The following is a 288,358-nucleotide window of genomic DNA, read 5'->3' on the forward strand; positions in this document are numbered from 1 at the left end:
ATATCAGAAATACAGCTTAATGATGTAACCTTAGAAAACATTGACCATTTCCATTACCTTTGTAGCTCCCTCTCCACAAAAGTCAACATTGACACTGAAATACAACACCGTCTGAGATCTGCAAGTGCTGCATTTTTCTGAATGAAGCAGAGAGTGTTTGAGGATTAGGACATCCATTGGGATGCCAAGGTGCTTGTTATAAGGCCATTGTCCTCCCAAACCTGTTATACGCTTGCAAAACATGGACTGTCCCATGAGCTGATAACAAGGATCCCTTCAAATTGTTTTTAAAATATGACATCATGAGTCTAAATTTACTCAGGGCTAGAGTAAATGCGAAGGGTCTAAATACTCTAAAGGCACCAGATCCTGTCTGATCTTAAAAGCTAAGCAGGATGGCTCTTGGTTAGTACATGGTGGGGGACCACCAATGATGAACAGGTATACTAACCAAGATGAACAGGCATACTAACCAAAATTCATAAAGGAAATCCCTTATTTTTTTATTCAGGAGTAAGTCCCAAGGAGTTCAATGGGCTTTCCTTCAAAGTAAATGGGATTGAACATATAGTTATCCATAGACAAGACCTCATGGATTTCTACATTTTTTAAAAGGAACAGAGCATGGTTTTTCACATAACTGAGATACCGGACATCCCAAAATCTTAACTAAAAATAAGTTTCACATTTCAATGCATAATACATTAGTGTAAATTGCAAAATGATACAGTACTTTTAAGTCGTTTTCCTGAATAACTGCATTCTCTTCTTTCTTTACCAGAGGAAGACAAGCAAGTAGCATATTATCTCTCTCTAAAAAGCTAATAGAGGTTAAGTACTTACTTACTTAGGCGATCCCTCATTGTCTGAGTATGATGGCCTTCCAAGTATAGTGTCTTGGCAGTGGATACATAGGTGACTGTAGCCCTATTCTTGACCTGCATGTTTTTCCACAGTGAGGACATTGATTTCCAGGTGGAAGGTAGTCCCGGTGAAGACTGGCTTGACGTGCCTTTCTCTTAGCACATTTCTCTCTTTCGCCCTCCATTTGTGCCTCTTCAAATTCCACAGCACTGCTGATCACAGCTGACCTCCAGGGGGAGCGCTCAAGGGCCAGGGCTTCCCAGTTCTCTGTGTCTATGCAACAGTTTTTAAGGTTAGTTTTTAGCTAGTGACTGCTGGAAGAGCACTTTGGTTTTATTTATGTTCAATGAGAGGCCAAGCTTCTCGTATGCTTCTGTAAAGGTGTTTTGAGTGGCTTGTAGGTCTTCTTCTGAATGTGAACAGACTACCTTATCATTGGCATATTAGAGTTCTATAACATATATTGTTGTGACCTTGGTTTTGGCTTTGCAGGAAGTTGAGTATCTCTTATCTGAACTGCTTGGAAGCAAAAATATTTCAGATTTTGAAATACCAGTATTTGCCTATATGTACATGATGAGATATGTTGGGGATGGGAATGAAGCCTAGCAGTGAAATTCATTCATGTTTCATAAACACCTTATATGGATAACCAGAACATAATTTTATGCACAACATTTTAATAGTTTTGTGTGTCCTGAACCTTCAGAAGGCAACAATGTATCTGGTCATATGGGCGCTTTGGCTGATTTCAGTATGGAGCAGCTGTCTGGCAGCTGTGCCATAACAGGGAAGGTAAAAAGAAGGTCTAGCAGGGTCAAAGCACTCCTGATCTACACCCGACCCTTCATGCCATGGATTGGGGGCAGAAGATGTGACTGCTCTTGGAGTTTCTAAGGCCAATTCTGCTCCAGACTAGTCTTAGAATAAGCAACCATATAGATAAGCTCTCAGAGATGTTGTTATGGATTCATCCCATAGGAAGAGAGATTCCACTTAAACATTACAAAGAACTTCCTGATTGTAATAGCTGTCCAGTGGCATATGTTGTATCAGAGTGTGGTGGAGTTTCCTCCTCTGGAAGTTTTTAAACAGAGACTGGATAGCCAATTGTCAGGAGTACTTTGACTGTGTCTCCTTGCATAGCAGAGTGGGATTGGCCTGGATGGCTCTTGTAGGGCCTCCTAGCACTATGTTTTTATAATTCTATTCTATTCTGGTTTCTGGCAGGCACCTCTGATTCAACCCTAGTAGCATATGCATGCATTCAGCTTTGGCTGGATGGTTACAAATTGTATAAAAGTATGTCAAGAAAAAAACTGTGTTTCCAAAGAACTGCACAATATCCTCAGATCTTAAACATTATTGGAAGGGGAAGTTCCAAGAAAACAGAAGTGCTTTTTAGTTTCAGATGTGTTTTTGCCTGAATAAGAACTCTTATTTTTATTTGTCAAACTATACAATGAAAGGGTGGTAAATTTAATGAAATATACAATGAAAGGGTGGTAAATTTAAATAAATATTCTCAGACTGTTTATCAAACAGTAAGGAAAATAAGGGGGGCATTTCAATCCCTTTTTGAGCATCTTACAGATAGCCTTACTGGTAAACACTATATGAGGCCCGGGGCTGGAGAAAATAAGATCCTTTGAGGTTAAGCAACTTGCTTCCACATATGTGCTTAAGGATTGCAGGCTGACCTCCTTATCCAAGATGCAGACAGAGTAGAGTATGCTGGTGAATGTTTGTACATTGCAGGAATGCCTTTTGAATAGCACAGAGTGTACTCAAAGTTCACTTAGGGCATACAGTAAACAGAACCACATAGTTTTTAGTGATGTCAAATAAGTTACGCTATGCCAGAATGTACTTAGTGCAGAATTCCATGTTTTGCTACAAATAATATTAAGCTAAATTATACAAAGAGATATCCTAGCGACAGGTGTGTTTGCTTAGTCGAGTGTACAGATGGTAAAGTTTCTGGGAAAGGAAAAGGATGGAATTTGGGATAGTTACATAAAAACAAGATCTAAATCCAGTATCACTTTTGACTTGTCCGTACCATGGACAAAAGCCATTTACTCACTGCAATTGTCCTTTTGAATCATGGTACTCATACTATTCCCTTGGAATGAAATCCCTCAAATCTCAGTATCTCAATCAAAAGATACACCTATTGGTTGGTTACAATTAAGATATGCAACTCAACAGAGATGGAGAATAATTATAGGCTTGTAAGATTTCAATGTTCTAATAGAAATAGTATGACTATATTAGAAACTCACACAAATAGGTTGAGTTTGGAATTCAGGGCAGACATATAGTAACTTGACAATTGTGTGATAATAAAGAAATAAATATATAGGTTGACTATCTCTTATCCAAACTACTTGGAACCAGAAATGTTTTAGATTTTGAATTTTTAAATTTTATTTTGGAACACCTGTATTTGCATTTACATAAATAAGATATCAGGGAGATGGCAGAAAAATCTAAATACGACATTAATGTATGTTTGATATACATTTTATAATTTGGGACATGAAATGAAATGTGTACATTGAACCATCAAAAAGCAACGGTGTCACTATTTCAGCTACCCATGTGGACATTTTTGATTTTTGAAGGATTTTGGAATTCCACATAATGCAGTCTCAATCTGCAGTGCAATGAGTTGAGAGATCAGTGTGACATAGTGATATGATTGGAATCCATCAATAATATGGTTTGAATCTCTTCTCAGACATGGAAATGCACTGATATTGAGCAAACCACACACTCTTAATCCCAAAAGACAATAGCAAAACCACTCTGAATCAAGCTTGCCTCAATCAGGTTGCCATAGTCGAAAATGACTTCAAGGCACATGAAAAAATTAACTGAGATTTGTCGTAAGTAGAGCTAGTGACAGCTGACTGAGGAGGACACTTGGCATAAATAAAATGTTGGACTCTTGAACTGTGTACCTTCAGAATTATCTTCTCTTTGGCTAATACAATAAGAGCACATTGGTGTGTATTTTTCGAAACTACAGACTTACCACATTCATATTTTTGTTGTACAAATCAATTTGTAAACATGTAACAAATGAGTAGATTTCCAGACACAAACTGTACGTGAATCCACATTTAATTCTGGAAGTGCAAAATAAAATAGGTTCTTGGTCAAACATGGGCTCAAACATTCCTCCCATTCGTTTTAAGGTGGCCTTGCTACAATATTTCCAAAAAATATAACATTGTGGTAGGAAATAAATACAGCTAAATAAAACAACCCCTTTTTCATTCCCTTAGTACCTTGAATATAAATCCACAATGCAAAATTTTGTAACCTGATTCCTTCTATAGAATAAGCATTTAAAGAAAACCTAATCATTGTATATGATTATCTAGACTAGGCATGAGAAAACTTCGGTCCTCCGGGTGTTTTGGACTTCAAGTCCCACAATTCCTAACAGCCTGTTAGGAATTGTGGGGGTTGAAGTCCAAAACACTTATAGGGCCGAAGTTTGCCCATGTGTGGTCTAGGTACACACATCCTCTTTGTGAATTGAAACTGACTATCTTAAAACAAAAGAAGTGGGAAGAGATTAATTTTCTCTTATTTGTTTTCATGTAGCACTCGGATATATAATGTTTTGTTAGTGAGAAAAATACAACTCTTGATAGCATTAGCACATAGTAATTTGTAGTGTTCATGCTAATAGATATAAAGAGACTGAAAAAAAACAGCAAGAGATTCAGTAGTTCAAGGGCATTCTGTAATTTATTACTGAAGAAAACATAGGTTCTGGTAAGTACATTTCAGGATTACCAGACAGCTGAATGTGTGGTATGTTCCTATGAGTAGTTGACTCATTTCCCAAAGGTGTCTGGAAATGTTAAAGCACGTATGATCTGGACAATGCTTCATTATTCCTTTCTAAAATAGTACAAGCCTACCTGAAACCAGGAAACTTTTACTTCAAAAATACCCCTCCTCCCCATAAAACTTAACTTCCCTCAGATTGGCTGACCTGTCATTCAAATGTTGCCTTGTTTTATTTCTCTTCAACTTTCCCCTAAGTAAAATCCAATTACATAGGGAGTAATATGGGCTAATGCAATAACCGAGGTCTTCTGGTCATGAAACTATCCTCCTTTACCTCTTTAATATTTGTCCATATTCATTTCCCTCATGATCGCTAGGTGTCATTCACATCACCTTCCATCTTTCCCTTTTTTGTTTCCTTCAGTCTCATGGTTTTGTGTTGAGGTGGGAATTATTAGACCTTCCAGATGTTGTTGGACTGCAATTCTCAGCATTGATCACCATCCTCTATGTTGGGTAGTGCTATTGCTTTATACAAATGCACATTTCTACTCCTGGTGCCTTACCTGCAGTCCATATCCTTGACTGAAGTGCATCTACACTGTAGAATAAAAGCAGTTTTGACACCACTTTAATTGCCCTGGCTCAAGGTGATGCAAACCTAGGGGTTGTAATTTTACAATACCTTTTACCTTCTTTGCCAAGGCTACTGATGCCTCACCAACGACAACTTCCAGGATTCTATAGTAATGAGCCATGGCAGTTAAAGTGGCATCAAAATGGACTACAGTGTAGATGCACCCCAAGATCAGAGCCTAATGTTAATTACTGTATGGATTCCTTATCTACATCCCTAACAGGCAATACAATCCATCAAGTGAATGGTGATGATGACCATGCATATCAGGGGATCCTGTACTGTGTCCCATTGCACAATGGAAGTTTCTGTTGAGCAACCAGTCCAACATTGTTTTCATGGCCATTGCACAATGGGGTCTTATAGTACACAGATGCTCATTTGACAATGTGTCCCATGTTGCAATGACCTTGTGGTTGCGTCCATTTGCACAATGGTCCCAGAATGGTTGATATGTCGTTACTCTCCACCCATAAATATGAGGATTGTGCAATGTCACAACTGACCTTCACTTGACCAGAAGTCAAATCACAATGACAAAAGTGTTGAGCAGGATGCCAACCTATGCAACTATGCAACTATGTTTATAGTTCAGGTTGAGACTGAAAAAAGATAAGAGGATCTTTGCCACTAAGTATTTTTTATTCTTGGCCTGCTTTTGTGAATGATACTATGATATCATATTTTCCTCAAATAACTTCAAGTTTGGGAAAGGAGTATGGCAAGGCTGTATACTCTCACCCTCCCTATTCAACCTGTATGCAGAAGACATTATGCAAAATGCAGGGCTTGATGAATCCAAGGCTGTAGTTTAAATTGCTTGACAAAACATTAACAATCTTAGATATGCAGATGATACCACTTTGGTGTCCAAACGGAGGAGTTGAGGAGCCTTCTAACCAACGTGAAAGAAGAAAGTGCAAAAGTTGGGTTGCAGTTAAACATCAAAAAGCCAAGATTATGGCAACCAGATGATTGATAACTGGCAAATAGGGGGAGAAAACGTGGAGGCAGTGACAGACTGTGTATTTCTAGGAGCGAAGATTACAGCAGACAAAGACTGCAGCCAGGAAATCAGCAGCCTCTTCTTGGGAGGAGAGCAATGACCAATCTTGATAAAATAGTGAAGACTACAGACATCACGTAGGCAACGAAGATCCGTATAGTTAAAGCAATTGTATTCCCCATAGTAATGTACGGATGCGAGAGCTGGACCATAAGGAAGGCTGAGAAAAGGAAATAGATGCTTTTGAACTGTCGTGTTGGAGGAAAATTCTCAGAGTGCCTTGGACCGCGAGAAGATCCAACCAGTCTATACTCCAGGAAATAATGCCTGGCTGCTGACTGGAAGGAAGGCTATTAGAAGCAAATATGAAGTACTTTGGCCCCATAATGAGAAGACAGTAAAGCTTGGAGAGGACAATGATGCTGGGGTAAATGGAAGGAAAAAGGAAGAGGGGCCGACTAAGGGCAAGATGGATGGATGGTATCCTTGAAGTGACTGGCTTGATTCTGAAGGAGCCAGGGGTGGTGATGGCTGACAGGGAGCTCTGGCATGGGCTGGTCCATGAGATCACAAAGAGTCGGAAGTGACTGAATTCATAAACAACAACATTTATTTATTTAATGTACTGCTTTTGCTTGCACATGGGACCCAAACAGACTCACACCATATGTTATATCAAAACCACAAACAACAGCAACAACAGGAATACAAAAAAACAACAACAACCAAAAAACCAAGCAATAAATGCAATCTTCTAAAATAGAATGATATTGTAAAACAATTAAAAGCAATAACCACTGAACTTCCCTGATCAGATTATACGCTGAAGGTGTGTTTGGAAAGGAAACCCTTTCCTAATGCGGAAAAGGGAGCAAAGGGCATCATTGCTTGGGGGAGAGTTTCAGATAACCTATACCTGAGCCATGTAGGGCTTATTAATTGTAATCAGTACAACTCACACCGGGGGGGGGGGGGGGGGCAACCATGTGTTTTAAAAACACATTAGGTGTAATTCTTACCTATCTGTCTGTCTGTCTATTGATTAATCTGGGTTGTTGTGAGTTTTTCGGGCTGTATGGCCATGTTCCAGAATCATTCTCTCCTGACGTTTCGCCCACATCTATGGCAGGCATCCTCAGAGGTTGTGAAGTCTGTTGGAAACTAGGTAAGTGAGATTTATATATCTGTGGAACTCTTGTCTACTGGAGGCAAGTGTGAATGTTGCAATTGGCCACCTTGATTAGCATTGAATGGCCTTGCAGCTTCAATGCCTGGTTGCTTCATACCTGGAGGAATCATTTTTGAGAGGTGTTAACTGGCCCTGATTGTTTCATGTCTGGAACAATTGTTCCATATCTGATTCCAGCCATGAAAGCCTTTGACAACACATAACTATTGATCATTTATAACATCCATAGGTATGGGGCAAATAACACCCTCCTCCTTCAAAACAAAATGGATTAGCTTTTAACTACAGCATGAAGAGTTGGGTTAAGACAAGCTGAGCCCTAAACTATGTCAAGTTTCAGATGCTCAATTGTATTGCCAAACCCATGTATGCATTACTGGGAGAGACTTCTTTTTGTATATATGTGTGTGCACACGTTGTGTATGGGTATCCTGAGGCTCAAGCTATGGGTTGCTTAGCTTGCAGATAATTGCAGTATTAATACATTAAGGCCTAGTACACAAGGCCTGAGACCGTTTGAGTATGGTTTTTATTAAAGAGCACATATTTTTCATGCAAGAGGTCACAGGTTGAATCTCAGACTTGTAGAAAGGAATGAAGAGATAAGGCCTTTGCCATTCGAATCCTAACAACACTGAACAAGATGGATTAATTATTTGACTGGAGGCCCTTTCACATTACACAATTATAGCACTGTTATTTCACTTTAACTACCATGGCAACAGCCGATAAAATCCTTAGTTTTGTAGTTTGGTTGGAGCTCCAAACCTTCATGCTGGAGCCCCCTGTTTTGCAGTGGGTTAAAGTGCTGAGCTGCTGAACTTTCTGACTGAAAGGTTGCAGGTTCGAATCCAGAGAGCGGTGTGAGCTCCCACTGTTAGCCCCAGCTCCTGCCAACCTAGCAGTTCAAAAATATGCAAATATGAGTAGATCAATAGGTACTGCTCTGGCAGGAAGGTAACGGCACTCCGTGCAGTCATGCCAGCCACATGATCTAGGAGGTATATACGGACAACACTGACTCTTTGTAAGCCAAGATGAGAAGTAACCCCAGAGTCGGGCCTGACAAACCAACCTCAAAAACTGTGGCATTGACACCAAGAACTGGGAAGCCCTGGTCCTTCAGCACTCTAACTGGAGGTCAGTTGTGACCAGCAGTGCTGCAGAATTCAAAAAGGCACAAATGGAGGGTGAAAGGGAGAAATGTGCCAAGAGGAAGGTACATCAAGCTGACTTTGAGCAGGACCACCTTCTATATGGAAACGGATGTCCTCACTGCGGGAGAACGTGCGGATCAAGATTAGGGCTCCACAGCCACCTACTGACCCACCGCCAAGACACTACATCAGGAAGGCCATCATCCTTGAGCTACGAGGGATTGCCTAAGTAAGTAAGTAACACGATTGGACATAATGTCAGGTGAAACCTTTACATTTACCTATCTGGAGCTCCCTAGTTGAGAAAGCAAATGCTCTTCTGCGAACTGCAAATCCATGAATTTCATAGAGTGGAGCCATGGCAGGTTAATAGTGTTAAGAGTCGGAGACGACTGAACGAGTGAACAACAACAACTACGGCGTAGAGCTTCCTAATTGGTTAATTTGCCCAAATATAAAATCCCTTTGAGGACTATTGTCTGAAAGATGAAAAGAATAAGGGGAGAAGAGGTAATCTTGACCTTGAAAAAAATATCATTTTGTTTGATTAGTGCTAAAACTCATTCATGGCACCTTTTAGGAACTAGTTATCAGTTTGTTTGATAAATGCTAAAACTCACTTCTTTTAGGAAGCCTTCTCTTCTCCTGCCATAAAAAATAAAATCCGTGTGCTGGTTGAAGAAATGCAATAGCTGTGCCAAAAATAACAACAACCCAGACTTAACTGCACCTCTCCAGTGAAGTTCTCACATCTGTAAAAAAAAATTGAACCAGTAAAATATTACGGTGAAGGAAATCTAGCTGGAAAGGTGGTAAAGCCATTTCCTCTCGGAAAGGCGCTCGACTTGAGGGACCAAATGATGTGGCTGCAATACCACGAAGCGCCGCAAGGGCGCGCTGCCGGACAATAAATGAAACTCGTGCTGCGCGCTCTCCCCTCCCACGCACTCATTCTTTGGCGGAGAGGCCGGACTGTGGTGGGAGGGTTAAAAGGGAAGCCTTTTCCACCAGGAGAGCTCACTCCACGCAGGGAAAACCCATTCTGACCGCTCCAAGGATATATCTGCGTTTTGGGGGAGAGCTGCGGGACCGTCTGGATCTAGCCCGTGAAGAAGATGCCCGAGTGCCCTACCCAATAAGGACCTCCAGGAGCCACGCCAAGGATCTACCCCAGGAGCGTGTACGTGGGTGCTTTGAATGTCGAGGCGGGAGACTGGAGGAATTGGGATGCTTGTGAAAAGAGGAGGGTCTCGTCTTTCTATTTCACCGCCCTTGCGCTGCCGGGATGTGGCTCAGCCTTTTGGGGATGGATCTGGTCCCAGGGGCACCTGTCTGCCTGCTGTGAAAACATACAAAAGGTAGAGGGGATGGGGAGGAGGGTTCAGGCCACCATCTGCCATCCCTGTGGCTCCATCCTCTTCCATACAGGTAAGGTGTTTCAAGAAGGGCGATCTCTGGATTGTTGGCAGCATCGAAGATCTTTCGACTGGGAGAGCTGTTCAGCAGTGGAACTCTCTTCCCTGGAGTGTGGTGGAGGCTCCTTCTATGGAGGCTTTTAAGCAGAGGCTGGGTGGCCATCTGTTGGGGGTGCTTTGAACACGATTTCCCTGCTTCTTGGCAGGGAGTTGGGCTGGATGGCCCACAAGGTCTCTTCCAGCTCTATGATTCTATGAGCTCATTTCAGATTTGCAAGATGCAAGGAGCCTTTTCTGTATCCATTGCTGGGAGAAGGCAGTTTTGGCCAGAGGGGAAACTTTTGTGTGCTCAATACCAACTTTCCTAGTTGTTGTCGTCTTGTTGTGTGCCTTCAACTCGTTTATGACTTATAGCAACCCTAAGGTGAAAATATCATTGGGGTTTCTTGTTGTTCATTCCTTCAGTCGTTTCCGACTCTTCGTGACTTCATGGACCAGCCCACGCCAGAGCTCCCTGTCGGCCGTCACCACCCCCAGCTCCTTCAAGGTCAATCCAGTCACTTCAAGGATGCCATCCATCCATCTTGCCCTTGGCCGCCCCCTCTTCCTTTTTCCTTCCACTTTCCTTTGGGTTTTCTTAGAGGTTGTCTTTGGCTTCCCCTGAGCTTAAAAGAGTGTGGGTTTCCTTTCCATGGCTGAGTCTAACATTCAAGCTTCTCTATCATCCTGGCTCTTATTTTCATAGAATCATAGAGTTGGAAGGCATCCCAAGGCAGTGGTTCTCAGCCTTCCTGATGCCACGACCCCTTAATACAGCTCCTCATGCTGTGGTGACCCCAATCGTAAAATTATTTTGTTGCTACTTCACAACTGTAATGTTGCTACTGTTGTGAGTTGTACTGTAATTATTGGATATACAGGCTGTATTTTCATTCACTGGACCAAATTTGGCACAAATATCCAATATGCCCAAATCTGAATACTGGTAGGGTTGGGGGGATTGATTTTGTCATTTGGGAGTTGTAGTTGCTGGGATGTATAGTTCACCTACAATCAAAGAGCATTCTGAACTCTACCAACGATGGAATTGAACCGAACTTGGCACACAGAACTCCCAAGACCAACAGAAAATACTGGAAGGGTTTGGTGAGCATTGACCTTGAGTTTTGGAGTTGTAGTTCACCTACATCCAGAGACTCAAACAATGATGGATCTGGACCAAACTTGGCACACATACTCAATATGCCCAAATGTGAACACTGGTGGAGTTTGGGGAAAATAGACTTTGGCATTTGGGAGTTCTGTGTGCCAAGTTGCAGGGATTTATAGTTCACCCCCAATCAAAGAGCATTCTGAACTCCACCAATGATAGAATTGGGCCAAATTTCCCACGCAGAACCCTCGTGATCAACCCCCATGTTTTTTTGTTGGTCTCTGATGACTCCTCTGACAGCCCCTCCCCCCCCCTCCCCGGGGGTCCTGATTCCCATCCAACCTCGACATATAGGATTATATAATCAAAGCACTCCTGACAGAGGGCCATTCAGTGGAGACTCTGCCAGACTAGGGTCTTATCTGCTTTATCCCCAGTCATGATATTGCCCAGGTGGCACAATGGGTTAAGATCTTGTGCTGGCAGGACTGCTGACCAATTTTCCTAGTTTCCAACAGACCTCGCAACCTCTAAGGATGCCTGCCATAGATGTGGGTAAAATGTTAGGAGAGAATGCTTCTGGAACATGGCCATACAACCCAGAAAACTCACAGCAACCCAGTGCTTTGATGCTCCAGCTTGTTTCTTCTTCTGCCAATGTTTGTTGTTGCTGTTGAATCCTTTCAGCCACTTATGGTGGCTGTAACACAAACCTATATCTGTGGGGTGTCCAGGGTGGAAGAAAGAACTCTTGTCTGCCAGTTAACATTCAACAAAAGATTCCCTCAGGCAGCAATCAGCTAACACTTACCAACAAAGGATTCCCCCAGGCAGCAACTAGTCAGGCTTTGGAGCTGCAAGGCCTTTAAATGCTAATTGAGGTGGCAACATTCACACTTGCTTCAAGCAGACAAGAGTTCTTTCTCCCACCCTGGACAACTGGCCACCTTGATTAGCATTGCATGGCTTTGCAGCTTCAAAGCCTGGGTGGTTGCTGCCTGGGGGAATCCTTTGTTGGGAGGTGTTAGCTGGTCCTGATTGATACTTGTCTGGAATTCCCCTGCTTTTTGAGTGTTGCTCAACCTCAGAGGATGTCTGACATAGATGAGAGAGAGAGAAGAGTATATATAGAAGGCATGGGTAAAGTTGAGCCCTCCCTCCAGGTGTTTTGGACTTCAACTCCCACCATTCCTAACAGCCTCAGGCCCTTTCCTTTCTCCCCTCATCTGCTTAAGGAAGGGGCCTGAGGCTGTTAGGAATTGTGGGAATTGGAGTCCAAAATACCTGGAGGGCCAAAGTTTGCTCATGCCTGTTCTACACCATAGAACGGTCCCATTGTCTATAGACCTTGTTGGATCTCTTCACTTCCTTTTCTGGTGGAGTCTCAATATGTGGCTCACTTTGCAAAAGTTGGATAGTGAGTTCATTGGGATAATGATAATTTGGAGACCCTTTGTGATTGTCTACAACTAGAGAAGAGGACTCCCTCCTGCCTTGGTTGTCAGCTGCTCTGACCATCCCAAGAGGCTGAAAAGTTGGCCCCACAATGCAGAGTGAAAGCTTCGGTGGTCTGGTTTCCTTCCCGCTTAGCTTTCAGTGAAGCTGGGCTTTTCCCGCCCAAAACACCCACGTGCGGTGTTTGGGGCATGGAGGAAAAAGGCGGGAGTTTCCCTGGGATGAGAAATTCGCAATGAAAGCGAATTAAATACTCAAGCCGTTCAAGGCCCCGCTCTTCCCAATGGGGTTGAACTGGGAGCTCCTCCACACGGCCATACAACCCAGAATATCAAGGCAGAAAATCCCACAACTGGGTTAAGAGTCCACACTGCCATATATCCCAGTTCAAAGCAGATAATGTGGGATTTCATTCAGCTGTGTGGAAGGGGCCTGAGTTGTAAATTGGAAGCGAGGATGTGCGTCCTTTCCCAACGAGAACAGTCCCATCTCTCGCCCTTTGGTGGAAAGGAAATCCCCTGAACAAGGCACAAAGCCAAAGAGCTGCTTGGGTGTGTCCTTCCAAGCTGACTTAGATGGATTTCAATGGGTTTCCTTAGGCGAGGACTACTTAGGAGGCGGCTGTGGGCCCTTCCACCCCCCTCCCCCCAGGATATCAAGGCAGAAAATCCCACAATATCTGCTTTGAACTGACTTATCTGAGTCCACACTCAGATAATGTGGGATTTTCTGGGTTGATATTCTGTGTGGAAGGGCTCTTTGTTAGCTATTTCCTTTGAAATATAGACTGCAGCACTCAGTATTGGTTGGCTTTTCAGAGTTGGATTCGCCCTCAGCTTTGCCCAGTCTCGCCTCCAAGATTTCTGGCTTGACAGGACTTCGAAAAAGTTGCGAGGTCTGCATATGGCCCCACGAGGGAATCTCTTTCGAGGAATATGTCTCTGTGCACATGATTATTCTTACTCTTACTTTACTTCTGTCGACACTTGGTTTGACTGCCTGCTTTCAAGCAGTTTCTGGCTTTTCCCCCGTGCCAGGAGCGACTTGAGAAACTGCAAGTCGCTTCTGGTGTGAGAGAATTGACCGTCTGCAAGGACGTTCCCAGGAATGACTTAAAAAATTGCAAGTCGCTTCTGGTGTGAGAGAATTGGACGCCTGCGAGGACGTTGCTCAGGGAATCCCGGATGTTTTGATGTTTTTACCATCCTTGTGGGAGGCTTCTCTCATGTCCCCGCATGGGGAGCTGGAGCTGACAGAAGGAGCTCATCCGCGCTCTCCCCACATTCGAACCTCCGACCTGTCTGTCTTCAGTCCTGCCGGCACAGGGGTTTAACCCATTGCGCCACCGTGGGCTTCAGTTTCTGGCTCAGGGCGACCTTATGAGAAACCTGTCTTGGATTTTTCTTGGCCAGATTAGTTCAGAGGGAAGGGATGCTTTTGCCTTCCTTTGAGAGGGGTATCTGTTCATTATATGCATCCATTTTTGTGTATTCTTTTGGAGGGCACACAAACACACACTTCCTAGAAGAGATTCCCTACCCCACCCCACCCCTAAACCCTTGGAGAGCTGAGGGTTAAGGGAATGTATGCTTATGTGTATATTACATGTGTGTATGTGTGTGGATAGACAGATGTTGTACACAAACACATATTCCCAGATGGAGATTCTCTTTGCCTGGAAGGGAAACAGAAAAACCAGGAGTTCGTATGTTGTGTTGTCAAAGGCTTTCATGGCTAGAATCACTAGGTTGTTGTAAGGTGTTTTTTTTTTGGGGGGGGGGGGGGTTGTATGGCCATGTTCCTGCAGCACTCTCTCCTGACGTTTCGCCTGCACCTGTGGCTGGCATCTTTACAGGTTCTGTTGGTGGTGAATCAAATGTATACCCGTGGGAGGAAGAATCCTTGCAAGTGTGGATGTTGCAATTAGCAAGCTTAAATAGCATTGAGTAGCCATGGAATAGCAAAATCAATCAGTGAGAGTATCTGCATACAGGTAGCCTGGCTGTTGTTGCCTGAAGGAACCCTCTGTTCGGGAGATGTTAACTTTTCCTTTTTTGGGGGTGTGGGGTGTGAATGTTGCTCAGTTTCTTTCAGGGAATGCCTGATTTGTGTGTATTAATTAGATACACAAGGGTAAAATAATATGTGATATGTGTGTGTATAAAACATAAACACATAATATCTTCCTTTTTCCTCAGGAAATTTGTGTTTGTGTGTATTATATACTATGTATCTCTTTCACTTCCCTTGAAGTGACTAGCTTGACTCTGAAGGAGCTGGGGAAGGTGGCTCTGGCATGGGCTGGTCCATGAAGCCACGAAGAGTCGGAAACGACTGAAGGAATGAACAACAGCTCTTTCTGGGATTGTGTGTCTGTCTGTCAGTCTTATCTATCACAGCCAGTAGGCTGTTAGCAATTGTAGGAGTTGAAGTTCAAAACACTTGGATGGCTGACGTTTGCCCATGCCTGATCTACTCTCTCTGTCACACACACACAGAGGACACACACACAAGTAATCCCCGACTTACGAACATCCGCTTTACAAACGACTCATAGTTACGAACGAGGTGTGGACAACAGGAAGTGAGAGAAATCTCCCCCCAGGAAGGGAAATTCACTCCTGGAAGAGTTTTTATGGGGAAAAGGAGTCTCCACTGAAACACCAATCCTTTTTTCCATAGCAAGCCAAGTCTAATCCTTCCCTATGCTATGCAAAGTTAAAAACTTACATACAACTTCACCCTTGGAAGGGAAATTCGCTCCTGAAAGTGTTTTCATGGGGAAAAGGTGTCTCCAATGCACTTTTATCACCAATCCTTGTTTCCACAGCAAGCCAAATCTAACCCTCCCCTACAGGCCCGTAGCCAGGATTTCGTTTGGGGGGGGGGGGGGAGTTTTTTCAGGGGGGGGATTCGGGGGGGGGGCTGAGTTTCGGGGGGGGGGGCTGAGTCTGAGTGAAAGAGGGTCTAGCCTAGCAAACCTTTTGTACCATTACCCCAATACCCCCATGCATATGGGATATATTGAGTATGGTGATCAGATCATGATATGAATAAACATAACAGTTTAAATAATGCACCAGCAAGGCCTTTTCGCGAACCACCATGAGAATTTCGGGGGGGGGGGGGTGAAGCTCCCCGAGGTCCCCCCCCCCCCCGGCTACATGCCTGCTTCCCTATGTTATCCAAAGCTAAAAACATACAACTTAAGCACAAACCTACAGAACTTATCTTGTTCATAACTTGGGAACTGCCTGTATATGGATTAACAGGAGGAATATGAGATAGATTGGCATATCTAATGCACACAAGGACATATTCTCCGAAAGTGATGCCCCTGAAGCAAACATGGGCAAACATGGGCCGGTAGGTTGTTAGGAATGGTGGGAGTTGAAGTCCGAAACACCTCGAGGGCCCAAGTTTGCCCATACCTACCCTAAATCCTCGCTTTGTGTTCCCTAAATATTGTGGAAGGCTTTCACACCCGGAATCACTGGGGTGTTGTGTGGTTTCTAAGCTGTATGTATTCTAGCAGCATTTTCTCTTGAAGTTTCGCCTCCATCTGTGGCTGGAACCTAAAGTAGCTTGGCATTTACACCCCCCCCCCTCCAATTATTACCCAAAGCCGTAAGCTGGGTGCCTGCTTCGGTGGCTTTCCAATCCCCGCTCCCAATTATTCTCCCAATCCTTGAGGTGAGGTGGGGGGGGGGGGCTGCTTGGTCGCCCTGAAGCCTCTCCATCGCGGAGGAGAAGCCGCTGCAGGGAGTCTACTTGCGCGGCTCCCTTTTGGCAGTGGCTTCCGCCAAGGCTGCCGCTTGGCTCCAAAAGAGAGAGAGAGAGAGGGATTGAGAGAGAGAAGGGGGAAAGGAAAGGGAGAGACGTGTGTTCTTGGCTGGGCGTCCCCTCCTGCCCCCTTGTGCCCCCTCCTTCCTCTTCATCACCCTTCTCCAGAGCTGATGGGGGGACTCCTCATGCCTTAGGAATGCGCCGAGGAATGCGCCACTTTCCAGAAGGAAAGAGAGAGAGAGAGAGAGATTCCCCTTTCGCTGGAGGCGCGCGTGGGCCATCCTCCTCCTCCTCCTCCTCCTCCTCGGTGGCAGGCGTCCACCTTTCCTTCCCTCCGCCGCCGTTTCGTAACCAGTCGGGAGCAGCCCTCTCTCCCCTTCTCTCTTAAGGAGCGCGGTTGGCCAGAGGCGCTTCCCACTCCGAGAAGGCGAGGCTGCCCCGACGGAGCGGAGGAAGGGACGCACCTCCCTGCACCAGCCCGAGCCTCCGTCTCACCCTAAGCAGGAGGGAGAAAAGGAGGAAGAGAGAGGCTTTTCTTCTGCCCCCCAGGACTGGCCTCCGTCTCCATCCCCTGAAAGGTCTGTCTCTTTGTGCGCCTCCGTCTCCTTTGCAACCTAGATGCGCCTCCTTGCCTTTGCGAACGCCTTGGGCTGGGGATGGGAGTAGATGCGCCTTGGCAGTCCAAAGTGAGGATGCCTTAAACCGGGATGCAACCAGGATGAGATTGTGTGTGTGTGTGTGTGTTAGGAGCGACTTGAGAAACTGCAAGTCGCTTCTGGTGTGAGAGAATTGGGCTTCTGGTGTGGGAGAACAGGCCGTCTGCAAGGACGTTCCGAGGAATGACTTGAGAAACTGCAAGTTGCTTCTGGTGTGAGAGAACGGGCAGTCTGCAAGGACGTTCCCAGGAGCGACTTGCACTTCTGGGTTGAGAGAAATGGGCTTCTCATGTGAGAAAATTGGCCGTCTGCAAGGAAGTTCCCAGGAGCAGCTTGAGAAACCGCGAGTCGCTTCTGGTGTGAGAGAATTGGACTTCTAGTGTGAGAGACTTGGCTGTCTGCAAGGAGGTTCCCAAGAGCAACTTGAGAAACTGCGTGTCACTTCTGGTGTGAGAGAATTGGGTTTCTGGTGTGAGAGAATTGGCCGTCTGCAAGGAGGTTCCCAGAAGCGACTTGAGAAACTGTGAGTTGCTTCTTTTTGGTGTGAGAGAATTGGGCTTCTGGTGTGAGAGATCTGGCCGTCTGCAAGGACGTTCCCAGGAGTGACTTGAGAAAGTGCAGGTCACCTCTGGTGTGAGAGAACTGGTCCTCTGCAAGGACATTCTCAGGAGCAACTCGAGAAACTGTAAGTTGCCTCTGGTGTGAGAGAATTGGCTGTCTGCAAGGACTTCCCCAGGAGCGACTTGAGAAACTGTAAGTCACTTCTGGTGTGACAGAATTGGGCTTCTGGTGTGAGAGAACTGGCAGTCTGCAAGGATGTTCCCAGGACCGACTTGAGAAACTGCAAATCACTTCTGGCGTGAGATAATGGCTGTCTGCAAGGATGTTGCCCAGGGGATGCCTGGATGTTTTGATGTTTTACCATCCTTTTGAGAGGCTTCTCTCATGTCCCCGCATGGGGAGCTGGAGCTGACAGAGGGAGCTCATCCATGCTCTCACTCTCCTGGATTCAAACCTCCGATCTGTTGGTCAGCAGTCCTGCCGGCACACGGGTTTAACCCATTGTGCCACTGGGAACTCCTACCAGGGCGAAATGGATTAGGCATGTCCCTTGGCGCCTGACCAACAGGTCTCAGATCTTGACTGGTCTTGGTGGCTAAGCAGGGTCAGCCCTGGCTGGAGATTGGACAGGAGACCGAACACAAAAGAAGGGTATTTTAAAAATGAAGTTACTCTTCTGTTGGATATGAAGCATTCTTTGAAACTTTTTTTTTGAAAATATGAGGCCAGATGTATCCAAGGTTACAGTAAATGTGAAAGGTCTAAAATTACATCTGATCTTGGGTGCTAAGCAGGGTCAACCCTGGCTGGCACTTGGATGGGAGACCACCAATGAAAGGAGTTATTGTTATTATTTTAATGAATGTTCTGTTCTGCTAAGCCCACACACTGATTTGAGGGATTCCTTGAAACTTTTTTTTAAAGAATAAGTTTAAATTTACCCAACCTTAGATAAAGTAAATGGGAAGGGTCTATCTAATAAAGGCAACAGATCCTGTTGGAAACTAGGAATTAACTAAGCTGCCTGGTTGGCACTTGGATGGGGAACAAGCACCAGGTGCTGTAAGGATATGTTGTCGAAGTCTTTCATGGCTGGAATCACGGGGTTGTTGCTGTGAGTTCTCCGGGTTGTCTGGCCATGTTCCAGAAACATTCTCTCCTGACGTCTCACCCACATCTGTGGCAGGCATCCTCAGAGGTTGTGAGGTCTGTTGGAAACTAGGCAAGTGAGGTTTATATATCTGATGTCCACGGTGGGAGAAAGAACTCTTGTCTGCCAGCTGACACCTCCCAACAAAGGATTCCCCCAGGCAGAAACCAGCTAACACCTCCCAACAAAGGATTCCCCCAGGCAGAAACCATTTAACACCTCCCAACAAATGATTCCACCAGACAGAAACCAGCTAACACCACCCAACAAAGGATTCCCCCAGGCAGAAACCAGCTAACACCTCCCAACAAAGGATTCCTCCAGGCAGAAACCAGCTAACACCTCCCAACAAAGGATCCCCCAGGCAGCAACCAGTCAGGCTTTGAATCTGTAAGGCCATTAAATGCTAATCAAGGTGGCAACATTCACACTTACCTCTAGCAGACAAGAGTTCTTTCTCCTACCCTGGACAACTGGTCGCCTTGATTAGCATTGAATGGCTTTGCAGCTTCAAAGCCTGGCTGGTTGCTGCCTGGGGGATCCTTTGTTGGGAGGCGTTAGCAGGCCCTGATTGATTCTTGTCTGGAATTTCCCTGCTTTTTAGTGTTGCTCAACAGAGGATGCTTACCATAGACGAGAAAGAGAGAGAGAGAAGCACATATAGCAGGCTTGGGCAAACTTGGGCCCTCCTACCAGGTGTTTTGGACTCCAACTCCCACCATTCCTAACAGCCTCAGGCCCTTTCCTTTCCCCCCTCATCCGCTTAAGGAAGGGGCCTGAGGTTGTTAGGAATGGTGGGAGTTGGAGTCCAAAACACTTGGAGGGAGGGCCCAAGTTTGCCCATGCCTGGGGTAGAGCCTCTCACTGGATGTCTTCAAACGTGGCTTGCTGTTGCTCTGAGCAGTCGAAGCAATTCCTAAATCCCGTTTACCTCCTGATAGGAAATAGCCAACAAGCCCCTGTGCTTTCCCGTGTGGTTTATGTCGGGTTGGCAGAGGAAGGGCCTCTTTCCCGTCCTTCCTTGGAGCTCCTTATATGTATCTTTCTCCACATTTCAAGGCTTGGAAAGATGCGCAATATATTTGCTCATTTCGAGGAAATGTGCTAGACCAGAGCTCTGAGATTCCTACCAATGTCACCCTTTCCTTTGAATTATTATTATTATTACTCTTTGTTGTCCTTCTTGTGCGCGAAATGAGCTTCTCTGATTGGGATCCTCGATGCGGTTTTGCTGCCACGTTGAGAAAGTGGAAAGGGGAAAAAAATCACTTGCAGTGTCAATGAGATCGTGGTGAGGAATCTGAGATAGGTTTGTGTGTGTGTGTGTGTGTGTGTGTGTGTGTCAAAGGAAGGAGGTTGAGAGTAGGAAGGAATTCCAGCCTGGCGGGAGGCGAAGAAGGGATCCTTAACTCTTTCTCCATTGGGTTGCTGTGAGATTTGCGGGCTGTATGGCCATGTTCCAGAAGCATTCTCTCCTGACGTTTCGCCTGCATCTATGGCAGGCATCCTCTGAGGTTGTGAGGTCTGTTGGAATCTAGGCAAGTGAGGTTTATATATCTGTGGCATAGTCCAGAGTGGGAGAAAGTAGTCTTTTGCCATCCCTCGCTGTTATTTTCTGTTGCCGTCGCTGTCCTCAAGGGGGCGCCCTAAGCCCACGCAAGACACGCCTTGACCCACCCTGGAGTTTTTCACCCGTCCTTTTTTCATTGCAGGCAGTCCTCGACTTACAAACGACTAATAGTTAAGAACGAGACAACAGGAAGTGAGATAAATCTATCCCTAGGAAGGGAAATTCACTCCTGGAAGAGTTATTATCATGCGGGAAAGGTGTCTCCACTGAAGCATTAGCTTGTTTCCACAACAAGCCAAATGTTTCAAAATCCCATTATCACAGGGACAGAAAGTGAAGTGGAATTTGCACAGACAGCAAAACATTTGGTTGATCTTTACTGTCCTGATTTTAGAGTTTTTAAGTACTGGTAGCCAGAATTTGTTCATTTTCATGGTTTCCTCCTTTCTGTTGATTGTGGATTTCAATGGCTTCTCTGTGTAGTCTGACATGGTTCTTGTTAGAGTGGTCCTATCTTGTGGTGTCAAAGGCTTTCATTGCTGGAATCACTGGTTGCTGGGAGTTTCCCAAGCTGTATGGCCATTTCTCAGAAGCATTCTCTCCTAATGATGCCTGCCATAGATATGGGCGAAACGTTAGGAGAGAATGCTTCTGGAACATGGCCATACAGCCTGGAAAACTCACAGCAACCCAGAACTCAGCCCCCCCCCCCCGAAATTCTCATGGTGGTTCACGAAAAGGCCTTACTGGTGCATTATTTAAACTGTTATGTTTATTCATATCATGATCTGATCACCATACTCAATATATCCCATATGCATGGGGGTATTGGGGTAATGATACAAAAGGTTTGCTAGGGTAGACCCTCTTTCACTCAGACTCAGCCCCCCCGAAACTCAGCCCCCCCAACCCCCCCTGAAAAAAACTCAGCCCCCCCCCCCCAAATCGGAATCCTGTCTACGGGCCTGCCAGAACTTATCTTGTTTGTAACTTGGGGACTGTCTGTGCTTTGGTTTTTGGGGTGTACCAACACTGTAGAAAGAATGCCATTTTACACCATTTTAATGAGCTTAGTTATAGGGAATAATGGAAGTTGTGACTTGGTGAGGCAGAAGGCTAAATAGTTTATAAAACTGCAACTGCAACTCACACGAACCTGTAGGATTGAGACAAATTGGTGTCAAACTGCACCCATTCTAGCTTGTGTATTCACTTCAGAATGATAAAAGTTTTATACCACATTAATTGCTGTGGATCAATGCTTTGGAATTCAGGGATCTGTAATTTTGTGAAATATTTGCCCTTCTCTGTCCGAGGTGCCACAACAAATCCCAGGATGGAGTTAAAGTGGTGTCAAACTGTTATAATTCTGCACTGTGGATGGTCTCCTGGACCCATTTCCAGGATGTGACTAAAATGATTAAGGATCTGGAGAACAAGACCTTATATTGTGTGTATGGTTCATATGCTTATATGTTTTATTTTTGAATGCTATGTTGTTTATTTTATTGCATTTTGTTGTTCGGGCTTGGCCTCATCATGTAAGCTGCCCTGAGTCCCCATTGGGGGAGATGGTGGTGGGGTATAAATAAAGTTGTTTATTATTATTATTATTATTATTATTATTATTATTATTATTATTGGCTTAAAGAGCTGGGCATGTTTAGCCTGCAGAAGAGAATGCTGAGGGAGACATGATGATGGCCATGTATCAAAATGTAAGGGGAAGTCATAGGAAGGAGGGAGCAAACTCGTTTTCTGCTGCCCTGGAGACTACGTTGCGGAACAATGGCTTCAAACTACAGGAAAGGAGATTCCACCTGAACATGAGGAAGAACTTCCTGACTGTGAGAGCTGTTCAGCAATGGAAGTCTGTGTCCCGGATTGTGGTGGAGGCGCTTTCTTTGGAGGCTGGATGGCCATTTGTTGGGAGTGACTGAATGGCCCACGAGATCTCTTTCAACTCTATGATTCTATGGTTCTATGTTTGCTTGCTCCCACAGTTTGAGCATTTTCATAGAAGAAGTTAGAAACTGAATGTTGGAATGTAAGGGTGGAAGGTGCCAGGGATTGCTGATATGGTTGAACGACCTTTACATCTTATTTACCCTATGTGTATGTGCTTGCACACATGTATTGAGCTCTTGCAAAAAGCAGTAATTAAAAATCTGTCATTTGTATCTCCTCTGGAGTGTCTGCTGTTGGACGTAAACCAGGAGGGCATTGTCGATTCTTGTCAGTTTTTGCATTATGATTAATTCTTTCTTTGGGTTTAAATAACTGGTTGGGATTTTTTTTTCTGAACAAAATTTAAATAAGACAGAACAATTTATCCCCGAGCTGTTAATCATCTAATGATTTCTAGCCAGCTGTGGTTCTCTGTGGTTTGGTTTTGGCAGCGCTCCGATAATTTAAATTATTGCTTAATTACATGCACATCCTCTCTTTTTCAATTTTATCAGCTGTGTTAAAATGCATGCTGAAACTAGGGTATATATATATTCAATGAAACTTGGGTGCATCCTTTACACTGAATGTTAGACACACTCTTCTATATGAAATGCAGGAAACCTTGAAGTCTTGGTATCATCAGGGAGGGAAATCAGTTTATACCAGGCCTGGGCAACTTCGGCCCTCCAGGTGTTTTGGACTTCAACTCCCACAATTCCTAACAGCTCCACTGAGAGGGAAAAAGAAGGGGCCTGAGGTTGTTAGGAATTGTGGAAGTTGAAGTCCAAAAGTTTGCCCAGGCCTGGTCTACACTATAGAATTAATGCAGTGCGACACTACTTTAACTAATGGAATCCTGGGAGTTGTCGTTTTGTAAAGTTTTCAGTCTTCTCAGCCAAAGAGTCCTAGTGCTCACCAAACTACAAATCCTGTCATTCCATAGCATTGAGTCATGGAAGTTAAAGTGATATCAAACTATACTACTTCTTTAGTGTAGATGCATCTTTTTTTCTGAGTCTCTTCTCTCCAATATAAATGCTTTCCAGTGAGCTCTTATTGACATGCCTTGACTGATATACTGGGGTGGTCATCCAGTTCCTCATTGTTTAAATCACTTGCCCCAGCCTGTTTTGTCAAAGAAATTTGGTTCAAGGCCCATTTGTCCATAGGCATGCCATTAGCCTGGTGCTATTGGCTTTTTATTCATCAAAGACTCAGTGGTATGAATTATTACCAATTGAGTGTGTCTTGGATTATAGCACTAATCACAAGGATGTAAGAGTATTGTACTGGATTGTGGCCAACGGGCCTTGAGGGAGCAGCTGAAAACAACTTTTATGAAAGCACGTACTAAGATCTTAGTGCCCTAATGCATTTTTTTTACTCTTATTGCTGCTTTTGAATACATAGTGCATACCGTATTTAAAAGCAATATGCAATATTCTTTTAAATAGGTCAGTGCTACTGCTTTTCAAAATGCATCATGTATTTAAAAGCAGCACCATTGACAGTAGCATTAGAAAGCATCTACCTGATCTGGATTGGATAGAGTATATGCCAGGGAGTAGTTGTAAGGGGGTTTCAGAGGGGTTGCCAAAGAATATATCTGATGGTCTTAGGAACACCGTTGGTAGAGAAGGCTGAAGATCTCTCCTCCTGTCCTCTTCCTTTTTGAAAACAGGTGGCAAATCCTCCCATGAAAAGCCCTCTTCTGCTGTGATTGGCTGGCCTCTCAGTCAAAGGGAGGGCTATTTCTGAGACTCCAAGTGGGGGAAGGGAGAGCAGACATGGTTGACACATGGCAACTTGGTGCACATGTGTGGACGATTGTAGGTGAACTGTATATCCCAGATGTCAAGGTCTATTTTCCCTAAACTCCACCAGTGTTTACATTTGGGCACACTGAGTATTCATGCCAGTTTGAGTCCACAGTTCTCTCTGGATGTAGGTGAAGCCTACATTTGGTGGGCATTGACTCAAGGTCAATGCCCACCAAACCCTTCCAGTATTTCCTGTTGGTCATGGGAGTTCTGTGTGCCAAGTTTGGTACAATTCCATTGTTGGTGGAGTTCAGAATGCTCTTTGATTGTTGGATAACTATAAATCCCAGCAACTACAACTTTTAAATGACAAAATTACTCCCCCCCCCCCAAACCCCACCAGTATTCAAATTTGGGCGTGTTGGGTATCTGTGTCAAATTTGGTCTAGTGAATGAAAACACATCCTGCATATCAGATATTTACATTACAATTCATAACAGTAGCAACATTACAGTTATGAAGTAGCAACGAAAATAATGTTATGATTGGGGAACAACACAACATGAGGAACTGTTGCGACATTAGGAAGGTTGAGAAACACTGTTTTTAAGGATGCTGAATCCTACATCCTCTACTACAGCCCACATATTTCCAAGGCATGCTGGAAACCAGTGCCTTTCCCCCAGAGTGGGGCTAGTTTATGTTCAGTTAAAAGATTTTCAGTAGGATTGCTCCAGAGTTTCAGCCAATTGTGTTTATTTCTCAATGGATTTTAACTCTTGTTGCCTATTCTCCTTCCCCCAGTTTACATTCTAGAGTTGTTTTCTCACCCCAAGTGTATGAACAAAAGTGGTCTGGCTACATATCAGGGTGCTACTCAATGGAGTGTCATATTTCAGTGGTATGTGGCATCCCCTAGTGTATAATTTGTTCCAGATTTTGTAGGAAGGGGAAATGGGATCTGAGCAGCTGGATTTTTGTGGGCAGATCAGTTTTTTAAATTCATTTACTGCAGCATCCTCACTATACTGAGACAAGTCATTTTTTTTGTAACTAAGTGTTTCAACAGTTGTGAGAAAGGGGCCAAATAGAATCCCAACTGAATAAGGCACCAGGTTTGATTCAGTGCAAGGCTGAAGGTGTGGAACGGCGGGGGAAGCAACTTCTGAATTAGCCATCACTGGAGCACAGTCTTTGCTTCTGCATTTCCTTTGGAGCAGCAGGGGTGAAGGAAAGGATGAAATTCCACACCACTTCCATGATCACACTGTCTGAAGCAATTTTGACTACTGCTCCTGCTGCTGTTGCCTGCATGGAACAAAGAGACAGGCTGCATTTAAACCTCATGTATCAGACTTTTAAAAAGTGGTCATAGCAGCAAAGGAAGATTGATTGGCAACAACTGTATTTCACCTTTGCTGGATGTATGTCAATGTTGAAACAGTTTTAAAAAGGTCTTTCAGAAACTTAATGTTGCATACATTTTGGGATTATGAATGTGTTTTTCATTTCATAGTCTCCTTGGTCATTTTGTTTCAACTGTCATTGCATGTTGCAACTTAGGAAATGTCACCACCATGTTTTTGACTCCCTGGTTGGTAAAGTTGTTGATGAGGAAGGAAGCAGGGGGTGATAGATGACAAATAAACACCACACCCTGGATGCCCAAAGGAGAGGGAACACAACAGCAGATATATCAGCTGTAACTGTTATCCTCCTCTACCGTAGACCATGTCTCCCTAAGGATCCTATACTATTCATGTGGTACTACTTGTCTTTCTATCATCTTGTGGGGAAACTGTCTTTCCTTTCTCCAGAGTCCCAATGACATTTTTTAAAACCACACCAGGGGCTGTGGTGGTGTAGCGTGTTAATCTGCTAAGCTACAGAACTTGTTGATCTGAAGGTCAGTGGTTCAAATCTGTAGAATGGGGTGAGCTCCTCAGTTAGCTCCAGCTCCTGCCAACCTAGAGGTTTGAAAACATGCAAATGTGAGTAGATCAATAGGTACGGCTTAGGCAGGAATGTAATGGCATCCATGCAGTCATGTTGCCATTGGCCGCATGACCTTGAAGGTGTCTACAGACAATACCAGCTCTTTAGCTTCCCAGAGTTGGACATGACTAGATTTAATGTCAGGGGGAAACCTTTACCTTCATGCATCAGCAACCCCCTCAAGTTATCATGAAGGCCACTTTTAGAGAAAAGGGCTAATTTAAAACTAAACATCATCTGGAAGTATGTGGTTACCCATCCCAGTTGTGCAGTCTCGTATTCTTTTCCCTTTCATTGTTAAAGATTTAAGCAGCAGCAGCTCTTAATTACAAGAGCTTCACTAATTTTAAGTCTTCATTTGTGCTTGTGCTTGTGTGCGTGCTGGAAAGAAGATGGTCTTGGGCAAACAAAGCGATTTCTAGCTTTCTCTTCCTCTCTGTTGCTACAATAGAATCATGCTTATCCAACATAAATAGGCTGGCAGAATATTGGATAATAAGGAGGGATTAAGGAAAAGCCTATTAAACATCAAATTGCATTATGATTTTACAAATTAGGCACCAAAACATGTTTTACAACAAATCAATATAAAAAGCAGTTCAATACATGGTAACTTTATGTAGTAATTACTGTATTTACGAATTTAGCATCAAAACATTGCAATGTATTGAAACAGTTGTGTATCTGGGCAGGAGGCCGACTGCATTGGATAATACAGAACATTGGATAAGCGAAGGTTGGATAATCGAGACTCTACCGTACTTCAATCTCTATTCTCTCTACTCACTTTTTAATTTTTGGCAATCTGCTGATTCTATGTCTCCTGTTTTTCTCCCCATAGTATCCTTCATGTGGTTGTGATTCAAAACAGCAGCAATGAAGATAAGGCTCTCTGCCACAGCAGTTGCTGCCCTGTGTGCAGCTCTTCTACTCTGCTCGATAGAGGCTGAAGGTAAGCATTTCTTTCCTTATTCCTTGGAAGTGATGGTGCAGAATTATACAACGCAACACATTCTTTCTGAGTGGAATTCCTCCTTCATGTTGTTCTCTCTCTTTCTCTCTTTCTTCTTCTGCTTTCCTTTTCTTTCTGTGGTTTGTTTATTTCCAGATTCATAGCTCTCCTCTCCTATCTTCTTCTCCATTGTCTTCCTTGTGTGTGCTGTCCACTGCACTCCTTGCAACCAGGATCTGGCCTCCCAGGCTCTTCTTGTCTTTACCTCCCTCCGAGAGGGAGAAGGAAGACACTTGTACAAACTTGAAACTTCTCCTTAATAAGCAGCAGAAACCCTGGAGCACTTGCACACACCCTTCTGATGCTTGGTTGCCTTCCCTTGTATGATTAGATGCATAAATGCCACAAAATGCACATTTTTTCCTTTTAAATAAAGCACTCCAACAGAACCTGGCTGCCTGTGTATTTGTTTGAAATGAGTTATAAATGGGGCAAGTAGGGGTGGGAAGAGTGGGGCTTTTCTAACGTGTGAGACAATCAGAATAGGAAAAAGGTTCCTATTTAAGGAAATAGGCTGTACTTGAACAACATGCTCACAATTTTGCCATCTTTTCTTCCACACAAAATATATTGACCATCATTCGTTGCAAGATGATCCATCTGGAATCCTTTTGCAATCGTTTCTGGATCATCTCTTTCTCTATTCTCTCCTCTTCAAATACCAGTCTCATTTTCCATCTCATTAAAAAACCCTCCCCCATCTCATTAAAAAAGCCCTCCCCATCTCTCTTCCTCTCCCGCCCGTTCATCCATCCATCAATCTATCCCATCACAATTCCCCACTGAATTTCTTCCCTGAGGTTTGCTGATTCAAGTTATGGATTCTCCCTTGGCATTAACAAAGTTAGCACTACACTGAGACATCTTTAATGCGGTGGTGCAATGGGTTAAACCTTTGTGCCGGCTGAACTGCTGACTTAAAGGTCAACTGTTTGAATCTGCAAGATGGGATGTGCTCCTTTCTGTTAGCTCCAGCTTCCCATGTGGGGACATGAGAGAAGCCTCCCACAGGATGTTAAAACATCTGGGCATCACCTGGGCAACGTCTTTGCAGATGGCCAATTCTCTCATGCCAGAAGCGACTTGCAGATTCTCAAGTAGCCTCTGACATGAAAAGAAATCTTTATATATGACAATGTAACAAACAGCAGCCTCAGAATTTGAAGATATTTATATATGAGATTCTTGAACGTCAACTCATGCTGTTGTTAACCAACAGAGGGTAGAAGCAAGCTGTCCTCCCCCGCTCCATACATAGGGATATTTACTTCTAGCTAGCTCTGGCAAGCTAACTGGAAGTAAACATCCTGTATTCACTCTGTCTTGAGAGTTACTCTTCCATCCAGTTGTGCCTTTTATTTACCTGTCATCCTGGTCAATAAAATCCTCAGATAGGCCTGTCATCCAGGAGGTCTGTTACACAAACAACTGTCAAATTCTACCAAACTCAGCTATTTTGTTTTGTTTGAACTCAGTATAATAGGAGACAGGCAGGTCTTCCTCTAGGATGTTTCTATATGAGAACACCTTTGTGCAATTGTACTATTTTTTAGATCATTTTATAGTAAATCCATTTACTGCCATTCATAGCCTTCCCGTGTACCTATCCCTGCATTTTCCATCTTTTTTTCTTGTTGGAAAAATAATCAAGGCGGGATAGCCAAAAGAAAGATAGTATAGGTGAACATCTTTTAACTATCTGGCCTAAAAGCATTGCTTATAGATCCCCTCTCCCTTTGTACAGCAGATGAGACACACTCTCCTAAGGCTTTTATGTTTGAATGCCATAAGGTAATTCATGACCTTCATGCTAGTGTGGAGTGAATGTGCTCTTGGTGTTAGTCTGAAGTTTAAGAAGCTCTCAAAAATGTTGACCCATAATAGGTCAGCACCTAGGATAGCACCTTCAAAGTCCAGACTAAAATTCAGAGCACATTCAAAAGCCACATGTGCATGGAAACTTCAACCATGTCATCTACATGTTTTATGTACTTTTTGTTGAAATTTGAATATGATTAAAAAGTTTAATGCTCAAATTGTGGCCTCTGGTTGTGTTCCATGAAATGTCTGAGTTCATGCAACCAATATTTTTCATTTGACAGTTTTCAACAAAGCTTATTCCACATACACACTGTATATTTCCTTGGATGTCTTGTTTTCAGACAACATTGCTCATGCCTAGTTTCATGTCAATTTTGGAAGTTAGAGCTGTGGCCCTTGTTTTGGTCATTTTTCATCTTGACAATTTTATCTTCCTTCTCTTTGGCATTTCCTTATCATAGCACAGTCCACTTATTATATCAAGAAATCTATATCCATGTATATATGCATGAACCAATACAATACTTCCTAACATCTATACAATATGTTGGGTTATGTTCTCCCCACCTCTCCCAATGTAGTGACTTCCCGTTCCTTGGGATGGAGACATTCATATATAATTCTGTTCTTCTTTCCTATTACATTTTCTGTTCTTCTTTCTGGCCTGATATTTATTATTTCTAAATTCCCTACACAGATTCTAACAGGTTAAATTATGAACCCGTCTATAAAAACTGTCCTTCTTTCTTTTTAAAAATATAGTTTAGAAATGACGGTCTTTAAATAATTATATTAATTACATTTTCAGACTGTGGCCAACGTACATCTTTCAGAGCACCTACAAAATCAGTTCAACCTAGCATGGTAGAAATCACATAGTGTTATTTTCCCTACAACTGAAGAATCATCCCAGACATTGAAGCACTCAGAAAATTAATGGGGAAATTATTCTCTGATCTTGAGCTGCAACCTGGGTCTCCTATGACACTTGATCACAGGGGAATGATGAATCAGGGGATTATAAACAGTTCTTCACATGCTATGATTTCCTTGTGTCCTAGGCGAGACAATAAGTGGTATTTGAAGAAATATATGCTTTAGACCCAGATGAGGTTGCGGGTAAAATATGTGCATTGTACAAATTCACAAAAACAGGCAAGGGGCATGCATGGCCTCTCACATTCCTTCATATTACAGAGCAAACTTCAGAGCTTTTGCTTGCTTGTTCCTTTTCCCACAATTCATGGGAAAAGGCAGAAGCCATGTTATACTACCTCTTTTCTAATGAGTCTGATGGACAAAATCCTTGCTGGATATTTGGGTCCTATTACATTTCTGTTGGTTACAATTGAAGATGTAGAGTAATGGTGGAGGACCACTTCTGTGTGGATAAAGCATGAAGAAGACATCATGACAAAGTGCAAAATGAAGGTGTCACAAGTCATTTTGATGGATATGGATGAGGTACGTATGAGGGTAAAATATTTTTTTCTTTACAAATTGTACAGTTACACACAAATCTTTATTAGGATTGACCAAAATGTCACAAAATAGTACTGTTTATTAAGGCTAGAATTTGGTATGAAAAATGGGGATTAGAAAAGAAGAAATAAAAAAAACCTCCCTAAATTACCACATAAGAGCATCATCAGGTAAACTGGTCTCTCTCTCTCTCTCACACACACACACACAAACTGTGCTTAGAGTATTCTCAAGACAGAAGTTTCAAATTACAATTCAGATTCTGGGGTAAAGATACAATGGACGGGGACTTTTTAAAAGGCAAGACACTACATTTTTTACTAGACTTGGCTTGGGTCTTAAATGAAATGGAGGGATTTCTGGAAGGCAGAGAGATGGAAGAAAGAGGAGCAATTGTTTTGTCCCATCAGCTTGTTCTTGAAATTTGTATGCTATTTTGTAACATTTTGGTTATTCTGAAAAAAGACATTGCTCAGACTGTGGCTTCTGGTATATTATTGTTCTTGTACTTATAGACAAACACAGTTACCTTTCTTTGTGATATATTTGTCATGTATAAGTTGCGTATGAACTTTTTGGAACTTTTTGCTAAAGGGCAAACTATGCTGCAAATGAATCAGTGTAAACCCAAACCAAAATTCCTACTCATTCATGACCTCAGATGCCGGACCTGTACTTATGGTTGTTGTAACCAATACCTCAGTTCCCAGACCATTGACCACAGAAGTCAATGAGACTGGTACATAGTATAAGCTTTCTGTTGTTTGCTTTGTTTTACATGCAATCTTAACTGATTATTATCTTGCAACTTCCAGCTGGCTCTTTATTATAGCCTGCAACAAATGGGAGAACTTGGAATCCCACGAACACCACAAAAGGATTGCTCTATGAGGAGTGTTATCCTTGCTACAGACTTCAGCTGGTTTAAAACCAATTCCTTTATCCTAAGGAATTCTAGAATTTGTTGTTTATGTAATTCCATGCTGAAAACAATTATTAAAATTGATGGAAGCTTGTTATTAGAAATAAAATGGGAACCGGGGGAAATTGGAGGAAGTATGAGAAGTGTTCTTTCTGAGCACTTCTCATAAAATGGTAGAATGGACAAAAGAGAAAAGTCATCCCTTTCAAATCAGATGATTTCCAACAAGTTAATGTCTTCTTTTTGAGCAGTGGTTCTCAACCTGTGGGTCCTCAGATGTTTTGGCCTTCAACTCACAGAAATACTAACAGCTAGTAAACTGGTTGGGATTTCTGGGAGTTGTAGGCCAAAACACCTGAGGACCCACAGGTTGAGAACCACTGTTTTTGAATAACTGGCCAGTGGCCAAGGGTAGTTGATCCCCTGAAGTGGCATTGGTGCTTTCTCCTTTCAATAGAACAATCTTTAGCTTATTTGTGGGTCATATCAAAATCCATAATTTTAGCCTTGAAGCCTGCTCTCAACTTAATATATGAGGTTGATTTATACATGGGTATATACAGGACTATGGCTGCATTTTGTGTAATCTTGGTTTGTAGTTGGAGAAGAGACTTTAATAATCTTTATTTGTACCCTGCAACCATCTCCCCAACAGGACTCGGGGTGGCTCCCAGAAGCACTCCCAAGTGCCACATGCAGACAACAATACAAAAGTATAAATACAATGACATATATAATCAACGGCGCATAAAAATCTTATAGATAAAATTATAAAAAATTATAAAATTCCTAAAACGCAATGGAACCTGCAGGCCAGCTATCTGTCATTACAATCAATCAAAGTGTGGGCCAGTACTATCAATGATTCATCACACTGGCCATGGATTAAACTTTCTCATGCAATTTCAGTTAAAAGTTCTCAGGCAGGAAATTCTTAATACCTCATCAAACTCAAATCCTAGGATTCTACAAGGTGGACTAATGGCAGTAAAAGTGAAAGCATTGTGCTACAATTCTATGATACAAAATTACAATCACTTAATTAACGGAATTGTACCTTGCAATCAAAAGGTAAAAATTCTTATCTGACAGAGGTTTATCAACTTTATAATAAATGATAATAAACCTTTATTTATACCCCACCACCATCTCCCAGAAGAATGTGGGACGGCTCACAAAGCACTCAAGGTACAAACAAGCACAATACAAGAAGAGCAAAAACAATATCATAAAAGCAATAATTACCAACATAAACATCACAGTTCCCCTGACAATAGTTGTAGGTATTATGAGAGCTAGGCCAATTCCAACCTCACTTGGGTCGTTTTTTTCTGCATAGCTGTAGCTCCTTAGGGATAAAGAGTGGGCTGCATTTTCAGGTTCATGCCTTCCACTCTCTGTTTATGCATCAGAACTAATGTTTGAAACTACTACTACTACTTGAAGAATAGCTTCTAAAGGAAGCTATGGATTATTGGGAATGATTTGCACAGACATGTATACCTGCAGCAGAACAAGTAGAACTTCAGAAAACACTATTGACAAATGCATTGATAGACAGCAAATCCATTGCTGGTGATAGGTAGCCTTGTCAGCATTTTAGGGGGAAAATTCTATCGAGTATCTTAAATAAAAACACCCCCTCCATTTTTCCACATGGTATTCACGCTATCTCTCTCTCTGTATGTGTGATGTATGGAAGCTTTACTCTTGAACTTTCTTTTTCTTTCTTTTTCTTGTGTTGTTTTTTTGGACACAATGGCTGAGATTTTGTGTGAATCTGATATAGCATAAAACTCCACAGGTGTCCTTTCATGAACAGTGTGAGGCTTGGCAACAATGTGATGGTGGTTTGTCTCACAGCCCTGGTGGTGCCATGGGTTAAGCCCTTGTACTGGCAGGATTGCTGACTGAAAGGTTGGTAGTTTGAATCTGGAAAGCGGCATGAGCTCCCGTCTGTCACCTCCAGCTTCCCATGCAGGGAAGCCTCCTACTTCTCCTGAGAGAAGCCTCCTACAGGATGGTAAAACATCTGGGCATCCCCTGGGCAACATCCTTGCAGATGGCCAGTTCTCTCACACCAGAAGCAATTTTGCAGTTTCTCAAGTTGCTCTTGACACAGAAAAAAGCAGACCTCAAAGGCAATCAGTAGCTGTTTTGGGAAGGTTGTGAGTGTTGGTGCTACTGCCACACACCGATCAATTTGTAAGCTCGTTTATGCTTCAGTTGAAGAAGGAACATTGTGCATAAGGGAGCATTGGATGCCTTCTTCTACAAGCTTGTAATAAAAGCACAACCAAGAGTCACACTGATATAATGTCTCAACAATCTTTTGTCCATTATCTTTCTTATGAATGCCTGCTCTTCTGTTGACATTTCTCATGCTTTAGTTGTGAACTATGTTGCAACAATATATTTCGTAGTCTTGGTGCCAGCACCACATTCCCTATTTTGTTTAGTCATTTCCCCAGATTAGGGAAGAAAAAATTGAACTATCTCTGGTTAGCTAAAATCTTTGTTCATGTTTTTCATTGCTAGTTGTTACTTTTCTTGTTATCAATTTTATTCGTTCTGGTTCAGTATTATTGCATAAGTAATAGTTTTCATGACTATTACTGTGTCCTTCTTCTCTTGAACTGGTCATTGACTGCAATAATGTGAACTTGAACTTGATGGCTATTATATAAACTATAGTACTGGAACAACAGAACTATCATTCTTTCATTGTAGGTAATTAATCCTTCTCCCAATAATAAGGGTTCCCCCCCGCCCTTGCAAGCTTTCATGGGTGTCTTGTCTAGCTCACGTCAAAGGGCACAATAAAGTCAATGTAGATGAGGCCACAGGTATTTCAACATTAAAAAAAATTCCAAAATTGGAAATACCTTGTCATTCTGGGTGGAAGAGAAAGATAGCAAACAGATCGGGGTTTCACTGTATCCTGGAATTCACAGAGTTGCATTACTGAATTGTTAGTCTAGTGTTTCACTGTAAACATTTCATCATAATTTAGATAACAGACTTCCCCACCCCACTTGTGTGCTCTCCTGATACTTAGACTAAATCCTCGCCAGGATGGTCTATAGTTGTTATGCATGATGGGGTTTTGCTGGGAATCTCCTTTCCTGCTTCCCATTTCATGAGAGAGTCATAGAGGTTTCTTACCAGCCAGACTCTATAATCTCTTATCTGCAACCATATTCTCTGTTTTTATTTATTTTTTATTGCAGTTTTAGTCAAACCAATATCTAAAACAGGCATTCTGATTAAAGGCTGTGTTCTTATCATGCCAGAAAATGTTTATAAAACAATGATGTAAACTGGATATAAATTAACTGCTAATTTGAGTGAGAGATATATGGAGTAGATAAGTTTACATTCTTGGCATGTACCATATGGTATGAGATACTTTGATAAGAGGCTGGAAAATTCACCTACACTTCAGATAACATGATTATAAAATATATGCATGCTGAGTCAGTGGAGTACAAGGTTTGAAATTCACAGCAGACTTTTTCCTTCCCATTTTGGATCTATAATTTCCTTCCTAGATAAGATAAGAGTTCATACAAGCATATGGAAGGCCCCTGTGAAGTCTTATGGCTTTATAAAATACACATTGAATTGGATTATATGGCAGTGTGGACTCAGATAGCCCAGTTCAACGCAGATATTATGGATTATTTGCCTTGATATTCTGAGTTATATGGCCATTTGGAAGGGCCCTGAGGAAAATATGAACAACATTCATCTTTTGTGCCAATTTATTTGTATGAGTTTTAAGTTATCACTGTTCCAAAATCTGTTTGATTTTGCCATCCATGTTTGTGTGATAGCAAAGACAGGACGGGATCCAAAGAATGACTTTACACATAACTGAGAACTTATGCATGCAGAGTGGTATTTCAAACTTTTGTTTTGAAACTTTTTTCCTTAATACAGCAGCACATCATAGTACATCAAAAACTGCTTTAGAAGCACCCCTCAGTTTCAAAAGCAGTTTGCTAGTATATGATGTGTAAGAGGATGCTGTTGAAGAAAATACGGAGAACTGGTTGTGTGCTTCTTTGGATCTTGCTCTTGTGAAACTCTATAGGTACTTTATTCATTAGCAATACAGATCAAAGAAAGTTTTGTTGTTTGTCTAAATATCATAAATAATTTTGTAATGCTATACACATGCATTCGGACGGGACACATATTGAACTTAACGTCATTAAAGTTGGAACTACTTCTGAACCAGGCCATGTTATCACTATGAATCAAGTCACACATACAGGAGCTGCATTGCTGACACTGTTACAGATGACCAGATCACCTGATAATGTGTGATAAGTTGCGAATGCACATTTTAAAAAACAAAAAAAAAATGCTACGTGCTGCATCTGAGTTGCATTAAAATAGATGACAGTCCTTTAAAATGTTAAAGCCTTTTCCCCACAGTTAGTTTTTTCAGTTTATCTGGAATCCGGCCATTTGGGGATCTTCAAGGTGGGCTGCTGCTGTCCTTCAGCAGTTACAGCCTAAGACCTCTGCTGCTTCAGGTCAATTTGCCTTCAAGGTTGGTGGTGCTATTTTTTCCCATGTACTTGATTTCTTTATTTTTAAAAGAAGCATGCTCAGGTCAGTTGTCTCTGCCTTTGCATTAAATTTGTCCTGAGCCATTGCTTTGGAAACAATATTTTATAATGGTATTCTTTGCAATGTTTAATGTGCTCCATAATTTTAACTTCTATTGCATGCATTTGATACTACGTACTGTACTTGCTTCAGACCGTAGAAGTGTGATTGCTTTAAACAGAATGAAGAGTTGACCATGCATGCTGATTAATATTCTAATCTCACTGCCTGTGTATGGACAATAGGAAAAAATAACATTTATTCTAGCACTACTATATCTATTGCAGGAACAGCATAAAGCCATATTATCCTATTTTCATTGGAAATGACCATACGTTCAAAGTTATGCAATACCACATTTCCCACTTGATAGCTGAATAAAATATCAGTATATATACACACATTTTTAATAAATCAGTTGCAATGAACACTGAAGTCTTTGATGTAAATAGATACTACGAGTAGATTTTACTAATGTAGGTGATGAGCAAATTATCCCCCTGGAAGTTGTTTACACTCTGCTATTGGATTTTCCAAAGTATTTTTTAAAAGACCTAATTAAGTAAAGATGGACATCTTCCAAGAAAAACACAAGATATGGCTCACCCACAATGCTTGCCAAACAATCTGAAGCATTAAGGAAAGTATGGCTGGATTTCATTTACCTTTTAAGAAATGGTTTCAATGGTTATATATTGTACGCCTACCATGCACTGACAGTGAATCAGCAAAATACTGCATGACTCAGCATGAACAATTTAACACGAGAATATCATTATAAAATATTTTAATGAAACGTCTTTGTGCCATTATCCCTGTACATGGAAGCTTTTGTTCATTGTGGGAAGTTAAACAAAAATTTTGACTTTTCATATATAGACATGCATGATGCTGCAAAACAGCCTATGTAAACTATCCCTTTCTGTTGAATTCCGTTTTTCCCACAAATTGATTTGCCGTCATTTGTCCGGATCACTGATCCCCCTTTTTTCTTGCCCTCCTCCTCATGCATTCTGTAAATAAATGTCTATAAATATACCTTGATGTTGTCTTTCATAATTAACAATTGTTGTATAATCACCATACTGGCATTTTTGTGTTAAAATGCCACTCCTTAGTATGGGTACACCTGCTGCAAAGGGAAAAGGGTAATGTTAAATGATAGTTTACACCTCAGGATTAGCACACTGGAGGGTGTAAACAGCCAGTAAATGTGCCTTTTTTGAAAAAAAGTTTTGCAAATAGTTCAAAATATGTTGGAAAATAATTTACAATTTGTTAACCCCTTCATTTCTCATTTTATGTATAAAAACACATACAAGATGAACCACTGGGGTGTCTAGTAGGCACTAAGGGGTTAAACTACAAGAAATATATATGCATATATATATATTATCTCTCTCTATATATATCTGTATGATATAAATTGAGCAATGAACCATTCCAAATCTTGATTGCATTCTTAATACGTATTTCTTTTTTTCTCTGCCAAGCTTTTTTGGAGAAAATTATAATTGAAAAAGCACTTATGCAGAGACCATCTTTAATAGATGTATATATACATCAATTATCTGAGGTGTTATTGAAAAGAATATTGTATTTTGGTCAATTGATTTCATGGTGTTGTAAGCAGGTTGTGATTTAGCATGTTGCACCCAGCATGTTAAAAAACATTCTTTTTAATTGTTATGTGAAATGTTTGCATATGTGATTATTATCTGTGAACTCATTTTACATGTATCCAAATGTGTTTTCTATTGTGCTTGATTTTGCTGGCCATTCTTGAATGGCTTGGCAATTCAAGAAACAAATGTTTTGTGCTGTCCTCTGTAATGCGTATTCTCTTTGACGTGTTTTGTCATATTTCATAAGCTTGTATCCTTCCTTCGCCAACAACATATCTTTATATTTGTTGGAAACAAATTTATGCAAAGACATATCTTAGCCAGCATTGCTTGAACATATATTTTTTAAAAAATTGATATGCAATTAACTGGTTCAGCTTTTAAACACATTCTTGCTTGATGTAACTCTTTTGCAGTTAATCCACCATCAGACTTGAAATTTAAAATTATAGATGAGCGTACTGTTCAGATGACATGGACGAGGCCATCTGATGCAATAGAAGGTTACAGGATAACAGTGACCCCTACAACTGGTACGTTCTAGTGTTATTCTATGAAAAATTGATTATTGCATCATCATGAACTAATTTGTTGGAGGAGTATGTGTTGACAATGCCGAAATACAGTATCAAAATAAAAGACTAAGGCATTTTTAAATTGTTCAGAATCATGCCTGATACCTTACAGTGCAATCCTATCCATGTCCACATAGAAGTGAGTTTCGCTGAGTTCAACGGGACTCAGTCTATATAGAACTGAAGCATTAGTTGGGCATGAAGAATGAGCTGGGAATTATTCTTAGCCTGGATCTGCATTGTATTGGTTTACACTGACCAGACAATGCAGTTCCAAACTGCATTATATGGCCATTGTTGTTTAATAGGACTTCTCAATGCACAGGCTCCCAAACTGACAGCAGTTTGTTGCTGCCCATACTTAAAAAGGTGCTGACTTGCACACAGATGTGCTGATGAGAAAATACACACATTACCACCATTTAATAATATGGTGTGTGACTATCCATGTATCCTGCCTTCTGTAGTGTGTGTCCATCGTGGAGCAAAACCCAAGTGGACTTAGAGCAGGTATCCTCAAATGGCGTCTCTCCAACATCCAAGTCCTAGCTAGTTCGTTCAATGGTCAGGAATTCTTGGAGTTGGAGGCCAAAACAGCTGGAAGGCCACTGTTTGAGGATGCCTGATCTAGAGGGTTCAGTTTACATAGTGCAGGAAGTATTTTTTGCAGTGCAGAGACAGCCTCTAGTCTGAGTACCTGGATATGGGGTAAACCTCACCCTGAAATGGAGGGTGAAAGACTTCCACTATTTGGGCTATCATCTGCCAGTTGTGCAGAGAACCATGGTTGCATCTTGGGAAGCATTTGGAGTTTATATGTTAACCGTCTCTGCTATTCTACAATTTCCCCAGTCGGAGCATATGCTTTCCCTGCATATGGGTAATCCCCAACACCCAAACACTTTTCTGTATGTCTATCTAGCTTGCTAGTAACAACAACACATTCAGTAGGTGGAATGCAGAATGCTGGCAAGTCTGGCTTGAGGCAAAGCAGCAGACTCACCCATGCCTACATCTGGCTGACTTATTTTAGTATATGAGCAGAAGATCCTACAAGTATATTTCCTCATCAATTATAGCAAAGTCAGTTACACAATGGCTCCCCTTTCATGACAGTCAGAGTTAGTTGCCTCAGCTCCCTACCTCACTTTTCCTAATGGAGAGAATAAGAGAAGATTTTCTGTGTAAGAACCTGCCTGGTGGTAGTTGATCATATATAGTATATTCGCTGTCCCATATTCAGGGGAAAAAGTGTATGTACACATATGTGAAACTTCTCCCTACTCCTGCCATGGCTAACATCCATCATCATCATCATCATCATCATCATCATCATCATCATCATCATTATTATTGGATTACTACACTGAGATTTTGCATTTCTGCATAATGATTTTTTTCTATGTATGTTGGATTTCAGATGGACCTTCTAGAGAATTTACTCTAGCACCCAGTGCTACTGAAACATTATTAAGAGACCTCACAGCTGATGTCGAATATCTTGTAACAATAAGTTCATATGATAACATAGAAGAGAGTATATCTGTCTCTGGACAACTTACAAGTAAGTTCATATAATTAAAATTGAGTGTTACCAGACATAATCAAATATATGGTTTTAATCTCTTAGAAAATGCAGTCAATAGCTATTAAGCATATGCTGAAGGTGGGCTCAATTTCTGTTTGTTTTCTGTTAATTCTTTGTTTTTGTTTTTTTTAAAGTCCAAACAGGTGGTTTAATAACAACAGGAGAAAAGAAGATTGAAGAAGTTCAGTTGCAAAGTGAGTAAATAAAAGGCACAATATTCTGAAACAAGAATTAGTTAACTTTTTCTACAATGCTGTTTATCTCACCCAATAACAAAACAAAATTGAAACAAGAATGTATTAAAAACTGTCAAGAATTAAATGAAGTCAGAAGATCTTAAAATGTGAACCAATAATAATGATCTTTTAAATATTGACCATATCCTCCCCTACTTTGTGCCCATCAGAATCTTCCATTGCATGCCATCCAAATCTCTGTTACACAGAACTTTTATTCAGGAGATCAGTGAACAAAACTTAGCATACTCCATGGCTAGGAAAGCTATTTGAGTTACTTTCTCAGAGGGCTGCAATGCATTCCTTCAGTCAGTTTAGGTGGGCAGAAGTGACGTTGCCTTGCTCTCAGATTTTGGGCTTTAATTTATTTTGGGGGTTCCAGGATGATACCCTCTAGAGCAGTGGTTCTCAACCTGTGGGTCCCCAGATATTTTGGCCTTCAACTCCCAGAAATCCTAAACTGGCTGGGATTTCTGGGAGTTGTTGGACAAAACACCTGGGGACCCACAGGTTGAGAACCACTGCTCTAAAGCTACATGGAATAACCTACAAGCCACTTGTGGTCTATGGGTCAACTGAGTCTCCCTTTCCCCAGTTAAGATGTTACCTTGTAGAACTTGCAAATGGACAAAAGCTTGTTTCCAACACTCAAGATCCAAGAAATAAATTGTCTTTATTTAGGCTTACTATGCCAGCATAATGAAACACATGCACACATTATGAGCTGGATCCAAAGATTCTGTGAACAGCATTGATTTCAAAGAATCCAGGTCACAGGTGAAGAAGATGAACATTTCACATATTTATTTAGGTGATATGCAATATATGTATGTGATGCAGAACCACAGGATCATAAAGCTGGAAGGTGACCCCATAGGCCATTGAGTTTAACCAGCTGCTCTGTGTAAAAGCTCCAGTTACAACATCCCCAGCAGCTAGCTATTCAACCTGTTTTTGAAGATGTCCAGAGAAGGAGACACCTTATTTCTCCGGGTATTTGGTTCCACTGCAGAACCATTCTCATTGTCAAGAGATTCTTTGTAATGTTCAATTCAAGACTATCCTTCTAAAACTTAAAACTATTAAATAAGGTCTTACAGTCTGGGACAGCATCGAACAAACCAACATCCTCCTCTCTGAGTTCTTTAGACATTTAAAGAGTGTAATCATGTCACCTTGTAGTGTTCTCTTCACCAAATTGAACATTCTCAACTTTCCTCATATTTTGTTCTCTGTACCTTTATCAGCCTTATTACCCTTAACTCAGTCTACTTCAACTTGTCTATATCCATCTTAAAGATGAAATGCCCAGAACTAAATTTAGTATAGTGGGACTATTATTGCTCTTGAACTTGGAAACTGTGGTTCTATTCATGCAGGCAAAAATATTTTCTATCTTTCCTGCAGCCTCAAACAACTGGGTCATATTCAACTTATGATCAACAATAAATCTCAAGTTCCCTTCACATGTACTAATGCTATGCCAAGTATTCACTCATATTGAATTTGTGTATGTGTGTGTGTGTATGCAAATAATCGATTGCACTGGCAAATATATCAATTTTTTAATAAATTATTTTCCAGGATGTTCCCTTAGTGCTGTTACAGATCTTGTTTTTCTTGTGGATGGGTCTTGGAGTGTGGGCAGAAACAACTTCAAATACATATTGGATTTCATTGTTGCACTGGTATCAGCTTTTGATATTGGAGAAGATAAGACAAGAGTTGGAATCGTACAGTACAGCTCTGATACAAGGACTGAGTTCAACTTGAATCAGTATTACAGACAGAGGGACCTCATTGAAGCAATAAAAAACATACCCTACAAAGGAGGCAATACAATGACAGGTTTGGACTTTCAGCTATTTGATAATGGTGTTTACCTAACTTAATGTGGAGATAGCTTTGTAGGTCATGATAGCTGGCCTTCCCAGGTGCTGACTTGCTGACCAATTTTCTGCCAATTGGCTGTTTCCTTCCTAGAAAAATTTATAGATTCACACATTTTGGGAAAAGTTTGGGAAGAGTAACCAATTGTGAACCACCCAGTTGAGAGGAGGAAGGACCAAAGGTAGCTCAGATGAAGGCTGTTCTGGGAGCATAGTTTTTGCTGCCATAACCTCTCAAGATCTTTTTGTCGCTTAATTTAATTAACATTCACCCAACCCACCCATGACATTCACCCATTGCCATGTGAAGCTTAAAATAATGTCACCACAATTTGGTTGGTTTTAGCATGGTCCCTGGAGGGATAGTCAGAGCCTGATGTGAGTGTTTGGAGCTCTCCTTAAGGGAACTTGGGAATAAGGCTATGTAGTGCTAAGTCCAGCTCAGGAACAAATGGCCATATCCCCACTACCAGGCAAAAAGGAAACATTTGGTGGCTTCTGTCAATGTGGCACCCTCAGGTGTACCAGCACTTGGGCTGGGTAGTTTTCTTCCACCAGCAGTCAGGTCAATCAATGTCTGGATCTGGCCTCATATTGAGCTTAAGCTTCTGTAACTGTAATCAATACAGCTGTGGTCTTTTTTGACCCAAGAAATAGTTGTCTGTGTTTTGCAAAGGGAACACTCTTTGTTGCTATAGATCCTGCAATATAGGGAGCACTTAATTGACTGGATTTTACAATTCTGAATTTGATATAAAGCTGAAAATGTATGTAGTTAACATAAACATAATCTCTTTTATAACTTTTAGGAGAAGCAATTGAATATTTGATGAGGAATACATTCGTGGAATCTGCTGGGTCAAGAAAAGGCTTTCCCAAAGTGGCAATTATAATTACGGATGGAAAGTCGCAAGATGAAGTAGAAATTCCTGCAAGAGAACTTCGTGCTGCAGGAGTTGAAGTATTTTCCTTGGGTATGTTGATCTTTTTGTAATGTCAAGGGCAAGAAACAAAAGCTGTGCCATGTCTTTGCTATAGAAAACCAATTTTTACTCCCCTATTCAAATTACTTATGATCAGATCTACCTCTATAGACTATGTTCACCATGTTTATGCTATGCACTTAAAAGTAAAATAACAAAAAAATATCTGGATGGTGTTCCTCTTATTCCAAAGAAGTGTCCAGAGAAACAGAAATACATTTAAAACATTATTTGAATTAGTAGTTATTAGTAAAGGTAAAGGCTTTCCCTTGACATTAAGTCTTGTTGTGTCAGACTCGGGGGGTGGTGTTCATCTCGGTGTCTAAGCCGAAGAGCTGGCATTGTCCATACACACCTCCAAGGTCATGTGGCCAGTATGACTGCATGGAATGCTGTTACCTTTCCGCCTGAGTAGTACCTATTGATCTACTCACATTTGCATGTTTTCAGACTGCTAGGTTGGCAGACGCTGGGGCTAACAAGCATAAGCTCACCCAGCTCCCTGGATTTGAACTGCCAATCTTTCGGTCAGCAAATTCAATAGCTCAGTGATTTAACCTACTGTGCCACCAGGGGCTCCTAGTACTTATTATCAAGTGGTAAATAGTATTAAAATGTTCTCTGAATGTAAAAGCTTTACTTTCTATAGTTGTACATAAATACTGATCCATCATAGATTTTTGCATGTCTGAGTTTATGGAATGGAGGAGAAGGTACTCAGTATTTGGCAGCCTATCTGTACACTAAATACTGGAAGGCATTCCTTCTCTCACACTGAATTTGATTCTTTTAAAATGTTTGTATAATGCTTCAACTATACCTTGGATTTCAAATGCCGTCAGGAGAAAAGTGTAATATAATTCAAACAAACAACAGTACAGTGGTCAGATTCTCTCTCAGTGTGAATCCTCAATTGGACAACATTGGTGAGTCATGGGAAACTAAACGAACAACTCTCACATATTGTTACCTTTTCTTGTTTTTTACTTTTATTTAGGGATCAAGGCTGCAGACGCCAAAGAACTGAAATTAATTGCATCTCAGCCCTCACTGACGCATGTATTCAATGTGGCCAATTTCGATGGCATTGTGGATATACAGAATGAAATAGTCTCACAAGTGTGTTCAGGTGTAGATGAACAGTTGGGTGAACTTGTTAGTGGAGAAGAAGGTGAGGAACAGTTTCACAACAGCTAATTTAATCCAGAGAGAAAAATGAAGTATTTTAAACACTGCTATAATTCAGAGACAGGAGTACTTATTTTGCATATAATGTGTCCCAGTTGCAACCTGAAACTAGCATGTCAGGTGGAAGATTTTGACAGAGATTCTGGAAAACTACTCCTAGTCCGAATAGGACTACTGTGCTAAGTGTAGTCTAATTTAACCTTAGGAGTTTCCTTCCTTTTTAAGGTATTTCTGGCCAGGAATCAAACACTATTTTAATGTTTTCTCAAGGGCTTGGGCACATGCAGAAATAATATGTATATGCATTATCTGTTTGTTGGAATAGCAAAGTCTCATGCCACATTCTAAAATATTTTGAAGCTTAACTCAGAGAAAAGTGATGATATATGAATGGGTTGTCATTATACGAATGTCCTCTACTCTGCTATTACTTATAAGTATAATAGAAAGCCTGAAATAATATTGATTAGACCCAAAATATCAAAAAACATTAGAATGTCTAATTTTTAAAATTCTCTGCAGGATTTACACACTTCCAACTCTAGATATTGCAGAGTTTGAATTATTTACAGTTAATGTTTCTTCATTTAGAAGTAGGAACAACTGAAAGAATATCCCTTTAATTATGCAGAGAAAAGTAACATAAATACATATAGCACATTTATTTATTTATTTATTATTCAAACTTATATGCTGCCACTCCCCTGGGGCTCGGAGCGGCTTACAAGAACAGGCTAAAATCTAACACAATTTAAAACAATTTAAAACAAATTAAAAACAGCAATATCAAAGATCACAATCCCATCTTTAGGATTATCTGCCAGGAAAAAAATCACTATATTTGGTGGGTCTTATGTATGAGTTCCTACTATCTTTTTTAACTCCCTGTAAAGCCCCATTATTGCATTGTACAATAATGGGGCTGCCTTTGAAAAGTGCTCAGAAATATTAATTTGTCCAAAGGGCTGCAGCCAAATTGCAAAGTGAGAATGGCTATAGGATCACAAAGCATCTTAGAGTGAGGAGAGCAAGAAAATAGAAACATCTCTGTTCAAGCTCTATACATATGGTCTGTTCTTTTATAGCAATATTTGTTTCCAAATCTTAAGTGTTGATCTCTTTACTCTTTAAAAAAAATAAAAATATTGATGTTTGTTTTCAATTTTTCAGCTATTGAACCTCCTGCAAATCTTGTAGCTACACAAATCTCATCGAGATCAATTAGAATCACTTGGTCCCCATCTCCCAGTGAAATAACTGGCTACAAAATAGACATGATTCCCATGTTAGCTGGTGTCAAACAACATTCACTGAGTGTGGGACCTCAAACCACTGCTTTTAATGTCAAAGACCTTTCTGCGGACACAGAATACCAAATTAATGTGTATGCAATGAAAGGACTAACTCCCAGTGAGCCAGTAACTATAATGGAAAAAACACAGCCTGTAAAAGTCCAAGTGGGTAAGTCATTGGCCTGTGAAACTATTGAATATTAATACCTGAAGACAGGCCCATAGCCATGATTTTGATTCTGGGGGTGGGGGTGGGGGCTGAGTTTGATTCGGGCGGGGGGGGGGGGGAGGGGGCTGAGCCTGAGTGAGAGAGGATCTACCCTAGCAAACCTTTTGTATCGTTATCCCAATACCCCCATGCATATGGGATATATTGAGCATGGTGATCAGATCATGATATGAATAAACATAACAGTTTAAATAATGTACCAGTAAGTCCTTCTCGTGGACCACCCTGAGAATTTCGGGGGGGGGGGGAATGAAGCCCCTCAAGCCCCCCCCCCCCCCCCGGCTACATGCCTGCCTGAAGAGTGTAAAACCGAAATGGTACTGGGGACAACATAACTAATTACCGATCTATTTATTTTTAGGTTTTACATGATTAAAAAAAATGAAATTTTGCATTAAGAGAGACATTTCTGTTATGATAAATCTGTTCATATATATTTGGCTAAAGGGAAAGAAAACGAGGATTTATACTGAAATCCTCTACATTTTTATGGGAACAGGTTTCATAATACTGATAGGACTTACTTCTAAGCAGAGAAAAATATGTAATTGTCCATACTTGGAGTGTTGTATAACTGCTAAAAACTATTATTCCTTCTTTTTACAGAATGTTCAAAAGGAGTGGACGTCAAAGCTGACATTGTGCTGCTGGTTGATGGCTCCTACAGTATTGGCATTGCTAATTTTGTTAAAGTAAGAGCATTTTTGGAAGTGTTAGTTAAAAGCTTTGAAATCTCGCCTGAGAAAGTCCAAATAAGTCTTGTCCAGTACAGCAGAGATCCTCATACGGAGTTTACTTTGAACAGATACAACAGAATTGACGATATAATTCAGGCTATTAACACCTTCCCTTACAGAGGTGGATCTACAAACACAGGCAAAGCAATGACTTACGTAAGGGAAAAAATCTTTGTTACCAGCAGAGGAGCAAGACCAAATGTGCCCAGGGTCATGATTTTAATTACTGATGGGAAATCATCAGATGCTTTTAAAGATCCTGCCATAAAACTCAGGAACTCTGATGTAGAAATATTTGCAGTTGGTGTTAAGGATGCCGTACGAACAGAACTGGAAGCAATTGCTACACCACCTGCAGAAACCCACGTGTATACAGTGGAAGACTTTGATGCTTTCCAAAGAATATCATTTGAGCTCACACAGTCTGTCTGCCTACGAATTGAACAGGAACTTCGAGAGATTAAGAAGAAATGTAAGTAGTCTTTATCTTGAATGGGAAAGTGTTTGCAACAGATTCTGGGCCCAACAGTATGAACCGTTTCATACAAATCCCTCTCCCATTAATGATCAATGATATATAGCCAGCATCTTGTTAATGACATATATCAACACAAAGCAACTGTGTGAATGGATCACTTCTCCCATGCAATGATCCTCTGCACCTCCGCAATTGTTTAGTGGAGTCCAATGGGCACTGAAGAAAACTCTGATTATGGCCCTGTAGCCATAATCAGGGAGAGATGAAGCATAGTTTTTCCTCAGCAGAACTTTGTGCCCCATCTTCTGATGTAGGAACACAGCTTTTGTATGTATGTTTTAGAGAATAAATTTCACCTTAGCAATAACAATGTAACCTTTGTGAGTTATGATAGCAAACTTTTAATTATTGTTTGAGTTAACTTCATCGCTTTCCTTTATGACTGCATTTTGTGGATGGATGAAGTAACAAAAGTCACATTAACTTTAATATGGCATAATTTGCTCACTAATGGCAGGACTACACATTTATCAGTGAATGTGGATTATTATAGGCCACTCATATTATTGGACTTTCAATACTAATCAAGTTTACATGGATTCGTTCACAGCGTGACTTCACAATGTCAGTCTCCTGTAGAATTAGCATTTTTTGTCACTGAAAGATAGAAGCAGTTACTTAGCATTACTAGAGTAGTCTTATAAACGATACGCTTTTATCTGCATTACACATGGGAATTGTGTTGAACGTCATCCTCACCATTGGCTATGCTAGCTAGGGTTTGCAAGGCAACACAACTCCTGCTCTTAATTTCAGGTTGAAGTATTCTGATTAGCAAGACATTAGGGCAGCGTTATTTTATCCACACTTTTGTTAAATATAAACACATTTTTATCCAGTTTTCTTACTAGTCTTTAAAATTTTGAACAGCTTACTTACCTGCAAGAAATCTACAATTTTCCGAAGTGGGTTCTTACAGCTTCAGAGCTACTTGGTCTCCTGCAGGACCTGAAGTTTTGTCTTACCTTGTCAAGTATAAAGAGGCTGTTGATGGAGAAGAATTCATGGTTTCTGTACCAGCACCAGTTACTAACACAGTTCTTACTAATTTACTACCTAAAACCACATATGCTGTCAGTGTAATTGCGGAATACGAAGATGGTGATGGCCCTTCTTTGGATGGGGAGGAAACAACTTTAGAAGGTATAATTCATATTTTTCTGCATGTTTCTTTATTTTATAAATAAACAAAGATAGAGATGCATTACATGTGCCATTATGGTGCTGTAGTTGCTGGAATCTCCCAGTAGTTCTAGTTTTTTGTTGCAACCAATTTTCTACAATTACAAACGGATCAAATTTTTACTGTATTCAGGTAACATTTTTTGGAAACACTGTAGGCTGGACTGCCTTTAGTAGCCAATTTCCTAACATCTTATATATTTATATTTAAAACCATTTATGTTGATAATGTTTATAATGTCCACTCATATAAAGCCAAGTTCCATTGGTTTTCCTTGGGAATCAAACTGGAAACTGAAATATGAAACCTGATTAAAGCTAATAGATGCAAGTCCATTTTAGTACCCAAAGAATTCACAGAAAACAGAGAGTGCTGCACATTTTTACCATTCTAAAACATGTATATCATATCTCCCTTTTTCAGCCAACTTCCTTGCTTATTTTTAGAGTTACTCTATATGTTGTATGTTGAAATCTGTACTTTGTATGCAATGGCAGCAGGGGTACAGCAGCCATGTACATCCCATGCCCATTCATATTTTTTCAACATGGTTATCCTTGTGTTATCATCCAACTTGATGGTACAGAGGAAATAGATTATAAAATAATATCATTTTTCAGCTTTTCAAATTAATGAAATGTCAAATGTTAAAAAAATACTGCTTTCCAGACATGCCATTAATCTGTTTCACATTCTTTTAGATTCTGTTTACATCTAATCATCTGACTAAGGCTTTTAGAGTGCTACGAAACATTTTGTTTGCATACCATTCTTATTTTCCTCTTCTGTAATAGCATCACTGCATAAATTAGGGCTTATGGAAATATTTTTAAATCAGGGAAAACTATTTACGCAATAAATATAGGTATATCTCAACTGACAAAGTAATTATGTTGCTGGGCTTTACTTTTTTAACAGAAGTATTGATATCAGAGGTAGAAATAACATGTAAAGAATAGGGATAAGTTCCCATACCACAAAAAAGAAGAACAATTCTACATGTTTGGCAAACTTTTTATTCAAAACTAACATTAAAAAACATGTAAGTCTTTCATAAGTAAACAAAAACATTTTTAATATTTAGAGATCATTCTTTCAATAACCTCCACTTTTCTTATGATTTCCATTTTGGTGGTGAAAGCTATGCTTTTTGAATATGCTAGAATAGCCGAAGCAGGTTAAACAGCTTTTCCTTTGTTAACTGCACTACACCTGTATCCTAATGTATCGTGTTCAGCTTACAAATGCAACAGTATAAACAAAATGTCATCAACACACAATAAAATAGAATAAAAACAAAACTCAACATTAGAACACAAAGTTCAAGGGCAGTAAATGCTTAAGAGTTCATATAAACATAATTAAGTTCTTTCCTTTTACTATCTTACCGCTCGTACTAGACAAGACTGATATAGGTGGAGATGCTTCTGAAGATATTTGCACAGGCATGTTAGAGAGCTAGCGAATTCACTCCAGAGTTTATTACAGACTATATAGGAACTATCCAAAGTGCTGAATCTATTTTGGGACTAAAGTTCAACATCTCAGGCCCCTTCCACATAGCTGAATAAAATCCCATATTATCTGCTCTGAACTTGAATATATGGCAGTGTGGACTCTGATAACTCAGTTCAAAGCAGATATTGTGGGATTTTCTGCCTTGATATTCTGTTTTGTTTTGTGTGTGTGTGTTTTTTTGGCAATGTGGAAGGACCCTGGGATAGCTCCCTTAAGTTACCACTGGCTATTTGATCCCTGAGCCAGAATATTTAATGTAGAACATTTTTCTCCCATTTTAGGTGAATAAATCAAAATATGATAATTTGTATTTATGATTTTTTAAAAATTTCTTTTGTAGTCAGGGGATCGCCACGAAATTTAAGAATAACAGATGAAACAACAGATAGCTTTAAAGTTGGATGGTCACCAGCTCCAGGGAATGTTCTGAGATATAGGCTTGTATATAGACCAGTTGCTGGTGGGGAGAGAAGACAAGTAACAGTTTCAGCAAATGAAAGAGCAACAACTCTACAGAATCTGAAGCCAGATACAAGATATGAAGTCTCTGTTACTGCCGAGTACCAGTCTGGAGCAGGAAATCCATTGACTGGTCATGGAAAAACCGAAGAAGGTAAGCTTATTGGATTAAGGATCTCTTTCCACAATAGAATCACTTTCAAACATATTGGGAAATTGTGGCAGACACTACTAATTCCCTAGGAGCTTGCATTTGTATGAGAAATGTAGGATGAAAATAAATTTTGCAAACATGTGTTCTTTACCTTTAACTGAGACACTTTTATAATAAAAGAAAATACTGTGTGTGAACTGGACCTAAATTGATGACCTCAAGCTCCAAATGTGCCTCCTTCAGCTCCTTTGTCCAGAGCAGTGATAGAAATTGTGTGGCCCTCAGGATGTTGTGTGATGCTTCTGACATTCCTTGTTATTGGCCATGCTGGCTAAGGCTACTGAAACTTGCACTCCATCAACATCAAGTGGGCTACATGAACATTTTGTTGTGGGTAGCATTCATTAGAGTGAGATTGATGGTGAATTGGTTTTTGTCAGAAGAATAAAAAGGAAAGCAATTATTTTCCTTCTGCAGCCCCTTTATCCACAAGTTCAAAACCACTATTTGGATAGCATGAATGGGAGCTGTGTAGGGGGAGAAAGTAATCATGTTACTTTGTAATCATTTTCAGTTGCATTTTGAGGTCATCTTCTGCCTCAAAGCATCTGTCATTGTTTGTTATTGTTGTGTTGCCTTCAAGCGTTTACAAATTATCTATCAAGGAGTTTTCTTGGGTAGATATCTTCAGAGGGAGTTGACCTTTGTATTCCTCTGAGGTTCAGAGAGTGTGATCTGAACAGGGTCACTCGGTGGGTTTTCTTGGGTGGGCTGGGTTTAAATCCTGCACTCCAAAGTTGTCGTCTAATGGTCAAACCACTAGACAATACTACCTCCAGTCAATTAAAAGGGCACATCCCACAACATTTGCATCACATATATTTTTCATAAACCTTAAAAATATCAAATTCTCACAAAAATTATTTGTTTGCCTTCTATTACTATGTGCAGTTCTGGGAAGACCAAGAGACTTGAAAGTTTCTGATCCTACAACATCCTCATTGAAGCTATCTTGGAATTCAGCACCTGGCAAAGTACAACAGTACCTTGTAACATATACTCCAGCAACAGGAGGAGAAACTAAAGAAGTGACCTTAAGAGGAGATACTACCACTACTGTTCTCAGAGACTTGGAGCCAGGAACAAGATATGATTTAGCTGTGACTGCCCTTTATGCATCAGGAGCAGGGGATGCTATTTCTGGACAAGGAGACACACTTGAAGGTAAGACCAGCTGGGTTTTGTGAATTATTGCTTTTATACCTGAAGAGCTATTTGACAATAGATATCCTGTGTGAATATATATCTCATTTGGTCCCGAAAAATTAAACCGCAGCACTAATACTAAGGTAGTACACAGAAACCTAGGAATAGTTACGAAGGAAAGGAAAGAAAATAGACATTGTTTTGTTTAACCCTTGTGAAATGATGACTTTTAAGACTAGGCATACATTTTGCTATTGACAGTTTTTGTGGCTTTTATGCAGCCCATTTTCATATTGACATCAATGTTTGAAAGAAACCACTGATATCCCGTGGAAGGGGGTTGGACTGGATGGTCCTTGTGGTCTCTTCCAACTCTATTATTCTATTATTCTTTAGCTGTCTGAGAACTATGGTGACCCTTTGACCTTTTTATATACTATAATATTTTGTCTGAAGGGCAGTTGGAGGGAAGTCCTCTATTCAATGACATTTGTATTCGAAGAATTATGGACTGTAGATCAACCAAGCAGACAGATCACCTGGTGACAGTGTATTCCACTATGTAATAATGTTGTATTTCTTTAGTAAAGTCGAAATGTGCATATTAATTAGCACATTAGCTGCTATTGAATATTCTTTGTTGGCAATACGTTTCCTTTTGCTCTGTCATGCACAGAGGGCCGCACTATTTTGAACATGATCCTTGTATATGTTTCTGATTAAAGATTTTGCTCTGGAGAAAGGTGGGGTTGAACATGTGTCAAGGTCCTACATCATGTGCATAACTATGAATGTGACTACATATAATCTCTATATAATCTATAATCTGACCACAGGAGCCCCCAGTAGCGCAGTGGGTTAAAGCACTGAGCTGCTGAGCTTGTTAATCGAAAGGTCGCAGGTTCAATTCCGGGGAGCAGCGTGAGCTTCCGCTGTCAGCCCTAGCTTCTGCCAACCTAGCAGTTCGAAAACATGCAAATGTGAGTAGATCAATAGGTACCGCTCTGGTGGGAAGGTAACAGTGCTCCATGCAGTCATGCCGGCCACATGACCTTGGAGGTGTCTACGGACAACGCTGGCTCTTCGGCTTAGAAATGGAGATGAGCACCACACCCCAGAGTCAGACATGACTGGACTTAATGTCAGGGGACTACCTTTACCTAATCTGACCACCCCCAAACCATCATAATAGCCAGCAGCTAGATCAGTGGTTCTCAACTTGTGGATGCCCAGGTGTTTTGACCTACAACTCCCAGGAATCCCAGCCATTCTACCAGCTGTTAGAATTCCTGAGAGTTGAAGGCCAAAACATCTGGGTACCCACAGGGTGAGAATCACTTAGCTAGATGGAGTAAAGAAGGTCAATTCCATTGTGATCAGGGCACTGCAGGATAACCTTTACTGCCTCATCCCACCAGTGAATTCTGGTGTTACAGTCAGAAGCAAGAGCCCTATTGATTGTTGGAAAGTGTGAGATGGGAACATTGTCATGCTATGCCCCATTTGCCAGTTGATCAGACAACTATCACTGGATGTGGCTGATAGCTATTAAGGTAGATTAGGGGAGGGGTGATTCATGATTGTGGCACTAGTTTCACAATTGGGAATATGGAACATTTCTGAATATGGAGCAGTGACCGATCTGTAACTCTATATAATGAATCCTTAACATTATGCCAGGCATCATCTTTAGATATAAGTAAATAATTCCGTCAGGCTTTTATGTATCCTCTAGCAACTAATCAGAAGCTTTGAGGATGATCTCGCCATTGACACATCCCTAAATAGAAGAGCCAAGGAATGATTTCCCACAAATGCCTTAAATTGTTTGCAATTGTGATGGATTTAGTCTGATTGCACAACAGACTACATTACAAAACCTATTTTTGTTGTTACTCGAATCATGTTGAATCCATCACAGAATTTTCTTGGAAAGGTTTATTCAGTGAAGACTTGCCATCACCTTTCTCACAGAAAGAGAGAATGATAGTTTCCCAAGATCATTTAGTCGGTTTTCATGGCTGAGCAGAGAACTGAGTCCTGGTATCCCCAAATCCTAGTACAACACTATACAGGTTTTCTACTACAAAACCTATCAGAAATGTTTAAAACAGCAAATGGTGCCTAACTAATAAAACAGATGTGTGGCCACAGCACACAGAACTTCCATACTTCCTTTTGTCCTTTTTACAACTGAACCAGTAATCAAACAAGTAATGGATCTTTGCCACTCAACCCACATGCTGAGATTGAAAAAAGGACTGTGCAGTCTCATAAAGCACTGCCCTGGCTGTGGAAAAGAGTCACCAGTGAATCCTCCTTCCCCCGGCTTCAGCTTTTCATATCTCATGGACTAGCTTATTGGAGAGTCCCTGTCCTGTCCCTCTGCTTTTCAGTAATGAGTTAGCTACTATTGGAAAAAATGTGCTAAGGCAAGGGTGGATAACTTTTTGAGGTTTAGGGGCCTCACATACCCCTGTCAGATGTCAGAAAGCCATAACTCAGCATGCTTCAAACCCCCAAGTTTTACTAAAAATGCCCCTTACACCCTCTCAGCGTTTTTCTATATCCTGTGTCCTCCCCCACCCTATGATTTAGAGGCAAGCTTATTTATCTAAATCTTTAAAATCCCACTTTCAAAACAGGAAATAACGACAAGTCACTTGGGGAAAAGAATTATCAGGGAAACATAGCAAAAATGCCTTCCAAGCCACATAAAGGGTATAATTTTTCAGTTTTGAAAGTGAAAATTGGGGGCAGGCACAGTTGCACTATATGCTAAACGCTGCATTTAGCCATTTGAACTTAATCTATTAAAATTGTTGAAATAATATCATAACTATTTTATAAATTAACATGTATTAACAATTTATTTACCACATCTATATTTTTATTATATGCACTCATAGCAATATTTAATTATGCTCGAAATCCTCTCTTTCCTCCACATTTCTTGATCTTGTTCCATATCTACACCCAACAGAAGTATTTGTTTAAAAGATAAGATAAACATAAAGTATACATTCTCCAATATGGCCTATAATATTTGTTTGGTCAGGCTCCAAGCCTATGATCAAGAGCCAAGAGTTTGTCATAAAACCACATTTTTTCTATCTTATAATTCTGAATTTTTGTGTTAAGTAAAACATGCAATAACTGGAAATCTCTTTCAGTGATACAGTTGATGAGTTTTGCAATGTCTATGCATGCTTTAAAAATGTTCATATTCTGGAATGTATTTATTCTTGGTAGTATAGCTTTGCAAATATTTTATGCATGCATTTTTAGGGTTCTTCAGAAGTCCCCTGATCTTTCTGGATTGTTTTTTGAGGGGAAGGGGAGAGCATATAATTCTGATTCAAGACATATGCAAAATAACAACCACAACAACCAGCATGAGGAAACTGCCATTAATGACTAGGCAGCATTTTGAACTTGTCTCAATTATAATCAGCAGCACTGAAATAGGACAGGTATGCTCCCTACTTTGAAAACTCTTAAACAAGTTGGCTTTTGTGGCCAGAAAGGAAGAACTGTAGGCTTATTGTGTGCAACACAACAAAAGTGTAACATAGACTTGAAAAAACAAGGATAGAAAGCAAAAACAAAAAAACAAAAAAAACTTAGAAAATATAAAAAAGAATGAGAAGCATTGTCACTAAGGTCCAAGTTTTTAAATTCCCATTCATGAGAAATAACTTGTAGGGTAACATTAGTAGATATAAATAGAACAAGTTTCTATTCCTCACTTAGGAGTAAGAAATGCACAGTTAACATTTGGGATATTGTTTATGGCAGGGGGAGGGGGGCATGAAAGATTTTTCTTATTCTTATATATTTGAGTTATTGCTGACTTACAGTGATCCTAAGGGGAGCCTATCACCAGTGTTTTCTTGGCAAGCTTTGTTCAAAATGTCTTTGTCTTTGCCATTCTCTGAGGCTGAAATACAAGTCGAATATGACTCACCCAAAGCCAACCAGTAGATTTCATTCAAGTTGGGATTAGAACTGGTCTCCAGAATTGTATCCCAACACTCAGACCACTACACAATGTCATAAAAGATGAAATATCCATGTATATGATCCTGCCTGTTACGAAACACAAAAAGGGAACTTCATCATAGTAGCCTTTTGTCTTAAATTCTGGGGAAAAAATGCAAGATGTAGCCTTTGAGCTTGGCTTTGATACCATGTTTACATGTTAAAGATCTGTCACTCCTCCTTACATGTCTGCCTTATGAGAGCTTATTTTGGTTTGCTAATTTGCATGCTTACTTCACTTCATTACGCGCCAACCAAGCAGCCAAACAATTGATTACATATCTTGTTATCAAGAGCTTGGGAACTTAACAAGCAATGTTGTCACTACACAATTTCTATTTGTGTTGAAAACCAGGGGCCAAATTACATGTTGTGCTAAATGTATTATTGAACTGAATGTGGCTGGATTTTTCAGTCACATGTTTAGATTTTTATCCTCCCATTTTTGGATGGGAGAATAATGGTGCAGGTATTAAAGTGGGGTTGAGACAACAGGATCTTAGGAAGCAGAGAAATAGGTTTGCTCATTTCCCCATTGTGGTCCATTGTGTTAAACCAGCAAATGAATAAAAAAAACCTCAAGATGACAGTGAGAGGGGTGAAAGGCAAATTTATCCCTGTTGGCTATAGTTTCAGTCCTGACCTTTCCCTCCTCTAATATCTATTTTATTTTGTTTTTTTAAACAACACAGAACAATACATCCAACCGAATGTGTAGTTTGGTCAAATATGTCTGCCTGAAACATGCAGTACATAGAATTGCCCAAGAAACTAAGTGCCATAAATTCACTTTTTGAGGGGCTAGCCTAGTTGAATATCTTCCTATCAGTGAATCATAAATTGAAAGCTCTTTGTTCTTCTTGCTTCATGACAAAGAGCAGTGGACATAGGTTTGTAGGAATGGCACATCCAGTTTCCTAAAGTGAACTTTTAGATTCCTGTAATCATCCCAGCCACTTACCTCACATTACCAAAATTAGCTCTATCTATTGTGTTACCTTTGACTTTTCATTCATAGCCCTAACAAACTCTGCCTCTTCACTCAAGGATATCCTGTTTACTAGAAAGTGCTGATCAATTGAGAGAAATAATTGGAGAGGAAATTTAACCCAGGAAGTAGGCAGGTTTCAGTTTTGTCTTGTATGGTTTCTTTTACATGTAACCCCCATCGTTCACTAACCATTTAAAGATTTATAAAATAAGACCACATACACCAGCTCTCATTTTAGTACCTTCTTGTTTATACGTATGAGAACTGGAAATCTGTTGAAGGTGCATTAAGTCCAAGATATTTGCAAGGATCCCAGCAACTGCAGACAGTAGGTCAAGTTTCTCCATCTGCGATCCATGGGACCCAGGAGGGGCTTCAAAACTGTGAATTGAGTAGAAAATATTTATTTTACTTTTTCCTTTCTTTTACTTTGAAAATGGTCTTTTAAAATATCAAATTAGATTCTTATGCTATTATTTGATTCCACACTCCACTAAATACTACTATACATTGTACAATTGTGATCATCACCATTTTAGGAAGGAAATCTATAGCTTTCATCACATTTCTAGAAGGGTCCATGCCCCCACAAAAGTTAAGTATTATTGCAGTACATTTGCCACAAATTGGTCAACGGTCTACAAGCAAGACACATTCTGCTTTACACCCACCCCTTAGTTTAATCAGTGCTGTGATTTTCTAAGGGAAATACTGCATTTTCTTTGGGTATATAACAGAAACTGTAATAAATACTGTCTTGGTTTTCTTCTGGGTGGCTACTATTTTTCATTACTTTTGGTGGTGTTGGATCAATTGTGCTTCATAGCATTGCCAGCTTAAAAGAAAAAGTAATATTTCACCTCATGGTTCTCCTTCCTTTACCACAACTATGTGTATGTATATTTTTCAACAGCCTGAGCCAAATGTATAGGCCATACTTTAGAAATAAGACACAATGATAAACACAGCAATTGTAATAAGTGGAAACCCAGTAGATGGCTAACCATCAAATGTTTCTGTGAGCTACTGTTTTTCTAATCTGTTTTTCCATAAAGAGGAGGTGGTAAGAGCAGATTTGGCAAGAAATTGCTTGTTTGCCTCACAGTAAAATGTCAAATTACAGGAACAAGCTCTGCTGCTGTCTGTTAAAAATATTAATTTGAACTGAATATAGAATTTTAGTTTTCTTTTTCTTTATTTGCAATTTTGAAAGAGAAATACATTTTATTTCTGAGTTTAGCATAGTGCAACTGTCAGCTACATAACTGTTTCTTGAAACATGACAACAGATCTTTGCCTAATAATATGAATCATCTTAGCACTGCTTTGAAGATACGACATATGTTGCGCATAATGGCCTCAGAACAACTGATCAAAGAAGAGAAACTCAATTAACGTTTGAAGTATAGAACTTAGAGAAGGAAAAATGACATTTAATAGCTGGTTTTGCAAATATACTAGATTTTGAGCTTGGAAAACACTACTGGAATTCTCTGTGACAGTGCAGTTAATGATCTAGGCTCGCATATAGTTAATGCTGCTAAAATAATATAGGTAAAGTGTAAGGTTGATCCACATCTGAGGAAGAATTTAAACAACACTGTAATAAGGACACACACACATATATGGAGAGAGAGAGACTGAATTTAAACAAGAAAAGTTATATGATGTTTTGCCTTATTACAGAGGAATACAGAAGTCCCCCCCCCCCCTTTCTCCCCATGCCCCATGAACACTCATAAAATAGAGTTAGTTTCTGGACTGAAATCTCTGATACTCTTCACTTCTTTTGAATATTTAGCTTCAGTGAGAACTTCTTTCTGAAGGGAAGCACTGTAAAGATGAGTGTTTGTTTGCAGAAGTCTGCTTCCTTAATCATAATTCCAAAGAGATTCGTGGTCACAGATTTTTGTTTTTAGAGTTCAATTCCATCCCTCCCTAGACTCTCTTCTTAATCCCCCTCCATATCTTTTCAGCCTCTTTTCTTTTTTCTGCTAGCTCCTCCTGCTTTCTTCACCCTTCTTCTTTATCTAACCTTCTTGGGTGCAGCTCCAACTCTGGTCTCTGATGGTGGTGGGGCTTATAATTCTCTGCTGCCCGCAGTCTCAGACAAGGAACGCATGGCCAAAGCAAATTAGGAGATGAAGTTACATATCAATATCAATATGGTCACTTGATATATTTGGTTGGAAAAGCTCAAGGAGTTTTGCCACTAACAGAGTTGGCCTTATTCAGGGGCTTCATATGGGGCCCTTGGTGGCACAGTCTGTTAAACTGCTGAACTGCTGAACTTTCTGACTGAAAGATCAGTGGTTCGAATCCGGGGGGGCGGGGTAGATCAATAGGTACTGCTTTTGCAGGAAGATAATGGCACTCCATGCAGTCATCCTGGCCACATGACCTAGGGAGTGTCTACAGACAATGGCAGCTCTTAGGCTTAGAAATGAAGATGATCACCACCCTGCAGAGTTGGACATGACTAGACTGAATATTAATACATTAACATTAATCAAAACATATGGGGCTTTAAAAAGCAAATAAATCAAGTGATATCTATTAGCACATGAAGCTTTGTCTCCTTATTTGCTTTGACATTTCATATGTGCACATTGGTTCTCTCTTAAAGAAACTCGTACATGGCCACCTCTTAGAACTCTTTTCTGTTGGTAATTTCTCTGATCCTGAATGTCGGCTTTCTTGATACAGCCCATCTCTACATTCAATATGCAGTTAACTACCAAAGGTACTGTTTCTCTTAGTAACTGTGGCTAAAGCCTCTTAATTGCCCCCCCACACATTGCAATCTTTGCAAGATTTTAGCAGTGCTTTGAACTTTCAGAAGCTCTTAGCCACCTTGGTATTTCTGATTAGGGATGCTTGGAGTTTGTAGTCCAAAGTAACATTTCTAAGGAAGCTCTGGATTTGAAGATTAATAGTGTACATTCCTCTATCATTTTTCTTTCCTAGCTAGGACATTATCTGTAGCACAAAATGTGTAGCTAAATATAACTAAGATGAATATTTACTTTTAATAATGCTTTCTCATCATTAGTAGAAGTATGTCATCTCTCTATAGGGTTTCTCTACCATTCCCATAGGTAAATTTTAAATGTCTTGTGGATACAAAAGCTCCTACAGATTCAGTCTGTACTAATGCAAGTGACATTTCCTTACATTGGGGTTTTTACCGTAACATAGGAACTTTAGGCACATGTTTCAAGTTGCAAAGTGCTTTCACCATACAAAGAAGCTTTGTGTCTTTGGGGGAGATTTCATGCTGTCTCATGCATTATTTAAATGATAGATTCTACGTTTTTTCATACTGACATTTTCAGGAGACGCTTGCCAATTATCAAACAATCATGTCACTTGTCTATTCTGTGGGAATGCCATATTTTTAGGAAAAAACAAATCAACATAGAGGAAATGATGTATTCCAGAAGAAAACTGTAACTGTCTTCTTATTAATGCTTTTCAAACATAATGGCATATTGCATAATTTCTGAAAGATTGCATAGTAACCGAGTAGTTTGAACATCATGCTAGTTCTTCAGTTGCTCAAACTGATTGAAGATTTCATTGCTGCTGTTGTATGGGTTTTCAGAGAAAATTACAATTCTATATATACCTGCCTGGGGCTAATTCTAACTAAACTTGTAGGATTGTGCTATATATAAATCTAGTAATTCTGTAGTTCTTTTGGTTTGGAAAGTTGGCAGTATACGTGCCCCTATCCTTAGAATGTGATTGTATTTTCTATTTCTAATTCATTGCACCAGAAAGCGGAAATATAAGAAGCAAGTGTAACAAAAAGGTCAGGGATTATTGTAATGGGATTATCCTTCATGGTGATGATTCTTATTTAGGTTTTGTCCATCTTTCTAGTCCTGCTGTTACCCAAGCTATCTTCAGACTACATTGGACAAGTAGGTGGAGTCAGGGCCCATGACTACTATATAATGCAGTTTTAAACAGAATTATATGGTCAGTATAGACTCATATAGTGCAGTTCAGGGCAATGGACAGTTGAGATTAGATGCATATCAGAATAATAGTAGATTCTAGTCCTAGGCAAAAAATAAGTACCGTGGTGGGATTCTTAACATGGTTATTGTTGTTCCCAGTCTAGCTGGATCTTAAGGCTGAGGGACCATTTGTGAGTTCCCTTCACCAAAAACGGGCACAGAAGGAATTTAACAAAATTCAGCAAAAAAAGAAGTGTTGTGGTTACTTAAATACATAGCAATTTTATTTGGCATAGGATTCCATGGATACAAGTTTCTTAGATATTTTATTTTGTAGGATGTCTGCACCCTACAAAAAGTTTATGCCAAAGAAAATCTCTTAGGGTGCAGCCAGACAGCTCATAAAATGTGCGAGCTCCCATGTTTTTACCGGGGAGTATCCAAACAACACCTCAGGTAAAGTGAATTAATTCAACACAAAGCAGGAAAACCCTGCTTTGTGCTGAATTAATTTGGCATGTGGAAAGTGCTGGGTCTTTTAGAAGACCCGGGTCCTTCCAGCTGTGGGCTCTGTGTGGACCAGGCCCAGGGATTGGGGCGCATGACTTCTGAGCCTAATCTACACAGCTATATCAGAATTTCTGGGCACCCCCTCCCCAAAACCCCTTAAAAAGCCTTAAAAACTAAAAATTAGTTACCTGGCTGCCATTATTTTGCTGCCGGCCCTCTCCTGACTCATAGAAAAGGCATGCCAGGAGAAAGGGGCAGGAGCGACTTTCCTCCTGCCCCCACTTCTCATGGTGCAGCATTCATACATGCCAGGAGAGGGCCGGCCACAGAGGGTGGGTAAGTAATTTTGAATTTTTAAGGCTTTACTGGGGGTTTTTCTTGCTGTTTGGGTGCATCTGGCCACCTCCCCCCCAGGAAAGCGTGTGCTTTCCGCTGGTGTGGGTACAGAAGTCTGACCTGACCCAAGTTTTGAAAAAACCAGGTCAGACAGGACTTTTCCCTTCTGTGGAACCAGCCTTAATTTTTAAGATTTCATAAGACTTTGGGTTGTTTCTGTTGCATCAACTGAACATGACTCCCCCAGCCCCCATGATACATTTGAAGTACAGGAGCAGGCTCTTTACTTTCTAGTTAAATGCCATATATAAGTATTATAGGCAGTTACATGGAGAGATACAGGATGGAAACAACATCCACCTCAGCATGTTACCAGTCTCCAGGTCTTCTGGAGATATAATTGACACCATGCACAAAAATTGCAAAACTCATTTTATTTCTTTTCCATTAACTTCATTTCATTATGAGCTTTTTTCAATTCATAGCATTATGCATTTTATTTAGTCAATGGCTGTTATGCCACTTACAGTGGTGAAAGTCTTTCACTCAACAGTTTTTTTTGTATAGCAAATTGTATTATAATCATTATTTTTCCCCAGGTCATAGCCTAATTATTTTACCAGTGGAATTTGTTGTGGTTGGTTTGTAGTTACTTCATAGTACTTCAAGAGTCATCCATCAAACAATGCTTCTTCTTTAGCTGTTGAGGTTGTATGGAGTTACCATGAAGGAAATCGATGCTTGTGACCCATTCACAGAAGTACTTTAGCTATATTGAACATGTGTAGCTATATTTGGACTCATCTGTTTGCTTTAGTAGCAAGCATGATTCTTTGGGTATTAAGACATTAAGAGCCAGGGACATATAGGAAAACTACTTAAATGAAGTTATTGTCTGTGCCTCAGTATAATGGAAACAGTAGAAATGGAAATAAAATTTTGGAAACACTCACCTTTGCAAAGAGTTTGGCTTTTTAATATAGTACCCCAAATTGTTTCCAAATCTTAAGAGCACATTATACTCTGGCAGGGATGGAACAGGAATACTTTCCAGTACAGAAATGATGGAACCTTAGTTACCCCTGGAGCGATTTGACATCTACACTTAACAGTAATAGAGTGTTTCGCCATTTTGGCTATGTTGCATAAAGAGGTACTTGTAATGTTGCTGACACCATGAAATATATTTCATTCACACACAAATAAAATGTACTTGTTGACAGTCTGGCAAAAACAGGCTGTTGAGGAATATGTAGTTTAAAAAGGGTGAAAGGAACACAATAACAACATCTGCAAAAACATTCTAAAAAGTCAAACAATCTTTAACATCCATCAAACTAAATAAAGGCAGTGTTAGTCAGTAGGACAAAAAGTTTTCTGAAAGCTTTTTGCCACCTTGCCCAAAAGCCACATATGAGAAAACTTAGAAAACCATGGTAAGTGATACATTATCAGTTCTATGATTGAGAAAGCCTTATTCATCATCCTTGCCAATGTATCCTCTAAAAGTGGGAACATTTAAAGCAGAGACATATTATATTGTGTGCACATATAACAAACTAACAGAGATGATGGAACTGCTTCAAAGTTAGTACAATATGCTCCTGGGGGCTTTCATCCTTTCATAAACTAGAACACCTTGTTCTGGATAATCCTGGAATGGACTACTGACTCAGTCCCATGGTAAATCTGACATTTCTTTGGTCCACTTATGAGAAGGATGGAAACATGTTGTACTCTTTCAATTATTTTGACCTATTTCTAAAAAGCATTATGAAGAAAAAATGCTAATGAATTTGTGCAAAATTCTTGCACACTTCAGTCAATACTTTTGTCTCTATGATATTTACATAGAGTTCAGGAGGACACTTCCATGTTAAATCTGTCTGCCAATCAGTGTATTATTTACATAATGCAGTGTTTCTCAACCTGGGGGTCGGGACTCCTGGGGGAGGTCACCAGTGGTGTCAGAGGAGTCTCCAAAGACCATCAGAAAACACAGTATGTTCTGATGGTCATTGGGGTTCTGTGTGGGAAGTTTGGCCCAATTCTATTGTTGGTGGGGTTCAGAATGCTCTTTGATTGTAGGTGAACTATAAATCCCAGCAACTACAATTCCCAAATGTTAAGGTCTATTTTCCTCAAACCCCACCAGTGTTCACATTTGGGCATATTGAGCATTTGTACCAAGTTTGGTCCAGATCCACCATTGTTTGAGTCCACAGTGCTCTTTGGATGTAGCTGAACTACAACCTCAAAACTCAAGGTGAATGCCCACCAAACCCTTCCAGTATTTTCTGTTGGTCATGGGGGTTCTGTGTGCCAAGTTTGGTTAATTCCATTGTTGGTGTTGTTCAGAATACAGTTTGATTGTAGGTGAACTATAAATCTCAGCAACTACAACTCCCAAATGACAAAAGCAATCCCCTCCAACTCCTCCAGTATACGAATGTGAGCATGTTGTGTATTTGTGCCAAATTTGGTTCAGTGAATGAAAATACATTCTGCATATCAGATATTTACATTACATTTCATCACAGGAGCAAAATTATAGTTATGAAATAGCAACAAAAATAATTTTATGGTTGGGGATCACCACAACATGAAGAACTGTATTAAGGAGCTGTGGCATTAGGAAGGTTGAGAACCACTGACGTAATGGATTATTTGCCTTGTGGAGAAGTATATGTTAAGGTTGTCTTCTCCTTCTTAGTATGAACAATGTCTCATTAGTAGTTCATAACTGTGTAAGTCCAGTATTTTCCATATGGATTTTGTGTATTGCTTGGAAATTCAAAATACTATTTTAAGCAATGAAGCTATAGTCCATGTAATGCCTCACAGCATCAATGGTTCCACCACTTCACTTTTTATAAAGTGATTCACATGAATTATACTTTATTGCAAATAAATTAGTTTCATCTGTTATCTTGCAGAACATAGCTTAGATTAAGTGATCATTGCTTTTAACATATAATTATCCTTTGAAATGTTTCCAGCATATATTGTTAGCTGCAGTCTTCCAGAAATAATTGCTGAAAATGTACTATATCTGCAGATAGTTTAATACTGAGGTCATGATGTGGCAGAGGTTTGAGGTAAAGTAGCCAATGTAAAGTGGCCTGTATGTTTATATTATATTAAATATGGAAAGAAAAGCCTTTTATTATGAGACATCTGCACATTCTATCAAGACAATTTTCCATATTTTTTCCATTTGGGGTTGTATTCATTTTTTTTAGTTGAATGAAGATGCCATATTTTAAGAGTAGTTTCTAGCAAAGAATGAAAATAAATATTGGTATAAGTTACCTTTGAAATGCAGCACCTTGCTGTTCTCCAGGAAATTTGTTCTCTTGAGGCTCGGTTTCAGGTCTAAACTTCTATTTAACTTCAACTCAGCTGCCTCTTTCAATGGCATTTTCATGGATTAATTTAGACACTTTCAGCTAAGGCAATAAGGGCAGCATTTAACATTTATTATAAGCCTATTAACTTGATTATAAATGTTCATCTGTATTTGTAGAAACATCTGGTTTTTATAGTGTTTTACATAAACAGGTCAGAGAGGGGGGTGTATGATAAGCATGCATTCTCATGCCAAATAAAATGATGTTGTATTTTGGTTCTGATGTGTTTATGCCAAATAACTTACTAGCATAGTTTAAACCAGTGGTTCTCAACCTCTTTTATCCAGGGACCACTTGACCAAGGGCCACTCTCTAACATTAGTACCAAAAGGGTTACAAATCAGTTTTTTGGTCAACTTTAGGTTTGGTTTGATCATTTGGAGTGCTGCTTCAGAAAATTTCATTGGATAGACTACATCAGTTCTAGTTGCTGATACAGAACATATGCCATCCAGTAGTCGCCATCTGCTCACCCACAGAAAACCGTATTTAATAATCCATGGCACTATAAGAGGGTTTCAAGAGACCAGTCACTCATGTTGCAACGATGTAGTAATGGTGAGGCTGTGGACCATATTTTAATTCTTGTGGACCACAGGTTGGGAACCACTGGTCTATACAGTAGTAGCTATAGGCTTTGGATTTTTTCATTCTAGACAAACTGCATGACTTCCTATTGTAACGAAACTCCAGGATTACATTAGATCCAAGCAATTTCAGGATCACATTCTGAAGTCTGGTATACCTTGCTGTAGTGGCCACTTTCTATTTTGATTATTTTAACTCTTCTTATCAATATTTATTTATTTATTATTTAGAACTGTTATATACCGGTCTCCTCACCTCCGCAGACATCAATACTATAACTAAATCTATGTTCCATTTTCACGATCCTCAATTGTTTAGAGGACATAGTGACCTGCAACACTGCTACTAGGTTTTGAAATAGTTTTAGCTCCCTGTAGACGTCCTATTAGCTGTTTCTATATAAAATGATTTGAGAACCTACTTTCCAGAGATGAAAGTATCAAGATATTTCAGAGCTATTGTGTACTACTGGTATTTGTGTCTGTGACAGCCACTAGATGTGTTTCAAGTGTTACAACTCTGTGTTTCAAGCAAAGCCTTTTCAAGATGAGGAATTTACCTGAAGTGGACTATGGGATAATACATGGTTCTGCTATACTATGTATAGTGTGACTCACATATCCACAGGGGATACATTCCTGGTCAGACTGCAATTTCATGCAACAGTGGATATTACCAAACACTATTAAATTACATCATTTAAGTCCCAGGATACCATACAGCTGAATGGGAAGACACAGACATTTCTAGAGAGAAATGTTCTCTAGGAATTTGCTAGGTCCTCCAAATGCAGAAATTACCATAGGATCACCTGGAGGACCTAGAACATTCCTAGAGAGACCCCCTACCTCTTCGATGTGAGTAAATGAAACTCCAGAAATGGATTCTGCCAAAAATTGATTCTGCAGTTATGGGAGTATTAGTGTAGTAATGTAGGAAAAAGCACATTTTTTAAGGTAGTTATAACTAGTTATCTCAAAAGATGAACATGTTCTTTAAACATGGAAGTTTGTTTAAAATGTTGCCATTTATGTTTATTCTTCTTGTTTTATTGTCTGCCTCTTATTCTACTAAACTCCTTGTCTTTTAGATCGTGGTTCTCCTCGTGACTTGGTTACTAGAGATATAACTGATACCACAATTGGTGTGTCATGGACAGCAGCTCCAGGATCAGTTAATCGTTACAGAATTGTATGGAAGTCACTTTATGGTGATGACTCTGGAGAGACCACAGTTCCTGGAAATGTAATAAATACTGTACTGGAAAACCTTCAGCCTGAGACAAAGTATAAGATTTCAGTCTTGGCTGCTTACAGAAGTGGAGAAGGAGCTCCTTTGGAGGGAGAAGCGACAACAGAAGGTAGATAAAAATAGGGAATTATTACTAATAGATTACCTGCTAGTAATAATTTTTACTGGCTTTTTATGGTACTTTAAAAAATGTATTCTTTCATCCAGATAGATCAAGACAGCTAACAGAACAGTCAACCAAAATAATTATAACCAACTTATAGCAGTAGTAGAAAAAGTGGATTTTTCATCAAGTCTCAAACTACCAAGGCTCTTATTAGTCCAGGACTCTTGTAATCTGGACTTTCCAAAATGTTCCAAGACTTTCCAAAACACATTTCAATCATTTCCTGAATATTTCTGAATATTCTCCCCCCCCCCCTATTTTTGTCTCAGATTAATAAAATAAAGTTGTGATGTCTTATACTATGAAAACTGTAAACTGTATTTTAAGGAATAGTCTTGTGTAAGGTCATGTTCAGTTCCGTTTTGCTGCAAGGCTTTATGTTGGATGGTCCAACAGCAGAATCCCACTGACCTAAGCAGTCCTGAGATCATCAGCACAGCCATTTGCTATGACTTCTTTAGTTGTTTTGAATGACCCTTCAGGAAGCAATGTTCTTTATAGAATAAAAGTGAAGTTTTCAAAGATCTGGAGAAACAGTGTTCTCTGTGTGAACCTGACAATGTTAGTTTAACATGTTAAGAAAAAACGATTGTTGCAGCATTAATATGAATGAAAGTCTGTTAACATGAACAATGCTAAAAAAAGGGGGGGGTAACATTCTCAAAATACGAAGTGAACATGCCACAAATTTTTGAACAGTGAGGTTTTTCAAAGGCTACTTACCGTAATTCACTTGATGAGATAGATTCAATCTCAATAAACTCAAATCTGGGAGGAAATATGAGAGTCCCCAAGAACAGATGCTTGTTTCCCATTTAAATTCCAAGAATTGATTAAAAACTACTCTTCAAGAGGAAAGTAACTTGTGTATACAGATGTATGCAAAATTATTGAGGCATTGCAATATGGTAGCCTCATAATCGCTTGCTTTACAGCCATATTTTGATGAATATTCTATATATCAAGTACATTTCAAAAATATCTTTGCTTCCTCTTTTATTTTATACTGAAAAGTCTCACCAAATGCGAGGACTGTGAGAGTGGATGATGAAAAAGAGACCTCAATGAGAGTTTCTTGGCAAGCTGCTCCTGGAAGAGTTATCAGCTATCGTGTAGTTTATCGACCTCGCAGAGGAGGAAGGCAAATGGTCACAAAAGTGCCACCTTCATCTACCACAACAGTATTGAAGCGCCTCCAGCCTCTGACTACATATGACATCTCCGTCATCCCAATGTACAAGACTGGTGAAGGAAAACAGAGACAAGGCGAAGGAACAACAGGTATTAATTGGTCACCCCAAATTATTGACTTCAGATTTTTTAAACAGTAGTCTTCAACATATTCAAGAGATAGTTAAGCCACCAAAGTTAATGGCTGTTAGTATGATCAATACCACCCCAGTTAGGACAAGGTGGGGTTTGCCAGATAATGTATGTGCCACTGGGTCATCTGCAAGCTACATAACCATGTGAAACCCTGTGGCATTCTTCAATTAATCCATAATGATAGGATGGAGGATTGGCACAACTAGCACAAAACAAAGATGGACATGATGTGGGACCATTTTCCAGGCAGCTTTGAAAAGATGTGCATCCTGCATGTTTCATTTAGTGTTAACTCACAAAGTCAAATGTATGTAAAGATGCTGTTTAGATAGCAACTAGGAATTGGGCTAATGGATTTGCAAGAGTATGGTGTGACATTTTAGTGGCGCTGAATCTTGAACCCAGCAGCAAACATTTTCAGTTGTAGAAATTTGTCACTAGAGTCTTTTGATTTTTTTTAAAACAAAACTAATATGGCTATCCCTTTCTTAGTCAGGATTCAGCCAAAGATGAATATAAATTATAAGAAACAGAGGAGTTTTGAATCAAACCCCCATTAACAATCCTTAACATGGTACAGGAGAAGATGGGGAAGTTTTTAATTCTGCGTCAAACATGCAGTTTCCACAGTGACTTCAAGTCTCACTATTAAATTTAGTATTAAGCAAGTTTTTTTAAAGCATTTCAACAAAGTAAAATAAATACTTCCAAATGACTCATAGTTGTATTTTAAATGCCAATTTATTTGAGCGGCCTTTGCCTGTGATATCCAGGATATCAAAGGTAATGTGAGTGTTTCATCTTTCCCATGTAAGTCAATTGTGTGTTGTTACAAATTGAGCAAATAGTGGTTGATACTATTTCTTCAGAGGATCTATTTATGAACTGATGTATTGATATGAGTGATACAGGAGCAATCACTTTATAGGGTGTTATGCCTTGTTATCAGAAAGCGTTCCCATTCTTGTTCAGCTATGTCACCCTGAAAATACTTTCTCTTTGTAGTGCTTAAAAGGAAATACTGTTTTTGTTCCAGTCCCAACCCAAATCCTTGACTTTTGTCCTTTGACAGTAGACTGCTGCCTTTTAAACTAAAAACAACAAACTACTCATGGGATAGCATTCAAACTAGAAACAAAAGTTGGCTCAGGAGAGAAAATACAGCATTCCAAAGTGGTAGCGTTGTTATTCCAGTGCTCTTTAGTCTGCATTGGCTGCACTGTTTGCTGATAATTGTGTTAATTGGTGTTGACAAGTCTTAAGGTGTTGCATTAAGTTTGGGTCTTGATGCCTAAGAGCAGGGGCTGGGAATATTCGGCAGCCCAGATAAGCACATCAACACCATATGGGTGGGTTTAAAACATCTGGAGTGTCTAAAACATCTGGAGAAACCAATGTTCCTAGTCTTGCATTAGAAGTTGCTTCTCTGGTTCTTTTTGTGTTTCTATAACTGTGATCAGTGACTATATTTTGAAAAGTGAGACCAAACAATAGATTTCCAAGATCGGAAATAAGAAGTTTTGATGGATTTAAGAGCTGAGCAGATAATATTTTTTGTTATCATCTAATTTGTCAAATGTACGTCTAATTCCCAGAAAAAAGAAATTCATGCATATATTTAGAAGCAGTGACCATTCAAAGTAATAGCAGTTGGTGGTATTATAATTGTCCTGGCTTCCTGTGCTAATTGAGCAGAGGGGAGGGGGAAGAAATCTCTGTTCATTGGGACGATATTTCATGAATGCAATCAATCATTTTGATTCATTTTATTTCCATAGTTTTGCATTTAACAAAGTTTTTTTGTTACCTTTTATAAAAAGATTGTTTGCTTATAGATGCATTCGCACTGATAATAATGATCTGTCTCAACTATCTGGTAGCAGTTTGTTGGTGGGATATTTGTGAATGATCTCCAATCGATTTTTTTAAAGATTCTAAATACAGCTCCAGGCTTTATAAAGTACAAAAGATCCAAAGATACTGGGGAAGGGGAAGTTTAGTTTTTCCCGTAGTACAATTTTGTAAAATCGAAATGTGTTCATTAAATTGTATTTGTCTTATGGGATAATTGAAATGTAAGACTTGGGGCAGCTTACATGGGGATGAGCCCACTCAGTACAAGAATGTCTCTTATTTTAAAAGGTCAACAATACAAATGACTGCTGGATAGATTAGGATATCTAAGGATACAGCAGTGCAGGCCTATACATCAGCATAATGCTCAGTGCATGGCAATATCAAGCTTTGCTTTCTGTCATGGGTTTTCTTTTTCAACCTGTGGTTGGTTGAATCTGTGGGTGCAGAATCCATGGAGGGACAATGCTTGCAAGGGGTGTCCCTTGCAAGCATTGGCCCATATTTGTCTTATGGGATAATTAATAGACTTCTGGAGTGTCTTGTATATTCATTAAAGCAAGCATTTAATTCATTGTGTGTTGCTTGACTATTGTAGCTTCCCCATTTAAACCACCTAGAAATTTGAAGACATCCGATTCTACAATGTCAAGCTTCCGTGTCACCTGGGAACCAGCCCCAGGGGAAGTCAAAGGCTACAAAGTAACTTTTCATCCAATGGGAGAGGACAGACGCCTTGGAGAATTAGTTGTTGGCCCATATGACAATACAGTTGTATTGGAGGAGCTCAGGTATTGCTGATCGTAGTTTTCTTCAATTTCAGTATTTATTTCTTTGGACATTATCCAGCCAAAGAATTTGCAAAGGTGACGTCATCCATTTTGATTTACATATTCACTTTAATTGTGCAGGGCAGGTACTTCCTATAAAGTGAATGTTTTTGGAGTGTTTGAAGGAGGTGAAAGTATGCCATTGATAGGAGAAGAAATGACCACACTTTCTGATGCCACTGTGGTGCCAATTTTATCTACAGGTAAATATTTTTGAGTTTAGTTCTTGCCTGTGTACTTTAGAAATGTATATTTCTTACCCAAAAAACATTAAACATGCTTAATGGATATTGTTATTTACTTTCAGAGATTGTCATACAGTTAAGAGTTTTTTTTTACACAAAGAACATTTCTTCTTTTTCCTGCCCACTTCATGTGAATGATTTGTCACTGAAATATCTGTGCTTTAACAGTGCAATCCTGCGCATTTGTACTCCAAAATAAGGCCCTCTGAGTTTAAGGTCCTCAACAGAATTTCAGTCTAAAAGTGGTTAAATTTGGATGTATCATGTTTCATGTTTATATCACACCTGAAGATCATATTACGTCTCAGGAAGTGGATTATAATTCATGAAAGCTGTTGCCAAAGTTAATCAGCTAGTCTTAAAGTTTCCGCAAGATTCTTTTCTTTTTGGATTATGCTACTGCTATTGCTATTTATTTCTACAAATTTATTTCTTACCGCTTAACTTAATTTTCTTTTTAAAATGAGGCAAGTTGGCAACTCTTGTGGAAAAAAACAGTAGTAAAATCTATACCCTGCAATTTACTAATGTCTATATTTAAAAACACGAAGTTAACCTGCTAAGATTCTCAGATGGGAGATTAAAACATTATAAAATCCCAAAAGTGCTATTGACACAGGCCATTTTGATCTGTTCAAATTAAGGTCATTGTCCAAATTTTCTTGCGTGTGCTTCAGGGCTTCCCGGCCGTGCATCCTACTGTTGGTGAATCTCAAGCCTGGTGGACATGGGCAAATACTTCCCTATTCTGCATGAGGGTATTAGATTCTAAACAGTGCATGGACCTATTTCATGACTGACGACTGTTTATTAAAGACCAGTATTGTATTTTCTATGCAGAAGAGCATCATGCTTTTAAATTCTCAGGTACCTGGACTAGCTCTATTCATGAATCTACAGTATTGGCTCAATTATGTGGAAGATAGAGGATGGGTATTCCTGATTTTACTCAATGGGATTTCTTCCATGTAAAGAATAGAAGCTATGATGGCATGGAGCCAGAAAGTTATGTGGCTGGTAATACAATCTTCAAAGTAAAAAAGAGGAAGAAGACTTTATCTGCATTCAAGTGGCTGTTGAAAGGATCATTTTAACACTATTTCTTTCTCCTTATCTAAATACTTCGTGATTTCCAGCATGTAGGAAATGAAATGATCCTTTCTGTGCCATAAATGGATGAACCTCGACATTTTTCACTTCTCTGAAACATTTAAAACTCCATATAAATGTTTGTTTTGTCACTTCTAATTCTTGTGTTTATGTGTATTTCTGTATCTTATTTATGTTGTGCTCTTTCTCTTGTACATTTAAACGTGCAAACTTCTGCACCATCTGCATTAGTTGACTGTATTCCAATGTACATTTTATGATGCTATGTATTTCCATGTATTAAGCACATATTTGATTCCTAAAGGTACTATCTAAGCAATTGTCATCATATTTTTAACTGCTTAAGTATCCTAGGTATTTTAAATGTGTATGTAATGAAGATATGGAGCAGTCATTAGCTACCTAATTTAAGCTTACTTGTTTACATTAGTCCCTATAAAAGTGATTCTCACTGTATTTAGAACCAAACAAAGTAAAGCTATTAGACCAGGAACGGGCAACTCCCATGGGCCCAGGAGTCAATTTCTTTCTTTGGGACTCCTGGGAGCTACAGGAATTGCAATAAATAAATAAATATTTGGCAAAACAGCAACAACATATATACCAAAAGCCAGAAATGTCCAGACATTCACTTGAAAAATGTTGCATATCCTTCTTTACAAAAAAAAAAAAAAAAGATGTGTAGGCAAGGGTAGGTGTGTTGTGGCCCACCAAAATAGTTTTGATTAAATACAGCATCGTGGATAGAGTAGTAAGAGACAGGAGGGGAGAAAATCTGTTCCTTTGTTGTTACTAACACATTTTAATTCTGATTGCCGTGGCAGGCTTGGAATGTAAGACTAGAGCTGAAGCAGATATTGTCTTGCTTGTGGATGGCTCATGGAGTATTGGTCGTCCAAATTTTAAAACAGTCCGCAGCTTCATTGCTCGCATTGTTGAAGTGTTTGACATTGGTCCTGACAAAGTACAGATTGGTAAGTCTTTGGAAATATTTGGGAAATTGTAATTTACTTCTAAAGATTTTGACACTAAGTGATATTCTACCCTTCCCACTTTACCCCCAGGACTTGCACAGTATAGTGGAGACCCTAGAACAGAATGGCAGCTCAATTCACATAAAACCAAGCAAAGTTTAATGGATGCTGTGGCCAACTTGCCATACAAAGGAGGCAACACTTTAACAGGTACATGTGAGGTGTAAATGAACAACATTGGGAAAAAGTTACTCACAATATTAGGTGATCCAGAAAGCTACAAAACTGTCTTTTATTTGCTAAGCAAAGTGTTTTGCATGTACTTTACGTTTGAGCCTAATACATTTTGAATAACTGAGATTATAGGTCAGAATTCTACATGGGCTATGCAGGGATGTATACATTATGTATGTATTACTAAGTAGTGTCTCTTGGATCAACCATCCGAAACCTATGCTACTAAGCACTGAAAACTCTGAAAGAAGGATTTATGTTCTGCCCACAATCAATGCATGAGTGGATTATGTTTCCAATACACCTCCAACCAGAAAGGCTGTGGCACAGAAGTGCCACAAGGATCTTCAGAATTCCAGCCATACATTTTTTGGTTAACAGAATAATAATAATAATAATAATAATAATAATAATAATAATAATGGTGATGATGATGATAATGATGATGATGATAATAATAATAATAATAATAATAATAATAATAATAAAGTGTATTTATGCCCCGCCACCATCTCCCCAAGAGGACTCGGGGCAGTTTACATGAGGCCATGCCCATCAATACAGTAAACACAATATAACACAAAAACACAACAGAAAATCAGAAAAAAATAAAACACTCTATTGAAGTGCATCCTTCTCATAGGATGAGAGTAAAAACCTTGAAGATATCAATTATACTGACAATGACCAATATAGAACTAGATGATGTATAAAACTGATGAGAATGTGGAGAGGAGTCCCTGTGACCCAATCCAAAGATTTATTTATTTATTTATTGTATTTGTATACCGCCCCTCTCAGCCTTCTGGCGACTCGAGGCGGTTTACATGGCAGAATTCAATACCATAGAAACACAATATAAAAAAAGCATTAACATCCATAAAATCATAACAATAACAATAAAACATAAATCAAGAAATTCTCATTAAAAAGATCAGGGAACAATCAACACTTCCTAGACTAAGGCTGACCCAACAAGAAATGCCTGACTTATTCAGTTCACTCCTTAGTAGAATTTGCCACAAAACAGTAAGAACTTATAATGTGGGTATGACAAATAGGTGATTTAGCACATGGCCTCAGTTTTTCTCAAAAAGGCTGTGTGAAGAACTATATGCCCTAGTTAAGATTGGTTGGCATGCAGATACACAAAATAAGCATTGTTCCCAAGGGCTAACATACAGGAAGAATTATATTAAACAATGCAGGGGTGAACTTCCCTAAGTTAAAAATAAATTGTATGGCCTTAAGGTGTAGCCCTACCCTTCCCCTATCAGCAGTGGTTGCTAATGGCTTTTGCATAATTAGAGTGATGAATCTGTGTGGGGGCTTAGCCTGGCTTTAAATGGAACTATCCAAGGTGCTGAACATATTTTGAGGGTAGAAATATGGAAAATGCCCATGCCTTTAAAGTTCAGACTATAATTAAGAGTGGACTTGCTATATCATTGACATTTAACCACCCAGCTACTACTGTCTATCACCTGCTCCTCTCTTTTTTCTGCTGAGACCTCTTGGGTAAACAGGTGAAAGTGGGATAAAGAAGGGGAAGAAAAGCAGGTTCTTGAAATAATGTCCAATCTCTGAAAATTTACTGAAAAGTAGTGAGAGAAAACCCGGGCAACAACTCAACCAAATTGACATGTAAAAACAGTTATTTATATAGTAGGAAATGGGAAAGTCAGGGAAGAAGCTTGAAAACAGCTCAGATGGGTATATGATTTAAGGCAAATCCCTATGCCACAAAATAAGCAGGGACAGAGTCCAGTGAAATTAAATGATCCACAGGACAATGATTAGCGTCTTACATCTGGTTCTGGTTACATAGTCTGGCTGCACAGCTGGGATGTAGCTGTAGGCCTAGTGTCTAGGATTCGCACGCTCTGGAACAGTTGGATAGAAAAGAAGTGTAGAAGTCTCTTTTGCAAATCAGAGAAGACTGCTGAAGTTTCTTCTCCATTGTCTTCTCTGACTTGGTGCTTTTACTCTTCTGTCTTTCCATTTCTAATTTCAAAACCCTCCATTCCCTTGCTAAGCGTAGGGTCCAAAGGTTGTGTTCAGCTCTTACCACATACAATTTCTACACACAGGGTTCTACATCTATAACTATAGTTAAGAAGTTTATAGTTCCTGGCTTGGAATTTCTCTTGATTTCTCTCTCTCTCTTTTCTAAGGAATCAGACTCTAGAGGCATTTTTTAATTATGTGAAACAAATAACAGTGTATGGGAGTCTTTTTGATTAGGAAAAATGTGCAATCAAACTGCTGCTAAGAACAAATTGCTATCATATTACAAAAAAAGATTAGGAAACTGTCTCAGATCCAGCACATAATGTATAGTTCAGCTTGTAATACCTGTGGATTTGGAAATTGCATCACTTCTTGTGAAAGGAAAGAATTTGTTTCCCACTTAAGGTTGACTAAACTAATATAGATAGAAATGAAGAGATAGGACAAAACTTGTATGTCCCATAATAAATGTGGCTGTTACTTTTTGAGAGTCTTTACTCCTTGGCCAGAATTGTTTTGTAATAAATAATGATTACCTTTATTTCTGTGATTTCAGGAATGGCTTTGAATTTCATCTTAAGAAACAACTTCAAACCAGAAGCTGGTATGAGGCCTGGAGCTCGTAAAATTGGAGTCCTGATTACTGATGGCAAATCACAAGATGACATTGTTGCTCCATCACAAAGACTGAAGGATCTGGGAGTTGAGCTTTATGCTGTTGGTGAGTATCAGCTGGAGATATTTAACATGAGTTGAAAGGCCAAGATAGCTCATTCCACTTTACAAGAATTATAATCTGGAAAATACTTTGAAGTTGTTAAAAATGTTTCATTTCATGATCTTTTAAAGGTATCAAGAATGCAGATGAAAATGAGTTAAAACAGATTGCATCAGATCCAGATGAAACCCACGCGTACAATGTTGGAGATTTCACTCTCCTTGTTAATATTGTTGATGACCTCACTGTTAATTTGTGCAATAGTGTCAAAGGCCCAGGTATGTTTCCTCTTTCAGTTTTATATCCAGCTTTTTAAAATCATATTAAAAGCAATTTAGCCTTGTTTAACCTGCTTATTTTTTTCTTAAATATTTACTTGGAACTTTCCCAAGCACAGCTGCTTTAATGAATGCAGCTGTGCAAGACATCTGGGTTGTTCTTCTGACACACACACACCATAGATTTTTAAAATTATAAACATAGGGTCTTTTATTATAAACAGTTTTTTGCAAGCATACATTTCATGCATGCACATGTTTATGCACATGTCTACTATCTGAAGAAATACTGCATATTGAACTATTTAGTCTATCAGAGTATTTTGCTACTATTTGATAGATGTTACTGCTCAGCTCCTTTCTTCACCTATCAGATAATACCAGAAGTGTTGGGCCATGTGAAGTGTAACAATGCTTCAATCCCATGCACCCCTTTACATGAACTTTTTTCTTCTGGGCGCATGAGAATGAGAGTAAATGTTGTGACCAAAGATCTGATGTTGTAGCTATTTGCACTGGACTCACAACACAACTGAATATAATAAGGAACCTTTATTGGGAAGGAAAAAAAAATCTATTTGCAACTTTAGGATAAATTTTATCACCTAATGGTATATTAACTTCATAAAGTCAAATTGGAACATGCCTTCACTTGCAATAATTGTGTATCTGTATATTTGACAGGGAAGGTGGTACTAGCTGTGCCTTCTTAATTACTGTATTTTAGAGTAGCTGTGTAACCTATGTATGTAGTTATCATTTTATCTAACAATTTACACACAACCTGCATGCTGTTCATTTCATCTAAGGAGGGTCTTTTAGAGACAGATATGTTAGTCAAACTTATTTTATCAGAGTTTATAGGGTAACAAGACATTGATCCCTGTGTTTTATAGGAATTGTTTTGCATTTGAAATGACAAAGTAATGTTGATCAACTATTCAGATCCACCTTATAATATATTTGTCTCCTTTCTCCTTTGTGTATAGAATAGAACTTCATTTGGCCATATTATTCATACCATTTCAATATAAATTTTTCATGGACTGTATGAATCATATATATATTTCAGCACAGGTAGTGCTTTTACTCAGTACTTAAGTGTAAGCAAAGAACAATAAACATTGTAGGAAAGGGGGTGTTCCTTTATCAATTAAACAAATGTGTTAGTTATCAACTAAATAAAACAATTGGTATATTGCCAGCAAATATACCAAAAGATGTACTTGACTTCTATTTCTGTCCTTGGGAAATCTCTCTAACACTTTCCTTCTCTTGGACCTTCTCATGGCAGGTGATTTGGCCCTACCACCCACTAATCTAGTGACCTCAGAGGTGACCCCTCGTTCCTTCAGAGTCTCTTGGACTGCACCGGCTGAGAGTGTTGATAGGTACAGGGTTGAGTATTACCCTGCTGCTGGAGGGACACCACAAGAGGTCAGAACTGAAAGCCCAGTTTTGTTTGGTTTCTTTGGTCTGTGTTCATGTTTTTCTTGTATAATTTAACTTTATTCATTTTGCAACTGTTTCATTAAAAATATAGCCTTCATTTACTGACTAGAAAAACTACATAATGATTACCTTATGGCAAATGGAAGATTCATAACCAGTTTTATTATAGGATAAACGTTTGTGAACTTCCCATTCATATTAATTACGTGTTACTTCAGTTGTCGGGTTTATACACATAAGCTTGGGAAGGTGTCAGACCAGAGAACGGCAAACTTATAATGCAATTTTAATGACTCATGGTATGAGCTGAGAGATCGTGATAGTGTCATTGCAGGCTTCAAACATCCCTCTCAGTCTGGACCAGGGGCTGTCAATCAGTGATAACTGCTGTTAATAAAACAGTAGTTGGGTGGTAATATATATATTCTTGTATTGATGGGCAAATTAACATATGGGCTGACATTCTGTTATTAATATACACGTGGGGTGATTTATTTGCCATAGCACAATAGGCCATGATGTTAACAGCAGTGAACTCTAACTTGTTAAACACAACATTCTGGTTATGCATTGTGTAATATATGTTGGCACCCAACATTTAATGTGTATTCCACAATGTTTCTTATCTGGGGCTATGTAGTGGTGGTGCACTGTATTACCAGATGCCCATATTTATGCTAAATTGAGGAGATGTTGGATTGCAGCCATAATGTGATAAAAAGTCCTTTGTGTCCTGTGATTTCAGTAGGGGCAAAGTTGAACTTTTATTTCACAAGTTCTTGCCCAGTTGTTTCATGTTGAATCTATCTTTGAAGTTCCCTTGGCATCATTTTTGTTTGCTTCTGTTGTTTGCTGTAATTTTTTCATTCTCTTTATGCTGCTCATTCCTTGTAGGACCCTCATATGAAAATATTGTATGCATGTTCAAATATGCATTCTGCAAAATTGTAATAAAAAAGAAAAGTTTTGAGGTGTTATTGACTACACAATTTTTGTGGTGCTGTTTCAATTGGGAAAAGTTATTTAAGATATGCTATGCTTAGTCATTTCCACCATTTCTATGACTTTCTTGGGATGCATTTGATTCTTATTCTAGAACTGCACAATGCCCCCCTCCCCATATTGATGCTTTTTTTCAGAAATAACCGTAAATTAACACACCTGTGCCAAATGAGCACAAGACTCCCATGAAAGTGAAATATCACACACATAGTAACAACAACAACAACAACAACAACAACAACTTTATTCTTATACCTTGCCACCATCTCCCTGAAGGGATTTGGGGAGCTTACATATGGGATAAAGTGTCCACAGACACAAATACAAAACAATCAATCCAAGCAAAAACACAATTTAAATAAAAACATAGTTTAATAACAAAACTCATTGCCAGTAGTACAGTGGGTGTGACTAGGCTATAAAAGGGCCGAGTATGGGATAGTGCAAGCAGCATAGCAAAATAATAATTTGCTATTTCTTTGTACCTGAGAGAACACTTATCTAGGAATATCTAGATACTCTAGCCCAATTCTTCAGTTAATTTTAACTGGAAGCTGAACATCGAATTGCATTGGAGGACCTAGATATGCTTAGAGAAATGTTCTCTCTGTAAACCTCTGGGAAATTGACCACAGAATCATGCAGGAAAAGTTAGAGATTCATAGAAAGGACAAATCTGTGAATAATCAAATCCGCAAAAGCCAAAACTACAAGTGTGGAGGAATTACTATTATAATCATTGTCAGTGCTGAAGTAAAATTCAGTTAGTTTCTATGGGTGGGATGGGTATGGGTGGACCTCATCTTGTTCTTTTCCTTTTAAGCTTTTGAGTCAGTCCAACATAATGATTGCTTCTCATATTTTCTGAATATCTGATTTCTTCTTCATAACGGATTGTAAAACATTTTTAAACTGAGAGACATTGCAGAACTTGTTTCTTTGAACTGCTGCCAGTATATTCTTTTAAGACTTCATTGTATTTTTGTGCAGGTCTTTGTCAGTCGATCAGAGACTACTACTGTTCTAACTGGCCTCAAGCCTGAAACGGAGTATGTTGTGAATGTATTTTCTGTTGTCGAAGGAACCAACAGTGAACCTCTAAAGGGCACCGAAACAACTTGTAAGTGAAAGTTCCAGCTTGATTAAGATACATAACAGTTCATAAAACTACAAGATAATATCAAAAACAAACATCTAACCAAGTTTTACCTAAAATGGGTTGCAGAGAGATGGAGGAGACAGGAGGAAATGTCAAACATATGAATGCCTCTATGGATTTTGTTTTTTTTAAACAAGAGAATAGTTTTTATCTCACGGTGACTAGTGATGCAGCATGTAGATGTGAACACTGAACTGAATATTATTTGTTTTTCCAGTGGCAATCCCTACAGTTAGAAACCTGAATGCTTATGACATTACCTCAACCACAATGCGAGTGCGATGGGAACCTGTCGGTGGAGCTACTGGCTATGTGTTGTTGTATGAACCTGTCAATGCCACAGTGCCAGCCACAGAAAAAGAGGTAACTACTAATTTAAGAGAGAGGAAGGGAGCACTCAATTTAGCTCCATGTACTCAAGCATCAAGGCAGTTTTTTGGCATATTTAATCAAATAAAACACATTAACTGGATAATTATATGAACAATTACATCAGTCAGGAAGTTGTAAAATACACGAGAAGACATGCAAACCTTTTAAAAAACGTAACTGTCCAAGAATTTTGTTTTCCTTTCTAGTTCTTTAATCTTCTTTGCTTTTTCCATCCACAGATGCGTCTAGGAGCATCAGTAAATGACATCCAGCTGGTTGATTTGATTCCCAACACTGAATACACTCTAACAGTTCATGCAAGTTTTGGAGACCTCATTGGTGATCCACTCACTACACAAGAAGTCACATGTATGAATAATATTCTGGTTTTTCATTTTTCTTTCTTGTTGTTTCAGTCACGTTTCAAATGGGTAGTTTATTTTAGCAATATTCAGACAGAGCTCAGACAATGTTTGTTTAGTTTACATGACTAAACAACAAGAACATTCCTTATAAAAATATTTATAATATATTTTTAGTGTCCATTTGTTGTTTGAATCTCGGTCAGTCCCATTCCAAAAATGATCTGAATTCTACCGGCATAGATTCTTTTGTAGTTGTGAAAAGCAAAGCCGCAACTCCTAGCAGACAGAACGTTTCCCTCTTGGAAATTGACATTAGTCTGAAAAAGTGAGCATTGCTTCTCATAGGTCTACTTCCCTACTTCTGAAATTTGGGGAACAGGTTTGGCAATTTCTTTTGCAGTGTTTCACAAATTTGCAAAACCTTGGAAGGCAAGAGTGAGAATAAATAAATGTGGCTCCTCTCCTCCTCCTCTTTCCCCAACTTAGCCCCCAATAAATTCATATTTATTAAAAAAAAACACTGCGAAACAGTGAGTCTGCATAAAGCGATCCGCGAAACAGTGAGGGAACACTGTATATAGCTCTCTCATTAACTTTCCTATTTAATTTCCTTGCTTATATTTCACACACATGCATATGTTCTTGTCATAATTTATTTTAATATATACATAGATGTAAAACTATATGGACCACAATACTCAATGGTATATCAGTGAATTGTAAAGCTATTTTCAGGAGTGCAATTTTAAGAATCTTGCTGATATTTGTGATTATTTGACAGTGCCTCTGAGTGGAGCAAAAAGCTTAAATATCAGAGATATTACTCACAGCAGCATGAGAGTGAATTGGGAACGGGCTCCAGGGAAAGTGCGTAAATACAAACTGAGATACAAAGCAGCTGAAGAAGATGAACTAAAAGAGGTAAGTGAATTTTAGCAAATCTGTGAAGAAAACTTAAGTATTAAAGTTAAAACATCTTAAGATTCCTAGAGGGAACTTCTCTAAGAATCCCTAAGTCTTCCACTTCTAGTGGATGTTGACCATAGAGTCATTCCAGAGGACCAAGCAAAGTGATTTCTCACGTTTAAAACAATGGCATTTTGTGTTGTTTCCCATTTTCACTGGGCCTTGCAGTCCTAAACCTTGTGAAAGTAAAGTGCCAACCATAAGCTCTTTCTTATAGAGATTTCTCCAGTGTTTTTTCCAATTGACATAGCACTGTGAAACCTTTCCTTAGCTGTCTAGCATTGGAAAGATGCTCTCCAACAGAATGGCCCAACAAAGAAAGTGGCATTTTAATAAAGCTAGGCTCTTTGTCTTCTTTGTTTCTATCCAGCTGGAAGTGGATCCATCTCGGACCAGCACAGTTCTTCCTGATTTGTTTTCAAAAACGCTGTACAATATTGAACTTGTTGCTGTGTATGATGAAGGAGACTCTGTGCCAGTAGCTGCACGAGCCACCACTTGTAAGTAAACTATTTTCTTCGTTTTTTAAAAAAAAGATTTTAATAGAAATATACGATTGCAAATGCAAAAATTTGAAACAGTAACAAAGTGGTGTATGTGTGCCATTTTCTCTGTGTGCCATCAAGTTGTTTCCGAATTATGACGGCTTTAAGACATACCTATTATTCGGATTATTCGGTAGAATTTGTTCAGAGGGGGCTTGCCTTTGCCTCCCTCCAAGATTGAGGCCCATTCTACACTGCCATACAGAATCCAGATTATCTGCTTTGAACTGGATTTTATGACAGTGTAGAAATATGCAATCTAGTTCAAAGCAGATAATGTGGATTATCCGCTTTGATAATCTGCCATGGCCGAACAGGAATTTTAACCATAGTCTTAAAAGTTATTGTCCAATGCTCAAACCACTATGCAATACTGGCTGTCATATCAATAGGGCTCTACTATTTCAGTGATTTAATGTTTCAGAAGACAGTTTATCTTCCTGGGTTTCTCCAGAAGAACCACAACTCTTTCTCATTTTCCTCAGTTTTTGTACATTTTTTTTCCAACTGAAAAGGTTAAAATGTATATTCTAAGGCAGTGGTTCTCAACCTGTGAGTCCCCAGGTGTTTTGGCCTACAACTCCCAGAAATCTCAGTCAGTTTACCAGCTGTTAGGATTTATGGGAGTTGAAGACCAAAACATCTGGGGACCCACAGGTTGAGAACCACTGTTCTAAGATTTAATTAAATATACAGGTATTTATGGTCCCACTGTTTTGCCTTTGGCGCTATTCACCACTAGAAGCCCTCTCACAATCCTATAGATTGAATGCAGCTCTCAAGTCCATCCACAATCAACAGCCTTCAGGAAGAGCGCCATAGCATTGCTTTGCATTGCATCCATAACTTCTTAGGCAAAGTTCTAGAAATTGTATAATTTTGGTTAGGCACTAAGCAGTGTTTATGACAATTTCTTGTGAAGGATTCAAAAACAGCTTTAAGATCTTTTATCCACAGTTCCTTCCAGGAGGTACTGGAGAAGTATTAGAAAGAATGACTTGGGCAGGTTCTTGAGACTTTATTTATTGAGCCCTTTGGTCATTAGCCGGCCCCAGGGGGCTGCTTGATCTTGTTAACAATCCAGTGTAGAACTGACGTGAACTGAATGTTCAACTATACTGAAATAATCCATATTGTTTGAGGCATATTGATGACTTAACCCAACAACATGTAAACAGTCCAGTACATTTTCTGTTTGATTTTATCTCAAATCAGAATGTCTTGCATGATATAACTCCTGTGTCTATAATTTTGCATTTCTAGAGATATTTAATTGCACACATTTTCTTATTCCTTTTCTCTTTGACAGTACCTGTACCAGCACCACAAAATCTGAGAACTGATCAAGTCACCAAGACCTCTTTCCGGGGTACTTGGGACCATGGAGCATCTGATGTAGCTCTCTATAGAGTAATGTGGGGGCCATATGGTGGGACTGAAAAACAGGAGGTAGGAATTTTGGGATTCTCTAAAATGAATAATTGAACAGCTTTTACTGAATCAATTATTACTATTACTGTGACCAAAAATCCACATATTGTCTGCCAGTTCCCTGAAGAAAATGCAGAGCCGTTGTTGCAGTTGTACAAAATCCCAGTTGTTATTGACTCCTGGCATTCTATCTTTCACTTTCCTCTGTAATTGAGGACTTGGGGATTGAATTTTGCTTTCTGGGAAAGATAGAAGCTTCTGTGATTTCATGTCTACCCTATAGTGTAGGCTTAGTCAGGGAATCTGACACACTCCCAAGAGACAGTCTAACAAATGCGAGCGGCTTGGGTGACACATAGTTGTGTAATGTTTATACATGCATGCATGGACGCATGGGTGCATACACACCATATTACAATCCATGATAGCTCACAACAATATATTTTTCTTGGCAATAATTAATTTCCTCTAACTGTTGTGAGGATTACAACTAAATTCAGTGGCAGTAGGAAAGGCTAAGATGTGGTGGTGTCAGAAGACATCACACTGTCATTGCTCATAAAAACATCATGGGATTTGGGCATAAGAGTTATGACCTAGTTATACCACTGTCATAACTATAGTTGGCCTTCAGCAGATTTTACTTTTTCAGATTAGATTCAGATGTTCTCTCTAGGAACCTCTGTGTCCTTCAGCTACTTTAATGTAATTATATGGTCAACTTCTGGCCATAGAGTCATCCTGTAGAATCTAGCTTATATATATGTTATATGGTGAATAGAAAGGCAGAAGGCAGTGGGTGTGTTCAGCATGGTTGATGAATTTTCCAAACACACTGGAGCATCTGATTACAAACAATTGTGTCCTGTCATAACACTTGGAAATGTGTATGCCCATGTTAATTACACATGTCTTTCTGTATGTAAAATGTCTCTTCTTTAGGATCTAAAAAAAATCTAAAAATGGGTAATTGTTAAATAGATTGAGACTGTGTATAATATCATCCGTTTCTCCCTTTCCCCCTTATCACTCCTGTAGACTATTCTAAATGGTGATGAAAATACACTCGTTTTTGAAAATCTGACACCAGACACATTGTATGACATCTCAGTTACTGCAATTTATCCTGATGAATCAGAGAGTGATGAACTGATTGGCAGTGAGCGCACATGTAAGCAATTCCGAAATATGAATTGTAATTTTTAAAAAGAAAAGAGCATGAATTTAATGCATGTTTATTTTTGTGTTTCTTCTTTATAGTGCCTATTATACCAATAACAACGCCAGGTAAGAGCCTGAATTCATGAAAAAAATACTTTTTATATCATGTTGTAGTACAAGAATTAGAAGCTATTTTTAGATCAATCCAAGCCATTGTTCAGTCTTCCTAATCTATGTTATAGCATCTTGATTTAATATTCATTTGGGTATTATTTAAATATCATTCTGATCATCTTGTCTCAGTTTGGCAGGTGTATTGCTCTTACAAGTTTTAAGTTTTGAGAGAAAGAGAATTCTGAAATTAATTTTTTCATTAATAAGTACTAGCTTTGGTTTAGATTTCATATGACAGTACAAATAAACTCAATTATAGATTTATTTTTTACAATGCTTAATATAGCTACTGTTGTAATAATCTTGCATTAGTGCCAAAGAGTGGCCCGCGAAACCTTCAGGTATACAATGCAACATCCAATAGCTTGACTGTGAAATGGGATCCTGCCATTGGGCGAGTGCAGCGATATAGGATCACTTATCGACCTACAAGCAGTGATGGTCCCGAACAATCGGTAATTAACTTTGATAAACTTTAATAATTATTATCTACAGGAAAGTGTGTAATTCCAAACAAGTGCATAATTAAAAAATTAAACTAGTCAGATCACGATTATGTTATAAATGGAAATGTATTGGGTTGTTGTAGGAAATATATTTGCTTCTAATGCTACAAGATGACTAACAGCATTCTTTCAAATATAGGAATGTACATCTTTTCATACTTTATTTTTGTATTCAGTAACAAACATAATTATAGGTTTTCTCATGCTGGACAAGATTACAAAATGTGCAAATTTCTTTCATATCAAGCATGGAATAGAGCAGAGCAATGAGTCATAACTTTATTTTGCTGTTTATTGTGCCATAGTTTCTTAGTTTCTCCATGCATAATGCATTCTTGCATGAAAAAAGACAAAAGTACACTCATAAATGATGTTGTATGAACAGTTTGCATCTTTTCCTCTATATGGAAGTACTTTTCGTGTAGGAATTTTGTAATGTTTTTCTTAAGTGCTCTATATTATTTGTTCAGCTGACTACAGTCTAGTGAAGAACAGGTTCATAGGGGACTACAATCATCAATATTTAGCTCAGGGTTTGCTGTGGGCATCAGCATGCTTTGCTGTTGCACTAAAATGTCATTTTGCAAAGGGAAATTGGTCTACTACAGATATGAATTGAAGATTGAAGAGTGGGTCTTCTGTGCTTAGTAAGTGATATGTAGAAGTAAGAAAAACAGCCCACACTGTTTCAAAAATACTTTTGAATCCAACATTTCATTCTCTTCTTCCTAACAAATGAGTAAAGTTAATATAGTATTCAAAAGCACTGAAGAAATACAGAAATACTCCCTTATCCATGGTTTTGATATCTATGGTTTCACTTGCCTGTATTTAAAAAATATTCCTCCCCCCCCCCCAAGTGTTTTTTGGACCTCTTTAGGTCCTTCAGGTGCAATTCTATGGTATGCTAATAGCACATAAGGTTCCTGTGATCCATGCTTTAAGATATCAACAGAAGGTCTTGAAATGTATCCATTGTGGATATGGGGGTCATATTGTAATTGCAGCCTCAGGCAACCTGGCCTAGAACTAGAAAACAGAAGCCTGTATACTTATATTTTTTTCCCCATTTTCTCTTGTGGTTAGTTCCCTGCTCCTTCAATTAACTTTTTCAAATCATTGTATTCTAGACCACAGTAGGAGGGAGGCAAAACAGTGTTGTACTCCAGAAGCTGCAGCCTGATACACCTTATAGTGTTACTGTTTCATCTATATATGCAGACGGTGAAGGAGGACAGATGACAGGCAGAGGCAAAACTAGTAAGTTATACAGCTTTAACTGGTTTTCCCATTTGTGAAACAAAAAGCTATTAAAAAGTGATATAATTTTCCTTACAAATTCAGCAGGTTTTAGATTTCCTTTGTTAAAATCCCCACAGACATTTTGTTCTCTTTTCCCAGTTCCAGATTTAAAAAATATATTAATGATTTTGAAACTTATCTTTTCAAAATGAAAAAAAAAACCCTTTTAAAACGAATAATTATGTGATCATATAAGTTTATCTATCCCTTCCTAATAATTTTGTAAGAGATTGGCACTGGAAGATACATGCCCTGACCTTTCCAGATGTTTGGTTTATTCCATGATAAAAGGACAATTTGTTCTAAGTTGTTGTGAAGCTAAATCTGCATATCTTTCTCCAATGTAGAATTTTAGTTATGTGTCTCTATAACAAAAGAAAAATAATGCTTTATCATAGGGAAATATATGCATTTTTCTCAACAAGTACTTCTATTCCAGTTTGAAACGCTGACAAATATGATTAAGTCTCCTGGCTTCCACTTAATTTTCATATTTTCTTTGGTGACCTCCATTTCCATTATTTTTTTACCCAAAACATTCTCATACTAGAATGCACTATTTCCATTTTGTAAAGATAAAAGTAGCCAACAGTGTATTATCCTAGCAAGGTTATTACTTCTAAATCAATAATAATAGAATCTATTTAATTCATTTTTCAGAAGTCTCTTTGTATTAACCTCTTGAGGTTTGGTGTGTCTGCATTATTGCAGGCATTAAACTAGAATTTTATTTATTGGGTTGTTTGTCTACTTAAAAAAAATGTTGTTGATTAATTTTGTTACAGCTGTCTTTTTGAACAGCTCAAATACTTGGGAATTTCTAAATTGAGTCCAACATGCTTAACATAATTAATTAGAGAGTGAGAGTTGAGTTTTATTAGGACAAATTACTCTCAGGGCCCTTCTACACAGTCCTATATCCCAGAATATCAAGGTAGAAAAGCCCACGATATCTGCTTTGAACTGTGTTATCTAAGTCCACACTGCCATATATCCCAGTTCAAAGCAAATAATGTGTGATTTTATTCAGCTGTGTAGAAGGGGCCTCAGAACTACAATGGCTTCCCATTATTTTTCCCTGCCTTTCTGCTATACATTAAGAGCAGTGGTTTAGCCTTAAAGTTGACCAGTGGGGTAGATGAAGGACATCTACATTCTCCCAGTTGTTAATGAGGACCACCTATCTTGAAGGCATGGGAAAGGGACAGACTATTTTATAGTGAAACTGGCCACACTAGCTTCATAGAGTTGGAGGAGATCCCAAAGGCCATCCATTCCAACTCCCACCATGCAGGAAAATGTAAACAAAGCACCCCAGCAGATGGCTTTCTAGCCTCTGCTTAAAAATCTCCAGAGAAGACTCTAGTACCCTGCAAGGCAGCATATCCTGCAAATGTCTGTAAATCAGGTTATCCCTTGGAATAGTTTCTCAGTCAGTAAGACCAGGTATAGCCAGCTTGGGCTACAGGCCAACATAACAAAGAGATTCTCAGTCTAAGCATGCATTTAATTTATTTCAGAGCCTCTCAACACTGTGAGGAACCTCAGAGTTTATGATCCAACCACCAGCACATTGAATGTACGATGGGATCATGCTGAAGGGAATCCACGTCAGTACAAGGTGTTTTATGCACCAGTGTCGGGAGGCGCAGATGAACTGGTAATTATTTTTTAATCCGGGTATTTTGTGTCTGTTTCTGCTCTTGCTAGTTATATGTTTGGTTTAGGGTGCCACTTAGAGCTGTTCTGTCTCTACAGGAAAAAATACATGGTGTCATTCCTCTTGGGGTTGTTCCATTTGACAGTACAGATTATGGTTATTATTATATTTTTACATATCCTGCTTTATCTCTCCCAAAGGAGACTCAGAGCAACTTAATATAAAAGCATTAGCATACAATTTAAAATATACAAATATGCAAACATTAAAATGGAATTAAACATAAACAGGATTAAAAAAAATCACAGTTAAAATTCATTAAAACATATTCAAAGTTTAAAAAGATTCACACACATAATATCACTCTCCAGACAAGATTGTGGGTAGAGAAACTGACAGACCTGGACGGAAGATTATGGCAGAAGTTGATAATGTCTTTGGAGAACCAAGTTAACAACATGGGGATTCTCCTACAGATTGGGGATTCTCCTAGTGTAGTTATGGAGGTGACACAATTCTGTTTTGTTAGATGTGTCTGATGTGTCCAATATCCTATGCAAATAAATCAGACTGTTTCCTTGCTACGCATATATTGGTCACATTCAGCCTAGACTACATTCATAGAATCATAGAGTTCTAAGAGGACCATGCATACATATTAGAACACTCCCAGCAAATGACCATCCAGTCCCTGTTTAAAAATCTCCAAATGCAGAAGTTCTATCACACTCCAAAGTAGCCTATTCCACTCTTATCATTGGGAAATTCTTCCTAATAGTCAGGTGAAATCACTTTTCTTATCATTCAATACTTCAATGCATTTTCCATGATATTCCTTGTGAAGACAGTCTGGAAGTTAAATCTGGTGCAAAACATGTCTTATATTGTACGTAATACTCTGTTAATGTTGCCTAATAATATTTTTGTATATTCATTCTTTAAACAACAACGACAACAGGCAACTGTCCCAGGGAACACAAACTATGCTGTTCTAAGGAATCTACAGCCAGACACACAATACAAAGTAACAGTGGTTCCTTCTTACCCAGAAGGGGACGGAGGCCGTGTGTCTGATAATGGGAGGACATGTAAGTAAAAAACACCTAGAATTATTTTTCTTCCTTTCTTTAATAAAATATTTGAGATATGGACCACAAATCAGGGTAGAGCGAAGTTAACTTAAGTCCACTGATTTCAAAGGATGTAACCATACTTTGAATTGTCGAAGGCTTTTCATGGCTGGAATCACTGGGTTGTTGTAGGTTTTTTTGGGCTATATGGCCATGTACCAGAGGCATTCTCTCCTGACGTTTCGCCTGCATCTATGGCAAGTATCCTCGGAGGTAGTGAGGTCTGAGACCTCACTACTTCTGAGGATGCTTGCCATAGATGCAGGCGAAACGTCAGGAGAGAATGCCTCTGGAACATGGCCATATAGCCCGAAAAAACGTACAACAACCCTAACCATACTTTATTTTTCATTAAACTTTCATCCCAGGATTATTTAGTTGCTATGTTACATTTTACATGTACTACCTCAGTTAAATATAAAGTTAACAGAGACCCATGAAAGTATGTTCTCTGGTTTTCCTATGTAGAGGAGAGTGGAAACATGGATTTTGATTCTATTCAGGATTAAGGGAACTTTTAAGAACAAACTTAGAGAATCTATCTTGTCTGTAAAAAATTAGTCATAAAACCGAGCCCCAAAAGCTGGGTAGACATAAATACTGTACTTTAACTCTTCTGGCTTTTTTTAAATGTCTGGGCAGGAAAATGGTGATGGCAATGGTACTTTCCACCCTCCACAGAACAATCCTTGACTTATCCACAAGTCATACCAAAATCCATATTTGTGTCCCTAAAACCTACCCTCAACCTATACATAATGTTGACTTCTACACAAGTATATACAGTATTTCTTTAATATAAAATGGCCTTGCATAATTTTTTGTCCAGTGGTAAGAGGAACTCCAAGAAGCATCCAAGTATATAACCCAACTACAAATAGCCTCAACGTCCAATGGGAACCTGCACCAGGGCCAGTACAGCAGTACAGAGTTGTCTATGCTCCATTGGTTGGCTCAAGGCCATCAGAATCTGTAAGTAATTTAAGTTCCTGAGCGTTTACTTATATGAATGCTGAGGGACAGAGCTTTCCATAATTACTTTTGCCTAGGGAAAAGTGTCCTATTTCATTTTACACTTCTGGATGTCATTATATATTTGCTCCAAATGTTTAATCTAATAGTAAATAGCAGTAAAAGAAAATTATAATTGCAAGGCTGAGAATATCTGTTAGAAAGTGATACATTACTAAACAACCCATTGGTTTTCAGCTTTTCAGAGTTCTGGGGGAACGTTTGTCAGCTTATTATGAGATGAAAACCAATCTGGTAACCTGACAGTTCATTCAGACAGCTACTTGGCTCACTGCATGGTGTAATATATAACAAACTTCCCTTATGGGCAGAAGTAATTTCCTCTCAAATGAGTCGGGTATCAAAGCTGCTGTTTCAAATATAAAAACATTTGTACATTTTAAAATGTCCATTATCATTTCACTCTTAAAATGCTATGTATAGATTCTCAGTGTTCAGCATTCACTGGCGAACTTTTGGTTCTTTGGGTGTTGTGACTGACAATTCCCATCAGTCTTACCTGCATGGCCAGTGGTAAGGACTTATGGAAGTGGTATTCTAAAAGTCCCATAAAGGCTTAGTGTTTCTCGTGGTCAAGGTAGAATTTAAGACTGCCTTTCTGTCTTCAAGAAATTCCAGAATTTATGTGTAAATTCTTCACATGATTAAGACAGAATATTAATCTTAAATGGGACCCATCATTTAGTAAATTTCACATGACTGACATAATATTTGGAACTGCTTGAAGTAACAAATGCTCTATGTTTCATGTCTTAGTTGTTGTAGATAGAGAATTGTCTGGTATGTACTTAAAATAAGTATTTAATGTAACACTATCCTTCATATTCCCTGTGTTGGAGGGGGTTACACTCCCCCTGAAGACACAGGTTTGCTGTTTGGGAGTTCTTCTGGACTCATTTCTGAGCCTGGAACTCCAGGTTTCAGCGGTGGCCAGGGGAGCATCTGAACTATTACAACGTGTTCACCAGTTGTGCCTGTGCCTTGGGAAGTGAGATGTGGCCACTATAGTTCACACTCTGGTTATATCCCAAATAGATTACTCCAACATGCTCTGCATGGGGCTGCCTTTGAAGACTAAAATGGTCCAATTGGTGGCAGCCAGATTGCTCACCGGAGCGACATACAGGGAGTATACAACCGTCCTGTTACTTCAACTCCACTGGCTGCCAATCTGCTACTGAGCACAATTCAAAATGTTGGTTTTAGCCTATAAAACACTAAATGGTTCCAGCCCAGCTTACCTGTCCAAACAAATCTCTCCCTATGAATCATCTCAGAGCTTAAGATCATCTGAGGAAGCCCTGCTCATGATCCCACCTCCCTTGCAGGCGCGATTGATGGAGACGAGAGACAGGGCCTTTTCAGTGGTGGCCCCTCAGCTGTGGAACTCCCTCCCTAGGGATATTAGATCAAGCCCCTCCCTCCTGGCCTTCCATAAGGGAGTGAAAACATGGCTTTATGACCAAGCCTTTAGAGAACTTGTTTAATAGATAGACTTGGAACAATGTGCAATGACTATTGGAACAGCCTGGATTACGCATTTAACTCTGAGTGTATTGTTTTCAAATGTTTAAATTGTTTTTAATGTATTTTTTAATTATATTTTAATATTTATTTAAGTGTACACTGAATTGTTGCCTGTGTGTAAAGCCACCTTGAATCCCCTCCAGGGCGAGAAAGATGGTGTAGAAATGTTGTAAATAAATAAATAAATAAAATATTTACCAATGGTGCACAATTGTTATCAAAACAATATTCCCCCACCTCAAGCCCTAGTACACCACCATAAGAGAATGGGAAAACAAGCAATGAATACAACCAGATGTTCAACATTTACACTTTCTTGGAGAGGCTATTCCATGGTTTAGGGTGCCAGAACTGAGAAGGCACAGAGCAAATCACTTTTAGGAAATCTTAGACATTATCAGTGTTCTTATTGTTGCTGCTAGACATTTTACATATTCTAGGCCTGAATTTCTTCAGGAGACTTACTTTCAGAGTTGGCACAAAGTCATGGCTGGTGCTTTAAGTCAGTAGATAGGTCTGCAAGCCACTTGTCACTGCTTTTCTATTCTATTCTCATGCAAAGGCATTGTGCATAATTAAATGGCAAATAGCTCATATCATTGCCTGGCGCTGCTGCCACCTAAAACCCATTGAAGCAGAGGATGCAGTTGCTAGGTGGGAGAGCACTAGGGAGCATATTGTTGGCTGATGATTTGGCTTTTCAAGCATGGTCCAGGTTTATCTAGAAAAGAGTAAAGGCAAGGAAATAATAATCAAAGCCTTCTTTTCTTTAGAAACAAGGAGCAAAAATTATTTAGTACAAGGGAATTTGGCTGAAAAAGCTAGAGTGTTTTTCAAGACTTCAGGAAACCATTTTATTACATTTTCAAGATTATTTGTTTTCATTGCCAGTTTCAGCTTTAGTATTATTTTTTTCTTCCTAGGTTGTAGTACCAGCCAACACGCGTAATGTTTTACTTGAGCGCCTAGTGCCTGATACTCCCTATTCAGTTAACGTTGTTGCATTATATGCTGATGGAGAAGGAGATCCAAGTCCTGGACAGGGAAAGACATGTAAGCAAGCAAACAAACATACTTGTGTTTTATACTGAACGTCATTTGTGTATTGTGAATGATTCCATTTTATGTTTGGCAGTCTTCTTTGGTCTCCACTTTGTGAGCATCAGAACCCATCTGCGGATCACTGTCTGCTGTTGTCTTTCCCAGGCATTCAAGGGGATCAGACAAACCAACTTTCAGGGGTAGGAGCTATGTTAGTCCTTCCGGTGGGGAGTGGGGGTGGAGTGCTGCATCTCCTTGCTGCAATTCCCTCCCCATTAATTCCCACAGCTCAACTACCCCTGAGCATTTTTTTGTGTTTTGGACCCTCTGACCCCTCTTTCCAACAGTTAGAATAACTTCTAAAATTTAATGCTTAAAATGGCCCAGAGCCAAAATGTGGTAAAATTGGCCACCACACTGCCTAGGAGTGTTTGGAGGCATTGTCGAACACACTTGGATAAACCTGAGAACCACTAAATGGTCCTATAAAGCTGCATATGGTCCATAAGCTGCACTTCCCCCACCAATGTGTAGAATGAATGCAAGTAAGAGAAAAATTCTGCTCCTCAACAGCATGGAGAGGGCTTGCTATTAATAACTTTCCCTGTACTTATTGTTGATCTTCAAGCCCCTGTGAAGGACATATGCATCAAAAATATTTAGATGTGTGGTAAAAGCAACCTCATAATGACAGCTAAACTGGTTCGGCCAAATTCATTATGGCTCCAGCCTCTATTTAATGCTGAAGCTCTTTAGGGATATAATTCGAGCCAAGACTTCTGCTGCGGAGAGATTTTTTTTGGCTTATTATTTCTGTCTCTGTTTCTTATGGAATACATTGAAGTGTTTTGAATTTATTGCTGAAAGAAGAGCAAACAATTTTAAAAATGATTTTGTTCATTGCGTTTTTTGTTAATGTCTCAGTCCTATTACAGTGAACGTGTAAAGGTACAGAAGCATATATTGATTATGTCATTCACCTCAAGCTGTGTGTGTCTGAAAATTGGACATTTGTGATTGTTGTGATTGTTGGTATTAACACATGCAAGATGACCTTTGACCTTATTTTCATACAAAATTATCACAGGATGAGCTGGAATTAAAATAATTGTAGAATGAAGACATGTAAATGGAAAAAAAATTGTTCAGTATCTATGTGAATTTGATCCAGACTTTATTGAACTTAAAATAGACTCTTTGTTTGGCACTACTAGCTTAAGTACTACTGAGTTCAATAAATCTGTTTTTAGTATGATGGAATTTTCCAACTTTATGTATGTATTTCTTGACAGGAGTACATTTTGACTGCTATTGATGATTAATTGCAAAAAAAAATTCACAATATGGGAAAGATACTCTGTATTTTGTGGATTGAATTACATTTTATTTTGTGCCCTTAATTTATTCCTTTAGTGCCTCGCAGTGGACCCAGGAACATAAGAGTTTTTGATCCTACTACAAATAGTCTTTCTGTTCAGTGGGACCATGCTGATGGACCAGTGCAGCAATACAGAATCATATATTCCCCCACTGTTGGCGACCCTATAGATGAATATGTAAGTGTTCAAATGATGTGTTAGAAATATCTCACAGTTTAATTGTTTCAGTTACACACTTTCCATTTTATTGGGATTGCTGCATTATCATCTGATTTAACTGCTCTATGGGGGAAGTATGGTTGCTTTTAACATGCCTTACATCTAGTCAACATGATCAGTAGTTGGGAATATGCGAGCTGTAGTCTATCAGTGTCAGAGAGGCCAAAGATCCTCCATTCCTGTTGTAGTAGTTGGTGTAATGAAAGATAGCTCCTTATATGTTTCCATTTGCATATTTAGAATACTAATATATGCAATTATCCAATAGACGTTAGGATGATAGCTTTTTGAAAGCAACATTTTCTTTGTGCTTTGGTCAAAATAGTCTCCTACACATCCTGCCACATCCTACTACAGGCTTTCCAAGCTTTAATAATGCTTTATAAGAAAGAAGCAAAACTAGCCCCCAGGCCTACAAGTATTGGTTTGAATCTAGGTTTCATCATGTTAACAAAGACTCTCTGAAATAAGTGGGTCTTCGTTGCCTTGCGTCATAGAGTTTAGCATGTTGAATTTTTACTTAGTATGTTGTGTAGATATTTATTGCATGCTACCTATTGTGATGTAGCCCTTTGAAAAGAAAGATAATTTCTGTAAGGTTTACCTTCCCAGTAATAAATGCTCTGACAGAGAAATCTTGCCATTTTAAGAACACTTTCTTTTTCTCCCAACTCAAACTATTCTTCTTTATGTCATGTGCCCTCTCCTGTCACGCAAAGCATCAAATTGGTTTCTGATTTATTAGATAAATGAACACACATCTTCCTTAGTGGGCAGGATGGTTCTGTCTTTCCTAGTGGAATTTTTCTATTTTATAAAACAAGTAAAAGATAAAAGACCTCACCTCTGAGGATGCTTGCCATAGATGCAGGCGAAACGTCAGGAGAAATGCCTCTAGAACATGGCCATATAGCCCGAAAAAACCCACAAGAACGAAGTAAAAGATAACTTTATTGTGAGAGATAGTTGTCTACTTGAAGTTTTCTGGTCCCAGTCCAACAGAGTTAGGTGTGCTTAAACTTATCTGACATGCTTAAGTCTTGTGAAATCAGTGAGTATGGTGTTCCCTTGCTATTTCACAGTTCACTTATTGCACACTCACTGTTTCATGGAGAGCAGCAATGGAACACTGTATAGCTGCTCCCTGTTCCTTCCTCGCCAGCCTGGGCACCCAGCCTGGCGAGGAAGGGACCACCGAGATGGGGAGCAGCAGAGGCGGTGAGGAGGAGGCCGCCTCCAAAGACGGTCTCGGCAGCGGCGTCCTCCTCCTCATCCCTCCGCTGCTGCCCACTCCTTCCTCTCCAGGCTGGGTTCCAGGCTTGGGCACCCAGTCTGGCGAGGAAGGGGGCTCCAAGGTGGGGAGGTGGCGAGGAGGAGGCCACCGCAAAATAAGGACATTCCACTCACTGGAGTGGTCAGAGTGTCCCTACTTCGCAGATTTTCACTTATCGCAGATGGTCCTGGAACGGAACACCCGCAATAAGTGAGGGAACATTGTATGCCCAATGTCATAATCTGCTTGAGCACAGCTAAATATAATCTACATTTATTTCACTAATCTGAACTGGATTTACAATATTGTCTCTGTGTGTATTGCATGTCTGTCTATATTTTTCTATGTATCTATCTATATAATCTACAGTTATATTTTTCTATGGATCAATTTTGTCTAGTGAAAGAGTTGGGCAGTGCAGTGTTCTATTATGTCTTATGGCCTTTGGACTGATTAATAAAACAATGAGTGGAATTAGAGGATTTTGGCTCTCCTTTTTAAAAAGAGCCCTGTCAGAGATTTTTAACAGTATGGAACTTAGTTTCCATGTCCTGATTTGGCAACATTCTGTCAGAGTGCAGAGCACAGCTAAATTATTTTTCCTTAAGGACAGTGAGGATATGACTTCTGACTTCTGTAGAAATGTTGCTCAGTCTTAAATGCACTACATAATTGTCCATGATTGTTATTTATTTCTGAATGACAATCTGTCCGGCTGCCTCTTGGCACTGTAAAATAAAAATATTGTGCTCAGAATGGTACTTACATGGCCTGATAGGGTTGTCTCCATTTTTAATAGGGATTTTACGCATGCTAGCAAAAATACATTTATGGGGAAATCTCTCCAGAACGTTGAAGACATAAAAATAAATATGAACTATTCAAATGACATTTTAATCATCACATTTATATAATATTACTTGCAAAAGTCTTGTAAAGCTCAACATTACTGCAAGTATATTTAATTTCTTTCATTGTTGGCTCACTTTAATTTTTACGAAAGATCTAATCCTGTTGGACATGACATGACTTGTTAGAATGAATCCACAAAAAGAAAAATCATCTGAACAGTTTTTAAAACAGCAATATTTATGTGATTCTGTTTATTCTAGACAACAGTACCTGGGAGAAGAAACAATGTACTGCTACAGCCTTTGCAGTCAGACACACCCTATAAAATTACAGTTGTGGCAGTGTATGAAGATGGCGATGGTGGACAAATTGTTGGAAATGGAAAAACAGGTACATCTAATTTGTTTTCAGTGATATGAAATTTAGTTGAAAATGAAGGACCCATACCTTGAGAACTTGGTATGTTTGCTTAAAGCAGACAACTGACAAGGTTGGTCTTCTGGAGAACCTTGGAGTTTTGCAGCCTCATTGCCCTCCTTAGAAATTTGAAAACGTTTTGCCCCCTTTCCTCTCATAAAGCCCACTGATTCTGTCATGTTTTGGGCTTTTTGGGAGGACTTAAAGCCTAGGAGAGGTTGCTATTTAAACACAGCATGTGGTAGTGAAATTATATCTCATATCTTTGAGTAGATAGAGAGTTGTTACCACCACCACCACCAGATCTTTTAAAAAAGTGAGGAGAAACATGTGGACCATGTTTTGTCTATGACCTTAGAGTAAAGATGATCTGGGTAAAAACAGATTGTACCAAGTTTCAAGTATTTGATAATATATTTAAGAAGAAGCTAAAATTTGTTTTGACCTAAGGGAAGTGGCTGATAAAATCCAGAAACTATGAGGCATGTTTAAAGTCCTACTGAACTTTCCCATTGAAGAAGCATAGCAACTTCACTCCTGTACCCCATAAGTTGCAAGGGAGCTCAGAGAGCCATATGAGACTGCAGGAGGTCTCCTACTTTGGGCTTAGTGGAACCTGTATTTTAATTTTTTTCTTGATGTGGACAAAGCAAGGGAATTTCTGTTGTGTCTTGGGCAGACCAATACTCTGGGTATGGGCAACTCAGGGAGTCCCCTCAGATACTGCAGAAGCAAGAGGGAGTTCCCACTGCGTGGTGATGCTGAACCCTTCCTGTTCTCCCCAACTCTCCATGTCACAGAGGTCTCTGTTGTATGCACTAAGTTGGCTGGAGTGATGGTGTGCTGGGGAGTGGGTAGAGGAGGAATCCTTCACAAATTGCCCAGTCACCCAACCTGTATCACAGCCCACATTGGTGGACAAATAGTACTCATATCATGGCCAGAAACCACTTTGATACAAAGTAGGGAACTCCTATCCCATGTCCCTGGGCTACTTGAGCTTGGAAAATATGAGATGGCAGTGGGTACAGTTGCAAACCAACTGTTCCCGTTGGCCTAAAGTTGGGGGATAGTCTGTGCCAGAATTTGGACATTAAATAACATAGGGCAAAGTGGCCTTGCCCCACATTACCCTCAATCAGCTCAGTGTGGCATTTGGATGCCATGTGACTTATCCCAGCCAGTTTGCCAGCTGTTAGGATTTCTGGGAGTTGAAGGCCAAAACATCTGGGGACCCACAGGTTGAGAACCACTGCTCTACACCAACATAAGTGTAGATATGACCTTAGTGGCTAAGGGTTTCCCAGTAGTCCTCCTGGAAGCCAATCCAGAAAACATTGGAGAGAGATACAAACATTTCTGCTCTTTTTTATTCATTTTTATTCATTTATATTCTTGATAATGTTTTGTTTGCTTGCTTGCTTGTTTGTTTTTAGTTGGGCTGCTTGCTCCTCGGAATATACACATTTCAGATGAATGGTATACCAGATTCAGAGTTTCCTGGGATCCTGCACCATCTCCTGTTCTTGGGTATAAAATTGTGTATAAACCAGTAGGTAAGGATGGATATTATGTATTTAAGGCATGTTTGTGCTGTTCAGTTCAATGAGTTTCAAATGTTAGTTCTTTAATGCATTATGTAAACATTTATATGTATAAAAAAGTGATTTTTGAGAGAATCCTCTAAGAAGTTGCTGTTATACTAAGAATAGGAAGTTCTGAGCTAAGTGACCCAATGGCCTACTTAGTTTAAAACATTTCTTACAGAGTCTTACAAATTAAAATTCCTTATTCTGTTCCTTTTAAGGTTCCGATGAGCCCATGGAGGTATTTGTTGGAGAAGTGACTGCTTATACATTGCACAACCTATCTCCCAGTACTTCCTATGATGTAAATGTTTATGCTCAATATGATGCTGGACTCAGTGCACCCCTGGTTGACCGAGGCACTACATGTAAGTCAAAGCATTCCCACTCCTCTCCCATCTACATAGGAACCCTGGGTCTACAAAGTGCAGGGGAAAATAACCTCTTCCAAGAAAGAAGTCTATTCTGCTATAAAATAATATGGGGGGCAAGCAGTGTTGGGCAAGTTTCCTAGTGTTTTGGACTTGCGGAGAAATCATTGTCCACAGATTGCTTGACTATAACAAAGCTTGTATGTACAAAGCTAGCTACATTTTGGATGAAGAGTTTTTAAAATGAGCTTAGTTATGGTTATGAGGTAAAAAGTGTGGAGAAATATATAACAGTGTGTTTGAATGCAATACCTATCTTTTTGTAGTCCTTTTAATTAAAAAACAACAACACAGTTCTCCTATCCAGTATTTCCTGGTTTTATACTTGTCTCCATAAGTGAGAAAAGGGAATGTTATTGAAGCATTTTCCTTTAATCTTTGCAGTGTACTTGAATGTCACTGATTTGACCAGTTACAATGTGGGCTGGGACACGTTTTGTGTCAAATGGGCAGCTCATCGGTCAGCCTCTTCTTACAGACTGAAGCTAAATCCTGCTGATGGTAAATATATCTATATATTGAATTATGTATGAAATTTTGGTAATGTGCTAGAGTGGATATGAAGACCATATTGTATGCTCCTACCCAAACTTTGGATCTCCTGAAAAGCAAAAGCTTTTTCCATCCTTCAGCCCATCTTCTTCAAGCAATTCCTTTAATTGCTAGAGCTTTACATCCTAATTGATGATTTACTTTTCCAGAGTGAGAATGCCTAGTCATGATGGTGATTAGGGTATACTCTTGAAGACCCATATCCAGTATGGCTTTTCTATTACTGGAAGTGCTTCTGTCAACAGACTAAATAGGGGACAATCCTTTTCCCCTAGAAGTCTTCAAACCTCCTCCAAAAGTTGCTCTGAAAGGCTAGAAATCCTTTGCAGCAGATTTCCAGGTGACACTTAGGCCCCCTTCCATACAGTTGAATAAAATCCCACATTTTCTGCTTTGAACTGGAATATATGGCAGTGTTGACTCAGATAACTCAGTTGAAATCAGATATTGTGCCTTGATATTCTGGGTTATATGGCTGTGTGGAAGGGCCATGAGCTACAGGGAAGGAGGGAGGAGAGGAAAATAGAATCCTATCACACTAGTGGCCAGGCACTATCCCATTGTTGGATTTTGATAGAATTTCCCAAATAAAAGTAAATGGTAATAGCTCTGCTAATCCTCTGCAAGTCTTCTAAATGAAAAACATGAGGGAACAGGACTGCAGGCGCCATCATATCCACAAGTATTTCTGACCAGCAGAGATTCCTCTGGCTTTAAAAAAAACAACAACTTTGTATTACGGTTCTTGAGGATCTGACTGGAACTGTAATTAGAGAGCATAGTGGTGCCCACAAATGGTTAGTAAAACATCTACTGAAATCTCACATTATCTCAGTTTTTCCAGGGAGATCATTGGAACTTAAAGTTATAACTTTCTTTGAATTTTCCAATGGTAGACCTTTGTCTCTTTCCTATAAAAATAGGCAACTTTAACCAATGGTCAGATACATGGTTGCTTGAGGCAGAGCAGCAGATAGTTCTCCTCAATGAAAAATAGTGTCATACCAAAGTTGGCCAGATTATTGTACAGTATGAGGCAAAAATTCCATATTTTCCACATCATTGGCAGCAAAGATGCAGTATTAAGAAAGAAAATTACTAAGGATTCTCTGCCCTTTCACAGCACCCAAAATAACTTTCTCACTCTGCTTAATAGCAGGTCCAGTTCTGGATGTGATGAAATATTATCTGAGAAAAGTGTAGACATCACGAAGTGTGTGTGCCACTCATTGGCCAAGCATTCTTGTACAATTCAACCCTTCTGTAAATAAGGAAAAAAGCAGTGTCCTCCAGTGTTTACTCCATGGGCTCCATGAGGCACCTTTTTTTGTCCATAGATTCCATCTGTACATTTTGCTCTAGGTAAAGTTTGAAGATAGTAGAGTTAAACATGATTTGCCTGGGCTTGGATACTCCTAATTTTTGTTGAAGTATATGAATAGTTACTTCCCCAGCATCTCTCCTTAAAGGCCAAAAAGAGATTTTATCCTGTTTTAAAAGGAGCTTACATTTTTTTATAGATGTGGTATGTATAAAAAATCAGAAAATCTAAGACCAAAGAAGGGATTTAATTTAAATCTCTTTTATTACAGGCAAGCATATTGCCTGTTGAGATGTTCTTCCCTTGTGCTATCTTTTCCACACCTTTCCCCTTTTATGTCTCAATGGAGCTGTTCACCAGCCTGCATCACAGGTCACTGAAAGGCTAAGAAAAGCGAGTTGCTGGCACACTCTTTTGGCAATCATTCCCGTCATTCTTTTATTTACTTTCACTTTCTGCTTGTAACCAGTTATGGCGTACACATAAAGTTCTACAAATAAAGTATTTTTCTGATTATGCTATTTGTTTGCAGGATCTAGAGGACAAGAAATTACAGTGCGTGGAACAGAAACCAGCCATTGTTTCACCGGCCTTTCCCCAGACACTGAATATGATGCTACCATCTTTGTTCAGACTCCAAATCTTGAGGGTCCTCCAGTGTCTACAAGAGAGCGGACATGTAAGTGATAATAATAACAACACAGGCTGTTGTAGTAATGCTAAGAATGGGTGATAGTGATGTTCAAATATAGGGAAGAAATCTTAAAGCAGTTGTTCTTGAAGATAGTCTCAATCTTGTAAAAAATTGCACTATTTTTAAAGGGACATGTCTTTCACAGTTCATGGGATTGCATTTACATTTAACAATACAATGCAATAAAATAATCATAATACAAAGACCACAAATAATATTTCTGTTTACTAGACACAATGGTTCAGACTCTTTCAGGTGAATATGATAAAGCAATATGGGAAGACTGAGGATTTGCCTTGCTTACTTACTTACTTACTTAGGTGATCCCTCGTAGCCCAAGGAAGTGTAGTGTCTTGGTGGTGGATGTGTAGGTGGCTGTGGAGACCTGTTCTTGATTTGCATATTCTTCCACAATGAGTACGTGGGTTTCCAGGTGGAAAGTGGACCCAATCAGGGTTGGCTTGACACACCTTCTTCTTGGCACGTTTCTCCCTTTTGCCCTCCATTTGTGCCTCTTCAAATTCCACTGCTCCAGTTAGAGCAATCAAGGACCAGGGCTTCCCAGGTCTTGGTGTCTATGCCACAGTTTTAAAGGTTGGCTTTAAGCCCATCTTTACATCTCTTTTCCTGTCCACCAACATTCTGTTTTCCATTCTTGAGTTGGGAATATAGTAACTGCTTTGAGAGACGATGATCGGGCATTCAGACAATGTGGCCAAGCCAGCAGAGCTGATGGTGTAGGGGCATCGCTTCAGTGCTGGTGGTCTTTCCTTACAGCATGCTGACATTTGTCCGCCTGTCTTCCCAAGAGATTTGCAGGATTTTTCGGAGGCAGTGCTGATGGAATTGTTTTAGGAGTTGAGTGTGACGTCTGTAGACAGTCCATGTTTCTCAGGCATATAGCAGGGTTGGGAGGGCAATAGCTTTATAAACAAGCACCTTGGTCTCCCTACAGATATCCTGATCCTCAAATACTCTCTGCTTCATTTGGAAAAATGATGCACTCACAGAGCTCAGGCAGTGTTGTATTTCAGTGGCAGTGTTGACATTTATGGAGAGATGGCTGCCAAGGTAGAGGATATGGTGCAGAATGACTTGGCTATAATTTTCATGGAATAAACTGGGGCTTACTGCTGAACAAATTTAGATTGGACTGCAAAATGATTTGGAAACAGCATCTCTATTTTTTGTTTTCATTTTTTCATTTCCCAAAAACATATCCAGAATGCAGATAATGGGAAAGTATTTCCTTAAAGATGTACAAGTTAGCAAAGTTTCAATAATCTGGGTTCCTGTTGCCCAGCAGATCTGCATTTGTAATCTAAATCAGATGCAGAATGTAATTCATTATGTATTGAAGTGTCCTTATGTTATGGACCAAGAGAGGCATTCTTGAGAAACATTTTGTTTTATTTAACAACCTGTAATGCTTAACAGATCATCTGTCTTTTATTAGAAGTTTTTCATCATTTTTGTGACCTCTTTTCTCTCTTTGTTGTAGCTATTAGGAAAATGTTAGGAAAGAAATGGAAAGGATCATAATAGTGTAGGAAAAGATTTCTTTGCAGATTAATTTTTAATCAGTTAAGATTTTATTGTACTGTATAATTCTTTTGATATCAGTTGTTACTAATTTATTTCAATTTGTGAAATGTAAATTCTGTAGAAAAACTACCTGAGAATTTTCAAGGCCAGTGTTATGTTGGTGGTGCTGACTGTGATTATTTTTATTCTAGTAATCAAACCAACAGAACCACCGACAGAAGCACCAACCCCTCCTCCACCTCCTACAATCCCACCTGCTCGAGATGGTAAGTTTTTGTACCCTAATTTAGTACCCTAATTAATATATTGTTTATATATTGGGAACAGTGAAGGACATCTGATTGATTTTTGTCCTGTTTTCACTTTATCTCATGTATATCACTGAATGGCATTCAGTTTGCCATTACTACTTTTCATTTTGATCATTTAAGTCTTGAATGTATTTTTCAAAAATTCTAATCAGGATGGGTGCTATTGTCATAAAATGGTATTCTATTTACCAGCTCAATGTCTTTGTTGCACTTTAATGTCTGAGTGACTTCTGAACCTAATATATCTTTCAGTGTGTAAAGGTGCCAAAGCAGATATAGTCTTCTTGACTGATGCTTCCTGGAGTATTGGAGATGACAATTTCAACAAAGTAGTGAAATTTATTTTCAACACCGTTGGAGGCTTCGACTTAATCAACCCTGCTGGGATTCAGGTTTGTCTGTTCTTTCTATTATCAGCAAGAGAAGCTGAGACTTTAAATATTTTCGGAAGCAGCTAATTAAATCAGTGTGATGTCGAAGGGTTTCATGGCCGGGATTGCTGGGTTGCTGTGCATTTTCTGGGCTGTATGGCCATGTTCAAGAAGCATTCTCTCCTGACGTTTCACCCACACCTATGAGAGGCATCCTCAGAGGTTATGAGGTGAGGATGTTTGGCATAGATGTGGGTGAAATGTAAGGAGAGAATGCTTCTGGTACATGGCCATATATCCTGGAAAACTCACAGCAAAGCAGTGATTAAGTCAGTATTTGCTAAAGCTTTTCTGTGTCTCCTAAACAAATGATCCTACCGCTTAATTCTCCACTTTATATACATGCATTGGAATTTGTCAGACCACTACATACTACATAGCACCATAATTATGTTAATACATAGTGATTTCCAACCAGGCTCCCCAAACGCCACTTAGCAGTCTGTTCCCCTGTCAATTGAGAAATAGGAGGAAGTGGGAATGATGTTCCCACTCCCTCCTGTGAGCAATTTCTAGTATGAAAGGCAGAAAAAGGGCCTGGGTCACAAATGGATCTGTAGATCGCTCACACAATGGTGGGAGTGAGAACGTCACATAGCTGCTTCTGGATCAAGAGGGCAACTGCTCACTACTAAGTGGGGTTTGTGGGACTATCATGGCCCCTATATAGTTTCAAAATTACATAGTTCTATTTAGCAGTTGCAAATGTGTAACTGTAAGCAACATATTTGCAACTTCCAAACAGGATTCTGGCCATTGATTTTACATTTCACAATGTATTTCCACCTGCATGCTTTCTTGGCAGAAAAGGCAAGAAGAAAATACTTTGTTTTCTTGACAAGAGCAATTTAATTGATTTATTTATCATGTGAGAATATAGAATATAGTTATAATGTATAAAAATGACAAACAAAATTAAAAACTTGGCATTTTACTGAATGTCCTTTGACCAGAAGTTGGCCACTTGGATTGCCTCTGGTGTCACTGTAAGACGGTCCTGTATTGTGCATGTGGCAGGGCTCAGGCTGCATTGTAGCAGGTGGTCTGTGGTCTGTTTTTCTCCATGTCATGGACTCCACTTTGTAGCTTCATTTCTTAAGGTTAGCTCTGCATCTTGGGATGCCAGAGTGCAGTCTGTTCAGTGCATTTCAAGTTGCCCAGTCTTTTGTGTGCCCAGGAGGGATTTTCTCATTCGGTATCAGCTACTGATTGTGGTTTCATGTTTTAACCTGCCACTTTTGGACTCTCGCTTGTTGAGGTGTTCCTGCAAGTATCTTTGTAGATCTTGGAAAACTATTTCTTGTTTTAGGATGTTGGCATACTGGCTTATAATCCATACAGAAGATGGGCTGGAGATGTCAATGCCTTGGTCTTTTCATTTAAGGGCATTGAATGCTTACCTATCTGTGTATGTTGTAATTCACTCTGAGTCCCCTCGGGGAGATAGAGTGGAATATTAAAAAATTGTTATCATCATCATCATCATCTCCACTGGCTGCTACTTCCTAATTGATATCAGGTGGTGCAATACCAGCTAAACATTATAATTTCTCTAGCCGTGTAAGATGCAGACATTCTGTGATAATGCAGCATGCCTCATTAAGGGCCACATCCACAGTTTTAACATGATGAGATGTATTCCACACTGGGCATGTGTATTCAGCTGCAGAGTAGCAAAGCATAAGGGCAGATGTCTTCAGTGTCTAGCGCCCACTGCAAAAAGTAGGTGCTAGAAATACTATAAGAAAGTTGACTGGCACAACTTGGGGATCATAACCAAACACAGCAACTTAATGGGTTTTTTAACCCATTAAATTCAGGGCATCAAATCCAGAAGGCTGTCAGAGATGGCAAATTCTTTAAGGTCTAACAAAGGATCGTCATAACTACATGACAGCTTCTCCACATAAAAATTCAATGACATGTAATTGTAATCTAGAGAAAATCCTTTCATCCTATGCATATCATTTATTAGGTATACTTGAGTGTAATCATGGCATTTCTCAAAACTGTTTTGGGTATTGTTTCAATGGCTCTTCACTTCCCCATTCAAGACATTCCAGATAATGAATTTATTCTTTTCTGTATATGCTTTTACAATGCCAGGCCTTTCACTGAGCTCTCTTATGAGGAAGTGTGAAATATAAATCTATAAAACTGAAATTTTCCCACTGCTGTTGTATAGTTGTAACTCTCAAATGTTGTCTGAGAGTCTTTACATTTATACTGTCATTTCCAGGTTTCCTTTGTGCAATACAGTGATGATCCAAAACCTGAATTTAATTTGAATAGATATGATGATAAAGCATTAGCACTGGGAGCACTTCAGAATATTCGATACAAAGGAGGAAACACAAAAACTGGTAAATCTGGATAAACATTTTATTGTTTCTGTTTTTTTAAAAAAATCATTCTCTCTCATTGCTGCACAGATTTGGATTTTAATTTTTATCCTGTGGTAATTCAGCAGGCTAACATCAGATAAGTCTAACAGAATATTTTTTTTTTATTCTGCACAATAAAATTCATCTGCACAAAGTCATGCAGCAGAGCTGCTCCAATTGTTCAAAGGCCTGTTATGCACTGGAACATGACCAGAAAATGTATGATATTTTGAGGGCAACATCAGTAAGATTATCTCTTTTCAAAAAGAGGAATTCTAATGAGAGAATATAAAGAAGAAGATACTGATGTTTATAAGACTTTTGGTTGACTTCAGATTATGTAAAATATTGAAGACTTTAGGCATCTTCTTAGTTCTCTGGTATAGTATAAAGACAACTATTAGTAGTAGTTAAAGTAGTATGTAGTGTATTGTTTAGAGAAGTCTTAAAAGGTAAAATCTGTATTTCCTTTCTCATGAACTCTGAAAAGGAACATCCACTCAAATCAATCAAAAGCCTTATAAGCATCTAGCTTGTATATATGCCAAGTGGTTTTCTGTGGAAAGTTCTGTGTGTTGCAGTTGCCTAATTTCTTGGATCTGTTCTGACCTGGATGCTATAGTTAATATAGATCATAGTGGCTTCTGTTTTGGCCCCTGTTTGTCTAGATACAAGTTAGTTTGTGCAGCCTGAGAATGTGGTCAACATCTTTGGACAGGTAGAGGCCACTACATGTAGCTGTGGTGCAGACAGGAAATGGGCAAGAGGGTAAGGGCCCAACCTTTGTGGGAGAAGAGGCATTTCCCAATCCCAGTTCCCTCACAGGCATACATAGTGATGAGTCAAGAGAATGCATTTTTGCTTGCTTTTCTGAATCTGTGGAACTTCCTCCCAGAAAAGGTTAGGTTGGTCCCTTTCTCTACTTTTCCTCCATCTGCAGACACAGATCTTATTTATTCATAAAGGTGGTTTTTTCTGATTGGTTATTGCAAAAGGGCTTTTAAAGTGTGAGTGTTACTCTTCTTCTTTTCTTGGTATGTTTCTAAATAGTATTAAACTGTTTTAATTCTATTTAATTGACTGAATTTTTATTGCGGTTTTAAAATTCACGTTGTAGGGTGCCTTTGGTTCAATATAATATCTTAGATAGATTATTTAAGTTTGTTCTTTGTTCACAATTTACAGGCAAAGCCCTTACATTTATCAAAAACAAAGTATTGACATGGGAAAGTGGCATGAGGAAAGGTGTTCCCAAGGTACTTGTTGTTGTAACAGATGGTAGATCACAGGATGAAGTGATGAAAGCTGCATCTGTAATACAGCACTCTGGTAAGTAACTTTTATTGACAGAATGGCATATTTTATTGACTAGGATGACCATAGTATCCTTCTGGGTTGCCTTGCTGGGATGGGTCTAGGAGGTGCTGTTTTACATAGGCTCTGGTCCTTCCTGGAGGGCTGAACCCAGAAGGTGGTGCTGGGGGACTCCTGTTTGAACCTTTGGCTATTGTTCTGTGGGGTTCCTCGGGGTTCCATTTTGTCCCCCCGTGCTGTTTAACATATACATGAAACTGTTGGGAGAGATCTTCCAGAGTTTGGTGCCACCTATATGCAGATGATGCCCTAGGCAACTATTCCTTCCCACCTAAAGTGAAAGAAGCAGGTTTGCAATTTGAGGGTCCTCCTGGACTCAGTGCTGAACCTGGAGGCTATCTGCAGTGGCCAGGAGGGCCTTTTCACAATTAAAACTTGTGTGCCAACTTTGGGACAGTGCAATAAGGCAACAATAGGAAACTCTACCCTGCTAACTGGATCCAGTAAGATTGATCTGAGATGGCTTTATACAATTGATTTTAAAGTGGAGATAACCGATTTTTGTGTATATTTATAGTTTATTTTATGTTCCGGCATTGAATGTTTGCCGTATATATGCTGTGCTCCACCCTGAGTCCCCCTCAGGGTGAGAAGGGCGGAATATAAGTTCTTTAAATAAATAAATAAATAATAAATAACTGTGCCCGTTCCTTGGGAAGCCAGATCTGGCCATCTGGTGATACATGCCTCAGTTGCATCCCATCTGGATTATTGTAATGTGTTCTATGTGGGGCTGCCTCTGAAGAGTGCTCAGAAACTTCAGCTGGTCCAAAGAGCTGCGGCCAAGTTGCTCACTGGTGTTGGGTACAGGGAGGGACAACCTCCCCGTTGAAGCAGCTCCACTGGCTGCCAGTCTGTTTCTGGGCACAAGTGCTGGTTATGACCTTCAAAGCCCTAGACTATTCAGTTCCAGGCTATTTGGCCAACTACACCTTCTTGTACAAACAAAGATGCCCGAGCCCTGATATCTTCAGGAGAGGCCCTTCTCTCGGCCCACCTCCATCTCAAGCCTGGTTGGTGGTGCCCCTCGACTCTGGAACTCCCTGCTGAGGGAAGACAGGATGTCCCCCTCCCTGCTGTGCTTCCATCAGCAGGCTAAAACCTTTTTGTTTAAATACGAAGCTGTTTAAGTCAGGGGCTGCTGTGGTTTTATATGCTTTTATTCTTGTAACTTGAATTGTTTTTAAAATTAATGATGTTTAATACAGTTTTAATATTTATATTTTAAGTTTTATTGCAATGCTTTTAATTATGAGCCATTTTGAGTCTCCATGTGGAGAGAAAAAGGGGAATATAAACATAATAATAGGCAAAGTACTGAGTAAAGCCCCCCCCCCCACTTTCTTGTTTTTATTAACTATTCTTGGCACCAATCTAAAGGTTTTCTTTTTCTTTTCAATTCTTTATTGCGTTTTTTCTAAAGTGCTTTCTTATGTTGTAAACTTCCAATAAGATTTCTGTATGCTGATTAAATAAACTATTAATTGTTTTGGTTTAGGATACCTATATATCTGTTTATCTCTTCTCAATATAAACCCAATATAAACTCTACCACACTCCCACTGAAACATTTTTCATCACTACTTTTTATATATTTTCTTTTTCTTACATCAAGAGAATGTAAATGCATACATATTTTTCACAATCTTGTCTGAAAGTGTTGGTTTACCTCATGCACATCTTATCTTAACATGTGGGTTAGCCACTGCCTAGAAAAAATGTGTTCAAAAGATTCCTGTGCTGATATTGATCTAATATTGCATTCACAGGTTTCAGTGTCTTTGTTGTTGGTGTGGCAGATGTTGATTACCATGAACTGGCCAAAATTGCTAGCAAACCCAGCGAACGTCATGTTTTTATAGTTGATGACTTTGATGCTTTTGAAAAGATTGAAGACAACCTCATCACTTTTGTTTGTGAGACAGCTACCTCAAGTAAGTATCATCTCTACTGTCTTTTCAACATGAATGGGCATATTTTAATCTAGTGTAGGTCATAGTTATGTTGAAGAAATCTAGTGTACTTTCTGTTTCTATATACATCAAGTGTGAATGCATGATCAAGACATTGTCTCTGTATTTATTTCATTTCATTTCTATCCTGTCTTTCACCCAATAATGGGATTCAAGTCAGCGAATAATATATTTAAAAACAACACAGATTAAAACTAAGCAAATCATTAATAATTGTTATTTAAAAGGTGCTTAAACAATTTACATTAAAATATTAAAATTCATTAAAATATCATATATAAACCTTAAAAACTGTCACACAGTAGTGTAGTGCTAGCAAGTTGTACAGCTTCCCAGCAGTTATCTAGTAACAAGAAGGTGGATCAACTGAATTGCTATGACCTCCTCTATACATTAATTTATATTTGATCTCTATTGACACTTTTTAAGAGCAACACTCACAATACCTTGGAGATGAGATTCTAACCAGTCACCTAAAAGTGCCAGTTACTTAAAAGTGCCAGCATGTGTATTAATCAGGAACCATTCAGCTTTGGGTAACTTCCCTTGTATATATTCTTGCAGTGTGAAAGGTCACACTGGGCAGATCGAATTTAAATGCTGTCTGAGTGTGGTTTATCAAAATTTTCTAGATTAGTGTGAAAAGCAATTGATTGTTTCTGCCTTGGGTAATGATTTATGGTGTTTTGTGCAACCTCCCACATGTGCACTATACCAGCAAAGTTACTTGGTGTGTCCAAAGTGACATCTGATGTAGTGTGAAAGGTTGCAATCATCAGGGCGCTCCGTCTTGCAATCCTCTTTCTAGAAAATCCATAGGAGGAGCTTTTCAGCTTCCCCCAATCTGGCACTCTTCAGATGTGCTATACTCCAACTCCCATCACACCAGCCTCACAATCACCATTTGTTCAGGACTACAGACTAACAAAAATGTTGCTGCTCTTGATTTATTTCATTTGACATATTTTTTTCTCTGTTTCAGCTTGCCCTCTCATGTACTTGGATGGATATACCTCTCCCGGTAAGATAAAAACTATGTAGAAAATGCTTCAATCTAGTAAATGTCTCACTTCAATTTGATTCCTGAAATTCTTCCATTCTTTTATTCTCCCTTCCAGGGTTCAGGATGCTGGAAGCTTACAACTTAACAGAGAAGTATTTTGCTTCTGTACCAGGAGTTTCCTTGCAGTCAGGATCCTTCCCCAGCTACATGGCATATAGGCTTCAGAAAAATGCCTTTGTCAGCCAGCCCACAAGGTAGGCTCTTGTCCCTCTTTTCTTGGAAGGCTTTTAAATTGTGGGGGAGAGTTGCCCAAGTGCTGGACACTTGCTGGGATAAAGGATGATGCTTGCTTGGTCCAACGATATAAAAAATATGTTCAGAAAGAACTATCACCTTTCTCAAATAATTTGGGCTTCTCTAGTTCTTCAACATGTCTAGGATTTATAGCTCTCTTTTGATTTTGCCTGCTCACATTGCTTTTTATGGAAACGACTAATAAAATTTACTCTGTAAAAGTACTCCACTGCAGGAGGAATAGCATTTTAGAGTTCTAGCAAAGGATTTAAAATGAGACTGTCTCATTTAGTTGTGGAACAAATATCTATGGCTTTTGGGCTTTGAGTGAATTGAAATGTTGTTACTTCCTTTGTAATGTTCTAATGCAGTTAAACAGTTAACACAAAAACCCTTTCTTACACTTTTTTTTTCTGATGAGCGACACATTTCTGCTTTCCTTGTTAGAGAGATTCATCCAGATGGATTACCAAAGGCTTACACTATCATATTTTTATTCCGTCTTCTACCGGAAACCCCCACTGAACCATTTGCAATTTGGCAGATAACAGACAGAGATTACAAACCACAAGTTGGCGTTGTTCTTGACCGTAAGAATTTTCCCTCACTTTAGCATGAATACAATGTATGAATGGAAATTGAAAGCTAAGTTCTTATTCTTCCTTTTCTAATATTTCAAAGTCAATATGATCTTATATAGTAAAATGTTAAATATTTTAATGCAAGGCCTGGCAAATTTATTATTCTCAGAGGATCATCTGGGCATAAAATCCAGAGATTAATTGAAACAAATGTGCATAGCTATATAGAATGTATATAACTTTATAAAGACTCAAGCCACAGGTGGCTGATGCAATCTGTTTTGTAAGTCAGACAGTATTTTGACTTGAGGCTTAAAAACACACATTTGTAATTATGCTAAGGATCTGATAATTTGCAGAGAAATTTCCCAACAATTCTGATCTCAAATGATACTTTAAAAGGTCTAACAAATAAAATATATCTCACCCATGTATAAATGCAAAATAATAATTGTATAGCTAAATATTGCCTCAAGTTTTATTTATTTATTTATTTATTTATTTCGAGCTTTTATATCCCATCCTATCTCAACCTCCGCAGAGGGACTCAGGACGGCTAACAAATTGGCACCCCATTGCGTCCACATCAAAAACATAGATACACAATTTAATGGCAATATAATAATAACAATATAAAACAGTATAAACCATATAAAACAGTATAAAAACAATCAATCAATCAGTCAGCAGTCACCGGTTTAAATCATCATCCAAGGGCAGTCTATCAGTTCTATATAAGTCAACATGTCAGCAAGTCAGCCTAATCTACAAAGGCCTGATTCCATAGCCAGGATTTTACTTGTTTCCGGAAGGTCAAGAGGGATGCAGCGGATCTAATTTCACTTGGAAAGGGAGTTCCATAGCCGGGGGGGCTACCATAGAAAAGGGCCCTGTCCCTTGTCCCCGCCAGATGTGATTGCGACAATGGGGGAACAATGAGCAGGGTCTCCTCAGATGATCTTAGGGCCCTAGGTGGATCGTAGCGGGAGTTTTCCTGTATTTGCCCATCTAACTACTAAGTGTTTCAATGAAAGAGAAAATATTTCTTTGTGACCATTTGTGATCAGTTAACGAATACCAGATGTTGCTCTACTTAATCATAGTTTAGCATGTCAAAAGAATAAATGGATATATGCAAAATTCATGTTACTTTAATGTTTGGAGTTCAAAGAGTTGTTCTAGATCATGCTCCTTTCATGTAGTGCCTTGGCTTGAGGAAGAGGGGTTGGTGAATTAGTGACTCCAAGAAGCTTCTTTCACATATTAGTCTTTTGCAATGAGCATAGAGGGATTAGGCAATTTGAACTCTCTTTGATTCATTCCAAAGAGCTGGTTCTGTTCAGCAACAGTGGATGAATTCCATTCTGTACTAATAAGACATATTTCAAGTTTGGTAATATAATAGGTTGAAATTTACTTAGATCCCAAGAACTCTAATAATTTACATTACCATGCAGAATGAAAACACAGATGGAAGTGTTTTGGCTTTATGTTGTTATGTGGTATAGAGCAGTTCTGTTTGGGATGGGGTAACCAAGTAAAGTGTTGATTTGCTAGTGCATTTTAGATCTGGCAAGCTACATTAGGCAGAGTAGAAGAACACAAGAGGGTCCCAGCTGGCTATTCACGCTGTTTCCAGAACTCCCTAAATTGGGGTCTGAACTTTGGGTGGGAATACGTTTTTCAAAGAGGGTTAGGATTACCCAGTTAGCACCTGTCTTAAATCTGAGGCAGGTAAGTTATAAACATCTGTACATTAAGGCATGTTCAATGTACAGTTACATTTGGAAGAGATTATACTGTATACAATGCTAGTTTAACAATTTTATGTTATATTACAAATTGATCTATAATATTTATATTACACAATTATCTATAATAAGATGTCTTTCATCCCTAGCATCCAACAAAGTATTATCGTTCTTTAACAAGGACACAAGGGGAGAGATTCAGACAGTTACATTTGAAGGTGATGAAGTTAAGAAACTCTTTTATGGAAGTTTCCACAAGGTAAAACAATTGTATATAAACAGCAATTCTTTTTAAAAAGGGGGTGGTGGGTTTCTTATTTGTTACCAGTTGCAGATGTAATAGTTTATAACTCAGTTCAAGAAACTGTTATTGAGTTCATAAGATTAGGATAGGTTGAACACATCCAATGCAATATCCATTTTAGCACAGAAATAAGATCTCATCGTGTTCAGTGGAATTTTGCCCTGTTATGAAAAACAATGTAGGCCTGCTATATGTACCCAAGTTAATGGCTGACTGTGGGATTTGAAATTTCATCCGAAAGGATGTCTACAAATAAAAGAAAGAAACATATCAGGCCTACATTCTATTGCTAGTTCCAAGTTGAAAAGACCAAACAAATCAATGATAACTTGATACATCGATACTTAAAGAAATTCCATTGATTTAATGACTTCAGTCTTGCTCAACTTGGATTTAGACTCTAGACACAGCACTTGCCCCTATGTCAAGATTCTATCTGCTGATTATTATGTGAGGCACAAGTCAATACACAAGGTAGTGTTATCATGTGATGGATACTCTGCCCATACGCTACATAATTGGCAGTGGCTCTCTAGATATTCAAGGAACTCAGACCACTAACATAGGGACTGTTACTAAACAAAATGACTGGAGATGGGGAAGCATGAACAATATTGGCAATATTGATTAATCACTGTGCTCATGCCAGTCCACAGGCATGATGTGGTTGCAGCATATATAGGAAATATATGCACATGCATAGGAAGTTTATGATAATTTCATTGGAAGACAATTTAGACCTATGCATACACTGTATCATACTGAATGGAAAAGTCGTCTGTATATATCGGAACTGCCATGTTTGAAGCAAGTGACTTAAATAAGGAATGAGACCACATATAATCTGACCAGTGACCTCTCAAGATATGCCTATCTCCTTCTTAAAGCTCAAAATACTGAATTGTGTAAATGGGTTCTGTGAAGGGAGGGGGAGGAATAAGTGACTCCCAACTATAGTAAAAGAGAAAAAATACAGAACACGTTAAAAATCATCATATATAAAAATATGCCAAACTATTGAATCCTTCCAAAATATAAAATATTTTGGTGATGTCCATTAAATGAGTTATACACTCATTCAGTGAAAAATAGCTAACTTAATCTTGGCTATTTGTGTAAAATTTGTTTTGGCATACTTTTTTGGACATTGAATTGCATGAGTATAGTGATAGTTTATGCAATTCAATTGGGGAAAAATTTGGCTTAGTAAGGCAGCAATTAAAATCCCATCAAAGAACTCTTATAGAAGCAGATGGTTCGTATTCTTTGTCTTCCTATTATGGGCCAAAATACATGTGAAGAAAAGTTGTTGGTTTCATTTTACAAACTTTTTATAAATTTAAAAACTCCCACAGGAGTAGAATTGAGAGTTGAGGGCTGACAGTGGGGAGGAGATCCTTAACTTATTCCCTCTCTATTGCTTGCAAGCTCAAAACTGAGCTCCAGCTGAATTTTCACTATAGAGGGGAAAACAAAGAGAGGAATAAAGGAATTTAGTGTGGGTTATATGGTACAGAAAAACAGCAAGAAGTGAAATTATTGTGTGATTTTTCTTCCACAAAAGTGCTCAGCTTCCTTCAATTGCATCTTTGCTTTTAAAATGTATGAGGCAGCTTTGTTTTTAAAATAGATAAGGCAGTTTGGCTTCCACCAAGCCGATCTGGGCTCTTTTGCATCACGTGGTCATTGTATATGTTCTCAGAAAATGAGAGGACCTAGAGGATTTGACCCAAACTCTCTTTACATTGTTGTTTTGTAGGATATGAAAAAGGGCAGGGGTTGTGCAGGGTTCATCTTTCCATATCGGAGACAAGCTTCTTCTAGCACTCTTCCACAACTATTTGCTTTCCTTATGTTGCCATTTCAAGGGACTACAAACCAAACTAGATATGCTCACATAGCTCGGCCCCAACTATCTACAAGCCAATTATTGTTCTTTTTCATAAAAAGACTATTGTAGTTGCCCATATACCTCACCTCACTGATGAGGGTTCATTCACACTACAGAGTTATAGTGTTATGATAGTGCTAGAATTCTCCCTCCCCTCCCATGACCATGGCTTCATCCTATGGAATCCTGAGACTTGTAGTGTATTGAAGCACTGGAGAATGCTATACATCTTCCCTATACAGGCAGTCCCTAAGTTACAAACAAGATAGGTTTGTTCCTAAGTTGAATTTGTTTGGAACAGGTACATTTTAAAAATGTAACACCAGCCAAAGATAGATAGATAGATAGATAGATAGATAGATAGATAGATCTGTCCATCCATCCATCCATCCATCCATCCATCTAAGCTTTACATAGCATAGGGAAGGATTATGCTATCCAAAGCATAATCCTATGCTACTCCTGTGTGCTGTTACTTTTGCTGTCTGTGCCCCTGTTCAGAAAATTTCACCTCACTTTCTGTCCCTGTAATAATTGGATTTTGAAAAAATTGGCTTGTTGTGGAACAAGGATTGATGATCAAGCTTCAGTTGAGCCACCTTTTCCCCATGATAACTCTTTCAGGAGTGAATTTCCCTTCCAAGAGGTAGATTTCTTTCACTTTCTGTTGTCTCACCTTTGTTCTTAATTATGGGTTATTTGTAAGCCAGATGTTTATAACTTGGGGACTGCCTGTACTCTAAATCCCAGGTCAGAACAATGGCAGCTAAAGTTGAATATTTATTTATTTATTTATTTACTGCATTTATATGCTGCCCTTCTCACCCTGAAGGGGACTTAGAGCGGCTTACAAGATATAATTATAGTAACACTATAACTCTGTCATGTGATAAGCTGCTGCTTTGTTCACTTCAAGTCTGCTCAACATTAATTCTATGGAGGTAATAGGAAATATACTTCAGCAATTTGCAGCATGTTCTATGAAATCTAACCGTGTGATTAAGTGTCAGTATACATCCCAATACAAGCCCAATATAAGTGGTACATTTCCCATCATGTGTATTAAATAGAACAATAAACATTGAGGTCATACATAAATGCAGTTTCTAGGAGGAAATCCATAGGTCTTATTAGAACTTAATTTTGAATCAAGAAGTTTAAAATTCTTCTGCCTATGAGAAATTATGAACAATGTTTCTGTTAAGGAAACTATAATTATAAACATCTGGAGATATTTAGGGTTTTTTTTTCTTACGTTTCAGCTGTAAAAATACAAGAAAACAGGAAAAGATGTACTGAAAAACAGCTTTGGATCTTGGTGGTAAAATGGCAAGGAACCCTTGAGGTTTTGTGCAATTGATGAGGGAACTGTATTAAACTTCTGTTTGGAAGCTAAAATACAGTGTTGGAGTGGTTTCTCATTTCTCATGGATTTGTGGCTTAGATGTGTTACTCAGCTTTTGGTCTGTGTCCCATAATATTTTGTCATATGTGTCTTCCAAGAGAAGCATATTCCTCTTTCCCAAACAAAATCTTTACCAGATAATCATCTTTTCCGAAGTATGCAAAGCAAACATTGTGAAGACTTTTCTTGTTACAAAGCTTGCAAAAACATGTCATTAGTCACATCCATGTCTTCAATTACACTAGATGGTAGTGATATCATTCATAATGATAATTAGTCAACCCACCATGCTTCTTTTTTCCTCTTTGGGTGGCAAAATGGAATGACTGAAAAAGGAACATTTTTCTGAATACTTACATTTAATAATACCCCCCCCCCCGGTTCCACACACATATTTATGATTTGTTAATCTCTTGTTTCACATTCTGAGTCAAAAATTGTAAAAATCAGAAATACTATAATCTCAAAGTGCAACAGGAAAAAGGAAAACTGAAAGCTGAAATGTGAAAACAAATAGGAAAAAAATCTGACACTGTCATAAAAAACTACCAATATAGCAAATAGGTTTCTTACATTATTTGGCTTTGACTTGCCACAATCACATATCCTGATCAAGAACTCAGTGTTCATAGTAGTGTTCAAAGGTCATCCACTAGCTTGTGCATCACAATATATTTCAGTGGAAGGAAAAATGTTTGCCAGAATCCATCAGGGCACAAAATGCTGCACACTCTATGTTCTTTCCAAGAGTTGCTCCTCAAAAGTGGGACACCTTCTGAAAAAGACTTCCTAAGGGTAGTAGTGTGAGGTGAGAAAAAGAAAATCCATTCTTTCTGGTGCTACAGTGCCACTACCGCATTGGATTTAGGCTGCCAAAATGAAGCTGCCAATTTCATCTAGAAAGGCTTTTTTTTGCGTGTGATACTCAAGCTCATTCCTAATGCATATTTCTTTTAAATTCTTTCTTCCTACAGGTTCATATTGTTGTAACACCCACAAGTGCTAAGATCTACATTGACTGTGTTGAAATCCTGGAAAAACCAATAAATGAGGGTGGGAATATTACAAGTGATGGTTATGAGATACTTGGCAAACTGCAGAAAGGTGATAGGAAAACAGCAGCAGTAAGTATTTTACTCATTTATAATTTCAGAGTACACCCAAAGTATGCTTTCAATTCCTTAATAGAAGCCTTTTGCACAGTAGATAAATTAGTGGATGTTGTTGTGTTTGTTTTGCCTGAGTGTTATATCTGTTTCCATAAATGACACATTGGGCCAATCTAGGTTGACTATTAATGCAATTTCAAACCAGTATTGAAGAAAATGCTTTCGCTATGCAGATGATTAGCAAATCCTGGAATTAATTTGAGCCTAGATGACGATTATACAAACCACAGCGCACTGATGAGCATTAAGAGCTTTCTTTCACACATTTTAGTGGGAGTTTGTTACTGGGCATTGCAGTTTGAAGCTAGCTTTGAACTGCATAAAATTGTCAGTGTAGATGGAGCTAAGCAACATGATAAAGATAAATGTAGGGTTGCTTGGAGTTCATAGTGAAACCCTACTTCATCAGATGCGAGACGAAAATGATAATGAATGAGCACTCCCTGAATTATATACAAAATGCTACTACACACACACACACACACACACACACACAATACTTCAGATTAAGAACCTCCAGGTTCTGAAGCTGGAGAACAGCGGGAGCATTCATTGGACAGCGAAGCAAATCTGGTGGGCAGCATGGGAACCCATCACCCTGCATTGCCACTTTCCCAATCCCACAGGGCTTTCCCCATGCTTTCCCCATTCTACCTTATGAGAACAAGGGGAGCGACGGACGATTTCAACACAGAGCTAGGGTGGAGCCATGCCGGAAGTAGCCCTGCATCATTTGATGGGCTTTGTCCAGTTCCATCCTGGCTCTGTGTTGAAATCATCCTATTACGGAGCCCAGACCTCATGTGATGAGGTCGTAACTCTGGATCAGTTTTATTTCCATTAATTGCTTTGACTCATTTGTAATAAATGGTAAATTCAGTAAAGATACAAAAAGTCATTAGATACTTTCAGTTAGAATCGCATGTGATGTGAAACAAGTAAAATACAGCTGGGAAATTATCCCAACAAAATATTGATTCAAATAATCAGGATATGGCTATATTACTGTCTTCCATCAAGATTCCTCAATATCCATAGATGACAATCAGCAAGAGATTCCCATAACATTTGCCCTAGAAGAGAAGCTGGACTTCTGAGGCAATGGTAGCATGACTCAGTCTTAAGACAATTTGAGTTGCTTAAACTTTGGCTGGGAAAAAATTTCTAGTTGTCTGAAGGAACTTTCTGTCATTGCAATTTATATATAATGAAATATCTGTGTATGTGTGCATGTGCAAGTGTATGAAGAGCATTTATTGCATTAAACAATCTTGTCACTGCCTAATTTTATGTAGACTTGCCCTATGTTGCAACCATCCATACAATAACATAAAGGTATTTATACTATCCAAGGTGTAGGTTAGGAATTATTTTTGCCCAATATTCCATGAGTATATTCTTGAAATTTCATATAGATGTAACATTAAATGCATTTATCTTTTTCTTTTATAGCTTGAGATCCAGAACTTTGACATTGTATGCAATGCAGTTTGGACCAGCAGAGATAGATGCTGTGACATTCCTTCTAGGGTAAATATAAAGAAAACATCTTGACAATTTCAATGTTGCATATCAACAGTCTAAGCCAATAGCAGCAGAGAGAACAATATACAATAAGAGACTTGGTATGTGTTGCCAAAGCCTCTGTCAGTAATTACAAATTCTTCATGTAAGTATTGGAACCATGCTCACACATGCAAGGCTGGAGTACACACATTTTATTAGAGACATTCCAAATATTGTTGCCTTCCCTCATCAAACCAGAGCTAAGAGTTTTTTGGCATTTCACCTACAATAGGCATGCATGTCTAAATAAATTTCTTTAATAATGATGAAGATGATGTAATGATAGTTTAATTGGTCTTGTATGGGAGTGAAATATATGATGGAATCACAAATTAGAATTGAAATAACCAAATTTTAAGGTAATGCTAGCGGAAGGATGAATTTGTGTTAATCTATAGTATCTCAAATTCTTATTAAAAAGAGGGAAGTCCGGGTAATGATGAAGATATGATGATACTGTGACACCTCTATCAAGAACAAGAGAGAGAATAAGAGGGGAAGGAAGAAAAATAAGTGAAATAAATTGTCGTGCTAGAATAACCAAAATTCTCGTATCCTACAGTATTACTAAAATGAATAATTAAAGTACTAAAGGCATACCTCGCCTTAAGGCATTTACTTTAGTACTTTACTAACACAGTGTTTTTCAGTTGTGCATTATGTTATTTTATTACCATGCTCTGTCTGTTTTCAGCATTTGTACACTTTGATTCTCAAAACTGTGTTCTTGCAATTATTAATTTATTATTATTTACTTTTGAATCTTTATTTAAGCCTAGAACTATTGTGCACTCAGTCAGTGATAGTATACATGTGTTTTAGACTTTTATATTCACTGCCATGTGAACAAAAACCCTCTGATGTGCTTTGAGTTGATACTCATTTTACCACAGTCGTCTGGGACTTAGCCCACCATATTAGCAAGGTATGCCCAGCCTAAGTTCACCATTGCCCAGAGACCATTGCGTTAGTGCTGAATTTTATTAGATTTCCAAGTGAGATTTTTTAGAGGGTTTCTTTTAACAGTATGACAAAAACACTAGGATGTTCATCAATATCACCTTTTTTTTTCTGAGGAAGAAAAGTGATAGAAGATTGTGTTTTAATTTTTAGAGGGATGAAGCTAAATGCCCATCGTTGCCAAATGCCTGCACATGTTCACAGGACAGCGTGGGACCCCCAGGACCTCCAGGACCAGCTGTAAGCAGAAATTGATGCATTATGATTACTAATCATACAAATATATAGAAAGATCAAAGTTGCTCTATTGATCCATGATGTGGGGAAAGGGATAGGGAGGATCACAGCCAGAGAAGACTTTTACTAGAACCTGCCACACTGACCCCTAGATATGCAAACTGTCAGGTTTCCAGAACACTTCATTAGTCTAAGGCAGTGGTCCTCAACCTGTGGGTCCCCAGATATTTTGGCCTTCAACACGCAGAAATCCCAACAGCCGGTCAATTGGCTGGGATTTCTGGGAGTTGTAGGCCAAAACACCTGGGAACCCACAGGTTGAGAGCCACTGGTCTAAGAGATGGGTAAGAACCAGAAAAGTTCAAACATTACACTATATATTGTAATCATAAAGTCTACATATCACCAAGAGCCACTTGACAATTGAAGACAACAACCATATACCCACTAACATTTCCTTTTTGTGAGCTATGGATCAGGGGTGGGGGTGGGAGGTTGGGGCTAGAAGCAAGGCTGAGACTTATTGCACTCTATGTAAATGCAGCACATTTATGTAGTGCAGAAAATTGAAGCATTCTTCCACATTACTCTCACTATGATCCTAGCATGAATTCAGTCAAAATTGGTTACACCTATTTGGCACAAATCCAGTGAAAGATTTGTTTCAATGGGCAAAGACCTTTTGAGAAGAATAAGTGTGTGTGTGTGTGTGAAGCAAATTCTCTCACATCATTGTCAATCACTGAGGTGGTGAAATTGACCAGATCACATAAGCAAATTTATATGTGTGTTTATTTCACTATGGGGCTGTGTGGAGAATTTATTTCTTTCATGCATGGAAAAAGATAATAGCACTGTGTAAAGAAAATATTGTGATTTATTATTGGCGTATTAGTATTATTTATTATTTACATGGTTTTTTTCATTTTCTCAGGGTGGCCCAGGTTCTAAAGGCCCAAGAGGAGAAAGAGGTTTAACTGGACCTCCTGTGAGTATCTTCATAAAGTAGATCCTGGCTGCAATCCTATTTGCTCTTATCTGGGAGTAAGCTCCACGGAGCACAATGGGATTAACTTCTAAGTAGGCAAATACAGGTTTGCACTTTAAGGCTACAATCCCCTACCTGTGAGACGATTGAATCAGTTGAATCAGTGGGGATTGTCTCTGAGTAGACTCCACTGTATTTTAAAAATATAACTTGAATTACATTTTTTAAATGGGAAAGTTGATTAATTAATCTATCAATTAAATAAGAGCCTCCTTTTTCTTCCATATGGGGCCCGGAGCAGCTTGAGTGTACATTACAAACATAGCAAAAACAATTTGCAGAAGAAATATTTAAAAAGGATTAAGCAACAGTCTACTTAAAAACACTCATTTAGAACTGTTAAAAACACATCAAAACTAATTAAGAACTAGCATTTAGTTTTTAACTGCCCCAAGCAGTTAAAAGCTGAAGCCTTGGTTAAATAAGAAGTTCTGTGCTAATGAAGAGCAGAGCGGAGCAACTGCGCCTTCCTTGAAAAAGAGTTCTATATCCTGTAAGCAACCATCAGGAAAGCTCTTTCCGAGTTCTCCTTTCTCCTGAAAATCCAAAGTGGGCATGTAGAGCTTGTAGGTAATGGCTTGTACTTTGAATTGTGCCCAGAAACAAGCCATTAACCAGTGAATCTGGTTCAGCAAGGCCATTATATGCTTTTTATTACCACCCCTTAAATCTAGCTCAACTAAAGTGCATCAGGCATGTAGCGGGGGGGGGGGGGGCTTGAGGGGCTTCAGCCCCCCCCCTGAAATTCTCATGGTGGTTCGCGAAAAGGCCTTACTGGTGCATTATTTAAACTGTTATGTTTATTCATATCATGATCTGATCACCATACTCAATATATCCCATATGTATGAGGGTATTGGGGTAATGATACAAAAGGTTTGCTAGGCTAGACCCTCTTTCACTCAGACTCACCCCCCCCGAAACTCAGCCCACCCCAACCCCCCCCCCCCTGAAAAAAATTCGGGCCCCCCCCCCGAAACAAAATCCTGGCTACGGGCCTGGAGTGCATTATAGTAATCCAAAACAATGTCATATTCAAACTACATAGCTCTCTACATGATCCATTTAAAAAGGGATAACTTAATCGACAAGGCAATATTTTATCCTGAAGCTGTTGCATTTATTGCTGTATTAAAAGATACAGAGAGAACAACTTAGAATGCAAGGCAACCCACAAGTTCTTAGTCAGTCAATTATTAAACACTGTCACTGTATGACAAGACTCAATTTAAAAACATCTTTTACATTTCTTCCTTGAGACTCTGCTTTGGAAGAGACTGATAGTTAACTATTGATTTTTCCCTTGTGTACTTTAGGGGGATCTTGGTCCTCGTGGAGATGTAGGACCACCAGGCCCTCAAGGCCCACCGGGACCACAAGGGCCAAATGGACTTTCTATTACAGGAGAGCCAGTAAGTAAGCCACACTTCGCATGCCTGCCTACTTTGCTTTAGTAATTGAAGGAAGCTACAGTCTGTCACAGCTTTCATTTCACTTTTCAGTGCTTCAGATGTGATTTATTTTAGAGAGACATCACTGGAAAATTATCTATTGGGAACTCTCCCCTTACTGATATGTGTGTGAAAAGAATATGTTTATTTAATGCTGTATTCAAAGTGCTATTCTAGGGTGAGACTAGTAGGAAGAGGTGTAAATGTTATAGAAAGGTGGATAAAAAGAGCTCAGAGTTTCAATCTAAAATGAATTTACTGGGGATCAAGTCCCATTGAACTGAGTCTTCACTGTCTTCATTGTCTAAACAAATACAGAAATGATTGTGCTGTCAGAGACTTGTCCTTTCCTTGGTTTGCAAATCAGGGACACAGATTATCTCAATTTATTTTAGTGGGTATTTATTGCACCTGCATTATTAACATGGTTTTTTTTTGCAGGTAATAACCATGCACTCTTTGTTTATTCTAGGGCCGCCAGGGGTTGAAAGGTGATGCTGGAGAGCCCGGGCTACCAGGTCGATCGGTAAGTTCATTGTCGTAGGATGGCCCCATACCACTAACTTTCCACAGCTCCCCAAAACATCAACATAAATGGTAGGCTCACTTGTCAGCTAGTATGGGCAAATTTCCATTTAGGTCCATTAACAAAGAGACAAAACACTTTTTAAAGAAAAATTGCAAAAGAATTACATAGAGCATATCAGTGTGAACTGATGCCAAATGTACAATGAGTGAAACAGTATAGTGAAATGGGGCTAGATTTTGATGAAACAGATAAGATATCAAAGACTCAAGACATCCAAAAAAGAGGAAAATAGAATTAAACTTTTATGATTATCAGTAGGTTTTCTCACACATAGTAAACATTGTTTTATGGTTAACTTTATCAACAAGCTTATATGCTACATGGTTTTAAAATGTACTGTTTTTCAAAGGAAAACAAACACAAATGAAGAATCTAAGCAAAATGTACAAGATGCTGATGTTATCGAACAAGTTTTCCTCCTTGCTGCTTCTGCATGCTGCCAACAAACAACATGAGAAAAAATTAGGAGTCTTGAATACAGATGATTATGCATAATACAAATATTAACTTACATAGCTCAGTGACCTTTTGTGATTGGTTTTTTCTCTTTTCTGCAGGGATCTCCAGGCTTAACTGGCCCTCCTGGTCCAATGGGACCTCCAGGTGATAGGGTAAGTAAACTTTTCTTTCCCATAATGGGTGATGTGATGTAACAATTGAACTCTGCAACAGTTGGTCACATGAACATTTGGTAGCCAAATGATTTTAATTTCCCCATGTTAAAAGTATGTTGGGAGAGCACCATTTCAATACTTGCACCAGGAACTATGGTTCCCTACGCCATATATCCATGTTGTATTAAATAAGTGGATGGTACTACTGTTGCCTCTGAAAGTAGATAGGTGATATTTACATAGTTTCAACACAGTGGTGTAAGGGATTTCTTCAAGGAAAGACTGTGGGAATGACAAAGGGTGAAGGTTCCTCATGCTGTCCTAAAAAATTAAACCATCATAAGTGGAGGGAGGAGGTCTGCCATTTTAACACCTCCATATCCATAGTAGATGGGTGGAAGGGTGCAGATTTAAATCTGTTTGTCATCATCCAAATTTTTAAGCTAAGTTATAAATGTTGACTGTATATGCGGTAAAGCAGTCAATAAACCACTAGAGCAAAGAATCTGATCAAATCAAGAATCTACCTGGACCCAAAATGAAAGGGTATAATTTGAAATAAAGAAACTTGTTTGTTATTTAACAGATCTGTTCCATTATGTAAACTGCACAGTTCTTTCATGTTTGAATTAACCAGTCAAATATAGCAATCTGTTTTGACTAGTCAAATGCAGATGTTTTCCATTCTTGCTTGACTTTCGAGGGCTAGCATTCATGTTGGTGGCATCTATATCAGCTTTCTCCAGAGTAGACAACTGGGATTTTTTTGGCATTATATAGAAAGATCAGTAGAGCATGTTCTTAGTACAATGATGTAATGATGCCATGAAAGACCAGGAAGTGTTTGATCATACATATATTTCAAGGAAGAGAGAAGCAAGCAGCAGGGATACATTTTAATGGACGATTCCATTCTTCATCAAACATTCAGAGAAAGAACAGATTTGTGGATTGAAATTCTTGCTGTTTTGCATCAAAATTCTTGTAAAGGTGGTTTGAATGCTGGCTTAGAACTTCTAGAACTTCAAGAACTTATGGCTCAGATTGGAAACCTACCGGGTGAACATGGGCATGTTGTATTTTCTCAACCTTATAGAAAGGCAATGCTTGCCAAGAAAATGTTATGATAGGACCACTGTAAAGTAGAGTTGACTTGAAGGCACATTACAGTGACAGTGATGTAGTGGGAAACATGTAATCTAAACTTCCTATATCAAAAACTAGATAGCATATATGCTTGGAATAATGTTTCAATATTATTTAAAAGTCGGAATGATGAATTTAAAGTCATGTAATTTGCTTGCCTTTTATAAACCTCCCTCCCTTGTAACAATATCAATTTCCCTGATAGGGCTTCACTGGAAAAGATGGCCCAGCTGGACCAAGAGGCCCCCCAGGACCAATGGTAAGTGTTAACTGAATGATAGAGGATTTTGTCACTGTTTTTGTATTATTATTTTTGTCTTATGTAAACATGTAGATTTTGTGCCTTTTGTGCTACCTTTGGAATGGACTGGAGGTTGGGTAGGGTGTCCTTTTCTCAATGTCTTTTTGATTTATTATAAAATTTACTAATGCTATCTCTAAGTTTGGATCTAAGAATGGCTCCAGAGATATGCAAGAGGTAATCACCAGCATGCTTGAAGAACTCTACAATTATTGGAAGTCTCCTCCACCTCCACGACAACATCCTTATGAAAAACATCCTAAATGATGGTGGTGGTAGACCAGTCTTATGGGGAATGAGCATTCCCAGTGGTCATAGAATGTTGGTTGATTGTTGGAACAGAGATAACATTGGTTGATGGAAATGGAATTGAGTGTCACGGCATGGACATTGGAGTATGGAGTATGACTGGCTTGAATGCTGAAGAGTAGAACTCTACATTGCAGTATTTTGTGTCAGGTCTGACTTGTTTGATCTATGTTTGCTTATTATGTAATGCCTGGTTATCCAATCTGGTTAAGTCACCTGGAAAAATGAGCAACCTTCTGCCTCTTTTCTTTACAAAGTACTTCTTGTATAAATTTTGCATCTTCCAAAGTGAAGTTTTGATGAGTGCAGATGGTTAGGCTGAATATTTTTTCAAATGCTAGCTGCAGGTAATGTGGTCTGCATATGTTCTTTATGCTGGAAAATGGTCAAGCGGAAATCACTTTGGGTACAGTTAAGCTTTGGGAACACTAGAAGCTTCATGATGTTTTATGATGCTTGAACATTTCTCTTATGACACTGATGGCTTTGATGTGATTATAAAAATGCAAGCGTTCAGAAATCAAGGGGTTTGTGGCTGCTTGGGGAAAAAGAAGTTAAAGGAAAATCTGTTGATTTCTAAGGTAATCCTTAAGCAAACATTTGAATGAATTATTACAATAAATTGCTTTAAAATACTACCGTTGAATACCTATATATAAACTACATATTTATTCAATCTATTTGAGACAGAACTGTTTTTCATGCTACCAGATGTATAAAGAATGGAATTTGGGTACACACTATTCTACAAAGCCACTAATGTGTATATTCAGACACCCTTGATCTTATATCATTGTGGGGACACTTTGTGATGTTTAGATTTTGGGGAGGGATGTTCCCTGCAGATTACATCTGAAGGTTTCCATAATAGAAAAAAAAGCCCACCAGTCCCATACTTTTTGATTTGGGCAGGGGCAATCCCATTTCATCTTACTTTCCTTTTAAATATTCTCTCTGCTCCTTTCACTTTATCCCTGTGTCCTCAGCTATGCGCTGAGTTCAAAGTACAAAAGTGAGGAGAAGAAAGCAGGGAGCGACATCTTGTGCTCCTCAGTAGAGTCAAGCAAACGCAAACCACTTCAACCTCTACAGTTTATGTGTTTCTATTTTGTCATATTGACCATTCTGATGTTGCTCAGCCACACATGTCCCAGTTTTCACCTCTGAATTATTGGAGAACATGGAGAATATGAGCATGTGAAAGCAAGCAGATTAAAAGGTTTCCATATATATCTCCCCTGTAACCATATGAGTATCTCACTATTTGGATGTAATGGAAGAAATCTTACAGACTATATTAATCCTATAGCGCCATGTCTTTCAGAAATGCTCTGGAAGATTGTTGGATCTTAAGGGCAGACCAGAAGAGAGAGGTCAAATACACAATCAAAGTCTTGCACAATATTGCATGTCACTTCATATGGCTGGGATTTTTGTTTGCATTCCGGATATACTTCAGACCATTATTGTGTCCCATAATTGCATTCTTTCTCAATGTATCTCCTTGCAGGGTGCTCCTGGAGTGCCTGGAGTGGCTGGCCCAACTGGAAAGTCAGGGAAACCGGGTGATCGTGGGTCACCGGTAAGATAATTTCTGTCTGGCTTTTGCATGATTTTGTGAAAAAGATATTTTTGAAAGTTCAGACCAGGCAGAGACCTTTCTCAGGCTCATATTATGCAACAGTAACCACAAAAACCAGTTAATATCTCAATGTTAAGGTTGCAAGTCTGATTTTAAACAGTTTTACAGTACATCTTTTTTTGCAATTTAAGAGTTGGGTCTGGAAATTGTGGTCATGGGGTTTCCACTAAAAAAGACAGCACAGGCTGTACATGCCAAGCGTTATATTTCTACACTATGTAAACATCCCAGAACTAAATCAGCAGAATTACTTACTGGAATTATAATTATTTTTTATGCTATGTTGCCTAAGGTGGAAATTTTTATAGGTAGCATTCTGAGAGCTATTGGATTGCAAACATTGAAATATTAGCAATGCAGGCTTAATATTTTGTGGTGATTTTTTGCTTTGAGTTTTGCATCTGAAACTAACTTAGAGAACAGGAAGGAGCAGACATTTGTCCTAGTTGCAATTGCTGGAGCCACTCTGTCTGATTTAGCCACGACTGCTGTGGGAAAGTATTTGGCATTAAAGGCTGTGACTTAATAGAGGAATTCTGGTGTTGGAACTCCTTCTGTCAGCAAAATTGAGAAGAGGGCAATGTCCTGTTTTGCACTCTCAACGTTTGCCCTGGAAGACTGGGAATCCATCCAGATGAGGTTTTCAAGTGATATGGAGGGCTGCAGGGGGAGAGTGACTGGTTGCACTAATGGCCAAATATAAGCATGATGTTGGATTTGGGCAAAAAGTACAACATTCACATCCACCATACCAGACATCAAGGGGAAAGAACAAAGTTCCTTTCCATCTCTTTGCTTGTGTTATTATTCTTGAGGCAACACAGGATAGTCTTGAAGAGGTAAAGAGAGGAAATCTGATACCATCTCTGCTGGCAAGATACTATGCGGCTTTGGGTCAATCACCTTGGAGTTTTTGAGTTGTTGTTTTTTGTGCTGTGCAGCTGTTGGCCTTGTATATAATATCTGTGGTCTCAAGATCATTCAGTTACCTCCTTGGGTTAAGGTCTGCCTCAACTACATAGTTATAGCATTTTGACACTAATTTAACTGCACTGTATAGCACTTTTATACTCGTTTAACCATGTCTTTCGAAATCATGGAGACTGTGATGAGGCACTAGAGATCTCTGCAAGAGATTTTGAAAGACCCCATAAAACTATAAATCCCAAGATTCCATAGGATGGAGTCCTGGCAGTCAAAACTGATATCAAAGTGCTATGATTGTGTAATGTCACAGGTTCCATAGTTAAATGATTCCATGGTTAAATGATTTCTGAATTCATCATGATGAACCTTCTAGGCCTTTCTAATTTTTTACTTGGGATTTTTCACGAATGCTGTTCTAGTAATACAAAAAGTAAGAGCTGACCACAGCCTGATCACTGGCTATAAGTAGATTTTTTTTTTACATGTAGACCTGTCTTTTCACACATGCTAATGCCTGCATATTAGGACAGAGAATGAAGAGAAAGTAAAGGGGCAGCAATGCTTGCTTTTAGGAGCCGTTTATGTAGTGACTATTTATTTGATGCTTGTTCTACTGTATTATAACTTGTGCTACTGGCTCACCTGCGTGACACCACATATGCTGCTTCTCAAGTTTTTATGACCGGATCCCAGCAGGAACTCTGGCATGAAGTTTATGCAGCTGTTTTCTCAGCCCCATGGAACAAGGGATCTCAGGACCTATACTTAGACCATAAAGAAGTGCTAATGGGGCAACTCAAGGCTGTGTGTGGTCACTGGGCCAAATGTAGCCTGCTGAGCTGTAAAAGTCATCCAGGCCTCTCCTGTAGCTACATGGCCCAATTTCAAAGTTGTAGCTTTTTGTGTAGTTCACTCTATCATATTAGTCATACAAGATCCAAAACATGTGGTTAAGTCCAAGGATGAAAGAGTAGTCTCAGGATTAATGGCTCACAACTACATGTAAATATTTCAGCGTGGACACAGCCAAAGCCTGTAGAAGTTACTTACTTGGACTAGAATCTAGAATCTTCTAGGTAGCATGGCCATATTGGCTGGAGCATTCTTGAACAAATAATCCAAAAAAGTAACTTTTCCAAGTTTTGGGCCCTGCTCCCAGAACATGAGATCATTCTGGGTAATAGCACTGGTAAACAAAGGCAGCTGACCCATATCATTACAACTGAGCACATTTCATTGCTGCTCCATTTTTGATGTGCAATTGGTACAACAATCTGTTTGCTTCATAAATCATATTACTGTTTTAGAGTATATGTAGGACAGAGGTAGTTGTATTTAATAAAACACCTGAGGTGTAATTTAGTAATATACCTGAGGCTTAATGGTTTTGTCACCAAAGCTTTTTTGTCTTTATATGTTATGGTTGCTATGTTTGTGATGAATTATATATTGGTCAAATATTGGCAGTTTGACCATTGGAGATAAGGGAAAAAAGCAATATTAACCTCTGTGTACCTCAGGCTTTCTACATTTTAGCACTATAACTTGGAAATGCAGGAAAGGTTCATTTTTATTGCCATTGTAAACATTTGAGAACAGCAAATTCTTTCCAATCCCAGTGGGTGATGTTGAGCAAGTCCCACACTTTCAGCCATAGAGAAAGGCGAAGGCAAAACTTTTCTGAACAAATCTTGCTTGCCAAGAAAACTTTGGGATAGGTTCAAGTTAGATACACAATAAGTTGGAAACGACTCGAAAACAATCAACAATTATTTATAAAGTATGAGGACACATTGGATATTTAGAAAGATACTCCTCACTGTCAGTTTTGTTGTCCTGATCAAAGAGTGGTACTCATGATTAAAGAACTAGTAAAGACTCATCTTTTTGTTTTATAATTGTTACTTATTATCTCTTAATTAATAACATAGTTTAAAATATGAAAAGTTAGCATTAATATAAATTATTAGTAATATTAAAGCCTTTTAAAATGTACACTTAAAATGATGAAACCTGTTAGAAACAGTACAGTTGACTACAACACAACACTCTCAATGCTCATTTCCTTAAACTTATTTTTAATTTATTATTTTCAAATTCACAAAATATTCCTAAATTTTTACACCCATTTTCAAAATTTGGAGTTCACTCAGAAGGCAATATGAATTTAGAAGTAACATAGCATTAATGGTTTAATTATTAGATGCTACTGCTATAACATCATTGGTCTGAATGTATTTGGACAAGCCACCAGCTTTATTCATGCAATGTAACAGAAGTGTAGAATTCAGAAAGATATACCTGAGCTAAAGGCCAAAACAGACATAGCATTTCTGGCTCTAGACCTTTTTATGGATTCTCTCCACATGTGACAGACTGGCAGCGTGCTTTCAAATGGCTAACATTTATTCGAGATTTATTTGGATGAGTTGTTTTGCTGATAATGGTCCAATAGTTCAAACAACGTTATGTCTCTTCTTGGGATGATTTGAAACAAGGAATTCCACTTTGCTGAAAGACAAAACAACAATGACTAATTTCAAAGGGGGCAATAAATATATCCATGTGTGATGATTTGTGTTCAGCTCTGGAAAGTTTGCAGTATACACTTTAAATACTCTTAATTACAGTTCCCAAGGAAAAGTGTCAAGAGGCTTCTTGGCTCTTCAATTTGCTAACAAAGGAATGTAAACAGTGAGTGTAAATTCTCCAAACACTGTATGAGAGTTGCACATGCAAATTTCCATTTACAGACTGGATTATGTGTGTATAAAAGTTTCTATAGTACTTTTTTCAGCAACTTGCTTCTGATGTGAGAGAATTGGCCGTCTGCAAGGATGTTGCCCAGAGGCTGCCCAGATGTTTGATGTTTTACCACTCTTGTGGAGGATTCTTTCATGTCCCTGCATGGGCAGCTGGAGCTGACAGAGGGACCTCAACCTGCTCTTCCCAGATTCGAACCAGCAGTCCTGCCGGCACAAAAGTTGTGCCACCGGGGCTCCTTCCATTGTATTAAATACGTGCAGTTGCCCACCAATCCCATACCCGCTAACTGTGCTGATTTGGCAGAGCTATTCCTGATTCAGCTCACTTTTTAAGCTACTTTTAAAACATCTGAGATTCCCTCCTCTTCCTTTCACTTTCTCCTTTTATACTCCGCTTACGTGAACTACTGAAAACTGAATCCAAAGTGGAAAAGTAGTTTGTATTCAGCTTGGTGGGGGAAAGGACAGGAACGGGAAGTATTGTGACTGTTTCAGCCTTGCTGTCAGTGTGTAGACCGCACTCAGATCTTGCTTGGCCCCACATGCCCCAGTTTTCATCTGGGAAATGTTGGGGGAATATGCAATCCAGAATCAGTTGGAAAGGTGAAATCTTCCTCCTTTTTCATGTTTATTTAGGAAAGGTGAGATAACAATTGAAATATATTTTTAATTTTGAGGTTTTTGTCAAAGAAAGCCAGAATATTCCAATTCATTTAAATGCTTGTATAGGCAGCTCATTATGAAATTTCATTATCAAGAAGATAAACTGTTTCCACATGTTAACATTTTAGAGTAAACAAAAGAAAGACTGTTATACTTTTAAAATGAAAATTAATGTAATTCTACCCTATTGAGTTTCTGCATAGAATTAGCCATAATAAAAGCAGCATTTTTCTGTCATTATTTCCTGAGGAAATATCTTAATAAGGAATAAATAAAATATTAATGACTTCCTTCTATAGTTATTTATCTGGAATATAACCACACGATGAGATCATGTTGTCAAAAACACTTAATACCTACAAAAAAAGAAAGTACCCTATAAATTCAATGAACCACATGAACAAATCAAGAGTTTTTAGACAGTTAAGTGAAGTGGGTATACATCAATAAACATCTACCAGCCTTTTGTGAAAGCTAAGATGTGAAATAACATTTAGCAGGTGATATTAGTGGCACGCTGGAAGAAACTGAATATTCTGTCTCTGTAGTCCGTTGGAAGACATGACACCAACAATCTGGGTCCCATTCACACACCTCAATTGTAGCATTGCGGTTTCACTTTAAGTGCCATGGCATCATAGTATTTTGTAGTTCGGACTTTGTAGTTTGATCAGAGGGATTTAGCTGAGAATGCTAAATCCCTCCCCCTGAACTGCCTGGATTCCACAGGATGGAACCATAGCAGCTGAAATGGAATCGTGTTGTGTGGCGAAGAGTCCCTTGATCTCTAGCCTGTAGTGCAAGAAATACGTAGGAGATAACCGTTTTGTCTGCCTGGCTAAAGCAGGAGGTCAGACTCTTGGTATTTACCATGTATTAGTCCTAAAGGGACCTTGGGAGGTATTTGTATTCTATATATTTTATAGGAAGCCAAGACAGTGACTCTAGGTAGCAGTTGATATCCCTGCTCAGCCGTGGAAACCCACTGGATGGATGACCTGGGCAAGTCACACCCAGCCTAAGAGAAAGCAAGTTCTGAACAAAGCAAGTTCAGAAGTTTCAGTGTGCCTTCTTGTTTGATGCTCGATATCTTAATACCAACTGCAAATTAAGGCATTTCTGATGGTTAATCATGCAGTATTCAATTTACCACATGGGAATAAGGACCTCATCACACTAGAACAGGAATCCACTTTAAATCCAGTTTCTGCCTCCTGCAGAATTCTGGGGCTTGTAGTTTAGGGAGGGGCCTTTAAACTGCTCATCCAGAGGAGCCCTGGGCCTCACTAAACTACAAATCCCAGAATTCTGCAGGAGGCAGAAATTGGATTTAAAGTGGATCCACGCTCTGGTGTGATGAGGCAGTAGCAATTCCTCCTATATTTCTGGTGTATTGAAGACTGGGGGGGGGGGGGGAAGTATTGACAGAGGGATGAAAATGGAATGTACCATTTAGATAAAAGGAGAGGGATCCTATATCCCAGTGCTTCATTGCAAGTTCTGTAGAAAACTAGTAAAGCAGGAAGAAGGTCAGCTACAACTTCTGTTCTCCCTCTTATTTCTATGTTATTGCCATGGATTTTATTTTCAAAAATAGAAAATTCAAATATAGCACTCACATCTGTAATATATAGTAGTACATTCAGGGCCGTAGCCAGAAAATTCTTTTGGGGAGGGTTGAAAATTTCGGCGGGGGGGGGGGAGGGAGTTGAAACCTGCCTCTTAGCTCACGCTGAAGCAAAGAGCACAGCAGGGGCTGAGCAGCCTTCAGTAGCCTGCAGCTCCGCCCCTGTCAACCACCTCCACCAAGTCTGGCCTCCTTAATGAAAGCATTCAACACCCCCCCCCCCCAACTTGGTTGGTTCATTACATTGGGTATTGCTGCAAGTAATGACAGTGTGAATAAATTGTCAATATTTGCTTGAGATAGTGCTTGCAGTTCTGGAGGGACTCTTAATTTTTTGCGTCTCATAGACTTAGCATGGAATTTGGTTAACCAGTTAAAATTCATGAGTAAACCAGGTTTTTTTTTAACCTGAAAAATTTTGGGGGGAGGGGTTGAACCCCCCACCCCCTCGCTACAGACCTGAGTGCAATCCAACCGATTGTGTTTATTTATTTACTGTATTGATACCCCACTCTTCTCACCCTGAAGGGAACTCAGAGCGGCCTTACAATAAGCAACAATTGAATGCCATATAAAACAGACATATAATAAAATAATATATACATTAAAATATAAAATTTAAAAGCATATAAACATGAAAACCCATTATTAAAAACCATGAAATTCGAAAATCATTTTCCTATGTGTGTTGTCCTGTCCTTGTCTGAACCTGTTTCATGAGATTTCTGGTTCAAACCCAGGAGTTCTGGCAAGCACATTTTGTGGTGAATACTGTGGTTGTGTTTGGTTCCCCTTAATCCATTTGCTTGTGTTATATAATGTTCAATGACATACTTTGATAATTGTATTTATTATAGGGCCCAGTTGGATTGAAAGGTGAAAAAGGAGACCGTGTAAGTACAATATTGAATTCAGCTATATTTTCTAACATTACATATCATCTTTTACAAAAATGCACACCATGGTCTAATGCACCTGCTGTTCTATTTATTAAGGGAGATATTGCATCCCAGAATATGATGCGAGCTGTTGCAAGACAAGTCTGTGAACAAATGATAAATGGTAAGCGATGCTTCAGAAATACACAACATAACTCAAATTTCTATTTTCCACACTATGATAGGTTCTGCCTTTCTGATGGGGAAATGCTTTCTGTTGATGGTTAAAACATTTACCAATTAAGATTAACTTCTACCCCTCTTTAAACCAGTTACTTTGGGTCCAACCTTGGTAGAAGCAGTGCTTAAAAATGCATATCTCTTTATGTGGCTGACACGATGGAACGGTTGAGGAATTGAACAAGAAGACATAGTTTTTATAATTTTTATTGTTTATTGCTTTTTGGTTTTAAATGTATTATGATGTGGTTTTTTGTTTTTAACCGATGTATGTATTTATATATGGTATCTAATTGTGCCAATTTGTACACTGCCCTGAGTCACATTCGGACTGATATGGGCGGGATAAAAGTACTGTAAATAAATAAATAAATTAGTGCTCTCATATGGCAGCAGTAATGCTGCTTGCTAGGTCTGGCTTCTCATTCTGTTGCCCATGATATGTGGTCTCTTGTGGCATCTGCAATATCAGTGGAAACAAATGAAGGCTGAGTTTCAAAATATGATCTTGTCCACTATGGACATACTGCCACATGCATATAGTAAGACATAACTATAGTAGGACATTCCCATTTGAATCACCATGGTTTTAGAAGTACTGTGTATACTCATAAGTCAACCTCATATTTAAGTCAAGGGCAGGTTTTGGGGCCATCCCACAGAGAACAGAAAGCAGCAGCACCACCCCAGGGGACAGCAATGACACTGTTTTCCCACCCAGACAATAAAAAAGGCCAGAGGTGGCATTATAGTATGGTCATGGTGGTGGTAGTGCTTCTTTTAGATTCTTCCAGCATGGACTAAACTTTCACCTTTCGCCACTCTACTCAGATAATTTGATGGTTTCTTTTTTTGATAAACGTTATGATACATTGACCCAAGGTTTTTAAAATTATTTTTGACTAAATGTTTTAGCCTTATAAATGACTATATGCAATATGTCACACCTATTTTCTCTACCCATTTCTTCGTGCTTTTTCTAGTCTAAGAATACCAGCTCCAAACTTGATTTAATAAAAGAAGACTAGTTTGTCATGTTGGAAGTGTACACACACTGCACTGCTCTACAGTGGTGCTTCTAACAAATCAATATTATTCTGCTTTTGTTTGTTGTATTGATATAGAGTGTCAGAATGTTGGTTGATGTTATTGACAGAATGTGTGAATTGACTAATTTATTTGTTTAAGTTGTGCTGGTTTCATCTTCGGTCAAAATTTCCTTCCCTCTACCAGTGTTGCCCACTCAACTTAATCTAGGGTTGTGTAAAAATTAACTCTGGAAAAAGTCTTCTGAGACCCAGAGAGAAAGATTTTTGTTTATTTATCTTGATAATCCTTGAGAGTAATGGTATTGTGTATGTTTTTACTTAATCTGTTTTATCTTCTTCAAGGTCAAATGACTCGATTCAACCAGATGCTGAATCAGATTCCAAATGATTACAGTTCAAATCGCTATCAGCCTGGGCCAGCAGGACCCCCTGGTCCGCCGGGACCTCCTGGGGCAAGAGGAGAACCAGGGGCTGGAGGCAGACCAGGATTCCCAGGATCACCTGGCATGCAGGGACCACCTGGAGAAAGAGGTGGGCTAGATTTTTGATCTTTAAAAAGCAGATGGATTTCTTCATCAGAGGTCAAGTGCTGTTAGACATAGGAATACTTGATTGGTGAATCACTGCTTATTATGTCCATACTAAATAGCCATCACACCAAATGACATACATATTTTAAATTTAAATTTACTCAGGACAGTAGCGTGATATAATAAAACTTCCTTGCTGTTTGGAATGAGAGGGGGCGGCATACAAATTAACTGGAAATTATATGTAAACTTGAACAGTTACTTTTCTGGCACTTTATGTTGGAGCTTAATGCCTCCTTCCCTACTTTTTTGTGTGTTTTAGGTTTAGCTGGAGAGAAAGGCGAAAGAGGAATTGGAACACAAGGACCACGAGGGTCGCCTGGGTCACCAGGTGAGTTTCCTGCATGTTAAAGATCTCTGTAAAAAAACTTTCAAATCACAGCAAATAGACTTTTAAAAATGTTTTACATCTATAGATCAATAAAAATATTAAAGTTTGTGACTAGAATCCTGTTGAAAATATATGTATGTATAGCCATTGTAGTTAACAGTTCTGATTGGCACAATCCTCAGTTTCAAGGTAGCAGCTACTGTGATCAATGAGGTTCTGTTCTCTCCATCAATTGAGAAGCAGCTGACATTCCCACTCCCTCCCAAGAAAAGTCTCCAGAGTGAGAGGCAGAACCAAGGCCCCGGCACAATTCCTCCATGTATTGGAGATGGCTTGTGCATGTGGTGTGGGACCATAATCCAGTTCCTTCTCAATCAACAGGGGAACAGGTTCCAATTAATAGCAGCAATAGCTGCCTGCCAGATGGGGATTGGGGACCCTTCATGGTACTTATGTAGATGCTAAATGGAAGTTACAAAGAGATTGTGATTACAAAACAATCATGAATGCATGGATACAGGTTAATAATGACTGCTCAAAAGGACTCCAACCTGTATTCAGCTGGAGAATGGTCACCCCAGTCCTTGGAGAATACGAGCACTTTATTGAAATAGTAACATCCTGCTCTATACCGAGAGGCTTCAGAACACACTACCTTCAGGACATTACTCCCGATACAGCTGTCTTGTTGGAAGACTATTACAGGCTCCACAACGAAGACCCATTTAGTGAGCAAACTCTTCAGGCAGCACAGAGCATTGTGTCCTCCATCTCTGAAGCCAAGAAAGAACAATGGATAAAGCTGATAAAAGAAGTCAACATGGGCAGGAGCAGCCAGAAGGCGTGGAGGCTGCTAAGACAGTTGAGCAATGACCCCTCACAAACTAATACCCATGACAACATAAAGGCAGATCAGATAGCACACCAACTTTTGAAGAATGTGAAACCCAACCTTGCCACCAAAGTAGGAAGGAAACCAGTAGTCAGACAACCAGATAATGAGAACAATAAGTTTCATGAACCTTTTACATCTACTGAATTAGACATGGCTCTCAATAAATGTAAAAATGGCAAAGCAGCTGGCCGGGATGATCTATAGATGGAACAAATTAAGAACTTTGGTTCAAAAGCAAGGTGCTGGTTGTTGAAGCATCCTGTCAGATCCCCGAAATCTGGAGGAAAACAAGATTCATAGCCATCTTAAAACCAGGCAAAGACTGTAATGATCCAAAAAGCTAGAGACCAATCTCCTTGCTGTGCCATCTTTACTTAGTTCTGTAGAGACTTATTCTGCATTGAATTATGGAAAAATATACCTGTGCATGATTCCACAGCAAGCTAGTTTCAGGAAAGGCAAAAACTGCACATAACAAGTGCTAAACCTGACTCAGCACATAAAAGATGGTTTTGAAAGTCAGCAGGTTAGAGTAGACCTGTCAGCAGCTTATGACACTGTAAATAATCACCTCCTCCTGAGCAAAAAAATATAATATCACAAAGGGGTACCACCTCACCAGCTTCATAGGAAATCTGTTACAAAATAGTAGCTTCTTTGTTGAATTCCAGGGCCAGAGAAGCAGATGGCAAAAACAGAAGAACAGCCTGTCTTAGGGGAATGTGCTTGCTCCCTCCATGTTCAACATCTACACAAATGACCAGCCACTGCCAGAAGGGACAGAGAGTTTCAGCTTTGCTGACGATCATGCCATCACTACCCAAGCAGGGAGCTTTGAAATGGTTGAACAGAAGTGCTCAGAAACTTTAGGTGCTCTTATTGCCTACTACAGGGAAAACCATCTGTTTCCTAATCCATCAAAAACACAGATGTGTGCTTTTCATCTTAAGAACAGGCAGGCTTCTCGAGCTCTGAGGATTACCTGAGAAGAAATCCCACTGAAGCATTGCAGCACACCACAATACCCGAGAGCCACTCTGGACCATGCTCTGACTTATAAGAAGTGTTGCTTGACTATCAAGCAAAAAATGGGTGCTACAAACAATATCACACAAAAGCTGACTGGCACAACCTGGGGATCACAACCAGATACAGTGAAGACATCTGCCCTTGCACTTTGCTACTCTGCTGCTGAGTATACATGGCTAGTGTGGTACACATTTCAAAATGCTAAAACGGTGGATGTGGCGGTTAATGAGACATGCCACAATAACACAGGATACATATGCCCCATACCACTGGAGAAATTATACTGTTTAGCCAGTGTTGCACCACCTGACATCTGCCAGGAAGTAGCAGCCAATAATGAAAGGACCAAGGCAGTGACATCTCTGGCCCATCCTCTGTTTGGATATCAGCCAGCACACCAATGCCTTAAATAAAGAAATGGTTTTCTAAGATCTACAGGGACACTTGCTGGAACACCTCAACAAGCGAGAGTCCAAAAGTGGCAGGCTAAAACCCAGAACTTCTATCAATGACTGATATCAAATGAGAGACTACTTCCTGGGCACACAGAAAACTGGATGACTTGGAAAGCACTGAACAGACTACATTCTGGCACCACGAGATGCAGAGCCAACCTTAAGAAATGGGGCTACAAAGTGGAATCCACGACATGAGAGTGTGGAGAAGAGCAAACCACAGATCACCTACTACAATGCAGTCTGAGTCCTGCCATGTGCACAGTGGAGGACCTTCATATAGCAACACCAGAGACGCTCCAAGTGGCCAGTTACTGGTCAAAGGACATTTAGTATAATGCCAAGTTCTTAAACTTTGTGTTTTTTAAAAAAATACATTAAACCGGAACCCCCAGTCTGCTTCTGATATGAGAAATAAATAAGCTGGAGATACCAGATTTTCTATTTTTCAATGCAATATAAATGTTTGGATACTTAAAAAAATAGAGTCAGGATTAATTTGTCTGCAGCTCTGTCTCTTTCTTAAGTTATAAATTGTTCCATAACATTCAGAGTATAACATAAGAGCTCTTAAACATTCCTTTTACTGTTAGTATAGTTTGATAATTTACTGATATCTTGGGAGGGGTAGGCCAATTCTTGTTATTTCTGCCTTTAATTTTCCAGTTGGAACATTTTCATTTTTGCAGCAAATTTTAACTCCACTTCATTCAAGCTCTGCATTTCTGTTAACCCTGAATATTACATGTTCCAAGGAAAACATTACGTCACTCACTCTGAAGCTGCAGAGTAGCAGAACTAAAGCAGTCCTATACTTTAATTGATGTCTAATATGCTTGTTCAATGTAAGAAATCTTCTTGATGTCCCATATCTAACAGAGATTGATTATATGCCACCAGGCACAAGTCTTGCCAAAGCCATCAATTTAGGGTAGCAACTAAGGATGAGTTACATCTTTGATTCCCTGGGGTTGTTTCATTGACATCATATGTGGAAACCAAATGGAAACATTTCTGAATCATGTTAAAGAATGATTTCAGTTTCGCCAGCCACTTTATGGCCTGTCTTGTTATATAGCTATACTACCTTCTTTTTCATTCTCAAATTAGGTCCACAAGGGGAATCCAGAATGGGCCCACCAGGATCCACAGGCTCACGAGGACCACCTGGTCCACCTGGGCGTCCTGGTAATTCAGGTATCAGAGGTCCTCCTGGGCCTCCTGGATACTGTGATTCATCCCAGTGTGCTAGCATTGCTTACAACGGCCAAGGATATCCAGGTAGGTTTTTGTGAACATAATTTTTTTATTGAATACTGTATTGAAATGTGTGCTCAGCTTGAATCACTTTGAGGAGAGGGCTCATACAGAGGAAATAAACTTGAATTAAATTCAGAATGTACTAGTCCAATTTCTAAATATTTTAAATATTTCTAGCTGATTGAGATCTATGAACAACCATTATTACTGCTACAAAAAGTATTTTCCTGTTATTTATTAAACTGCCCCAATTTGAAATGTGTTTTTGTTTTAAGCAGAAAGTACTGTATATCCTTTAGAAGCAGTTTACATCTAATACATATAGCTCTAGGAGAATGTTAACTTTACTTTTAGGATTTGAATGACCAATTTTCCTTCTTCTTCTTCTTCTCCTCCTCCTCCTCCTCCTTCCAACTTGCACCAAACTACTTCTTCTGAACAAGGTTGACCACTCATCTAAAGTAAATAAAAAAAAGAACATAGTTGTTTGCAATTTCTCTATGTGTCCTTCTGGTTAATGTTGGGATTATCTATACAAAACTAGTACCTGAAATCTAATTTTCTAAGACCAAATGTCATTCTGTGATACAGTGCAGACAATCCGGAGTGGAGTGGGGTGAGAACATAACCACCTCTCGATTTGTGCTGAGTTCTAGTCCAAATTTATTTTAAGAACAAACAATTTCATACAATGAATTGCCAAAAAACAAAAATGCTGGGCATGACGTTCAAAAACCATGTGCAATAAACTTAGTGCCTCAAAATAAATAAATTTAAAAAAAGAGTCCAGACCCACACTATTAGGAATTTGTTTGTGTGCACTGTACCACCTTATACTCCATGAACATGATATTGCTGTTGGTTATGTTGTTTGCCACTATCATAATGTGCATGTATGTGAGAATATATATATATATGTGTACACACAAATTGACAGACTTAAAGTTAATGGATAAAAATGTAATAACAAATTTATTATGCAGAACTTGCACAAAACCAATAATTAATCTGAATTTTTAAAATAAATGGAAAATATTATTGCAGTGCTACCTTTGTGGGGAGCAGCCTGGTATACATATATAGATATATACATATAATTTAACCCTTGTAGATGGATTTAGATGGATGGAAAAATATTTTTGCACAGCTGTTCAATCTTGAAAACTAACATCATCTTTGACCTGTTTCAGGTTCCGGCTAACACCTTTTCTAAGTCACCAGTGCTGTTTACAGTCTGAATACAATGAAAATCCTGTTTCTGGGATATTTGCGCACGTGCTTATTAGGAAGTAAATCAGTATGGATAACCATAGATAATGGTTAAATGAGCAATGTTGACCACATAAAATGGACAGATTATTTTTATATGCTTACTAACAAAAATGCAATAAAGAACAAATACTTTTTTCATTTGCTAAAGTAAGGTGAGATAAACCCAGCCTCCATATTCATATTCTTCTCTCCAGCCCAGTAACAGAGTCCCAATGGCAAGGGAGACTTATAGAACTAGTAGCTAATGGATGTAACACCACCATAGATTTACTTTGATGAAACAGACTGACTTTATGTAAATAGTAAACTAATTGTGGCTTGTAAATGGTTTGTATGGGATCATGTCAACTAACAAAACTTAACAACATTACATTGCGCTTTTGCACTGAAGACTACCACTGCTGTGCTGCTGTCTTTTTCCCATGTGCTATCCTAATATCTTTGAAACTGCTAGAAAACTTTCTCTTTTGCGCTAATCATCAACACCTTATCTCATTTAGGACTGGGGCTCTTTTGTATATGTAATCTTATTCCAAATGCACAACAAGAATAATTGATTTTGCTTCTGGTCTTCTTCCAGTGTTTGGTGTTCCTCTAGTACCAACTCAATCTAATATAAGGAACGCTGCCAAAAAATCAATATTTACTCAGTGTTGCCACTGGTGAACACTTTGTGTAGATGTCAGCTGTACCTTTTGAAAATATCTTTAAAAAAAAGCCACATGCTTGAGGTTTTCGATTTTGACAAAACATACTGCATTAATTATCTTAAAAGTAAATCTTTCTGCTAAGAAACCTATCATTAGTTAAAATCCCACTGAATGGATGGAACAAAGATAGTGATGACTAACTGAATTCTGATTGCTTTTGGTGGAATTCAGTCAAAAATAATTTGCTGAGCTTGATAACGATTTCTATTTTTGGCACAATGTATGTCACACTTAGATTGCAATTTCCGTCCATATGCTTTCCTCTCATTTTTAAAAATGATTTTATTCCTTCCTCCAAATTGGCAATTGTGTTTTAATTATTATGATTCTATGTACATCTTGCAAAACTAATCTACAGTCTTGTGTTTGTTTGCTTAGGAATTCACTCCCTTTGAACACTGGGTGATGACGTATTCCTGAGTAAATAATATATACATAGAATTTAAGTTTTAATATTTTAATGTTATTAAATTGTTTTTGTTTATGCTTTGTTTAATGTGAGCTGCTTTGAAGAAACTTTTTGTTGCTTTGTTTCAAAAAGCAGCACAAAAGTTTCTCAGAGTAAGCAAATAGTGCATTGATCCCAATCAGTAGCCCATGCATCCTCTGGTATGCATTTGGAGCAGACCTCTTTCCTCAATTGAGACTCAAGGATAGTTTCACACTGTTCCCATTGTTGGAGAGTGGGATCTTTATACCTAATGCAATACCTGCATGAATCATTGGCTCAACGTCATTTACTGGGAAGTTACTAGCCTTTTTGTTTCATTTTGGATGGAACTCGCTTCCAGATAAATGGCCTGAGGAACAAAGCCATAAATAAATGTGTATTACTAAAACAATAGCATTTATGAAAAAATGCTGTGGATTCAAAGATATATCATAACTATAATGTTCAATCGGACAACTATTTTCAACCAGAGCCATACGCACCTGAAAGCGGACCCTATCAGCCCGAAAGTGAACCCTACATAGTACCAGTGGAATCTGAAAGAAGAGAGGATGAATATGAGGACTATGGAGCCGATATGCATTCACCCGGATATCCTGATCATATGCGCTGGAAAAGATCATTATCATGAAAAGCAAAAACACAGCCATAAATGATTGACTTCCTTATTCTCCCACCCCCTTCTTGGTTGTTTGTTTTTGTTGTTGCTATTCTTCCATGTCTAGATACGTACAGAAATGGTTGGGTGCACCGGTTTCTCCTCCAGAGCAGAAATGTACTTGCTTCTTCTGTGGGTATCAAGCTTATGTGGGAATAGCAATAAAATGTTATCATAGACTTCATTCTCACTCTTGAATGCTTGTAAAATACTTTTGCTTACAGTCATTACATAGAACCTTAATACACAAACATCATCATTTTCTTTTAGTAAATATTAAAAGGAAAAAAAAGAAAAGAAAGGAAAACCCTCCCTAAGCTGCTATCAGTTTTTTCATGCCTGGATGCTTCATCAGTGGAGCTAACTTGACACTCCTTTCTCATCAAATGCGTACATACAGTTCAATCATATTACATATCTGTATTGGCTATGGCCAGTCAAACAAGGAACCTTTATTTTCACACATCCACCTCCTTTCTTTGCTTATATCTTGCAGGGCACATTCTGCTCATATACTTCTCAATCACAACCCTTAAATAATGTAGCTGACATCATTGTATCAACTGGATACAGGTGTTTTTTTTTTAAAAAAGTAAAGAAATAGTGGCTTAAGTCTCCTTTAGAGACATTAACATTTATTCCAAATTGCAGTCAATCCTGCAGAGATGAAATTGCATGTTTGTGTTGTATATTTAGTATGATTCCCCTTCCCCCAGAATATAATGTTTCGTAGTTATCAGAAAAAAGCAGTTGGAAATTGTTTGCAAGACTATGGATATAGAATTGCTGCTTTTATATTTTAACTGCAAATTGTGAATTTCACTGCCTTATATTATTTATTTCTGAAACAAAAGAGGCATTTTTCAATAAAACTACTGAAAATGTATAAAGGCTGTGAGTATTATTGCTGGGAAGGTTCCAAACTTCAGAGGTTTTATTGTCATGGAAAATAAATCACCAGAAATTTTATACTAGAGAACCATTTTAGATATAAAACTTGCAGCACATTGAAGTCTAGAATGCTAAATAATGAGAAGTAGATAATCTTAGGGGTTCAGGTCAGCATTAGATTTCAGTTAATAGTTTCCATACTCTGATAATATATTTTATGCTCCTATATACAGGCTCATGCTAGGATAGTGATTGCCATGTGCATTTCCCAAAAATATATGAACAAGTGAATGCCTTTCATATCACACTAGGAAAATGAAAATTGCAATGTGTGTGGGGGGTGGGGGGGTGAGGGTTAAGTGTTATTTCAGCAAATGTCTGAAATTAGTTTTTAAAGGCTTAGGTACATTCCCAAGCAGCTCCTTATGAAGCGGCACTGTATTGATTTTTTTCACACAGTGCATAAATGTATGTCTTTCAGTGTTGACTTTTTAGATTCCTTTAAACATTAATTCAAATTATTGAGAATAGATCTTTCAGTGGCTATTAGCTACAACTGTGAAAATGGAAACTCGCCATCAACAAGAATATATTATCTCCGCATACCAGAAGCTGGATGTTAACAAGAAGACATTGTCTGATTAAGGTCAAAACACAAAATGCTGGGCAAGGCAAACATCTCAGCCTTAATCCCAAAGGGTTCTAGTGTTCTTAACCTCTAGCCTTTTAGACTCACAAGAGAATTCTGCAATAGCTAAGAAAAGGGTGGCTTACATTGAAAACAGAAGTGACTCAGCTCTTCTGACCACCTCTTATCTGGTAGTATTTGAATTATTCTCATGGTTCATTATAATGATCAGAAGTTCACATTTTGAGGCAGAGCAATATGATTTTCCCATAAACCAAACATAAGGAGAGCAGACTGAGAAAGAAGCCATTTCAATCAGCCACCTTTCCTTCACATTCTTTATTCCAATTGAGTTAACTGAGTAGCAGCAGAAAAGAACAAATCTCACCCAGGGGTAAGCAAACTGACAGTTGAGGCTGGACAAAGAGAAAGGAAAGCTTCCAGTGTAAACTACAATGTGTAACTTAACATTAAACCCTTTCACTTCTCCATTACTGGTGCCGTCACAATGTTTTCTTGGGTTGCTTACCAAGATTTATTCAGTTCTCTGAGGGCCCTTCCACACAGCCCTATAATCCCAGAATATCAAAGCAGAACATCCCACATTATCTGAGTGTGGACTCAGATAATGTGGGATTTTCTGCCTTGATATTCTGGGATATAGGGCTGTGTGGAAGGGTCCTGGGATTGAGAACCTATGACTTGCTTAATTTCACATATGTAAGACACCCCACCTCCAGGATTCCAACCAGTGATTATGGTTGAGCAGGAATCAAACACTGGCTTACCAGAATCCTAGAGACCACTTTATTTTAACCCAGACTAGCCAAACCATGCTGTATAGATTTCCATATTGATTATATTATGCAATTCTTATTGAGTGACCAAGAATGAGTCTATATTGTGCTCCACATGGTCCAGCTGGGCCTAGATGGTATCACCTCACCTTCCATTTTGCTATCTCCACTCCCAGCTAGCTACAGGGCTCCAGAAAGCACTCTATTCTGACATCAGCACAGGTACATATGCCACCAGGACAAAGGAGTAGGGTGATCTTTCCACCTTCTTCCAGATTATGTGAGCATCTCTGTTGATGTCAGAAAAGGGTGCCTATGATAGCCAGGAACTTGCACAAACCTCTGGGGCTGACTGGGATGGCAGTGGCATGAGCACAATCCATCCCTCTTTCCCTGCACTGATGAGCAGAAGATGATGGTAGTGGGGTTCCACATGGACAGTTTGAATCAGACCCAATCTTTGTGTTCACACTGCCCCAAAGAAAACTCTGGAGCATCTCCCAACTTTGCTTGAAGTGGGCCAAAGCTGGTTTAACCTGTACAGGAATGTCACAAAGACAACCAGAAGTCAACTCAGGGTGGGTCCCTGTCTTTATGCTCATGTAGATTCACCCAAAGCTGCATAACCAAATCCACAATCAGACTGTACAACCAACAGTGCATATCCACATCTGTCCCACCTGCGGATCTGCATTCCTAATGACATTGTATATGCAATTCTATTTTTTCATACTTGAACTGAAAATGAAGTTCAGTATTGGACAAAATGTTTCCTCTATGCCGGTCTGTATGACAGTTGGAGATAAGCTCAGTTTAGAAAATCTAAGTGCTGCAAACGACCAAGGACTGCTACTCCAAATAGTAGCTCTATCTCAAGTTCCTTCTCTCCCTCTGTCATATTGAATGCCTCGTCCAGGTCCTTCTGATTATGCTATGCATTTTTCAGTGCCTCTCCTCAAATAACAATTCACTGTGAAGGAAGTTCAATCAAGGAAGATAATATGTGTTTGAGAAATGTAGCCCCCAGGTTGATGGCTCTTTGGGTGTGTGAGTATAACATTTGAGCTTCAAGATCTGGGAACGTTGCAATGAAATAAACACAGATATTAACCAAGTTTACACCCCACACTCCTTCAGCATCACTGCCAGGTGAGCCTTCTGGCCTTGCAATGGAGGAAGACATCAGAGCATGAAGTTAATTAAGTAAACCACCAATGCCTGAGGCATTTCACAGCAAAGGCTTCTTTGGCTTGGAGACACCAAAATTCCTTTGTGAGTGCTTTACTGCAAATTTCAGTGAAAGGTGTTGAAGAATAGTAGAATTAAAATATGTAGAAGTTACTTTAAGGTATTAACTTAGAAGAAGTATGCATAACAATTACCTGGAAAGTTGGAAGTCGCTTGTCTATCCCACCCCCTTTGAAGTCTGAAGTTTGTGCATGTTATAATATAACGTGTATCGGAGGGTTTTTTTTTTTGTAGTGGTACTGTTAATTTAGGTTAAATGTATGTTGTGTATGTTTCTTTTATATTATATATTTTGTGTTCAAATAAAGTTTTTTAAAAAATTAATGGATTACATTATGCAACATGATTTTTGTTCCTGGATTATAAATGCCATTTCCTAATTGGTTCTATCATGAAAACATGGGAAACATTTATTAAACTGCAAAAAACTATCTCATCGAGTCTCAACCAATTCAACATAGTTTGTGGCAGCCACAAAAATAAAGTTTGTGCAGTATAACAACTACTTTCAAAGTAAGTACTTGCAATGATGCTAGTCAATTGTACAGGGCTGCCACAAATTTGCGATGTCTATCCCACCTCTGACACCAAATTTGCGAAGTCTGCACGCACCAGTTGTACAATAGTGCCAATTGCAAAGGTGCTGCAATTCCAACAACAGACAGGATTTAGGGTTTTTAACTTTAAAGAACCCACCCTCTGTCACCAATTGTATAGGCTGTTCTTAAAAACTGCCACCAATTATGCAGGTGTGGATGATTATGGATGTAATTCAGGTAACTGCCACCAACGTGAGGTATTACCGATGAGAACTGGCTCCCCAGACGCAGATAAATGGAGATGACACGGTCTTCAACAAAAGTTAATAAGTTTATTTTGTGCAAAGTGTATGGTTGCAGGTTGTTAATTAACTTGGAATAACTTAGAGAACTTTGAATGTAACGGTTTGCAAAACAGTTCACTCTTCTCAATGACACAACTTGTGATTGATTTTTACTGTGGTGAAGCACTTTCTTAACCAATGTTTCCTGAGGTGAATAGCCTTCCTATTTGATCCTTTCTTGATCAAATCCTAGATCTCTAGTTCTTTCCTAACTAGTGATCCTTACAAGCTTCCCTTAGTCCTCTCTGACTAATGAAACTAATTAGATTTCCCCCTTCAGCCTTCCTAGACTGAAGAAACCTCTGGCTATTCACACACACTGCTTCTTTACTCTCCACTCTCCTCTCTCAACTGCTAACTCCGACTCCTAACTCCCAACTCCTAAACTAAACTGCTGCCTTTTCAAAGACGCAGATAACATTTTCTTGCTTGGCTCCGCCCACTTCTCACTCTCTCCTGCCTGGTCTCCTTGGCAACGCCACTGTGGATACAACCAGTTAGCTCTAGCTTCAGCTACTGTTACCAACACGAATATATTCTAACAGTTAAACATATACATAGTTTCAGTCACTTCTGCACATACTGTACAATTAAACAGAAATAATACTTTCAAACCAGGAATAAATTTTTTTCAAATTTTGTTACATGGCATTATCATAGTAGAAAAGCACTATTTTCCTATGCAGAGTGAAAATACGGTTAAGTTTTGGAGAAAATGGCTCTTATTTCCCATTTTTAAAATGATGTGTGAATTGGAGCATGATGGCATTCTGTGACTGACATGATAAACAATAGCAGAAAACAGGAAGTATGATTCATTTCTATTAGTTACGTAACACATCTGTAGTCTCCAAGCTTGGGAGAAAAATGAATTATGATTTATGATTAATTTTTCCAAGCCTACAACATGTCCCACATGGATCTTGTCATTTGTGTTCTTTGAAGAATAGATAAAACAAATATGCCAGGAGAAATCTATTTAAACCGAAAGCCAGTAGTCTCCATGCAGATCCATTAATCTCTTCTGAGAGCATTGTTCTCCATTCGTTTTGGTGGAAAGAGCTGATCTGTCAACACAAAGTAGTATTAGTTGAGCTCATCTCCTTCAGATAAAAAGGAACCATAAAACTCCTTTATGAAGCTCTTTCTCATGCATCCAGAACTGATGGCTAGATCGGAATGCCTGATCATTACAATAAAATTTCAGACAACCACAACAGTGATAAAATGCGAGGTATTCTTCCTTTTATCCTTCCAAGTTTCTATGATTTCCACTTCTTAACTGCTCTTGATAATCCTGGCCATAATATTCCCTTTCCTATATACATCTGTTAGACTCTAATTTAAAACTGCAGTTTCCCCCGTTCATTTTACACCTGCCTGGTAGAATGAGAAAAGTTCCACCTGCCCAGAAATGCTCTTCTTTTCACTTTTGAAACATTTAATATCCACTGGATATGCTGGATGGGACTGAGATTCAGAAAGGATTTTTTTCAAACTCTGCATGGAATAAAGTACCTGCAAACATAATATTGTAGCGAGAGAAAGCATGCCTTTTTAAAAAAATATTGGAACCATGAATCTGGACAAGAGACATACATGCACCATGAAGCTGAATAACTCTTTCTGTTCGAGAGGTGGGGAAATCAGCCTTGCTTCTTGGTGGCTTGTGGCTTATGTTTTCCTAATGCACTTATACTCGTATTCAAGCAATTTTAGTGTAGTCTTCCTATTTTGTCAACATATCTGTGCCATTTGTTTAATATCTGGAAGTCCTCCCATTGACAAGACTACTTCAGGTGTTTTAGACTTCAACTCCCAAAATTCCTAACAGCCAGTAAGCTGTTAGGAATTGTGGGAGTTGTGACGAAATGAAAATCATGTGTAGTTCATGTCTTTACCAATCCACACACTATCTTGCTAGAGAAAAGATATGCCACACATATGTTCAGTAAAGAATAAGGTGTTTATTCTTTGTTATGCAGAGCAACATATATACAGTCATGTAAACAGTGGCCCTGACTCACACAATGTCCTTTGAGAGAGATTCAAATAGTCCTTAGGTGTCCATTTGAAGGATCTCCTTCAAGTAGCCCAGAAGCATAAAATTATACTAACTGTCTTGGCAAGCTCCTGCACAGAAAATCTAAACATATAACTGTTGCCAAAACTCCCAGGCTCAGCTAGTACCCAAGCGTAGCTCAACCAATCAGCTTCGTGCTTGGCATTTTTCAGTTAGCACACTTACCAACTGATTTTTACATGCTCCAACATGATCTGGATTCCAAAACACCTGGAGGACTGAAATTTGCCCATGCCTGGACTAAACTGTGCTTCCCACTGTTTACAAGTATGTCCACTGCAACCATTCACATTTTAAGATCTATCTTACATTTACTTTGCAGCTTATTTATCAGAAATGCCCTTCAAGCATTGTAAATGTATGCCTGGTCTTAAAAATGCACGTATTTACCTGTGACAAGATTTGAGAGATGAGAAAATGCCTCCTTCACAAAGACCATTGAGCCAATGAGATTTCTTCCCAGCCCCAATCCACTCAATGCATGGTTGGAACTCTCTTGTGTACGAGTATTAGCCAATACATTGGAAAAGTGAAGAGCTCATTCTTCACCCCTTTTCTGATTCATCCAGCCACATGTTTCCATGCATTGTTCCTGATTTATCCATTAGTTGCATTGCTGAACCTGGTCTGGATAAAAGGATGAATAGGTTTTAGATATGGTCACTGCCACTAAGCCATGCATAGGGCTGCTGAAATGTTAGCTGCCAAGACTGACTACAGAGTTTCATCTACAGTGGCCTCAAATGCACTTGTTATATCTTGTAGCAATTAAAGCCAAAAAATTATAATTGAGATTTTTAATGCCAATTGCCAAATCACACCTTAGCTGTAGGCTACGAAACTGGTTCACTTTGCAAATATATTAGAGCAAATAAAGCTATTCAAAAGGAAGTTATCATTTTCACTATAACAATTAGAGGCCCAACCCAGAAAATCCAATCCAAACATGGAAGCAAGTTTTTACAAGCAGATTTGTAGTATCAGGATGAGAAAAAGGCTCTATTCATGCCACAGCAGACCACTGCTCCCCATTCTACAAATGGGCAATAGAAAAGATGGATGTCAATTGTGTCTTTTTCTCTGGAGTTGCCCAGTCAAGCATGAATTTGTTTCAATCCAGCAAAAACAACAAATTCGTGAAAATGGGTTTTCACACTAATATCACACTTTCTGGCTTTCTGGCTTATTCACATAATGTATTTCATACCGATGTATCATCATAATCACTAACATCTTCCCTTATGAGCCTTGTTTAAGTGAATCACAAAGGAAAATAATCACAAAATGGTGTACCCTTACAATTGGCACACATTATGGGAAACATTTCTAATAAATGTTGGCATATGTGGTGGCATTGGATTGAAATCCGAAAATATTATAACACAGTCAAGGAAGTAATAGAGGAAAATAATACTGAACAAAGCCAAATTTCTGTCCTGCACTATAGGGGTAAAGGAGGGGAATAACGAATGGACAGAAATATTAAAATTTATGATATCAACCATCAGGCATGTAGCTGAAGCCCCTCAAGCCCCCCCTCCCCCTGAAATTCTCATGGTGGTTTGCGAAAAGGCCTTACTGGTGCATTATTTAAACTGTTATGTTTATGTTTATGTTATGTTTACCAGCCTGGACACAGCATATTATTTGAGAACACAGAAATTCTGGACCACTCCAACAACCACCATGTCAGACTACACAGAGAAGCCATTGAAATCCACAAGCATGTGGACAATTTCAACAGAAAGGAGGAGACCATGAAAATGAACAAAATCTGGCTACCAGTATTAAAAAGCTCTAAAATTACTACAGCAAAACAGCAGAGAGGAAACAACCAGGCACATCTTAACACCTCTCAACAGAACATTTTCCCAGGCTCAGCCAAGCCTTCAAATGCTAATGAAGGTGGTCAGCTGAAACATTCACACCTAGCTTCAGCAGAGAGCTCTTTGCCCCACCCCAGTCATTCCACAGATATATAAACCCATTTTCCTATTTCCAACAGACCTCACTACCTCTGAGGATGCTTGCCATAGATGCAGGTGAAATGTCAGGAGAAATGCCTCTAGAACATGGCCCTATAGCCCGAAAAAACCTAGTGATTCCAGCCATGAAAACCTTTGACAATACATTGTTATGTTTATTCATATCATGATCTGATCACTATACTCAATATATCCCATATGCATGGGGGTATTGGGGTAATGACACAAAAGGTTTGCTAGGGTACACCCTCTTTCACTCAGACTCAGCCCCTCCCTGAAACTCAGCCCCCCCGAACCCCCCCCCTGAAAAAAATTCACCCCCCCCCCCCGAAACGAAATCCTGGCTACGGGCCTGTCAACCATACATGCCACAATTGCCCGAGGTTGGAAAGACAAAACAAAGTGGGATCTGGAAATATGGTGGACTTACCTCTCTTAATATTTAATTAATGACTTTATTAATCAAAGGAAAAATAAATATTTGAATAGTAATTCCAAATGTCTGGTTGCTGATGACTCGATAAATAAATAAATAAATTCCAAACAAGACTGGAATAAAAAATTGTATTGTTTCATCAACAAAACATAAGGAAATGATAGATACAGAATTTTGAACCAGGTCATACAAACAATTAAATCAATGTATTAAAATAAGCCGACCCAGATGGGGGGATGGGAAGAGGGAAGGTGAGGTGAGGATTTAAGGGGAAACTAATTGATCTAGACAGAAATAGAAACTGAACATATAACTTAGTTACAAAAACTGTAGTCATCTATATTGATTTATAGAATGTCAAAGTTTGTATTATAATGCATTGTTCTCTGTATGATTTTCAGAAATAAAATAATTAAAAATAGCTTTCCGTATGCTCTAACACCTGCAGGGCAGGGATCTCTGTTCCACCAATTGCACAGACATATTTGGAAGGAATATGTCTTTTGTGTTTGGACCCAGGTTTTGGACTTCTGTTCTTAGGGAGTTTAAAATGGCTCCTTTGCAATATTTTCAGTCACAAGTAATATTTTAATGCCCTCCCATGCATTAGTTTAATACTATTTTAATCTCCACTTTTGCTATATATTTAACCATCTGTGTTTTTATTGTAGAGTAGGCACTTGATATCCACTGCACATCAGTTCAAGGATCTCCCACGAATACTAAAATCTGTGGATGTTCAAGTCCCATTAAATACAAAATATTATAGAATAGTGTATCTTATGTAGAATGGCAATATTCAAAGTTTGTTTTCTAGATTTTTTTATCCAGAAAATGTTCAAGCTGTGCATGGTCACAGAATCCATAGATATTGAAGACCAATGATAAACTTCTGTCTTTTCTAAGCTGTCTTGAGTCCCAATCTAGAAATAAGTGAGTTATGTTTCAGTCTCCACAGAGGACCAAGTTACATAAAGGGATAACTAAACATATTAATTCTGCTGAATTCTGTTAAAATGTACAGTCAACACCTGGACTCTACCACAGCTAATCCCTTAGCCCCCTGTGTAAAAATTAAAATAACTCTGATAATATATTTGGCAGTGGAATATCATCCACACATATATTGGGCATTGGGGACTTCTAAATGAGGGCTAGGATTTCTATGTATGCCTTATAAGAACACGTAGTATGCCACAATTGGGGGGGGGGGGGGGGGTAAAGTTAAAGTGAATGAAATGACTTCAGGAATAAGTACTATGTTTTGCCATTTCCTAAACCAATTCATGAATACATGTCTTCTGATTCACCTTGCTGGTAGATTTCTGCATGCAAAGCACACCATCTAGAACTCAGCTATCCCTCTTCCTCTTCACTTGTGCACCTGTGGTCACACGGAAAAACATTGTTTTGAAGTTCTGAACGAAGCTCTAAGTACATATATGATTATAGCTATTTTCAAGATGGTGGTAGCAGAAAACATTACAATGAACAGATATGGTTTTTGGCTGCACCTGTGAACAAATAAATTGACATGAAATGTCTTCTATGCATAGGGAACCCGGCTTTCATATTACAACAAAAATTTAACTGTTTTATCCAGTGGGTTGTTGTAGTTTTTCCGGGTTATATGGCCATGTTCTAGAGGCATTTTCTTCTGACGTTTCGCCTGCATCTATGGCAAGCATCCTCAGAGGTAGTGAGGATGCTTGCCATAGATGCAGGCGAAATGTCAGGAGAAAATGCCTCTAGAACATGGCCATATAACCCAGAAAAGCCTACAACAACCCAGTGATTCCAGCCATGAAAGCCTTCGACAATACATTGTTTTATCCAGATTCAATTATAAAATATCTTTGAAAAAGTACCACTTAATTTGGTCATGCTTGTCTCAGGATCAGAGATCAGATCTAAATCCCAATCAGGCATGGAAACTCACTGTGTGACCTTGGACAAGTCACAATCTCAGACCCGGCTGAAGGCAAGGATAAAACCTCCTCCGAACGAATGCTGCCCAGAAATTCCTATGCTAGGTTCACCTTAGGGTCACCATAAGTTAGAAGTGACTTGAAGCCACACAACAATAAAGAGATGAAAATCCAGGGCATAAAACTGTGCTGAGATGAAAGGGTGAATAAAATTGATCCCAGGCTTATTTTTCCCACTATTTCCCTCTATGCTAGTGGTTCTCAACCTGTGGGTCACCAGATGTTTTGGCCTTCAACTCCCAGAAATCTTGACAGCTGGGATTTATGGGAGTTGTAGACCAAACAATTGGGGACTCATAGGTTGAGAATCACTGCTATGAAAAGAAAAGGCTCCATCAGTTTCATTTGTATGTGTTGGTAAAAACAAGAAGAGCAAGGGACAAGAAAAAAAATGGCTCTGTTAACAGGTGGCCATTCCTGCAAAGGTTGGCAGATGTTGGCCAAGAGAGAAGTTGGCAGTAGGCCTGGGTAACAACGGAAAAATTTGTTTCTAAAATCGATTCGTTTTTTGGGGGTTTTTGCGTTTCGATATTTAAAATAATTACAAAAATTTCCTTTTAAAAAGTTCGATATTTACGAAATTTCGTAAATGGTAAAAAAAATAACGAATCGATTTCCGAAGCAATAACGAATCGATTCGTTAATGGCGGACGCGATCGCGAAATACGCTAAAAAACCTCCAAAAACTTCTGAAGCTTCCCTCTCCCTCTGTTGTTGACTGTTGGTGTGATATTATATTTTTTTTCACTAATTAAACCATAAAACTGGCCCAGACATGCAGAAATAATAACGAAACGCTCTCAGAACAATAACGAAACGAATACAATACCGAAATACGAAGCATTTACAAAACGTCTTTAAAAATTCGTTTTTTAAAAAAATTGCTCCAGAATGGTTCGTTATCGCTTCGTAATCAACAAAATTAACAAATTATTAATGAATTACGAATTAACGAAACGAAACCACCCAGCCCTAGTTGGCAGCTGTATTTCTCTGATTAGCCTAGCTGTCTTTCTTTGCAAGGTCTGGCAAGATACTGTTTGTATGATACTTAAATGGTGAGATCAGTTTTAAGGAGAGGCTAGAAAAGTTAATATTTTTAGATATCATCTGCCAGAGTCCCCCAGTCACCATGACCCCTGGCCATAAGGTGAGCAAGTGATAGTTTACTCCCATTATCTATAGCTAGCTGGGCAAGAACCAGAGTGACTTTTCCAAGTTCTGGTCTGAAAATATCTTTACATATATAACTGAATTTATTTTCTTTTCTGCCATGAGCCAACTATTTGAGGTTCAGAAATACATATATCCCAAGGCTGTATTTCTTAAACTGAGCTTCTGGCTCATACACAGTAAAGATGATGCCATCAATCACATATGATGTAGCAATTTAACTCCAAGGTGATTTAAATGGTTTCCTGGGACTTTAGAAGTATGGATTCCCTGAGACAACAAGGGTATATTAATGTAAAACTTGGAGCAGTTGGCATTTTGATTATAAGGCTGTTTGGTAATTACAGCTTGAGCAACAAATTCCAATATTGCTTCAGCTTGCTCTAGGGAGATGCATCTAGTATTTATTCCTTGTGCCAGATGGAGAAAAGAAGTCTCCTCCCATCCCTCTGGTCAACATGACACCTTCAGTATATTATGGCAAGGTATAAATTTATCAACCTGATCCCTTCCCATCTATTTATAGAACATCAGTTGCTCACCTTAACTTACCTTTGTGATAAGAAGTGCAATATGTATGTGTTTGTGCTATCTCTCCCTCCCTCTCTCTGTGTTTATTTATATATAGAAGAGTTATGATGGTACAGTTGTTCAAGATAAATGACACCATTTATCCCTGCCAGATAATTGTCCCAATCCAGATATTAGATGATGATAATGATGATGATGATGATGATGATGATGATGATGATGATAGGAATGGAAGGTGTGATTCTGGCAGCCCAAGAACAAGCCATTAGAACAAGTGTCATCAAAGCAAAATTGAAAAGTCAACAACACTTCTCAAGTGTCTAGGACTGAGTGATGTGTTGGCAAATAATATGTGCACATCTCAGTAGGGTGACAGATGGTAGTTTTGTCAACGCCGATTGCGTTTAAGTGCAGGCCAAGGTTTTTAGGGTCCCAGTGGTCAATCGCCACTGGGACCACCTTTACTGGCTTGTGCCAGAGTCTTTGCAATTTCATCTTTAAATCCTAATATCGTGTCAGATTTTCCAATTGTTTCCCCTCAATCCTGCTGTCACCTGAGATTGCAAGGTCAACGATCCATACTTTGCAAGGTCAACGATCCAATATGATTGTGAGGTCAGGAGTATTGTGCTCCAGAACTCTGTCTGTCTGAATTCAGAAGTTCCAGAGGAGTTTGGTGTGTTTATTTTCTGTAATGTTTTCAGGCTTGTGATCCCACCAGTTCTTTGTCACAGGCAGATGGTATTTGTGGCACAGATCCAATGAATCATCTGAGCAACCGTGTTGTGCATCTGCTTGTAGTCTGTCTGCATGATCTTCTTACAGCAGCTGAGGATGTGATCTGTTTTTTCATTTGCTTCCTTGCAGAGTCTACATTTGGGATCTGTCGTCGACTTTTCAATTCTGGCTTTGATGGCATTTGTTCTAATGGCTTGTTCTTGGGCTGCCAGAATCAGGCTTATTATTATTATTATTATTATTATTATTATTATTATTATTATTATTATTAGATACACAACAAAATTAGTACACAGCAAACAAGATCACTATTTTGGCTGTTGTATTGGATCACACGTCTGACACTTCCCAAGTGTCTAGGATTTGGAAAGTGCAATTTGAGAGCAAAATAGACAAAGAAGAAACATGGATGTGGCTCTCAAATGGCACTTTGAAAAAGGAGATGAATGGCCTGATTCTGGCAGCCCAAGAACAAGCCATTAGAACAAATGCCATCAGTGCCAAATTGAAAAGTCGATGATAGATCCCAGGTGTAGACTCTGCAAGGAAGCAGATGAAAAAAGATCACGCAGACAGACTACAAGCAGAAGCATAACACCATTGCTCAGAGGATTCATTGGAACTTGTGCCACAAATACCATCTGCCTGCGACACAAAACTGGTGGGACCACAAGCCTGAAAAATTAGAGAAAATGAACATGTCAAACTACTCTGGGAATGTCGAATTCAAACTGATAGTTTTGGAGCACAATACTCCTGACCTCATTATTATTATTATTATTATTATTATTATTATTATTATTGGCACAAAACCACAGTATGTTACAGCAATTGAGATCTATATGCTGGATTTCATATCACAAAATCACAAGTCGAACACTTGTGGCCTTTTGCAGTTAACAGATCATGATTTTGTCAATGTTTTTTGTTTCCAAATGCTGGCTGAGGTCTTTTGGCATGGCACCCGATGTGCCGATGACCACCGGGACCACCTGTACTGGTTTATGCCAGAGCCTTTGCAGTTTGAGTTTGAGGTCTTGATAACGGCTCAGTTTTTCCTGTTGTTTTTTGTCAACTTGGCTGTCACCTGGTGTGGCAATTTAAATTATTATTATTATTATTATTATTATTATTATTATTATTATTATGTTACATTTGTATCTTACATTTTCTCCAATGAATTCAAGATATCCAAATCTAGGTTATAGACTACTGCCTGTGTTATTCTCATGTGAGGTAGTTTGTACAGCTAGTGACTAACCCAAGGCTACCCCACATCTTTTATGACTCATTGGGGACTTAGATTTTTATCTCTTAAGCCACAGACTAACACACTAACCATCCCACCACCTTATTGGTAAGGAATAAGTTGATAAGGCTCAGAGAAAAGGCTGCTGTTGACCACTTCTTTGTTCACTGTAGACCACTTAATGATTACATTATAATCAAATTTCTATGACATGATCTAGCCAAGTTAAACTTTTAAACAGTGTGATCTATTATGATCAATGGGACTTATTCTTTCATAAGCATGCACAGTATTGCATCTGCATACACACACTGCTTTCATCTGTGCCACGAAGTTGTACAATGAAAAGAAAATATGACCAGTTAATTTAGTCATTGATGCTGGAGAGTGAAGAGATCCTGAGGGTGACATTTAGGTAGATAGATAATTAGATTAAAAACCATGCTTTTATTTCAGTTTGAAACTAAATTCACTATTCCAGGCTGCAGTAAAGAATGAACCTTATGGGATAACTTTCCATGACATAAAATAGAAAAGTATTTTAAAACAAAGCACTTACTTGTAAGAAGACCAAACTGTCTAGACAGGTGACTGCATGAAAATAGATGTGGTTCCTTGATTGGCTGGTTCCACCTGACTCAGACTGAATATGTTCAATGCTGTATTCTCTGTAATCACCAGGAATGAATCCTGATATTCTGATGTTTGTGGCAAGCTTGCATCTGGGCTGGCACATGTCTGCCACTGATATATTTGCAAGGATTTTGGGGTAGAGTTTAAACACCACTTTTCTGAAGCAGCTCCTTGTGTCACTTGCAAAGGAATCCCCCTCCATAATAGTGGAAATTTCAGGTGTGTGTGTGTGTGTGTGTGTGTGTGCTTCTGCTACTTATAGAATGCCTTGATTAAAGACTCTTATTTGTATGTAGGAGATTTCTGCCCTGGAGTTGTAATTCACTACGTCTCTTCTTTAATCTAATGTGATTATATTAATAATATTTTCAACATCTTGCTTTGAAGGTAAACTAATGCTGAACTAAAACCATTCCCATATCTGAAGCCCCAGAAGTAAGAAGACTGAGAACAATAAAATATATTTTATTAATGCATAATAAAGTTCTTTTTATTGCAATGTCTTACTTGTGGAGAGGCAAATGTTCTTTTTAGAAAAGGCATGAAAGATATATGATGTTTGTCAAAATAGAAAGTCTAAGCAATGGTGGCAACATGGGGGGGGGGGGGGCTTCCTGTGTTACATAGGAAACAACTGGGGTAAGTGATGATTCCCCCCCCCCATGGGATTAGGTGAGTGGGAAGCTGGGTGATGTGGAGCATGGGGTGATGGGTTCCCCATGCTCCTGTCAGTGTGTGGTGAATCTCAGACTTAATATGACGAGGTCCTTAGTAACTATGATATTCTAATTTTATCTACAGTATTCCTTTAACCATATGAAAGCATTGGCTTCATAGTATAATCTTATGCTGGGTAGTCCAAATCCTCTGTGCTTTCTCTTATCTATTAGACTTTTCCATTTTATTATTGGCTTTTTACCTGACCAAATAAATTTAGTAACAGTGTTCTTCCATTGTTTAAAAGGATAGTCATTCAGAATAACTGGAATAGTTTGGAATAGTTACATCATAATGGGTAAAAAAATAATCTTGACTGTTACCATGCTTCCCAGGAATGATAATTTTAATTCTCTTCACTTATTGAATTCTTTTTTAATTTCTTTCCACATTTGGCTATAATTGTCTTCAAATGGAGTAGATACTTTATCTGTTGGTCATATGCCAAGATATTTTCCTTTCATATCTATTTGATATCATAATTTATTGTTTAATTCTTGCTTCTCATCTTTCAATATTTTTGTTGGTCTTTCTACAATTAACATTATATCATCAGCAAAAGCACATACTTTAAATTTGTATTTTTAAATGTTTAAACCTCCTATCTTTTTATTTTCTTATCAGCTTTAATAATATTTCTAGAATTGATATTAACAGTAGTGGGGACAATGGACAACCCTGTCTTATTCTTTTTCCCAAATGTTACAAGCTGGGGAAAGGTATTATTATTATGTATTTATACCCCACATTTTATCTCCAAAAGAGACTCAATGCGGCTTACATTAAAAGCATTTCAATACAGTTTAATATCTACAAATATACAAACATTAAAATAAAATTTAAAATAAATGGTATTTTAAAAATCACAAAATTCATAGAAACATATTCAAAGACAAAAAATCACAGCATCTGCTGACTTGATCTTAAAAACTTAAAAACTGTTTATTTGCAGGTTTGCTGTTCTATGTAAATGGATTTGATGTTTCTCTCACTTTCATCTTTTCCAGGATTGTAAATAGGAAGTCCCTGTTAATATTGTCAAAAGCCTTTTCAACATCTATAAAAAAATCAATGTGGTTTCATTTTCATTATGCAATTTCCTTATATTCTAATGTATTCATGGTTAATCTCAATTTTTATTTGTCTTTTTGATAAAATTCCAAAAAGATATTGGGGTAGATATTGAAACAGATGGACATTTAGTTAGTAAAATGTTAGAATTAATTGCACATTTTTGACACTTCCCGCTGACAATAAATATTATGAACTCTTGGTAAGTGTTGTGAACTCTTGTTTACCACACTTTACCGTCACATATTTTCAATGGATTACCTTTTCTGCCAAATAAAAGATTTCAATGTTGTATGCAACATCTGCTTATAGTGCTAGTTTATTCCATTTCAAAGTTCTCCTATCATTTCACTTCTGATTGTGTTTTACATATCATTTTCCAGGATCATAATTTACAGAGAGCTGCAATTGATATGCATTTTTAAAACATCTTGAACCAATTCATCCTTGGCAAGCTGAACTCAAAAACTCCAATTTTTCTTTTCATTTGTTTATACTTCAGTGAACCTGCACTTCTTGTTATCCATCAAACTTTTAGATGGGATTGTCTTTACCTTCACCATGATTTAAACAAGCAGACTCAGATTTGAGAGAATCTACATGGAAAGCACCCATTTAATAACTCGCTCATGAGATAATTCCCATCACAACCACATTAAAAAAGGATTAGATGTTACTAATTTATAAACTCTTTTGAAAATCTGTACTATTTACTTGTGTGTGTGTGTGTATACACACTCACAATAGGCCTTTAAAAATGTCTAGTATTTGTGGCAAGGCAAAGATTTTTCTTCTGTGTGCCAGAAAAAGGTGTGGCTACAAACTTCAGCCATAGTAGTGGGAGATATTCATCCACTCATTGAAAGGATTTGTATTCATATTGTGGCTTTCCATCATGTCACTGATGGGTTTAGGAATGTGCAGTAATCAGAGCTTAGAAATATTGCCTTTTTTGTATTCTGGGCAGTGAATTATGGAGAACTGAAATTCTAAAAAGAACTTTTTCCAAACTGTCCTCAAAACATATTCCCTTTAATATGAAACTTCATTAAATATTCTTCACCATCTTCTCAATATTTAGCTTTGTAGCTGCATTTCTTTACTCAGAATCTCCTTGCACTACCTGTAAATGTTCTAGGGAAGGTTGTAGAGAGCATACATGCTATAAGGCGCCAGATGTTTTCTGACCTTGGGAGGTAAGAAGGATCAAGCCTAGTTAGTATTCAAATGGGAGAACATCAGCCAAACCTGGCATTGTAGGAGACATTTGAGGGGGAAAAAAACGGGCAAAAACTTCTCTGAGTCTATTCGTTATCTAAGAAAATCCAGTGAAATTAATGGGTGACTTGAAGGCACACACACACACACACACACACAGGACTAGAAGTACTCTTTTGAGACTTCAGGATGTAGTCAGTAAAGGGGGACTCTTTCCACATGGGATCCTCCCATTAGACCAAAACCCATTCATAAATTGTAGGAATTTATCTCACTTAGGGAATGATAAAAGTCTGGATAAAATTTGATTTTCCACAAATAGCAAACTGTAAATGCTTGGGAAAATGAAGGAAAATGCTCTTGTATGAGTTAGGTAAATAAAATAAAGAAGAGATAATTGTTTTACTTATAGCTACAGGTACTTTGGGGAGCCTACAAAATGAGCTGTAGTGAAGACAGGACAAACTCTTTTGGGTCAAAGTGAGTAAAGACCTATTTAATATTATATTCTGGTTATACAGTGACCAGCTAGTTGCCCATGAGAAGCCCACAGTCAATGGAACAAACTTAACAATCTTAAACTACTGGCATCAAATGTTGTGATTGTCCAGTTCTAGCAAGTGCTATCAAGTGGTCATATCTTGCCTTTTGTCCAAGTCCTGTGGATCGAGCTCAGCCTCTTTGAATACAGCAGGACTGCTACCTAGCATAAGAACATGGTTGGGTTTTTTCTTTCTTTTCAGCAACAGATATTATTTCACCAAGCAGACTTACGAGTGATGTTGCACCACTTTTCCTGTTTTGTCATTGGGACCTCAATTCATATATATTTCCTCCTCATGAACAAAACACATAGAGGTTGGATTTGCTCTGCTTCCGAAAGAGAACTGTCCCTCCTATTTTGAACCAATCTTCACCCATACATGACTGTTTTTGTTTTTGTTTTGAGGTAATGGTGGTGAGTTCAGAGTGTGGGGATGGGATCACTCATGACATATTCTTGAAACTCTTTGACCCATCTCTAAATATGATAGTCTCAGGATGGTTAATGGAAACTTCTGACTCCCCTTGACTTCTACAAATACCGGTGATTAAATTGGTCTACCCAACTTAGGTTTCAGGTGTTTCTGGGTTGGTATTAGCTGGAAGGGAACAGGATGTCGCAGTGACAGAAAACCCAACACCACAGACTAGATTTGGAGATGTTTCAATATGGATCAATATGGTCTTCTTTGCTGCTTTAGATGAGACATCAATATCTCAATTAAATACAAGAAATACAATAATACGTTACAATTTAATGTGTTCTCAGGTGTCTTATAAACAGAACAGGCAGTGTTTTATGTTGAGCAGGCATGTAGCCGGGGGGGGGGGGGCTTGAGGGGCTTCAGCCCTTCCCCCCAAATTCTCAGGGTGGTTTGCAAAAAGGCCTTACTGGTGCATTATTTAAACTGCTATGTTTATTCATATCATGATCTGATCACCATACTCAATATATCCCATATGCATGGGGGTATTGGGGTAATGATACAAAAGGTTTGCTAGGCTAGACCCTCTTTCACTCGGAGTCAGCCCCCCCCCCCTGAAACTCACCCCCCTGAAAAAAAATCAGCCCCCCCCCCCGAAACAAAATCCTGGCTACGGGCCTGATGTTGAGCAAGGGCCCACAAAACTATTCATCTTCCTCTAGATTCCTGGTGTGTTGCAACATTCTTGAATCAAACTTGAGGGTTTTTTTAGCCAGTGATGACTCAGTGGAAAAGGAGAAACTGGCCAAATGTTAGTGGAGGTGTCATTCAGTTTATTACAGTGATTAATTTTTCATCCACTCATCACTAGCCAGATTTATTTGGCATGCACAGGCATTGAAAATATGTCTCTCAAAACATAAGCCTCCACATTTTTTTTTATATTGGCAACCATGTCAGGAAATACACAATTGAGTCATGTTATCATGAACATTTTCAGCAGCACAATGGAACTCCATCCCAAAGTCCATTTTGTCTAGCCTTCAGACCCCAAAAGAGTGAAAGATGCCAAATCTGACATCCTTCTAGTCAAGTCACGCCTGACTCCTTCCATGGTAAATGTTTGCAGGAGAGTTAAGGCGGGAGGAAAAGAAAGAAGACTTGATTGCGGAGATATTCTCTTACTTTATTCCAAGATACCACTGTGAGTCAGACAGTTTTGCTGGGCTTCCATCAAAGGAGTCCAAAGGAATGCTGGGGCTCAAAAGGGAATCCACAGAAAATCCTTCCTTAAAACGAAACACAAACAACTGGATTTAAATTGCTGCTGTTGGATTTAGGTAAGGACATACAGATGTGATGTACCTAGAAGTATGCAGCTAGTTGTTCATGATGTTTCAAACGCCAAGTGATTCTTCAGCCAAGAAACGCATTGTGTGGCCTGGGAGAAAACATTGTTTCTTGGCTATCCTACCTTACAAACTTGCTGTGAGGGTAAAATGTCAAAATTGCATGTGCTCCATTTGAAATTCCTTGGTAAAATGTGATGACGTATTACCAAAATGACCTAAATAAACCACATGCGAGTCATCCAGAAACCCATTCACACTATAAAGTTATAGCCTCGTGATTCTATTTTAATTGCCACCATTTCATTTGTGGAGCCCTGGCATTTTTGGTTTAGGGAGAGGTATTTAGAATTCTTTCCAGTGCTCCAGTGACTTTGAGTCAGAATACAAAAGCCAGGATTCCGCAGAATGTTACAATAACCGTTAAAGTGGTATCATAGTGCTATAATTATGACATATGAAAGAAACCCAGCATGCATTATTTCACAGAAATAATGACAAGTATGTGTATTTGTTTGATAGCCTTCTTGTGGATGTAGCTCAATATTGCTTATAATATTGTAACAATAACAAAAACATCTGGAAAGGCAGCCAGAAAGGAGTCCACTTCACCTCCTTAAATAAGAAGGTGTAGACCAGTGGTTCTCAACCTGTGGACTCCCAGGTCTTTTGGCCTACAACTCCCAGAAATCCCAGCCAGTTTACCAACTGTTAGGATTTCTGGAAGTTGAAGGCCAAAACATCTGGGGATCCACAGGCTGAGAACCACTGGTCTGGAGCCTGGGAGTAGTCACTGAGCAAACCTTCAACTATAAATATGTCATTATTAGTAATGTTGGTGCATTTCTTCCATTCTACTAATACTGTCATTTGGATGTCTCAGCCATGTCAATTGTCACATAAATCCTGAAAAGCAGACCATGGTTATCCTTGCTTCTGGAGGAAGTGGATCCTGAAAGAAAGCCATTTGCTAAATCATCAGAATTGGCATCACTGGTTTCCCATTTCTTATTGAATGGTATTTCAGCTGCAGCTGATTTGATATTTTCACTGGGACTGCTTCATTTCTCTTGCTTTGTGGTTCAGTTTCTGCCCAACTTGGAATCTCATTTTGCCTTAGGGATTCTAATCTATTGTTCATTGTTCACATCTTTCATCCATGTGTGTTCATCTCCACTCTCATTTGATACTTTCTTTCCTCTTAATATGAGACATTAAGAGCATGCCAGGCTGAAGTTTGATCTTGGTAATTCTTTTTTTTAAACTTGAAAGTTTAGTGGCATGGTTTTAATAAACAAGAAAGATACAACAGAACATGAAAAAAGTATTTTTCTTTTTGAAAACAAAGCAAGTATTCTAGATTTTTTCCAGCCAAAATAACCATGCAATTTTGAGGGCTGAACATTAGTCTAAAAAAGCAATTTTTCCAAGTGATGAGAGTTTGCTGTTGTACAGTATTGTTGTTGAATTAAACATTAATTGCTTACTTAGGTGATCCCTTATTGTCCAAATATGATGGCCTTCCAAGTGTGGTGTCTTGGAGGTGGATATGCAGGTGACTGTGGAGTCCTACTCTTTTTTTAATTGTTTTATTGTTTTTTTCCCACTCCCACCCTCCCTCCTTGTACATGCAATTTATACATCAAACTACAGAATTTACGTTTGAAATATCAGTCTCAGTCTATATTATTCCATTTGCAATTTGTTATTTCCACATTTAACATATTAACTACATAATTATGCCAATTAATCAGTGTCCTACTCTTGATCCGCATGTTCTTCCACAGTGAGGTCATCGGTTTCCAGGTGGATGGTGGTCCCGAACACGGTTGGCTTAATGTGCCTTCCTCTTGGCACATTTCTCCCTTTCGCCCTGCATTTGTGCCTCTTTGAATTCTGCAGCAGTGTTAGTCACAGCTGACCTCCAGTTAGGGCCAGGGCTTCCCAGTTCTCAGTGTCTATGCCACAGTTTTTAAGGTTAGCTTTTAAACCCATCTTTAAATGTCTTTTCCTGTCCTCCAACATTCCATTCTTGAGTTGGGAGTATAGTAACCACTTTGGGAGATGGTGATCGGGCATTCAGAAAACGTGGCCAGTCCAGCAGAGTTGATGGCATAGGAGCATTGTTTCAATGCTGGTGGTCTTTGCTTCTTCCAGCACGCTGACATTGTTCTGCCTGTCATCCCAAGAGATTTGCAGGATTTTTCAGAGGCAACACTGTGGGAATTGTTCTAGGAGCTGAGTGCGATGTTTGTTGACCACGTTTTGCAGGCATATAACAAGGTTGGGAGGACAATTGCTTTATAAATAAGCACCTTGGTATTCCTATGGATGTCCTGATCATCAAACACTCTCTGCTTCATTTAGAAAAATGCTGCACTCATAAAGCTCAGGCGGTGTTGTATTTCAATGTGGAGAGGTGGTTGCACCATTAAGCTGTATTTCTGGCATTGGAGAGGGATTGGCTGGTGACTGCTGGAAGAGCACTTTGGTTTTCTCAATGTTCAGTTAAACATGGAGGGCACAGGGCAAATGTTTGACAGAAGTAAGCACTTTTAAGATCTCTTGTTTTCAGCGGTAGAAAGCTAAATATGCTCCCACTGCTCTTAATGAACACAATTGACAAATTTTAATGCTAAGGATGCAAATGTTGAGAAATAGCCAAGACTCAAGTTTTTTGTGCCACCTTTTGAGAAAGCAGGACAAGACAGGGCAAGACAGAGGTGATGAGTTGGCTAATACCAGGAATTAATAAATAAAGGTGTTTTATGAAGTATACACCATACTGTAATTTTCAGAGAGAAATAAAATAAAGAAAAGATCTCCCGCTCCACCACTAAGCAATGGAAAATTGTTCCCATTTTCTGCAATCTTTTACCCAATGTAAATGGCATGCACCTCCTTATTTTCCCCCAATCATATCATTCCTATGAAATTTCCATATAATGAGGATGTAAAGGCAAGCTGAAAGTGAATGAGCGATGCATACACACCCACACAAATGATCACTCATCCCTAAAGCTTCCCTAAACCATGGATATATTAAGGCCTTGGGTGTGTCGCCCAGTTTTTTGAAGTTGCACAATGACCCATCACACTTCTTTATTACTCTTTCATGCAGATACACAACAATACTCAGGGCTGGACCAAAAACATCATATAAATTTCCTCACCATTCACCCTAGTAAAGGAAATTGAGCAATAGACCATTGGTGCTCTAGGCCGAAAATACCACATCTTCCAGGTGATCAAAGTTACAAAGATGGAAGGCAATTACACTGTGTTGTATACTTTGCACAAAATACAAAGGGAACCAGAACATGATTACTCTTTTGGTTCCATTGTTTCCATCACTATGTCACCTGCAGGGTGGAATACTAAAATGTGAGAGTAAGCCATTTTAACTGGATTTTGTCCTGTACTGTCCCTCCATTGGGAAATTAAGTCACTGTGAAATCCACCTTCCTCTTGACTTATTGATCATTCTGAGAACTTGCCCAGGAGAAGTGAAATAAGTGGCAACTGGCTGGGACACTTACCTAGCCTGTGCTATCATGGTGGGTTCTTTAGAGGGCACTGCCTTTGCTTTTCACTTGATATTTTATGATCAGATGTACATTAGGTTCTTTAAGGGTAAATGTCTGGCATTTCTTCAGAGCTTTCTTAAATAATTCTCCTGGTCTGTTTGTATTTTAGTTTATTTTGTCTGCTTTTTCATCACCTTGCTCCCTCAAGTTCCATCTACTTGCCACACAGGGTCCTTCCACACAGTCTTGTATCCCAGAATATCAAGGTAGAAAATCCCACATTATCTGAGTGTGGACTCAGATAACCCAGTTCAAAGCAGATATTGTGATATATTCTGCCTTGATATTCTGTGATATAGGGCTTTGTAGAAGGGCCCATAGTTACTACCATTAAATTGTGCCATCCAACAAGACTACTATTCTCTTGTCCCAGAACCTTCTCTGGACCTTTTGTACAACTTGTCCTCTTAGATTCCTTAGTTTCACTGCCCCCCCCTCTTTTTTTTTACTACGTGATTGCTGCTTGGACACGAAAATGGTATAATCTTCATTGCACATGCAAGTGCTTCTGAAAGTCCAATGGCGGACCTGCAGTCTTTTCCTTTTAAAACTTTCCCTCTGCAAATTAACATAGTATTGTGATTAATGTACTCTTTGTGTGTGTTATGTGATGCATGTGTGGGTAATGGGAGTACTTGTCGTAGTTTTCACAGTTAAGGTGTACAACATTAGGATTTAGTGCAGTCAAGGAAACAACTCCTTTTCCTAATTGTGGCATTCAGATACTAATAAAAGTTGCACAATTTTAGTTCAAGCTGTTCAGATTTGCCAAAGTTGCACAGTTTGGCATGCCAAGGGGGAAAAAATCCCACAGTGTGCAGAAACATTCCAAATAGTATTTTTTCTTCCTTTCAGTGTTTCTCTAATGGCTGGGAACACCAAATTTTGATCACTTTGGGGAAACTGTTGAATACCCATTCCCTCCCCAGTTCATACTAGGGTAACTATGGGCTAACTTGGGCACCACCAACAGCATCTACCGACTGGGGAGGTCACCCAACAATACTGCTGGGATCCAATTTACATCTAGTTAGGCAAATCTTCATCCCATTTAGTTAGAATTAAACCTCCCTTCCTTTTGACTTGCTTTCAACAGCACTCTTATATTATCATCGAGGTTGCCTAATGGTGATATTTCCTACCCATTGCAATATCACTGTGATGTCCTAACTCTAATCCTCCAGGTGTTTTGGTTTCAACTTCCAGAAGCTTCAGCTGCCTCGGCCAATGATCAGGGACTCTGGATGCTGAAGTCCAAAACACTAGGAGGACCATTGTTTGAAAACAATTGTGTGAAAAGATTCTTCATAATTTCCTTCAGAGGTTCCTGGTTGATCCATCACTGCAGTGGGAGAGCTCTCATTCAGCTTTGGGAGGATCAGCAGGAATTGAGTAGAAACAAGCAGGATCAAGTGAATTCAAGCCATCCACCCACCAATCCCCGTATTTCCCTGTATAATCTCACATATTATTGAAACTTGTTTCTAAGAAACTGGATCTTCTCAGTGAACAGTTTTGATGATTGCTTTAGGCTGTTTGTGGTATATTGATGACCTAGATTTAATGTTCCTCTCCTGTTCTTTCTTCGTACCAGCAAGCTATGCATGCCTTGATGTGGTTATTTTATATAATCTTGCATGCCTGCAGCATACTTCTGTAAGGAAGTACAAATATTTATTCATGGGATTTTGTCCTTTGATCTTCTATTTATATATTTTATTCTGGAGTGGGGTGGGGTGCAAGTGTTTTGTTGACTCAGATATAACATTTGAAAAGCATGCAGATAATGACCAAGATTGGGAGTTGGACCAAAAAGGGTGCTTGGCACATACCAGAACTTCATGTTCTGTGTGTGTAAAAAAAAAGGGAGTGGGCATGAACCCCTCTCTTGTCCTTGTTTGTGCCATCTAAGGTATCCTCCCAACACTGTTTGCTGGTGGTTCTGCAGTTGCTATTTTGTACCCAAGTGCAATGGCAAAGATGAAGAACATCTCCTTCCCTTCAGAAGTGCCATTTTTAAAGACTGCATACACTCCTTATTTTCAAATATAGCTGAACCTCTGGCATATCCATTACTTGCAGACTATGTAAAATTTAGCTTTCAAATTACATGGGCTCACTTTCTTGTTACCATGCCACCCACTTTTTCTGGAAAATCAAAAGCAGTGCAGAGAGGCTCATAGTGGTTGGCAACTTACATTTCCCTCCAAGATCCATGGAAGTGGCCTACACTGATGGAGAGAAATATGACACAAATGGTAACTTTCTCTCTCTCACACACACACATTAAAGAAAGTAGGCAGTATAGCCAGACTCTGAGTCATACCCACACAATTAAATAAAGGATTATACTCAGGGAAAGCAAGAAATAAATAATGTGGGAAGGATGCTGAGAAAAAGTTGTGGTATGCTTTTTTTTACTGATGAGAGTTAGAAACTGTCATGTGCTTGTGGTAACGAAAGAGAACAGTCATTTTAGGGCAGAGGAGGAAGACAAGTTGACCTTGACAAATGGAAAGGAATTATTTCTACATTGAAAATCAATTAAAAGATCTTTGGTTCCAAATTGGAATGATTATTTTAACTTCAAGCCAACTCTTTGGTATCTCCTGCTAATGGCTATAGCTTCCCCAGCAGATTGTAGAAGTTGGGTAGACATTGTCTTCCAAAAGTATGATCTTTATAAGCTTTATAAGCTCTGCATTTTTACATGTATAAATACACAGACAGAGTCTTGTGGCATGGAAGAAAGGATCTCTTTATTCATACAATGGATAAGAAGAAATCCAAGAAACTAGAAGGTATTTCCACAGCTGAGATGAAAACAGTTCCTCCTCCCACCCTTGCTCCAAATGGTCCTTCCAGGAACACTCAAAGCATTTTTTTCTTTGACATTAGACCTCGTGTATTGCAGCGGGATAGAGAAGAACTGGCAAGGGTGCACCAGAGTTGTCCTGGTCTCCAAATTTTCCCACACAAATCTGCTGTAAACCTACACCAGACTAGGAGCAGGCACTGAAACCAACAAGAGAGAATCCATGAAATGTTTGTTGTTGTCATAAAAATACTTGGGGGAAAAAAGGAAAAGGAAATAAAATGAATGAAAAATGTAGTTCTTCCTCAACTTGGTCTTAATGGGACAAATCTAGCAAGGCTCTGGATCTTCTGAAGCATCAAAACTGGCAAAGCTTGAGATTTTTTTTCCAGGGGACTACAGATTCCAGAATCTCTAAACCAGCTGTTCTACTAACAAATGTTGTTTGGTGATTTCTGGATGTTGTCCAAAAAGTAATTTCTTCAGTCCCTGGTATTGGAGTTAAGCTAGACCTTTTCTTGAGTCAGGAGAGGTGGCTAAGGGCTCCCACTGCAACAAGGTGATGAATCCACTTGGGATTTTAGATTTTAAAAGAGTTGCCCAAAGCACCAAGCCTATTTGTAGGAGAGGGTTCAGCAAAATGCAGACTAAAGGCTACAGAATTGCTACTGAGTCAATGAGACTTACTTCTGAGTAGAAATGTATAGGATTGTGGTGAATGCAATAGAGTATTTGATATGGAATATGATAATCACCTAGAATGTTGCTTCTAATGTTAATAGTTATAGATCTTTTAACTGAACTTCATGCAGAACTGCCACTGCCACTTTTCGAAGTTTGACTTTTTTCTTGATTAATATCAATGTCCTTATTTAGGTAGAAAATGTTTTATCTTTAGATATGTATTTTTCTTTGTTTGGTCTCCTTTTTTTCTGGCTCATCTCAAACCAACACACACATACATTTCTTTTGCGGAGAATGGAAATGTCTGGTACAAAATTACATTATGTACTATAAAGAGTTGCCTTTTGACATATGTTTGACAGACCAATATCTAGCCAGCCAGCCAACCAACCAAATAAATAAAAAAACAGTTTTCAATTTTGTGGAAATCTAGGTTTGTCCAGCCTCCATGACCCAGAATCTTGGTTGCTACAATCCATGACATCTTTCCATTCACTCTTCAGAAGTTTTATATACAATTATGACACATATTTTCCCAGAGCTTAAAAAATCCACTTTTTGGACTGTTTTCGGTATCCCCCAATGAACATGGGTAATGTTCATGCTGGTGGGAATTTTGGGGAGTTTTACTCCAAATAGGTAATGTATCCAAGCTCTGATTTTTTTTACAGACCAGTGCACTATAACCTTTTGGTAGTTGTGAACATTCATTTACTATATTGAACTTTGGTAATTTGGCTTTGGAAGAGCCAAAACCACCTTGAAGTGTTCCTTGCCAAAGAAAAACCTATAAAAATTAATGGGGTTTCCATATGTCAGCAGGCAATCTGAAGGCACATAATCATATACATATTCTTAAGAGTTTGTATTAAACATTTTGGCCACATTGGCAACAGACTGATCCATTGTATTCATTTGCAACGATAGACCTTAGCTCTCCTCAAATAACTTATAAAAGACTCAAGACATTGTTTTTCATGTGGCTTTATTTTCCTTCCTGTGAATGCTGACCTCTATTGAACAGAAATACCCATTCAACTTTCTTTGTGCTGGATGCTGAGTGGACTGTATTTGACTCCTGGTTGAGTCCATGTAGGAAAAATGTAACACACACCAATTGGATGTGTCCTTTAATTGGCGGAGTAATTTGAGCTCTGGGGAGTTAAGCTCTAATTTGCAAACCAGCAAATTTAAATGAATCAGGAAATCTCTTATGACCCAGAAAGCTGCTTTTGGCAAAGCATTTTTTCCCCTGAATCATGAATCAGAATTAGTAAAGTGCTCAATCTAATTGCTATTAGACCCATTAAATCAGTAATATATAATTTGTGTTGACTACCCATGTTCTCATTGACTCAGTGGTTTTTTTTCTAGTTGGAACAGGATTTAGGTTGCTTAGATTTTCTGATTTTGATATACATCTTGTTGACTATCTAGGATTTTCCTTTTGCAAGAAGGCTTAAAAGTAGATTGAAACATTGTTTTGGTTCATGTTTAATTTACTGTTCACCACTAGGCTTGATTGCAAGCAGAATATCAAGACAACTGGAAAGATTCTTGCATCTTAGCAGCTGAGCTACCACAGAACTAACAATAGTTGTAGGGTGAATTTGCCGTCAACTACAAATAGAGTAGCTGGCAGCCCATTGTATTTTTTTAAAGGTGAGATTATTTTTAGAAGGTACCATTCTGAAAATGGGAACAGTTGATCTTTCTCTCTCTCAATCTCTCTCAACCTCTGTGCTATTCCTAGACTATCTTGAAACCATATCTAATTTAGAATATAATTGGCATTAACTGACTACTTAATTTCTGTTAACATCTTTTGCTTTGCTTTTAGACAATCTACTATATCCCCCATGAGATTCCTTCTTTTATTTTATACCAATACCAATAAATCTGATTGAATTATATGATTTTCTTTATTTCCATAATAACATGGAAATTAATGTGAAAAGTTACAGGGAGTAGAAAATAACTTGAACAAACATTTTCAAACTGCTGAACTGTTTTCCCTTCTTTTTTTCTGTCACATTCTCTCATCTTGAAATCGGTAAGCTGTTCAATGTTGCAACTGGCTTTATATTCTGAAAACTGTAGAGAAGTATCCATTTATCAAGGACCCATTGTTTGCCAATACTTTCCCATCAACAAAACATCAGTACTTAATGTACCATGGAGATTAAGATCTTCCTGGAGGTCCTGCTCTCGGTTCTGCTATTGTCATAGGCGTGATCGGTGGGGACGAGAGAGAGAGAGAGAGGGCCTTCTCAGTGATTACTATGGAACTCCCTCCCTGGTGAGATTAGATCAGCTCCCTCCCTCCTGTTCTTCGGAAAGATGGTAAAAACTTGGTTGCTGGACCAAGCCTTTGGGATAGTGCAATAAGGTAACAATAGGAAACTTTACGCTGCTGACCGGCTCTGTTATGACTGATTTGGTATGGTTTAAAACAATAGATTTTAAAATGGAGATAATTGATTTCAGTGTTTATGTATTTTTATAGTTTATATTATGTTCCAGCATTGAATGTTTGCTGTATATATTTTGTGCTCTGTCCTGAGCCCCTTTGGGGTAAGAAGGGTATAAAACATTTATATAAAAATATAAATGTTTTAATTAATTAATTAATTAATCCTCTTGGCATATTAGCAATCAGTCTAACAGCAATTTATTTGACTGCTCCAACAATATTGTTTATCTCATTATTCCTCATGCACTCTTTTAGGGGTGATTTGTATAATTAGAAAAATCACTCAACATGCATTTGTTGACTTATTTACACTTTTTAATAAATATTCAATAAGAGAAAGCAGATGGCTCACATTTTCCATAGGCATCTGTGTGACTGTCTAAGAGTAATCCATAGATATGAATCTTAAAATACATTAATAAATATTGGGGTTGAGTTTGACACATTTATTTTTACAGATTTTCTGCACAATTCAGAAATGTTGCAAAGAAAGTAATGAGTCATGGTAAAAACCATTACAGCTAAACATGAAACTCTGCAGAAAGTGTTGTCTTTCAGGAAAATCATGCTTTTAGTTTTACTGGTCAGATGTGTGAAATATTCTTGATACTGCAATTGTATGGGATTAATCATTACTTTAGAATCACTATTATAAAGGCAATGTGGTGTAGTTACTTGAGTGAATGGCTAGGTCTCTAAGAGATCGGTTTTCAGATCTCACATACTTAAGGAAATTCCTTTGTTGACGTTGGGCAAGTCATGGTCTCTTGATCTCAAAGGAAGGCAATGGAGATACCCTCCGAACAAATTCTATGAGGCTATCACCATAAATCAGGGTTGACTTGACAACAAGACTAGGTTGGAGAGGGCCACAAGGGCTATCCAGTCCAACCACCTTTGGCCATGTAGGAATACACAACATACGGCCATTCAGTCTCTGTCTAAAAACTTTGAAAGAAAGGAGGCAGCATATTTCACATTCAGAGGCAGCATATTCCATGGCCAAACAACTTTTACTGCCATGATGTTTTTCCTACAAAACTCTTAGATTGAATCCATTTTCTTGGAATTTGAATCTACCAGTTTGTGAAAATTGAATCCATTGCAGCAGAAAGCAAGTACGTTCCATCTTCTACATGCATCTTTTTAGATATTTACACATGGCTATTGTGCCACCTCTTAGAAAGCAATATGTCAAAGCTCCTTGACAAGATGTCAAACTATGTTTAAAGCTAATATCTCTATCCATTTTTAACAAATAATTTAATTTCACAAATTAAAAGTCTGCATGTTTTTATGGCTGTTTTTCTTCAGTGATTCTGAAACGGCTGGTTCTTACAGAGCCACTTCTGTTAATTTGAAGAATGATTTGAGGCAAACCAGTGGAAAACAACTATATTGCATCAAAATTCATGTAGTAAACATTTACCAGAAAGAAAGCTACTAGTTCTTGTAAAGGAAGAAGTGGTCTTCTATCACAGTTTTTTGCTTAATTCCTTGAATGTGTTTCTTACCAGATGATATGCACTGTGTTTATACCTCACATGTATACTTGCTTGAAACTCTTCTGTCTCATAGTGTTTTTCACAGTACCCAACATAATTTTTTTGGATCCTACTATCCTTGTAGGAGCCCCTGGTGGTGCAATGGGCTAAACCCTTGTGCCAGTAGGACTGAAGACCAACAGATCAGGGGTTCAAATCTGGAAACAGTGTGGATGAGCTTCCTCTGTCAGCTCCAGCTCCCCATGCGGGGACATGAGAGAAGCCTCCCACAAGGATGGTAAAACATCAAAACATTCAGGCATCCCTGGGTAACGTCCTTGCAGACGGCCAATTCTCTCACAGCAGAAGTGACTTGCAGTTTCTCTAGTCAATCCTGACACACACAAAACCCTGCTATGCTTCCAAATGATTCTGACAGAAAGAAGGAAAATGTGTGTAAGAACAAGCTTGTCTTACATCTAGGTTTTGGGAGAAGTTACTGTTGGAAAATTCTAGAAGAGGGAACCATGACATAATTTTGCATTTGCAGGATAACATGTGGGCCCAACTCTTTGATTTCTTCCTAGTAGTTCTCATTCTGGACTACATCAGCACTCTTTTTCCATTTAGTACTTCAATATGGGGTGGGCATGGGGAAGCCACTCCAGACAATTTGATTTTATGAAATTCAACAATACTTTTGAATCATGTCTTAAGTGACTCAGAGGTAAGAGCAAAAGGAAAAAGAGAAAGTAGAGTTTGTGGATTAGTTTGTGGTAATTATAGCCCTAAGGAATACCAGCAGTGTTTTTTATTAAGTAATAACTACCATCAGTGATGTGAGTAGCAGTGTTCAAATAGAAGAGCAGTTATTAGTGGTGGAAGTGAGCAGCATGGTCACTGCTTCTATGATTATTTATTACACTAACTGGAAGGGCGGAAAACAGGATTCGTAGAAAGTGTTGCTTTGATCAACCACCCCCCTGTCATCATCACCCGTGGTATCTAGTGCCTAGTTACTCCCATAATTATAATTATTCCATATAATTTGTAAATGGCAATGGGAAAGAACCAAACAGCGACAGCACTTTCCCTCCATTACTTACATTCTCTGGGTATTATATTGTCTATGCATACTTTATACACACCAAGGGGCTTCTTGATGGGTTATCCCCGACTGTGGAATTCTCTCTCACACAAGGCTAGAATGGTCTTCTATTTGCTTTTTTTCTACACCCCAGCAAGCGAGAGTCCAAAAGTGGCAGGCTAAAACCCAGAACCTCAATCAGTGGCTGATACCAAGTGAGAAACTCCGTCCTGGACACACAGAAAACTGGGTGACTTGGAAGGCACTGAACAGACTGCACTCTGGCACCACGAGAAGCAGAACCAACCTTAAGAAATGGGGCTACAAAGTTGAAACCACAACATGCAAGTGTGGAGAAGAGCAAACCACAGACCACCTACTGCAATGCAATCTGAGTCCTGCCACATGCACAATGGAGGACTTTCTTATAGCAACACCAGAAGCACTCCAAGTGGCCAGCTACTAGTCAAAGGACATTTAATAGAATGCCAAATTTGCAAACTTTGTGTGTGTGTGTGTTTTTTAAAAAAAAATACGGTACAACTGTTTGGTTCGCTCCTGATATGATAAATAAATAAATACTGATAATGTTATGTCTATCTTGTAATCTAAGAAAAAGGAAGCAATCACATTGCAAAATGTTTAGAAGTGGAGAAGTGAATACATGTAAACAAGAATTCATTTACGTGTATTCACTTCTCTAGTTTTAGAGACAGTTGTTTTTGAAAAGCTAGTCTCTATTGAACACAAATGGAAATGGAGATAAGTATTTTTTTAGAACAGGTCACTAACTATATAAATCTCCCCATACATCTAGTGGTTAACCTACTTTCTCTACCTCCTACCATAAATATTTAAGGCGATATATGCATGTGAAATACGAGATATGTGGTCACTGGTAAGCTGTGGACTCACATTTTATGTTAGTGCCCATGTTTTGCAAAAAGCAACAAGGAAGAACATAAAGAAGAGAGCGGTGGGAGTGGAAAAAATTACTGATCCCTTTACTGATACTAACTGCAGAAAAGAATACCAACAGGTTGCAGAGCTGACCATAAGCCAATGGCTCACTTCCAGAAGCACAATGGTGACTCCAAAATTATATATTTTTGCCTTGACTATTTTAAAATTATCTTGCTGTGGATTTCTTGGAAGGAACTGAAATGAGCTTAAAACCATGCAAAGCAAACAGTGATTTGCATTTTACATTAGGGAAAACATGTGACTATACTGTTGTATATGAGAGGACTGGAGCATCCCAAGGATTTTTGTATCCATGGGGGACCCTAGAACCAAACCCCAGTGGCTGGATTCCAAGGGCAGTCAAATGTCATGCGGCATCATGTACCAAATTTTTATAAATAACAATGCAATAATATGTGTAGTAATTGTATTATGTGACCTTTCTACCAGGACTCATAAAATCTGCTGATTTGTATAGTTTCTTAAAAGAGGAAGAAAAATGAACATGGTAACATTAACTCAGTAGAAATGCTACATATATTTTCCATGTACTATCCCCCCCTTTTTTTAAAAAAAAAAAAACCACAGTGTTTCGTCTAGCGTTTCTTTGGATTCAGCGGAAAAGTACCCATCTTATTTACATTGACTTCCAAAAGAGCACATTGGTGTGGAAGTTAAAATTATACTTTATGTAGTATAACTGGATTTTGCATACACCAAGCTCTGTCTCAAAGCCAAGTCAGCTCTGCTTTCTGAAGATGGTAGGAAAGACTCTCCTGATAATTTCAGGGAGATATGGTTTGTCAGTCAGACTGAACCTGCCAAACTTGTCACATGGCCACCGGGGTTGCTCCACTTAGTGAGGGACATGGGGAACTTGGCACTCCATGCCCTGCATCACCTGGCTCCAGCTGAGGGCAATCCCATGAGGGGAAAACATGGAGCACACATGGAGTGTGCAACTTCCCCCATGGATTCCAATGGCAACATGGGTTACCATGCTGGCTTCACCCTCCTTCACCCACAGAGCCTCTCCAGCATCATTTGATGGGAGCCAGCAGGCTCTGTGGGTGATCTGGGCTAAATTGGTGCATGACACCGATTTTAGCCCCATGTGAAGAGGTCCTGAGTCATATATGGTTTTATAGGTCCTACTTTGAACTGCAGTTCCCCATCTGTTTTGTCGTAGTAGCAATTGACCATCCTGATTCATGGGAATTAATTGCTCCCCACATTTGTTTTGCTTCAAAACCTGCTTTCTTCAACCAAACCATTAATTCTCATCAGCAAAGATTTGCATTTGCTGTTGTCATTAACTGCCATCAAGTCAACTTTGCCTTATGCTGAACCTGAGAATGAAATCTCCAAGTTGTCATGTCATTAACAACCCAGCTCAGGTCTTGCAGCCTTTGGGACATGGCTTCCTTGACTGAATATTGTCATTAATTTAATTTTATCCCTCTGGAATATGACCGTTCTCTTCCTCAAGCATGGTTTTCTTGGCTAAAGCATGACAATCTCATTTTAGCTATTTTGGCTTGTAGTGAGAGTTCAGGTTTGATTTCCTCTAGGATCCATTTATTTGTCTTTTTATCAGTCCTTACTATCTATATAATTCTTCTGTGCATTTCAAGTGAGTTAATCTCTTTCCAATTCATTTTTTTCACTGTCCAGCTTTTGTATCCATATCCGAAATAAGATGGCACAGATAATTTAACTTTTGTATTAAATAATATATAATTGTACATTTCAGGACTTGTCTAATTCCTTCATAGAGGACCTTTCAAGTTCTAGCCTTTTTATGATTTATTTACTCTAGTCACCATTTTGGATGATGCTCCACATGTTATTATGGAAACAAGGTCCTTGTTCAAAGACTTCATGACTGTTCTAGACAAGTATAAAATATCACCAAAGACAGGTATTTCCATATACTTGGCATAACACTGCCAATATATTGCTACTTTGGTGGAGGTCTTTTCTTTATCTCTCTTTTTACCATAGTAGTTTTCAGTCCTCTGTGTGTTTTGTTACATGGACTGTACAATATTTTGAAGATATAAAGCGGAGAGTGTCAAAATCCAGAGCATAATAGGAAAGGTTTAGCAGTACTATAAGAGACCGGTTGTTCTGGATTATGTGCAGGGAAAATTCATGGAGAACATCTGGTCTTCTCAAAACACATGTAGTGGAAAAAAAGGAATGTATGTAGACATTCCATGTAAGGGCACGCCACAGTGGATAACCTCCGGGGATCATCTAAGGAATAAAGGGACCTGGAGTAGACATAAGGCATGCACATGTATTGATATGGTGGGTGTAGTGTTAAGAGACATTCTCCTATAAATATATTATGGGTGGGATAAATGAATGTGGTTACACTTACTTCCAAATGCATAATGGTATATGTGATACAAACACAGCAATCTCCAATATTTAGTTTTTATGGCCCATTTTCATCAATCAGTTCTTTAGGGACCATTTTCATGCAGAGCTTAGTTATTTGGGTGAACACAATGGTAATATGTCTGGGAATCAAGCCCTAAAAGGAACAGCTAGAGAAACTGGTTATGTTTATCCTTGAAAAAAGAAAGAGAAAATACGCTCGCTATATTTGACTATTTGAAAGGAAGTCATACTGAAGATGGTGTCCACCTGTTTTTTGCTACTCCAGAGACTAGGGATCTCTTCACATGGCATGCCATTTTGCCCCACGTGCCCTTCCTCCTTCCTCCATCATATGGTGGGGATGGGACAAGGCGCATTGGTGGCCTGTCCCCATCAGATGGGTGAAAGGGCAGCTCTCTTGCCCTTTCCCCTATCATATGGGGGAAATGAAAGGAAAGTTTAAGGAGCTCCATTGGAGCTACCAGAAAAACATTTTCCTCATGTGATGCTTCCCCTCCACTTTGGGAGGACTGTGGGTGGAGCCACATTGAAGGAAACCCCTTTAGTTAGGCACCCCAAGGCTGGTGACAGAAAGCAAGCAGTCTCCGTAGGTGAAGCAAAATCTCTTTATTCAAGTGTGGCCACATAGGGAGAAACAGCCAAGACAGACCAGTGTCTTCAAAGAAGGCTGTCTCTCACATTTGGATCTTTCAGTCACCTTATATACATGTCTTTTCGCTGTGTCATGGGCACACACCTCTCTTATCGGATCAACCATTCAAAAACATGTTTTTCTCATATTTTGCCACTTGTGTCTCTAACTGATAACCTTCTACAAACTACATAAACACACACAATATTGTTACAGATAAGCATTTTGGGTATTAACCCACCCTGGGTACTCCCTGGGCGTACTTGACAATAGAGCATCTTGTGTCTTCTAGATATATTATCTCCTCTTGGCCTTCGGCTTCTGTAGGCCAGAGGAGAGGGACAAGCCTCTCTTTAGGTTTGCATTTCAGCATTTAAACACTTCTAAGTTCTGTTAACGCTTTCAACATCAACAAATGGAAAAAGGGGTCAAAACCCCCCTGTATGAGTAGGTCTTAGGACACAGGGCTATGGTTTCTAACTATAGGAAAAAAGATTCTACCTAAACATTAGGGAAACTTTCTTAATGATAACAATTATTCAAAAGTGGAATATGCTGCCTTAGGGGGTGGTGGAATTTCATTTTTGGAGGTTTTCAGATAGAAACTGAATGACCATAGACTGAGAGTGCTTTGATTGTGGCAAGAGATTGGACTCAATGGCCCTTGTAGTCTCTGCCAACTCTATGATTCTATCACTTTTTTCTGCCTGATGTCTAACCAGTGTTGTGAAGGAAGCCTGTGGTTTTGGGATAATTGAAGGGTTATTTTTTCCCTTTACATTATATATTTCCATGCATAACAAGAGCATCCCTTCTATGGGTAGAAATTCCCCTCCTGTGACTCTCTTCCACTGTCAGCATCCACTGCAAATGTCTGACTTGGAAACAGAAAAAAACTTAATGTTTGGTTAAGACCTCTGACAGTCTCCTTGGAGATTATAAAACATTTACAGGCAGCACTCGCAAGGTAGAAAGACTTATAGAAATTGTTGGCACAGTAGACCAAGGCTTAATCACCGTCAGTGAGAAGTACAACAAAGTTGCCAACACTTTTGAATCAGTAATTTCAAACACTTGTTATAGCAACATTACTAAAGAACTTAAACAAGCTACAAGAAAAGCAAAAGCAGACTTCTATCTAAACTATTTAGATAGTAATGATTAAATGATAGATAGTAATGATTAAATGAGGGAAGGAGCACCTAGTAGGACATGAATACACAGGTCTCTGCTTTACTAATGCTACACAAAAGTCAGACTGCATATTTTTTCACAACTTCTTTGGAAAAATTTCTCATTCAGTGTGAGCAGTTGTAATGGGTTTAAAAGCCTTTTGATTTTAGAGTGATTGTTGTTGTTGTTGTTGTTGTTGTTGTTGTTATTATTATTATTATTAAAATCCTTCCTCTTAGATCTCACTAACTAGCATATAAACTGGAATGGTGTAAACTTCTGAAATTGTATATCTGCAGTCACTTTCTTACACAACGAAAAACTAAAAAAAGACTGGTCATCCCATGTCATCTGCAGTGTCCGCTCTCAAGATGGAGCCCTGAACAATCTTCAGTCCTCCAAATGCCGATGAATTATGGCTCCTCACAGTTCTTCACCATTGTTCCAGTTGTACATAGATGGGTGATGTGACATAGAATTAAGTTACATCTAGAAGGCTACACATCCTCCTGATATATAGACACTTGGATATGTGTAGGCGGTAGTGAGTCAAGGATCAATCCATAGAATTTATGCATTTATGCAAAACTCTAAACAGAACCTAAACACATACAAGTTGTACCTGCATTATAACAATGAACATGAAAAAGTCATCACAACAGGATCAACAAATCAGCTCAATCCCATTTACTGGAGTATTGATTATTTTTTTATATTGTAATACTTGGCCCCTATTCCAAATGTCCTGCTTGGTTACAAATGCATACTATCGTATTTCACTGATTTTAAGATTCACTTTTTCCTGTTTTAGGGGCTCCAAAAACCAGCTGCATCTTACAATTAATAGTACCTTACATTTGCAGGCTTTGGAGCTCCAAAAGAAGTGTGCTTACCTTTGAGGGAGGAGGAGGAGGAAGAGGAGGATAAACGTCCTTGGCAACTCTCACCATGTTTTCAGTCTCAGCCAATTTGATGAGCTAATCGCCACTTCCTGTTTCTCCTGCCTCCCCAATGTTTTCATAAGCTTACAAAGGACTTCATCACATGGAACTTTTTCCCTATCCTAGGACACTGCCAAGATACAGCCATGAGGGAGCCCACTGGAGCCCATCATATGATGAAGGGATACTTCCGGCGGGACTCTGTCATAGCTCCATCTTGGCAGCATGGTCAGAGGCTGCCCTGAGAACGTGGATGACTATCCATGTTCTGATTCACTAAGCTGGGAATAGTGTGAGTGGAAGCCAGGGGCAGCTGGAAAACACAATGTAAAAGTAAGGGGACACTACCCTATGGTTTCCTCCACTACCACACAGATTCCCCCACTGTCCCCCCGGCTTATGGACCTCCATCTGATGAGGTCCTAAGAGAGATTCTTGCAGGGAATATGACTTCTTGGTCTTTAACATGACTTCGTGTTTCTTCACAATCAGAAATCAGCTTTTGCTGGAATTATACAACAGCTAAACCTACCCTTCTTTTCTTGAGCTCATGTGACTGGAAATCTTTCCATCTAAGGAATAAAGTTCCATTGCAACATAAGTCTTTTAACATTACACAATTATACCACTGTAATTCCACTTTAACGGTCAGGATTCCTATGAAATCTTGGAATTTGTAGCCTAGATAGTAGCATTTAGAATTCTAAGCCAGAAAGCTCTAGTGCCGCATTAAAGTACAAAACCCAGGATTCCGTGGAGTACAGCCATGACTGAATCATTCTGCTACAACTGAGTTATATGAAAAGAGTGTGAGTCTCTTGCAGTCCTTGGAAGTGCATCAAACCTGTAGATCCATTTTTCATCTCTCTCCCTTTGGAAAGCTTTATTCATCTCAATAATATTCAGTGGAAGTTCAATGCAGTGGTGCCCTGGAAGACAGAGTGCAAGTTTGAGTGATAAGACATGTGTACCTGTTTGGGGTTAAACTGTGCTGCATACTTACAGGTTATGAAAAGTAGCTCGAGATGCTTTGAAAATATTTTTAAAAATAACTATTGGAATGATGGTAACCAAACTTGAAACTTGAAAGTTGCTGATGAAGCAGAGAGAGCATCTGTGTGATGTTCCAAGAGTTGGGATTTATGTCGGAAACCTGAGCTATTCACTATAATATAAAGATTATTCATGTCTGCCTTGGTTTGGTGAAGGATTCCGTTCAACTGTAAGGTTTCTGCCTTTCTCATATCTGTGAAGAGCACCACCTACTGAGTCTGGGAGGAATCTATTCCTTTCACTTGGAGCAAGATATCAAAGATAAAAAGGACAGTTGTGTCTTCATGCAACCCTTCTTTTTATGAAACAAAACACTTCCGCCCCCTTTAATCTCTCAGATAAATTCAGGCAAAAGCATGTGGTGAAGGAGTTTCACAACAGCTGATTTCTCCAAATAAGGTAACAAAGAAGAAAGGCATCAAAGAGTTTTTGTAAACTACCGTGAGTACAAAATCCAGAAATTAGATTCCCAAACCAGTGGAGTAGTGTTTGATGAGGGGGTAGGGGGAACTGTAGAACTACCCATAAACACTTCAGAAAAAAACCCCTCAGAACCTCTAGAACCTCTTTGACTGATTTTTTTCAGCTCCCAAACACTCACCCCAAATTTACTGACTTTCGGAAGAAAAAACATACTACACCATAAGATACAAAGAAGAAAAGACACACCCAAACAAGCAAACAACATAATCCAACTAAACAATAAATACAAAGACACTACTTCCTTCCCTGCCTTTGAGGTAGAGTTTCATAAATTATTCTTGAAGCAGCAAGTTAATCTAAAGTTTCCCAAAGTGACTGCGAGTTATGCAATGTCATTTCTGGTCCCCCCAAAAGACAGTCATAGCAGGAGCTCCAGATGATTCTGTGCCTTTGCATCTTATGTTCTGGAGCTGTCTGAAGGGTCATCTCTTGTCATCTGGGCCATTCACAGATGTATATGTTCCACTAGCTAGAGGTGGTCTCTTGAGAGAGGAGCTTTTCATCAGTGGCATCTTAAACAGTTAAAATCCCTGCAGGAGGAGAGAATGGTATTACCCAAGGCAAAACAACAACAACATCACCAACAACAGCAACAGCAACAGCAACAAAACAAACGCTGAAATCCTGTATGATTCAGTGTAGCTTGGTAGGTTTTCAAGAGGACTAGGCTGAGCTATATGTCACCATGCTGGACTTAACATATATTTTCTGAGGTATGCCTGTTCCTTCCATGCATCACTAGGATTGTTGTCCTCCAGTGTGACACATAGCATCACCTCTATGGTAACACTATGGGAACATGTGGTATCACCTCTATGGATTTCCTCTGTTACTGGGCTACTGTAGCTAAATTAATAGAATCTTCTGTTCTTGAAAGAAAAGGGGATCATGGTGAAGGAAAACAAGTGAAACAGGGAAACACTTTTTAACATATGAGAAAGATGGGATGGGAAGGCAAGCCTATCTTAGCACATGCAAGGGAGGAGAGGCAAAGCAAGTTGACTCATTTCATGAAATTCAACCTAAAGGAGAGGGACAGCGGTCTCCCTTGGCAGTCTTCATTGAGGGAGGAAGAATGCTTGTTCAGCATTACTTGGCTGATTTTCCTCCTTATTTTGCCCATCTCTCTCCTAACCTCTTTATGAGGCCACCTGGTGCAGCCCACACCCTCTGCACCCACATAATAAATCTGGAAAGAGGATATTTGGTTCTGTACAGGGAGGAAGGGAACCCCAACTTCCACAACAATGTAAAATGGACACATATAGACGTAAGAGAAACGTACATGTGCTTGTGCCACAAAATGCCAGTCTATAACTGTTAAATTGGGGCATTACTCCTGTGTAATATTTGACCTTGCTTTTCCATTTTTTTATTTTGCAGCTCAGATTTAGTTGTGTAATATGGTGTTTGTTTCTGTTCTTCTTGTTTTTATGGTGGTAAGTTTTAATTATTTTTTAAATGCACAGTGCCCCGGAAACCTGGTAGGCAGAGTGAATGAGTTATGAAATAGATAAGTAAATGTACAAAGAAAGCTGTGTTGAGGGGGGAAAAGGACAATATTTCCATTGGAATTGCCTGATATTGCTCAGGAGAAAAACAAAAGATGATGTGAAGCTTGTGACTTGTCACTCCATTGAGTTAGAATTCCCCACGTTATTTTTTTTTACTGCTGTATTTAATCTCTAAACTGTAAACTGTGCTTCCCTACATGGGCAATAAAATGAGTGGGCAAGAAAATTATGTTTTCTTGTAACCAACTATCTGAATTGTTTGTTCTTCTTATGCCACTCTGCCTTTGAATGTTCACAGAAGAAACAAAAATGTCGATAAATTCATGTTTTTAACTAAAATAGATTTTATAACCTTCAGCAAAAGTTCCAACCATGTTTGAGTCAACTGTGGAGTGAATGAATAAGTTTCACCTCACATATAATTGAGAATAATTTAGGGGAAAGAATGTGCAAAAACCTGTTATGATGCCAATGATGAGAATTCGGGGTGTACTTTTTAGAAGTTACTGAATCTGAGGCTAGATAAGTTGACATGGGGAGAAATAGAAATAAGAATGCACACAATTTCTTGACCTAAATGAAAACTCTACAGCGGAAGATTTTTTTTCTCTCTCTCTGAGGGGGAGAACATGATATCCACTAACAATGGCAATCATAACTTTTCTAATGAATTGTGAGTAGCATCTTAAAACATATTTAGACACAGAACCAATACTTATTCTGGTAACAGGTAGTTTCAAAGTGTTTCAGTGGTTCAATAGTTGATGAATAGTTGATGATTCAATAGTTGATGAAACCTCCAAGAAGGCTGGCCATGATAGAGATTAGAAGTGAGTTATGTTTTTCTGGGGAAAAAATAATCCCTCAGCCAAATCTTGTTGAATTTGCATTCCAAAACAACTTATATTACTATACCTTTGGTTTTTAAATTTACTTTCTCATTCTCTCTTGTCCCCCTTTGATTTTTTCCACACAACGAAGCCTCCCCACCCCTCTTCCTCTTTTCATTTGGCTTCATCTGATAATTATTTTCTAGAGGAACACCATGTACCTATTTCATGATGTCTCTTGCTTTATTCGTACTATGGCTGTTGATCAAAACAACACCCAAACCACAGATAGCTGGAATTGCTCCTTTGATGTTACCATAGAAGTGTCAGGGGAATGCTTAGAAAGTTAACAAATAATTCACCCAATGAAGTTGATAGACCTTTAGATGTGCTGCAGGATATGCAGGTTAGAAAAATCTAAACAGCTACAAGAGTATTGAGATCAGCAGTACCAGTGAAATATTGTTTGGATTTGTCTGAATCTTTTTTTGCTCTCCAGCAAGATAGGGGTCCAATTCATTATCTGTGGCTTAGTGCCATAAATGCTTTTCCATGAACTGAAGGGATCCAGTAGAGGAGCCTCCAAGAACAGCTGGTAGCTTCTGTATTAAGAGATTTCAAATTATTTGTCCAAAGGAGAAACTCTTATCTCTCCCCTCACCCTGTTGGTTCAGCATTTTGGACAGATCCCTTTAGTCTTGGCTAGAAAAAAATTCCTCAAATTCATGAATTCTCCCAGTGGCACAATGGGTTATACCCTTGTGCCGACAGAACAGCCAACCAAAGGTCGGCGGTTCGAATCTGGGAAGTGGGGTGAGCTCTTTTCTGTCAGATCCAGCTTCCCATGCAGGGACATGAGAGAAGCCTCTCACAGGATGGTAAAACATCCAGGCATTCCCTGGGCAATGGCCTTGTAGAGAGCAAATTCTCTCACACCAGAAGCAACTTGCAGTTTCTCAAGTCGCTTCTTACATAAAAAAAACCTGCCCTGCTGAAATGCAATCCACCAGACAGCCCTGGGGGAAAGGGACAGAAGAGAATTTTTGTTTCTTGACCCTTCTCTCGGCAGTCTTCAGTACTATATCCGAGGGTGTTTTTGAGAAATATCTGTCTCTACACTGCCGATCTTGCGTCTGGCCTCTCAGTGTATAGGATAGTAAAGACTATTAAAAGGCATTGGGAAATATGACAATACAGATTGAACAATGAACATCCCTTATCCAGATTTTGGAAATCCAAAATAATCCAAAATCTAGAATTGTCCACCCTTTTGCTTTCTAATGGTTCTCTGTACACAACTTTGTTTCATGCACACAATTACTAAAATATTATATACAGTTAAATGCAGGCTATGTGTTCAAGGTGTTTGCGACACATACATCAATTTCATGTTTAGACTTCGGTCCCATCTCCAAGATATCTCATTATGTATGTAAATACAAATATTAGATTCCACAATGCACAATCATCCAAAATACTTCTAGCCCCAAGCGTTTTGGATATGTTATATTCAACCTGTATAACTGCTGGCTATTGACTGCTACCTGCTTAATTAATGTGACTGCATTTCATGCATTTCATTTTAAATGCATTTCTAGTTTAATTGGTGTTAACTCTTGCTAGTTTTAGTCTCTGTGTAGCAGTTGTATGTTTTCTTTGGAAGATATAGGAAGCCCTGTGAATTTATATAGCTGGCTATATTTAAAAGGCACTAACTTATGTATTCGAACAAATTGTACTTACACAGAGTAGCCTGATTTATGTGGGCACGATTCAGAACAATTAGGGGTGGTCTTTTTCTTTCCAGATGGTTTGAGAAAGAATATTCCCAATCCATCAAATACCAGTTTAATGGCAACCATATATCATACAATTATGTAGCAAAACGTGAACTGTGAAGGGAACGTAGATTTACTAACTTTGTGTGCTTTCACTTTGAAATGATTTATTTTATAAGTATTGAGTAAACTTGATCTCATGTTGACTAATGTCTAGCACTCAAATATTATAAGTATGTCACAAGAGTAGACATGAACGGAAATCTTAAGTAGTTTTTTAGTGTCTGTTGTTATTATTTTCATGTGTTTCTGTATAACAGCTTAAAGGTGACTTACTACTTCTCTCCAGAGGCAGAGAGCTTCCTATTTAGCAAAATGTGATTCTAAAGGATATGGAAAGAACATAATGTTCTTCTGAATGCTTTGCAACAGAACATATACAAGACGTTCAATAGGATAATTAGGACTACATGTCTGTTTTCTGATTGCTGCTATACGTAAAACTCAGTGGTGTTTATACTTGCACTTATCATAATAATTGCTTTTTCAACCAATGAGAGCTTTTCTTTTCAGTGAATGCAAACATTCCAATGAATATGTGTGGTAAATTGTGTTAAGGACCTGTGCAATCTAATGAATAAAGAATTTGACACAACACAACAGCATACATATTATCATTGCTTTAAATTAGTTGGTACAGCAGGACCCCTCCTGAACTAGATTACTTTTTGACCATCCCAGACTATGAGGTGGACATTTGTGTGATGAACCAAAAATAGCCCAGTTTTTAGAATGAGTCACACACTGCACCTAAATAATCTGCTGTGGATGCTGTTAATTGCCTTCAAGTTTGCTTTGATTTATGTATGAATTAGAGCTCTCCCAGAGCCTGAGTCATTAGCAGCTCTCCTCAAGTCATGTAGATCCAGGGCTATGGCTTTTTTTATTTAATCAATCCACCAATAATGCAGCCTTCCACTTCCCCTAGTGCTGTCATGTTTACTGAGTATTATCACGACATGCCCAAAGTATGACAGCCTCAGTTTGGTTATTTGAGATTTTGTTGAGAAACTAGGTTTTTCCCAGGCCCATCATAGGTTTTTGTCTTGTAATGAAGGAAGAGTAAAAAGAAGTAAAAGAAAAAAGAATTAATCAGCTGCTATCATCTGGCTCTCATTGGTAGCTTCTTCCTCCTAAACCATCACCATAGGAAACATCTTGGCCTGAGGGGGAGAAAGCATAAGTAGCTTTTTCATGGCAACATTTTTTTCACTTATATAAACTTTGTATAATTTTCATTGAGGCCCATAATTTTCACAATTTTAAGTAAACTGGCTTTTGAAGGTTTCTTGAAAAATAGTCTGCAAAATAAATTGTTAATAATTTATATGGATAGAAAACATATTTGAGAAGTGTGGTACTACCAAAGCCAAATTATAGTCATCATAATTTGATCTGCATTTTTTTTCTGGAGAGCCCACATAGTGTGGTTGGACTCCAGGATGCCACTTAGTCATGGAAACTCATTGGGTGACTTTTAATAAATCACACTCTCTCAGCTTCAGGGGAAGGCAAAGACTAACCCCCTCTGATGAAAGCTTCCCAAAAAATCACTGTGATAGGCATGTCTTAAATTTGCCATAAATCCGACACACAACAACAACACATTTTTTTTGTCCTTCCCGTTCTGCTAGGGAAGGTTATTAGAGGCAAAGATGAAGTGCTTTGGCCACATAATGAGAAGTCAGGAAAGCTTGAAGAAGGTAATAATGCCGGGGAAAATTGAAGGCAAAAGGAAGAGGGACCGACCAAGGGCAAGGGGGATGGAGCTTGACCTTGAAGAAGCTGGAAGTGGTAGGGGTGGAGAGGTATATGAAAACATTTTCTGAGGGAATACCTTAGAAATTTTGCTTCCTGGAATACAACTCTCTGAAACCCTCAGTTGGTTCTCAGGATCCTTGAATTTGTAGTTCAAAAGCCATATTTCCAAGTTCTTGGAAACTGCATAGTTTCTGCTCATTTGCTTTGCTTGATTTATTTCCTGTTATCCCTCCAGTTGCTGAGCGACAGAAAAGGTGCCTTCTAGGAAGACAATGGGTTACTTTTTTGAATGTATCTCCCTCAATCACTGATTAACATTGCAGTGGCCATGCTGACCTGATGATTGCAGTCAGGATCTTGTAATGTCAAAGTGATCTTAGAAGCAGCTGTGCCACATTTGACATTCTTACCACTCATTCAGTGATATATTTACCCAAGGTGGAGATTGCTACTTGGTGTGCACCTCCAGGCATACACTGAAGATCAACCTAGATCTTTAATGGTCAATATAGACAAGTTCTCAGAGCCACAGTACTGTTGAAGGGCTAGCTTGCAACCCATTTTAATCTATACATTTTATTCTGTTATTGCAATGTTTCAGAAATTATCCTGTATAGTCATGTATATGTCTAGAAATTTTAGTTAAAAAGTCAACCCCCCAAAACCCATGTTGAGTTAGACACAGGCAATGCACATACTATACTTTAACTCTTATATATTTAAAAAGAGCCACCCTTTTCTAAGTTGAGTGGTGAAATGCAAAAACTGTGTTCATCCCAGGAGAACCTAAAAGAAGGACCGACTCCCCTCTATGCTTTCTGTCATAATGCTGCTTTTGGCCTTTTTGAATGTTTGTTCAGGAAATAATGGTGGTGGACAAGGTTGACTAGCCTCTTGAGGTGGCTCTGGAGCTTTCTACTGTCTGTGGATTGACCCTCAACTTATTCAGGAGTATAATAAAATCCTTAATGTTAGTCCCCAAAACCTGCCCTCATCATATGCAGAGGGTCAGTTTATACATATATGGTGTATTGGGCTCAAAGCCACCCTTAAAAACTTTGGCATAGACACTGAGAACTGGGAAGCTCTGGCCCTTGAGCGCTCCAGTTGGAGGTCAGCCGTGACCACCAATGCTGTAGAATTTGAAGAGGCACAAATGGAGGGCGAAAGAGAGAAATGTGCCAAGAGTAAGGCGCGTCAAGCCAACCCCGACCGGGATCGCCTTCCACCTAGAAACCGATGCCCTCACTGTGGGAGAACATGCAGATCAAGAATAGGGCTCCACAGTCACCTACGAACCCACCGCCAGGACACTACACTTGGAGGACCACCATCCTCGGACTACAAGGGATCGCCTAAGTAAGTAAGTAAGTATATGGTGTATTAGAAGCCTCCCTCCTTTCCAGCTATGGGGAAAGGATACGATATGAATCAAGTGTGTATTTATGCATGTGAAAAAGAGAAAGTGAAATATTGGGCTAGGATCTGATGCAAGATGAGGAGCATATTTCTGTATTTACATTATTAATAGCCACATAGTCAACTTCTGAAAAGTAGGAATAAAGCCAGGACATATAATTAAAAATAAGTTCAGAAAAAAGATTGCAACATTTACCCAGGTATAATGCAAGTGCTATAATTATTACCCTAGATGAATGGAATGGATTGATTAATTTCTTCTTGATCACCTTACTAACCTAATGGCATCTGGCATGCACTTACTCATTTTGTTCCTTGTTGTGCAACAATATTTAGTTCTGATTCTGTTTTTTAACAACACAAAGTACATCAGGATTGAGAATTTGCCACCCAAATATTAATTGTTGCTTACTTTGCTTTCCCTTGCCTCCTCAGATGAAAAGTACAAAAATGCAAAATGAAATGTCATTTCAGAAGAGGAAATGAGATCCACTCTTTGCCATGTGGCACTTTTATTTTGGTTCACAATGTTCAGGAGCGTCCCAAACAGAAGTACAAGTATGAAGCAAGCTTGAGCAAAATCAATGGAATGTTATTATTGCTCTGCTAGCCAAACCAAATTTCCTGCTGTTCTCCCCATTTTCCTTCTTCCTTACCATGCAGGGTAGCACTTTGGACTGTTCTAAATTGTACTTGGCTGGCTTGACATTGCAGAAATTGAGTTTAAATTCTGGATTCATTGGGGGACCTTGTGTGAATCATGGACATTCAATTTCGGCTGCTGTCTTGCTTTGCCAGACATGCCCACCCATCTGGCACCAAGTAGGAACATTTATGTGTTTGGAGAGGCATCCATTTCAATTCCTGGGGTTGGATACTGGCGAGGCTTTCATTAAGAGTGCTTTACTGTTACTATGCTCTCAAACCCATTTTATTGTGTGAGCCCTAACTATGGACATCATGCAGATTATTAATTTCCTGAGTTCTTAACACACAGCTTGGATAAACTTTATGCATGAGAACTCCCAATGGTACTGTATAAATGTGAATTGTTTATGTTACTACTCTTAACCACAAGAATACCGGTCAAAATAGAAAGTTGCCTGACGACTAGTTTTGGATTGTTTGATCATGTCTTCTCTAGCTGGCTCTCCAGATTTACCAATCGTATTACTTGCCAATGTCAATTAGTGAACCCAGAATCATTTGCATGTAAAACACACATCCTACAGAGACACTTCTTCTCATAATGGTCAATGACTTGCAGACATTAATTATTGACAACATCATGTCATGAACATTCTGTTGAACTTCTGGGAATGTTTTATTTGTTTCTCAAAAATATACTTTTTGAATTATAGCTCTCAAAATTATTTTTAAGACCGTCCCTCATCAGCAGTCCCATTTGGGATTCTGCCTTCCCATCATACTCACACTCACATATGGAAACTTAAGAGCTGGCAATACATTAATCTTACATTCATCAGAAGGTCAGTATTACTTTTTTAAATCATGTGAAACAACAATATCGGGAAAACCAAGAGATCCCTTGCCCTGCGCAAAGCCCCTTACATTAAAGGAGACCAAACACCAGTTTAAAGCCTCTTATTTCCGTAGGATCCTATTATTCTGCCCCAAACCCCATAGGATACAAGAGATAGTGATTTAGATTAAAACCATTGGTTTCCATGGGATCATATGGGTCTTCATCAAAGCCCATAGGATACAAGAGTCAGTGATCCAGGTTAAAACAATTTCTTTCCATGGGATCATATTGTTCTGCATCAAACCCCATAGGAGTCAAGAGACTGCTGATGGTTGGGTAATGAAACACAGTGGGAAACTTTTGATAGCACCTGTTTTTCAGTTGAAAACATGGGAGTAGATTGTGATAAGAGGTAGGAGCGTGGAACACAATTGCTGGCCTGTGTTCAGAGTCCCCTCCTTTCAGGACATTTCTGCCTCTTTTCAATTCTGGAAAATGTGATGATTTCCATGCCTCTCCATGCATGAAAAGAGACTGAAGTGTCCTACGACTGGAAAATTTTTCTACGTAATAAGGTGGTATAAGAAATAGAAAACAAACATGTAAACAATATATTACCAGTATGCTCCTCATAGGGAGCAATGAGTTCTTTCTTTCAAAAAGAGTAATATGTTTAAATTGTTTAAAATAAAATTTCAAGATTTTGTGTATAAAGATTATAATTTTGTTTGTTTAATCTTTAATAAGACATCTGAAGAACAGCATATTTCTCCGGAGCCCTCCATTTTTAGTGCAGCTTGACTGCTTTGATTTCATTTTAGTTCTCTAAAAACTGCCTTGTTCTATGCTATTATTACACTCATATATTCATATTTTGCTATAGGGCATTTCTTCTGTTCTCTCTTCACCTATATTTTAACTGGAAACAGATCATATAACTCAGACCCCTTGTAGACATTCTCTAAAGCCCTTCTACCCTAGGCATTTCCTACCAAATCTGGCTGTGATTTATCTGTCTCCCAAGGCCTCATTTCCTCCCATTTACCACTACTGCATTGTATAGAGAATGATGTAACGCAGCTATTTTTAACCTCAACTATGTCTGCAGTGCTTTTCTTTTCTACTCTTTTCTGGTGTGTGGGTGGGAGAGACCACAACGGCATCTCTTTTCCTTTCTCCTCACTAACAGACTCCCTCTTCCATTTCTTCTTCATGGGAGTTTCTCAGAATCTACAGTTGGATATCAACACGCTCACACAATTCCTTTGTTACAATACCTCCATTGGCTACTGATCTGTTTCCAGCATAAATGAATGTGCTGGTTATAAATTTCAAGATGGCTTGAATCCAGGCTATTGGAAGCATGTTATACTCTCACATAAGCCTCTTTGGATTTTGAGATCCTTATAGGAAGCACTCTTCTCTGTCCCATCACATTCAGAGGAGGCAACACATAATAGAGATTCTTCTGTGGCTCCCTCAAGGCTATGGAACTCCCTCCGTAGGGAGGCTGGGGTGGCGTCCTCCTTGCCATGCCATGCTCCGGTGAAAACGTTTCCATTATAAAATGCATTTGAGGACTGGCTTTTAAAGCTGTGGTTCACAACCTGTGGGTCCCCAGATATTTTGGCCTTCAACTCTCAGAAATCCTAACAGCTGGTAAACTGGCTGGGATTTCTGGGAGTTGTAGGCAAAAATACCTGGGGACTCACAGGTTGAGAACCACTGTTTTAAAGTAACCTGTGATGTCGATTTTAATATTTCAATTTCTTTTGGATTTAGTTTGAACACTTTGGATTCTATTGACAGTTTATTCAAATTTTAGCAACAACCTATTTGCATGTTTTACTTATTGTTGTTTATTAGGTCAGTCGCTCTGACTCTTTGTGACCTCATGGACCAGCCCACACCAAGCTCCCTGGCGGTCGTCACCTCCAGATCCTTCAAGGTCAAGCCAGTCACTTCAAGGATACCCTCCATCCATCTTGCCCTTGGTCGGCCCCTCTTCCCTTTTCCTTCAATTTTCCCCAGCATCATTATCTTCTCCAAGCTTTCCTGTCTTCTCATTCATATCCTTCCCTTCAGGGAGCAGTCAGGCATTATTTCCTGGAGTATGGACTGGTTTGATCTTCTTGCGGTCCAAGCCACTCTCAGAATGTTCCTCCAACACCACAGTTCAAAAGCATCTATCTTCCTTCGCTCAGCCTTCCTTATGGTCCAGCCCTTGCATCCATAGGTTACTATGAGGAATACCACTGCTTTCACTATGCAGATCTTCGTTGCCAATGTGATGTCTCTACTCTTTACTATTTTATCAAGATTGGTCATTTCTCTCCTCCCAAGAAGGAAACCTCTTCTGATTTCCTGGCTGCAGTCTGTGTCTGCAGTAATCTTCATGCCTAGAAATACAAAGTCTGTCACTGTATCCACATTTTCTCTCTCTATTTGCCAGTTATCAATCAATCTGGATGCCATAATCTTGGGGTTTTTTGTTTTATGTATAAGAACTATTTATCTGTGTTTTTTTCACTGTTCCAATTTTGTAGGCCACCATGAGTCTCTGCATTGAGGGAAAAAGGGGGAATATAAGTGAAATAATAAGAGCAATCTCCTCTCTCTCTCTCTCTCTCTATCTATATGTATGTATGTATGTATGTATGTATGTATGTATGTATATCAGAGATATCTCTCTATATCTCAGAAGTGGTATTGTTAACTATTTTCTATTATGCTCTTGTAAAACAGGGACACAAAAGCACTTCAGAAATGTAAATTAGCCAGAACTTTTCTCTTCAGCCATTTCTCTTAATTTACAAACTCTTGCAACAAATGTTGATGGTTTCAGTCCCTGGTTATTCATATACAGTCTCTAAGGCACTGAGAGAGAGAGAGAGAGAGAAGCTGCTGCTCTTCTGTTGCTACTATATGTTATCCAGATCTGATAACTCTTCCATATTTTGGTCACTAATGGCCTATGCATGTGTGGTCAATTGTCATGCACATCACATTACATTTCAAAGAGTAGATGGAGAATGTACATCACACTTTAAAACCTTTGGCTGCCTCTTGCAGAATTCTGAGATTTGTAGATTAGCGAGGCCCAGGATCTCTCTCCGGCTGAGCAGGAAATGAATAATTAATATTTTTTGCATCTCTAGTGTACAGAACCGAGATATACCCAGTATTCTGCAATTAATAACAGCAACAATATCAGACATGACAGACAATCACTGTAGGAAAAATAGGTAGTAAGACCATACCACCTACGACTGTATGAAGAAAGGATTGGTCAGCTTTGGTTTATGTTTGGTAAATGTAAGCTGTAAGCCTAAGTATTTACACATTCAAGAGAATTAGTTGAAGACAATGGAGCTTACTTTGGAATAAGTCTCACTGTATATCCTATACATACTATAAGCCTTATTGAAATCAATGGCATTCATAGAAGTATGCTGATTCAAATAAGAAGAAAATTGGCAGGGGAACCAGATACTCCTTGCTTAATTAGCAGTTTGGGGTTTTTTTTCTTGACAGTTTACTGATACTAGTTCTGACAAGACTATCACACTTAAAGGGAAAATGGGCTCACACTTTGCTTAGGAGGAAACCAAACATCTGTTTTAACCTTGGGGAAATGATAAAGCAAAATCAGTTCTGACATGTCTAGGTCCTTCTTAATTCAGAGCAGGCCAAGCCGCCATCCCAGCTGCTTGGAAAAGAATAAGAAGTCTCCCTGTTTTTGGGTTCCCTCTTGCAAGCAAGACTCAGCTGTCTATCTTACCCTTCAGCAACTTAGAGGGCTTTACAGCTGCTTTCTTCACTCAGGGTTTGAGAGTCAGTCAGTCCAATCTAGTGAAAATATTTTACATTTAAACTCCACAACATGTTAACTCCTGTATTAACCTTTATATTTTAGGGTTCAATATTAAACCCATGATCCATTTTTGTCATTATACTTGCATTTGACAACACATGTAGATAACAGAGTAAACATGTCTTACTCAGAAGAAAGTCCCTAAGAAGCATCTTACTACAATCTTATCTATTTGAGGATCCAAAACATCCATCAATATCATAATCCTTTGCTTTCCTACTCAGAAGCATGCCCCACTGACTTCAGTAAAAGTTATTATTATTGCAGGTAAGTATGCGTATCAAGAGCGGGAAAACTACTATGGGCTGTGTTTTATCTTCTGCTGCTAAGTTTCAATGAAATTGTGATAGAGACCACTAATGCCTAAAAAGAAGACATGAAGGGACTGTGTAGCTTGTTTTTAACCTAGATCACATTTGAAAGAGATTTGTGGCTTAAAAACATTGTGGTCACTAGGCTTGTGCCTTTCAGTTGACCTCAATCTGTTTCTGTTGGCTGGATACCAGTAGACCTCCATATCAGTTTTCATGTGCCTCCTGAAAACAGGTGCACAGCCAGGTGGAATTTTTTGGACCACAGCCAAAAAAAAAGGCTAGATCGGGGGTGGGGGTCCCCAGGTTCCCCTTCCAGTTATTTTAGACAACGGCATCATTTGTGCTTATATTCTTCATTAAGACCTGGATTTAAAAGCATTAGAGTTAAGATACCATACTTTCTGTGATCCTTTCCCTTTGGTCTGTAGAGGAGACCTGGGTTTAATGCTTCGTTAAAGCTGTTTCTACTCTAGAGGAGACAGGTAGCAGCATGTGCGCTCTCTCCCTGCATGCAGCTTTCCATTAAGGCAGTGATTCTCAACCTGTGGGTCCCCAGATGTTTTGGCCTTCAACTCCCAGAAATCCTAAAAGCTGGTAAACTGGCTGGGATTTCTGGGAATCATAAGCCAAGACACCTGGGGAACCACAGGTTGAGAACTACTGCACTAAGGCATTTTAAGGAGATTTCCCACTGGGAAGCAAGAGCAATGAGCTGGAGCATTCTTTGGGTTTCCTTCAAAAAGCCCACTCTTTTCTTTTAATTTGCATTGCAGGCCCTACCTGTCTCTCTCCCCCCCCCCCCCCAATGCCTTTCTGCTTTGGGTTTAATGCCTCCTTAAAGGTGTTTCTACTTTACTCCAGAGGAGAGGTAACTAGGTGGTAGTAATTTAGGCTTTTCTTTCTGTTTGCTGGGATTACTATTATTAATAATTATTATCTTTTAGAAATATTTTTCTGATGGAGAGGAGGAAAGAGAAAAAGAAACCAAAAGGGTGGCTCTCCAAGCCTCCAAACACATGTGCGCACCCCACCCACCTGTCCCACCTGTTCCCAACTTTTGGTCACTCCTACTAAATAAAAAGAATCAAGAAAATAAAGGAAAATGAAAAAGATTCAAGAGAGAGGCCAAGCTAAGAAGCCAAGCCAAAAAATACACTGAAGCCAGGATGTAACTGTGATGCCGAATAGGGGAGGAGGAGGCATGATCGCCTGCCATGTGGTCCCATTACAGATGGGAAAACATGACGGCTGGGTCTTTGCTGTAACGGCTACCTGGTAGAGCAGAAGAAGCCAGTTTGGCCAAAGTAAAACAGCTAAAATGGATGTGTGCACAAGTTTAGTGGCCAATACTCATGGCCACTACACTTTTGAACTGTGGTGCTGGAGGAAAATTCTGAGAGTGCCTTGGACCACGAGAAGATCCAACCAGTCCATACTTCAGGAAATAAAGCCCAACTGCTCACTGGAGGGAAGGATATTAGAGGCAAAGATGAAGTACTTTGGCCACATCATGAGAAGACAGGAAAGCTTAGAGAAGACAATGATGCTAGGGAAAATGGAAGGAAAAAGAAAGAAGGGTCGACTAAGGGCAAATGGATAGATGGTATCCTTGAGGTGACGGGCTTGACTCTGAAGGAGCTGGGGATGGTGATAACCGACATGGAGCTCTGGCGTGGGCTGGTCCACGAGGTCACGAAGACTCAGAAATGACTGAATGAATAAACAACAAACACCCATGGCCTTCTTTAAAGTCTTGTGTGTGCTACCCATATATGAACTTCTTACTACCACATCATCAAAATTCACTGAGCATTTTTGAAAATGTTTGAATGCAATACCTGTTGCAGCACTTTTGTTTAGTGCAACCACATCTAAAAACAGTTTAGTCATGAGGATATCTAGCCTTTGATAGGAGAGGAATAGGAAGAAGTTCATTAGTGCTATCTCTTCAAATTATTTTCCTTTACAGGAAGCCACTGACCAGAATGTCAGTTTAGCTGGGAAATAACTAACAATTTCACAAGTTGCACACATATATTGTGCAAAGGGCTAAACATCTTGAATGGGTAAATGTTTTCAGAACTGTGACTTAGATAATTATAACAGAATGTGTGCTTTTTGTTATGTTGTAAAGATGTAGCCACACATTTACAAAATTATTTTCTGTTTTTATTTACTTGACAACACTTTGAATGTCTTTCTCTGTTTTTCCAGATGTTGATACCAAGAGCAGAACTCAACTTGCTGCAGAAAGGGTATGAATGGCTGAAGGAATTGGCTGAGTGAACAGGATGGGCTCTTCAGTAGCAGGATCTATGAACCTTTAAACTGACCAGTGGGATCTCTGGATTGTGGCTGAGCTTTATGCATTTATGTAATGGAAAGGGGACATATTTTCCATTGAAGGAAAAGCCTTGTTCTGCCATGATCATTATGGGAACTGTACATCTGGAACACACAAGTGCTTAGCCACCAAAACAGAAAACGATGGAGCAGATTGGTAACAAATAAAATAAGCTGCTTCTTAAAATGGGATAGCTACAGGGAAGAGGGTGATGGCATGCCTGGAAGTGATGTCACATAGCTATGTTTTGGAAATGAGTCAATGGAAACCATCATTATACCCAAAGGAAACTCAATGGGCTAGCTGGCTGTGCTTGCTTGCTAGTCTCTCATTCCAAATTTTCCAGCAAACCCAGTAAGCAGTATTGGTATGAAACAAGGTACTTTAAAACAAATCACTTCCCCACATGCCCTCCCCCCATAAATTATTCCAATCTATTATACTTTCTAAGATAGTGATCATGGCTGAATTGTTTTCCAGCCTTCCTTATTACCGAAGTAAATCTGTTTAGAAAAAGGCAGAGTTTGGAAGGATTGAGTTGTCAAAAAGTAAGCTCTAAAATGCTGTAGGTAAAGATTGGTCTGGTTATTATTTTGATCTGAGAAGACCATAGCAAAGTTGTACATAATCAGCAGCAAATTCGAACCAGACTGCAAGATGTAAACTGATTGTTTGGAATAGCCAAACTGGCTCAAAGACATCAGAGGTGAAGTCATAGACTTTGAAAAACTAAAGTGAAGAGGGCAAATATGATATGAAAATGCTCAGATATCAGAAACAATCATTTTCATTATTAAGACATGGACAAAAAGCACCCTTTTAAGTACTTCACATTATCATGTCTTTGAGTTGATGAGGACACAGTGAGCATTTTGTGGAAAACTGCTTCACATGCACGGGTATAACCTGCTAATGTTATTGAATCCTACTTTCTTTCAGTCTTGTTGTCAGAGTTCTCTAAAAAGTTGTAGACTGGGCTTCAGGCTGAAAATTCTTATTTGTTTGAACTGGTTGGTTGCTACATGGTTTCTGAATGTACTATATGGTGCCCTTACCTATTTGTAAAGTATACTGGTAGAAAGACAAAAATCCTCCTCCTACCTTGAAAGTCCAAGGGTGCATATGCACTGCAGAATTGATGTAGTTTGATATTACTTGAACTGCCATGGATAAATGCTTGCAGTTTATGTTCAACATATATTTTAACCTAAAAACGGTTTGAAATGAAGGGCGACTATGTTTGTACATGTGAGTATGTTAGGAGATGTGCTAGGGGACAGTAATGGCAGAAATTGATATTTAAGTGGTTCCCTGTTATGCTTCCTCTTCTGTGTTTTTTTGCTGCTCTACTTCTTTACTCAGAGACTTTTGGCTGTATCATATAATTACATCAGAATAATTTTGAAACATGTGGGGCTTTTCACATGACATCTTCTCTTTTATGTTGTACTCCAGTGGGGGATCATTTGGGTAGCCCTTAGCTCATGAAGGAGCACCACCACTTTACGTTGCACTGTCCTAACATTATTGTTTCATTCAAGTTATGGCTGGCATTCTGTTAGCACTACATAAACAGGTAGTCCTGGAAGTGTGTATGCTTTTCTATCATAGTGCATGAAGGGATTCAGCACTTCTACCCACAAGCATTTTCTGTGCTTTTCATTTAACAGTTCTTCACCTGGGCTTTTTTGCCCCTAACCATTTAGACACTAAATGCTAACGGGAAGTGAGTCCTGCTACCACAATAATTGGAAGGAAAGAAATAAACTAACTAGGCACTTTATCACACGTGTTAGGCAAGCCAGTATTGGAGCTGGATTGTCTCTTTTGGTAATGGTCTGAATTGAACAGCACAGTGTGTATCCCTCCGCTTGTCTGTCTCTATGATTCTCCTCTTCTTAGCTATTAATAGGTAAAGCCCATTAATAGCACCCAATCCTACAATTTTCTCAGCACCTACTTATGTGTCAGTACACTGGCAGTAAAGTGATGTCAGGTAGCAGGATACTCCTCCTTTCCCTTTCTCCATGATCTTTTTTTAAAAAAAATATATTTATGCTAATCTTCATTACCTTTATTGGTTTTTTGTCAATGCTCAAAATGTACAATTAAAGTGATACCTTGACTTCTGAGTTTAATTTGTTCTGTGACTGAGCTCTTAACTCAAAATGCTCTTATCTCAAACTGAATTTTTGCATTGAAATGCTATTAATCCATTCCAGCCCCCCAGCCCCCTTTTTTGCTACGTGTTTTAAATAATAAAATGTACTTATAAATAACAAACAATGTATAAATGCACATTAACATAGAACAATTAAAAAGAAAGACCACCTTTAAATGGTAGAAGCACAAAGTTGTGGCCAGGAAGCACAAAGCTCAAACTGAAGAGGCAGAAATATCATTTTCTTCATACTGTACTCATCTCAGCCTCCTTCCCTCTCATGCCCTCTCTCTCTTCATGAAGCCAAACAAACCACACAAAATCAACTAACCCAAAGTTCCTCAAAGTGGACAAGAGCAAAGCAGACGACAATCTCCCAAAGGAGACAAGAGTAAAGCAGACAGCAATCTCCCAAAGTCGACAACAGCATGGAGGCAAGAGGCACAGAGGTGGCTCCCTTGAAGTGTTAAAACCCTGCACTCTCGCACTAGCTCTTAACTCAAAATGCTATTCATATGTCAAAGTGATACTAGGGATGAATGACAGCTCTTAGCCCGAAATGCTCTTAAGTTGGGACACTCTTAAGTAGAGGTTCCAGTATACATTAAAAATAAAAAATGAATAGTAGTAATGCAAGAAAGTAGGTTATGAAAGTGTGTGGAAGTATGAGTGCCAAACCATAAATTGGTGAATTGATGCAAGTGTGTTAATGAAGATGGGTAATATCAAATATCAAAGTTAAAACTTGGCTTTTTGAGCAGGCATTTGCAAATACAGTGTAACAGACATAGGAAAATAGAATGGCTTGATGATGTGATTGGACAATGTTTTTAATGAGGTGACCCTAATGATACATGTTTTTATTGATTTTATTGTTTCTCTTATGGTTTTATTATTCAATTGTTTTATTATATTGAAATTGTATTTTATGGTCTTTGTACCAACTGTAAACTGTCCTGAGTCGCCTGCGGGCCAAGAGGGACAGTATATAAATGCAGTAAATAATAAATAATAAATAAAGGTACTCAACACTGGAACTGTAGTGGAATAGCTGATTTGTGCAATAAAGTCCTAATTAAAAATATAGACACCCCTTTCCCATAAAATTTTGCAAGTTACAGGAACCAATCCATTAAAACTTGAAAATTGTAGGAAACCACTGCTCTTGTAGCTGAGCCAGATATTTGCATCAAGCTTTTTCTTCTTGTCCAATGCCAAGCTCACCCCAAATTGGAGAATCTGCACCCTCTTCTCATGACTGGAGATGACTCATGAAAGCTGGAGACTTGGAACTAGGGCTTGAGATCTGGCAATTCTATGAAGAACAGTAAATGAAGAGTGTGGGGAATGGGGAAGGAATGGAGTTGCACTTGGCAGAACGTTTTGCTCTGCAAGTTTGATGTAGGATCTTGGCTCAGACATTTCAGTAAGTTCAATGGAGCTTAACACTAAATGTTGGTTTAGTATTTAGAGCTTTACATTTCTGCCAAATCTGTGTCAGTTTTGACTTGATGTCAGACAAAAAAAAATCCAAAATCTTAACAGCAAAGAACACTGTGACACCTCACTACCACTGTGAATTTGGTACAAGTTTTATAGATTTACAAAGCAGCACCCCAAATTGACACACACACACACACACACACACACACACACACATGCAAATAAATATTGAGGGAGAAAAAACACAAGAATGGATACAAACATCTGTGTGGGAAAAATGCCATAGATCATTAGATGTTCAGGCAGAAGAGAAAAACATCTGGACGTCTACTTGTTGGTGGCTACAGCTTCCATAATCCCTTAACATTTACCATATTGAGTGGAGCCGATGAAAGTTGTAGACCATGATAACTGCTAGTCCAACGTTTTCCCTTTCGTATTTTAGACTACCATGGGAATCTTGTTATTTGGATAATTTTTCATTGTTGTTATTAATGTATAACACTGGGAAACACACATTTTGGTGTCTCAGATTTTTGACCTGTTTCGGGTTATATTTGACCTTCATGTCCCAAAAATGGCACGGGATTTCTCCTATCAGCTCTAGTTTTTGAAGTATAGAGCATATGCCATATACCAGTTGTTAGCTGCTTGCCCATAAAGAATCATGATAGCCATATCTAAAAAAATAGAGCGGAGGTGGTCTATCCAATGCAATTTTCTGGATCAGCATCCCAAATAAACCCAGGAACAGGCCTCAAAACCAAGACACCAAGAATGGTTCTTTGTTGAGCTGTGTAATCAATGACAATGGCAAAAACTCCCCAATTTGTGGCTACACCAGCCTTACATCACCCCTGAATTCAAAACCATGTGCTACACCCCAAGAATTTCCTCATGGCATTAAAACATGCTGACTTCTTCCTTTACCTATCTTACTTGTAAGATTTTAAGCCTTAGACCTGGAGCTTTCAATGAAGGAACACCACCTGTCTTTTAATGCCACTGTGCCATTTGTACTGCTCATTCATTGCTTATGTGTCACAACCACTAGGTAAACGTAAAGGTTTCCCCTGACATTAAGTCTGACTCTGGGGTGGGTGCTCATCTCCATTTCTAAGCCAAAGTGCCGGCATTGTCCACGAACACCTCTGAAGTTACGTGGCCAGCATGACTGCATGGGCATAATTTGGCTTTTTTCAACACATAATTTCAGAGTTTGTAAATATGAATAGGAAAATAATTTAAAACTATCAGTGGGGAGGCATTTAACACACAAAAGAAGCAAGCTCGGACTTTCACATTAGTTCAACAGTCTTTCTGATTTTCTGCAAATGAGATAGTTTTTACCACTCTCTCGCAAATGTTGATTTTGTCTTTCTTGTAAAATTTGATATTGATATTTCATACCAAAAGGCAACACAAAGGCACTTTGCTTAATGGAGCATGTGCTTTAGCTGGTAAGAATTGAGAAATAATTCTTCTCTGTCTTCAGCTCGTTTTACTTTAATTATCAGTACAAGCTTTAATCTGAAGAAAAGTTGTGAAGTCAGGTCCAAGACATTTTAAAACAAGACTTATTTTTTCCGTTCTGTTGTTCTTTTATTAGGTGCTAAATTCTTTTCCGCTTTAATTGCACAACAGGCCATTAATATAAGCTGAAACTTCAGACGTTATCTGATCTGTTGCCTTCTAGAAACATCTGTCTGAAATACAGTTGTGAAAATACCAGACCATGAACTGGTTACGTGAATCAGTTACTAAGATATTTTATAGCTTGGTGGCCTTTACATTCTCTCTATTTTCTGGCTAGGATATCAGGGACAGAAAGGAATATGGTGGAAATAATTAAATAAGGATGCAGAATACAATGGAACAAATTAATCCTCCCCATTCCTTTATGTTAATGCGACCAAATTAAACACATTAAGAATTAAGCCCTGTCTGCTGTTCAAGACAATGTTTGCAGCTGTCTCCAAAAACTTACCAAGCTTTTCCAAACACGTACAGAGAATACAGTGCAGGCTTACTGGTAAGAATTAGTCTACATTGCACAGAATTCAAAGGGAATATTGATTGACTAATACAAGTGTGTTTGATGATTTCCAGTAAAGTTAAGGAGGAGAATTTCCACCCATCTCACATACACCAGCATACTATCCATTTTATTCATAAATTTTATGAGGACAATGTTTTCCTAATGTCTAGCTTTCCTAAATCAGATCAAGACATTATTATAATAATTATACAAAGAAGAGGAGATGGATGTTATTACCAGTGCCAGACAAAATCAGGTGGCATGAAGTAGTGTCTCTTTGCTAATTGAAGGCAGTCATTCTGATTCTATCGATGAGACGTGATTGATTTGTTATATTGATGTTTGATGTCTGATGTTTAATGAATTGTTTACTATTGCTTTAAATGTCCAATGATTTTGTACTGTGTATATTGAAACTCTTGTTGTGAACCGCTCTGAGTCGCCTAAGGGCTGAGAAGAGCGGTATACAAATAAATAAATAAATAAATAAATAAATAAATAAATAAATAAATAAATAAATAATCCTTTCCTCCTGAACTGTCCAACCCTCTGCAGCTCATCAAAGCTCAGGAAATATTACTTTCTTGCAGAATCCTCCAAACATCATGGGCACCAGTGAGCTATTCTACTTCCTCCTACAGTAGAGTCTCACTTATCCAATCTTTGCTCACCCAATGTTCTGTATTATCCAGTGCAGTCTGCCTCCCACCCGGGTTCACAACTGTTTCAATACATTGTGATATTTTGGTGCTAAATTCATAAATACAATAATTACTACATAATGTTACCATGTATTGAACTGCTTTTTCTGTCGATTTGTTGTAAAACCTGATGTTTTGGTGCTTAATTTGTAAAATCATAATAAATTTGACATTTAATAGGCTTTTCCTTAATCCCTCCTTGTTATTCAACATTTTCACTTATCCAACATTTTGCCGGCCCACTTATTTTGGATAAGCAAGACTCTATTGTATTTTTAATGCTCATACACAACACAACTAGGAGTCTCCCATTCATATCCCAGTGACTACTAGGGTGACATGGACTGGAATTGGTTTATAGATATAGATTAGCAAATGTGTTTTAATTCAGACTGTAAGAACTATTGTGATGACTACCTGCACTTCAACATACACCACTTCATTCAAATTTAGGAGCAACCTGTTCATGAGTGTGTTGCTAGAAAGGTGAACTTCTCCATTCTTGCTACCTCTGCTTTCTAGCTGAGTTCATGTGTAGCTTAGCCAAAGTCTTCTTATGGACTGAGGAAGGAAAAGAGATGGGCATGAACTTTTCAGAAGCACTCAGTACTGTATCCAGAATTTATTTTTATTATGAATGGGAGCAAATTAAATATTTTAAGTGTATTTCAACGGCATGTTTAAAAAAATCTGCTGTGGCAAATGCCTGTCCTTGTAGCAAAATGATTTGCTAGGCAGACCTCACTCTTATTCCAGGCAGAGAGCCAGATAAAACCATGGAGGATGAAGAGTTTCTTAGAAAGCAAACCCCTTTAAAGATAACTTGGTCCTCTGACAACCAAGCTTTATGTCTCCCTAAGGAAATCCTTTGATTCTTTGAAGGGAGGCCCAACCTACAAACAAAGCAAACTGGTTCCATATAATGTTCTAAGAATGGACTCCTTATTTTCCATACATCAAATCCACTAAAAATAAACAATTGTCACTACTTTGAATCTTTATCATCAGACTATGGCAAGGATTTGAGGTTTCAAGATTATAGCTACGGCATACCAATTTGTAACAACATAAGTTGCATCACTCTCTTGTTAACGACAATGGACTGTATCAGAATATGTCATGGTGACACAATCGACACCAGTCATGAATCCTCTCTCCTTCCTTCCTTCCTTCCTTCCTTCCTTCCTTCCTTCCTTCCTTCCTTCCTCCCTCCCTCCCTCCCTCCCTCCCTCCCTCCCTCCCTCCCAGCATAGGAACAATATTTCCACCATTTCTTTCTTTGCAATGCTATGAAAAGTGATGTCAATTTACAGCCTTAATGTAAATGTTTTCGAATGAGAAGAAGAAAGGACACTGGGATGACACTCTCCCCTTCCTAATAGGTTTAATTGAGGGGTAACACCCTTCTCCCTTCCTTTCCAAGGCATGTAACCTTCTCAAAAGGTATACACGTATTTTCTCATTATATTTGATTCTGAGTGCCTTTCAGCCACTCTGAATCCCCTTCGGGGTGAGAAGGGTGGAATATAAATACAGTAAACAAACAAATAAATGTTACCCCGTTGATAAAACAAACTCCACTCTCTGTGAAAACTAACACAGTTTGTTGATTCAGAAAAGATTTTTATCATTGGTAAATAATATCTACTCTTCCCACTGTGCCAAGTGAAAGCAGATGCAGAAGCTTAGCCTTCAGGTGGTCTTATGTTTCCTTATAAAAGTAAATAGATACTTCCCTTCTGGACATCTGAAGCTATTGTTCTTTGTGAAGGGAAAGGGATGACGTCTATCAGTAGCATTTGCTGTTGGATTCTATGGTATTTTGACAGTCAGACATTACTGTGGCTTCGTCTCAAAATAACTTCTTTGGGGGCTATATAAAATAGAAAGAAACAACACCATTTTTGAGAGGGTAACATTCTCAGAATACAGTGGAGGGATGAATGTAGGACTGTAATTATTTTAACCATGCTACCAAATGTTTTATAGCATTTCCTGCAGATGTCAACTCAGTAGTACACAATTGTGAGTTTATTGGAGATCACTCCCAAGTAACTACATAAAGGATTGAAGCTTGAGTTATGTTAACAGCAAGAGTATTGTATTCTGTGGACCACATTTCATTTCTAAAATACTTTATGCCAGCAACTTTGGGGAAGAGTTGAGGTCTATCTTTAGCACCAGGATTAAATATTATTTGAGCAGATTACTCAAAATCTGTTTACTAGTTTAGGGAAGGAATGCTTTCCTCACAAAAGAATGAAGGGGAAATAATCACTGTCAAGAAAGCCTGATGAATTTGATGGAATTCAAGTCTGACTCAGGATGGAATTTCCTATTGCCACATGTGTAGGTCACATTGCATACTTTGTATTTTGATGCTTTGGATCGCATATGCTCTACATATGACATGGGACAGGCAGGCATTTTTATCTGGCAAATCAATCCATCTATTGGCATGTACTCCCACTTATTGAAACATGATTTATAAACAAATAAAACTTAGCTGTGCAGTCTATTCCAAAGCAGCTACTGATTGGCTGGTAAAGTTTCATATTTGGGAGAAAGAGGTGCACTTAGTATTTGGAAAATATGATTGTAGCAGTACAACAGCGCAACAAAACAGCAAAAACAAAAAACAGAAAACAAAAACAAAACAACCAAGGATGTATAGGGTTGTAGTAAATTTTTCAGTCTGTATGGTCATGTTCCGGAAGCATTATCTCCTGACGTCTATGGTAGGCAACCTCAGAGATTGTCGTAGGCATCCAGAGGTTGTGAGAGCTGTATAGTATAGCACTGGCCTACGGTGATAATATGGTGTTTTCTTCTACATTCTCCCCTAAAAACATTTCTGTCATTGCTGTCAGTTAAAACCTCTTTCCAAAGATTAATAAAGAAAATAAACATGTTAGACATGCAAAAGAGCAGTTCCTGTGTGTTTTAAAACTGGAAATATAGAGGTGAATGTGACTGGTCTGACTTTATGAGGTTATGGTAAAGCAAAACAAAAATATCTTGCACCTCTCACTTTACATTTTCTAGAAATGTTCCAAAAGAACACACAGTTGAAGTCAGAGTGGAAAAACAATTTAGGGTTTCCCACTTTTACAACCATTCGTAAAATAAAACAAACAAGCAGACATATCTAGCAAGCCCCAAACATCAATATAAGAAGCCTTTTTGTCTGCTATTTTACTGTGAGTACAATATGTGCTGTGGAAGGTTAATGTAAGGGGAAGCAGTTCAGAACAAGATGTTCACTTTCATATGTTTGAAAAGTGACAGACATATGAGTTCTTTGCCTTCAGGATTCTTTTTTTCCCTTTTGAGGTGATGACAGATGCAAAAGGATGGGTTGAATCTTTGTCAGAGATAAATGTGTGAAACACACCAGAGGTTTGGGATAGTGGGTGGTTTCAGCGTTTTTCCCCCAGTGGGTGTGGCAAAGGCTTGCATTTTTGCACTAAGCCAGTATACTTGAGAACTAAGGCCTGTGGAATTAATAAAGACTTAAGACACATAGATATTTTCACCAGACCACATTCTTTTAAACATATGCCGAAATAACTGTGGACACATGGAGCTACTAAGAATCAGAGCAGTGGTCTAACTCAAGGGTCCTCAAACATTTTTAACCAAGGGCCAGTTAACTGACCCTCAGACCGTTGGGGGTGAGGGAGGCAGAATATAGTTTGAAAAAACATGAATGAATTACTGTACACAGTTCATTTGGTGACCCCTGGTCTAATTGGTTCAGTACTTTCTGCTCAAATAAGTAGTAACTTACCCAAGCTCTCATCCAGTGTCTTTCTCAGTGCTTTTCACTGAAATCTTTTAAAAAACAAACACTGTGGAACCATCATTTTCCAGGGGTGATTACTTCACAATTCCTATTATCCCTATTAGTCAAAGTAGTTGGATTGATAGGTGTGAAGTGTCAAACTTCCTCGTCCTTCCTTAACTCAAGGTCCCATCTTTAAATTGTTTTTTTTCATACAAGACCTTCTGCACACAAAACCCATTTGCCACAGATATTATCCTGAAGGCTATCTTTCAACCTGTCCTTATATAACACTAGACTAGATACCCTCCTATATACTAAAAGACTATGAAAATGACATCAATACCTGTTCATTTGATAATGTCCCATGTTTTTTATTCTTGTTCCATCTGTGCAACAGAGTTAAAAGGCAACTCCATTCAAAGCAGAAAAAATACTACTTTTAGAGAACAGTGATGAAGAACATAAATGTAGATAGAATAAGTAATGACTAGAATGAATAGTGTGAATGCAATACAGCTTGAAATCCTGTCCTGTATGTTTTGGCCAGGCCAGCTAAATATTATTGGGTGCACATACACTGTAGAATTAATGCAATTTGATACCTTTCAACTGCCAGGGCTGAATGCTTTGATGAGAACTGTAATTTTATACAAATATTTAGCCTTGTCTGCCAAAGAGTGCTGGTGCCTCTCCAAAATACAGTTCCCAGGATTCCATAGTACTGAGTCATGGCAGTTACAACCTTATCACAAAGGCCAGGAGAAGCATCCTACTTTGCCTGGCTTCACAGAGGAAAGAGAGGGGCAGTGGAGAGAAACTGTCACCCTGCATGCATTTCCCGCTTGGTGACACTTTTGCCATCACATGTGGGAAGCATTGTCCTTCTGGGAAGCCTCATGTGTTGTGAGGGAAGTGCCCAAGGACACTTCCACTCCGGTTGGGGGCAGGGCCTTCACTGGAAGTCAAATGACATGGTGTGATGACCAGTGTGGGGTTCCATCCTCAGAACAGGCTGGAAGCATCCTAGGATGCTGAATTTGGTTAATGTGATGGGGTCATAAATGTAGTGCCAAACTACATCTATTCTACAGTGTAGATACACCTTCTGAGACCAGCTGGTACATTCTGCATGTGAAATATGGAATACAGGACTTGCCAACATAGTTTAGTTTCATTAAATACTGTATTTCTGCAATTCTAAAATGCCATTTATTGTAAGATGCATTCTAATTTCAGTACCATTCATACAAAAAAAGCTTTATTTTTGCATATAAAATACAATTCTAAGGACCTTATTACAAAGAACTATGATCCTGGTGGGATGTGTGGAGAACCCCTCACTCCATGCCCCACATTGCCTGACTTACTTCTGCTCCCATCCCACACGGAGAAGCTGCCTGGCTTCCCCCATTTATTTATTTACTATTTATTTATTTACTATATTTATACCCCACCCTTCTCATCCCGAAGGGGACTCAGAGTGGCTTTAAGAATGCGTTCTATTTAATAATCTATTCTGGAATTGAAGTGTGGCAATACCATTAATGGGGAGCAGTCTCCAGTGTGCAACATTTGGCATAGGAGGGAAATGTACTTAATAAAAATTAAGCATGCAGTACTGCTCCAAAGGCAACACGGGAAGTCTCCCATGTTGCCGCCATGATGGTGTACACCGCTTGCTCTCTCTCCTTTCACAATGGAATCTGGCCTGAAGTTGCTGTGTGTTGTGAAATGGGCTCCGTGCCAAAAAGGGGGAGCAAGCAGCGTGTGATGGGCAAATCCACCCATCTGATGACACATCTCATTTTAGAAATGTTTATGTGTGTGTGTGTGTGGGTGGGGGGGGGTGCATCTTAGTTTGAAGAAATACAGTATATAAAATACTTGAAACTTTAAAGATGATGAACTAACAGCTATGCATGTGGCTTGGAAATTTCAGTAAAGAGAGGAGAATTACAGACAGACATCAGACAGCATTACAGTCTTACTAGTGAAGGAGTGTGCTTCCTGAGTTAAATTTTCTATGTGCTTTTTACTCCTAGCTACCTTCCTAGTAAGTTTAGTCAAAATGGATATATGAACCCCTAGTAAAACATAATGGGATTACCAGGCCCGTAGCCAGGATTTCGTTTCGGGGGGGGCTAAAAATTTTTCAGGGGGGGTTTCGGGGGGGGCTGAGTTTCGGGGGGGGCTGAGTCTGAGTGAAAGAGGGTCTAGCCTAGCAAACCTTTTGTATCATTACCCCAATACCCCCATACATATGGGATATATTGAGAATGGTGATCAAATCATGATATTAATAAACATAACAGTTTAAATAATGCACCAGTAAGGCCTTTTCGCGAACCACCATGAGAATTTCGGGGGGGGGCTGAAGCCCCCCGAGCCCCCCCCCTGGCTACATGCCTGGGGATTACCATGTTTGGAGGAATTTATCAGGGAAGCTGGCAACATCAAAGGAAGCAGCTTATTGAAATCGTTGCTCTGGCAGAGAGCCACACATCCCATGCTCCTTGTGAAATTCATGGGGGTTTCCTTCCCTTCTGAAGAATGTTATTGGAAAACATTTTGGCTGAGTTAAATCCTATAGGGTACAGAACACTAAGGCAACAGCATTTGCTTCATTATACTACAAGAAAATGACCATGCTAACATCCAGCAAATGCAAGAAAATAGTGTTCCACGGAAATACTGTAGAAGTGTGATTGTTTTGAACTTTGCATTGATCAGAGATAAATGAATGCACATCTGTAGCTATACAGGAATGTGTCCAATTTCATAGTCTATTTTGGAATTGAAGTGTGGTAACGCCATTAATGGGGGCAGTCTCCAGTATACCACATTTGGCATAGGAGGGAAATGTAATAAAAATTAAGCATGCAGTACTGTAATGGCCTGTTTTAAAACTAAAGAGAGCTAAACCAGAGAGGTATTACTACAGGAAGTCAGAGGCTTATGTCCAGATTGATTAAGGGAAATATGCTCTAAATCTAGTCTGAAATTGAGAACTTTATTGTGCTGACTATGCCTTACATTACTTTAAATCTTCCACAGGGCTGAGGTCAAAACCATACAAAAGATAGGGATCAGCAGATCTGGGGTAAGCTGCAGTTTTCCCTAGAAATAAAAACATGTAGAGAAAAAACCCAAGGGCACCAGAGGGAAAAACCCAAAGCCACACAATAGCTGAGTGGCAGGGAACACTGGCAGATTGGGTGAGGAAAAAGGAAAGAGAATAAAGCAGCTAAATAAGGAAAGAAAACACACAATAGAAAGACATATCTCATTTTGTCTAGGTTATTTCCTGGTTTAGACTGAAAAGCCATTTTTAAATGTCCCGAAGAGTAACGACAAAAAGTAGACATCAGTGGAGAAAGTAGAGAATTCATTTAACTGGGACTAGATCCAGGTGATTACCATCAAATACAGGCTGGATCTCCACTTCCATATAATGTAGTTTTAGAATGCAGATTAATTATATTGAACTGGGTTATATGTCAGCGTATACTAATATAATCCAGTTCAATGCAGTTAATCTGCATTCTTAAATTGTATTATATGACAGTGGAGATCCAGCCACAGTTAATCTGCTGTGATCCCATTTTTGTCTGCTTTTAAGATATCCCATTTTCTCTCTTCTCTACTCACAATCCCCCCTTGCCCTCATCTTATCTCCATATTGTCTCATTTTATAAAATAAGACAGATGAAGTCTAGTTGGTACTTTGAAGGGGGACCCGGTAACATTGGAAATCTCTAGCAAGAGGTAGGAAAGATTCCTTCCTGAAACTCTGAAAAGTCAACAGTGGCACTCATTTTAGTTGACAATGCTAAGCAAGATGAACCAGTCTTGAGTGTTGTGTTTCCTCTCTTGAGAGCTATGTAGCCTGTGTGTGTTTGGATTTGCTTTAGATGGACTGGACCAGTGTGGGGAGGGAATAATGGTTGTTTTCAACCAGTTTGACACCTGAATAAAATGCCTCATTTATTTATTTATTTATTTATTTATTTATTTAGAGTATTTGTATCCCGTCCTTCTCAACCCCCGAAGGGGGACTCAGGATGGCTTACAATTGGCAGTCATTAGATGCTGACAAGAAACAGTTAGAACACAACAATTCACATAAACAAGTCAACAGCAATAAAAATACATTAAAAAGCAATAAAAATACATTACAAATATTGGCCCTTAAAATATTAACATATTAACATTATCACTTGGTATCAGATTGGGTGGTGAATGGTAATCCACAAAGGGAACAGTAAACTGAGATTTGCTTACTGACTGATTAAAAAAGATTAAAAATTAAAAATTAATTTTTTTAATTGACTGATTAAAAATTGTGCATGTCAAGTTTAGGCTGAGATCCTAGAGAATTTTAATTCCTTCTCGCTAAAATGAGAATTACTTTTGAGTATAAATTGTGCAGTAGTTTGATTGAGTTAAATATAACAAAAACAATTTCAATCGAGGTGTTGTAGGTTTTTCGGACTATATGTCCATGTTCTAGAAGCATTCTCTCCTGATGTTTTGCCTGCATCTATGGCAGGCATCCTCAGAGGTTGTGAAGTCTCAGACCTCATATAGCCTGACAGCATGACCATATAGCCCGAAAAACCTACAACAACCCAGTGATTCTGGCCATGATAGACTTCGACAATACATTTCAATTTACCTATTGGGATCTAAACAGCCTACTTCCCCCCCCCCCCCCCATGTCAGGAGCGACTTGAGAAACTGCAAGTCACTTCTGGTGTGAGAGAATTAGCCATCTGCAAGGAGGCTTCTCTCATGTCCCCGCATCGAGAGCTGGAGCTGACAGAGGAAGCTCATCCGTGCTCTCCCCAGATTCGAACCTGCGACCTTCAGTCCTGCTAACACAAGGGTTTAACCCATTACACCACCGGAGGCCTCCTACCAGAGGCCTACTAAAGAAAGACTATCATTATTTCAGGTAGGTGGTCCTAGCCTATGCTGTAATAAGATATACATAGACATTAGCCAAGGAAAGATTGAGAGTACTGAAGCCAGAGATGCTGAACCTGTGGCTTTCCAAACATGATGGGATTCTAAATCCTATCAATCCCAGACAGCAATGCCAATGAACAGAGATGATGAGAATTGTCGTCCAACAACAGCCAAAGGGCATAGGTTACCCAGCTCTGAACTAAGTAATGTTTTAAATTTATTGGGCTGTAAATAAGAATATGGATATAATGGAGTTTTAAAATGTTTGTATATGGAAGTTTCTTTCAAGATTTATTTGGTGCCTTTCCAGATTTGTCCATATTGGCTTGGCACAAAGGGATTTTGAAATAATGCCTCAACGATTTGGCAAATGTGCAGTCTTTGATCAGTAGAAAAGCAGAATCCAACCTATTCACATCTCAGAATATTCCTCTCCAGCTACACGAAAATCTAATTTAAATGTATTATGATGTGATTATATGCCAGGTTTTCAGCCAATATTTAGATTTGCCTTAATATTTTCCTCCTGACTTTTGATGCATTGACTCAAATAGCTAAACTGAACAGAAGGCAAGAAAAAGAAAGCCTTTCATCTTTCCACTATTTTCTCTTCTGTTTCAAGTTATGAATATGATGAAATAGTCACAATCTCTGACTTATTTTTTTATTTCTACGTTTTGATAGTTGGCTTTGCTTTATTGCACAACTTGACCACTTTAAGAGCCAATATAAAACATGAGAAGGAGAGTTTGGCAGTGTCTATGCTTACCCAAATAAGGTGATTCAAAGCACTCCAGACCTGCTCTGAGGTAGCCCAGGAGCTTCCCCGAAGCCATTTTATCATTCACACAGTTGTCCAGGATGAGAGCACATTGGGGCCACCGCAGTTATGTCACTGTCAGCAAGCAGCTCCCTCCCAGAGGCTTGTTGGCAATTTCATATTTCTGGTCATATGGCTGGTTGCCCTGGAGTGACCTCACCAGAAAACTGATGCTGCCAGCAAGACCTTGGCAGGGAACTATTTACTGGCAGAGATGCAGTGGAAGTGTGGACAGTGGACAAGCCAGATCCAGTTCAGTCCAACTGTCCCAAACCTCGAGATCACTGCAGAGCTTGGAAGCTCTCAAAGAACAGTTAAATGGCACTGAACAAAATGGGACTTAGCATGCAAAATGGGACTTATGCATAATAATCATAATCATAATCATAAATTTCTTTCATACTCACCCGTCCCCATGGCTTGAGGCCTGCCAGAAGAGATAGGTCTTTACATGGTTTTTAAATTCTGAAAGCTGATCTAACTGTTGCAGCTCTTCCAGCAGGTCATTTCACAGTCGTGGGGTGGCTGATGAAAAGGTGAAGGTGGCCTGTCGAGTTCTGGCTGATTGGATCAGGCCCCTCCCAGAAGACCTAACTGTGCAGGGCAGATTGTATGAGAAAGGTGATCCTTTATGTAACCTGGACCAAAATCACGTTCTTTTTTAAAAATGGTTTTATTTCTGAAAACCATACATATAATAATGCATTACAATACAAAACTTGACATTTTATAAATCAATATAGAATTTTACAATAATTACAAAAACTATTTACAGCTTTTGTAGCTTTTTTTTGTCGTGTCAGGAACAACCTGAGAAACTGCAAGTTGCTTCTGGTGTGAGAGAATTGGCCGTCTGCAAGGACGTTGCTCAGGGAACGCCCGGATGATTTTGATGTTTTATCATCCTTGTGGGAGCCTTCTCTCGTGTCCCCGCATGAGGAGCTGGAGCTGATAGAGGGAGCTCATCCACCTCTCCCCAGATTCAAACCTGCGACTTGTCGGTCTTTAGTCCTGTCGGCACAGGGGTTTAACCCACTGTGCCACCGGGGGCTCCATGTTTTTGTAGCTAAGTTACATGTTCAGTTTGTACTTCAATATAGATCTGTTACTTTCCTCTTAAATCCCCACCCCCACCAAAACCATGTTGGGCTTTAAAGGCCAAAACCAACATTTTGAACTTTACCCGAGAACTAATTGGCAGCCAGAGGAGTGACTTTAGGATAGGTGTAATCAGCTCAATACTAGATATTCCTGAAACCAATCTGGCTGTTATATTTTGAATCAACTGGAATTTTTGAACTTGGTACAAGGGTAGCCCAATGTAAAGCACATTGCAGGAATCCAGCCTTGAGGTTACCAGTGCGTGTACTACCATCTTCAGGTCTTCCAAATCTAGGAAGGGGCACAACTGGCAGATCAGCCAAAGCTGATAGTAAGCACACTTGACCATTGCATCTACCCAAGCTGACATTTGGAGGGACAGATCCAGGAGCACTCCCAAGCTGTGAACACAATCTTTCAGTCACATACCCAGATGAGGACCCTTGCTGACAAGCATCTCTGTTTTGTCTGGATTCAGTTTCAATTTGTTTTTCCTCATCCAGCCCATTACCTCCTCCAGACATTTATTCAGAAGAGACATGCTATTCTTATCTGTAGCTGCTTTTGAAGGCATGGAGAAAAAATATTTGGGTATCATCAGCATACTGATAACACCCTGCCCCATAAACTATGGATGATCTCTCCCAGCAGCTTCATGTAAATATTAAAGAGCATTGGAGCTAGGATGGCAACTTGTGGGATACCACATAACAGCACCACCATCTGGAACCTGCCTGAGAGGTATGGACTGGGCCCGCTGCAGCACAGTGCCTCCGATTCCCAGCTCCTCCAGCCATTCTAGAAGGATACTATGGTTGATGGTATCAAAGGCCACTGAGAGGTCTAGAAGCACCAATAGGGGCACAAACCCTTTGCCAGTGTTGAGTCGGAGATCATCCATTAAGGTGACTATAGTAGTTTCAACTCCATATCCAGCTCTAAAGCTGGTTTGAAATGGGTCAAGAAAGTGTGTATCATCCAAGAGTGTCTGAAGTGGGAAGGCAACTGCCTTTTCAGTCATCTTGCCCAAAAAAGGGAGGTTGGTATTGCAAAACATCTCTTCTTATAATCTTATTGCAGTTTGTTTGTTTTTTAAAGGGTCAATTTTTGCATGTTTCATGTTATAAAATGGAGCAAAGACAGGTTTCATGCCTTGGCTCACATTGAACAGGTAAGGCTGAGTACTGATTTAGGCTACTATAGAGGTTCAAGGAACCAATGTGGTGTCGAGATTTGAGTGTTGAACTACAACTCAGGAGACCAGGGTTCAAATCCTTGGTTGGCTATAAAATCTATTGGGTGATACTCTCTCAGCCTCAGAGAATGACAATGCAAATCTTTTCTATACAAATCTTCTCTTCCCTCCATAACCTTTGATAAGTTTCCTTTTGGGTCCCTCATAGGCCAAAAAAGGGCCTGAAGGCACAAAAGAATAACAAATGGATTCAAAGAATGATTTTGTTTGACCCTGAAGAGAACTCACATACCTATTATCTATGTACACTGCCAAATAATGGAGTTTGAACCTCATTATTGTTCAGTGTAGACGTGTGTAATGCAGTTTGAATCATACCCTCCCCGCATTTTGCTTATGTCTGAGATTGCTTTCTTTTTCTCTTTAAGGGTAGAGCTAGCTTGCCCACCTGGCTTCACTTTGATTGCTGACAAGTCCAAATATCCTATCTTCATTACTATTGCTTCACATGTTGGGTTCATGGTCTGGAAACTGATACTGAAAAGTGTTTCCAGTCATGAGCCAGTTTCATAGCTCAAACTCCATCCAATGCATAACTCCGGTGATTCCACCCTTTCCCTGAAATTGAGGTATGAAAGGGGTAAATGAAAGCAGATGGGAAGAACAAAAGTGGAAAGCAAAGGCCACACTATTACAGGAATTTGTATCATTGAGCAAGAGGATTCAGATTGCTTCATAATTGGCAGGAGTTGTGTGGAATGGTGGCAAGCTCTTTTCATGCCTTTGCAGCAACATAAAAAAAACATACCTCATGGATGGGATGCAGGGAGATAAAATAAACTGATATTTATGAAGAACTTGCCACAGCTGGCTTCTTTCTAGGAAAACTTTTGTCCCATAAATGGCTATTCTCTTTTTGAAGTAGTTCATTGCTGTGGTTGATTTTGAATATTGTATTATTGTTGCTGTCAGATTTAAAAAAGTATTCTAAAGTTCTTATATTATATAGCTTCCACTTGGACCAAGAGAAAGAATATTTTATTTTCTTTAACAAGTAGTTCCCTCCATGAGTTGAAATTTAAATTAAAGCTAGTTAAGCTGAAATAAGAGTGAGGGGTGTTATTCCATTTCCCCCAGGTAATATTCACATTAGTGTACATAAAACACTCCAGGCACTGACTGTCTTATGGAAAGATTCCCATTTTCTGACCACATTATGATGTAGAAGTGACTTGTGAACTATTTTTTTTTCCTGTGCTACATTAACCATTTATAATGGTGGTGAAAATTTTCAAGGAAATGGGCTTAGTGGATATGGAGAACTTTGCTTTTTAACCCCTTTGGTGGAGAATGAAAACAAAATATGAAAGCTGGATTTTGAACATATCTTGATTTGCTTTAAGTTACTCATGCTATCCAGAGTGGTGCTCCATGGACCACTGCAAGTCCATAAACCATTAACTGTTGGTTTTTGGCAAATTTTGGCAAAAATTACTGGCTGATATCCTGCATCAGGAGATGTAGCTACAGAGAAGTAGTTATGTTTCCGCAGCCATGTTTTCCATGTTGGAGTGAGCAGATGCCTGTCTAGCTACACTGGCATAATGGCAATTGCTGGAGGAGCTACACTGTTTAAAGATAGATGTTAGGGGTTCATTTCATCATTTTGTGGTCAGAAAAGACTTTCAATATCTACAGTGACCATAAAGGTGAATTGCAATGCCATTTGTCAGACTTATGCCATTGTCATCCAATCCACGTATCCAATTGGTACAACCAGGGTACTGATCCCTGAAGAAGAAATGCTAATTCTCTATACAAAATAGCTTAGATGAAACCAGTCTGCAATGGGGAAAATAGCCAAGCTAAATTTGCAAACATTGAGAACCTATTAGCAGAGGTGGCCCTAGGTAATTTTCAACGGTAAGCAAACAGTATTTTGGCGCACCCCTCCCCCCTCCAGCCAATCACTGATATATATTTTCTGTTCATCGTGGGAGTTCCATATGTGCCATATTTGGTTCAATTCCATCATTGGTGGAGTTCAGAATGCTCCTTGATGGTAGGTGAACTATTCATCCCAGTAACTACAACTCGCATATGTCAAGGTCTATTTTCCCCCAAGAGCGCCTCAAGAGCACCCCTGGGCAAAATCAACTGTGCTGCAAATGCTTACTTTGCGTAATGGGTTGAGCCGCCCCTGCCTATTCGACATCAGGAATGCTATATATGAAGAAGGAAGTTGTTTAGAAGTGCTGGTCACTCTACTGTGGTTATCTATTGTTGGCTCATTTTTCACAAGATAGATAAAGTCAATTACTTTCACTCTCTATCACCAAAAGGAGTGAGGAAGAGTGGCATAGTTGGATGGGAGTCCCACCATCTGAAATATGTTGATTCCCTAATGAATGAAACATTTACACTGATATATAGAAATATTCTGTCTAAGAAATTGGTTCTATTTAGTGAAGAGTTTGAATGTAATTTCTAGAGAAGTGATTCCCAAGATCTAATCCTGCAGATGTTGTGGACTTCAGCTCCCAGAAGCCTCAGCTGCATTGGCCAATGACCAGGGCTTCTGGAAACAAAATTCCAAAACATCTGGATGCCCAGAGTTTGGGAAACATTGTTCTAGAGGATGCACTGACTGACTTAATGTTTAACTAATAATATCTTGTGGAATACTAATAACACTGGAGGAAAAATGAGTAACAGATTGCTGACTGTGTCTTCCAACACTTTATTAAGGCTCAAGATCCTGGCTTTGTTGATTGGTTGATTGATTTTATTTAATTGTTATACTTTGAGACTTTCCAAGAACCAAAGGTCTGTGGGTGGTTCATTTTAAAAACATGAGATATTTAATTGCAGTGAAATGGTACAATTGTTGATGTCAATGGATTGTACCCATTTAACCTTGTACTCATTCCTCCTTCTCATAAACACACCACAATTGAAGTTTATTGCTCCATCTCTCTCAGTGTGTGTCTGTAATACGTACACTATCAAATGTCCTGGCAAATATTACTAGGATGAGTTTGCATCTGCTGTCATGAAAAAAAAAATTCTTCAGGCAATTTCTGTGTTCCAAAATCTAAAATATGTTTGTGTGTATTTTTTAAATTTCAAATATCACTTTGGGTCACTGACTTCAATATGAAGAAATCAAGCAAGTGTGTTTGAAGCTAATAGCGGTAACTAAACTTGAAAAGAATAACTTAAAAGTATTTCATCTTCCTTGAGTTGAAATGTGTTTGTTGAAATTGGCTAGCTTTGGGGGGGAAAGCTGGAGAGATATCCAAAATAAAGAAAGAAAGTAAATTAGACTGAAACATTTTGTTTAGGATAACACACAGTAGATAGCTTTATTAAAAACTGTGCAGAATTATTGCATGTTGTGTTTTATATCTTGCAGTAAATAATATTTTTATTTTTGTGAAATGATCCCTAAAGGCAATGCCCTCCATAAGAAGCAGAGAACTGGACATGTTAATCATTTCTCCATCTCATTTCATGTGGAAAATGGAATATCTTTGTCCTCCATTTTATTGCTCCAATACTAGCAAGAACAGCATAAGGGGGTAGAACAGCATAAGTGGGTAGAGTGTACTGCAAACTCTCCTTATCCTTGGTATATTTATCCACGGATTCAACCATCCATGTCATGAAAACATGTTCAAAAATCCCTAAAGTACACCTTGGTTTTGCCATTTTATATAAGGAACACCATTTTTACTACATCATTGTATATAATGGGACATGGCTGGTCCTTGGACCAAATCCTGGAGGAATTGAATGTCTGGGTAGAGAAATGGAGGCAGTGGTCATGGATGACTGTCCCTCTAAGGCAGCTTTGATGCTTTCCCCTCTCTGCAGAATGACCTTCAGCTTATCATGGTTCATATAAAATAATTTTGGTTCCCATACCTGCCCATGAGATCTACATAAACATGAGTCTATATCAGAAGTCCTCAAACTTTTTAAGCAAGGGGCCAGTTCACAGTGCCTCAGAATGTCAGGAAACTAGATTATAGTTTGGAAAAAAAAATGAACGAATTCCTATGCATACTGAACAATGTACACATTTCTTATTTCAATTGCAGAAAATCAAAGAACAATACAATATTTAAAATTAAGAGCAATTTTAACCAGCATAAACTTACCAGTTTTTCAATGATGTGGGCCTGTTTTGGCTGATGAGATAGTTAACTTAATTAGGACTGTTGCTGTTGTGTGCCTTCAAGTAGTTTCAGACTTACAGAGATCCTGAAGTTTAGGGCTGGGGCTAGGTAAGTGACCTTAGAGAGCCTAAGAATGAGTTGAAGATTAACCCATAATATTTTGAAATACACATCAGCAAAAAACCTAGAGTAGGGATAAATCATGGTAAACCCACAGGCATAATCCCACTTTAGTTTTATACAGAGCTTCATACCTGCCATTTCAAGATACCCTTTCATAATAGCGTTTACTTCACTTCAGTTGTTTCTAACACAGTGTGTACTATCTCCATGAACTGTCTTTTAGGCAATATTCATTTCAAGGGCAAATGAACATCTGGATTACTTTAACATGGTTAACATGGGGTTTGACTTCAAAAAGTCTTGGAAACTTCAGCATGTCCATAATGTTCCAGCCAAATTCTTGAGTACGACCAGTTATAGGCAGCACCAAAGTTCTTTGTTGTGACAGCTTCACTGGTTACTAAAACTCTGGGTGTGAACTAAAAAGCAGGAGATGACTGGGGTCTTCCCAGTTCTTTGAAGGTCTTACTTCACCATATTGCCCATATTTTAAGATTTTCAGAGGAAGCTCCTCCTTCAATTCCACCATCCTCACAGAAAAGGTTAGTGAAGACACAAAGGAAAGCTTTCTTGATTACTATTCTGAGGACCTTATCACAAAAATCATGCAAAACAGTTTGTCTTTCTTCCCCATGGTTTTCCCAATCATGGAAGGTTCCCATCACCTCTATCTTGGTGAAATGGGTTCTTTCCACTTCTGTGTTGCATGCTGGTAATAAAGTGACATACACAACTTTGTTTCTTTTATTTGTTTGTTCTTAATGCTGGAATTGTTTTTAACACTAAAATTGTGCAATTGCAATGAAAATATAAAAAAGTAAATTAAGGAACCACAGTATTGGCAGAAGGCCGGGTTTTGAGGGTGTAGGTACGAATACTGGACCACAGAATGGTAAAGTGGCACAATTGCACTATTGATTAGAGGTACAGTATCAAAGGTTCTCTCAAACCAGTAGGTAATCCACTATCTACAATAATGTGACTAGCAGAATAGTAGGTTGGTGTGATTCAGGTTGAGAAATTATTTTCTAAAATAGCCTTTATATTGCCAATCTACATAATTAAGAGGGCTTTTGACAACTTTCTGACTTTTGAGAAATAAACTTTCAATAGTGCATTACAAAAACCTTTAATTCACTTCAATATATTTTAATATCATTAGAACTCATTGGATGAAGTCCTGTTGGTGTCTTACCACATGCATAGCTTTCTTATGGAAGCAATTGAATGTCCAATGTGGATCAGGCAAATTCAGTTCAAAGCTGCAGAAGTGGAGGTGTGCATATAGTGTCCTTGTGCATTGAAGCACAATGCACATTAAGAATGGATGTGCATGCACATTTGATATCTTGGTTCAGTTCTACAATATTGTCACAACACAATTAAGACATTATTTTGCCTGTGGTAATCTACACAACACAAACCCAGTAAGAGATTGTGGTCATTAACGGTTTTTTAAAGATCTTATTGCAAGTATAGAGAGCAGATACAAAGGGACAGTATACAAAAACTAAATGAAAGCAAGCCACTCAAGCAACCAACCATTCAGTAAAAGAGCCATCTTTTTGAATAAGCATGGACACATATTCATGAGTTTCCTAGCATTACCTATACATGCCTAAGCCATCCCTTTTAGTGAATGGAAAATTTAACATTTCCTTGCATTTTCCATGGGAAATGGGGATGATTATAGGGTGAAAGCCTAGTGAGCCTTTCTGTTATCAAGTCTTAAGAGCTGGAATTTGTTGTGTGGGTGGAAGTAAATGCTCTTTAGCAGAATTTATGTTTGATATAATTTTTATGTCATTGTTGACAAGACTTAGTTGCTTGTCAAGATAAGAATATTTCTGGCATCCACATGGGGCTATTTCAGAAATCTCGTGAATACTTCATGCAATATTCACTGCAATGACCTATATGACAGAAAGCTGGCAAACATGACTCAGCTGCATGGTGTCACAATAATGCTACATGTGCAGAAATATAATCAAGTTGTGCCGTGAAAGAAATGAGACTAATTTACCATGTATTAGTGCTGTACTGTTTTAATGCTTTTAAGTTAATGTTTAAATGTTTTAAATCTATAGAAATTTTAGTATTATTTTAATCTTAAGTTTTGTATGTATGTAGCTATATGTATTCCCACTTGCATTTCTTTTTATTGTGTAAACTATCTTGACTCTCATTTTTGGGGGAAATGAAAAATATAAACAAAGTGGCTGATTGATTAATATTTTCTATGACATGGAGTGGCTGTGGTTTTGAATGAAGAAATTGCTAGATGTCAGTGGGCACCTTGAATGGCATAGAACAAGATTTAGCATCTGTCAAGAGCAAATTGCAAGGAGAAAGAATAATTCTGAAAGACTCCAATTGGGTTCTGTGTGGGGAAAATAGAACCCCTGCCAAACTTGGAAAGTTCATTTCTAAAGTAATTAAAAATATAGTTGGAAGGTCCTCTAAAGTGTTATGTTTTTTAAAAAAGCAAGTTACTTTACTGAGCTTCAAAAGTAATCATAACTTCCCCCAACCTACTGTAAGTATACTTCACTAAGCTGCTGATTAAGAATTCCAGCCTGTACAAGTTACAGATATTATCACCAAAGGAATAACATTATCATCTATTAAGTTACAAATATGTATATATTCATTATTATTCATTATTATAGTCATATATTCATTATTATAAAAGAGGATAAATGATGGCAGTTTCTAACGGGTTACTTAGGAGCTTTGAACGGTACTGCTTCACTTGCCTAATAAGGTTATCCATTAGGATAATCATTATGGCACACTGACTTAATACAATAAACATCTGAATATTTATTTGCTAGAGCCAGCCAAAAATGCTGCAAACGATTTCTCCTTCCAAAGTAATCCAAAACTGCACTAATCTTTCTGTGCCTTTAGACTATGAAATACATTTCATTTGAGATCTAAAGTGAAAGCAGAAAGGGTGATATTAAAACTGCTGCTGAGCCTGGTCCAAAGCACTGGAGACGATATATCTTTCAGATAAGATGTCTCTCCAAATCATTTTAACTCCTTGGGAGTTTCTGTTTCCCACTTTAGTCTATAACCCACAAATTCCCTCCCACATAATGTTTCACACCTATCTTCTTGTTCCACAAAATCTTTTTGTTTCTACTAAATTGTGAGCAGGTCATGTCATATGCTGCTTTCCCTGTTGGATACTTGGATATCCATCTGCAAGGCTGGACCTAATAGTAAGCACATGCTGCAAACCTAATCACTGTTTGCTGCCACACCACACACAGGCTAATTCCTCACTCCATAGTACCAACTCACACTTTCCAGACCTTTTCTAGGGCAATCTACAAGATGCCTGCCCTCACCATGTACTGTGTCTATATTCTCAGAATGCTAAAACACTATGCTAGTTTACTTCCTGAAATTCGAATGCTCATGCACTCTGGTCAGTATAATTGTTTATTTATTTACGACATTTCTATCCCTCCTTTCTGAACCTGGAGGGGACTCAAGGCAGCTTTACATACAGGTAACAATTTGATTCCCTAAACACAATGTACACTTAAATTACCATTGTAATTGCCATGAGCCACATGGTTTCATCTTCACATGTCATAAGCACACACTGTTGTTTTTTTGTTGCTGCTGTGTTTTTTTTACAGTCACCGATTTTGTAAATTTTTCTGGCAGTTTAACTAGTTATCATTGTGTGGTGTGGTATGGGAGAAAGTTCATGAGGGTGACAGTGTGAGCTATTGCACCAGATGACACCAACCCTATGTCACCACTGCTTAGGTACAATATGGGGTAGGCAAAGGGGAAAAAACAGATAAAGCAGAGAAAATTCCTACCCAGCACCAGAGCAAACTCACACTGTGCTGAGGGTGGGAAATGACCAAAAGGGGCATGCATATGGTGTTGTGGCCATGGAGGCCATCAAGAAGTTCTTTTCCCTGCATTGCTTTTTGTCATGCTAGTCAAGATATACACATAATTGGGGTAACTAGTACAGCAATAACATCTATGTCTGGATTCTGAAAAGAGATTGTTTGATGCTAGTTACATCTCTGTGAATGATGAAAAATCTTAATGCCTGTGCGGTCAGGAGGAAGACAGCTCACCCCTCTTTTGCATGTATAGGCCTGTATTAAATGTACTGCCAAGAAGCCTAAGTGCTTTGCTTGTACAGTGTTCAATGTGGTTTGCTTCAAGTTTAAAAGGGGCAAAACTTCACAACCAATGTTGACGTGTAAATCTTGCATGAAAAGAGTGTCTAGCTTTTTATTCCACATAAATTTCCCTCCAATTTTTTGCAACGTTGTTCAAGCCAATCATAACAATCCTATGAAAAGTTAAGGTGAGAGACAATGGTTTCTTTCACATCACATAGTTGTAGAACTTTGATGCCACTTTAAATGCCATGGCTTCACTCTACAGAGTCCTGGGATTTGAAGTCTTTTAATTTTTTTGAATTCTCTAGGACTTCACCATAAACTACTTTAGGACTTCATTAAATTACAAACCCCAGGATTCCATAGGATGCAGTCACAGCAATTAAAATAAAATGATAGTGTTATAATGATATAATGATGATTGCAGACGACACCAAATTGGGAGGGATACCCAATACTCCAGAGGACAGGAGCAGAATTCAAAACGATCTTGACAGATTAGAGAGATGGGCCAAATCTAACAAAATGAAGTTCAACAGTGACAAATGCAAGATACTCCACTTTGGCAGAAAAAATGAAATGCAAAGATACAGAATGGGTGACGCCTGGCTCGAGAGCAGTACGTGTGAAAAAGATCTTGGAGTCCTCGTGGACAACAAGTTAAACATGAGCCAACAATGTGATGTGGCGGCAAAAAAAGCCAATGGGATTTTGGCCTGCATCAATAGGAGCATAGTGTCTAGATCTAAGGAAGTAATGCTACCCCTCTATTCTGCTTTGGTTAGACCACATCTGGAATATTGTGTCCAATTCTGGGCACCACAATTCAAGAGAGATATTGACAAGCTGGAATGTGTCCAGAGGAGGGCGACTAAAATGATCAAGGGTCTGGAGAACAAGCCCTATGAGGAGTGGCTTAGGGAACTGGGCATGTTTAGCCTGAAGAAGAGAAGGCTGAGAGGAGATATGATAGCCATGTATAAATATGTGAGAGGAAGCCACAGGGAGGAGGGAGCAAGCTTGTTTTCTGCTTCCTTGGAGACTAGGACGCGGAACAATGGCTTCAAACTACAAGAGAAGAGATTCCATCTGAACATTAGGAAGAACTTCCTGACTGTGAGAGCCGTTCAGCAGTGGAACTCTCTGCCCCGGAGTGTGGTGGAGGCTCCTTCTTTGGAAGCTTTTAAGCAGAGGCTGGATGGCCATCTGTCAGGGGTGATTTGAATGCAATATTCCTGCTTCTTGGCAGGGGGTTGGACTGGATGGCCCTTGAGGTCTCTTCCAACTCTTTGATTCTACGATTCTATGATTCTATGATTCTATATAGTGTAAAAATGGTGGGATCAATGTGAACTTCATGGCGGAATGGGGTATTAAACCCCATTCTTTGGCCCTTGTCTGTTACCCTAAAAATGGTGCTCCCGGTGGCACAATGGGTTAAACCCTTGTGCCGGCAGGACTGCTGACCGGAAGGTTGGTGGTTCAAATCTGGGAGTGGGATGTGTTCCCCTCTGTCAGCACCGGTTTCTCATGCAGGAACATGAGAGTAGCCTCTCACAGGAGGTAAAATATCCAGGTGCCCCCTGGGCAAAGTCCTTGCAGACAGCCAATTCTCTCACACCAGTTTCTCAAGTCACTCCTGACATGAAAAAACATAAAAACCCTAACAATGTCATTGCAATGGCTTCAACTCAGTGAACATGGTAACAGATCAGTCTGTTATCATTATGGGCACCAATCTGTTAAAGCTGAACCACACAAAATATCTCTAGGTGCGTAAGAACAGGATTTCTTTCTTATGGAATCCTAGGAGCTGACTGTTTTGTTGGTACCTTTCAAGAGTTGGTCTCATTTAACCAGCTGCAGTGCCAATTTTTAAACCTGCCACTGTCTTCTCCTTTCCCACTCTAACCCTTCTGGTTACCTCATGCAGTATATTACAGTTATATTTGTCTTTTTTTGTGTTTCATAAGCTAAATTGCTCTAAAAATGAAAATAAAACAAAAAAGTGCAGGAAGATGGGGTTGTGGGGGTATGCAGAAGTATGGCTATTGTCATATATTATTGATTCTATTGCTCTTGCTAATTTTATATGTTTGGTTTTAAATGTATTATTGGTTTTAATGCTGATATATTGTATTTAAGACCCATCGCAAACTACAGGTAGCGGGAGCGAGCTTGCGCTCGAGCTCACTCCAAAGCCCTGCCTTTTTCCCCCCGAGGCTACCCTCTCTCTCTTGCTAGCGTGACTGCTCTGCCTGTTGAATTCTGTCAACAGCAAGAGTACGCCCACATCGCTGCCCTAGCAAAGAGAAAACCACGCAGCCACGGAGAAAGAGGCGGAGAAAGAGGCGGAGAAAGAGGCGGAGTCTTCGACGTCATCGGTCGTGCTGGCACAGTTTGCTCTCCCAAGACGCTAGTTTGCGGCAGCTCTTATATGTTGTATGGCAACATTGTAAGCTGCCTGGAGTCTCTATGGGAGATGGTGAGGGGTATAAATAAAGTTGTTGTTGTTTTTATTATTATTATATGATCATGGAATTGTAAATTGTGAAATCTGTGCTCTTGCATGAAGGGAATGCTCATTCCATTATGTATCACGAGCAATAATTGTGATACATACCAGGACTGCTATACAATAGGGGCTTCAATCAATGAAGTCTTTGGTACTGGATCCATAGAAGTGGTTTTGAATCCATGAAAGCTCGTGCTAAAATATAAATGCCATTTTCTTGCCATATTTATCTCTCCTTACCCTCCCTTTTTATACTGCAAGAGGTTAGCATGACTGCTCTTTCGAAAGCATCAAAAGATTATACCCAGAATATAATTATTTTAGTGTGCTGTTAATAAATGGATAACAGGGCTAAGCTCTAATAAAAAAAAAACAACACCAAGAATTAGAATTAAATCCTTGACTTTCAAATCACCAGAAGCTTAAAAAAAACTTTCCTAGGTTGCTCTTTGCAGTTATTTTTCTTAATAAGTTCTGGTTCTTCATTATTTCTTTTATGAACCTAACAACATGGGAAATGTGAATGACTCATCTACACTGGAAGACACATCATGACCATAAGGAAAAAAGAAATTACGAGAACTTATAAAATTACAGACGACACCAAACATTTTTAAAGCATTCCTAGTCTTGATGCCTGAAATGTGTGTCATCAAGTTAACCGTGGCCAATATTTCTCTTTTATGGAGGCAAGACCTATCTGTAAATATGAAGCATCTCCAGTTTTCAGGGACAGAGTGGATAAAGTACATTAGAGGGTATTAAAAAGTCACAAAATGCAATCTAAATAAGGTGAAAATAATGATACTAGTATCTGTGAAGGAAGCAGGATTTTTTTCAATACAACTAAATATTGTAGTAAGATTCTATCTTCTATCATGTTATGCCACCCAGTATATTGTGTATGCATGTCATCTTTTTCCTAGCTTGCTCATAGAGGATACATACCTTCATAGTCCTCAGTTTAGACTGAAAGATAATTCAGGTTACTTTGGCTTCCAGTTTACCCAGGTGTTTCTTTGGCTGATAATTAATTTAGCCAGATGGCTCTGATCTCAGCTTTTGTTTCACATAACCTCCAAATAAGGCCACTGAAAGAAAGAAATGTCAGCAGTACAAAAATTAAGATGGAGAAGACGAAAATCTACCAAACCAAACATAATGGTGAAGGATTCTGCACCTTCAGCAAATGTCACTCGTGGTCTAAGTCACATCCAGATTTGAAGCTAAGCCTCATTCCAGAAGAACATAGTCGTATGAAAATAAATGGAGCTATGGTGGGTATGGAGGTTTTCATGGCAATTCTACATGTATAGCTGTACCCATGAAGATGGAGGGCTAAGAATGCACAATGAAATGAACAACTGGGACTAGAAGTGGCCCAAATCAAGCGGTTTCACAAAATATAAAATATAGAGCCTTTGCCTCCCATCAAGCAGCCAGTCCTGGAGTTTAGTGCTCTACCCACAAAAAAGTTCCAACAAAATGTTATGGTGTGGACTGTTCCTGTTCATGATTACAGCCAACCGTTTGGCCTACCCTTCAGAAAATGCTGCTTATTAAATTCCCATCCTCTTTCAGACTTTTTATTTTCTATCACCTGCATTTTCTATCTAGGCATCATAAGCATGTGTAGTGATGATGACATCCCATGGACTTTATGGGGGAAACTGGCTTTTGACTTCCTTGCTGCTTATGCAAGGACATATCCAATCACTGCTTTCCTGCATAAGTGAAAGAGTTTTAATAATGGCAATGACTGTGTTAACAAATAGTGGCAAACACTTCTGGCAACCCAATACACTCATGCACCACAACCCAAGGAAGGCACATGCCATACAAGACATGCTAGCTGCAGTGGCAACAGCTGCTCTCCAGAGAGCCAGCTTCTGCAAGATCTCTGGAGCCAAGGCAATGTGCAAGAGGTATCTTGGGAAATGCCCTGTCCAAAAGGTAGCCTGTGTTAGGAATCATCCAGACATCTCCCGCTATGCATTTTGCATGGACTGCAAGTACATGAAATTACTTTCACTTGTATGTTTTCACTTTTTAAAATTGCATGCTTTTCATTTTGTGTTACTTTAGTTACTTTTAAAATTACAGAGCTGTAGACCCCTTCCACACAGCTGTATAGAATCCACACTGTTGCTTGTGCAGGGACATATCCAACCACTGGGTTTTTGTAAGTTTTTCAGGCTGTATGACCCAGTGATTCCAGCCATGAAAGCCTTCGACAATACATTATCCAACCACTACAAATGTCAGGGGACAACCTTTACCTTACCTACTTCCCTGGACTACATGGCAGTGTGAACTCAGATAACCCAGTTCAAAGCAGAAATTGTGGGTTATCTGTCTTGATATACTGGGCTATATGGCTGCGTGGAAGGGCCCGTAGTCTCACTAAATGGTAGAGTAGTATGTCATGCTACCGCTTTTAATGCTTTGATGTTCTACTGAGGTGAGGGGATAAGAGTATATTTTGCACCACTCAGTGGTTCTCAACCTGGGGTCCCCAGATGTTTTTGGCCTTCAACTCCCAGAAATCCTAAGAGTTGGTAAACTGGCTGGGATTTCTGGGAGTTGTAGGCCAAAACACCTGGGGACCCACAGGTTGAGAACCACTGGATAGTTTAAACTTTCTGTTTTATGAAAGAAAACTTGATAATTAATTTATAATGCTTAGAAATCAGAATGTAAAGCATTACTTTTGATTTAAAAGTGCATATAAAATGGATCTGACAACATCTTGGGGACCTTGGAAATGAAAGTGTAATCATAACTTAGAAGGCTCTCCTATTCAACAGCTGCACAGTATTTTTTTCTGGCTGGATGAGCCACAGCCAAAAACCTAGCAGTTATCATCTACTCAAGGGATTTAATTTTGCTTTATGTTTGTCAGAGTGAGCACAGACTAGCTGTGAGATTCTGCCATTAAAATGGCCAGTAAAAATGTAATGGCCAATGGCATACTTGTGTGATGAGATCAAAACTTCAACTCTCCATTCATAGATTTCAAATGCCTCTTATCTCAGCGCTGTTGATGAAATCCAATGGCCTCATTTAATCTGCACAGTACATGAAATTACTTTCACTCCATGCTCCTGGCTTGGCTGTAAAATCTTGGAAAGAAATGGTGGCTGGCATTTGCTACTCCAGTATGTTTGTCAGAAGGATTTTTGTGGGTTTTCCTTTCTTCAAGTCAGGAAAGGACAGAAGAAGAGTTGGCTTACTTCATGTTATATCATTTGCAGCTTGCTTGGCTGTGAGGGCATAAGTGCTTATTTTGGCAAACAGGATGGCTAGAATTAGCTTTGAAGAGCATGCCTAGGAGAAGTATGATCATGAAAAAAATTCATTTCAAAATGAAAGCCCCAGGAAGAGTGATTCTGGGTGTCTTTGGGATATTACAGGGAAATTTTGCATGAATAGGTTGTCTCTAACCTAATTAACTTAAAATCTAATTTTTGTTTGGTTGATATTATTTTCCTATAACAACGCCTCCATTTTAGCCATCTTATTCACAAATGTTGAAATGCATTAATCACAGAAAATATAATTTTGTATGAAAACAAATCAATGTCTCTTTAGCGGGATACTAGGGATTGCCAGGTATTACAAATCCTCACACCTTCTCTTACTCAGCCTTCAAGTCATACCCTGAGTGTTATCATGCTTGGTCTGAGGGCATTGTGATCTCTAGTATTTGGGCCTATCTTTAGTTTTCATTGACATCACAAAAGCTGAAGGATAGAAATAATGTTTTAAAAGCTTTTTCACTAAGCCATGAAATGTAAGAGGCAGAGGATGCCATCCAGGGAAACTCAGGAAGTAATATCAGTGGGACATTTCAGTTTTAGTGGCATCTTTAAAAGAGGTATCCAAGGTGCTGAAGGTATGTGAGAGAGGGCTCATTTAAAGTGTAGACTAATCGAGTGGTTTGGACTTCAGCTCCCTCAATTCCTTACAGGTTGGTAAACTGGCTGGGATTTCTGGGAGTTGAAGTCCAAAACACCTGGACAACCAAAGGTTGGGAACCACTAGCTAATCCAACCTGGAAATCCAACATGGAAAGCATTGGCTACCTCTGCCATGAAGGTTTGGGGTGTATTACTTTTAAGCAGCACAAGCAACTATTTCCACAATAAAACTACTTTTGAAACATAGAAGAGAAGCAAAACAATTTGAGAAGCATTGTGTAGTCTGGCCCAGAATTTAGAAAACCACTTTAATTGCCATGGCTCAATGCTATGGAATCCTGGGATTTGTAGTCTGATGAACCACCAGCACTCTTCGCAAAAGAGGATAAAGACATTGTAAAATTACAGTTCCCATTATTACATAGCATTGAACCATGGCAGTTATAGTGATGGCAAACTGCATTAATTCTGCAGTGTAGATCCAGGATTATCCTAGTGTACATTACCATTTCTAGAAGCCCGTAGACAGTTTTAGACCATGCTCTTACAGTTATATGCCTAAATCCTATTCTTAGTCCTGCTTAGAGAAGAGTCATTGAAGCTATTCAATCTACCAATATGTTATCTCACTGCTCAGCTGTTGTTTTGATGGATCTACTTTAGAACGCAAGCTCCTCCACTTCTCTTGCAGCATGGACTTCCATTTTATTAGATATATTGTCTTCAAGGGTTTGCAAAGCTAAATATAATGGGGAGAGAAATTCAATTTTAACCAGTAATGGATTTTAGGGATCCATGGATAGCCCTCAGTCACAATTTGACCCATTGTCCAAGTAGACTGCTGCACTTCAAAATTTCAAAAGGAGTAATATTTGTATTGGTACACATCAGGAAGCCACATGAAAGCAGTGAAATAATCATGATTATAAATATTTGGGTAGCTACAGGGATAAATTGTCCTCCTTCCCCATAAAAGAATCATGTGATAACTTTGATATTTCTCTGGGCATTTGCAATAGCACTGGGAATTAGAAAAGTCCCATGTGTAAAATTATACCCATATATTTGGAGAATGCTATCTGTTCTAATTCACAAGCTACCACTTATGCCTTACTTTTTCCTTGAAAGAAAAAAACCCATAATCTTAGATTTAGAATAATTGATTATCATATGTTCAATTTTACAAGACCCTAGAGTTTTTAGCAAGTGTCTTAATCCAAAACAGGACAGAAAAAGTAGAAACATGCCACTGGCATACAAAAGAATGCAAAAGACACATTTCCCCATTTCAGTGGATGGGTACACACACACCTTCTCCATGCTTTGAACTAAAGCATTAATATAAAATTCAGTAATATGGGTGTAAGCACACAGTCTTATTTTGTTCCACTGTAGGTCTGAATTTGCTCTCTTAAATTTCCCTGATGGGTACATAATCTGAAGTCATGTGCTTCCATGCAGACTATGAATGAAAATAAAGAGGTGTCCATCTACGTTCATACCACTTAATTTTTCCTATAGTCTATTTTGTGGGATGATATTGAAAGCAGATTTAAGATCCATAAAACCTGCATAAAGACCCCCTGTTACTGAATAATATTTTTCCACAAGATGCTAGAGCAATAGTCCTTTATCAATGGTTGACTACTTAGCCTTAAATCCTGTTTCTAATCCAGTTAGGCTGGATCTACAGCTTTACAATGTATTCATGGTTCAACCAATCCACTAATTTGTTACAAAGATGATCATCATCTAATTTACTAAAATACTTAAGAAATGAATAGGTCTATCATTTGATGGATCAGATCTTCACCCCTTCTTTTACAACAGTATGATTATTGCTAATCCCTAGTCTCATCCAAAATAGCTGCAGTAGTATTAATACTAATGAATAAGGCTGCTAACACTGGGGGCTTTACCAGTCAATATTGGCCTTAAGTAATTTTGGTTGGAGTATTATCTATACCTGGAACTTTGTCCTGTTGAAGACTTGAAATAAGCTTGCAAATTCCTAAACCTGTGGGTCCTCCCAGGTGTTTTGGCCTCCAGCTTCCAGAAATCCCAGCCAGTTTACCAAATTCTTGGGACCCACAGGTTGAGAACCACTGCTCTATAGCAACTGGAGGCCATTCTAGGTCTCTACCTATGTTTTTTTGCTCATATGCAGAGAAAGAACCTGTGCTTTGCAGACTTAGGCCAGAATAGCATATTCCACTTCTGAAGAAGCATTTTGCCATAACATAGGATGGATAACTTTCAACCTGACATTAGTGAAGCATCACACTTAACTAATATCACCTGCTATAAAATATCTTGCTCTCACAAAGAATGGCCATCTTACTGATCACTATAGCATTTTCAATGATTTATTAAAGAAGTGTGATCTAGATTTGACTCTTTTCCTCTTTCACTCTCCTCTTCAAGCCCTAATTCACTCTTTGAATCTTGGTTAGAGAATGTTGGATATTGAAAGGGGTTATTTGGGGGTGGGTGAAACTCTGATAAAATGCCTTAATGTTGTATATGTTGTTGTGAATATTGATGTGTATATAATTTTCTCTCACACTGAAGGTCCCTTGTGTCATTTTTTTTCTATAGATCTAGCAGGTCAAAGCAGAAATGAGAGTAGATAAAATAGGTACCACTTTTAACGTAGTGGTAATAAATGTGCCCTTAAGGTCACTGATTGTAGGAAAACCCCTTGGCATGGAAGATGGAGCAACAGTATCCCCCCCCCCCCCAATTGGCCAGAGTCAAGCAGAGCCTCCAAGATGCTGGAAATAAGAAGGGAAAAACTGCCTTTACCTCTATATGTTTGTCCTTGTTAATTGTATATTCAGCATATCTTCTGATTTTTAAAGAATTAGTTTTCCTAACACAAATAACAGGACACAATGAGATATTCTTAATGGAATAAAATTTGTTGAAAATCTAATATACATATTCATTTATAAAATATCATGCATCTAATATTTCTTCAGTTTAATTTTGCATACAAATATAAACAAATGCATGTTTAGCAGGTGCTTTCATTAGCATTTGGACTTGAATAGTGCACAAGGTGCCAGCAACAGATGTGTTTCTTGGCTTGGTATTGTCAAAAGTATAAATGGATAAGTTTTGTATATTTGTTTTTAGCTTTTGACTTCCAACATTCTGAATCTCGGTGGTGAAGTTTGATGATGTTCCACAAATCAGGTCATTAGCAACATTTAATCTTCTGTGTGGAGCAAGCTCTATCCCAATGGAATATTTTTGATCAGTACCCCCCCCCCCAACCACACACACACACACACACACACACTTTTTTGGCTTGGAAACAGTAAACATGTGTTATTATGATAATAATGTTGGCCCAAATCCCGTATGGGAATATATATGGGTAATTACCATAATTATGTGCTACGCAGTGAATCTCAGCCTGATCCCCCAATCCCCACTTATTGGGAAGCTGCCATTGTGATCAAGGGGGTCTGTTCCTCTGCCACTTGGGAAGCAACTGCCATGAGTCCAAGTTATGACTCATGAAGAGCATTCACTCAAGTCATTCCACCAGAATTTCAACAACTTCCACCCTATCATTAGTCTCAGCCTGGAACCATCAACAGAACACATTAACTTTCTGGATACCACCATACAGTTACACAACGGAGGTTTAAGCACCACACTCTATCACAAATCCACTGGCTGCCACAAACACTTACATGCATTCAGTTTCCATTCTGAACATACAACCAAACCCACAATTTACAACCAAGCTGTCTGAGGCCCCTTCCACACAGCTGAATAAAATCCCTGTCTTTTGTTCAGCCACAACAACCCTTCACAGGCACCCTGAGCACTTGGTCATATGGAAGTTTCTGAGAATTTGATGTTCTCTGAATACTCTTGAGTTCTAGAATCATATCATTACCATGGCCTAAAAATTTACATTGGCTCCTCACCTTCCAAGACACTGAGTTTATACTTTGTGGTTTACACCCCATGGCTACATTGCTTGTTCAGCTAGATTCATATTTGTTATTTCTGTTCATGGATTTTAGTTACCAAAATCTACTTCAATCAGCTGTTACCTCTAAATTACATCCCACACATTGATGCTTGAACAAAGTGGCTCATTTTATTTAAACTCTTTTGGATTTTAAAAACATTTCTCAAGTTGTTTTGCCTGGGAAAGTACCTTCAGATTTTCTATAGAGCTCACTTTATCTAAAATTTCAAACCCAGTACTAATTTTGGAATTTTAAAAAAATCATATGCAGTACAGCTTTGCATAGTACAAGTTTTAAATCAGTTCTGAATATTATATCGCTTCTTGCTATCCAGAAGTATTCAGAATGCATCATTAATAACAACAACAACAACAACAACAACAACAACTTTATTTGTATTGTGCCCTATCTCCCTGAGGGGGCTCAGGGCAGATTCCAGCATAACAATTGCAAACATTCAATGCCTACACAAAACACACAATACTAACATAAAGTCTCAGAAAACCCCCACATATAAAAATAACATTAAAACCTAACATCAAATTAAGACCTAACATCAATAAATTAAACTACATGTGTTGTTGTTGTTCATTCGTTCAGTCATCTCCGACTCTTCATGACCTCATGGACCAGCCCACGCCAGAGCTCCCAGTCGGCCGTCACTACCCCCAGCTCCTTCAAGGTCAGTCCGGTCACTTCAAGGATGCCATCCATCCATCTTGCCCTTGGTCGGCCCCTCTTCCTTTTTCCTTCCACTTTCCCCAGCATAATTGTCTTCTCTAGGCTTTGCTGTCTCCTCATGATGTGGCCAAAGTACTTCAACTTTGTCTCTAGTATCCTTCCCTCCAATGAGCAGTCAAGCTTTATTTCCTGGAGGATGGACTGGTTGGATCTTCTTGCAGTCCAAGGCACTCTCAGAACTTTCCTCCAACACCACAGTTCAAAACTACATGTAATCAGACAAAATTCTACAATAACATAAATCTAAACAAAACATCCACATTAATGTACAACAGGCAGCAAGGGTTCACAAAACAGTGTGGGTTGGTTATGTAGTCAAATGAGATCATTGGGCTGGTGTGGACCAGGAAAGTCCAAATACAAATAGTTCTCAACCAGAGGCCTGGCAGTGATCTCTTAACCATCTATTCCTCCTCCTCGCCATATGCTAGTGAGCAGAAGTAGGCCTTCAGTTGTTTTTTAAAGGAGAGGAGGGAGGGGCATCTTTATTTCTTTAGGAAGGGAGTCCCGGGGGGGGGGGCGACCCTGGAGAAAGTCCTCTCTCCTGTTCCCACCAGACGTGCTTGGGATGGGGGTGGGACCAAGAGCAGGGCTTCCTCCGATGATTGCAGTGCCCGGACTGGTTTGTAAGAGGAGATGTGATCGGTCAAATAGAATTTTAGAATTTATATGCCAGGTTATATCTCACTATTGTATCATGCTTAATGACCTCTGGTTATTTTGTTGTTGCATTTATATTGTTTTTAATATTCTCCTTCATGATGATTGACAGTCAAATGGTAGAATAATCTTAAACTCCCAGTATTACGCAGAAAGCACTGAAACTCATGAAATGTCTTAGAAATTGTTTTCCTACCTTGAAGGCACCTAATTCTGTCTGATTTTGGTAGCTAATCACAGTCATTCCTGGTTGGTATTTGCATGGCATGTTGCCAAGGACTATCAGGCACTGTAAACTGTATTTCAGAGGTTGACAAGGACAAGTGATCTCAGAATATTTCTTGTATGAGAAAACCTAATGAACTTCATGGGGTCATCATAAGTCAACCCAAAGTCACATAAACACATACAGTAGATCCTTCTTTCAAATGGTGCCTAGCCAAGTTTCTAAAAAATCTTCTTTTCAAAGTCAGAATTCCTGAATATAGCGGAGAAAATGTGGCTATATGTTACAGTTGTTTGTAACTATTTACTTCCGAGCTCTAGCTTTGTGGAGCATTATAAAATATATCTGCACCTCAAAGCAATTTAGCAAGACTTAAATGTCTTGTGGAACTATGAAGTGGAAATGCTAAAGCTAATTTGTTGATGATAAATTGGAATTAATTCATTTGCATGAAATATTTAATGAAAACAATAACTCAAATTCACAGGCCATAAAACATTTTAAATGTATGCTTCATTTTACTGGCATTTAGCATTCTAAATCCAAAAATGATGCTTCATCATATGCAGCTTTTTTCCACAATTTGCATTAATGTTTTATGTTTAACATGAGACTGAATGAAATTAGTGCTGAAACTAGTAATAAAATTTGAGAAAGAATTGTGTATGATGTGATATTTTTATTGTGTTTTTTTTAAAAAAATAGCACTCCAGTAATGCATTCAAGCACTAATAATATTGAAAAAACAACCTCCATTGCAGGCTTGTCAGTGCATTAGTTATGTGTTTGTTTTAAATGTAAAGAAATTAACTTAAATTACTATAAATATTTCCAGCAAATTACCTACTTTGCAACCGGACACAAACATCCCTGGCTTGTCCTCCATGATATTGAGAAACTGAACCCGCAAATTATGGAATGTATTAAGTTATATGGAATAAAAACTGCAGCTCCAGAGAATCTAGTAAGTCTGCACCTTTTGTCTTACATTAGCCTTGTGTATAAATTGTCACTGAAATGTTGTCTGGTTGCACCCAAGACCCCTGCCTTTTGACAATCCCCTCACAATGGACTGGAGACAGGGGAAATTACACAATGGATGTAAATCAGAGCTCCCCGAGTCCGTTTCCTGCTCCCATTGATAAGATCATCATCATCATCATCACTTTATTTCTTAATTAGTCGCTCTCCACCAAGGTGCTCCGAGCGACTTACAATTTAAAACAGTTTATACACAATATAAAACATTCAGGATATATGTGGGAAAGATCAGGCACCCATGCCTCAAACTAGCTTCACCAATTGAGATGGTCATCACTCCCAAGTATCCGTTGTGTACATCGAACTAGTTGTACATTGCCACACTGCATTTCTTTTGATCGCACCCCTCTCTGTGGATCATTAAACAGACTTACACTTCAAATGCTCCAGTGACAGTTTATTGAATTTCCCATCACCATAGTGAGCCAACCAATGATGACGTTTCACAGAGTCCTCAGTCACTCTGGCGTGGATCCTAGTCAGATAGCTATTCAGCCAGTCAGCAGCTGGTGTGGGTTTCTTGAATAGCTTTCAAATAAAATAAAATAAAAATTTCGCATGTCAGTATTTTAGAGTACTTTATCCACTGACATCCTCTCTGACCAGTGAGAATAAACCTCTGCTTTTGCCTCTATGTCTAATTTGGGCTTTTGGGAAGCAAGATGTACTGGGTTTCTTAACCCGTGGTGCTTGCAGTATCTAAAATCACCCAACATCCGTGGAGACAATTACATTTGTCCCCTCTGCCACAGTATTGCATGCTGTGGCAGAGGGGACATTCCTATACCATTTCAGACATCTTGCATTGTATCTGCTTTAAAGTATAATAGTGCAAAAGGTTGATCATTTAACATGATAAAAAGCTTGTCTCTTTGAGATTGGTGCAATAATGTTGCTGTTGTTGTGTTTTGCTACTCTTGACATTATTGGAAAGGTTTGTGGCCCATTAACAATATCCAATAGCAGGGCTGAGTAATTGGAACACTAAAATGTCATTTTAAAAGATGAGCATTTGAATCATTCTGGAGATATCATGGGAGTGGGCATAGATGGAGGAGAAATAGCAACGTTGAAGACATGGTGAAATGTCGGCACTACAGGTACTGCAGTTAAATGTCAAAAACAAAGCAGAGCCTTTGGTTTTGAAGGATCAGCCTGAGACTTGTTTAAGGGATAAAGAAGAATGGACTCTTTTCATATCTCTAGACAAAGTGCTGCAAGTCAGTAAATGCCTTCATTCAAAGCTTGTAGCTCCAGTATTGACTGGGAACAGATGTACCAGAAGCTCAATATCAGCAAATCTGCATTCTTTTCACTAAATAGTTTTATGTTGTGGTGCTACTTTAACTGAGATGGTCCCATCCTAAGGAATCTTAGGGTTTGCAATTCAGGGAGGGACATTAAGAGGACCCAGAATGAGAGTTCCTTTAGTTCCTCTAACCAAACTATAATCTCCAGGATTCCATAGGATGCAGCCATAGGACATAAAGCGGAATCATCCCATCATAAATGTGTAGGGTTTAAAGGTCCATTTGAGACTAAATTTAGGTGGTATGTACATTAGGCAATAATGGTTGATTGAAACCATACTAGGAACATGCCTTGAAGAATGACTAGAGGAAGATGGAGTTCTCAGAAGCCTGCTCTCTATGACTAAAAGGCAGCTGCCATATCCCACAAGCAATTGCCTTTGATATTTTTTCCACAGTGGAAAGTCAACACTTCAAATGTCAAACTGCTAGAGTAAGTAAATAAACTTGCAATGAAAAACAGTCCTGATGGCACTGAGTATGCACAAATTTAAATGTCACAACGCTCCATTGTAAACAGAAAGCAAGATTTTAATGAAAACTTGGACTGCCTTAAATATTTGAGTGAAGGAAAAAGCGCAAAATTGGGAAATTACCATGTCAGTTTCAGAAGCTGCTTTCCACTGGTACATCCCTCTTCTTGCCCCCCAACAGTACTGACACATGCACGCATATTGAAAGTATGCTAAGCTGGAGGTTTGCAAGGTGAAATGAAAGTTACCTTTTAAAAGACTCCAAAAAGGTGTCATAAGATTGTCTGTGCATCAGGTTGTTTGATCTTCACACACAGCTCAATATTTGGTAGTGCATGTTACTGGATATTACTATGTTTTTAAAAATGAATAGTTCTTTTTGTTTTCAAGAAAGCGAAACATATATGCTTACACATGCAATTTACCTTATTAAATTAAATTACCTTCTTTGCCTTATGGAAAATGCATCAGTTGAAGATTTTTTAATGAATTTTTATGCTCAGATCCAAGCACCCGAAGTGCTCAGTGAAACATTAGAAAACATGAAATTTTGCTGAATTTTGCTGAATATATATCATGATGATCACAACTCTTTTGTGTTTAGCTATCTAAACAAATTTTACCAAGCTTTTACTTTTCAACTATATGTTGTGAATCTGTGTGTCTAATATTTTATTTATCTATAATGCACATTGTAAATTCATTAGAAAAGACCATTGAATCAATGAAATTGACTTAGTCCGTCTATTCTAGTAACTTTTTCGTGGCTAAAGGAGATTAATAGTTAATTTTGAACACTACAGGTATCTATATTGTGAATATTTTATTTTGTTCTTATAAATATGAATTTTCATCTGCCCTGCTAATGTTTGAAAATTCTCGAGTTGACTTAAAGGTGAGCAGATTATACATCAGTGGTTCTCAGCCTGTGGGTCCCCAGATATTTTGGACTTCAACTCCCAGAAATCTCAGCCAGTTTACCAGCTGTTAGGATTTCTGGGAGTTATAGGCCAAAACACCTGGGGACCTACAGGTTGAGAACCACTGCTATACAGAATTCTTGTAATGTATGGTCAGAATTCTATTTTTATAATGTTCTCTATTGCTTTCCAAATGATTCTTAACATGCATCATATCTTTTCAATGGTAGTGGTGCCTTGCACTAATACATAAGAAACAGCAAGCCAAAACTCATTCTTAAATTCCAAAATAATTTCATTCCTGTTTTTTAAATTCTGGGACTAACCTAAGAGGTGAATGCAATGAAAGAACCTTTAGAAATCTGTAAATATTGAACCAGTTATAAGCATGCTTTGTTTGTTTTCTCCAATCTGATCCTTCTTCAGAGTTGTTTTCCTAAAACCAATCTGGATTGCTTTTTATTAAATTAACCTGGATTTGTTTCCCAAAACACACAGCATAAATCCCTCAGTATAAGATGGCTGGCAATTTGCTCATTCAGTCTCCTCCTATTTTGGCTTTTTGCTAGATTGGATGTTTGCAGTGGGAGAGGTCATTGCAATCTGTTGCTGGTGCTGAGTTTCACCAGAGTGCTCGATTCTAGGTCAAGATAGACTCTTCGTTTCCTCAGGCATAATCACTCAAATCTAGTCAACATCTGACAAATGACTTCTGATGTTCCTTTCAATAGAAAAATTAATTCCAAAACTCAGCAGGAGGCTATTTTTCTAAATCATGATTGGGAAATAAGATTCTTATTGGGTTGCTGTGAATTTTCTGGGCTGTATGGCCGTGTTCCAGAAGCATTCTCTCCTGACATTTCATCCACATCTATGGCAAGCATCCTCAGAGGTTGTGAGGTCTGTTGGAAACTACGCAAGTGGGGTTTATATATCTGTGGAATGTCCAGGGTGGGAGAAAGAACTCTTGTTTGTTGGAGGCAAGTGTGAATGTTGCCATTGGCCACCTTGATTAGCATTGAGTAGCCTGGCAGCTTCAAAGCCTGGCTGCTCCGGCTATAAAAGTCTTTGACAACAAAATATTTTTATTTTCTTATCCAAAGGACAAGAGGAAGGGATCAATATGCTATTCTTAAGTCCAAAGGAAAGAAAGGCAGGAATCCTCCATGCACAGTATTACCATGACTTAGTTTGAAAATAGAAAACAAGAAGAAATAATAATTCATCATCATGTACATGATTGTCAGCAGATTTTATCTGATCTTGGAAGCTAAGCAGGATCAGGACTTTATTTATTTCATATCAAAAGCATTGCATAAATTAGTATAAAACTGATAAAAATAGAAGAAGCACAAGGAGCTAAATATCTTTTGACCAAAAACCGACAACAGTGACCGCATTGTCTGTTGCCTCAAACAATTATTCCTCTGTACACGAGGCAGGACATAACAGACAAGCATACAGATGTGTTGTTGTATGTTCTGTTCCACAGTTGCACAAGGTGAACGATTCTTTTAGGTAGGTTGTCATTTGTCAGGTTGTCACTCCTCTTTTGAGTCCACTCAGAGACTTCCAAGTTGCCCATTCTTAGTTTGCCCCTGGAGGAGGACCCTCATGGGGGCCATCCAATTGGGATTTCCTGGTTTAGCTGCCCAGAGGGATATTCTGGCTGTTGCTGGGGGAACATTAAGAGGAGTCGTGGTTCTCATGAAGCTTTTCCTTGATTTGGGTCTACTGGGAGGAGGCTGATTGCAGTGGATGGCTTTCAAAGTGTTCAACTTTATTTATCTCACAGTTAGCAGCAACTTCCCATTGCACATCAGGATCAGGTATGATCAGTACTAGCATTGCCAGGGCATACTAGGTGCTGTAGACCAGTCATACTCAAAGTGGTAGTCCATCGCATGGTGCTGGCCCATGACCCATAAGCTACCAGTCTGCAAAGAGTTTTCAGGAAAGAAAAACAGTTATAATATGATGCCAGTCCCTGATATACTGTGAAAAAAGTGGTGGTGGTCCCTCACGTGAGATAGCTTATGAAATACTGCTGTCAGCTATTCTCAGAGGAGAGAAATGGGAAACCACCTTTGAGGATTCTTTAGTAAGGAGAACCTATGAAATTCATAGGATTACCATGAGTTCATGTGCATTCTTTACTCATATTGCATATTCAGTATATCCAGAAACCAAAGTTGGCTTAATCCAAATAGAATTTTACAGGGATTTTAGGAGAAAAAAAGTACCTTCTCCCTTTCTCCTCAATTCTCTTCATGTTAGGTTTTTGTTTTAATTTTTTTAACATAGAGTGGCCATGATCCAACTAATTCTTCCTTTCTCCTTCATGCAAGTATTAAATTAAACTCATGACTGCTATTACATTTCTATCTCTGTTTCTGGGATATTTTAATGACACATGCATTTGGGTATTGGAAAGCCATCTAATTGGTAAACAACTCCATAGTTAGATCATTGCATGCTCAACTGTTTTCTGGAACAATTATTTCTTTCCATTGTACATCTCTAACACAAGCCAAGGATTAATGACAGGGTAGTGATGTCATGCTCTTGGCGAGGAGGTGACATTTTTGTGGACTCAAGCCATAGGTAGAAATGGGAAGTTGATGCATTTCTTTGCAGTCTTATTCCTGCTCTGTGCATGCTCTACATATTGCTTATACTAATTGTGATTGTCATATAAGGGAGTCTCATTGCTTGGCCTGTACTAGAACCTTTCAGAAGGCTGGAATCTGTGCTAGAGCATGTTCTTGACACAAACCCACCATTGGCATGTTTCATGTTAGAGATTTCTTTGCTCTCATTTACCATCAGTACTGCAATAGTTTATTTGGATTTATAACATGTCCTGTTTTAAAGGCTATGTTTGGATCCTGTACATTTCAGGAAAACTAGCTATGAAAAATACATAAACCATAAAATAATTGTGACTAGTAAATAGAAACCTCCCCAGAAATCTCTAGGTCCCAGTATGATTCTATGGTCACTTTTCACTGGACATTGACTATAGAGCAGTGTTTCTCAACCTGGGGGTCAGGATCCCTGGGGGGTGTCAGAGGGGTCACCAAAGACCACCAGAAAACAGTATTTTCTGTTGGTCATGGGGGTTCTGTGTGAGAAGATTGGCCCTATACTATTGGTGGGATTCACCTCTTTGATTGTAGGTGAACTATAAATCTCAGCAACTATAACTCCCAAATGTCAAGGTTATTTCCTTAAACTCCACAAATGTACACATTTGGGCATATTGAGTATTTGTGCCAAGTTTGGTCCAGATCCATCATTGTTTGAGTCAACAGTGCTCTCTGGATGAAGGTGAACAACAACTCCAAAACTCAAGGTCAGTGCCCACCAAACCCTTCCAGTATTTTCTGTTGATCATGGGAGTTCTGTGTGCCAAGTCTGGTTCAATTCCATGGTTGGTGGAGTTCGGAATGCTCTTTGATTGTAGGTGAACTATAAATCCCAGCAACTACAATCCCCAAATGATAAAATCAATCCTCCCTCAACCCCACCACTATTAAAATTTGGGCGTATCAGGTATTTGTGCCAAATCTGGTCCAGTGAATGAAAACACGTACTGCATATCAGATATTTACATTATAACTCATAACAGTATCAAAATGACAGCTATGAAGTAGTAACAAAAATAATTTTATGGTTGGGGGTCACCACAACAAGAGGAACTGTATTAAGGGGTTGGGGCATTAGGAAGGTAGAGAAACACTGCTATAGAGTCTCAGTGATTTATCTGCAGAAAACATTTTAATCACATTTGCAAACAGCCAAATATACAAAAGTCAAATCCACAAATTTAGAGAGCTGACTATACTTTGGAATGGAATGCATCAGTTAAAATGGGTAATATTAGTACATTTATTTTTGTCTTATGTTGACAGTTAGTAATATTAGCTAATGGTTTTGCATATTTCTAATACCTGTTTAGGGAGTGAACAATTGTGCAGCTGTGAAAAAAGTTTAATCTTACCTAAATATTAAGTTGAACTCTTATTTCAACTTGGACAACATGAAAAATTAAGTCTTACATTCCGTGATTGGAGATTTCACTTGGCATGTGTCCTGTCATTTTCACTTTTTTGCTAAAATAATTAAAAGGGCTGTGTGTGTGTGTGTGTGTGAAAACTACGAAATTATTTAACCGCCTGCAATTTCTCTTGTTTTTAATGGCTACTGTGAATTTATTTTACTTACTTACTTACTTACTGCAGGTAATGAGCACAAATATTGTACAAGTCCTTCACATATTGGGGTGGACCTCACATTAAGTATTTTGACAATCACTGTTTTTTTAAAAAATATGTTTATTATAATTTTGCTTACAAATATTTTAAAAGCAGAAAGAAGATCACAATGGGGGAGGGTGATTGGGCAGGGTTAGGTATAACGGGTGTGCAGGGATGGGTTAGGGATGTATTGGGGAGTGGGGGCGGAGAAGACAAAAAGTCGAAGATAAAGGAGAAAAATAAGAGAAAAAGGAGGAAGGAAAAGAAAAAAAAAGAAAAGGCAAAAAAAGAAAGAAAGATACATGACAAGTAAAATTCAGGTTTGAAGTAGGTTCTATTTGTTGACTTCCACCTTTATCTTCCCTGGGTAGTTTTAGTTTTCTCACTGGTGCCGTATTTTTGTTTGATGTTGGTCACTTCTTTTTTGGATTTTTCAAATCTCTAATTTTTTGTTTTCAATTATATAACTCATACTCACTTGGGAGTATCAAGTCTTCGTGGGCTTCATTGTAGTTCCTTATAATTTTTATAAAGGATCCAGTCTGTTGGGTTTATAGGCTTGCCCTCCGGGTCTTTTAGGTAGTATGTCAATAGGTCCTTATCCATGATTTCGGATACTTCAGTTTCCCATTCTTCTTTGGTTGGCAGTTCTTTTCGTTTCCACTTCTTAGCATATATTATCCTTGCGGCTGTTGTCAGGTAAGTGAATCACTGTTTTAAGGGCGTATTCTAGTGCTAAGGGGTCTATTTCGCAACAACCTATATAAAGGTCAGAGGAGCTTCACTGTTCCTGCCATTATGAATACAATAGTTCTGTGATGTATGCATCAGTTTACACTGATTTCACAAAGGTTTGATCTATCAACCAGTTTCAGCATAAAGGGATAATTTACACTGAAGGTAGTAATTGATAAACTTTGCAAAAGCATTTAATAGAGTCATAGAACCAAAGATTCATAGAATCGTAGGTTTGGAAGAGACCTCGTGGACCATCCATTCCAACTCCCTGCCAATAAGAAGGAAAATTGCATTCAAAGATGACCATCCAGCCTCTGTTTCGAAGCCTCCAAAGTAGGAGCCTCCACCACACTCTGTCTTATTAAGAAGTCTCCACCCAATTGATTTCCAAAATGTGCCCATCTTATGGGAGATGTGATAATGATGCATTGTTCAGTTTCTTTATTTTGCCCCTTAACCCCTGAAATAACGAGACAGACAACAAAGGTATGGATTCAAATTGGGCAACTTTTATTGAATGTTACCTATTTAACTTTACCTGAACTAAACTATGTGTCTAGGAACTTGGTGGCAAGCTGAGGCAGCGTCCCCAGCTACTTAGTGTGTGATGTCAGTGTGCCCTGGATCCCCAACCGGGCAAACTGAAGGTAAAGGTCTGGAGAAGCCTGTGTCCGATTATTGATATCAGCTTCTTTCTTTACTGTGCCAATTGATGTCCCCTCACCCATTTGTTGACTTCTAGGTGAGTGTTTGTTGTACAGTGCCCCCCACTCTTAAGGGGTGCCATGTGTATACCTCCATGTCAGTGTTTTCCTGAACTATTTATGCCACGGATTGGGGGCAAATGTCTATTTCGCCCCCATCCCCCACCAAGCCCCTTAAAAACTTCCTGAATACCAAACTGCAAATCAGCCAAAAATTGTGCGTTACCCAAATCTGTTAAATGTACCCCATCGGAATGGTAAAACTGTGTTTTGTCATGCGTGATGTCCCTATGTCGGATGTAAGATCCCCTGCCCCGTGCTAAAGCTGTGCGCATGGCCTGGTTCACACGCTTTCTGGCCTTCTCGAGCTTCCTGACATCACCACCTCCTGGCCACCGAAGGCGTGGAACAATGGCCGACCAAGCGATGTGAACCCGGGGCCATGCCTGCCAGATCTTAAGAATGTCAGCACGGGTCAGCACGGGCTTGTAGATACAGGGCCCTGCCGTTAAGCAGGCCCAGATCGTTACCTCCGATAAGGAGCACCGGCCCAACGAAGGCCCCGAACACCCTTCCACTCGACCAATGCAGTGGAAGCGCAACCAGATGAAAGTCAGACAAGACTAAAGGAAGGAGGCTGGCTCACGAGGTTCTAATGGAACCTCCCATTCTCTCCCTTCAGGGGGTGGGGCAAATCGCTCTCCCCACCAACTGTGTTGGTGTGGAGAGTCCCTTCAATTTAGTACAATTTAGATCATTCAGGCACACATGTAATTTCAGTTGTTTGTGTCTTCTCCTTTTTTCACATTCCTAAGACACATATCCACATAGGTAAAGCACTGATTTGATGATACCTACAACTGCATCAAGATTCTTTATCTTGTATTTATTTTCCATTAATGTACATATTTAGCTCCAGCACAATAACTGATCTCTCTCTCTCTCTCTCTCTCTCTCTCTCTCTCTCATACGAGCATTCACAGGAAATCTGAGGTGACTGCATTTACAATTGTATCAAGTAATTTTGGATGAACGTGATGCAATAGCACCAGGAAAGCAGCTCACTAAAATATTGATAGAACAACTCCTGGTGTTTTGGACTTCAGCTCCCAGAATTCCTTACCACTGGACAAGTTGACTAGGTCTTCTGGGAGTTGGAGGCCCAAACATCTGGAGGGCCACATGTTTCACACCTCTCTGGGCCACTGAAGCCCACTGGGGACCAGTGAATAAGTCATCTTCTCTCAATATCAGATGCAGACAGAAACCTTTTTGAACAAAATCTTACCAAGAAAACATCATGATTAAAATCAGTAAAGGAATGCTTTGGGAATGCCTTGAACACACAACATTGCAGAAACAGATAAGATGAAGGAATTAGGGCTTGTTATACATTATGAATGCACTATTTTAAAACAATAAATAATTCTAGTAATATCACTGGCAAGCATATTACAAAAATACAAAGTTGAGGAAAAGTTTTGAGGCAAACTTTCCCTGACTCAAGAACACATTGGCCATCATAGTTTAAGAGAACTGTGAGAACTTGTAACTAAAATCTAAGAAGTATTTGCTACATTATTAATTCTTCTAATAATGCTAAAATAGCTTACCTGCCTGAACGTATCTCTCCCTATGAACCATCTAGGAATTTAAGATTGTCTGGGGAGGCCGTGCTTTTGATCCCGCCTTCTTCACAGAGGCCATCTCAGTGGTGGCCCCTCAGCTGTGGAACTCCCTCCCTAGGGATATTAGATTGGCTCCTGATCTTCCGGGAAAAAAGTAAAAATTTGGCTCTTTGAACAAGCCTTTGGAAATGCAGTGCAAAAGACAAGCACATAATTATGTAAGTTTGAAACATGGAACGACTTAGGCAATGCTACTGGAAAGTGAGATTAACAGGAAGACATTGGTTATTACATGATTTAATGTTTTTTTGTATTGTATTAATTTAATATAGATTTTATAATGCTGATTTAAATATTTTAATCGTATATTGTGGATTGGTATGGCATCAAATTGCTGCCAACTTGTGAGCTGCCTTGAGTTGCCTTCAGGCTTGAGAAAGATGGGATAGAAATATTGCAAACAAACAAACAAACAAACAAATAAATAAATAAATAGAGTAGTAGGTTCCTAAACCTATTCTTCTGCCTTAAACACATGAAATTACTTCCAAATGCATGCATGGATTAAACAGTACTGTATCCCACTAAAACATCAGCTGAATGAGAGTAAGGCCCCTTCCAAACAGCTGAATAACATCAATAACATCAACAATAACAAATTTAGTGATAGGATATAACATATTTGGTTACACACATGAAGTTTTCAAATCAGTAGGGAAAAGTAAAGTAGACTTGTTGAGTTGAATAGGTCAGGCCAGTGATATCTCTTTGGGAAAACAAACAAGCTTCAATTGATTTGTATTGGCTACTTTCCTCATTCTCTCCTTCATTCTTTTCCTCTTTATTCCCCCAAAGTTTGGCCATGTATGACACACTGAGCGGAAAATGAACCAAGCCAGATCACTGCCTTTTTAATAGGCAAGAGAAATTTGATGGCATATTTTACAAGTGGAAAGGTTAATATGCTATTCACCACTCACTGGACCTTGTTGAGACCACAGTACAGAACAACTAAATAAAATGCAACAAGTCTAAAACAGGCCACCTGGGATCTTCGTCAAAACATATGCATTACATTAAACTGAGCCCAGCTTCCCTGGGAGAAAGACCTGATCTTGGCAGGGATTGCTCATTGTTATGCATACTCCTTCTTTTAAGGGCTATAAAGGCATTTCTATTCACTCTGAATTGGCTTTCATAGTATAGCTTGACCCCATTTATTATAAACGTCTTACCCCAGGTGACACCTTTACAAGGAAATCCATTGCATAGCATCCTGACAGCATTTCCCATGGCTAAACTTCTGAGTCATTTTTCAGTCACCACAACTACGGTAATCTTCACTGTGAAGTGCTGCTGCATTGATAGAGATCTCAATTCATACTTCCTGAGTGTGAACTGTACTATGCAAGGGATAACCAGAATGATCCACCAGAGAATGACCTTTGAACATTGGAAAGATTTTCACATATACATTCATGCACACACAAACAAACTCGCACATACACGTTTCCCTAATGCATATACACCATGGGGCCCGTGGGGTATATAAATGCAGAACAGTGCTATTAACTTAGGGGCATCTACACTGGCCATCTAATGCAGCTTCAATTCAGTATTGAAAGTGGTTTTGCTGTGCAGATGACTACACAGGAAATCTTGGAACCAGTGTAAGACCCAGACAGTAATTATTACACAAACTACAGAGCAGTGGTGACCATTAAAGTCTTTCTTTTCATGTATTTCTTTTGTTTGTTGACTGCTATTGTGGTGATCAGTGCAGTTGGGGACTTATAGAGGTAGTTTGTGTTCCTTAAAAAATCATGGAAGAAGCTACGTTTGCATAAAGTGGATTTCAGGCATAGATTAAACCCTGGAGCAGTTGCCCTGTACTAGAAAAGAGGCAGAGAAAAGTACAACCATAGATTTTCTTGGGGTTCTCAGGACTGTATTGCATGAAGTCACTATCTTGCAGCATTCAAGGGGGAAAGTGAGGGTGCATCCAGGCAGCCCCTTTAATGTGGGAGTTGTCGCAATTAAAAGGGGGACATCCATATGACATCCTAGAGAAACACAAATTAATTTGGCACAAACCAGGAAAACCCTTCTTGGAAGAACCAAAATGTCTGGATCCTTAAAGTAACAGCAGCAATATCCCAGCCAATTAATAACAGTAATCAATTCTGCACTCAGGCAAGCCAAAACATTGTAGTAAAAGACTGAAAAGAAATTGAGATCAAGGCATTAAACTACTTCAGTGCAGTGTTTAAGTAAACAGATAGGGAAAATTCTGTAATACAGTGAAAATCGACCAAGTTGGGGACAATGTTTTGCCACTTCTGGGGAAGCAAGGAAGGTTTGCAGGAAGCTTTTTTTAAAATCACTGTTAAGCATTAGGTCATTTCAAAAGAGAAAAATGAAATTATATTAAATGTTTCCTTCCCAATGTTTGAAATATTTCAACCTCCCCACATATTCAGTCTGTGAATATCAGTGCTAAATCAGTGCTAAAGGGAGTTGCGGTGGTGCAATGGGTTAAACCCTTGTGGCGGCTGAAATGCAGACTTGAAAGTTGGAGGTTCGAATCCACAAGGCATGGTGAGCTCCCATCTGTCAGCTCCAGATTCCATGAGAGAAGACATTGCTGCTCTACTGTGTTGTGCTAAAACATCATCTGTATTTCAACAGCATAATTCCTTGTTCCAACTGTGCTTAATAACTACGACCTATGCTATTACCTACTTCTTGGCATCTGTTAATTTGGTTGCTAATTGTATATGTAGGTAAGAAGGAATGGAATAGCACGAGGGATCTCGAATATGACCTAACGGGACTGAAGAACACGTGGAAGGCAAGGCTATGGCAAACTGAAACTGTAACATGGCATGTACACCACGATGATCCCTGGTTTATTAGTATAAGTACCAAATGCGTCATGGAGGAGGGAGAGGCTTCCGTTAACCGAGGAGCCCCCATAGAAGTCGTGGTGGGGAAGGGGAGATACGGGAAAAGGAGACCTTTAATTCGGCCTAGGGAACGGGGAACAACTTTAGTAATTCCAAACCGGTCTCCTGATACGGTAAGTAGGTGTAACCAGGATGGCGGTCCCTCGGGATTGAAAGTGGTGCTGTTGAACGCCAGATCTGTCAATGGCAAAACAACTTTCATCCAGGACTTAATCCTGGATGAACGGGCAGATCTGGCGTGCATCACAGAGACCTGGCTGGACGAAGCTGGAGGTGTAAACTTGACCCAGCTTTGTCCACCCGGGTTCTCTGTGCAGCATCAACCGAGATCCGGAGGGCGGGGAGGCGGGGTTGCAGTAGTCTATAGAGATTCCATTTCTCTGACCAGGACCCCCATCCCGCAGTCAACAAATTTTGAATGCGTCCACCTGAGGGTGGGTGACCGGGACAGTTTAGGGATTCTGTTAGTGTACCGTCCACCTCGCTGCACTACAGTCTCCCTACCTGAGCTAGCAGGGGTAGTCTCGGACCTGGCATTGGAGTCCCAACGGCTGCTTGTGCTGGGGGACTTCAATGTCCACGCCGAGGCTGCCCTAACGGGAGCGGCTCAGGACTTCATGTCTACCATGGCGACCATGGGTCTGTCCCAACAAGTATCTGGCCCCACCCACAGTGCTGGACATACATTGGACTTGGTTTTCTGTCAGGGATGGGAGGAAGGTGGCGGTGTTGAGGAGTTATCCATCTCTCCGTTGCCATGGACCGACCACCACCTGGTCAGCTTTAGACTTACTGCACCCCCTAACCTCCGCAGAGGTGGAGGACCTATTAAATTGGTCCGCCCCAGGAGGCTTATGGATCCGGAGGGATTCCTGATGGCTCTTGGGGAATTCCCCGCCACCTCGGTTGGTGATCCTGTTGATGCCCTGGTCGCTCTCTGGAATGGGGAGATGACTAGAGCAATAGACACGATCGCTCCAGAACGTCCCCTCTCAAGTAGCCGAGCTAAACCAGCCCCTTGGTTTACTGAGGAGCTGGCGGTGTTGAAGCGAAAGAAGAGGGAACTAGAGAGCGTGTGGCGTTCGGATCCGAGCGAGCCAAACCGAACACGGTTTGTGTCCTTTTTAAGGTCATATGCCGCGGCAATAAGAGCCGCTAAGAAGACCTTCTTCGCGGCCTCTATTGCGTCTGCAAAGAACCGTCCGGCTGAACTGTTCCGGGTTGTCAGAGGCCTTTTAAAACCCACCATCCAGGATGGGTGCCCTGATGACTCGGCAGCTCGCTGTGAAGCTTTTGCTCGGTTCTTTACAGACAAAGTCGCTTTGATCCGCTCTGGACTGGATGCCACATTAACGGCAGTCTCTGAGGATGTAACACGAGCATCTGCTTGTCCGATTTTGATGGATTCATTTCAATTGGTTCAAACCGAGGATGTGGACAAGGTGCTTGGAGGAATGAGAGCTACTACATGCATCCTAGACCCCTGCCCATCCTGGCTTCTAAAGGAGGCCAGAGGGGGATTGGCCGAGTGGGTTAAGGTGGTGGTTAATGCCTCCCTTCGGGAAGGCATTTTTCCAGCCAGCTTAAAGCAAGCTGTGATAAAACCGCTGTTGAAGAAACCATCACTGGACCCCACTCAATTGGTAAACTATCGGCCTGTTTCCAATCTTCCCTTTTTGGGCAAAGTCATGGAACGTGTGGTGGCCTCACAACTCCAGGCATTCTTGGTAGACACGGATTATCTAGATCCGGCGCAGTCTGGCTTTAGGCCGGGACATGGTACCGAGACAGCCTTGGTCGCCTTAGTGGATGATCTCCGTCGGGAGCTCGACAGGGGGAGTGTGTCCCTGTTGGTGCTTCTCGACCTCTCAGCGGCCTTCGATACCGTCGACCACGGTATTCTTCTGGGACGCCTCGCAGGAATGGGCCTCGGAGGTACTGCTTTGCGGTGGCTCCGGTCATTCCTCGAGGGTCGGTCTCAGAAGGTGTTACTGGGGGACTCCTGTTCTACCCCACAACCGTTGTTTTGTGGGGTTCCTCAGGGTTCAATATTGTCCCCCATGTTGTTTAACATCTACATGAAGCCGCTGGGCGAGATCATCCGGAGTTTCGGGGTGCGGTGTCATCTGTACGCAGATGATGTCCAGCTCTGTCACTCCTTTCCACCCGCTACTAAGGAGGCTGTCGAGGTCCTGAACCGGTGCTTGGCCGCTGTGACGGTCTGGATGGGGGCGAACAAATTGAAATTAAATCCAGACAAGACAGAGGTGCTCCTGGTCAGTCGCAGGGCCGAACAGGGTATAGGGTTACAGCCTGTGTTAGACGGGGTCGCACTCCCCCTGAAGACACAGGTTCGCAGTTTGGGTGTGATCCTGGACTCATCGCTGAGCCTGGATCCCCAGGTTTCGGCGGTGACCAGGGGAGCATTTGCACAGTTAAGACTCGTGCGCCAACTGCGACCGTACCTTGGGAAGTCTGACTTGGCCACGGTAATCCACGCTCTGGTTACATCCCGCCTTGATTACTGCAACGCTCTCTACGTGGGGTTGCCTTTGAAGACGGCCCGGAAGCTTCAACTAGTCCAACGGGCGGCAGCCATGGTATTAACAGGAGCAGGGCGCAGGGAGCACACAACTCCTCTGCTGTACCAGCTCCATTGGCTACCGATCAGCTACCGAGCCCAATTCAAAGTGCTGGTTTTGACCTTTAAAGCCCTAAACGGTTCTGGCCCTACATACCTATCCGAACGTATCTCGGCCTATCAGCCCACCAGGACCCTAAGATCTTCAGGAGGAGCCCTTCTCTCCATCCCGCCTGCTTCACAGGTGCGGCTCGCGGGAACGAGAGATAGGGCCTTTTCTGCGGTGGCCCCCCGGCTTTGGAATGCCCTCCCTATTGAACTAAGATCAGCCACCTCGCTAATGGCATTTCGGAAAAATCTAAAAACTTGGATGTTCGAGCAAGTTTTTAACTAATTTCCGATGTAAGGTTATTTTGACCATGGACTTGCAACCAAGGATAATGAACTGAATTACGATTTTAACTATGAGATGTTTTCGACTTGTATTGGTGGCCCGATACTAAGTATGTTCATACTATGTATGTTTTATGTCTTGTATTTTGATATCTTATTTTATATTTTTAAGTGACTATTGTATTTTAACAAGTTGTAAACCGCAATGAGTCGCCGCACAGGCTGAGATATTAGCGGTATACAAGTGTATCAAATAAATAAATAAAGACTTCCACAGGATAGTAACACATCTGGGCGTCCCATGGGCAACATCCCTGCAGATGGCTAATTCTCCCACACCAGAAACAACTTGCAGTTTCTCAAGTTACTTCTGACACACACACACAAAAGCTAAATGTGGGGAAATGGTACATTTAGAAGTTTGGGCAATAGGGAAACAAAGAACAGAAAGGAAAACAGACTGGGAATGGAAGTACAACTAATCCCTGGAGTGTAGTCTGTTGTGAAATTTCAGCACACATTTCATAGACTAAACTGCAATACATTTAGGCTTGAATCCAGTTAGTACCAACCACAACTGGGTCAGATGCACTAGATGGATGACACAAAAATGATTTTTAAATTGGTTTCAATGAATGTATTCTAATTAGAACTAGCAATTGGGTTTAGGACTAAGTGTTGTATCATTATATTTTTATTGTGCTGTTTTAACTGCCATAATATTTAGGAATCATGGGATTTTTGTAGTTTACAGGAAACATTTAGATTTCCAGTCACAGAGCTCTTCTAGTACTTTGCCAAAATGCAAAACTCAGAATTCTGTAAGATGCTGCTGCTGCGACAAATGCAGTGGAAGCACAGTTTAGTGTGGAAGAGTACACTTTTGTCTATACCTATATGTGTGTTATTTTGTTCCATAGACTATTAATTTAGTATTATTTTTTTGCTATAAAGGCATTTGAGATTTCTTTGAAAAGTTACATGCAAACTGAATGAATAAGTCAGTTGTCTGAGGTAACCAAAAAGGGATCAATTTAAACACATCAAACTGTTATGTTCTGTACAACTATAGAGTCGAATGAGACCTCGTGGGCCATCCAGTCCAACCCCCTCCCAAGAAGCAAGAAAATCACAATCAAAGCACCCCTGACAGATGGCCACCCAGCCTCTGTTTAAAAGCCTTCAAAGAAGGAGCTGCCACCTCATGTAATGAGGATGTTCACTCTTGTCTGCCCCCTTATTCCCTTATTCCCTGGTAGGTTATTTTTGAGAGGGGTAAAATCTTACAAACACACCTTACTCTTTTTTGAACTTTCTTATCCAACTGCATTACAGTAAGATGGAAGAGTAAAAACACAACTTAGTGAGGAATTCCTTTGAACATCCCACTTGAGACAGATGTGGGAACTGCAATCGATTACATGGCGCAACCAAAAAAAGTTATTTATTATTATTTATTTACAGCATTTATACGCCGCTTTTCTCACCCCGAGGGGGACTCAAAGTGGTTTACACATAGATAATGGCAAAAATTCAATGCCTTACAAGTACAACAGTATTGGTGTCTTGGTTTTTAAGCCTGTTCCTGGGTTATTTGGGGCACTGATTCAGAAAATTGCATTGGATAGACCATATCAGCTCCAGTTTTTTAGATATGGTTACCATTATTTTTTATGGGTGAGCAGATGGTGACTAGAACACATGCCATCTGCCAGTCACCATCTGCTCACCCATAAAAAAACGGTAACCATATCTAAAAAACTGGAGCTGATATGGTCTATCCAATGCAATTTTCTGAATCAGTGCCCCAAATAACCCAGGAACAGGCTTAAAAACCAAGACACCAATACTGTTGTATTTGTAAGGCATTGAATTTTTGCCATTTCAAATGCCATTTCAAATGCTAGAGTAGATAGGGGAAAAGTAGTGCCATTCAGCAGGTCAAATATACCCAGAAACAGGGCTAACATTTGAGGCACCAAAATGTGTACTGACCAGTGTTATTTCTACACATGTCAGTGGAGCTCCCATTGAATGCCCTAGTCATGCATCCAACCCCACCATTTGGCAATTGGAGCACGCAGTGATGACTTTTCATGGGAATGACACAGTACAGATGTAACACCATATATACCCGTTTCTTATTAGCTGACACATTTTCGGTGGAATGGATTCTGGGCTTCAGCTATGGATTAAGTGTACAGTACATAATGGCAAGTTCTTTTTGGCTTACTTTGGAATGTATAAACTCTATTGGTGAACATATGGTCTGTTTTGCAAGAACTTTATATTCTGACTCATCATGTCAGACACATATGTGGGCATTGTATCCTGGGAACTGCTGGGAAATCTTTCTTAGCTGTGATGGATAGCCACTTTGAAATGTACATTCTCCCCAGTTCTGTGGAAGTGAAACAGTTAGATCCAGATGGGGAACAGTATCCAGATTTTTAAATGTTTTGCAAGAACCAATTGAGAGAATTGACATTAAAAGAAAACACACAGAACATATTCATGTACACATTGACCATGTATATGATTGGAGAGAAGGTTTTGGGGTTAGATGTATGGATTTTTATATGACATGTGGATAAGATGAGGGTCATTTTTTGTGTTCAGAATTAAGGTACATAATCACATTGGCTCTGAGACCCCTTCCACACAGCTGTATAAAATCCACCATTTAACTGGATTATCTGGCAGTGTGGACTCAGATAATCCAGTTCAAAGCAGAAGTTGTGGATTATATGACTTGATATTCTGGGTTATATGGCTGTGTGGAAGGGCACTAAGGGGACTATCAATTCCAGTGGTTTTCTAGGTAAAACATAAGGGGTCTTCAGAACAAAGAAACTTTGATAGAAATAGCTTGATGGCACATATCATGTGGCTGCCTTTCACGGAATGCCTCAGCCCCTTCCGCACTTCCACATAAGAAGATTATCTTCTTATCCCAGATTATCTGGCAGTGGAAAATCTTATAATCCAGTTTAAAATAGATAATCTGGGATCAGATCCTGAGATATAGAGCAGTGTAGATGGGGTCTCAGTCTAGGAACCTCATCACACTAGAACATAGGTCCACTTTAAATTCAGTTTCTACCTCCTGCAGAATTCTGGAGCTTGTAGTTTAGGGAGGAGCCTTTAAACTGCTTAGCCAGACAGGTCCTGGCCCTCACTAAACTACAAACACCAGAATCCAGCAGTATCCAAAAGCCAAAGTGGATCCATGCTCTAATGCGATGAGGCTGTAGGAAGCCTCCTTCCCAGAAGCCAGACCTTGAAGAAACAAGGATACTGAGAGTGCTTTCAGACAGCATAAAAATGTGGGTTTTAAATGGAGTACAAAAACAAAACAAAACATGGGACCTGAGAACATGTCCCCACACAGACCTGTGGGTCCTCTCTTCCCCCAATTGTTTTTTCAAGTTCTGTTTAAATAAAGAGTTTCAGAAAGTTCTAATTGCTCTCCATTTGTGCTTACTTTAAATTAGCTGTGTGTCTGTTTCACAGCCCAACCAGCTGATCAGTTGTTTCTGACTTTTTAAAAGCAGGCAGGTGCTGGAGCAGTCTCCACAGAAGGAAGGAGAGGAAATTACATGTCATGTTAGAGTCCCCCCTGATTTTGCCTATCCTTAAGGCACATTGCTACATGCATTTGTGACATGCATCATCTAAATGCCATGCCATCGAGCTGCCTTCAAATTGCATTAAGTGATCAGTGTAAATGTGCTCCAGTGCTACACAGTCTTGTTGTTAGTCCACATAAATGCCACCCAGTCCACCTTAAGACCCAGCCACTGGATTAGGTGATGGTCCATTCTGCTTCTGAATGGGACAGAAGGGAAATGTTTTCACTCCACATCATGCAAGAATGTGAGAACCAAAAGTAGGTTCCCTGTCACAATTCCTTGCCATAGCGTCACTGGCTTGTAAGAGTGGGATGGAAACTTCATACTCTTTGTGCTCCAATTGGAGGCTGAATAGACTTATTCCAGCCAATCTGATAACTAACTCTTAAAATGGACTGAGGGAGTTGAGTAAGGAGAAGGTATTCAGTTATATGGACAAAACTAAGTAGGAAATATAGAATCTATTTTGAGCTTAAGGGGAGGGGGCTTTCCTTAGAGAAAGGGCTTGACGGGCAGATGCAGACATGAGATCCTGAGAGAAATAATACCATAGACTATTATTTGAATGGTTGCAATGTGCTTTATCTCAAGTTGGATGAATAAAATGGCATCCCAGTATATTTTCCAGAATATTTACTTTCGTAAAAGTTTGGTGAATAGGGAAAGGCAATATTGTACTCCAGGGTCCATCAGCAGAAGTACAGATTCTCTTCCTCCTTCTCCCCACTTCGTTGCTTTAAGGGCCCTTCTAGACAGTAATTTATTGTAGGAGAAAATGGGTTACAGTAACCCATTTTTATCTGTGTTGCTGTCCCCACAGGCAGCCAAAAGGAGGAGTGATTCCCCCTGCCTGCTGACACATGATTGATATGTCCCTGGAAGTCTGCAGAGAGACCTAATGGCAACCCAGTAAGTTTTCCTTTGTTATTAAGGCTTTTGGGGGTGGGGGTGGGGGTGGGGGTGGGTGGGGAGGGATTGGGCTCACTCTTTGCTTCTCTGGGCTCATGGGGCCCAGGTCATTTGGACACCTCAGGTAAAACCAAGACAGGACTCGGGTTAAAGCCTGTCAGGATGGGCCCTAAGAAGCTCCATGCTGGAACATTACTACTGCCTGACTGTCTACTGAATCCCAGTTTCAGAAAGCCATGTAGTATTTGAATTCATAAACTGGAACTCCAGGATCTCAAATCTTTCCCTATAGATGCCTAATTCCTGTTCTTGCTGAATTCTTTGACCAATGCAAAGATAAAATATTTTCCACATGGTAGTAATAATCCCATGAAGAGGAGTTTAATAGGTTTTTATTTAAAGCTACATGCAATACAGCATGTCTATCGACATGCCTATCCAAATACCTTGGAAACTGTCTGATGAAATGCTAGACTAATAACCTTATTAAAAAGAAATAAACAAACCATTTACAAGTTCTTTACTTGGCGTAGGGCTTTTTCTTTTGCAGAGCTGCATTTTACAAGCTGGTGAATGGAAGTATCTTGAAATAGAAGTATGTGTTGACAGCTCTCCTTGTCTGAAGAGAATGTGTCCACTTCCTACTCCTATTGCCTATACCTCTTGATACAGATTGCCACTATTTACCATTCTAAGGAGCCACCACCAACCTTCATCCATACATTTGGTGAATGTATGGTTATCTCCATAAGAAAGAAAGATTTTTTTCCATTTGGAAGGTGTGCTTCTTTAATTATTTTACTAAAGGAGCCAGTTTATAAATCTAAAATGAAAAACCACCCACCTCTTTGTTTAGCTCAATTTGTGAGGGCAAAATAAAGAGTATGAAGTATTATCTGGAATTATACTCTGAAGTGGGTTTCAACACAATCAACATTGGAAGAAATGCTTTTGTCTCTTTGTTCATTTTCTAATGAATTTCACATAAGCATACAGCATACCGATTCATTTTCTTGGAATACATTTGAAATCATATGGTTTTGTCATTCACAATTGCTGATCCCAGCAAAAATCAATGTATTGTTATATTTTCAGTTTAAGGAGCTGTCTGTAAGAAGTGTGTCTATCGGTAACCATAAAAAGACACTCTGTAAGCATTCTGCTTCTTTATTTTCTGGTTCAAAAGGATCAAGAAAAGTCTTATATGAATGAAAAATGCTCTGAACATCACACAATGAAATTCCATGAGTGTGACATTAGCTGGATCTGCACTTCCATATAATGCAGTGTGTACACCCATATAATGCAGATTCAAACTAAGGTAAGAATAGGGTAAGAATAGGATACCTCTAGGTTGTCAATGTACAGACAAACTCCTGTTCAGAAAACAAAAGTTCTCAAGAGTCTAAAAGCTTCATTTAACTAAAAAGACTAGACAGCATCACATCCTACAAACACATAGGCCTTTAGAGTCAATTGCTTTTGTTGTTCAGCCATGATGTATAATTCTCCAAGGGCTCAATGTATATGTGTGGGTATACCTTTTTGAACTTTTGCTATTTCAAAGCATTGGAGATCGGGAGCAGACTGGCAGGAGCTTCACCCCCACAAAGATGATCATTTCTAACCCCTTAATAAATTGTATCTACTTTCCTTGACTTTATGTGTAACTTGTATCTTTCTGTATACTGTATATATTTTTATATTATATAAGCATATTTATAAAATGTAACAAGATGTAGTCCTGTTCCAGAGATAATCACCTTTCCATTACCCCTCTGAGATAATTCCCTAAGAACAGGAAGGTTGGGCAAATCCCGCTGGCTGTTTTTCAGCCAGGCAATCATTAAAATCCATTGTTCATATATTCAGAGATAGGTAGTTTCCCATGTTAGCCCAGATAAACCCAGAATTGTCTACTTGAATGGTCCACTGAAGGATGAGAGTTTGCTGACCAGAGAAACAGTAGCTCAAATTATGTGCATTTGTTAACTTCTTTATTGACATCCCAGCCCTTGATTGTCCAATATCATCCACCTTTGTTTTCAGAAGCTCTTATCTTTGTCAAACACAGAACTGGACAGTTGAGTGAATCAAAAGCTCATTATTATTTCTTAAATAATGTCCCTGTGAATGATGCCTCCTCTCAGGGGGTATCCCACCATCTGATTGGTTCTCCAGCCAGTCAATCTCCCCACAAAAGGGAATCTGTGCCAGACCAATCAAGGGAGGGAGTGGGAGTTTTGAATAGTTGTCAAACTATTTGAATAGTTGTCAAATGGATGCTTGTACTTTTGAAGCATGCAATGATTGGGGGAGGGAGTATTGTAGCAGCTTAATGATAAGTTTGTGGGCATTGAAGCCTAGTTCCATATGTGGAATTAATACACTAAGCCATGTGGGCTTCTGGCTGGTAAGCTAGCTGAATTGTTAGACTCCATAATGATGTTGGCATCATCTAGCCCTTAAGGGAGCTATGGAGACCACACTCTAGACCATCCCAGATATTAAATTTTAATAAGCTCCAAAGTTTTTGTCCAATTTGAGAAAAACATTTTGTTTTCCTTCTGCCAGAAATGCAAGAGAAAAAAGTGATGCATGCTAACTGAACTATATCCCTTGATAGTGTCTGGTTGCCCCTCAACGATGATGATGATGATGATGATTATTATTATTATTATTATTATTATTATTATTGCAAAGACTCTGGCACAAGCCAGTAAAGGTGGTCCCAGTGGTGATTTGCACACTGGGTGCAGTGCCTAAATACCTTGGCTGCACTTAAACACAATTGGCGCTGACATCTGCCAGCTGCAGAAGGCCACCTTACTGGGATCTGCACACATTATTCGCCGATACATCACATAGTCCTAGACACTTGGGAGGTGTCCGACGTGTGATCCAATACAACAGCCAGCAGAGTGATCTTGTCTGCTGTGGACTCATCTTGTTGTGTTTCAAATGATGATGATGATGTTTAGTTGTACCCTGCTTTTTGTCTCAACAAGGAGACTCAAAGCAGTTTCTTTAAATTAGGGATGGGAGTTATTGGACTCCAGCTTTTATCAACCAGAATGCCAATTTCCAGACACAATTGGAGGCCAGCAGTATAAATGTCTTTATGTGCACATTTGGGCCCCTTCCACATAACTTTCATTTGAAACACTGGTATGTTTTGTCTTGTGACTAAATAGCCCACAGACTACACTAATTTTTTCTACTGCTAAGCCAGGTTTCCTCCATCTACACCAGTGCATTTGGTTTTGTGACCCCAACTTATAATTTTGCATTGTTGTATTTCATTCCCTTAGTTTCTGCTAATTTTTCCAGTTTATCAAAGGCCATTGGCATTCTGCTCCTATCTTCTGAGATGTTAGCCTCTCCTCCTAGATCCACATCATCACTAACTTTATGAGTATTCCCTCTCACCCACAATTTGATTAAAATGTTGAACCATTTGTTGAACCCTTCCTTATAGAGAAGGATAGGATCTTGAAGCAGGTAAATCTTCCTCTGCCCCTACAGCCAGAGTTTAGCTGCTGATTTCTTCTTCTCAGGGGGCTTTTACTGATCAATATAGGACTAGATGGGTCCATAAATCTTTAAACTCCATTACACATACACTGGTTGAAAAGTAGCTTCCTGTGATGGAGTGTCTGTGCCTTCACTGACCTGTCATTTCATACACAACTTTGCTGTAGTCGACAGACCGTAAAACAGCACATTAAATGCATTTTAAGTAGCACATTAGGGCATTCATATTAAAAATATAAATATAGTTGAAACAAGTTGGTAGTTATAAAAGATGTTGTGTTAAATATAGTAACATTAGATAGACAAGGACAGTCTGGTTAAACAGCCAGGTTTTAAAAAATTAGCTGAGTAAGGGATTTGTCAGAATTCTGGAGCAAGACAGCCACAAGCAACTTGGAGGAGTTCCCAGGGAAACAGTATGATAGAGGATAGTAGATATTTACTGGTCTTTGGTAAAAACTACAGTGGAAAAGTACATGTAATACAGTTCCATAGTTATCACAGGAGCATCTCAAAGTCAATGGAGTTTTATTAAATCTGCCAGTTAGAAGGAAAGACATTAAATCCGTCCTTGGAAAAAAGCTTTTCTGTAGTTTGGGGTAGTTAACCAGTCTAGGAAAGGTATCGAGAGGGCATGATAAATCCAGAGATTGAAGAAGCAGAGGTTCCTTGCAATTTCTTGTAGCTCTTGATAACCAAAGTCCTTTGCTTTGCTATAATACATGTGTAAATGTTTATTGTACTAGCCAAGGGTAACTTACAAACAAGATTGTCTCTATTGAGGTTGCCTTAACATCTACTTGACAACTGATTTGGCCCCATCCAGCCCATGGATAAGAGAGGAGAAAGATAAGCCCACTGAGATGACTTTATATACCATTGTCTTCATCCAGAATGATTTGAGGGAATCTGACATTATTTTGAACACCAGCAAGTTAGGATTATGTGCAAGCCAACAGTGAGGCCAAAAATGAATAGAGGAAAGGCAGACACTTTAGAGAATTTAGGCCAGACTCCAAATCAAGAGCAAAGCCAGCAGCACACCTGGGGACACTGAATATTAGTCTCTGACAAGGAGATTGGATTACCTCAAGGGACCTCTTAGAGAGGAAACCAAATTAGGACCTCACAAACTATCTGTGGGACAATTTTAATTTTAAAAACCTAAATAACTGCTGGAAGAAATATTCCATCCACAGTGAAAACAAAGTGGGTTAATACTCCTACATTTAGTTCTGCTTTGGATTTAATATATTATTCCTGTGCCCTCCAATGTGAAACCATATACCCATATACTTATACGAGTCAACCTATTGAATTCTATTATTCCCCATAAACCATGAGAACCTGGTCCTCCTCTTAGCAAAAAAAAAAAAAGAACTTTACTTTTTGAGTAGATAATTGTTAAGAGATTATTGGTGTGGTACTTGTAGAAGTCCCTCAAAAAGTCTCCCAAGATCCAAATGTGTTTAGGAAATCAATACTGCATTGTTAGCATGAAGAAGAGTGAAAAAAATGTTGCGTCAATCTTTGGCTGATTAGGCAATAAAGGCACCAGAATGGTCTGCAAAATATGAATGAAATAAAGTGGGGGTGAACTGTCTTGTGTCTTCTGCTTCGGTGGAGGAAATCTTGTTTGTAAGATGCCCTTGGCTAGTACAGGACACATGTACAGATATATTATAGTACAGAGACTGAATGAATGAAAAATAAAAGTTGCCTGTTAATGAAGTTCTGTTACAATTTACTCCAGAGATTGTCATGCAGACTCAAACCCCAAACTACTTCCAAGCAACATCTTAGGAATCATGAAATTATTACTCTTTACACTAAGAAGGCGCAGTATTAATAGTCACTACATAGTTGTGCAAAAGGAATGCTTTTATGCCATTCTTATGCCACAAATAATGTATTAACAGGTAATCTCAGTCTGAAACTTTGGAGAAAATTCCATAATGCTTATATAGGTGAGAAGAAGCATTAGAAAAGAGATATTTCCACAACTGGCAAGGCGGAAAGAGAATGGGACCCAAATGTGTTACGTACTCATATTCCTCAGGTATTTCCCTGCAATCAGTACAACATTGAGATCAAATTTGCTTGAAGCTCTCCTAAACCTAAAATATTGATTCTATTTTTTTAAAATGTAACGTGGAGATTTTTTGTTGCTTTTAAGCAAAGATCTGATGGGTTTCGTGCAACCACTGTCAGTTCAGGAAATTCCACATTCTCAAGGCAAGGCCTGAAACATGAAGATAGCTTTTGGCTTACCTTCTCTTCCATGTCCATTTATCTCATTCAGCAGTAGGCCTACTTGCCAATAAAAAGAGGCTAGACATCTATCTGTTGATTTATGTTAAGTTTTAAAGAACATCCCTTGGAAGACAGCCTAGGTGAATTGATGTCACAACCTCCAATGTCTTGGTTCCCCATCTGGCCAAAGTGTTGGGTAAGGCGCTGCAAAAATGATCTGGTTTGTGTCTATGTGGCACTTCAGATTGCTCCCTGTGATCTTCAGTGGTTTTGCTGAGAAACAGTGTTCCCACTTTCAGAATATTCAGAGACTTTTTTTTACTCTTTAAAAAGAAGATATTTCTTGCCTAGTGATTAATAGTTCTTCACAATTTTAGTGTTGTCCACACACAGAAATTGAAACATTTCCCAGATGTCATTCTGGAAGTCCATTGATAGGCCTATATTTAACTGTGACATAATGATTGAACGTGTATTCATTTCATTGTTTGTTTTCAATTTTTGAACTTATACATGGTTTCTCATAAACTTATTTGTAGCCTTTTATTTGGATTGTCCAAAATACCTACAATATAGTCAATTTCTGTCATATAGTATCCGAGTCATATCTACACCCATATTAAAATAATTCCTAATGGATCATAAGAGGGAAGGATTGGTGCATGGTTGCTAAATGTGATGATCATTGTGCGGATGGCAGAAATTGCATGCATTTACAGCATAAAAAAAAGAGGTTTCAATTGGAATGGTGCTGGGCACATCAACCCTGATTCATTATCCTGAAGGGGGTAGATGTGCCCAAGGTTAATTTGTAATTTTAATTTGTAACTGTTTAATTTGTTTATATATGTATGTATATGTGACAAAGGCATCGAATTGTGCCTTCCTCTGTAAGCCGCCCTGAGTCCCAGTCCCCCCCCGGGGGTGAGAAGGGCGGGGTAAAAGTGACGGAAATAATAATAAATAAGGTTAACCCAAAATTGTTGCTGTGTAAGCAGAGAAGTTTTCTTTTCATCCAGATCAAGGAAAAGTGTGCCAAGGGCCAGTCAGAACCTCTGATAGAGTCTTCTTCTTCTAGCATGTCTCAAAAATCTCCTATAGTAATCTGCAACAGAGTGAAAAGGATGGGTCACAGGGAGACCCAAGTTTTGCCAGATCCACACCTCCTTCTATCTCAGGTTTGCTGCCACAATGCTGTACAAAATTCAACAAAGATACAGCACAAAATCAGACAATGCCAAGGTATGTGTGCCTTCAATTTGCTGGTTAACTTATGGCAATCCTATGAATTTCGTTTTCTGGGATAAAGTGGTTTTGTCAATGTGCATGTGTGTGTGTTGGGGGGGGGGGCATTTTTGTTAATACTTTTAGTCTTGTACCATTGTCTAGATGAGAAATTCCTACTGAATAAATAAAAGTACTTCCAAAATGTAACATCTATGTAAGATGTGGGAAATAAAGTATGCATCTACCGGCTTTGTCATCTAGCCTGCACCTTTTTAAATAGGGTGTTTTGAACTCCCACAGTGAAATAAAGAGACCAGACACAGAAAATGGGTCTAAAGAGCCATTTCCTGACATATTTATAACTTCTGGAACCACTTACGAAAACACAGTTAAGTGGAAATAACCTTGAAAGACAATACTTGTGTTATTAGTCATCTAGTGAGAACTATCCATGGGCCTGGTGTCACTTCCTCTGATCACCCCCCAGGACATATGAGCACCACAGATCTGGAAGACCAACCAAATTTCTTTGGCTGCACCTCTTAGTGATCATCATTGGAAGGCCGTATTAAGGGTGCTCCCTTCCAAACCTCACAGTTTTTCAAGAGTGAGAACCCTCATTCTAGCCCTAATGGTAGCCCCTTATTGCAGGGCCCTGTCCCCCAGAATTTATAAGAACTGTTATGGGAGTCAACCCTTCACCCACTAAAAGGCCATGGTGTCCACTGGGACTATGTCAACTATTCAATGCCAAGGGGACTCCAATCTTAAGTCAATTATCACACCCAACTGAAACAATGTGGGGCAGGCAACCCCCCCCCCCCCGGAACTCTTGCAGTGGGGAATTCCTGCCCGGTCCATAATCAACCATTTTCTACTCACACGGCCCATAGAGTGGGAGTGTGGGTCACAAGACAAATTATGGAGGACCATCAGAGGTGTGGAAAGGCTTTGAATAGCCTGCTGATCTATCCTTGTCATATGATGAGGGGCTGTGAAACCAGCCAGCCCTAACCAAGTCTCACCACCTTCAAGCGCCCACCCATACCTTAGGCTTTGCTTCTAGCTGCGTGTGGGATAATGCACAGGAACTCCAAAGTGAAATATTTATTCAACAAAAAATGAGGTCCTTTAGTTATACTGTATATAGCAGGGGTCCTCAAACTAAGGCCCGGGGGCCAGATACGGCCCTCCAACGTCATTTACCCGGCCCTCGCTCAGGGTCAGCCTATGTCTGAAATGGCTTGAAAGCACACACCAACACCAACAACAAAAGCAGGCCCACACTTCCCATTGAAATACTAATAAGTTTATATTTGTTAAAATTGTCCTTCATTTTAATTATTGTATTGTTTTTAAGTGGTTTTTGCACTACAAATAAGATATGTGCCGTGTGCATAGGAATTCATTCATGTTTTTTTCAAATTATAATCCGGCCCTCCAACAGTTTGAGGGACTGTGACCTGGCCCTCTGTTTAAAAAGTTCGAGGACCCCTGGTATATAGTATATGTGTTTGAGATATTGGACAATGCTGGAAGAGACCAGTGGTAGCAGCAGCTAACTTTCTACAAAAAACAAGATCTGGAGGTTAAATAAGGTATATTTATAGATTAATCTGCTCGTGTAACTTCAAATATAGCTGAAGGAAAAGATTCATCTGCGTTTATTTCTCTTAAAAGTTACAGAACCAGACATAGAGTCACGCTTGAACTTTAGAATGTGTGCTTCCTCTCTATTTTTAGACCTATTTGGGAGGTTAGAAAATATTCTGGAAAGCTCTGTCCAGAATGAAGAGTTTTTGAAAAAATAGAAGCACATGGGTAAAAGCAGTGGACTATATTGCAAAGGAATATGTTTACAACTTGCCTAAAAGGGTTGACGTCTCCTTGGAAGTTATTTTGGATGGTAGTCTGTATTGACTTAAACAAATCAGGCATATATGGATTTATTGGTGCTACTAGGTGATGAGTCACATGAGCAATTGCATGTTTCCATTTCTTTTCCTAGTGGCAATTGAGAAAGGCAAAATTTTGTTCAGAACGGATCAAAATTCACAATGTTTTCATGTTCAAGACAGAAAGGACTTTAAAAAACTAAAATCTGGGAGAAATAAAACATGACAAACACATTCACTTAGGTCTACCACTTGGAATTCTTAAGTCTTAAAAATCTGGGTTTGAGTCCCTGCATATTCTGCTACAATGCTATTAAATTACAATCAACACTGTTTTGTTTTTTTACACACAGGGACCACAAGATCATCTTCACACAGAGAACAACAACCTAAGAATTGTCTCCATGATGGAAACCCTCTGAATGTCACCAGAGCAAATGGAGGGATTTCTATTGATTATTAAAAATGAATGTTTAACTGAGAAACTTCTCAAATGCCTCCATATGTCCAATGGAAACCATTTGCTGATTTTAAAAGCATGCTAAAGCATGTTTTATCCATTACTCAGCAGCAATCTTTTGAAAAGTCTCCCAGAAATTGGGGAACCTCTGAAACACCATCTCATGATGTGTGAAAAACTGACATTGCAAGAAAATATCAGCCACCTCCATAACATTTGCATGCAGATGTCAAGGTACCTCAAAAATGGACCTGACTTGATCCTGGGATTTGATCCAGTTTTTTTAGGGATTCTGTTTGCAGAATGTTTCAATGTGGGAGATGATTTTTGGCTATTATTTAGTCTTCTTTTGAATCTTCTTCCTGAAGGCCACTGTGCCACATAAAAACCTCCTTCATTTTTTCATTGGGAATTGCCAATGAATCAGGCTGCTTCTGCAAAGGGAAGGAGTCAACACACACATTGGACCCATCCCTGCATTAAGATATTTCAGAGGAAAACAAGTCGGATTTATTTTTAGTAATGCCTAAGATAGTCAGGGGAGAAGTATATAGATCAATGTTGATGTTTAGGAAATGTTTTGTTAGAATGCCAGTTTTACTTCTATGACTTCATGGAAGCTTTTAGAACAATGCCTTCTCCTAGAAGTATCCATGTTAGTCTTTTGCAGCATAAAAAGAGAAAAATTATGGTATAAAAGGAAACGTAACAGTACCTTTAAAACTAATTGGTTTTTATTTCTGTGTGAACTTTCATGGATGTAAACCTACTTCACTTCACAAACCCTAACTTTGCTTCCACTTCCCTGCAGTGAGGTCCTGGTGGACGAGTCAGTGGCCTGCATGAGCCTGGCCTTGAGACACCTGCACGACATCTGGGAGGAGATCAGCATCCCCGAGGAGCAGCGTCTGGAGCACACCCAGGTGGTCCGGAAGCACATCAAGGTGGGCAGAGCCAAGTGGATGGGGAACCAATTCATTGCAAATGGCATGGATATTCATCTGAAAAAGTGGTTTCACATCCATAAATCTTCATGCAGAAATAAAAAACAACAACAAAAATAAGAAGAAGAAGCCATAATTGAAAAGTTACAGAAAATGGGCACAATACTCCTGACCTCACAATCGTGTTAAAAATCAAAGTATGGATCATCAGTGTTGCAATCCCAGGCAACACCAGGATTGAAGATAAACAACTGGAAAAGCTGATATAATATGAGGATTTAAAGATCACACTGCAAAGACTCTGGAACAAGCCAGTCAAGGTGGTCCCAGTGGTGATCGGCACACTAGGTGCAGTGCCTAAAGACCTTGGCTTGCACTTAAACACAATCGGCGCTGACAAAATTATCATCTGCCAGCTGCAAAAGGCCACCCTACTGGGATCGGCATGCATTATTCGCCAATACATCACACAGTCCTAGACACTTGGGAAGTGTCCGATGTGTAATCCAATACAGCAGCCAGCAGAGTGACCTTGTTTGCTGTGGACTCATCTTGTTGTGTTTCAAATAATAATAATAACTTTATTTATATTCTGCCCTATCTCTCTGGAGGGACTCAGGGCAGATCCCAAACATAAAAGGCAAACATTCAATGCCTGAATACAACAACAACACATCCATAGTAACGAAATTTAGCAACCCAATATATAAACATAAATTATGACTTAACAACTAACTTTAAATTAAAAGTGCAACCTGCTTTCTCAGACATTAGACAAAACATCAAACATTGAGCAGAAGCATCAATTTCCCAGTTCCTTGGGGGCAAATAGATTGATCATTGCTCAAGATATCTATTGAGCTGGTAGGATGCACAGATACAGGGCACGGATACAGATAGTAGCTATTAATCTGTGAGTTTTCCATTGCAAATCTTATTGGATACTTGGGAAGGATATGGCTGAACTAGACAAGCTTTTGGTGTGATCCAAAAGGATTTTTTTTCCCTATTCTTAAGAGATAATTTTAAAAGCACTAACATATTAAAGTTTAATATGCAACAGAAAGGCTAATATAGATGTTTACAATGAAAGGGGATTTGCCATTCTAAAACATTAAAAGCCAGAAATCTGTACTTTAAAGGCAGCTCCTTCTCTTGGCCCACAAAATTTCCATCTGAAACCCAATAGCAAAGAGAAATGTGCTGATGCTCTGACCCAAAGTCGTGTGCTTCTGCAATACAACACCCTTCCTTTGATGAGGCATGCCACATGTTTGGCAAAATCTGTTTGTGGTTTTAGCAAGTGCTGAAAGAACCAGTCTGAAGTTTCCTCTTCGGAGAGGTTCTGGATCCTAGGACTGAACCAGAGATCAGCCATTTAATATATGGAATCCAGTCAGCGTTGGAGTGTCAAGATGCTCCTGTCTAAAGTAATCAACAGAATAAGGCAGTACATTTTCTTCTCCCTCAAGACAATATTATAAACAGATCTCTGGATCCTATGGATCATATCAGCTGAACTCATGCCATGTCTGTTAAGAATTATATCAATCCACACTATAAAATGGGGGTGGAAAAATGCAACATTAACTTCATTTGCTCTCAAGGACAGTTTGTACTCAGACTTGCCCAAGTTTTATAGTGGAAATGGTCTGACACGTAGAATGCCAAGTCAAGACAGCTAGTGCATATGGAGACAGAGGCATTCTTTTTTTTTTTAAAGCTAGCTGATAAAATCCAATGATGCCCTAACTTGAGTCATTTGCAAACTGATGTCTATGGATATAGCAATGTATTACAGCAGTATAAACTGCCCAGAGACTTCTGCTCTGTGTTTATATAGATCTCTGCTCCATCATACTAGCTTCCTCTCTGGCTCTCTCTTTGGACTTCATCACATGAACCTACTATTCCACTACAGTCACAATAATGTTTAGAGTCGTCACAAATCGGGTTGAGCACCCTCAATACTGCACTTTTCTTCATTAGTTCAATTGCACCAATTGACCAATCTGTGGTTCCATGAGCATACTTCCACACACACTGCTGTTCCTTATATTTCAAGTATTGTTTATATTCTAGTGAAATTGTGCAATTGTGCAATTTCAACATTTAAAAACCAAAAAAACCAAACATATATTTTTTAAAAATGGCCAGTTTGGGAAAAGCGTGGGAGCGTGTGGAAGGAGGAGAAGGAGAAAAGGGAGATTCACACCCCTGGCATTACTTTACTGTCAATATGCCAGCACAGAAGCTGACATTAAGATGGGTGATGGGAATGTTGAAGAATTGGGAGTTATTGAAGAAGTTTACCTATTAACGGTTAGGGATAGGGCAGTAGTTCTCAACCTGTGGGTCTCCAGATGTTTTGGCCTTCAACTCCCAGAAATCCTAATAGCTGGTAAACTGGCTGGGATTTCTGGGAATTGTAGGCCAAAATACCTGGGGACCCACAGATTGAGAATCACTAGGATAGGGGAATCATGGCAGGCAGGCTGTCAGTGGGATGCAAATGGCATCATGCAATAAGGCCCATGACCAAAACTGATGGACCAGCTGCAATGTTGGTTTGACTACTTTGTGCAATAAAGTCCCCTTTCTCTTTTGCTTTCTCTCTTTGGGAGTGTTTCCCATTTCAGTTCCTAACTTAGATTTGACCAGGTAGTTGGGATATGCTTGACAACATTTATTTATCATAGAAAGAATATTTGCCCAGATGTAAACATATATTATATTTCATATTAAAGTCCTTAGCTATCAACATCATTTCATATTAATGGCCTTAGCTATTTACAGCAATTTCACTCATGATGCTATTTTTGGTATTGCTTTCATTTTTTAAAATGGCTTTTCTTTCCGTGGATATTCCCAACAAGGCAAGGATCACAGGGGTGAGTGTCATTATACCACAATATATTTCACGTATTCAAATTCAGCAATAGCTCATTACATAGATCTAATGGGGCAGCATGAATGTATTTCACATTTCCTGAGCTGCATCCAATTACTATAACTGTGTAGAGGGTAATATCACATCAGAAACCCAGAAAAATTCCTGTTAAGTATGGCTTTTCTAAACCTCCCTTTGTATTCAGTGGACTGGAATGTCTGTTGTCTTTCTACATATCAAAAATTAAGTATAAAAGGAGGATTTATTAGTCTGAGGAACTGAAGTGATTCAGTGGATGAAGAAATGTCAGGGTACCCACCTCTGGACCTCAGTACATTTGCCAGCATAATGTTAAAGCAAAGAATCAAAACAGCATTTGATTATTTTCATATTGGATTAAAGTAAATATCTGGAGCTGTTCTTCATCAGATGTTTCCACAGCGGTTGGAAAGCTCCATCTTACACATTACTGTTCTATGGAATCTATGAATCCATGGGAGGCATTTCCATCTAAGACAGCATATAAACAAACAATGAAAAGTTATACCTCTGAGACTAAAATGAAAGACTAAAATCACAACAAACTCCCTGTGTTGTGTTAGCTGTGATGTGACCCATTTGAATTTTCAATTTTTGTTATGTCTGAAGCAATTTTGACATGGAAAGTCCAAACATATTGCCTTGTATGGCTTAAGGGAAAAGGCATATAGGAAATTGTCCTAGACAAGGATGTCAACACTGAGCTACCAGCATAACAAAAGTTAAATACTGTCAAAAGTGATAATGAATCAACCCTGATCTGTTTCTTTGCTTGGCATTGTACCACCAAAGCAAAATCAAATTCTTGGCATGAATTCCTTCAAATTTGTGGTTTTTATTTTTGAGGATTTGATTAATCATGGATTTGATTTAAAATGTTCTCCCTTGGAATACCTAAGACTGGATCTACACTGCCCTATATCCCAGGATCTGATCCCAGGTTATCTGATTTGAATTGGATTATATGAGTCTACATTGCGAGATAATCTGAGATAAACAGATAATCTGGGATCAGATCCTCGAATATATGGCAGTGTAGATCCAGCCTAAGTCCTCCACTGTAAACCTATAGTTAACTTCCTCCAGTCATGCCGGAAGAGCTACAGATTTCTAGAGAGAATAGTCCCAGTTTTGATAAAAAGGTGTGATAAAGTCACCTGAAATACCAGTACTCGCAATAATGGTGGTGGTGGTGGTGCGGTTTTCTGGCATTGTATATTTCTGCTGCTTCTGTGATTGTTCATCTGTATTTTTATTCTGTAGCCCACCTGTCAATGGTTGTCCAGAATCAGCAGCATCCACCACAGTCCTTTTTATCCTGGGCGACGACTAAGCCAGTATAGACTTCGTTTTGCAGACAGTACAAGGAAGCTGATGAAACCATGGATCATATCCTCAGTGGTTGCAAGAAAATCACACAGACAGACTACAAACAGAGGCACAACTATGTGGCCCAAATTATTCATGTGAACTTATGTCACAGTACCACCTGCCAGTAGTAAAAAAATGGTGGGATCATAAACCTGCAAAGGTAGTGGAAATTGACAAAAAACAACAAGAAAAACTCAGCCCTTATCAAGACCTCAAAATCGAACTGCAAAGGTTCTGGCATAAACTAGTACAGGTGGTCCTAGTTGTAATCGGCACACTGGGTGCCATGCCAAAAGATCTCAGCCGGCATTTGAAAACACTAAACATTGAAAAAAAATCACAATCTGTCAACTGCAAAAGGCCACCTTACTCAGATCTGCATGCATCATTCAAAAATACACCACACAGTCCTAAATACTTGGGAAGTGTTCAACTTGTAATTTTGTGATATGAAATCCAGTATATATATCTTGTATGCTGAATCATACTGGGCTTTTGTGTCAGTAAAGTAATGATAAGAATAAGAATAATAACAATAATAATAATAAACTTGGGAAGTGTCTGACATGTGATCAAATACAAAAGCCAGCATAGTGATCTTGTTTTTTGTGTACTAATCTTGTTATGTATCAGATGATGATGATGATATATTTATAGTCTGCCCTATCTCCCTTAGGTCGGTTTACAACATATATGGCAAACATTCAATGTCAATAAACCTCACAGTATTTCTCTCTTTTCATGTCATAATCACCAAAGCAGTCAGACTTATTTGTAAAATATATGGTTAGTCTTTTATTTTCTAAGAATGAGACAGGAAGGTGCTGTATAGCATATTAAGTATTTCAACTGCTTTTAATGTTTTAAGTGATTTTAATCAATTTGTATATTTAATTCTATTTTAATTATTTATATGCTGTAGATTTTAAATTGTATTTTTGGATCGTTGTGAGATGTTTTATGTCTCAGCTACAGAGATAAAACCAGGATACAAACCACCACCGCCATCTTCCCATAGTCTTATATGACATTCCCAGGGACAGCTAAGATCAGTCTTCCTAGCCCACAGCAGGATGATATGCATATGCCAGAAGTAATTCTGACTGCAGAGGGGTTGTGGATTTGGTTTAGTAAATACCCTAAAGGCACCAGATCTCATTTGATCATGGACCCTAAGCAGGGCTGATCCTGATTAGTTCTTTGATGTGAGGTGTTGCAGGATACTTTTCAGAGGAAAGAGTTGGCAAGATCACCTCTGAGGAATCTTTGCTTAAGTGAAATTCACAACACTTTTGATTCCTTTGTCCTATGAAATACAAAAGTCTGTATCAAGCAAGTCAGTTGTTTCATATTGTCCTTCATTTGTACTTATTAAGCATAATAACACTATTATATTATAACTATTATAGCATTATTACACCACTGTCTTAAATTTTTAAATTTTTTAAATGTAATGCTGTGGTGGCAATACTGTGGTGTGTGATGTGACAGGAGAATAGTAGAAAAATATTTGGAATGCATCCCCATGTCGTAAAGACATCTGAACAGTGCCTTTAAGTAATCAACAGGTCAAAGCAGTAGTGTTATTGCATTATAACAGCAAACCATTTACATATTTAAGGGGAAAAAAGAAAAGGGGTTTCAAGATTATGTGCTACAGAAAACACAGCTCTTTTGTCCTCAGAATTTGTCCTCCCTGCTCAAGCACTCCCAAATATTTATTTGTGAACCCACAGGGGGAGACTACTACACTACAGTCCCTCCATTAAAAGATTGTTCTCATAATTAAATAGAATATGATATCTGCTCTCAAACTAGCTACTGAATGCGGAAGGGTGGTCATCATTAACTGATTATTTTCAGCAAGGAAAAAAACACATTCCCAATTATTGTATTCCTACAGCACTGGGAGAACTCCAACATTGTATGCTAAGACCGAAATAAAAGCGAGACCAAACTATTGTTATGATGGTACAATGGCATGGTATGATAAGAACCTAATAATGTTTTACATCAGTGGTTCTCAACCTTCCTAATGCTGCAACCCCTTGATACAATTCCTCATGTTGAAGTGACCCCCAACCATAACATTATTTTTGTTGCGACTTCATAACTGTAATTTTGATACTGTTATGATTCGAAATGTAAATATCTGATATGCAGGGGATTGATTTTGTCATTTGGGAGTTGTTGTTGCTGGGGTGCATAGATAACCTACAATCAAAGAGCATTCTGAACTCTACCAATGATGGAACTGAACCTAACTTGGCACACAAAACTCCCATGACCCACAGAGCCTTCCAGTATTTACCTTGCATTTGGGAGTTGTAGTTCACCTACATCCAGAGAGCACTGTGGACTCAAACAGTCGTGGATCTGGACCAAACTTGGCATGAATACTCAATATGCCCAAATGTGAACACTGGTGGAGTTTGGGGAAAATACATCTTGACATTTGGGAGTTGAAGCTGCTGGGATTTCTAGTTCACCTACAATCAAATAGTAATCTGAACCCCATCAATGAGAGAATTGGGCCAAACTTTCCACACAGAACCTCTGCGACCAACAGAAAATACTGTGTTTTCTGATGGTTTTTAGAGACCCCTCTGATACCCCCTTGCAACCTTCCCCAGGGGTTGAGAAACACTGTTTTACATGGATGGTTTTATTTATAGTTCACCTACAATCAAATAATATTTTGAACCCCATCAATGAGAGAATTAGGCCAAACTTTCCACACAGAACCTCTATGACCAACAGTCGAATGGGATAAAAAACTCTCCAAACGCAGAAGATATACCATAAAATAGACTTTATTTATATTTCCATCATGGGGCAGATCATATTGCTGCATTGTTTCCTGCAGTGATCTTTCACAGCAAAATGAAGCATTGGATGTGTCTGAAAAATGCTAGGCTAAGGATACAATTCTAAATATGATGACAATGGTATTTTGAATTGCGCAGCAAATGGGGTTGAAATCTGGTACTACACTAAGCGTAAATGTCTTTCAATGATTACTAATTACATTCTCAGCAGAAATTGCTCATAGTTCTTTTCAAGGTAAATCTAGTATTTCCAGCAGCTGCTTGGTTATATTGCCAGATCCGAGAGTCTTCAAGTGTGTCCATAATCTTGAAATCTTGGTTATTTGAAGATATATTATAAAATAGAATATAACAGGAAAGTGTCTGATGTAAGTGATGAAAATAGAGTTTGCAGCATCCTTTTGTTTTCACGCTTGTTTTAAAATATAAAGACACAGATTTTCCATTTGAAACCTCTTAGTGGATGAGTAAAAGTCTGCAAATGCTCCAGTCACTTCATGATGACTTCAGCAAAAAGAGCTCTTGCCAAAGGGTCAATTAGGACCACATGGAAGAGGGGAGGAAGAGAATGAAAGCTATATGTATAAGATTGGCAGTCTCTTTAATAAACTGTGGTTGGGTTTTCAGCCTCAAATATTTGTGGGTTTTGAAAAGTCACTATCTCAATTTAGAAACATAAAAGCAACTTCTCTCTCTTTCTCTGAACGTTATATATATTTCTTCAAAGATGCATTCTTGCTCCTTATACCAATAGCAAAAATAATATATTTTCTGCTCATTCTAGGACCCATATTTAGCATAGCTATCTATTAGGATGTAGTGGAATCTGAATGTTTAGAAACAGTATAACTGACCATTTTTACAGAGATTAGGGGTACAGGACCCCCACAAAAAATGGAAAAATATGTTTCAGCGCCCTTCTAGAAATCTCTAGGTCAGAGCTTTCCAAACATTATATGTTGGCAACACACCTTTATTAGAAGGCATATAAACACTTTAAAATTCATATAAATATTAATGAGCTAATCAAAACACATGACAAGAAATTCTAGCAGTTGTTACTCAACATTATATGGAGGCTTCAAATGTCCCCACCCTTAATAAATACTCCCATTGAAATTGGCGGGGTTTATTGTGAATTTTTTTGTGTTCATAGACTATTCAATGCCCTTGAAGTTATTCAGCATGTAATATTCAGTTTAACTGATATGGTGTGCCTTTCAAACTAAAAAAAAACCACTGGAGTAACATCTCCCCAAATTTGAGAAATATATACACAGGGCATCAATCAGCCAAACCGTGGAAACGATGTGAGCATATGCTTAATTCTACAAGACTCAAAAGTGCTTAAATTGGAGTGCCCCTTTCTGTTTACCCAGTTAGTCCAGTGCAATCTCTAAGGACTCTTCTACACAGCTGTATAAAAAAGACATGGAACTGGACTATATGGCAGTGTGGACTCAGATAACCCAGTTCAAAGCAGATATTATTTGCCTTGATATTCTGGGTTATATGGCGGTGTGGAAGAGCCCTAAGTAAGGACAATACTGTTTGGATCTAAGTTGCCAAGTGTATCAGAAACTTTTAATTCTTAAGGACAGAAATAAGAATGGATGGTTTCCCTTCGGAGAATGAATGGGCTAAGTGGTTGTAGATTTTTTTGGGCTGTATGGCCATGTTCTAGAAGCAGTCTCTCCTGACATTTCACCTGCATCTATGGCAGGCATCCTCAGAGGTTGTGAGGTCCTCTGTGAGGATTCCTGCCCCAGATGCAGGTGAAATGTCAGGAGAGAATGCTTCTAGAACATGGACATACAGCCTGAAAAAAATTTACAACCCAGTGACTCCTGCCATGAAAGCCTTTGACAATACAATGGGCTAATTTGAAATGAAAAGGAAAAACCTTCATTCACATCAAAATGGGTTTGTTTGTTTTATTGATTATGTAAAAATGGAGCCATAAATCAGGGTATTTACAAATTAACAAGAGCACAGCCTTATAATAAAAGCAATTCTACACATTTCTAGTCAGAAGCAATCCCCATTAAATTTACTTATATGTAAACATTCCATAGAATCAAGGAAATTATTTTGTCTCAAATTAATGGGGCAAATGTTTGGATTTGTGGTCATGCCATTGTTACATTCCAACTCTGACTGAAAGCACTGAATTGAAAGGTTTGGGTAGAATTTAGAGTGATACTGAATTACTGCCCTGTTTAGCCAGCTGTTTGTATTCACATCCAGTAAATAAAATTCCTTTTAACCACCTGTTTAATGTAGACATCAGAATGATGAAGGAAAGAAAACAGTTGGCTCTCTTGTCAGTCTTTAGACCTGACCAAGTTTAGAAGATGCAGCTAGGGTAAGAACAAGTATCAATTGTTGTGGAATACTATGTGCGTCAAGCTAACAATGAAATGTATACAATAGCAAGGATCCTGCATAGGAGATATAACACTTAAAACATAGCTACAATCCATCTCTTGACACAACTCCCTAAAACTAAATACACAGATGTCTATAATATGCCAAGAGAAGAAAAGTAGGTATATAGTATATGTAATGAACTGCCCTTTTCTGTAGAACCTCTCTTAAAGTTATTGAATTTAGCAACACTTCACACAAGTATTACCATACCATTGATTCTCTATTCATTTAAAATAACAATATTGACAGAAAGGGAATTTGAAACAACAAAACACAGTTAGTATACTAAGCAGTACAGTTGAACTAATATATACCATACTAAAAATAGACATATAGAAAATGGGCTCTGAAGGATGGGGCATCCGGCTCCTCCTGTCAGTGAGCAATGAACAGTAGAAAGGACCCCTGCAAGGGCTGGATGCATCGTTCTTCATTTCTTAGTGCCACAGAAATCCTTTGCTTGATGTGAGTGCCTAGCTTTTGGCATTTTCAATAGTGGTGTCATGATTATTAATCTGTTTTCCAACATTTACAAGGTTGTAATCTGTTTTTTGACATTGCAAATACTGAACAGGATGCCAGTCGTTCTGTTTTCCTGATGTGGGGTTTGTTCTGAAAGTTGACCACAACCATTATTCTCAAGATCGACCTGCATTTGTATGGTAATGAGATTTTTGGGCTTCTTAGAATTCCATCAGTCTTAGCCAGTGAGTAGACAGTGCTTTTTGAGAACATTGGTTTTTTTTAGAACTTTCTCATATCATCACTCCCTTAGCTTTAGGAAGGCAATTGCAAACCTCCTTTTAACAAACCTTACTAGGAAAACACTACAATATGGTAATCTTAGAGCATTGGAAATGGCTCTAAGATACACAACAATAATATACCTGAGGATCATAAATCAAGAAACATATGTGATTTGTGCAGGTCTGTTGCTCTGTCAGCATTTGCCTTTTTCAAATAGGGTACCTGATGTGATACTACAAGGTGTTAAGGAATTCTGAACAGCAAAAGAATAATGCTGGAGTCAGGTCAGTCAGTTGTGGTGCATGCAGAAGACTTCCTAAGCACTGCAATGATTCTGTGGTTGTCTGGATTCTTGTGGATAGGAGACAGAGGACAGGCTCTTGGCTTTATATACACAACTACTGTGTGTTGTAGTCTGGGAACGATGGCCATTAATTTATAATAGACTGAAAACTACCTTACCAAGACGCTTTCTTAGAGACCTCAGATCCCTGTGAAATATATATTTGTGTTCTTTTGGTCCATTGACTCTTCTGAGGCAGCAACAGCTGAGTCTCTTTTAGTTCAGCTTTCTAAGTGCTGCTATATCTATTGCTTTTTCTTTTTCTCTCTCCCCCCCCCCCTTTTTTTTTTTTTTTTGGTTAAAAGCCTCCACCACAGAATGGGTTGACATTTTGAAAAACAGCAGTCCTTCTGGTAAATTGCAGCCAACACTAATGACACATCAGTAACGGGCAAAGGTGTGAAGGAATTTCAATGACACACCACTTGTAAATGCACAGAACTGTAGCACATTGAACACTGATTCAAGACAGCTGCAGCAATTGCTTATAATGGTAGATTCCAGTCTTGAATACTGCTGCCTTTTAAAAGATCCAGTAAGTAACAATAAACAATAACATCTTTCCCCCCTTGTAATGGTGAGGTTGGAATAGTTGTACTTCTTTGCATAAGAAAAGATGCCAACACTTCTGTAAACAAGAAAACAAAGTCATAATGGCTGAAACTACAATTCAGTAGAGAGAAGACCACAAGTTGTTTCTTTGATTATACCTATCAGAATGTACAGGGTTAGTCAAAATGCATAGGCCAATAAGCCATTCAATTGAATGGCTTATTGGCCTATGCATTTTGACTAACCCTGTATTTAGAAATGTAGTGCTGAATTGGCAAGTCTGGGGGGCACGGCTTCTGTGGGTTGCAGTCCAAACAAATAACTTAAGTTCATTTTTTTAATTATTGTAGACTCACTCCCATCCCCCCAAAGTAGTATTACAGTGATGGGAACAGGCAGTTTCAGCAACTGAAACAAGAGGGGGCTATTTCATCTCCCTCTTGGTCAACTATGGGTCCTAGAAAACTCCCAGGTAGATTTTCAGGTGGTGTGGCTGGCCATAGCATGAAGCAGAGAAAGGAAAACCCCAACTGCTCTAGTGAAAATAGTCTAACATAGCACTGTATCTTAGTCCAGGAAACAAATAGTGAAATTCTATGAAATAGCATTGATGTTCTATGGAACTTCATTTTGTCTCCTGGTAATAATAAAATGATGAGATCCCAATAGTTCATCCTACCCTTCCTGCCTAATCCCAAGTTTTGAATTGGTTCCAGGTGGCAATTTCTTGTGCTCTTGTTTTTTAGCAGCAAAGCATAAATCAAACAAACCAATAAATAAAACATATCAGAGCAATGGTTAAACGTTAGCATTATCACTATCTTGGTTTTTTTTTTTTTTTTGTCGTGTCAGGAGCAACCACTCCTGTTGTGAGAGAATTGGCCGTCTGCAAGGACATTGCCCAGGGGACGCCTGGATGATTTTTGATGTTTTATCATCCTTGTGGGAGGCTTCTCTCATGTCCCCGCATGAGGAGCTGGAGCTGATAGAGGGAGCTCATCCGCCTCTCCCTGGATTCGAATCTGCGACCTATCAGTCTACAGTCCTGCCGGCACAGTGCTTTAACCCACTGCGCCACTGGGGGCTCCTTGGTCAACACCATCTTGGTCAACACCATCAGTTGCTCAATTTGGGATGGTATTGATCCATCTTTTAGGGGTTTTTTGTTGTTGCACTGCAGATCTGTAGTTGTGAGCCTTCAAATTAACTCCAGTTTAGAGCAATTCTTTCAATGGGTTTTCTTGTCAAACTTTATGGGGAGGGAGGGGTTGCAATTGCTACTTTCTAAGGTTATGCTATTGTGACATATAGCCATCTAGTGGGTTTCCATGGATCAATTGGAGCCACTTATCAACAGTAACACTTTTCTAGGCTATAGAGCTCAACTGGCACTTTACCCACCTCCCTCACCTCCCCTATGGCAAGCGAAACTGGTTGAGTTGTTGTAGGTTTTTTGGGCTGCATGGCCATGTTCTAGAAGCATTATTTACTGATGTTTCACCTGCATCTGTGGCAAGCATCCTCAGTGGTTGTAAGATTTGTTAGAAACTAAGAAAATTGGGTCTATATATCTGTAGAAGGTCTGGGTTGGGAGAAAGAACTTTTGTCTGTAGCCATCAAATGCTAATCAAGGTGGCAAATTGAAAGATTCACACCTTGCTCCAACCGACAAGAATACTTTCTCCTACCCTGCATCTTCCACAGATATATAAATCCAATTTTCCAAGTTTCCAACAAATCTGACAACCTCTGAGGATGCATGCCACAGATGCAGGTGAAACGTCAGGAGATAATGCTTCTAGAACATGGCCATACAGCCCAAAAAGTCTACAACAACCCAGTGATTCTGGTCATGAAAGCCTTTGACAATACATTGAAACTGGTTGAGCTATGCAATAACAGTTCCAGACACCAATGAGGTCCTAATTATATCCAAGTCTGTGGCCCCACATCTGACATGATTCCATATGGAGGTGACTTCCTAGAAGATTTATCGGCTCTGATCTAAAACAACCCAAATGCTGATTCCTAAGCTTTTGAGCAAATGTGGGCCTCCGAAAGGTATTGGACCATACTTCCTAGAATCTCATTGGCAATACTAGCTAAGTTGTAGCATAATACCATTCTTGAGGGCTACACAATTCCTATTCCCTATTTAGCAAAATGGCATTAAGAGGAACTTTTGAAAAGGTGCATTATGGCCACTTATACTCTTGTTCTTTTGGCAAGGCACACAGGAAGCTATATTCCTTTCTGCTCTTTTTGTGGCAGAGAAATAGACTGTGAAAGGAAAACATTGGTAAGACTGTGCTAGAGCTAAAATATTTGGGGAAGGAGGCATTTTATATTAATTGAGAAGGCATGAAATCTGCATTACACCATCAAAGAAGTCAATGTGAAAATACCAATACCTCAGAAAAACCAAAATTACACAGTTCAAATTCCTGTAAATACTTGTGTGTTTTTCCATATTTCAGTGATGAATGTCTGTAGCAACAGTGCCGTCTACAGATCAACCTCGTAAAGATCAAGAAATTTTAGAAAAGAGACTTTGTCTAGTAGCAAATAATAATTTTGATAGTAACTGTGAACCCTCCTCTTTTTTCTCTTCTTACCATATACCTTATCTGTCAGTTTCTGTGCTTCACTTCAGAGGTCTATTCTGTATCCTTATTTGGCTGCTGTCACCTGTAGGTTTCATACAAAACAGAGGCAGAGCTCTTATAACCTGTATCTCACTTTCAGGGAAAGATAGGATAGCAATTCAATAAATAAATAAATAAAATCCTCTGAGATATCCCGAGCTTAAAAATTGTACTTTTCCAGATTTTTTCTAGCTGACGTGATCATTGGCCATGTTGGCTAGAAGAGCCTTCATGTTGAACTAGAGTCATGGTTTATAGCAATGGGAAGGGACTGCCAGGACTAACCTTTTTCCATGCAAGAATACACAATTAAAATTATTCTGAGAAATGGCTATCTCCTGTTTAAAGATATTTATTTATTTTCTGTATTTCTACTCTGCCTTTCTTGAACCCAGAGATGACTCAAGACGGCAAAGAATTAGAGCCCACCATCCTCCAAAGCAATCTGTTTCAGCTCTCACAGAACAAAGTTCTTCTTAATGTATGTGCTTAGGTGGTTACATCTGCCCTAATGTTTATTTTGCATTGTATTAGAATCACAGAATCATAGAGTTGGAAGAGATCTTATGGGCCATCCAGTCAAACCCGCTGCCAAGAAGCAGGAAAATTGCATTCAAAGCACCCACCGACAAATGGCTATCCAGCCTCTGCTTAAAAGAAAGAGCCTCCACCATAATCCATGGCAGAGAGTTCCACTGTTGAACAGCTCCCACAGTTAGGAAATTCTTCCTAATGTTCAGATGGAATCTCCTTTCCTGAAATTTGAAGCCATTTTTGTGCGTCCTAGTCTCCAGAGCAGCAGAAAATAAGCTTGCTCCCTCCTCCCTATGACTTCTTCTCACATATTTATACATGGCCATATGCATTGTTTCAGGCTCTGGAGATTCTGTGTAACAGAAACAGAAATCAAAGCATCTATATTAGTTTAAATTTTTCCCAAAAGACATACCTAAGTTTTGTGTACAGTGCCAATCAACTGATGCAGTCTAAACTAGGGGATGGGAATTGTATAGTCTAAGGGTCACATCAGGCTGTTAATGGGCCCTGAATGGAAAAGCCCCCAATTCTACAGACTGCTTCAAATCCTTTTTTAAAAAAGTTTTTCAACCAAAACAGCAAATTTTTGATGGAGGTGTTGAATGTACTTTCCTCTTAACACATGTCTAGCTGAAGTTCCTCTATGCTTATCCTTTTGGTCACCTGAGCTTCCTAAGCTTCTAAATAACAATACTGCCCAATAAGCAGGCTAACATCTGCACTCCCTTTAATTTGTAGTCTGGAATTTTGGGAAATTTTATGTGGGGGAATAAACAAGAAGCTTTATTTTTTCTTATCTACTAAACTGACATTTTATACACATATACTCTCTCTTTGGGGAAAATTACATCTCATTGTGTAGGGACATTTAACTGTTTCTTTGTTATTATCTGTAATTGTTGGGCTTACCCCTTGTAAGCCCCCCAAGCCCTCTAGGGGAGATGGTGGTGGGGTATAAAAATAAAGTTGTTGTTGTTGTTGTTAGGGCCTGGTGTGTTGGAGGATGTTTCCTCCCATTGTACTCACATTGTGCAAGGCTTGTTCACCCTGCAAAGTGCATTGTGACTATTTCATATTAGCCACACCACACTGCTCCCTCTGTAGATGAAATGATCCTAATGGCACAGCTACAACAATACTTTTCTTCTGGGAACACAACAGTGGTTGCACAATACTAAAACACAGTTCTAAAATACAGAAAAGAATAGCTCCCTCACACATTACCAAATATGGGACCTAAACTAGGCAATAGCCACAAGAGAGGCAGCACACATATAAAGAATCTGCAAGAAGCAATCATAAGACTGCTTGATTTCTATCTGACTTGAGGTGACTGTAAGATGGTTGAGGTTCTCCTATCTTATCTTTAGCTCCATTTTTTTTGCATTTTTCCATGAGTTTCTAATAAGTTTACTGCAATCTTTATCTTATCTATCCAACCATCGCAATGGAATTAAAGAAAGCAGACAGAAGGGAACATTTAGATCTGACTATTTCAACCCTCCATGCACCATCTAGCTTTACTTTTAACTATTGATTAGTAATAACCAAACTTCCCGTCCTACAAAATGCTTATCCCACAACACTACCCTTACTTACTTACTTACTTAGGCGATCCCTCGTTGGACGAGTAAGATGGTCTTCCATCATGGGTTTCCTTGTGGGTCCGCATGTGGCTGTGGAGCCCTATTCTTGCTCTGCATCTTCTTCCGCAGTGAGGGCATTGGTTTCCAGGTGGAAGGCGGTCCCGGTCGGGGTTGGCTTGACGCGCCTTCCTCCTGGCACGTTTCTCTCTTTCACCCTCCACTCGTGCCTCCTCGAATTCTGCAGCACTGCTGGTCACAGCTGACCTCCAGCTGGAGCGCTCAAGGGCCAGGGCCTCCCAGTTCTCAGTGTCTATGCCAGAGTTTTTAAGGTTGGCTTTGAGCCCATCTTTAAATCTCTTTTCCTGTCCACCAACATTCCGTTTTCCGTTCTTGAGTTCGGAGTAGAGCAACTGCTTTGGGAGACGGTGGTCAGGCATCCGGACAACGTGGCCTGTCCAGCGGAGTTGATGTTGGAGGACCATTGCTTCACTACCCTATCCTGAAGCAGCCAAAACAGTATTTCTCAAAATGATGAGAAGAGATTTCAAGTTCTGAAAAAAGCTTCTGGTTGTTCCAAAATATTGGAAAGCACTTTGTCCCTAAGTGTATGCTTACCTAGATTTGGAGTAGAATAATCCCCACCAAAGTTAACCAGTTATGCCTTCATCACATTCAGATGGGAAAGTGTGGGTGACTGTCCTTTTAGTGTAGGAAATTGCCCCTCTAGATTGTCAGCTATCCTGTTTCAAGTTTTGCCTCCCCATCACGCTTGTCTCCCTCTCCAACTGCTTGCTCATTGTTGCTCTCAATCAGCTTTATCACATGAAGAAACCTAAGGGCTGGAAATACATTCATCTTACATTCATCACATGAATGGAAATACATTCATCTTACATTCATCACATGGGGCATCCTTTTCTCTGCCCTCTCTGTATTAATATTTTTTTAATCAAGGAAAATGTTGTTATCTGAAAGCCAAGTGATCCCTTGCCCAGCCCAAAGCCCCTTATATTAGAGGAGACTGACACCACTTTAAAACCACTTCTTTCCATGGGATAAAATTGCCCTGCTCAAAGCCCCTTAGGATATAGGATACTGCTGATGAGGGTGGGCAATGATACTGGGTGGGAAACTTCTACGGTTCCTATCCCACCTGCTTTTCAGCTGGAACTATAGGAATAACGCACTGTAGGAACTCATGCATATGATTGCTTGCCCATGTTCAGATATTTCTTTCAGGATATTTCTGCCTCTTTTCAACCATGCATGACCTTTATAAATAGTTTAATGTCATGTGATGAGCTCTGTGCCTCTCCATGCTTGAAAAGAAGCTGAAGTGTCCTATGACAGGGAAATTTTTCAATGTGATGAGGTCTTTAGTGATGCAATTCAGATTTATTGGCATTCATGGGGCGAGGTATTCAATATTACCTTATTTGTGCCCATTGATTAATGGTTCCTTTGCATGGAGCCTGGAAAGAAAAAGTTACTGTTCATATTGACTAGGGTGTATAGATTGGAAAAAGTAATGTTTACAAGCACTTTTGCCCCTGTCCGCCCGTATAATTCATCTATTTATGTAATGTATTCTAGAACAAGAGACATATTAAAAGACATTGTCAAAGCAATAAATGGAAGTAAAATCAACTAGTAGATAAGCTGAAACTAAGAAATAATAACTTTCCCAAGTCCAAAGAAGAAGCAAAAGCTCTCTCTGTTCATCCTGCCAAAGGATTCAAGTCTGTAATAGATCTTGGTTCTTATAGTATGCTTACACAATTGCCAAGGGAAAAATGTGTTCTATTTCAAGGAAAAGTTGGGGACAACCACCACATCTCATTTGAAAGCTAATTGAATCAATTATGTCATTAAAATGTCTTTAATGCAGTTTTTGGGAGGCTCATTCATTGTGAAATGGAAATGCCAGTGGCAGTCATCCTGGAATGAATATTCTAATGAATCCTTCTCTAAACAAGTGTTCTGTGTTTTATTAGGACGTTTAACAAAACCATATTATGACTTTAAAAAAACACATTAAACATGAATGTTTGTATGGCACAAAACAATATATCTTAGGTGACCATAAAAAGCTATATTACTTTTTTTCTTATTTTAGAGAGAGGAATAGAGCATTGAGCCAAAAAACTTCCATAATTTAGAGCAGTTCTCAGTTTTCAGAGTCATTCAGAGACAAAGTAGCTT

General features: G+C 39.1%; 1 protein-coding gene across 4 annotated transcripts; it reads left to right on the top strand.

Annotated features, from left to right (window-relative positions):
• The first annotated feature begins 16,747 nt into the window (after positions 1-16,747).
• COL12A1 (collagen type XII alpha 1 chain) lies at positions 16,748-144,727 on the top strand. Of its 4 annotated transcripts, none has more exons than XM_067467785.1 (67): positions 16,748-17,050; positions 26,957-27,067; positions 38,014-38,130; positions 39,593-39,736; positions 39,895-39,954; positions 41,581-41,844; positions 42,695-42,859; positions 43,866-44,039; positions 45,227-45,517; positions 46,184-46,786; positions 47,723-47,995; positions 49,894-50,166; positions 51,118-51,390; positions 66,304-66,573; positions 67,645-67,911; positions 70,409-70,601; positions 70,722-70,843; positions 72,820-72,969; positions 73,060-73,179; positions 75,770-75,934; positions 76,063-76,209; positions 77,504-77,646; positions 79,654-79,783; positions 80,040-80,185; positions 80,434-80,563; positions 81,341-81,480; positions 81,896-82,025; positions 83,380-83,519; positions 84,540-84,672; positions 84,762-84,788; positions 85,149-85,291; positions 86,473-86,602; positions 88,165-88,304; positions 89,263-89,392; positions 90,264-90,406; positions 92,917-93,046; positions 94,448-94,590; positions 97,018-97,147; positions 98,611-98,730; positions 98,982-99,128; positions 99,576-99,692; positions 101,597-101,743; positions 103,495-103,569; positions 103,867-104,006; positions 106,285-106,408; positions 107,615-107,758; positions 109,573-109,737; positions 110,759-110,797; positions 110,895-111,033; positions 111,521-111,663; positions 113,555-113,664; positions 117,980-118,129; positions 119,627-119,704; positions 120,854-120,940; positions 121,872-121,925; positions 123,302-123,397; positions 123,909-123,962; positions 124,583-124,636; positions 125,991-126,044; positions 127,906-127,977; positions 134,877-134,912; positions 135,015-135,081; positions 136,529-136,717; positions 137,039-137,107; positions 140,597-140,767; positions 141,190-141,207; positions 143,650-143,739. In XM_067467785.1, the coding sequence occupies exons 2-66, from the start codon at positions 26,992-26,994 to the stop codon at positions 141,192-141,194; spliced, it is 9,201 nt and encodes a 3,066-aa protein (XP_067323886.1). In that variant the 5' UTR covers positions 16,748-17,050; positions 26,957-26,991; the 3' UTR covers positions 141,195-141,207; positions 143,650-143,739. The 4 variants fall into 4 exon arrangements, with proteins under 4 accessions (XP_067323886.1, XP_067323884.1, XP_060608902.2 ...); XM_067467783.1 differs by lacking the exon at positions 143,650-143,739 and adding an exon at positions 141,937-143,020; XM_060752919.2 differs by lacking the exons at positions 141,190-141,207; positions 143,650-143,739 and adding an exon at positions 141,937-143,020.
• The last annotated feature ends 143,631 nt before the right edge of the window (positions 144,728-288,358 follow it).

Source organism: Anolis sagrei, chromosome 1, assembly GCF_037176765.1.
Source record: "Anolis sagrei isolate rAnoSag1 chromosome 1, rAnoSag1.mat, whole genome shotgun sequence".
NCBI classification, from domain to species: Eukaryota; Metazoa; Chordata; class Lepidosauria; order Squamata; family Dactyloidae; genus Anolis; species Anolis sagrei.

Coding starts and splice junctions, on each gene's coding strand:
- COL12A1 (XM_060752918.2), top strand. CDS start 26,992: ATGAAGATAAGGCTCTCTGCCACAGCAGTTGCTGCCCTGTGTGCAGCT. Junction 83,520..84,539: donor GTGGGACTGAAAAACAGGAG/GTAGGAATTTTG, acceptor TCACTCCTGTAG/ACTATTCTAAATGGTGATGA. Junction 137,108..140,596: donor AGGGTCGCCTGGGTCACCAG/GTGAGTTTCCTG, acceptor TTCTCAAATTAG/GTCCACAAGGGGAATCCAGA.